Genomic DNA, 202,445 nt, shown 5'->3' with positions numbered 1-202,445 from the left:
AATACTGCTTTTTACTCTTAAGTAGTGTCAGACCAGGTCATTGTCACGGAGGCCTGTGTTTGTGTGTGTGGGTGTGTCTTTCTTTAAAAATGTTCAAAAAAGCAGATTTACAGTAATCTTATGGTAAAGGGCCTTAAAAGTAATTCTATTTTATTTTGTATTTTTAAAACAACCGGGACCATAGGTCCACTTTTGGTCAGTGTAGAATGATAATCCACCGTTGGTAATGTAGGAATGTGTGTGTGTGTGTGTGTGTGTGCGTGCGTGTTGGTCTGGGAAACGGTCTGAAAAGACTTTTTCTTCTTTGGGTCATAAAGTGAAGAATCTTGGTTTCTTCTTTATGTTTTAATTTAATAGCAGTCGAACAGAGAATTCCCTTGTTTAGGCTTTAGTACCCACTTATCATACACACACACACACACACACACACACACACACACACACACATGCACACACACACACACCGATTAAACACACTCCAGACGTGCACTCACTTTGTTAAGCTGACTCTCAGCATCCACATAGACACATTTTGTTGAACATATAGTATGGTGGACCTTTTGAAGTGGAAGAAACAGATGCACACACCTTTAAAAGCAAACATCACACACACACACACACACACAGTGTATAACTCACTGTACATCAAAAGCATAACAGCTGTGATACAAAATACATCAATGCCTCACCTGTTTGCAGATGCAGCTTTGTGACCTGGGGTGAAATCTATACAACTGAGCAAAGTAAACAATGAACACATGTTCATACCAGCTGATAATAATACTCAGAGATGGGACCAAGTCGTTGTTCATAGTTTGCCACTCAGCTAACATTAGCTAAGCATTGGCTTGCTAACTATGTTAATATCAGCCTCAACTTGCCATTATTTGTGCAACTTCAAAATCTTGAGGGAAGTGGGAGGTTGTTGTGTCTATGTATTTAACTTTCAACCTGCACATTAAACATACTGCAATTTGTTTTTTGTCGAACACTGTGTAGTATTTGTACATAGGGTCGTACATCTAAATAAAACTTTTCATTTAATCAGCAGGGAAATTAGTCGCCAGGAATATCCCTAATAGAGAGAGTGAAGTACTAAAAAAAGTTACCATTGAGTACTGGTACTGAATTCCAGGTACCTGTATTGGTACTGTATCAGTTAAAATGTGAACGGTAATGATCACAAGAGGTCGATGTCATGAAAGGGTAAAAGTACCCTGGAAAGGACATTCTTGGATATTTGTAACCCTTTCAGCCTATACGTTGTGGATTAAAACTTTGTCTCTTAAAACTTTTTGAGTTACATTAGTGACTGACTACCTGGACAGTCTTTAGCCACAATGAAAGGACAAAAACAGTCCAGCCAACTGCAACAGAAAGCGTCAGTCAGCTTCTTTTTCTTCTTATTCTGCTGTATCAGATCTCTCCCTGTCAAAATGAAGGGTGGGCGAGGCGTTTAAGGATGTAACAACATCTAGAAAGAATAATACAACACCTGAATGTCTTTAAAGAAATAGAGATCTGATTACGTCTCAGTACTAAGGCTGACAGTGTTGTTTTAAATGATAGAAAATGTCCTTTAAGTGTGTGTGTTGTTGGTATGCCTTTTGGAAAGTCTTGTTCTGTTGGCAAACAGCAGCCAGAGGGGAGGATAATTGCTGACGGTGTCTCATTAGAAAATAATTGTGTTGCTTGCACAAACATATTGCTGTTGTTAAATTTTAATGATGGTGAGCAGTGTTTGCAATAAAACCCTATTAAACCTTTCTGCAGTGCTCTAAGGATTGCACATAAATGTCAGGAGTACATGCTATGTGTGCTCTGTAATGTGTCATGAGGTTTTTTTTTTGTATTTCAATGGCTGGCTTCTGCTTTGATGCAGTATTAAGAGAAAAATTCTACCAGCACAACGAAATGCTCTAAAACAGGACTGAAAAAGCCTCTTTCATGGGTGTTGAGCTCTGACGGAGCTCTTCATCTACAGTGACCAGAAGCCTGCTGGAGTGCTTTGGCTTCTTGCAAGTATTTAAGTAGTTACATCACCATCTGATCAAGAGCTCTCATAGATAAAGAGTGCATTGTTCATGTGACAAAATGCATGATTTCCATTGAAGCAAAACAAAACAGGCAGTGAGTTGTACAAGTTTGTGGTTGTTACATCATGAGCACAGCTTGTGTCCAGATCCATGCTGTTACACAGACCAATTAAATGTGTTTGAATTAAAAGTGTTAAGGGCGTTCTTTTATATCTTTTTGGAATGGAAACACCCACTCAGTAGTTAGTAGAAAGCAGTGATGGAGGTTACAGCACTGGGGGTTTATATTGTCACAATGTCATGCAGAAACCTACGTCAAGTCTTAGAAAGGCTTAGGAAAATAGTGTACAGTACGGACTTTTTGTTTTTTTGCAACTCTGTTTATTGTGGTTTTCAACAACAATGACAGTACTGTATAATACATATGTTAACATTATATGCAGGAATGAGAAGAAAACACACAGGAACATAATGACAATTAGAAAAAAAAGAACCCCCCTACCAAAAAAAAACAAAAAAAAAACAAAAAAAAAAACAGACTCCTTCCCCATGGAGCTTGCAGAAAGTTCGTCTACATCTGTCCTGCGGGTGTCAATATATATTGAACATGACTGGAAAGCTATAGAATGTCATAAAAACCATAAAAAACACCAGAAACTAATGGACCTGCCCTATAAATAATGATCTGTCATGGTCAGTCACATCATCAAATTTATGAGGAGTGGCGATGTCTTTTAGCCCCCAGCAAATCTCCTCTCCAGATTACCATAAAGTCAGTATAGATATTTAAGTTCCACAGAGACTAATTGCTAAATGTTTCTGATCTATTTTTTAACCCCTTGATTGATGTCAAAAGGTCCGCTTGACTGACACTTTTGTCCCTGAGAATTTATTTTTAAGACTGATGGCAGATTTCCATAAAACAAATTACTGTAGACATCGACACAAGGTAGTCTAGTCCCCGCTCCTCAGCCTCATCCTCCAGCCTCCAACCCTTCCTGGAGAATCCCAAGGTGTTACAAGGCCATACAGGACACATAATCCCCCCCATGGCCCTTTTCCACCAAATTAGCTTAGCTTCTTGAACTGGTGTTCCATCAAGATTCTTGGAACCTTTGTTCTGGTGAATTTGCATGCATTTACGACTGTTTTGAGTGGAACCATTGTGATCAAGTATCACCACCAACAGACGGTGTTGCACAATTTACAGTGACCTGTAGAACATGACTCACCCACTGTGGTTCTCAAGGAAATCCTTCTAGTTCTTGGTTCCATTGGCTGCCAGACTGTTGTGGTGAAAAGAGAGCTAAGCAGGAAGGGAAAGCTTTTGATTTACCAGTCGATCTACATTCCAATCCTCTACCTATGGTCATTAGCTTTAGGTGGTGACCAAAGGAATGAGGTCATGGATATAAGATTTAAAAAATAAATGAATTAAATGAGGGCTCAGCCTTAGCGACAGGGTGAGGAGCTTGGACATCTGGAGGGAGCTTGGAGTAGAGCTGTAGCCGTTTTGTGTCAAAGGGAGTGAGCTGAGGTGGTTCAGTCATCTGATCTGTTGATTGGTGTTCTGTCGATTTATGCTGCCTTGTCGAAAATGCTGCTGTAGCACAAATCAATAGCACAGTAACCCTAACCCTAACCCTCTAAACCAGAGAACCGCAAAATAGCACATCTCAACAGAACTGGGAGACCTCAGGCTAGATCAAGAACTTACTTGTAGGCCTTTTCCACTCAAAGATGAAGCAGCCCATTTGGAGCACCAAAAATAAATTGTTTTGGAACCAGAAAAATGCTTCCCAGAACTCTCTGGAGGGATTACAGATCTCAACTGGATGGTTTAAAACGGTTTAATTGCACACAGACCACCTCTGTTTACAACGATGCCTCCACTTTTACCTCTTTTCAAGAGGTATATAATTACAACCTCCTTCAGCGTTGCCACTTTTATTATTGTCAGAAACATTTGATTCTTTTCTGGGTTGACTCAGAGTGGTGCCCTCTAATGGATACTTATCTTAACATCCATGGAAGTATATGGCCAGTGACATCCTTTAAAACATAGATATCCATTTTTATGCATAAAGGCAGCATAGATAGGCCTTTAGCCTGCTTCCACCACAACCTGACTGTGGATAAATGGAAGAAAATGAATGGAATGGAAGGTAATTTTGTTCATAAGATGTACATTCCTAGGAACTTAGCTCATCATGTCCATGCTATTTTAATGACATCAACCTTCTGTTTAGGCCCTGAGCTCAAACACTTCCTCCGTAGCACTACCAGGGAAAGACTCAAACAGTAGCAGCTTTTGCTTATTGGAAACACACTGTTGGTCTTTCAAACAAAACATTTCCTCATGTTTAATTATCATTACTGTGATCTAAGCTCCCTGCCTCCCTAGTCGGTCATCGGCATTTATCACTCCATGGAAAATACAGTAATTGAATTTAAGTTAATTATTTGTACCTTCCGGGCGATTGATTCAGAGCAGAGGCATCTGACATAAAGACACATTGTAGGCTGCTCTTACAGCAATAAACACATAATTGATACAAATTAACACAGATAGAGTCTCTGCTGATACTACACTGTGATTTATTATCATGTGCAAGATGAGGATACAGCAGAGGTCCTTATACACCAGTTGATGAAATTAGAATAATTATCTGAAGTACACTGATTTCAAGAAAAGATTTATAGGTGCTGCATGAAAAACTCTATAGTGTGAAGAGTTATAGTTAAAGGTTCCATCATTAATTTCTGTTGAAACGTTTGATGGGGTTATGAGTGATCAGTCTTTACTGTAAACCAACAAGAAATCAGTTGGAAAAGTAGAGTGATTTAGTGGCAGAGAAGCGGCATTGTTCAACCAATGAAGACATTTGTGATGACTTCATTGGGCTGAACTTTTGGTTAACCCCACTAATGCAGTATGAGTCATTACTGACTATGCACTGTTGTCCAGGAACAGTTTTCCACTGCTCATGCCGTGGTGTCTTTAAAGCGACTTCTTCATTAATTGGTGGCGGGTTGAGAAGGAGCAGACTTGATCTGTTGAAGATCTGTTCAAAGACCCCAGGAAGATGTAAATGTCAAGTCTGCTGCTCAGAAATGCGACAGCTGGCGTCGGGGCTAATAAGGTGTACAATTAACATATCTGCCTGTGTCTGATGATTGTGACAGCCTTCCTGTCTGGTCTGGTCCAGTTTGGTCCGGTCAAGAGAGTTGATTGGATGCGAGTCGACACATGAACACAGGCAGAACCCCCAACATCTTCCTCGTCCTCCTCTTTCTTCTCTTTCTCTCCTCCATCTGCTCCTGTCTCCATCCGTCCCTCCTCACCACCTGCAGGTGCGCCCTCTGGCATCGACAAGACTGACGCCAGTAACAGGTCGTAACACAAAGCCTGCAGACACACAATGGTGTTATGTTTGCAGCTGAAAGAATGCAAGTTTGAAATGTATGTGGTAAAGTTGCAATTATTGCAACAACTATTAGTTTTATAACATATTAGTTACCGAAATATAAAGGTTGTTCCTTTGGGGATCATAAATATCCACAGCAAACTTCATCGATTAGTGTTCAATATGTATTATAGAGTGGTGACCCATTTCATTCTCAATATTGTTCTGATTCCTTTGTGTATCAGCTGATACTGAGTATTGATACAGTACCAGTGTAGGATCCTGTTTCAGAGGTGATGAATAACGTGATATCGGATCGGTGCAAAGGCATTTGCAGTACTGGAATTAGAACACCCTTCCAAAATAGAAAGGGTTCATTTGCTGGGGAATATGAATAAGGGTGTGATCACACAGATGGACTGCTAGAAAGCTGTTGTTGTCCTATGGTACAGTGCTTTTGGTGTGCGCTCCTCTCTTGTGCATCACATTTTTCTAGTGCTTTTTTAGTTTAAATACTGTCAACTTCTTGGTGGAGTTACGCAGCTCATCAGTGTCACTCTTGGTTGTGGGTTATACTTCTTTTCTACTTCTTTCCTGTTTTGATGCTGGTAGATGTGATCTAGAGTATAGCAGCACACACTCTGAGATGTAAAGGTGCTAACTGGGACAATATAGGGTTCTTCAGCTTTTTGGTTCTTCAACACTTTTGGTTAAAGGTAGAGTTATTTATAAAGATTCCACCTGGAACCCTTTAAGGGAATTCCAATGAGAACCCAACATAAAGGGTTATACCTCGAACCATCCGTGGCGTAGTGGTTGCACAGAGAACCCTCTCTGATGGATCTATTCAGAATCTTTCCACCTTCTAAGGTTACCAACAAGAACCCACCAAGGGTGTTTTACCCTGAGATCCCTTTAAATTCCAAGGCTTTCATCTACTACCCACCCAGGATGTTCTGCCAAGAACTCCTTTATGTCCCAGGGTTTTCGTCTGGTCCCATTCAGGGGGTTATACCAAGAGCTCTTATATTCTATGGGTTTCATCTAGAACCCATTCAGGGGGGTCTACTGAGAACTCCTTTTATATTCCAAGTGTTTCATCTACCAGGGTGTTCTACCCAGAGCCTTTTATATTACAGAGGTTTCATGGAGAACCCACCCAAACAGATAGAAAAATATATTTTATGGGTTTTTATTCTTCTTATTAATATTTTAAGGGTTTCACCTATAAACCTTATCTTCTGAGGGTTCTATGAAGAACCATATTGTTTTCTACATGCAAGGCAAAAAAATCATCATCTACCATTTTACCATCTTTTACACAGAGAAAACTTCTCTTAACACTGATGCTTTCAAGAAACTTTGAAGAACTCTCTCTTACAGAAACGTTTTTCATGGTTCTTAATGGAACTACTAGTCTCACAAAGAGCCCCTGATGAACCCTTTCTTCAAAAATGGGTTAAAATGGGTTCTGGGTAGAACCTTGGTTACCTTGCAACCCATCTTGCCAGGCTTCAAGATGTCTGTTTGTGTCCACACCAAAAGTGGTGCAGCCAATCAGGGTCCCTGGAGGGGCCACTGGCAGCTACGGTTAGTTAGCTCATGTTCATCCAATAACCTACCAAGTGTTTTTTTTTTTTTAAAGGACCTGCCCTTTTCCAAACAGTTTCTAAAAACGACTTCCCAGATAGGTCTGTGTAACAAACCATCTGGCTTGTCATGTTAGAAACCTGGTCCTTCAGAAGAAACCCTTTTGGAACCCTTATTTCTAAGGGTGCAATACTGTATCATGTACGCCAGCCAAACAATAAAAAATAAAAGAGGTAGAATTTCCCTCACTACACTGTTATCACTGGCAGTTTTGATAAGGCTGCGGAATAACAAACAAATTTTGGAAAATAACATTTTACACTTAATACGAATGAGCAGTTGTCAAATCCAAATAAACTTTATTTGGTTTGATTTCTTTGGTCATTATAAACTTCTGAAGTAGTGAGATTTGGGGGATCTCCACTACAGACTGGCCGTCATCCAAGAGGACTCGGTGTCTGTCCGTCCCTTGTAGTCACCTTAACTCACCTCACACAGTCACACACACCAGGAGCTGTCAGAGCAGCTGACAGGAGCAGGAGGAGCAGGTGTTAACGTGTGTGTGTGTGAGACTGATGCAAGAGAAAGACACTCTGAGAGATGGAATGTGGAGGTCATTAGTGCCGAAACAAAGGACGTGGAAAATGTGGACGAAAAGGTTCCACAAACACGAGACAGTAATGTTCTAACCATAATGTTCTGTCTCATTTTTAACCACTTCATTTTAATGCAGATGTGAGCAAAGGATGAGAATCTGAACAATTAGTACATCCATTTTTCATCACCATTAAAGAGATGCTGCTCAATCTGCTGTGACTGGGAGCTCATAGCCAGAGGCCATCATTAAGATACAACCAATCAATGCATTTCAAAGGAACTCATAAAGCTGCCTGTGTGTGTGTGTGAGGGAGGGGTGTGTGTGTGTGTGTGTGTGTATGTGTGTGGGGACACATGGATTTAAGACCTGGCTGCCTTCAGACAACAAAGACTGACAAGGCGCTGTGGATTTGCTGTGTGTGTCTGGGTGTGTAATCCTCCTGACTGGGTGGAAGTTTATTGACTGAATGTATGGAGGACGAATCCAAACATGCTGCTTCTGTTTCAAATTAGAGCAAAGGAACATTGGACATTAGGCTCTGCTGCTGAGGCTTTGTCACCTCACATGTCTGTAGTCTTTTAAATCCAGTTATCACATGTTAACAGATTGACAGGGTCAGCTTTTCATGTCCAACTAAGTTTCCGTGACAGGCCAAGAATAAAGGTGACTGATTAGACCTTTTTTTTTTTTTGGATAAAACAAAAGTCCAAACATTCTATGTCTCTTTTTGATGGACAAATCAGACATTTGAAGACATCACCTTGGGTTCTTGAAAACTGTCATATCATCATTTTATTTCCAATTTTATGACATTTCATCAAACTAAAGTGTGTAATCAACCACTTAAAGATCTAATAAAGAAACAATAAATGTGTGTTCTGAGGTTGTAACACCACAGAAACATGTTATTAACCACCCAGACAATTTGAATGATTAAAAAATTTAATTGAGAACAGATATGTTTTAAACATTTTCCTGCACTTTTTGACATAAAATCACATGAAATATTTTGTCTGTTTGTTCCAGCAGTTGATGCAGATGATGCTCATAGTTCGTGTTATTTTGTGGCTGCATTATTTCCTTAAATGGAATCATTTTTGTTCACACAGCATTTCACGTTGTCATGTTTTGTTATCGAGTTTTGAGGTGAACAGCAGGTAATTATGTGAAGTCTTTGCCTCAGGGCTTCAACTTGGCATGTGCTGGTATGGCTTGGCTTGATGTGAAAAAAAAAAATTAAACTGTTTTGATATTGAGCCAAATACCAGACCGGACCGGACAGGAACACTAGTACCAAAGTTTTTCCACTTGGTGTTGTGTGACTCAGCCGCTCCTGTGTAGAATATGATAAGAGTAGAGTTGCAAGTCAAGAGTTTTCCACAACAGTTTACTGCAAATGTTTCACAATAAAAGCATTTCTAAGATGTGAAGGGTTTCTGTCCATTGAAACACTACATTGCTTTTAATTTGAAATGGATACAGGAAGTTTTGAGTTTGTGTTGACAGCACAATGTGAAAGGGAGTGGATCAAAACGAAGCTTCATACTTACCTTTCATGATATTACAACTGTGATATAATTTGCAACATTAGAGGAAACGATAATTTTTACATCATTATTTTTATTTGCATTGAAAAACACATTAGAACGATTATGGTGTCTTATTGTTTTCAGGGGTCTGTACCAAATAAAGATGTCTAGAGAATGATTAGTTGGCCAGGACACCTCTGAAGCATCACAATATTTAATTTAAAATGGTAAAGTAGGGCTGAACAATTAATTGATGTCAAGATAAGTGAAAATACACCGAAAAATACCAAACAAGCAGGTTGGTTGTTAAAACAGCTGAGTCGTAGAACACAGTCATAGAAACTTTCGATGGTGCACATCTTGAGCTGCAACTAATGTAAATTTCATTATCATGTAATTTATTTAGTCTATGAAGTGTCAGAAAACAGTGAAAATAAGATGAGAGCTCAACACACTGCAAGGAAAACTCAAGCAAATGAAGAGAACATCTACATCACTTTGACATCAGCCCCTTCTCATTCCCAACATGTCGAATACAGCAGCTTGGTCAGTGCTCCTATGTTTCAAACTATGATGTGTGACGCTGTAGGACTCCTCCTTTTTAGAAGAGCCCATCTAGCATTATGTTATGATGTGCCATTGATGCCAGGTGAGGTAGAATAAAGAGCAAGACAGTCCATGTTTGGACGAGGTGTATGATTGAGTCAAATAAACACAGGGCTTTCATCAAAGTCATAAGTTGATGCTGATTTCTTTTTAAGTTATGTGAAGTACATAAGTTATGTTACAAAATTGGTGCATATTCTCTACAGAAAAGGTCTGTTTTTATCCCAGCTCAAAAATTAATTTTATCAGCTGCCATATTGGTAATCTGCAAATTTTTCCCTGCTAAAATTGATATCGGCCTCAAAAATCACTGGCTGGCTGGGCTGTAGTTTGAAGTGTAGGACCACCAACCAAGCTGCCATATTTGAGGAGTTGGAAGAGACAACATATTGAATGAAAGACAACAAGATAGGAAACACAGTGTGTTCAGTTTGCAATGAAACAAAGATTTCAGAAAGAAGCATCCTGGTTTGTGTCACTCTACATTAAATATCATTTGTGAACAGGATATCATCAAAACAGCAAACACTTAGCATTGATTCTGTTGATTGACTAATCAGTTAATGAAATCATGTCAACACTACTTCATCTATATCTGTCAATTATTAAATCAATTCACAATTATTTTGATAATTGATAAATGAGTGTTTTTTAAGACAAAAAGTAAAAATTCTCTGATTTCAACTGCAGATGCAATTTGCTCCCAGGGTGGACTAGCCATTGTGGCTATTTGCACCCTGGGTGGAATACCCAGTGTGTCTATTTGCATCCAGGGGGAATAGCCAATATCTTATTTGCACCTGGGTTGGAATATCCAATGCAGCTATTTGCACCTGGGGTACAGCCAATGTAGTTATTTGTACGTGGACTGGAATAGCTAATATGGCTATTTGCACCTGGGCTGGAATAGCGAATGTCACTGTCTGCATCTGGTTGAGAATAGCCAATGGGACTATTTGCACTTACGGTGGAATGGCCAATGTGGCTGTTTGTGAATATTTTCTGGTTTCTTTACTTCACTCTGACAATAAATTGAATATCTTTGAGTTGTGGACAAAATACGACTTTTGAGGACTTCATCTTGAGCTTTGAAAAAATAATCTACTATGAATATAATCGTTAGTTGAGTCCTAGTTTTTTACTAATTCACACATACACTCATACACACACTTATTTTTTCCTCTTTTTGTTTAATTGACTCCTGTTATTTCAAAACCGTCATAACAGTCAGATTAATATTTGATGTTGTTTTTGACTCGTGTGTCATCACTCAGTTAGTGGCACATGAATGTAAATCAGTGTTTCCTTTCATCCTGCTGCTGTGTTTTAATGGCTATTATAAAAGGAGCAACAATTAAAAAATATGGAGGAGCACCAGAAGCTGCTCACACACACACACACACACACATGTGGCCCCTGAGCGTGTGTGTCCATGCGCGTGTGGCGACTATTTTGGTTCGCCAGCAAGGTTTCCAGATAAACACTGGTGGCAGCTGCTGCCATAGCAACACCATTGTGCACCCTCCTCCCTCCTTCTCTCCTCCCCGACCACTCCCCCCACCACTCCCCGCCCCACACCCCTCCACCCGTTTCAGCGCTCCACACAGCCAGCCAGAGAGTGAGTGAGTGAGCGAGCGAGTGAGTGAGGAGCAGAGAGGAGGAGAGGTCGGCTCGCTTCGTTTCACTGAGGAGGGGGACAGAGACAAGACGAGCAGTGGACAGATAGAGAGAGAGACACATACACAGGAGGAATAAACTGGAGTGAGTTTTACCAGGAGAGGATGAGTGAGGACAACCACTCCCACTACAGGCTGGACCCCAGCGATCGCCTCAACGGGCTGGGACAGAGGAGAAAGAGACCCAAGAAGGTACATGAATAGATGGAGAGCCACATGGTGCACAGGGTGTGAAGAGGAGGAGGAGGAGGAGGAGGGAAGGGGGATGCTGCCTGATTCCTCCCAGCAAGAGAGCAGAAGCTGGGGGGGAGTGGTGGAGGAGCAGGTGGAGGATGTGTTTGTTGTGATTTATTTTTCCTCTTTCATCCAGATGTGTTTTTTTATGTGTGTGTGTGTGTCAAGGAGGGATGTTTCAAAGCTTGATTTTTCTCCTCATCTTCATCTCCATCTTCATCTCCACCCCTGGAGGAAAGCCTCCCTGTGGGAGCGCTCCACACTGCTGATTCCACCTTTTTTTCCCTTGATGGATTACTCCTCCACTGCTCCCTCCTTGTAATATCCACCCTGCTCCCCTCTCCTCCTCCTCCTCTTCTTCTTCTTCTTCTCTTCCTCTCAGTGTGTTGTTGTTGTTGTGAACACACTTCTCTCAGTAGTGATAGTATGAGGAGGCTCCTCACATGCTGACAGGGTGGGTCCCTGCTCCGCTCCGCTCTGCTCAGCGCGCTCTCTTTGTGTTGCCTGTTGTTGTGGATGTTACGGTTACACACAGATACATCAGCTCTCTGGAGATTCTTGTCATCCTATCAGCCTCTTTATATTGGGTCTATTTAACGCCCATGACAGATTATTGTTGCTTATTGTTTTGTTTGTGCGACCACCATCATGAGCGCGCACACACCCATTACCCCCTCTGTCAGATTTAATGAACGCACTTTTTTGTGTTCATAAAGGCATGGAAATATTATCAGCTCTCATTATCTGTACAAATTTAATACAAGAATTCAATTATTACGTGTCTTATTTCCAACATCAATCAATCAATATGTTTTATTATATTTAATTATATCTATGATATAATTAAGGACCGCAACTGTAATGTTCTCCTGATGTTCTTTATAATGTCAGTAGGGAAAATGACCATCAAAATGTCCTTAAAATCCAAAGTGACATCTTCAGATTGCTTCAGTTTTTTGACAAACATCACATATGACAGAGAAAATCAGCAAATGTACGTATTTGAAAAACTAGAACATGTGAATTTTGGGCATTTTTTCCTGAAGTGATTGATTGATAATCAGTATCAATTGGTCAAGTCTTTTACTAATCAATTCAGTAGGGCTGGGCAATACATCGATATTTATACCATATACCGTATAACATGTCTCTACCTATTTAGTCATTATATCTACACCACTGATGATTATTTATCAAATTATTTATTCATCATCAAATGTGATAATATTTTGTGCACCAAGCTCCATTCAAAAGCACCATCCCTACAGTTTTGTTGTAACATTGATACTAAATTTGGTGGAATTTGGTCAAAAACATTTTGATATTTCATTTTGTCCATTCTGTCCAGTCCTATTATGCAGCCCAACAAAAAGTTCTCTGGGTCTATATTGTCAACTCATATTAGCTTATCAGAGTTGCAGCTAAAAGTGCCAACATATTTTTAGCTGTTGCCATTACATATTTTGTCAGAGAGCACTGTGACATCTGTGAAATGTCACACTCTGTGTGTGTCTTACAAAACAAATTTAAGAGCTCTTTATTAAAGTGTTTGTTTATATTATACGTTTAAGTTAAAAAAACAACAACATATTTTTATGGAGTGTCTATTGTCCACCTCAGTGAGAACAGTCACACAACAGCTGGGGTAAATAGCTACACTGCCTATTTATACCACAGGTGCAAATAGCATTGTTAGCCACAGATACTTGAGTGTTTGCCCCTCCCATTTTAGGCTGTATAAACCTGGGTGTAAATAGCCAAATTTGCTAAAAATGCTTAATGGGTGTTTATATTACATGGAGAATAAAAAAAAACAAAAAACACCACAAGTGCAAATAGCATCGTTAGCCACAGATACCTGAGTGCTTGCCCCTCCCACACGAGGCTACCTGAACTTGGGTGCAAGTAGCCACATTGGCTATTCCAACCCAGGTGCAAATAGACTCTGCCATCTGCTTTTATAGTATTAAATTAATACTATAAAAAGCAGGATAAAATGTATTATCTTTTTAAGATAGTAATCTGGACAGTGTTATGGGTAAAATGTAATTTCACAGATTAACTTTCAGATCAAAAGTTACAGAAATGCTCTCTAAACTAAAATGCTCAAAACGCAGGAAAAAGGTGCTTAAATCAATTTTTTTTTCTATGGCAATGAACAAATCATCCAACCTAAACAACAAAATAAGTTGTTTCTCATCCAAATCCAGTCATTTGAGTGTTTTCTATTCTGTCAGCTCTATGGTTCAGGTCAGGTTAAGTGTAGGTAGCAAACACTTGGTTTAGGGTGACAAGAAATCAACTTGACTGTTTTGTTACATATTTTGTTTGCCCAAGCATCCACCTTTTACCTAAAGGACAATCTGTTTTGATAAAAGGAACAAATGGATTGAAAGCTAGTCTTCTTGACGTTGCTGCTGCACTGGATTACCTCATCACGTCTTTGAATGTTGACCGGCGTACATCAGCTTTTTAAAAACTGTATCCAAATCAGCCTCGACGTAGCCTCAGTCTGTGTCTGCGTTTCTGCCTGTGCTGATTTTTTTTTTGTCCCGCTGTCTGACTCTGTAGCTCTTCCTCCATTTCTCTCTTATATATGTCCGACCAGTCCTCTCCCCTCGGGCTAGAGGGACACAGAAAGACACAATCCAACCTTATTGCATTTTGGTGTACTTTGTGTGTGGTGGTTTGAAGAAACTGAGCCTTACAAAAGGAGACTGGCTCAGCCGTTTCCATCGCAGACTCTTTTCTTTAACCAAAAATAGCAATGTAGGGATATTAAATCATGGTTGGCCATCAGATTCAACACTGTCCTGCTCATTTGGCTATGTCAGTTTTGTAGCCATGCTGCTCTGCATGTTACTTCCTTGCTTCCCACATGGGTTAGAGAGAGTGTGAGAATCTTAAAATGACAAATGTTTGGCAACATGTCATCTTCTTCCATTTTACAACCACGGACTATAATTAGTTCACTTGTGTCCTTTCATGGACAAACACAAGACTAATGACCACTTACCCCCAAAGACTGAGACAAAATAATAGAAAACAAAACACCACAGCAATTAGCATGTAGCCACGCCTCCATTCATAGACCAGAATGCCTGCTGCTTCAGGGCGTGTCTCGATCTTTAATGGGCTGAGAAAGCGTTGAGAAGTGCAGGAAACAAGCAAAACCCTGAGGACAATGTAAATGTTAACTACTGTAGCGGCTTGTGTAGCCAACACATCAAGGGTAACATTTATTTAATTAATAAAAAAGAATCAAGGTTCACTCAGTTCGTTCCTTTGAAGCACATTTTAATTTCCCTCCTGGCACTCTTTCATAAAGCTGCCACTTTTAAAGAAAGAACTCTGAAAAACACTGAATGTTAAATAATGCCAGCACTGAATTTAAAAAGTAAACATTAAAAACATTAAAAATGTTGCCATTAGATATCAGAAAGTATTGGCTTTGGGTCCTTAAAAAATTCTGGCATTGAATGTTAAAAAAAAAGCATTGGCACTGGACATTAAGAAATGTTGCCATTGGATATTAAAGAAAAGCCTGGACAATAAAAAAGACTAATCATTTGGATGTAAAAAACAAAAAAAAAACAAAAAAACATTTTCCCTCCTTTTCTGCCATTGTAATCAGTAGACTAATTCATTGTGAGGGTGTGTTGGTGGAAAAATGTGTTCATTACTTGCTGATGGTTACTTTAAAATAATGAATTCTGAAAAAACATCAAATGTTAAATATTGTCAGCAGTTAAAATTATAAAGTGCTGGCACTGGGCATTAAAACGTTGGCATGGGACATTGCAAACGTTGACACTGGACATTTGAAAACGTTGTAGTTGAATTTTAAATACATTGCCATTGGATGTCAAAAAATATTGGCATTAGGTGCTTAAAAATAGAATAAACAGAATGCTAAAAAATGTTAGCATTTGAAGTTAAGAAACGTTGGCATTGAATGTGAAATTACTTGTTATGTTAAAATACAGATTTTTTTCCTCCTTTTCTGCCATTGTAATCAGTCAAAAAAATAATTGCAATTAACTGGTCTTCATCACAGTAGTCGAAACCTCTAGAAAAGGCCAGTAACTGGACCTTAAGTTTAGATATTTTTGACAATTTACATGTGATTTGACATTTGGCACAAAATGTCTTGATACAGCAGCTTCAGTCACTTTGGAATTGCATTACATCACTCAGATTAAATTGCCTTTAACTGGGTATTTATCAAGGTTCAAGGTTAGAGCTTTCAACAGGTCTTCATCACAGTAATAGAAACCTCCAGAAAAAGCCCGTAAACAGACCTTAAATTTAGATATTTTTGTCAATTTACATGCGATTTGACATTTGGCACAATATGTCTTGACAAAGCAGCTTCAGTCCCTTTGCAACTGTGTTGCATCACTCAGATCAAACTGCCATTAACTAGATATTTAAGCATTTTCTTTTCTAGGGCTTTCAACTGGTCTTCATCACAGTAGTAAAAACAGAAGAAGGCAGTCAGCAGACCTTAAGTTTAGATTATATTGTCAGTTTACATGTGATTCGACATTTGGCACAAATGTCTTGATATGGCAGCTCCAAGCCCATCACAACATCATTACAGTACATCACTTGGATTTATATTTCCTTTAACTGGGTATTTACCTGGATGTTTCTAGAACTTTCTTCCTCGCTGTAGTATACAACTCTAGAAAAAGTGGACCTTAAATTTAGATTATTTTGTCAGTTTATATGGGTACAAGACGTAATATGTTTTGATATAGCAGCTTGACTCCCTTCAAAATGATCTGATCTGACAAATGATATAAGTGAAAATAGATGCCACTGCTGTTCTACTGTACCTGTGCTTCCACACTTTTACAGCAGAACAATAGAGTGAAAGGGGGAGGCTCAGGTGTGCCAGTCAGTAATGCTGAATCCACTAAAGAAAATTGTTGGTGGAAGCAGAGGCAAAGCATTTGGCAGCAGGGGGGCATTCAGAATCAATGGATGAATTATTGATATGCTCCCTCCCCCCATACTTAGATAGGCACTCACACACACACAAATGCAAGTACACACCCCTCTGGTGACCTGTGGGTGCTGATCTATGCTGTGTGCAGGGCACTCCACTCGTAGTAAGGTGTTCTGCTTACGCCTGCCGCTGCAGACCTTCTTATTTGGCCACAAAAACACACTTGAGTGTTTTCAGCTGGTCGAAAGCCGCAGTTTAATACAGCATGTTCTTGGCTCTTTCATGAAAGCCTTAAGCACTTTAATCTTCCACTGCCTCAATTAAAACTCTCCCCCCATGACACTGATCCAAGGAGGGCTTGAAACATGGCCCTACTGTACCCTTACAGTCGATGTTTGTACACTGTGTTGTTTCTATCAGGGTGAAGAAGACTGGCGAGGTTTCATTTTCTGATGAGCGCAGGAAGGTTTCAAGTTCGTGGCTTTCTGTCCTGTGGGACAAGGACAGTTTGGAAAAGTCAGACTGGTGTTTCGTTTCATCGGACAGAGAGTTCAGGGATTTTCAGCCCATTTGTTTCTGTGACTCAGCGGTTTCTCTTTTGGATAAAGACACACATATTCAGCCAAATAACAGCGAATCATCAGGATTTGTTGCCCTGCTGGTCGCTTTTATTGGCTTTTAAGCTGGACCACAGTTATCTAGGAATGAAAAGTCCACATTCGATTTCATGCTTATGTTTGTTTTTCATGAAAGGCGTGATGGGATCTTGTGCAACCAAGCCTTTAACCTAAAATGATGCTGGCTGGTTTAACTATAATGTGAATCTGATGCCTGAGTTGCCAAAACATTTTCCACAGCCTAGTATCCCTACGCATTACATCCGTATTGGACTACTCTGCACCTTACGAATGACTCTCATGCAGAAGACAAGAGTTTGTAACCAGTCACAGCGCAGAGAAAGAAGAAAGACTTCTGTAAAATATCAAATCTTGGCACCAAATGTCAAAACGCATTGGCACTGGATATTATAGATGTTGACAGTGTACATTAAAAAACATTGATATTGAATGTTAAAGACATTGCCATTGGTTGCTTAAAAAAAGCTGGCATTGAATATTAAAAAACTTTGGACGTTAAGAAACGTTGGCATTGAATGATGAAAAAGATGACATTTATTGATAAATAATGTTGCCACTGAATATTTAAAAAGTGCAGCAGGACATTAAAGAATATAAGCATTTTAATTTTTTAAAAATGCTGGCAGGAGGTGATGTGGGGCTTTTAAGAGTAAAAAAGTGTTGGCATTGGACAGTGAAAAATGTTGGCATTAGACCCTGGCCATTTAATGTTTAAAAAAAGTTGGCAATGAGCATTAAAAAATGTTTGCATTGAATGTTAAATAACATCGGAATTGGATGTCAAAAAAACATTGGCATTGGATGCTTAAAAAGCTGGTATTGAATATTAAAAATGTCAACGTTGGACGTTAAGAAACGTTGGCATTGGATGTTAAAAACAATAGCATTTAATGTTAGATAATGTTAGCATTAAATAAAAAAAAATGCTGTTTGGCGTTAAAAAACATTAGCATTTGGATGTTATATAAAAAAAGCGGGCAATAAATAAAAATAACCTTGGCAGTTGATGACAAAAAAATGTTGGTATTGAATGTAAACAATTTTGGCATTAAATAAAAAAAAAATGTTTGCATTGGGTGCTGAAAAATGTAGGCATTAAATATTTAAAAAATGTTGGCACTGAATGTTGAAACAAATGTTGGCATTGGACATGAAAAAACATTGTCACTGAATGCAATATTGGCGTGCTTCAAAATTTGTTTTTTGTTGTTTTTCCATTTCCTTACTTTCAGTAATGTAAACATTTTTCTAACAAAACCTTTTTATTATTTGCTGTAAGAAGAGAAGACAAAATTCTCAAATGGTATCTGTTGTCTTAACACAAGCAACCATTCAAGAACTTAAATACTGTAAAATTTTCAAATGAGGAAAATATCTGGTCTCAGGATAATAAACTAGATTACTGATCTGTTATATAGACTCAATATCCAACCCTAATAGGAAGTCTTTGGTCCCACTCTCAGAAACTGGGCTATAAATGGCTCATGACTCATAGCTGATCAGTTAGCTGATTAAAGGAAATTTCCGTCTCCACAGTAGACAATCCACCCACCAGGATGGGCAAATTATCAAGCCCCCAACCCTTTCACAAAACACAGCACGACTGTGAACCACCTCATGAGAGATTGTTACAAAAATCTGTAGTCACACATCACTTGTACAACATAGAAACAGTTTTGTCTTTGCTACATTTGTCACGTTTTTTGACCACCTCTTCTATTCTAAACAATCCAGGAGTCTGAATAGCACCACTTCCTGTAAGTCAGTGGATTTTTCACACCTACTGATTACCTTAAACAGTAAATTCCATCTTTCACATGCTTTCACAGCACATGAAAACATTATATTTGGTAGCTGATGGCCAAGTTTGCTACCAAAATTCCAAAAGTCCAACTAACAAAAATCTATCTACGACCTCTGTCATTGAGATTTGGTTGAGCTTAAACAACTAAACCTACACACAAGCTTTCAGCCACCATCTCTCTTCTGCAACCAATGGAGTTCGCTCAAGAGGACCTGAACTTTGGAAAAGGCTAGTAGGTGGACCTTGAGTTAAATTTTTGAGTCAAACTACTGTTTCCAAGGTTAAGACTGAACGTTCTCCCTCTGGATTAAGGTTCGAGAATGATCGTGGTCATGGGTAAAAGGAACCAATGTTGACTTTTGGGAGGTGATGCAATGCAAACAGCAGTGTCAAAGTCAGATACTTTGTATGATCAGCCATCTACCTTGATATCCTCCATAGGAGTTCATACTACTTCTTATCTGCCACCTCTATTATTATGATTTGGTTGAGTTTAAGCAAATAAATCTACATTTTGTTCAGCTTAACCTTTGTGTTCCCATTAAAAAACTAACACAGAGATCCCTTGGTGCAAAAAATGTTCCATGAGTTTGTTTAGGAGCTTCAGATCTTTGTAAAAGGCTAGTAAGTGGGCCTTGAGTTACTTTTTAAAAAAATCAAACTATTGTTTTTGATATCACAAAAGACAGTGGTCATAGTTAAGAAACCAATATTGACTCTTGGTAGGCGATGCAATGCAAAATTGCAGTCCACGTTGTCAAAGTAAGATACCTTGGACTCCCAACCATCTACCCTGAAATCATTTGCTTCTGTCAGATAACAGTAATTATTCACATGACCACAAGAGTTCACTTGTCAGGAAAGTGTAAACTGATTCATTTTCAGCAACTGAACAAATGACAAATTCTGTCAATTTTCTAGTGATGTCACTGAAGTTTAGTGGACAGCGTGACTTGACCTTTACTGAGCACGTTCATGCTCCACAGAGGATGAACACTTTTGATTGACTCCCATGCCTTTGCTCCAGCACCGCCTTCAATTGTCAGTTGTTCCAAACACCCACTGCCAAATATTGTTTGTTGTCTCTGACACTTGAGTATTTCCATTAACACTGAAGTCTCTTGGGGCTGGTTTGGATTTGTAGTCTTGTTACTTTAACAGATAGATGTTTATAAATGAGGAGATCTTGGTCAGCGGAGGCGGAAACAGAGAAAGTCAATTCTAATGCGAGGACTGCTATCGACCGCTGTGACACAATTACTGGGTTACTTCTCTGCTGTCTGGTCTGATTTGTCTGGAAATAACTCGAAGGATAAGGAGGAAGTACCCAGTGTGTCTAGCTGATCTAGTGACTTCGCACAGTGACTCAGCTCAACAGGAGACAACAAAACCGAGCTGAAAATCTGCATTCACTCTTCAGTTTATGTGTTCATACTGTAGACTACATCCCAAATCTTGAGTCTTGGCAATTTTAATGCTGAGGCAAGGGTTACTGGGAGAATTAGGATTAGGTTTAGGGTATAGTCAGGATTGAGATTAAGCAAACAGTGGTGTGTGTATAAGTGTGTGTGTGTTTGTGCTGCGTTGACGCAAAAATACCCAGAAGACCGATGTCCCACAACATCAGCTGTTTTGAACCGTTGAAGTATGCTTTCATTTTCTGAGCGTAGTCATGGGTAAGATTTGATGAGTGAGTGTGTGTGTGTGTGTGTGTGTGTGTGTGTGTGTGTGTGTGTGTGTGTGTGTGTGTGTGTGTGTGCTGCTGAGATGCTGTCAACCATAATTTTGACTGGAGGCGGATTTCTTTAATCATCAGCTGTTTTTCTGTGGGTATAGGAAGGAGCTGTTGGAGATCTGCGTGTGTTTGGTTGCACGTGTGTATCTATGTGTTGTCATGTATTCATCTTATTATGAATATTAATGTAGAAGTGAACATATATAGCTTTTTTTCTATATTTTGTTCCTATAGTGTGTATTTTCTGAAGCCTTGGGTCTGCTAAGTGTATATATGCGTGTTTTTTTTGCGCGTGTGTTTGACCCTCCCATGCTGCCTCTTTTTTTTTTTTTTTTTTTTTTGGACAGCAAACAACAACACAGATGGTCTGTGAGGATGACACCCAGACGTTGCCATGGCGACCAAGAGCCATGCCGCCAAAAAGAAAACCTTTAGCCGAAAACATCTGAAGTGGCATCTCAGACTCTGGCAGCATATTGTCACGTGTCCAAATCCATTTTGTTTTTGTATGGAAAGTTTTAATTCAGTTCACTTTGCTGAACATTTGACAACAAGTACCACTTTTTGTAATAATAATAATAATAATAAGAATAAGAATAATAAGAATAATAATAATAAGAGAAATGTTATTTGTATAGCACCTTTCATACAAGAAATTCAGCCCAAAGTGCTTTACAACAAAGAAATTACATGCACCAAGTGCCGCATTTAAAAAAGTCATAGACTGAACATAAAAACAGGAATAAAATGCCATAATTAACTGACTTGATAATACTAGTAAAAGTAAGATATAAATAAGAATAAAAATAGAATGCAAAGAACATAGCATAAGATGTAAAACAAAACTCCTTGAAATGATAATAATAAAATTAAAGTAAAAAAAAAAAGAGTACATAGAATGCATAAAATTGAGGAAAATACAACATTTTAAAATCCGTGTAGTTTCTTTTAGGTTTTAGCTTTCTTTTAAAACTATTTAGCGAGCTGGCTTCTCTGATATCTACAGGTAAAGTATTGCAGAGATTTGGGGCGAAACTGACAAAGGCTGCATCTTCGAATTTCTTTCGGCTAAACCTCCAGTGAACCAGCTGCAGACGATCGGTGTTCTTGAAGGAAAGTAGGGAGCAAGGGAGTTAAAAATGTAACTGTAAGGAGGAGGACCTTAAAATAAACTCTAAATAAATGCTACTGGAAGCCAGTGCAGAGCAGCTAATTATGGTAGTACTACCATATATGTGAGTTGTTGTTTTCAAGTCAGGGTGTGGCTATTCCCTGGACAGCCATGATTCTGTTGTTGCCTTGATCCAGGTTGTTTAAGAGTGGGTTAAAGGAGGTAAAGTCTCTTGTTGTTGTCTATAATGTAGAACTGAAGAAACAGAGATGAAGATTAAGACGCTGAGTGAAATTGCGGGGGCTGTGGAGAGAAGAATGGGTTTAATGGCCATTTAATCTCAATATGGTGTGGTAGCTGATGCAGTAGATGGGCGCTCATATCAGGAAATAACTTCAATCAGTCTCCCTCCGCTCAGACTCCTGCTGCCATGCCCGATGATGACTGAACAAAGTGGAGGCATGACATTTTTACAGGGCGAACTCATTAAGTGCTGAGAAGCGGCTCAACTGTCAGTTCCATGCACAAGTTTTTACATGTTGAGAAATCCAAGGCTTGACAAATCTGCTGCAGTTTATAAATTATGATAGGACGATTACTGTTTGGTGGACAGGTTTAGGAAACATTTCATTGTTGACAAACTATAATGGCTTTCGCTCTGTGTGATTTATTAGATGGTTTATGTTGGAATTTTAATAGACAAAGGCTGTTTGAGCTTCTTCTTTCTTGCGACTCGAAGACTCAAAGTTTCTCTTTTTTAGGAAGTGGGATATCTGATGCCATATGATTGTATCGAAATTCTTTCTGTGGTATGATTTGCCCTTTGTATGCTGTTATATACTCAATTGACAGCAGTGCCTATATCAAAGGAGGGAGGGAATCTCTGTCTGTATGTATGTCCTTCGCATATCTCAAGCACCGTTCATCTGCTCGACTTCACACTTGTCGGATGTATTGCTGAAGACCCAAGAGTGTGTGATATCAAATTTGGTGCAATTTATTGCAGAATTCTGTGGGTGAAGACAAATCTATCCATATAAGCCACGCACATTTACATCTCAATTTTCCACCATTTTGAAATTTGTCTAAATCTGTTTTTCCAGTAAGCTCTTACAAAGTTTTAGCAATCATTACAAAATTTAGCACAGAACATTGCTAGACCAACCTGGAAAAAGTTGCCTTTTAAGATATTTGATACTCCATTTGGTTTTTGCTATAGCTGGTTCTAAGAAATGTCATATCTTCTGAGTGCTTCATACTGTTGCAACCACATCTGGTGGATGTGCGTAGTTATGAAGTCTGAGTGACAAGTTTGGTGCCAACAGGTGGTGCTGTGGACCCAGTGTGAAGTTGATTAGATGAGCAGTTATCGACAACAATGCAAGCAGCACTTGAGGGCTCCAAGCAATCGGCCCACTCTCAACGGGCACACTTTTCAAAATCCCACATACTCCGGACGGGCATGTCCCCCGACATCACTTCAACAATTCAGCAATCAGCCTATTCTGAATGGGCAGGTCTTCAAAGGGCACACGCTCCGAACAACCACACCCCAAAATGGCACTAGTGTTCACAAAGTCGAATCTTGTGAAGTGATTTCAATTGCAAACCTGCCAACATAAGCATTCTGATTAAACTCAATAGCCCGGTGATTCTGTAGAAACACCTCACAGATTGATTCAAGCAAAGTGACCATTTTCCTGAAGAAGGGTCACAGCAAGTCATTATCAGTCACAGCGCTATACAGATGTTTAGTGACCAGTTTTAAAGCCAGATCTGTGCTGAAGTGGGAGTGCTCAGTCTGACACTAAGCAGGCGTCTCCCATCTTACTTATGGATGGCCTGGGATTATTTATTGATGAGAGGAGTTATCCATTAGTAATGCCTGGGGACTCTTGGGTGGCGCGTGGATCAATGCAGCTTCTCTGGTTCAGATGATGCAAGGTGTTTTGGCAAGTCAGAGGGTTTTGGCCTCAGTGAGAGGTCACAGCAATGAAGACCATGAGGGTACACGGGCCGTTTTGTCTGGTTTCACTTTCCAGACTGTTCCCAGGAGAAGTTCTCCTTCCAGTCCAGGGATGATTGTGAACTTGATCGTCTAGTAGGGTGTAGTTTTGAGACTTTGAACATCCCTGCTGGCTGAACAGTTGTATCTTAAACGCCTTTTTAAAACCTATCCCATTAAGGTTTTATGAAACATTCAAGACTAAACAAGAATAAAATAACACTCAAAGGCTGGGAATATACAGTATGGACAACATTACAATTTCAAGTCTTTCTGAAGGGGAATGCCATTAAATGCAGAAAAAAAGAGGCATGTTTCCTACTTCTATTGGTGAATATACAGTACATATATTGTCTGTCCCCTTTGCTCTGCATTTCCATCCTGTCAGTTTCACTTGCTTTGATATTACTCCCACTCCCATCACCAGCCACATATCCACATCTCACTCTTCCCCTTCTCTCCCTTTCAGGTTTACTTGTCTCCTCCAGTTTGTTTCAGTTTCTGTTCCCTCTGGCTTGTTTCCATGGCACCTGTGGCCTATATCCTGTCCTCAGATACACACAGACACACTTTCACAAGTGCATGAAAGGAGAGGAAAATGTCACTACTCATCTTCCTGCCAGTATGATTAATTTAATTAAGTGGTTTGGTGGCTTATATCCACTACTGTGAGGGGGTGAAATTCTACAGTTTGAAGCTGAAGTTTTCTAGCTTGGCATTGTTAGACTAATTCATTGACATCTCTCAGTTCATTTTTGATTTACAAGGGGTGCAGACTAAAATTAATATGGACACAGTTGGACAGACCAACAGCCAATCAAGCAACCAAGCAATGACATTTAAGTTGGGCTGTACTTGGTTCAGTTTCAAGCAAGAAAAAATGGCACCCTGATCACAAAACCACTCAAACGACAGCTAAACAGGTATTAAAATATACTTTTGAAAACATTTGAAATAAGAAATAGGCAATGTAGTAACAGAATATTGATATTTGATCGGCACTGCCTGGTTTGACAGTTTTACCCGAGTTTTGTGAGCCTGGTGTGTTGCGCTTGCGTGATGTTACTGACATGTGACTTTTCAAATGTGGCTCAGTGAGCCTCCTCTATCAGTCATCATACCAAACCTGCCCCATATTAAATAAACAGTTGTGACTGTCCCAACCAGATCCGATGCTGGTAGAATTCTGTCTGAATGGAAAGTTGTGAGACGTTTCTGACAGAGCAAATGAAACATATATGCTTGCAGATTTGTCTGGCTCTCTGGCTAGCTGCTTGGTAGGTAGGCCTTGGTATTGTTGAGATACCGGTACCAAAACCAGTACCCTTAAAGTGATACCGATACCAATTGAGTAATTGGTTCGATACTTTATTTCAAAGGTTGTTCTTTATGATGATTGTGTTGACTGATGTTAAGCAACGCCATACAAACAGTATAGATCCAGGTACAAAAACAATTGAATGCAGGTATCGCTTGACTGAGGAAGTTTCAATACTACCTGGTACTGGGTTATTTCAATCGATACCTTCAAGGTATTGAAGACATTGAACTACCCAATATCCTAGTGTCCAATCATAGTTATGATTTAAGTGTTACAACTAAAAACACCAAATCAGACTGAAGGACAATGCCACTGTCCATGGTAATGGTGGACAGTTATCAGCCTCAGAGTCCTCTACCATTGTAACATCGTGATTTAAAAGCCTTCTGTATTTGAGCTTCTGTGTCCCCAACACAAGCTTTTCATTGCACCTATTTTCTTTTTAAAACAACTAAGTTACGGACAAGTGTTGCATAGATGGAGCCCCTTCTAGACCCAGCAATGATATCATCCTACATTGCAATGTTATTCATCGTCATATGCCAATTCAGTAGACCCTGTCCAATGTTAATTGGACTAAATCCATAAGTGTCAGTTGATGTTGACAATCTGGAGATAAAATGATAAAGTGTGTAGTGTTGAAAGATTGTAATAATTTACCTTCTAAACATCTTGCTGTCTGTCATTCTCATTTTTTATACATGAAGTGTTTTTATGCCTGGACTCAGGACAGCTGAATTCATGTAACATGTAGAGAAAAAAAGAAAAACTTTCTTTACAATTTCTCTGTGAAAGTTAGATAGGCCAACTTTTGACTGATGTTTCTTGCTTGGTAGAGAAAATGAAAGTGTGTTCATGCTGGATTTTTGGGGGCTTCCAGTGACGCAACTGAAGCACAGTCTACCTGTCCTACATATTTGTCTTTCTGTGAGTTGTTCGATGTGTGCTCTATAGGGCATCAAGGTGTGTTTCCAGGCAGAAGGATAAGACATGCACAAATGTCATTCAGAGAGTTTTGCATGGTATACGTTGGATCAACCAAGCAATCTTTTGGAGTCAGGATGTATGTACATTGGCTCCTCTGCCAGCCTCAGCGACCTAGTGTACTGATCTGTGGGCGGTCTAGTCCATTTACATTTTAGTAATCTTATGGTTTAGTCCAAGCTTCACAATACTAAAAAAAATCAATTGCTGACATTTCTGAATAGAGTTGTTAATAACCAAATTGTAAAATCTTCCAAAACTTCACATTTTCTGCCAAAACAAATTGCAAAGTTACAGTATTTATACTGTCATTGGACACTGAACCACTCCATTACAGGCCATGTAGAGGATAATCAGAGTTACTGACTGGCTGAAATCTGATATTTAATGAAACATTCCACCTTAGCTGCAGCGGTGGGAGCGACACATTCAGCAGGCCCAGCAATCAGCCGCAGAAAACAAACGTCTTCTGGAATGTGATATTGCTCCCCTGTGCTTTGTTCTCCTCCATCGGCCTTAAACACGAGTGAAATGTAACCCGGTGAGGTCGAAGACAACGATGAGCTGTGATCACTGTGCATTCAAGCACATAAACCGACACTGTAACACTAAACTCGGGTTTGTTTTCTCTGCCTTTCTTGTGTCACAGAATAAAGATTAGGCCAACTATAGGCTCCTTTTGAGTTGAGGGATGATGTAGCAGCATGTGGGTGTAATTTCAACTTGATGGGAAAGTGTATAAGTCCCAGCATTATATTCAGCTATCAATATCTACCGGTCATACCACACCAAGAAAGATTGTATCTGCAAAACCTCTGAACAGAGATAGGACCAAGGCATTGTTTTGCAAGTCACAAGTAAGTCAGGTCAGTTTTATTTGAATAAATGTGGCAAGGAAAAACTTCCTTTTATCAAACAGAAATCTCAAGTGGATCCAGACTCTGTCCTTAAGTCTTGAGTGTCTCACTCAAAGGTTTTGAGTTTTAAACAAATCATAATTGTCTCTTCACTAAATGTAATGCCATTTGAACAAGAGAGCCTTTACTAACCATTCTTTGTGCGACTTCAGATATCGAAGGAAGCTGGAAGTTGTTGCATCTCCGTCTGTAATTTTCAACCCACTTCTTTTGCATACTGCAATTCATTTGTTGCTGACTGTCACAGAAAAGAAAAATACACTCATAAAATTATCTTTGCTATAACTTTTGGCAACTAGAGCTGAGTAATGTAACGTGAGTTCTTCATGGTTCTCTCCTGCAGCTTGATTGGATGCTGTCAGCCTGGTTCAGACAAAGTGAATCTAGGGAATTAATGTTGATTTGCTGAAAATGAATAAGGATAGTTGATTCATGAAATGAAGGTGAGTCATGGATTCACACTTTTTAATCTTTGGGCTTGGTGTACGGTATCAAGTATTTTCAAATTTAGAGGCTGAGGTCTAAAGTTAAGTCAAGAGTCATTGGTGTCAAAGTCCAAGTCGAGTTGGAAGTCCTTTTTCTGATTTTGTCAAGTGAAGTTAAATGCTGTGTTCCTCGGAACTCAAAAATTTTGGACCTCCTGGTAGAAAAACTGCACTGGAATGCCATTCAAAGTTATTACTTGTGAACTTAGGGGACAACCATGTACCTCGACTTCATTAAAAAGCAGATGTCTGAACTCACAAGAATGGCAGCACCAATGGAAGCCCAAAATAAAAGATACTATAATAAATTAAAACCTGTGAAAATACAGTATGTCTCTTTCACCTCATGCATTGTACACTTGCCAGAGAAACCTGAGTCCAGACCTCCGAGTTTATGAGCCTGTGCCTCTGAGTGCATTAATTTGAGCATTTTTTGCTAATGAAATCAACGTTTCATTTTTCAGATTGTGTTTCTTTTTCAATAAATACATAACCTTGCTACAAGATGATAAGAATGGGAATGGATGGAATTTCTGTGAAGACTGGCTATAATTCAGCTTCCTCTGGCTCGTGTGAATTGTGTGGGAGTCAAATTGATTTTCTGACTGTCCACATTGTTTATGGACAGAGTTGATTCTGAATGTGATATTTTAATGCAGACAGGAAGATGATTTACTTTCCTCCCCAGCCTCTGGCATGGAGCTATTGACCCAAGGCTAATCTCTATTATTGGTGTGTGTGTTTTCCTGTTATTTCAACTATTTGTCAGACTCAGTAGCAATTCTGTGCAGAACTGAAAAGCAAAAAGGTGCTACAAAATTAATCTCATAAAAACTACATTTTCTTTTCTATTTTTGACCTCATGTTTTGTTCACCTGGCCTCATCACCTGAGGCCCCATGCTGAGCCCCCATGGGTGACACTGTGGGAGGTATACAGAGACATCCAGAGTAATTAGAATGGAAAGGTTACCAGGTTACTACAGAGCGTGTGTGCATGTCGAGTTGAGTCTCAGCCCAAAGGAAAGATTTCAAAGAGCACGGCGCCAGAAGTGGCCTTGATCCAGCTTGATTAAAAAACATATTGTATAACCTTTGCCTTTCAAAGTGGAGACAGGTGTGTGTGTGTGTGTGTGTGTGTGTGTGTGTGTGTGTGTGTGTGTGTGTGTGTTTGGTGTTTATTAATCTCCCAGGCCTGCCTACATGTCATCCAAATATACACCTCGTACTGTAGAATACAGCAGATCATATTAGATTTACAGTATTAACTGATCTCCGGCCAATGAAATGTCAAGGCCATGACTCCATGTGAGACCTTGCTGAGTTGAATCTCTCCGACTGTCTTTCAGAATAGTCTTATCTAACAAAGTCATTCCACGGTTCTTGTTGATAAGAAACGCAAAACGCAACATTACGGGTTATAAGAATCAAAATAGTCAATAAGATTATTTGAAAGCATTAAAGGGAAGAAAATAAAGTTGCAAAATCTGTTCTGTTTTTCTCCTTATCACCCATGCTCTCCCTCGCTCTAAACCGTCCCTTTAATCTCTTATTTACTACAGGACGGAATTACTGGACGAGCTCCAACACTCCTTTAAAAGATTGAATTCCCTGTGTGGATTTGGTAGGTGCAGTTTGCTGAACTGGGCAGAGGTTTTTGGTGTGTGGAGTTTAGGGTTGTGTCCTCCATCGATATAGATTAGAAGTCTATTGTAGAATATGCAATAAGGGTGGATAAGAGTTATTACAAAGTGTAATAGGTCGGGCTTTTCCCCCATCCTCTACACAATCCATGAATTCGAAGAAGCCAGATCCATTGTTGCTTGTGCAATGTAAACTTGTCCTGCACTAAAGAAATGAAAACAAAGTTGTAATTCCTGAATACATACTGAGGAAACAATTGAACATCATCTGCAAACTGTTAAATGTCAGTGTAGTTCATGTATTTTGTCTTCATCTGCCCAAAATTTAAATATGATTACTGTTTTTATGGTTACATTTAGGCTACTCAAAGCACTTTGTTAAGGTTAGGGAAAGACTGGGTTTAAAAATGGAGAAAGTCTATGCTGACTTGAAGTGAGATGAATTACGAAAACCTTTTTGATATCTGAAACCACCATCTTTCCCTTAACTTAACTAAGTCTATCAGTAGCTTACACCTGCAAGTAGGTTATAAGATGCAAACCCCATTCTGCAGTGTCAAAGTTCTGGGTTTTGTAATGATGCAAGATTTCCTGGATTGGCAAAAACATTGAACATAACCAGCAACAATTATGTGTGCTCCTTAACCTAACATTTTTTTCAGAGATAAAGTTGACAGTGGAAAGAATAACCAAGATGACTTCAGTGAGTTTTATTTTGTTTATGTCAATTTTAAATGCAGTGGGTTGTTTAATAAGGAAAATATGTGTCAGAATATTTTCTTCCTTTACATTTTGTGAGTTAATTTTGTTCATTCATTGAACATAGTGAATGTAATGTAGCAAACTTGCACCTTGCATACATTTCTATGCTGACATGTGGGGCTACACACACCCGTGCAAAAGTATTGGAAATAGCCAGTTTTTGGGTTGATTGTGGCTGGTTGGAAAATTTTAACATATATTTTAACCAAACCCTAGTGTAGATGTACTATTGTTAACATCATCATCAACTGAACCACTTACTCATTTCGAGAGAAAAAACAGACATCAGTTATGAAAGAAATGCTTTCAAAGACATGATGCTGCATTCCTTTGGCATTAAATGGCACCAAAAGTGCTTTACATTTGCATTCTGTTGTGTTGGCATTAACTTAAATTTGCATTACACTGCTTTGACTTTATGTTTTATTGGCATTTTGCTGACTGTAGTGTATTGTGATAGATAAATTTGTCTAAGCTCAAACAATGCCAGTGTTCAGTATCAGCTGCTTTTTGGATTTTCTTTATATAGAGCCTGACAAAAAAAAAAACTTTGATGACATGACAACATTGATGGCAACTAAGATGTCTGCGGTCAGCAGATAGGTCAGCGCACTGTATATAGCAGCTTTTGAAAGGTGTTTGATGGCCATGTAGAAGAACTGAACAAATTAAATCCAGCTGACAGCAAAAGCAATTACAGCAGGAAATAGAAAAAAGCAAGAGATTAAAAAAACAGATTTAAACCATAAATATAGAGGTGCTTGACTTGACTGGCAGTATTGGAAGTGATTTTGGTGTGATTTACTGTAGCTGCTGGAACAATAGAAAGCAGGGGGTAGAGGTATGGATAGATGGGGACTGGAGACTGGGGGGAAGGCTTTCAATTCAGCCAAGTGTGAAGGAACAGGCAGACGAAAGAAAAGGAGGAGGGGACAGATAGACTTGATGTTGGTAGCTGATACACTGCAGCAGCCTGTCATTTCCCTGAGGAGTTTGTGTGTGCTCATACATGTGTCTAGATGATAGATGAGGAAAAAATAGCAACAAGCTGAACGTCGAAGAGTATCTATCTTGGGGTAGACCTAGAAAGAGCCTTTTACAGTAAATGGCATAGCACAATTTGCAGCAGTTTGGTAACACATTCATTGCATAAATGACCTGGTTTTATTTCGCAACAGATGAAACGTGTCTTTGAATATTCCATAATCCAACCTATCAGAAATGCTCTTTGGACTGCATTGCTATAAAGCTCAATTTGTGCTTGACCATCAGACACTTTGGACAGTTGCTCCCTGACAAGATATGTTGCAACTTGTCCTAGCTTTATGTTGTAACTCTCTTGATCTGAGGCTGTCTCTGAAAGCCTTGAGACTTGACTACTTAAAAATAGCTCTGAGATTTGACTTGGACCAAAATTACTTGAGACTTGACATTAGACTCGTAATGAAATCTGATTTGAGACTTTCTTTGAAATACTTGAGACTTGACTTGAGACTTGGTCTGACAGAGTTGACTTGAGATGACTTGAAATAAATTGAAACTTGACTTGGGACATGTTTTGAAAGACTTGACTCAAGACTTGTTCTGACAGACATGTGAATTGATTGTAGCGGTCTCAAGTAATTTGAGACTTGACTTTAGACTTGACCAATAGACCTGACCTGAAATTATCTCAGATGATTTCGGACTTTGCTTGAGCAAGATTTGAGACTTGACCTGAGAAGTCCTACAAAAGACTTGACTTGAGGCTTCAGTTGGACTTTACTCTCAATATGGAGCTACTTAAGACACGACATGACTTTGATAGACACTTGTCTGTATTGACTTGAGACTTTCTCTGATTGATGTAAGACTTGACTTGGACTTGTAAAAGTCCTCTGGAAGACTTCAGACATGAGTTGGACTTGCACTATCAGATGTGAGAATTAACTTGAGCTTGTATTGAATTACTAGAGACTTGACTGTCTCTCAAGCAATTGAGACTTTACTTGAGATTTGCTCAGAAACACTTGAGATTTGACTTGTCAAGACTTGCTCTGCAATTCTGGATGATAAAAGACTTGTGACTTGAATGTAAGCATGTTCTGACAGACTTTAGACTTGATTTAAGAAGTCCTCTAAAAGACTTCACTTTGACTTAACTTTGGCTTGTATGGAATTACTTGAGACTTGACTTCAGATTTGCTCTAAAAGACTTGAAATTTGACTTTGACAGACACTTATTAAATACACTAACTTATACTAAGACTTATGCTGTACTTATACTGAAGTACTTGTGACTTGACTGTAGGCCTGCTCTGACAGGCTTGAGACTTGACTTGGGCTTGCTCTCAGGGCTTTCAGTTCCTCTCTTGTTTAAGCAAAGATGGATCACTGACCAGATGAATGGGGCCGGTGCCCTCTGACCATGGGGGCCCCATGAGGACAAGGTTCCTGCTGATCTGGACCCCTCGGGCAAATGAAAAATGTTTTGTAAATGCAAGTGCAACCACATTTGGGTAATTCCTGTCTATTGGAGTATGGCTATGTGCTTTTCGTTGAGCAGTGTTTTTCAGTTCTTGAGTAACTGTTTGATGTATGGCTGTCATATCTAAAAAAGATGCCGTATGAATGGTAGCATATGTTGCTCCCAAACCTGTATGTTCCTTTCAGCATTAATGGAACCTTCACAGATGTGACAGTTACCCATAATGCCATTTGCACTGCCATACCCCCATACCACGCTGGCAACAGTCTCGATGGTCCTATACCTCTTTAACCCAGTGGACACAACGTACAGTAGTTTTACATAGCTTCACAACTTTTTTGCAGTCATGGTTATATTTAGTTTGGCTGCAGCTGGACAGAACTACTTTATGGACTTGTCACAGACCAGATGTCCCTTTTCAAAAATTTCAGTTCCGGCTGAAGGAGTTTGTATTGCCTGTAATGTCATTTCTACAGTCATTTTACATTCCTGACACCTCACCAGTGTGGTTAAAGATAGCAGTGTTACAGAAACAAAAGAGTCTCTCAGTTTACCTTGACACATAGATGATCTTGATGATAGCGACTGCCAGTGCTGCTGTTCAGCAGTTTTGTGGAGTGTCAAGTAACACATCTGACACATAATCCTCAGCGCTGTGGAGAGAACCCTTCAGTCATTTCACCTCCTGCTCAGTGAACACACCAGATCACCTACAGCAGACAAGGAAGCAAAGTGAAGAAAACTTTCAGTACTTCCTTAACCCAGTGGGCTTAAAAGGGTTGACATTAATACGGCCTGTCAGATTCAATGTAGCCAATCAGAATAATATCCCAGAATGCCTCAGTCTATACATATGGCAGGCTGCTAACCTACCATCTGTCCTCTCTGTACAGAGGGGAAGAGGCTCAAATCTCCTGTTTCTTAAATGACTTAACTGAGGTTTGGGGTGAAGTGAGGTTTGAGTTGCTGCAGACGACCGCACCATCCTAAACATCCATTGGTTTCTATTCATTTCTTTATGTTTGGAAAGTCTATTAACAGACTCTTGAAACTTGCTTGAGTGCAGTTAGCAACCAAGTCCAACCAAGTCATTGAAGTTTGAAGGCTTTGCTCTCAAGTACCAAGTCAAGACAGGCAAGTCCCAAGATGAGTTTTGTGTCCTAAATAAGTCATAATGTGTTCTTCACCAAATGTAATACCATTTTAACAACAGAGCCTCAACTTATCATTTTTTTGTGAGACCTCAAATGTCAGACGAAGTTGGAAGTTGTTGTGTTGTTCTTTTCTGTAATTTTTGACCTGTACATTTTGCATATCACATAGTTTTTGTACATGAAAGAAATTATGTTGAGTATTAAGTCATGTTTTTCATAGCTGGCTCTCAGTTAAGCAACATTAGTTCTTCATACCTTGCTCTTACAATTTGACTGGATGCTATCAGGTTGGTTCAAACAAAGGGAATCTTGGGAATTAAGTGCTGACTTGCTGAGAATTAAGTGTTAATATTAGAGTGTGAGAAAGAAAAAGCTCTGCACTGCACTCGCAACTCCCTGCATTGATAATAATGATTAAAAAATACCCACACAGTAATTAAGACTGCAAAAATCTGTCCATGGTGCCGATCACCTTGTCAACCATAAACAATTTGTCACGGCTGCTGTCCATGTCACTGTGGTGCTGAACTCTGTGTGTAAAGGCGCCGTGTGCTGCGCGGTGGCAGCATTAGAAAAGAAAAGTGCCTGACTGGCGTCACACAACTCCAAATGTGGCTTTCCTCTCCGGGTTGGCGCTGATGAAGCTCCTCATTAGGCTGCCAATGTCCAGACTGTCCAAAACATGAAACAAACAACGCGATCGCTGTCCTCAATATAATGGAGCCATATCCATTTGCTAAACCAGCTCACATTGAATGACCGACAAAATGTTTCTTTACCAAATGACCTTCCCGGAAATGTGAAGCTAGTTGTTTGATGCGGTGCCTCTGAAATACTAGCATTTTGACCTGGGACGTTAGCTTGAGTTGCAGGTGCACAGCTGATGTCCCGGTCCCGGGGGTCACAATCTGGGGGTGCTGCTGCTGTCTTGATCATTTTCGGGGTGGGTGGACTGGGCTGTGAGTCTGCCTCCTCATTTTTAATGTAGGTAGATCATTTTGACTTGGTCATTTTAAAAGTAACTCGCAAGCCGAAAAAGTGTGGGCACCCCTGCTCCAGAGCTTTCACTCAGATCTCTTGGCCTTCATCAGAAGATGGAGTTTGTCATGGAGATGTTTAAGTGGTTATCACCAAAGTATGGAGGGTGACAGTAGGTTGATGACAGATGAAAGCTCCAGAGATATTTTTGTCAAACTACATTATTGTTGCTCAGTTTTTTGCTGGTTGATTTGAATAGCCTGCACTGTAGTTTGAATGAATGGAAACCAACAGCTGAACAGTAGAAAAAAAAAAAATACTTATAAGAATCTAAAACTACAACACGCATTTTAAAATGGTGAACAGAAATGCAAACAAAAAACTTTTAGAACTGCAAGGATTATTTGATTAATTGATTGTTAAATTAATTACTAACTATTGATAATTGATTAATTGTTCTGAGTGAATTTTTTCAATTAAGTGTCCACATCCACTAGTTTCAGCTTCTCATATGGGAATATTTTCTGGTTTCTTTAGTCCTCTTATGAGAGTAAACTTAATATCTTTGTATTTTGGACATAACAAGACATTCAAGGATGTCTGCTTGGACTTTGAAAAACAGTGATTAGCATTTTTCACCATTTTCTGTAATTTTATGGTCCAAACCACTTATTGACTAATAATCGATTAATCAAGAAAATAATCAACAGATAAATTGCTGATTAAAATAATCGTTAACTGCAGCCTTAAGTATTTATAATTCATAGTAAGGGGTTTAAACTGAGGCAAAATCCACAGTAGTCTTCAAACTATGTAATTTAGGGTATTAGAAATTAGTTTTAATTGAAAGTTGAAATATTTTCATTCATTCATAAAAAAATCCACGTCAGCCAGCTGCAAAAAACAAAACCTCTCGATTTCCACTTAACCTGTGTTTTGGAGTCAGCACGGACTCAACAACTGGTAACTAAAGCCAGTGTACCACTCCAGACTCCTTTGACAAAAACAGTCATTTTACCCTGCTGAATGTAGGACTTGCTGCCTCGACCCACAGCAAGTAACATTAGTTTTTTCCAAAGAAGTATGAAGAGAACATAGATAACAGCGTGTTCCCCTTCGGAAAAGGCTGTCTGACAGGACAGTTAAGCTGTGAAAATATTCTAAATATAGCTTATACTTCAGCTGATAATGATTAATGTTATATCACATATTGACGTTGACTGATTGCCTACCGAGACACTCAACTTTGATATCATATTTTGACTATTTCAAGCCAAATGTCCACAGGCTTTGAGTCCAGTTTATCAAGAGGCTCAGGCTTTTAGACTCGAGTACTACAGATCCATGAATAAAGACACTCAGAAACAGAGAATCAAAGAGAGTTAAGAGGTTATTACCCAGCAGCCCTCTGTGCTGTAGAGCTACATGATGTAACCGCTCTTGACAAATCAGCCTCTCAGCGTGCTTGCGGATGCTAGTGTTTGACCCCAGCCTCTGCAGGTATGGAGACAACACCCCCAACCCGCCCACCACCACCACCACCACCACCACCACCCTGCATCAAAAGACTTTCATTTAGTGGCTCTGACCTCGGCAGCAGCTCGCCTCCCCCCGACTTCCTGATTGAAGATTGACCTTTCGGTGAAGCTGAGGGGCTCACTGGGGATTTGTTGAGATTTGCTGTGGTGTGAGATTCTGTTTTTTTATTGGACTGGAGGACTGGGTGGATGTGGTTGGAGGCCTATAAAGGACTATTCTTTTCTGTTTCAACAGCGCTCTGGTCCCAGCTGTGTAGCTTTTCATTTTCTGCTGTTATTTGCAGTGTTCTGAACTGAATCAGAAACCTCGGGCTTCTGTCTGCAGCTCTTCTGCTTTAGTTGCTTTTTAGCTGTGTGTGTGTGTTACCATGTGTGTACTTGTCCCTGTGTATGTCTCTTCACCCACCAAAGCCTAGACCGCAACATTCACAGGCCTCGCCTTGTTGGCCCGGGGCTGAGAGCTCAGGTGCAGAGATAAACAACCGAGGTGGGCACAGAGTGTGTGCGTGTGTGTTTTCCCTCCCCAAATTCCCCCCTGAGTTGCGATAAAAATGGAAGGTATGGCCTATTCCTGCCATGTCGAATCCTGGAGTCTTGAATGATCTGTTCACCTTAGCTTGTTTTGGTCTCTTGATTTTGTCCTGAGGAAAATTGTGAACCCATATGCTTGTCAGTCACATTTCAAACATCAGATTTTGATGAAACTTGAGAAAATGATGCATCTCACTACTGCAATGACATTTTCACTTTCATTCTACACTGACTGGCATCTTTATTGCGCTCAAGTCTTTGTATTGAACATAAAAAATCAAAAGGAAACCTGACACATTCATTTTGGGAAAGTGAAATTCAAGAGCTTTTTAGTGAAATTTGGAGTGAATTTATCAGTAGGTTTGGCTTTTGGACAGAAAGATATTGTTCACAGATGATTTATACAATTGCTGATAACTGATCAAAGACCCTGAATTGCCCAGAGGCCTGGAACTTATTACTCAAGTCAAACTCCACATCATCAAACAAATTTGATGACTTTAGATCCGACTTGACAAAGCTCAAATTGAACTTAAACACCAGGGACTTGTGACTTCACTTGGACTCGAGTCTTTTGACTTGAAAATACTCTATACCTTCCCTCAAGCCCAAAGATTAAAAAGGCTGCTATTTAAAAAGTGTGAATCCACAAATCAATTTATTTCCTGAATCAACTAACATTAACAGTATTCATTCTTAGCAGCTCGACACTTAATTCCTCAGATCCACATTGTTTGAACCAATCTGACAGCATCCAATCAAGTTGCAGGAGAGAACCATGAAGAACTAACGTTATGTTACTTGCTGAAAATTAGACAGAGACGCAACAACTTTCAACTTCGTTCAGCATTTGACGTTGCACAAAGAACGATAAGTCAAGGCTAATATTAGCATAGTTAGTGAGCTAATGCTAAGCCAGCATTAGTTTAACAGCTCAGTAACTTTGTACATCACTGAGGCTGGAGACTTCCTGCTACATTATAACTCTTGGGACCTGACTTTGGACTTGTCTGTCTGGATTTGGAACTTGATTTAGGTCTTGAGTGCAAAGAATCTAGACCTGCTTGTGACTTGCAAAACAATGACTTGGTTTGACTAATGAAGTCTTATGGCTTGGAGAGCCAATTGATTGAATATTTTCTTGGCAGATCATCCAACAGTATTTAAAATCCCCTCCCAGCACACCCGCCCGATACTGGGATCGGATGTAAATCTTTAAACAAATAGTTACATCACTCTTTGTGTGTCCATCACCATAAATGGCAGGTGAGACTAAAATGTGGGCCACATTTTTCTCCATTTTTACTGTTCCTTGTGTGTCAGTCCTCTTGACCTTGACAGACTTTTTGTCCTGTCTTCGAGTGTGGCCATTCGCAACAACTAAGACCAAGACTGTGGTTTTGGTTAAATATTACAAATATTGAAAATATCTGTGTTTTTTTATGCTTTTGAGTCAGTGTTAGCCCCACCTCCACAACCCTAACCTATCCCCAGTCCTAACCATAACTGTGGCTTTAAATGTCCAAGATGTAACCCTGACAATGTCAATTACACATGCTCCGTCACACCAGACAAACTCAGCCACTGAGGAAACTGGAATGCATCATAATGCTCAGCCACTCTGATGCACTTCCATCACTCTGGATTTGACATTAGTGACACAAAAGACACTGATCTGAGCGGCCGGCCTGAGAAATCACACAGAATCACATTTCAACCCCCCTCCAAATGTGTCTTGAATCCAATTTGCAAAAATTGCATTTTGTGTGTTTTTTTGCCGTCCATACTTTCTAAGATCAATCTTGAAATGCCAAAAATTAGATTTGGGCTAGTAGCCTGAATATCACCTCTGTTAATTATCACTGCCAGACGTAAGCCAGGTTACTATGACTCCATATCCATCCCATTAATATGAACATGATATCTCCAGAACGCCTTAAGGGAATTTCTTCAAACTTGGGTTATGTATCCACTTGGACTCGAGGATAAATTGATAAGATTTTGGTGGTCAGGGGTTAAAGGTCAAGGCCACAGTGACCTCACTTAACACATTTTTGGAAATAACTCAAGATTTCACACACTATGACGAAATTATACAAAATAGTCAGTGAATGAAGACAGCATGGTTCTCACTGGAAATTATTCACTAGAATCACACATGTATGGTGAGAACTTTCATGTAAAAAAAACAAACAAACACTTATAATACTTCTATTGAGTTCAGATCTTCACTGCTTACATTATACGAGTCTGGACAGACATGGATGTAAACTGTAACTTGACTGGTTGGTGGAGACAAACAAATATAGGGCCATAATTCTATTTTTTGACTTCTTGGTTTTGTACAACCATTGACAGCTGACTTCTCACTCTTCTTAATCGGCCACTAGGGGCTGCAACTGCTTCAGTTTGAAATCTTATTTTCAGATTCAACTTATGTGGCGGGCATTTTTATGTGCAAATCTCCGCTGGTCGCATCTGGCAGTTGTGGTGGCATTGCAGCAGGTGCTTCATCGGTTGCCTGCACTCTGAGTGACCTCTTCAAATTTCAACATGTTTTAAAGTAAATATAACCTAAAATGTTGCCCCATCCACCCACAAATTCCATCCCTTCATTGCAGATGCGGTCAGTATGGACATTTTGTACATGTCCAACATCAGCAAGAAGAACATGGGTGATTGTTATCTTCTTTTTGTCCCTCAGTTTATCTTGTACATACTGATGTTTCTTTGCAGTTTCCTTGCCTTAAGTGCTCTGCTTTGTGTCTGCTGTTGAACGTACACAGATGCTATAAACCTGATTAAATTAGAATGACAGGCCCAAGAAGATCTTGACATGTTAAAACGCAGTGATGTATTTGTGAATGATTGGTCCAGATGTCTTTGCAGTTGTGACGGCAACATGTTTATTTTCTTTCTTGGGCCTAGTAGTCTTTCTTTCCCTTAATCTTTTGATTAATCCGTCAGCCTCACATCACCACCCTCCTCTTCTTCATCCTACTGTTTTTTCAACATCCCTCCCTACACTTTCCCTTTTTTTTTTTTGCCGTTTTCCCCTCCCTCCTCCTCTCGCCGTCCATCTGTGTGTTTGGAGGCATGAAGCCATGAAGCCGTAATGACAGTCTAGCCCACAGTGGTTGGGCTAATCCAGTTAGCTCAGCTCTGTAGCGGGGCCCACTCACTGTGCCTCGCCACCAACGTAACCTTTTGTTTATGCTAATCCCATTGGCACGGCCTCGCCACATGCTACACACACGGGCGTCTATACAGATGCATCTCAATATTATTCTCGCCCTTCACATACAGATGAAAAGTCACACACGGAGAGAGACAGGACATCCTGCTAAATGTGTTATTCAGAATTTCCCCCCTCTGGATTAAGAATGCTTGAGTGACACCTCTCACTGTGTGACATGATAAAGCAGTAGTGTGACAGGGGATGAGCAAAATTCAAAAAAACAAGCTTTTGTTTGATTTTCTTATCTTTTTAAACACGCCCTGTCAGTCAGCCATCAGTGGACGTTGGCGGTGTCCTTGGCCTGTTTTCGGTGGCAGACTTACTCTTGTCTTGTCGATCGTCATGCTAATGTTGAGACAAGGTTTCAATGGTCAGGCCTGGAAATTGGACGGTATTGTGTTTGCTCACCAAATTCAAGATTGATCCCAAATGGAATTTACCATTTGGATGATTTCCTTGCCATGGATTAGTCATGTCATTATTGCTGCCTGCCAGGTCATACTGAACCCTTAGTGCCAGGATCAGCTCGGTAATGGCCCAACCCAACAGTTGTTCAGTGTTGGTAACAAAAATGAACAACAATTGGTAATTTTATCTACATTTTATTGCTATTTTATTGACTGTCATGTCAGTTTTTTTGTCCTTTTCTCGCTAAGATTGGCAACAACTACAACTTATTTGGCTTTATTGACCAGTAGGCACACAGGCTGTCCATCTGTGCTCAACTGTGAAATCATCATTTTTGCAAAAGAGTAAAAATTTGCAATTTTGATTTGACCATTTGATGAAATATAAAAAAACACGAGAATTGATCAGTTACATCGACATCTTCGCAAAGTGATTTGCTAATATTGAAGCAACTCAGATCCAAGATTAACTACACCAAGATAAATTTTTCAGTCATGTAGTGTAGATTAAGACGTATTTCTGTCACAGTGTGTTAAAGACAGTCTTTAATTTCCTCAAGAAGCACAAGTTCAGTGACAGATCCTCTTAGAGAAGCCATTCATCCTGTTTTGCTCTGGCTCTAAACACACTGTTAACCCTATAGACAGTGTGAAGCTAATAGCAGAGCTATCCCTCAGGGCTTTATGGCAAAACATGCTTTTCCACTCACTGGAACGGAAGGGGATCTCAATTAGAGCCCTGGGGAACACCACAGTGTCTGTCTTGTGATCAGTATTCAGTTAACTGTAATGTCCCAGTGTGTCCTGAGGGAGAGGCACTGGCCTAAGATAGAGGGTGGACTACTGGATAGAGGACTACAGAGGGTGAGCAATGGACACACAGGGAACCTGGGTTTTATTTTATTCTCCTAGCTTTGGCCATTTTTTCAGTCAGTTATGGTGACACAAAACTCACCAAAGTAATCGCCTAGATTGGCAAACATCACTACAGAAGTCCAACAGAGCAAAAACGATTCATTCATTCTCTATAACCACTTGTACTTTGAAGAATTATGCAGGGATGGAGCCTTTCTTAGCTGACATTGACAATTTTATTTGGAAGAAGACCGAAGATGAGTGCACACTAATGTTGCTAAATACTTACAGTATTTAGCCTTTAGCACACACACGCATACTGCACAGGAAACACACACAAATACATTACACAGATTTAAACCAGGAAGTTCCTCTGTGAACGGTAATGAATGTGGACGATGGGTAGATAATAATTTACAATTCATTCCCTCTTACAGACAAGTTTGACTGATCTGGGGCTTGTCTACAACCTGAATGATCATCTGACAGGTTTCCTCCTTTTTACATTTGATCTACTTGCAGCAACATTACTGCATCCTGAGATTTTTGCAAATACTGAGTACAATCATAATTCATAAAACTGATGGGCAGAGTTATAAAAGTTGAACCCATATGGTTATGAACAACCAATCAGAGTAACGAAATAGGACCTACAACCAGTCAGAGCAATGAAACATGTAACATAGTGGTCGCTTGGTTGCAATCTTTCTCATATTACAGCCAAACAGTACACTAAAATATGTTTCAGAAAAGAAATAGGCATTGCAATAACAGAATTTTGATTTATATTTAGAGTTTGATTTGTTCTTCATAGTCCTGCTACCACATAACCCTGGCAGCAGTGGTGTGTGTAAGTGTTTTGATTCTTGTTGTTGGGCATTTGGTTCACATTCCAGAGTTTGATCGTGTCACAGGGTGAAACTCATAGGAAGCGCCTGGTCTAGGATGAATTAAAGGCCATTTTCAAATGACAAGGCCCGTCATACATGTGAGAGCAGCGCTGGAGACATGACAGCTCACTAAGCAGCGAGAGCAAAAGGCAAAAAGGCCAGCCTATTCATCTGCACAGAAAGATCGCCTTGTTACGCAAGACCTTCCACTCTGCACCTCGCCTTCTTCCACCCCTTGCTTCTCAGAAGTGACACAGAGGAAAGAAGGACAAGGCAATGCTGTCAGCTGTGTCTTGGAGATCTTTGTTGATGTTTTGGTCAGAGCCAGTGTTCGAAGGAAGGAATCAGATGAGAATTTAATCAAATACAATAGAGGGGTCAGAGGATAAGAGCTCTGGTGTGGAGTTTTCTCCACAGCCGGAGGTTACAGACAGTTTAATTGCTCCGACTGACACAGTCAATTAGAGACACAGCTTATTTTCCACAGTAACTACCTGATTTATATTCCAAGCTAGCCTCTTCAATGCTCTTTCATTAGAGTGTATTACACTAGTGGGAGTTATAACTTCCAGTCCAATTGACTTTTTAGATTCAGACTTTATTTACTGTAGACGCCACATTTGCCACAAATTTAAGTTTCCTGAAAGGAAGTTAAGTACAATAGATGGAGGTCACCCATTCTTGAGAACTGGGACAAATCGTGTCCTACCAACATTTTTTTGAGATTTAACAATTGCAAATAAAAAAAAAAAAAAAAAAAAAAAAAATCCTTCAAAATCTAAAACTAACAATATCTACTGATAAGCATAAAAATGTTCTATTATAATCATCTTTATTTTAAAATCAATTTTTGTGAAACAAAAATGTTGGCCCTTTTAAGTTGTGTCCCAGATTTCTGTCAGATTTTTTACAAAAACATGATTTAATCAGGCTCAAAAAGCTATAAGGACACTTGTCTCACATTCTGGTTTTAAAATGGCGGGAATACTGCTCAATAGGGATGCACTGATCGACTGGTTTTCAGCATGACCAGCCCTGACCGGCTCACCCACATTTATCCTGCCGTTCTGGAGATTGAACTGACAAGTTCCAGGTCACGATAATTGACAGGTGTGTAACTCAGATCAAAATGAAAGCAAACAGTTTCTAAAATGGGTGTGGTTCAACTCATGAGTACTGAGCACTTATGTAATAATGTAGTAATGTAGTGGTCATGGGTCACAATGTCACCCCGTTGATGGGTGTTGCGGCTGGTGTGATCCCATTACAGGATTCTCTCTAACGAGAGTCCACCACATCATACTATTGTCTATAACCACACGTCTTCTATAAGCATCAGCATAGGAGTGTTTGAGACTCAAATGACTTAAATGTGTGTTCTGAGTTTGTCTCACCATAGAAACATGTTGTAACCATGTAGCCAAATTTGAATGATTAAAAAAAATAACTAAATATATAAAATTAGGTCTCAAAATTATGAAAAAATTAGCAGTTTTCTCTGCTCTGAAATGCTGGGGGACTGTCTGCTCCACTGCCTTAGTGTCAAACACCACTATGACCTGAAAACCACCTGAAACTTGGACACTGTGTCTAGCAGCTTTATTGGACATGTCCAGACATGTTTGAGCCACCAGAGCCAGAGGATGATGACAGGATGGTATTTCTTTTTCTTCTGTGCCGAGTTGTTGGAACTGAAATGAGCTGAAGTGAACTGCTTATATAGTGTTGGAGGACCATGGCTCTGGTGCATCACTGAGCTGTGTTGCACGTCCAAAGAAATCAGTTAAACTGTCTAGCACAATTCAGTACTACATGGTTATCAATCTTTTCACCTTTTCAGCAAATATTTTCTAACATGTATAATATTTTTTCGAAGAAAAACATCCTTTTTCCTTTACACAGACTTTTCAACATTTCAACTTCAATGCTTTAAGTATAAATTACATTGGAGAGAATGTCCACCATCTTTGCAGTTTCTTTAGAAAGAAAAAGGTTTTTGCAGACAAAAGATAATACCACATATACAAATAAGTGTACTGAGCACAGAAAAAAAATAATTTTGTTTTGTATAATATATGTGTGCAATTTCTTTTTACTGTGCTTAAATTGTCCCAGGTCTCGCTCGTAATTTTGACACAAATATGACTCCACACTTTGCTCTGTTTAATTTATAAGGGCAGATATAATGTAAATCACATTTGCATATTATTGCTGGTTGCAGTTTAGACAGCTGAAGAACACATTCATACATAAATCAACCTTTATCTGAATAACACGAGCTATAAGAAGCACTGCAGCTGTAACTTTTTAATCAAGGCTTCGTTCTGCACTGCTGTTATAATTCACACATGGTTGGCAGGTAATAGCCAATGGGAATTGGATGTAGAAGTAATCTCATTGGTTGTTACCCCTCGGTTCTTTTTCAACCCGCTGAACCCTGATCAAGTCACCTCCGACCCCCTCGTCCCATGAAATGCATCAGATTTACCTTGGTCTGACACACAAACACACACACACACACACACAAACACACACACACACACACACACACACACACACACACGCCCTGCATTGCAGCATCCGTCACCTGCCATCAGTGTCACTGATTGACAGAAGCAGGCAGATTTAACCCTCTCGGTGCTGCCTCAGCTCATCACATGATGTACAAAATAAGGAAAAAGTGTGTGTTTTATCAGAAATGCTAATCCAGCGCATGGAGGTGTGTTTTCATGGTGTGTAATGAGCCTGTGCTTCATCCCCTCCAGCAGCCCCCACCCCCACCTCCAGAGTCCCGAGGCTGTGGTGAATAATCACCATCCCACCCCCCTGTTAGCCCCCTCTCCTCCACCTCCTCCTCCCTTAGCCCCCATACATTATTCAACACCCTGTAGAGGGAGGGGTGTGTATGTGTGTGTGTGCATTAATGTACCTGAGCATCACCTTCCTATGTTTCATGTGTTTCTGTTGTCATGTATGTGTGTTTGATATGCATGCTGTTGCATGTGTATGTGGGGAAAGTGTGTGTGCGGACAGTATTTGTGTGTGTCTCTGAGGCTGAAGGGAATTGTTGGGGTCAAATGTCAGCCTCCCTCTGTGAACATAGTTGAGCTGATACTGGAGGTTTCTATCTTTATAATAAACATCAGTGAACGCTTTTGGACAATTATTCTGTCACTTTTACAGATTTTGTGACATGACACTGTAAAAATCCCTCCAGCACAATAAGATGAGCTGTACCTCAGGCTGCTATATATTTATAGTGATGCTGCTTTAGCTGTGGCGGCACCTGCTGACAGACACGGCTCACTACACCAATCCTATAGCACAGACACTAAGAGGATGGGAGTTACAGAAGACAAACAGGATCCATACAGTGTCAGATAAATTCTCTCTTTTCCCTGAAAACTTTTTTCTTGACTTGGCATTTATAGTCAGCTTATGGAGACTGAAGAAAATTAGCCACCATCAAAATGTAAAGGAAAAGACACCAAGCTATATAGGCTATGATACGTTTTAAAACTTTTTTTTCAAAAAACGGTGTAAAGGCTACATATTTTTACAGTTGGCAAATGTACACTGTAAAAAATAGCTGAGACAACTCAAACATACTGCAATAGATTTTTTTGCAGCTTAAGGCAGGACGTTTGAGATCATGTCCTCTGTGAATGACAGGACTTGTGTCCACAGAGTGCGAGACTGTTCTGTTATAATTAAGCAACTTGTTAAAGATAACGTGAAGGAAATCTATCTGAAGGTACAAGTAAAGCAAAAGAAATGTATGATTTCAGTGTGAACACAAGATAGGGGGACGTTTCTCGTAATTGCTTGTCGTTTCAAATCAAGTCAAATCAAACGAGAAGGTCAATATCTATCTGACCTGTGTGCACAGACACGCAAATGTATATGTAAGAACAGTTAACACAATTATCTTCATGGCAGGACAATATATGGGGCACAATGCAGCATTATATAACAGAAATCCACTGGATCCAGCAGAGCTCCATGTTTCTTCACATTATAACCATACATCTGCCCTCATACTCCTACTAAAGCAACAGAATATACCTAATATCAATCTAATCTTGTATATTAAAATCTAGAACAAAATGAAACAGATTAAATTCTCCTAAAAAGTCCTTTTTATGTATTTTATTTTTGGTAAATATTCTATTAGCCTATTGAATTCCAGGGCATAGATGTGCAGGTAATTACATGTATAATATAGTAAAAGCTGAGAAGTTTGTGTTAAAAGGAAAGACAGGGTATATACTAATTAAATAATAATAATAATAAATTAATACTTTCATAAACCATCCGTCTTAATCAAGCAAGCCACCAAAACAAAAAAAAAAGAATGAAATTAATAGATTAATTGCTAATTAAATAGTAACAAGTTAAGAATTCAGATAAAAGTTGAGGGTTTTTTCATTTAAAATAATGTTTTAATTTATTATATTAAACTGTAAGTTGAGTGATCAGAACTGCGACATTAAGAATATTTTGCAGTGAACTTCAGTCTGTGATGCTCTACACTTTATTTGTATATGTACATATTTCAATGTGCATAATACTACAAACATGTAGTGATTACATAATCGCTCCAACTATGAATCTGGTAAATAAACAGCAGCTGTGAGCTTCGCATGTGGTGTGCACACATACACAAACACACACTGACCTGTGCATGCATCCATACTCACATATGGCAGCCTATAGATGATGGATGAAAGTGTGGAATTAGCCAGATGTTCCCTCATAGGGATTATCTGTCTAGAAGATATTCATCCCGTCATAAGAAGAGCAGGTCTGTCCACATAGATACACAAACATAACAATCAATATCTTGAAGAGGGAACGTTTTCTTGCCAGTTGAATATATTCAGTCTCATGTCCGTCTGTACAGTATTGATCAGTTGATCAGTTCATCACCATGGGGGCACCTGGTTATAATTCAAAAAGGGGGTGCAAGAACACTGCCAGTCAAGGAAGACAAAATGTTAAAAAATATACATTAGTTAACAAAGTCACCCGACACTCGCCTTGGAAAATATTACACCAAACTCCCTTTAAGAAATATGATATTTTAACAGTTCATACATGTCCGAGAAAACACATAACTCTACAAACACAACATGAAAGACGTTATATGTTGACAGTCTTCTTGTCAATTCGGCATCATTATAATCCATACATACATTATTTCCATACATACAGACTTTACATATTTGATTTTGTCTCCTCAACTTCGTTATTAGCCTCTATTGGTTATCTGTGCTATTTTAGTGGGAAAAGACAATGGGAATAAGGGGGAAAATGTTTTAAAAAATTAAGATTTCTGACTAAAAAGCCACTGGTTGGTGGATCAGATACATGCTGAATTTAACACCAACTCATACCACTGTTTATTCACCGTCTACCATGTGCGTCATGGTATTTCTGGAGTTTTTTTTGGCTGTTTCTACCAAATTTGTTGATGCCTGTTTGGTGCTGGAGAGAGCGCACACACCTTCCGATAATATTAAACATTTTGATTTTTATTCTTTTAATTTTTGATCAAAACTAACTAAAATAGCAAAGTTATATGATCAAAAGTCGGTGATGCAAAAGCATGTTTGCTTCCTAAAGTCTTATAGTCAGAGTGCAGCTGCTTCTTGCTCCATTGCTCAGGTGCTTCTGTCCGTCACATTGAATGATAAAGTAAATGTCTTTTGCCTTGATGTAACCGCACATGCAGCCATAAGCAGATGATGCAACCAGCCTTATAAATCCTCTAGGGCAGGATGGGTGGTTTTTGATTTAACAGGTTGGCTGGACACTAATCTGCTCCTGAGATATGGAAGAGAATCTACTCTGTATGCTCAGCTCTTACTGTACTCCAGGAATGCAGCAATGTAGCAGTTTCATACAGATAACAGACTTACAAGAGACAGATAAAAAAAAAATTTGAAAAACGAATAAAAAACCTGAGTTTTAGTCTCAAGTACGAACCAACCAACACTATGACATCATCAGGGTTATTGGTCAAGTTTTGACCAAGTTCCTTCAGTCCCACAGAAGATAATGTACAACAAGAGCAGTTTGCTTAAGATTTTTCACATTGACCAAAGACATTTTATTAGAGCAACATTATATGAGACAAGTTTTGGGTTTTTTCCTTGTTTTTTGACAATTTTTGCACATGCTTACGTCATGGCTGCTGCGTTTATTTTCTTTTGGTACAAAAGGAAAGCAGAGGCACTTTAAGTTAAAAGGGAAAACAAACAGAAAATATACTATATTTACTAAGTTTGCAATTTTTAAATATTTTTTCAAGTTGTAATTTTTGTCTTTTTGTTAATGTTGCAATAAACTTTATTATAGTATTATTGTACCTTGAGTGTTTTGTATCGTTACATCCCCAGCAAAAATAGAAAATGACAGTAAAATCACCTAAGTTGTTTGTGTGTGTGCTGTGTGTGTGTGTGTGTGTGTGTGTGTGTGTGTGTGTGTGTGTGTGTGTGTGTGTGTGTGTGAGGGTGTAGACTAAGTGACAAAGCAGCAGGTTGTATTTCCACATTACCTATGTGTGTGTGTGTGTGTGTGTGTGTGTGTGTGTGTGTGTGTGTGTGTGTGTTCATGTGTGTGTGTGCACTTTGGCTCGTCCACCCTCCATTGTCTCTTTATTCACCATTCTGATTCTAGGTCAGTAGAAAGACTCCTCTATTTTTGTCCGACATAATCCCCTCTAAGAACACACACCCCTTGGTGTGCGCGCAGCCATGTGTGTGTGTGTGTGTGTGTGTGTGTGTGTGTGTGTGTGTGTGTTTGTATGCGTGTGTGGGCCGCAGTGTGTTAATACCTCCTGCACGTTACACACTAATCCACTCACTGTCGGCAAGACTGTCCTACACTCCTGCCTCTTCCCCCCTTTCCCCATCTCACACACACGCACACACACACACACACTCACACACACATTACGCACAGCACGCACGCTTCCATCTTGGTTGAGACGCTCCGGGTCATACACACGTTGGATATATTTCACCCTGGGGTGCTGCGGCCTCTTTGGGAGCACCCATGAGCGCAGGCATGGTGGTAGGAGCAACAGGCCAGGTAAGCTTTGATTGGCAGGCCAGCCTCATGTTCTCACTATCGACACTTTGGTTTGTGGATCCGTTCTGAGCTCAGTGTGGTTCTCATGCTGTTGTTATGTCACGGAACTGTGCTGTAAGTCGACTGTTCAGTGTTTTCAAACATGTTTTAAAGTGTAACTTCTGAATAATGGGGTGGATGTCAATTTTAAGGACAAACATTGAAAAGATCCCCAGATTGACTAACTGACTCAACAACTTGTTACACTACAATCAGCCTGCTGTGTTCAGTGTGCATCAACATCAACAACTACACCATCAGTATTTTCAATTCTGTGTCATAAATATTATTATAAGTTTTAACTCTGCTTTGGTTTTGACTGTAGTATAAATCTAGTTTAAAATTTCACGCAAAACTAATTTGATGTTGGTGCTAATTTGGTGTAAAACTCAAAATGATGTAAAAAAAAAATGGTGGAAATATGAAATCAATATGAAACTGGTGCAACATGTGGTGTACAACAAAGTTGAAATTGGTGCAAATTTAATGTGTAGAATCTGATGTGAAACAAATGTGAAGGTGATGCATTTCTGTCCCAAAATACTGTGTAAAAGAAATTTTAAGTCAGTGCAAATTTGATGTAAAACTTGGTGCAAAACTAATTTGAAAAAAGTGTAAATTAGGTGTAAAACTGTGCAAAACAAATCTGAATGTAAATTTATAGTGAAGCAAACATGAAATTGATGTGAATATGGTGCAACATGTGGTGTACAACAAATTTGAAATTAGTACAAATTTAATGTGCAGACTTCAGTTTAAAACAAATGTTACATTGTTGCAGTTTTGCTCTAAATATGGATGTAAAAGATCAGTCAGTGCATTTTTTTGTAAAACAATTGTAGGTTTTTTGTATGATTTAGTGTAAAAATTAATTTGAAATTGGTGCAAAACACATGGTTTTGGTGTAAAACACATGCAAGAAAATATATAATAAATTATGTAAAGTTGTTATAAAGTAAAGATGAAATTGATATGGTGTGCAACACATTTGACATTGGTGTTGAATTGTGTAGAATTTGGTGTAAAACAAAGGTAAATGCAGTTTTGCTGTGAAATTCGGTGTTAAAAAACAATCTGTGTATTTTGTGTAAAATAAGTGTCGTTTTTTGTAGAATTCAGTGTAAAATTAATTTGAATTAGGTACAAATTTAGCCTAAAGTTTGCTATAAAATTAACTTGAATTAGGTTTGAATGTTGCATTTGTCAACAAAAACTAATTGTACATCAAATTTAGTATAATTAGGTGTAAAACCAAACAGTTTGGTTGATGGAAATGGTGACTCTGTGCATATTACAAACCATGATTTGCTTCATTTCTGACAGAAGACACTTCTGTTCCTCAGACCTTTTCACTGTCACTTCCAGCTGTTAGTTTGTCCAGGACTTCAGTATTTTCACTGAGTCTTTTTGTCCGCAGCTGTGAAGCTGAAAGTCCTCTCCGTGTGGCATGGCCTGCCCTCTAATTAAACCTGTCAGTCGGGAGTGTTGTGACGGCTCGCTGTGGTCTCTCCGCTCTCTCTCAGAGGGAAACCGCTCTGCACTTCCTGGGTTTTCAGCCCCTAATCCCCCCATAACCAGGATTCCCTGCTCCATCTTTTCACACAGGATTAAAATCTGAGAGACTCATTAGCCAGACAAAAGCCAGAGGGCTAGTTAAGCAGGTCTTTGCATCAGTGTGCAGCACTTGACTTAAAGTGGCGCTCATAAAACAGCATAAGCCCAACGTGACGGCACACTAAATATTATAATCCAATCAGACATGAGCAAAACATTGGAGAGAGGGGTGCATCACATGATACTGAATGGCAAGTAAGTTTCTGATAATACAGTTGTTAATAAGCCCTGTTTCCACAGAACTAGCATTACCAGGGGGCCTGATTTAGAAATTACCCCCCATGTCTGTGTTTTGTGGGGGACATTTGCACAGGATTAGCAAAGTCTCTATTTTACTTGAATTTACTGACATTATCTACCGGATGTGATGTTAAGGCTTTCTGCAAAATCAGCGTTTTAGAATCTGAGCATCTGTTCCTCAGCAGCCACACTGATAATATAGTTCAGAGTTTTTTTGCCCACTTTATGAGTGTGTTACAAGCATAAATACACATTTGCAGCTCATTTAGATGAAGTAACAGATGCTTTATGGTTATACTTGAACATGGGAACGTAATTTTAAACAATCAATATGTCATCACTGTATTTCACACCACAGCTGCAGACTGCACATTATGAGCCGTGATCTAATTCCATGCTTGTGCTAATAGGCCTGTAGTCAGTTCCAGGTTGTTTATAGGGCCGTGCCATGTTGTTTTACAAATGAGGGTCAGGTCAACTGCACTAATGATTTTCCAGCTCTGTTCATTCTACATAGATAACAGCACTGAGTTCTGACCAACATGTAACATGTAATCCTCATGGACAACAAAGGTCAGAATCTTGCAGGACTTTTGAGAACATCACAATGTTTTAAATCATTATTTGAATCGAAAACCTCTGGAATATTCAAGGCTGATCACCAGTGTGTCCTGTCAGACTGTGAAACTACTCTGTTAGCTAACATAACATTAGCTTAGCAGCCTGTCTTAACAGATGGAATATACCAGCAATTTGTCTGTATCACCACAGTTAAACAATAATGTAACCGAGATGGGACCAAGTCATTATTTTGCAACTTGTAAACAAGTCTCAGGTCTTTGCATTCAAGTCCCAAGTCCTGAAATTTGAGTTCTGAGGCCCAAACAAGTCATTTTGTAACAATGAAATTTCAGCCTCATTGATTAACAAAGTGGCTTAGCTATTAAGCAAATATTAGCTAAGCCTTAGCTCGATAACTATGGTAATATTAGCTGTGACTTACAGTTCTTTCAAATGTCAATGAAGTTGGAAGTTGTTGCATCTTTATCTGTAATTTTCGACCCACAAGTTTACATGCCTGCAATTTACATTCGGTGTTCAGGACAGAACAGGAAATGATTTGATTGGTGAATTCACACTTTTTAAAGTAAGAAATTGTTGTGTTGTTGTTGTCAGTGATTTTCAACCTGCACATTTTACATACAGCATAGGTTTTGTACTTATACTATACTAAACTTATACTAAACTATGTTATTTGTTGTGGTTTTGGAATATAATTTTATCATTTCATAAAAATGTAATTTATTAGCATTAAAGATGTCCACAAAACATCAAAACAACAGTTATACTGTTACCTACCTAACTTCTCCTCCCAGACAATTCTGTCTCAAACACTACATTTGAAAATATGCTATTGGCTGCATTATGGGAAATGTAGGATCCAGTGTTTTGGAGCTTGACCCACAGGACTTAAACTTGAGTTGTAGGTGTTCTGCACTTGTTGGTTTCAGTTGCTTTTAACAGGCATGTAACTGCTTTGTGTCTTACTTTTGTTGTTACACATGATTTATTTATACTTGAGATGGTTAGTTAGTAATACTTCAACTTAAATAATGTGCGGTTCTTCTAGTAAATCCAGCAGTGCTCCTGTTGTATTGAGTAAAAACACTCCACCTATGGGCAGTTTGGTAGATGTGTATAACCATGAGTGTGTGTGTGTGTGTGTGTGTGTGTAGAGGACTATTCTCCATTTAAGTTGTATTATTTGCACGTAGCCCTCTAATGTCAAATGAGAGCAGAAACTGGGACGTGCTGAACGTGTGTGAGTGTGTGTGTGTGTGTGTAAAAATGAATAATGCGTGAAGCAGCGATCGGAGCAGCGATGGATGATGTCATCAAGGCCTCAGGGGAATTCTGGGACGGCTCATTTGGCTCGGTCGGGCGGGGCGCTGATGAATCGACTCCACCATCATGCCCGCTCTCTCTCTCTCTCTCTCTCTCTCTCTCTCTCTCTCTCTCTCTCTCTCTCTCTCTCTCTCTCTGTATCACTCCCTCGCCCTTTTGTGTCCACTATCAGTAGAGATGAGGACAACTGATTGTCCATTTCATGACATTTGACATTCAGGAGTGCCTTCTGTATCACACACACACAATCACATACACGCAACTCTAATTTTTCATTGTGCGTGTGTGTGTGTGTGTGTGTGTGTGTGTGTGTCAGTATGTGAGCTCATTAGGTGGGGAAAGATAGTACTAATGAAACCCAGGGGACTTTGTAATCCAACACACGCGCACACTCACCCCATGGAGAGCCTCTTCTCTACCTTCCCTTGCCTCACTGTCGCCGTTGACTACGCCCCACACCCTTGTTGCTAGGCGATGGACGATGGAAGGCAGCCGCTGTTACCGTGAGGCTGTTCTTGCTATGTTGGCACTGATTATCAAGTCTAACAAAAGAATTAAAAATGTAGAACAAAATGCTGCACCTACCCCATTTAAAATCACATGTAGCTTCTTTGATAGAGAGCTGAGACTCGACACAGTGTCAGCCATGACGATGTGTTTACAGCTCCTAATATTATTACCACTGTAACAAACACACTGACATTGAAGGAATTGATTTTGCAGTTTCTTTTCTAGAACTGTAAAGTTGCATTAATCAGTATTTTTTTTTACTCAAGTAGTGACACACCCACAGAGAACTTTCAGCAGCTCCTCTCAGCTCTATGGAGCTTTTTAGCATCTTTTAGCTCCTTGTTTTGTTTCTTACAGCCCACAACTTCACTGCTTTGCGTAACTCACGACGCTCTCATCTAGCAGGCAGATGTTGTGATTGTGTAATGTCCTAAACACATTCTTCATGTTAGAAAAGAGTTGCTGAAAACATGTGAAAAGGGTTAAACTCTTGTTCATAATTCCTGTGTTTAGGATTTTTTTGGGTGGACCTGAAACATGGCTCGGTGACATGCCAGAGCCATGTTCCACCAACACTATATAAGCCACACGAACTGACACGCGAACAACGCGGCGTCATCCTCTCTAGTGGTCGGTTAGGAGCGAAACTTGAGTGACTCTCTCAGTCCAAATCAGCCCAGCAGTTCACTTCAGCTCACTTCATTTCCAACAACCCAACAACCCAACAAAAACGTCCTGTCACCGTCCTCTGGCTCTGGTGGCTCAAACATGTCTGGACATGTCCAGTAACGCTGCTAGAGGAGCGTTAATGTTTCAGGTGGTTTCAGGTCGCAGTGGTGTTTGACACTGAGACAGTGGAGCAGACACTCCCCCAGTGTTTCAAAGCAAACTGCTAATTTTTTTCGTGATTTTGAGACCTAATTTCATATTCTACATGATTTTTTTGTCTGGGCGGTTAATAACACATGATTCTGTGGTGTGACAAACACACATTTGTTGTTGCTTTACACAATTTTTAAAGGATCTGCTGATAACGTCTTGGTGTCAGATACCACAGGCCACATGAAGGCCCTTTTCCACCAAAGTCTCTGGTTCTTGGAACCTTATCGTTACAGTGAACCAGCCTGCATTTCCACCAGTTTTGAGCAGAATTATCGCAATTAAGGATGTCATCAGCAACGCACAACAACCTGTAGAATACGACATGCTAACAAAGGAAAACCTGATGTTTTTGATTCTAGCTGGGAACCAACTTTCTGGGTTCTGAACCAGTTAGTTTTTTTGTGGAAATTATCCGAGCATTAGGTGCTTGAACCAGAATGGAGACATGTTGTTAGAAATGACCTAAAGAAGGTCTTGTGGAGTCCACACCTCAGGTCAGTGCTGCTTTTGGCGGCACGAGGGCAGCTGGTTTTAATGTTGACTGTTGGATTTCTTCCACAAGAGGGCAGTGTGCAGAAACGCTGATCATTAAAACTTCAAATACAAAAGAGCTTAAAGCTCAATGATTTCAACTGGAGACAATTACATTCTAAAAATCAGAGGAATATCCTTTATTATAAGTGCTGTTCAATGCAAAATATTGTCATCTTAAACACAATAGCTGCAACAGCACCATTATCATGTGTCAACAACACAAGAGGGAATCGTCCTGTCATATAATCACTGACACATTAAGTGATATTGCATTTGGAGCTGTAACATGAAGCCTGGTCACAGTGAGCTCTATTTGTCCCTCGGGTTCCATCACACAATTGGAAGAAGCCGGAGCCGCTGAGGAGCTAAATTGCTCCATTGTTGTGTGTTGACGCTATCTGGCTAGCAGCACACTGACACACATTACAGCTCAATCTGAGCAGCATCAGCAGAGAAGTCATTTGGTTGTTTTGGCAGAGCGATAAATTAAAGACCCCTCCCTGCAGGGCCTCTCAACAACACACCCACTAATATGCATACGAAATATATACACACACACACACACACACACACACACACACACACACACACACACACACACACACACACACACACTCTGGATGGTTTGGATCCCCCTGTGTTAGCATGTCAGAGGTGAGGGATTGTGTTTAAATGGAAACACTCTACATGCGACATATGTCTGTAATGACTTTAAAATGAACATTTTGACAGACAGCAGCTCTGTGAGAATAAATGTGTTAATAATGGTGGATGCTCGTGTTAGAGAGGCGAAGGTTTGAGGTGCCTCTTTGTCTGCTCTGCGCCCGAGGGACACCCCCCAGAAGGACGCCCATGTCCTGGAAAGCAGGCCCCTGTGGATGGTTGGAGGGATGTTTGTGTCGTGTGAGGCGTCTCTGTGTCTGCTGCATGAGTTCATCTGAGGCGTGAAGACGAGTAAACACCTGAAAGTGTCAACATCTTCTATTATGTTGATGACAGCGGCTTTACGGCGCTGATGATAAAAGTGTGAAAGATATTATTAAGATTAAGTTTATTACGACATTGGCTTTATTTATTTTTGGCCAGTGGTTTTATCCGTTTTTGTCACTAAAATAATCCAATAGGACAAGAAACACCTGTCTGATCTTTCTGCAGTCGTCCACTGACTTCTTGTCGCTGACCTCTGACCTCTTGCCAGTGGATGCTGTTGCAGGTTTTGGTCTGGTGCTCACAGACGCCCATGTTGTCTGTTTCTGGTGTCTTGGTGTTTATTCAGTGGGAGTGACCTGGTGTGTTTATAAGGAACACTTACGTTTGTGTAAAACTTTGTTAAGGTTCATTTAGCCGTTATTCAACATGCAGTTTTAAGGCACATGGCAAATTTTAAGAATTCTCTGCTGTTTATGAGAAATAACTATGTTCATGCTGTTGTTACAGTATCTGGGTTGTACATTATTATTTAACACAACAGCACCATTGTGAAATTGTTGTTTAATTGTCAATGTTCACTGTTTTGCACGTTACTTGAGTGCTGCAGCTACTGATCATTTGACTTGATTAGTTGTTTGGTTCATGAAATGTCAGAAAATGGTCCAAGACGACATCCTCAAATGTCTTATTTTGTCCACAACTCAAAAATATTCATTTTACTGTCAGAGAGGAGTAAAGAAACCAGAAAATATTCACTTTTAAGAGCTGAAATTTTTAAATAAAAAATGACTCAAAATGATATTGATTATCAAAATAGTTGATGATTAATTTAGTAATAAATTAATAATCAGGTCACTGATTAATCATAGCAGCTCATATTACTAGTTACTTTCATTGGAAAGTAATAAGTTACTTTATGATATTCCTGGATGTGTAGAGTAATAAGTTTTAGTCTTTTTTTTTCGATGATACCTAGTTTGTAACATAAGTTGAAATGTTGTCGCTATGTCCCACATTTCCCATCATGCATTTCATGCATGATAATAAAATAGCTGCAGTGCTGGACTGAGTAGTTTCTTACGTTTGCTGTTTTATGCTCCAGAATGAAAACATTGCTTTGTGTTTGTAGTGATGGTTAATGTTTGTTTAATGTCAGTTTTGTGCAGTTTTTTTTTGTTTGTGATGTGTCACTGTATTGTGTTACTTTGTTCTCAGTTATATATTTTTTCAAGTTTGGATGCAGGTTCATATTGTATGTTCATCACAAGTCATCCAGCTGATGATAACCAAATGTTTCTGTCTTTCTTGTCTTCCAGGTAAGTTCCTCTGGACGGGTAGACACGATGAGACGGGGTCTTGTTCCTGGTGTTTTTGAGGTGTGTCCTGCAGCGTCTCTGCTACAGGACACAGCTGCAGCTGCTCCGATCGTTGTATTGATCTCATCTTCAGCTGAGTAGTGAAACCTGTGTGTGTGTGTGTGTGTGTGTGTGTGTGTGTGTGTATGATTGCTGCACAGTTGTTGTTGAGACATCCAGATGGCTCCTGGAGCTAATCCATTACTACTGTCATCATAAACTCAAATCTTTTGTTTATTGCCACATTAGCAGTGATCACACTTATGTATTACACACATTCTTGCCCACACTCTACAGAATTTTTGCTCAAAAAAAACAAAACAAAACAAAACACAACCTGAGCTACAAAACAAAAGATTTCACGACATGCTTTGGGTTCAGAATGTGTTTAAATGATCTTTTGAAAGCAGCGGTATGAGTGACCCGCTAACACGCTGACATGTTTTCTCCTGAGCGCCTGAACCAATTACCTGAGCTAACTAACCCTGAGCCCGAGAGGCTCAGAGGTCACGGCTCTGTCAGGGACACGCACCTCCAGATACGCCATTGTGCGTTCAGGTTGAGGTTGTAAAGCCCAGTTTTATTGAGGATTGCTGGAGAAGGTAGAAGCAGCTGGAGGTCCCTGTAATCTCTGAGACCCTCAGCCGATTACTGATATAATACACACTGACTCTGTTAGTGAAGATCTGGACCAGATTAGTGAGCAGGCAGACTTACTGCAGGCACCTGCTTTTCTGCTTCTTCTGGAGGTTAAACTCAGACGTGCACTGACGAAGCAAAACACACACAAACAGTACAGTATGATTCTCATCGGACATTTGATTGTGAGTTTTGTCTTTTAAGCAAAACGAAAAAGCTTCAAATCATCTCTGGGGGAAGAAGAAGCTTCTGTCAGGAAGAAAAATGCACAAAATACTTTGAATCCCCATTTTTACTAAATGTATCTGTAATCTGATTACATCATTTTTATCTGTAACTGTAATGGAATACAGTTTTTTGTATCCAGATTACATCATCATCTTGCATGTAACATATTTACTAATATGCACCATATTAGGCTGAACAGTTTCATCATATTTTATACCGACAATCAAAAAGTAACAGAAGGTAATCAAGTTGTATTACTGATGACATTTTTGAACAGGTACTTACTAACTGTATCAGAATAGATTTCTCCTGTATTTTCTCAGCTGTGTTACAGACTTTATGCAGACTCAGGGAAGCTGTTTTTAAAGTAGTTCAACTACAGCAAAGCTACACTCAGGAGAAATCTAGGTGGGTTAACTAAAGCTACTTAGAAAAAGTAGTTCCAAGGTAATTTGCAAGAAATAATCAAATTGACCATGTGTACATGTTATACAAAACTATAACAAAATATGATACAAAAACATCACATGGCAGCAAAAATGAACTCAGTTGAGTTTACTGCAAAAAGCCTTGATGGAATACCTCAAAGACTTAAACCTGTCCTACAAAACAACCCCATCTGTGTCACTGTTGTCAAGCTAGATAACCAGGATTACAGAGAATTGGACCCAAACACAGACAGAAGGAAGTTCAAAATGCTTAAATGTGAAAAGTAGCCTAAATGTTCAACAGGCTTACAAATCCAAAGGAGCGTAGGCAGGGTTGGAAAGTAGCACCCGCCACCAGCCAAATGCTGGTAAATTATTCAGTTGGCTGGAAGATTTCAGACACAAATAATGATTTCCTATAGAACGGCTGGTGAATTTGGATGTTTTTCTGTCAGTGGCTGGTAGACGTTCACATTATGAAAAGTTACTTTGCAACCCTGAATGTAGGCAACAAATATCCAAAAGATACACAAGGAAGACAAAGAGGCCTGCTGTTTGAAATGCTTTGATATGGTTTTTAGGGTGACGGATAGGTGGTGTTTCATGTTATTTTGTATTATATCATTTTCCTAATTGTAGGTTTGGTTACCATTTTCTGAATGCTTGACATATAGACAAAGACAAACTGGTCACTAAGGAGGGAAAGACACAAGACAAAATACACAAGGAGACCAATCAGGGGAAGGTGAAACCAATCTGATAACACAAAAAGGAGGGAAAAAAGATGGACAGGAAGTAAAGCTACAGAAACAAGAGGGCAGGCAAGAACTTTCAAACTGCTTACAATTTATGTCCATACTGTTCACAGCCTGTAACAAGTCGTCACAAGAAGGCAAATGTTGTCTAGGGTCTTATTTTGTGTTATATGATTCTCCTAATTGTAGGTTGTAATTTTCTGTGCATGCTTTTCTATCACATGTTGATGAAGAAGACCTTGAAGTTCAGCCTCTTTGGAGGGTCATGATATTAGTTTTGCTCCTTTTGTCCTTCTCTCTGCTGGTGTTGGATATTCTCACGATCCTGAACTCATTTTCAGCTGTAATGCTGGGTCAGGCCATGAGGTGGCACCATGGTACTAAAAAGCAAAAGGGGTGAGGCCTTTGAAAAGAGAAACATTGCAGTCGACGTCTTCACAGAGTGTTTGGCGAATGCGTGGATGTTATAGATGAAAGGGTGTGATGTAGTGCTGGATAAATAATGTGTGTCAATATTTGTTTGATTCATGTGAGCAGATGATTGTTGGCTTTGTGCGCTTCACGCTTTTCTTAAAAGCTGCCTGAGCTGAAACACTGATGCTCATAATGCCAGTGAAGACAGTACCTCTGCATTCCTCTATAGTGCGTCTTGATCAGGATTGTTTAGCGCTACAAATACTGTGTGGTCGTACTGGTGAGGTTTCCTTTGCTGCCCTTCACTGGTGCTTAAAATCACATGTGCAGCTTTGTCATTTCAGCACCATGGACAGAGATTGTAAGCCCTGGTCCTTCTGTCTCTGTCTTATAATACAGGATGTATTGTGTTGTGATGGAGGTCGTGGTACATTTGATGTCAGCTCATGGTGCCTTTACTGTGTCATGAAATCTACAATCAATATAGCTGTTTTTTTAAAAAAGCAATTTGACAGTGACAATACATGAAGGCAATGTTACATTTGAATAAAAATGCGCTCAAGGTTATGAATACAGGACTTCTAGTCATGACTAATTTGCAGTCCTTGGACCTGGTGAGGGATTTAAGGTCTACAATACAGTTTATAACACTAGTCACTGACTGAGCTGCCTTCAAATTTTAAGTTGACTGAATTTGAAAAGACAAGTTGGGGTAAATGTGTAATGATTCAAAACAAATAAACTTGATATTAATCCAGTTGTACCTGAGAAAACATGTTTGATCAGAAAAAAAAAAAAAATGAAGAAGGGTCTGAGCAGAGTCCCCCATTGCATGCTGGGAAGTCTACTAATATAATGATTATGTTTCTTAAAATGCTTAATTTAATGAGTTGATTGAACTCTGTACAGTACATTCATTCAACTCATCAAACCAAAAGACTTCAAGTTAGAAGAAGTGCATTAAAAATAGACTACAAATTTTAAGTTTCACTAACTTGAATAAATGAGCCTGTATGTTTAAGTTAATGAGAATAGATTAGTTGATTCTACTAAAATTTTTTGTAGTGCAAACAACCACTGCAAACTCTACACAGTAAAAATAATATTTTTTAAAAAGTTAGTGTCCAGGCTGCCCTAAATGTTTAAGTTGACTGAATCTGTGAGGACAAGTTAAGGGGATTACACAATGATTCCAAACAATCTTTCCCAGTCAAATAAACTTGATACTAAGTCTAACTAAGTCATTCAATAAGGTTAAGATATTAACTTGAACCAGAAACTCTGCTGAACTTCCTTCCTTTTATATTAAAGTCAGTTTGTTATTTCAGACAAAAGGCTTACATTTGTTTGATTTAAAATGTAAATTGGGACTTAATTCAGTACTGACCTTCTTCTGTTCACAGTGTTTTCATATTTGTGAAAACAAACAACCATAACTTATCTTAAAATGTACTGACACTCAGCAAGTTTTTATCATATGTTTTCTTCAAAGTTTAAAAAAGAAGTTTTAGCTCTCATGATATGATATGATATGATATGATAATCATGTTTAAACTTAATTTAATGAGTTGATTGAACTCTCTACAGAACATTCATTCAACTCATCATTTCAAGTCAAAAGACCTCAATTTCTGAAAACAAATACTGGAATTTTTTAGTATAAAACTATAACTAAAAATTTGTATATTAACATTAAGTTTATTAGAAAATATTATGTGATTCCTTAAACTTACTACATGATTTTATAGTGCACAGACACATTTTTGAAAAACAAACAAGCATTTCAAACATTACACTCTAAAAATAAACTGTTTTAACTTAAATAAAAATGTCTTAGTTAAAAGAAAAGTGTTAAATTGATTGAATTTGACAAGAGAAGTTTTGTTTTACTCAAATAAACTTAATACTAATTTAACTGTCTGTAAATATGACTGTGTTTCTTGAGAAACCTAATTTAATTGGTTGAACTCTTTAGAGTACATTCATTCAACTCATCATTTCAAGTCAAAAGACTTCAAGGTGCAACAACTAATTCCGAGGTTTTCTGGAAATAAATACTTGAAAGATTAAGTTTAATTAACTGGAATGAATAATTATAATAATTGTATATTTCTGTTGAGTCAATGAAAAAAGCTTATATTATTCCACTAAATTCCTGAATGTTTTTTTTTTTTTTTTTTTTTACAGTGTATGCTTTGTAAACCCATGTCCCACAGTATTCATGTGTATGCAAATATACTGCTGTAATACACATGCAAATAGCCCTGAGCAGCAAGTTCAGATATCACATATTTGCTGCAGTCAGGTACTATTTTCATGACTGCAGCTAAAAAACTGTAAACATGCTTGAGAAAATAATGACTTATGTGTTTTTCTGTGTGTATTTGTGCGTGTGTGTTTGCTGTGGAGCTGTGAAATCTCAGTCACTGAGGCAGACCGTACCATCACACACTTCCTAATAGGGGGATGTTGAAGACAGTGACTGGAGTCTAAGTTTCCCCCCCTCTGACTTGAGGAAAAGTGGTATCTCCCTTGCTCTTTTTTTCTTTTTTGTCCAGAGGACACTCACTGATGCTTCCGTGTCCCGTATCCCCTCCCACATATCGTTTCCTCCCCCCTCACCCCGCTTTCTCTAATCCCCCCCACACACACCCCTACGCTCACCTCCCCTTCTGCTACATGATGAGCAGGGAAGTCGTGTATTTGCAGAGTCCAAATCGGAGGCTTCCCAGGTTCCCATAGCATCTGCTGCTACCTCTGCAGCCTGAGCAGTTAAAGGGAGGGGAGGAGCTCCCTGCTCCCTGTCTCTATCTAGCTCCTCTGCCTTTCTATTGGTCTATTAGCTTACCTCTTGGTGGCGTGGACTAGCCCACCCCACCTCTCCTCCCTCTCCATCCCTGTCTCAGATGCAGTTACCCAGGCAGCAGGGAGGGAGGCTTTACAGACACTCACACTCTCTGCATGGGTGAGGAGAGCCGGTGGGTTAGAGGACTAGAGGACATCAGCTCTGCCTCTATCCTCTTCAACTTTCATCGATTTGTCCGTAAAAAGAAAGTCACCTGAGTGAGGCGGGGGCTCGTTCCCGGCTTTGCCGATAAGGCGGGCGTTCGGATTGGATCTGGACTTCAGAAAGTGATCTAAAAAGCGTTTAGTTTTCTTTGCGCGGGGACAGAGAGAGGGCAGCCATGGCTCACGCTGCCGCCCACATTAAGAAGGCCAGGTCCGAGATGGACCAACCTCCGGACCTGAAGGCTCTGGAGAAAGCCAGGGAGAGGAGGAGGCGTTCCCGGGAGCGGGCTGAACGCAAGCGCAAGGTACCGGCACTGGGATCACCCCCACCTATTCATTCCCCGCTTCATGTGACCAATGTGGTCGCTTCATCCCACTTCCAGTCACCTCATCATCATCAAAGTGTCACTTCGACTTTCCCGATCAAAGAGGACTTTAGTTAGAGTCATTATCAAGGAGTGACGAAGAGTTTGCAGAGCAGAAATCATCATCAGAGACTACTCATGTCTTCATCTTTACTGTTTTCACCTTCATTATCACCTTCATCAAAAAGGAAAAAGAGTATAAAGGGACTAATTTATGGAAAAACTTGTGTTAAGACAGACTGAAAACCTTCTAGGCCACAAGACAGAAGATCTAAAGCACACTGTGTTCTGTGATCAGTCCATTGTCACCCCACAAAACCACAAGAAAACACAAATCACAGTAAGCTGTGATTCCATCAGAACACGGCCATAATGATTGCACTCTGCTTGATCCCCGCTGTCACCGCCTGTCCTCGTCTCATCTTGTCCACGGCTGACAGATCTTCCTCTGTCCATCCTTCATTCCACGCCTCATTCTGTCATCGTATAAATGACCTCTGTACGAGTCATTTATCACCCAATCACTGTTCCCGTCTCCCCATTCCAACACTTCCCTGGGTGGGCACCATCCCAACACTCTCTTTGTACAGTGAAATTCCTACAAATAGCTCTGCTCGTCTCCCTGTAGATGTACCTACGCAGATCAGTCTCTGGTGCATTGCCAGGCTGCGGAGTGTACACTTTATTTGCTCACGTATAGACACATCCTCTCATGCAAACACCAGATCCTGCTGCTGTGGGTTTGTTGGGAAGGTGTACCGCTGAGATATGCTGCATCTTTATGGTGGGTGATTTTACAGTGAGGTGTTTACTCTAACAAGCCATTTTAGGGAGTGTGTTTGGGCATCAGAGTCTGTGCAGGATTACTGTAGGTTAATGCTTTTTTGGCAGCACAGTTGGCATGCAAGCACACAGACTGTGGATACACACACAGATTGGATTGCTCTGTCAGGAAAGTCATGTGTCACTGAGCAGAATTCATACTGATGCCAATAAAATTTGTATGGAGGGAAAAGGCTCCCTGTCATATTCAAACTTGTCATATTTAAAGGAAAATAACAGACATGCCTGGTCGTTAACCAGTAGGAGGTGTTAGTTTGAGCACTGCATGCTGCTATCATATGAAATGGAACTGGAAGATGATATAAGGAACCCTGATACCAAATTAAAGGTTGAAGATGTTTGGAACCTCGGTTCTATCAAGCAAATCTAGGAGAGGTCTGTGTTTCCACTAGTTTTGAGCAGACTCCCTGTAATCAAGGACGCATCAAAGGGGAGATACTTGTAGAATATGACATAACCACTTCAGTTCCCATTTCAGGTCAAGGAAAACCTGATATTTTTGGTTCCAGGTTCCAAGCTGAATTATTTTTAGTCAAAATGCTTAGAATGATCCAAAATGACATGTGTAAACTGGAATGGAACCTGTTCCATGTTGGTGGAAAAGGACTTTGATTGGGGCAATAACATTTTGAGGAATTTAATTCAAACTTGTGATATCGGAAAAGATAACACCTGATAAGGCGTATGGATGACACAGCGGCTAGGAACCAAACACAGAGCTGAAGTTGGGTTTCCTGTATGGCTAAGGCTGCTGCTGTATTACCTGCCCTTTAACACTGCTGCAGGAATCTGAAACCGCAATGTCTGAAGTGCTGAAGTGTCTGAAGTAGGAAAAAATAATCCACATCTTCCTTCCAAGCAGAATGCTGAAGTGACAGAACAGGTCGGTGGCCAAAACTATTTGGGTAAGTTTAGGCACCAAAACGTCTTTGTTAGTTTTCAGGACCAAAACTACTTGTTTAGCTTTAGTGACCAAAATGATGTGGTGAAGTCTAGGCACCAAAACCACTTGGTTAGTTTCAAGCAGCAAAACTACTTGGTTAACTTATGACATCAAAACTACCTGATTAAGTTTAGACACCAAAACCACTTGGTTAGGTTTAGGAAAAGCTGGGTGAAAGTCCTGTGTTGTGATGAGCTGTTTGTATTGACAGCTTGCCTGGTCATGGCACATTACAAATAATGGACAGACTTGTAAAGTAATCGTTAAGGAGTGTCAGTTTGATTCATTACATGCTAACTTTGAATGAAAGGGGAAAGAGGTCTGACATGAGTGAGTAACTTGTAGAGAAAAATGGGCAACTCTTTCATATTCCAACTTTTGATAGTTGCAAGATTTTTAAATGAATGTCATATTGACATAGAACATGCTAGCACTGTGTGAAAGGGAAATGGAGGCTGTCATACAGAAGTAACATTTGGCAACCAATCTCGAATCTTTTCATGTGTAATCAGTGTCTAACTGAAAAATCTGACCTTTAAATGTTTCCCTTCTCCTCCTACTGATGGCTGTTGCCTCTGAAACAGACCACTGCATTAAAATAACAACTTTCCAAGCTGAAGCCCATGTGTGACCTCTGAAGCTGTTGGGATGAAGAGCTGCCGTGTTGTTTTGAGTGTTTTCTCCGTCTCTTCCCCCTTCACTGCTATTATTATTGACTGAACTGCGAGGGAGATTATCACATGGGATTATTGGTGCCCTCTCTCTCTCTCTGCTGTGCTCCCAACACACACACACACACACATACACACCTAAAAGTGATTAATAGATTCAATTTGGTGGATTGTCCGGCAAGTGCCCGAGGGCAGACATTTACATCACAGCGACACGCACACCGCTGTCAAATCGCAGTTTTATCACCAATGGTCAGGTCCTGCTGGAAAACAATTAACCCATGTAAATGGTACTTAGAGTATCAGAGGGCTTGGCCTGGACAGGACATGGCTGAAGCCTGATGTTATGAAATGATGAAACACGTAGTGGACCTAATATTGGATTTCCTCTCAGTACGTCATCGTAGATGCACACTTGTGGTAGCATCACTGGTTATATAACAAAGCAGGGAAAATGCATCTAAACATGGTTCATCGGTTTGAATGTAGAAAACATCCATTACATACTGAGCGATCATCTGGTGACCCGAGTCCAGACTTAAACAGGATTTACACTTTAGTGTTGTACGCTCATGTAAGCTGGTTGTAGTATTCTGGAAGCTTCTTTTATACACTGTGAAAAATCATACAGGAATCGACCAATCTTTTCTCAGAAACTTAGTGTAAATATGCAAGTTTTATTTCTTTATTTTTTGTGATCAATTATTTATCGGTATAATGGAAAAAATAAAACTGTAGATCACTGAGTACAAAGACAAATCCCTTCTGGAAACAAGAGCTAAGCAGCAGGGATGAAAAAATAAATGAAAATAAGATGGGAAAATGGGAGGAGAGAAAACAGACAAGAAAGGGGGGAAAACTAAAATGAATAAAATAATCACTAGAACTATATGTACTATATTTTATTTTATTTAGTGTACAATAATGAGTCTTCAGCAGTGTTTCCCAGGAACGCATTACTTAGTAATATATTACTGTAATAACATTACTTTAAGTAGTGTACAACTTCCAAAAACAGGAATTATATTACAGACTAATCCAAGTAATTCATAGTCAACATCTGGACAGCTAACAACAAAGGTTTTCTGTGTGTAACAGTTCAAATTTTGACACACAACAAGATACAAAGATAATGTACTAATGTAACTAATTACTTTTGTTTCCAAGTAATAAGCAAAGTAATATTTTTACTTTTAAAGGAGTCATAAGTAAATAGTAACTTAACTTACACTTCTTGAGTAACTTGCCCCACATTGGTCTTTAAGTAGTAACAACCACATAAATAATATATTAACAACATAATGCATTTAAAACATAGACGTATGACTATAAAAGTTCAGTTTTTTTCAAATTGATTAAATTTCTAGTATTTATTTTCAGAACACAATTTCTAAAGAAACATGAAGAATGTACCCTTCCAAAACTGAGAAAATGTGAAAGGAAATCAAATTTGTTTGTAAAGTTTGTCGGTGTGGCTAAAAAATTGTTTGTTCAACTTAATATCTTAAACTTATTGAACATGTTTTCTCAAGTACAGCTGAAATAATATCTATTTCATTTATTTGACTGGAAACGTTTTTGTTTTAAATAATTACAAAAGTTCCTGAACTTGTCTTTTCAAATGCAGTTAACTTAAAATTTGAAGGCAGTCCAGACACAAACTAATTTAAGTCAAGACATATATTTTTTATAGTGTTTAGGCTGAAATGACAGAAACAAGACATGTTTATAATAGAGACACTTATTAATTAATGTGTAATGTGCGTAAAATGAATCATTTCCATTGTTTAATAAGTGTATTTTCTCATATTTTAGTGAGCAGCCCCCTGATTCATGATCTCTACCTGTTTTAGTTCACTGTTGGTGGTGTTTACTGTCCAAAAAACCCCTCAACACTTCCTCCATGTTTACCTGCTGTCTTGATAAATTGGCTATAATCTACATTCACACAGCACTAAATCCATCCATCAGTACAACAGTCAGCCTGTAGCTCCAAATATCTCTCCAGTCACTGACACCTTTGCCCACCCTTAATAAATCTGAACACTTCCTGAACTGATATTGCACATTAAAAGCCTCTCAGCAGCTCAGAGGACATAATCCCTCCTGTTCCCGGTACTCATTTATTTTGAAACACTTGTAGAAGTGTTGATTTTCATTAATGCTTTAAAAAAAAACAGTAAAAAAAAAAAAAAAAAAAGAAGTAAAATAAAAGCGACTGGAACAGTATTTCTCTTTAAAATGTTACAGACGAGCAGTTAAATGATGAATATGACATGAATCTAGACCCTTCTCAATCTTTTTATATCCGTTCTTTAGTAATAATTGGCCTGGATGATTGTACTGGTCACTCAATCAGGTATTATTTAAGACCTGGACATTATCTGAACACTGGCTTTTATTTAAAATGTATAGTATTACAAATACTACTGTTTCCTCTACTCATAGAAACTCAATTAATTTTGAATTCATCACATATTGCCTATGTGCAGGATGCCCAAAGCAAATTCCAAACCAAGCTCTCAGAAGTTTATGACAGGAAAAAAAGAGGAAAAAGGAAAAAAAAAAGTGTTGTTATGTGTTCGGAGGACATGCTCATCCCACAAACTTTAACATTTGGCGTTTTTTACAAGACAAGGCAAACCGTGTCCAGGCATTTAATTAAACTTGTAAGGAGTATTGTTTTATTCAGTAACTGCTAGCTTTGACCCAGGACTGTAGGTCTATAAATGGTACTGGACCCACACATGTCACTGATTCCAGACAATACCTCTTAAAGTCAGTAACACATAAGGCACCATTTTAGGGATTCTGGGGAAGGCCCTTTGCATGAAAACAGGTGGTGCGCTGAATTTATACGAATCGTTTTCCACCAATGTTCAATTGAATACAGTACAAAGACAAGATATTTAATATTCAAACACAACATTTCTCAACACTCAGTTGCAAGGATTTCATCATATACACTCAAGAAGTTAAGACTCTACCATGCAAAGAGAAAGACATATCAAAAAATCCAGAAATCCTGCAGACTTCTCTGAGTCCTGAGCTCATCTGAGATGGACACAAAGTGAGGAAGTGTGCTGTGGTCTGATGAGTCCACATTCCAGGTTGTTTTCACAAATTATGGACATCAGGTCCATGACTGATGCACTTCCAAGACCCATCCAGATTGTTGCCAGCACAAAGTCAAGCCTGTGACGGTCCAGAGCTGTGTTAGTGCCTATGGAATCATGGGTAACTGTCACATCTGTGAAGGCCCCATTAATGCTGAAAGGTACATATAGAATTTGATGTCCCTCCTTCTTTCAGCAAGACAATGACAAGACACACTGAAAATGTGTGGTGTGTTATGAAGCACAAAGACCCTGGACTGTGGAGCATCTGAAGCCATAAATCAAGCAAGAATAGAAAAGGATTTCACTTTGAAAACTTCAACAACTAGTGTCCTCAGTTCCCAAACACTGACTTTCGAACATGCTGCAGGCATCATAGTCAGAATGGGGGTGTATTTACAAGTTAATCAGTTTGAACATTAAATATCTTGTCTTTGTACTATATTCAATTGAATATAGGTCAAAAAGGATTTTCAAATGATTGCGTTCAACTATTTGGCATTGGCCAGAAACCACCTCTCAGAAAGCTTGGAGTCACCAAAGGCAGCACACTTTAAAAGCTCCTAAACACACCACAGAAATAAATCTACATAAATAAATAAATCATGTCAGGATAAATGTGTAAGTGGGCCACTTAATCATTCCATAAAGGGAGTGACGACAACATCAGACAGAACATAGCAGCAAAATTAGTAACATGTTCTCTTGTGCAGTTCTTTACACGTCCCAGCTTGTATATTTTACCACTTTACCATCACTCCACTGTTACAGTACTCAGAAAAGGCGCATGAATCACTGCAGGGGAAGCGGTGCCATCAAACATTAGTGATTTAATAGGCACACAACGTGAGTTAGGCACTTGCAACTGCAGTTATGTTGTGTGAGTGGATCCAACTTTATAAAATCATGTCCTGAGGGAAGACGATTAATTTGGCACGAACTGCCAGCCTCGTGTCACAGTATATCTTGATGAAACTCTCGTGTTGTTTTATGTGCTGTACCGGCATTCAACGAGACGCAGCAGATGTTATAGAATTTTCATTAGTCCAAAGGCACATTAAAGAGTAATTCAGCACCCAGTCTGCAAGCACTGAGCAGCATGTCTGATGCTATGCCTTTTTTCCTTTGTTGGCTAAACATATATTATATCCCACTGAGGTGCACATATGTCTCGCATCACAGTCCTGCCAATACTCTCATTACTCTGACGGTAAAATCACTGCAGTGGTTCTATACTGACTTAGAGTGTGTGAGTCAAAAGAAGCAGTCCACTTAAGTTTCAAGTAACTGACCCCACCCACCTGAGTCAGGCTGGATCGTCTTATTTGATTCAATAAGAAATGTGTTTTTTAATCCAGTGTAGGAAATATGACATCTCTGATGGATCAACTACTTTTGATTTTAATTATCTTCTGGTCTATTTGGACAGAAAATGGTTGTATAGGTTGTCTGTGCCAGCAGCTTATTATGACCAGTATTACGTTTATTGTTAGGCAGTGACCTCTTGCAGGAATATTAATTATGAGGGAGCAGTATGAAGAGTGAGAAAGTCTGCATGTGGAGGATGTTTGGCATAAGAATGGGTCTAATAAACTCAGGACTTTTATCCAGGAGACTGGGGTTCATGTGCCATGTGAAACCGAAAGTCAAAGTTGACTTATTTAAAGTTTTAAGCTACTTTAATTACATGATGTCATGTGACGTATGTATCTCTGGGAGCTACAGCTTGTACAGGGTTCCTAAAGATGTTCTGAAAGGCTTCTTCAGTTCTGAACTGAAAAACCTCAACCAAGTCCAGTTACTTTCATATAGCTCTTAGAGATACCATGATCTGGATGACAAACACATAGACATGTGACTTATATAACGTACTTATTTTAACGCAAACCATGATATTTTCCAAAACCTGACCAAATGCTGCTGGTTCGTTAACCTAACCAAAGTGACTCACAAAACATAACAGAAGGTAACATAATGTAAGGTAAGGTAACATACTGTAATGTACTTATTTTAACCTAAACAGTGATATTTACCCAAACCTAACCAAGCTATTTTGGTACCAAAACCTTAACAAATGCCAGCCTTTTTCACAATGTTGACCACGTGTAGAACGTCAAGTGATTTACATAACATAATGTAACGTAACGTAACGTAACGTAACAAGATAAGATATTCCTTTATTAGTCACACAAAATGGGAAATTTCGGTGTTGCAGCAGCAAAGTGGATAGCAAAAATAGAAAGAAGCATCAATAAAATAAACTGTAAATAGTAAACATCTAAACAAGCAATATAAATAAGGGGAAATATAAAAAATAGGACCAAAGTAAACTGTATAAACAGACTCAACAGTTGAATTTACACGATTGCACAGAGGTGATATTGATATTGCACGTATTATAATGTAACATAATGTAACATATGTATTTTATCCAAAACAATGATGTTTTCCTAAATCTAACTGAGTAGTTTTGGTTCTTAAATGTAGCCAAACTGCAACCATTTTTACATTAACCATGTTTTACATCAAGTGACTTTTGTGACGTAGCATAGTGCAACATAACCTAACCTAACATAATGTATTTATTTTAACCCTAACAATGATGTTTTCCTAAAGCTAACCAAAGTAAGCCAACTGTGACGGTTTCACATTAACATCACGTGACTCATGTCACATGACTTATGTAATGTACTTAAGGTTCAGTGCTTCCTTTCACTGGTACTCTTCAATGGTCTTTTCGGGGATCATTAGCAATCAACCTGTTCTGTCATTTAGGTAAGAGGACATTTGTGGACATTGGACATTGAAGCTTTAAGTATAAGTTACAGTTTTAACAACCAGGTTTTTCAAAGCCCTTGATTATACTGAAATGAACAACGGTGTGTTTTATTGCAGATGAATTCTACTTTTCATTTTTAATAGGAAAGATGTTTTATTCCTTCTTTCAAAAGTTACATTGTGCTGCTTTAATGATCAAATGACCAGATCAAAATGAATCCTTTTTCATATCTGTCATCAGCATGGAGACTTTACAAATTCTTAGGTAGGTGAAACTGACTTGTCAACATTTACCAGCATGGTGAACCTTACATAGGCTTTGGGAAAGACACTCAGAGGCCAGGACACATTTGCTTTTGTCGACTTCAGGACAGATGAAAGGTGAATGCGCATTTCAGAACTGAGCAGCATCCTGCTCTACTGCAGATGTCGACAGCACAGAGGGAACAAGAGGAGAGAGGGAGAGGAAAGTCATACTGAGGGAGGAAATGTGACGGGAAACATGTTCAGGAGAGAGAGATAACAATCCAGGAGAATCAAAGAAGGTGAAATGTTGCCCACTTGCAGCCTTTCTGGCTGTATCATACCTGCAGAGGAGATAGGTGCACTGCAGTGCTTGAGCAAGTGCAGAGGAAGACAAAGCAGAGCAAGAGACACAGAATTAACCAGCTCACATAAAGAGAGTCTTAAGACTTCATTAAAATGCATGAAGCACAGTCCTACTATAGACATGTCAGATAAGTAGAAGAAGCGAGGTGAATAATAATAAAAGGAGAGACAACAGATGGAAAAATATGGGTAAATCATCTCAATCTGCAATGACAGCATGGAGTACAATGTGAACCATACACACCAGGCTAAAAAGGTCAGTAACTTAGTAAAAAGGTGAATAAATTGGTGCATTTGTGCTCGTCCATGTGTCAGCATGGACAAAATGTTAGTTGTGTCCTGCAGTGTGGAGTATCAGCTGTTTCAAAATGTCCCGTGGTCGCTTTCCCAGCCAAAACACACAGATGGAGACAAGAAGCACATAATTTTCTTTGATTTCCTGTATACTGAATCACGTGACCAGTCTAGGCTTTATTTGATCCTGCCAGCACAAAAATAACCACAGAAATATTTACAGGACTAAGACTGTGAGATTGCATGTAGCAGAGTAGCACATACTGTAAGTGTCTGAGTTTTGTCACTACAGTTTTAATTCCTTTAGTCCCTGTAGTCCCGCCCCTTCCACTCTGTGCTCCAATAACAGTTGAGCAAGCTTGGCAGAGCCTTGGCTAACTTTCTCCTTTCCTGTTTCCTGTTCTTAGCTATGCTATATGCTAGGCTGATCTATGTTGGAAAGAAAACTAAATGTCACATCATAAGTTAGCTCAACTACATCAATCATTAGCGCGCTAGTTATATCTGATAACTACTGTAAGCAAAACATTAACTAGTTAGCTTATCTACAGCAATCATTAGTTAGTTAGTTAACTACCATTTTGCTAACATTACCTAAATTAAGACAAAAGGTGAAGTTTGACCAAGGGTCTGCAAAGTACCATGCTTGCTCAACTGTTATTGGATCACAGAGCAAAAAGACACAGACATAAGAAGGGTCAGTTGGCCTGATATAACCAATAGCTTATGGTAGCTGATTTGAGCTAATGCTAACAAAGTTTGAGTAGATATTATATGAGTGTCAGTGTGCTGATTTTATGACTCTTTTCTACCTGTGCTACTCTTACACTTTGTTTTAATGTGTCATGACATGAACATTTGTGATGAGTTTACCCCAGTAGGGGTGTTATTTTTGGATGTTGTCTTTGCCTTCTTGCCAATGCACCTGGTGAAATATTGGGGTAATGTGATGCTCATGTAGTGCAAAAATTTTACAAAAGCATGCACATGATAAGAACTAGGTGCTGGACAGAAGTACATGTCTAAAAAGGAAAAATAGTCTCACACTGTATAATGCTCTCATGAACATTTATTCCTATACTGTCATGGTATAGACACATATGTATAGGAGGTACCATGTGATCATATAGGAATAAATGTTCATGGCAGCATTCAGAGTCTGTTTATCTATTGCAGTATGAAGTGAAGTGTGGGGGCTGGGATTGAAGGTTGCATGAGTCTGCTTCAAACACTGGGGACAAGTCAGTGGTATTTTCTATTACATAACCCTGACCAGCTTTCCTTTACCTTCAGCATGTTGTTCTCTTTCTTACCTCTACTTACCCATACTTCCATTGTTCCATGTAGATGTAACACATGGATAATGAAGGTATATCAGTTTGGATTGGAACACTGTCTGTGGGCTGTTGTGTTGCCCTCGTGTTTGTGACATGGTTCCTGCTGGAGTCCTTTTTTTGTGTAATCTCTCTCTCACTCTCTCTCTCTTCCTCACCAGTTGCTGTCTGCATCTCTTCTGTCACCTTTCTCATAAATCAGCATTGGGAAGGTTACTTAAAATATGTTTTCTGATACAATTACTAATTACCTGTTAAAAAATCAGCAGTAGTCAGTAACCTAATCAAAGTATCACAGTATTAAGGTACTGTAAATTGATGTTCTGTATAGCTAATGTTAGCAGTTCTTCTGTGTAGCTAACGTTAGTGGTTGGCCTGTGTGGCCAATGTTAGTGGTTGTTGTGTGTAGTTGATGTTAGCGGTTGTCTGTTTAGCTAATGTTGGTGGTTGGTCTGTATAGCTAACATGAGTGGCTGGTCTATGTCGGTAATGTTAGTGGTTGTTTGCATATCTTAAGTTAGCATTTGGTCTGTGTAGCCGGCATTAGTGATTTGTACTTTAGCAACTGGTTTGTGAAGCTGATGTTAGCAGTTGGTGTTTGTGGGTGACTTAAGCATTTGGTCTGTCTAGCTAAACATTAGTGGTTGGTCTGCGTAGCTAATGTTAGTGGATGGTCTATGTGGGTAACTTTAGCATTTGATTTGTGTAGCTAAAATTAGCAGTAGGTCTTTGTGGGTGACTTTAGCATTTGGTTTGTCTAGCTAAACATTAGCGGTTGGTCTTACCTGTAAAACTTTATTTAAATTAGATGTTGACAGAAGATAATGGCAGAATTTCCACATAGTGAATGTATTTTTTCAAGAGATAATGAACTGGCAACTGTCAGATTAGCTGGTTTCACTCAGAGCAGAGTGGTGTTGTGAGACTTATTAAGTGTTGTAACTTATAACCTAAATATAATGTCTAATCGAAATCATATACCATTGTAATCCTGCTAATAATCCCCATTTTAACATTACATCTTTCTCTCCAAGCCTGTGTATAATACAGTGAAGACTGTGGCATTGTGTTTTCCACAAACATTATTTGGGTAAAAACTACATCATTAATAAGATGTACTTTTATATACAAATCCTATTGTCTCAGTATCGATCAGGAAAAAGAACCAAGCAAAGCTTCATGACTTTTGTGTCAAACAATGGTACCAGTGTTCCTCTCTCTGCAGTCCAAATTTCTGCTGCTTATTGTCGTGTCTCTACATCAGTACAACTGCAGAGAAATGTGACTTCTCACCCCAAGCCAGTTGCCTTGACGACAGTGCCAGCTGTCAAACCGAAAACTTATCCTACAAACTTGTTTGGCTCTCACATTTCATACTTAATTACTTGATCGTCTCACCCAGAGGACTTGTTATGAAGCTCCTGCCAGAGACTAATTGAAATGAATTGAACGATTACATAATTCCCCTCCCTTAATCTTCCCCATCCGTAGTCTTTCTGTTCTCTGCCTCTTTCTTTTCGTATCTCGAAAATATAACAGCAGATTGATGGTGTACTACTAATCCGCTGAAGGGTCCCAGCGCCATAGTAATCCATTTGCCTTTTTCGTCATGGTTGTTTTTATGGCCATTTGTGTTCGACACAGTGCATTTCAGTCTTAACCTTTTCAAAGTATTATGTTTCTGAGTAAATGGACCTCAGCTGGAACAGTATTTAGAGCTGGAGTTATTAGGCTTGATAGTCAGTTTGTGGACTTGATGCAAATTGCAATCAGAGTGATTCATGATGCATTTTTACTCAGCGTTTATTTCAGATACATTTCAAAGCACTAACAAACAGATTGAGGAACAGAAATGGAGAAATAATTCTGCTGAAATGGCTCACCAGGTACAGGATCATACTGTATGTGTGACTGACTCTGTATGTGTGACTCACTGGAACACCTGTGGTTCTCCAAGTGGGTACTCTGTCTGTACACACCTTTCCAGCTCTCCCTAGTATGTGGGCAGCACCGGCTGAGAGGAACATGCACATTAAACTGATTGGAGAAAAAACAATGGTACTTCTTCTATTAAGCTACTGTAATTAATCAGTAGTAGTAATTATCTGCTGCATGAGAATACTCACATGTGTCTCAATGAATGGAGCTTCCACAAGTAAAAAGCATTTAAAAATATAAGATATAAAAACATTTTTATCAAGGTGGCCAATGAATGCCTGTCTTTCACGGGTTTTATGGATCACTGACCACTAATTGGTCTTTTAACCCACAGTCTGCAGCACCTGAGGCAAAATGTGTAGGACCTGAAGCTGAAAATTTGACCTTTAACTCACCACCTACTGGGACATCACTGGCTTCATAGCTAGCTAGCTAGCCACCTAGCTACAGCCATGAAAAATACAAATAGCAAAATTACCACAACCATGACCATCAAAATGGGGACATGCCATTTTAAGATGGGATGGACACAGTTATACAAGTTGTTGTGAGTTCACTAACACAAATACCAACTTGTAAATCAAATTAATTTAATCAGCATAAGAAACATTAAGCTAGCTGCTCCCTCCAACTCCTATTAAGAACTGACAGTGCTAATATTTCAGGTATTTATCAAGTATTTTGGAATAAGAGGGTTTTCATTTTCAACAACTGAAACATTTAATAGCAATAATATCATTTTTACCTTTTACACTGTTTTCCTACCAAATGCTCAAGCCCACGTTTTTTTGCACAAAGTAGACTGAAGCACTCTAAGTGTTGTTTGGTAAAGCATTACCCATCCTACACAGCCACTATTCTATACAGGACGCTATGGACTGCAATGAAATGTCAAGCAGGCAACAGAACTGGGGTGAACACAGCGTCAACACAGCATCATTGGCATCATTGGTGCTGCTCACCGAAAGATAGCTTTACTTGTTACCAATAACCGCATGCATGCAAGCATGCATTATCAATGGAGGACCTTGCACAATGCACAATGATGAGCAGTAGGACACGCCCACTTCAGTTCTCAGTTGAGGTGAATGAATCTTTTGTAAAAACAAAAAAACAAAAAACTTTTCAGGTTCCCAACCAATATATTTCAAAATACTCAGAATAGTTCAAAATTAGGTGTGTAAACCAGAGTGGAACTAGTTCCATGTTGGTGGAAAAGAGCCTGAGTCAGCTAATAGGATTGTTCTCCATCTATGGACTTCTACAGTTGCATGGTGGGGAGGGCATAACTTACATTCAGCACTATTGGCTACTGTAAATGCCAATCAATGTCCGTGACAAGCCTCTCTATAGCTGCCTGTATTGCAATGCAATAACTACTCTGCTGCCCGCTGTATGGAAAAATTTGATGTCCCATAACTCAGAGACACCTCATTATAACTTTACCTCCGTTATTTTCTCAAGTGGCACAGTCATAACTTCTGTTAATGCCAGAATGCCTTTGGATGTGAAATATGGAGGTCAGCATATTTGGTTTCAAAGCTCAAGTTAGTTGAACTATGACCTCAAAGACTTGCAGAAAATCAGGTTATGGTGCACCGTTACACCTCTGCAGACTCACTCTAAATGGAAAATAATGGACTTGCAGTGGAGTATTAGCACTGAAGTGACATTAGAGTGAGTTTGGGTGAATGTCTTCCCGTGTAGTTTGCATGTATGAAAATGATGGCAACAAGTCTGGTTTCTGTTTACACCGAGCCCATCCCATCCGGGTTGGTTTGGACGTTCTGCTGACCCTTCTACCGCCCTCCACAGCATTACTACATTATTTAGCCGTCCTGCTGGCAGGGCCACTCTCCTGTCTGTTTTTACATCTAATCTCAGGCCACAGCTGGGTGCTCAGCTGATGCAATTTAGGGGGAAATGTTTGCGGCGGAGATGTTAATCACTGCTTTCACCAACCCCCTCTCACCTCCTTTCCATCTATCTATGGATCTATCTCCTGATCCTCTGGAGATTTAAACCGAATGTTTGTACAGTGTGTTACTGTATTTGAGTCAATCTATATTAATCTTTTCAGGTAACTGTATCTGCATTCTTTAAGACCTGATTTCACTTCACTTCCACAGCCTTTCCTTTGTTTGTTTAACATTTCACTGGAAACTTCTGCTGAGTTAAACCAAAAACCTAAAAATGTTTTCTTGTCCCAAATGACTGCAGAAAACAGAACAGGCCACATTTGTTCTGGATTTTTTTTTGGTGGAATTCCAATCACAAAATTAGAAAATGTCCTCTTTACTCATTGCGGTTCCATGATGCATTGCCCCCCGCCTCAAAATGTTCACTTAAGCCACACCCCACCGATGCCACATGGATGTTGAGCATGCACCACTGTTTGATGCTGAACTGGGATTGGCAAAATCCAGGATTAGAGCATTTATAATCTGGTAGCTGTGGCACTATGGGACTGCAGCTCAGGAGAGATACCAATCCTATCGCCATGGCAACACATGAGAGGGAGAATCCACTACAGAGAGTAACAGCAGGGTCTACCCTGAGAGTGCACAGATACACTGGTATTGTGTTATGGCAGTGTAGAGAGAGTACACACAAGAGGTAGTCAAAGTACAAACATGTTTTACTGTACTGAAGTAGTTTTCAGGATCAACTTATTACTTTCACTCCCTATATTTTCACACAAAAAACTGTACTTTCTACCCCTTGCATTTTCAAAAAGGGCTTGTTACTTTCTGAATTTGAGTGGAAGTATTGATTATTTTCATTTTGCATCATGGCTCGCCGCCATCTCAACATCAAGACTAATTTCAGTCTAAATGGATGGAACAATAACACAGAAACATGAAAATTCCTTAGTGTATCCATTAATAAATATCATGCATGATAGACATAACAAGATCTAAAAGATCTAAAAAGATAAAAATGACGTAAAAGACATAACACTAGACTAAAACAATGTTGCAATACAAAAATGATGTTAAAGACTTAATAAGACAAGAACTACATAACAAGACCTGACAAGACAAAAACGTCGTAACAAGATGCAACAATACAATAAAAACATCAAAGACATGAGATGAAAATTACGTTAAAGATGAAACAAGACGAAAATGATTTAAAAGGCGTAATGACAAGGTAGTAAGACCTAACAAGACAAAAAGGATGTAAAAGATGTAACGAGATGAAAATAACTTAAAAGGCTTAATGAGACAAAAACTACAAAATAAGACCTCACAAGACATCTAACATGATGAAAAGCATGTATAAGATTTACGCCGAAAATAACGAAATGAGACAAAAACAATGTAAAAGACATATGATGTAAAACAATGTTAAGGGCAAAACAAGATGAAAAGGACGTAACAAGACAAAAATAACGTAGCATGACCTAACAAGATGAAAAGGACGTAACAAGACGAAAATAACATAAGACCTAGTAAGACATTACAAGACAAAAAGGATGTAACAAGACCTAACAAGACGGAAAGTATGCAAAAGATGTAAACAGACGAAAATGATGAGACAAGACAAAAATTGTTGTAAAACAACGTTAAAGATGAAACAAGATGAAAATTACTTAAAAGATGTAACAAGATGAAAACGACATAGTAAACTGAAAACAACGTAAAAGACACAACAAGACAAAAAATACCTAACAAGACACAAAAGACGTAAAAGATGTAACAAGACAAAAGTGACACAAAGTGTGGAGTAACGAGATGACACAAACAAAGAAGGCTCCTTTTTTTACTTTTATACTTTGAGTACATCTCAGAGCCTGTAGTTTTTCATTTATACTCGAATAAAGAAGTTGAACCAGTACTTCTACTTTTATCACAGTCTTTTGACACAAGTATCTGTACTTCAGCTTGAGTAAAGAATGTGTGTACTTTTGACACCTCTGGTCAAATTATACTGGAGTTTAAGTGTCCCATGATGGTCCATTTGCTACATCTTGGGCTTTCTACTGTAAATTTAAAGCCATCTGGACTTCTTGTCTTGTATGCCTTTCAGTTTATCAGTGGAACCCATTCTTACAAGATTGACAGGTTCGGTCTGAAAGTCTGAATCCAATGGATTGTTGATGTGAAACTAAAGCACATGAGACCAGCGTGTCAGACACCATCGCCACAGCAACATGGACCCAAAGTTGGAAGTGCGGTTCAGGATGGCAGATGATTGTGTGGCTTAGTTATGCAAGGGGAAAGATCACCCAAAGGAGCTTAGTAGGAGAGCAAACTCCTCTTGAGAGAAAAAGCTATCTGCCTCAACGTCGTCTGTCAGAAGATTTAGCTACTTGAGGTTTTCATGGACTAAACCCACTTTTTGGGCCTTGAAGTTTGGCGTCAAAACCATCTGAGGTTATTGTACAGTGCTATAGATAGCTCTGCCTGGTATGCAAAATATATTTTCTCACCTACCTCTAGTGGTGTTTGTGGAAATAGGAGATAGAAGGACTTTATTTGAATTTTGCAGTATCTGTGTCTGGGATTTATGTCTGACCCCAACACAATGGAAGTGAAACAACTGGGTGGGTAGGGAGCCCCTAAAGGGACATGAGAATTAACTTAATAAACTGTACCAGAAGACAAGTTTCTAGTGTTAATGAGAAAGTTTCCAAAGTTAAGAAGAAAGTTTCTAGTTTTGTCTTGTCTCCTTTTATCAGCACTCTTTCACTTTTGTAGTAAGGACTGTAGCTGACTACTATCTATTATATTAATAGTATTTATTGGTAGATGTGTTTTTACCACCTTGTCCATATTTATTATGCTATACAGATGTATGAATTTTATAATATGTTGTTTTGTTGTATTTTTAGGGTGCATTTGTAATATGTAGCCGTGGACAACAGATAAAACTTCATGGTATAACTCAGGTTTTAATTGATTGGTCTGGATGATGATATGTACATTTGGCATGTACATTTTGTGTTTTCAATAAGATGAGTATATTTAGGTCTGCTGCTGTTGTAAGGTGAAAGTGAAAAGGTTTTGCTAATGCTCACACTTACTTTGAGAGTTTCCTATACTTTTGAATCTTTTTGTTGCCCTAGAAAACCTTTTTGGTGGTTTCTCGTGCACATCAGAAAACAATTTTTAGATCATGTTCCTATAGGGGCTTAATAGATAAGCGAGAGAATATGTCTTATTTTATGGGAAAAATCCTGCTCGCTGAACTGTGCTGGCATTGCCTACATGTACCAGAATGCACTGCAAACAAGATTCAAAAACCCACGCCTACATTTCCATCTATCCCCACCATTGTCTATAGCTATTACTTTGTTGGCCAAAACATAGCATTAGGTGACAAAAATTCTCATCTAGAGCACCCCCTGAGGAGGAGATTAGAAATCCAAGCTGAAATAGCCCGTAGTTAACACCAATGACATCACTGTGACATCACCGGACGCAGGAAGAACAACAGATTTTGCACCATGAGAACTCAACTTTCCATGTCAGTATAGCAGCACTGAAGAATTGATTGCTTCAGTTGATACTTTAATCACTAACACTGATTGGACATCCTTATGAAAAGTGCAAAATTGTTCCCTTTAAGTTGATTTGCTGAGCATTCTAGCAAACATACACATTTAGCAGGCACAGAATTAGCATTCATGTGGAGTTGTGTTTGTGTCCACCTGATGATAGCAAGTCCAATTTTTGATTTTCTTTCAGCTCCGTTTTGGTCTCCAGCACCTCCACAGTAAAATATCTGGCTCTTTAGCCAAGTTTATCAGTGTGAGAATGTTTTCACTGAAAATAGCCTCCTGCTGATGGAGACAAGGTTGACGAAAGCACTGAGACTGAAAACTAAAGTTGTGGGCTGTATAATGAAAAAACAATTAGCTTAAAGAGGCTAAAACGCTCCATAGAGCTGATGAGATCTGCAGGGTCGGTAATAATTCCTCGTGATTCGATTACTTTCACAAGGAATTTTACATATAGGTCACAGTGTGGACCATAATGTCAGGAATGTTGTAGTGAAGCATGAGAGAATTGATGGAAAACAGCAAGGATGGAGCGAGACAGTTATGTGTAGTAAAGGAAGTAGAGACAACAGAGCACTGGAGCAAGAAGTGATTATTTAAATTCAGTGTCAAGACAGGCAGGCACAGCGTCTGAACTCCAGGCAGAGCGAGGTGGTGCCAAGAGGTGTGATATTAGTGTTACTACCTGGAGACTGCGTGTGTGTTTTAGGTTTCACATTCTCCTGTCTTTCCGTCTTCTGTCTTTGCCTTCTCCAATCAGAGCCGCTCTTCTTCTCATCTCTCATACAGCTCTGTGGGTGTTTGGTCGGCTATTTTCGGCAGGTTCATCATCCCTCCACACAACAGATTCTTCTCTGCGTCTGTTTTCGAGATGCTATGTGAAGGTTGCAAAGCTTGGAACAATGTTATAGTCACACCAATTCAATTAAACAGAGCAGGAGTTCAGAGCGGAGAGGCTCACTGAGATTAATTTGCCCCACTGGATCCAGTCCAGGTGTGTGTGTGCGTGTGTGTGTTTCTGATTACTCACTGTTTGTCCTTCAGGGTATCAGACACTCTCTTAAAAGACAGACTGAAATGAAGTGGAGAAATTTTCAACTATATCATGGTAAAAAGGACAAATTAGGCAGCACTTCTTCTGCATTCTACGATCCAGAGCAGTGAAAAATATTCTCGTGACGATTTGATTGCCTTTTCTAATGCAAATTAACTAGTTTCCAATCCACTTTTTCTTGAATCAGTTGGTATTTTCTCAGTTCAAGTGGAGCTTTTTTCCCCATTAAATTTATTTATTTTCAGAAAAATAGAATTTAGAGGTACTCTCTAGCAATTTGGCACTATCATAAAATTCCTGGCCTTTTAAAGGAAAAAATGGTTCAAACTGGAGCTACAGAGATACACTGACTTTAGGCTCTAATATGCTTCAAAAACACTGGATCCTACCCTTCCCACAATGCAACTGAGATTGTACCAGTACTGAACAGTACGTCTTTAAAACTCTGTCATAACAAAAGTATATTTTTTAGTTGCAATTTTTGCGAGCATTAAAAAGGCTCATTGACAATTTGACTCATTCTAGTTTGACTCTAGTACATTCACACTAATAAACTTATAAAATGAATGAGGAAATTTGGCACTGGCATAAAATTGCTGGACTTTTAAGGGGAAAAAATGAACCAAATTAGAGCAACAATGACTTTTAGGCTCTATTATGCTTCACTTACAACCCTAGATCCTACCCACAATGCAACTATAGCATTTTATTAGATCTTCCCAGCCCAGTAAACGTGTGCCATTCACATTTGAACCAATGGTACATTTTTTCTATACTTTACTGTATATACTGTACTTTACTTTACTGTACTTATACTTTATCATAACAAAAATGTCTTTTCAGTTGCGCCAAACTTGTCAGTTTCTCAAAATTGCAGTGCTTGCATACTGTAGGCAAATATTTCCCAGTAAATAGTCTGTGATTAATGTACTATTAGTTTCATACTAAAATTTCAGACATACTAATAAATCTCACACACTGTTGTAGTGTACTAAATAGCATGCTAATGGAGAATTTCCGACACAACCAGTGGCCGAGTGTTGGCTGAAGCAGCTAACATCAACCAAGGCAGTGAAAAAATCTCAGCTATTTCCAACAACAACCTATTCAGTGATGTCAGTGAAGTTTTCAATGCCTCACCAAAAGTTTCATCGTCCATTGGGGCTTATGCACTGGCTGCAGGCATGCTAACGTTAGCATCATGTGGCTGCTGTGGGGGACTTGGTTTTCAGGCTATACTTTGATTTCACATGAATCAATACTCAGTAGTCCAACATAATTCAGTCGTTACCCCTAGAAGTACAGAGTTTGGTACCCAACCCCATTTCAAACTCATGAAAAATGGATGGATTGACTCTGAAGATGAGTGTTAAAGTGAAGTCAAAGACTTTTACAGACGTGGTTTGTCTAGTAGTGGGCCCCCTAATTTCCTGTCACCTTTCTACTTACTTTCTATCAAATAATGGCAAATGAATCTCATTTTAATAATTTCAGCAGTTTACAAAAAGAGTTTCATAAGTTTGGTTTGAGATATATGAAATGTCCCTGTTTCTTTTAGAGGAAGAATTTTTTTTAACCATAGCCGTAGGGATCCAATTTATTTTTTGTCCTTTTTCTCTTGCTGTCCCTGGCTAACTGTTGGTACTGTTGTGGCACTGTTATTTTGAAGATATATGATGCAAGTTTAATGATCTACTTGGAGAAACTGGGACGCTGTCAGGAGAAAAAATATTACAGGATACAGCAACAAGGAAGGTAAATAAGAGCAAACCACAAAGGTTATTGTTAACAGAACTTAGTAAGACAGAGAAAACAGCTCTAAAAAGTGCAGAATTTGTGACTGTATATTATCATCAAGTGTATGGAAACAGTTTTAAAGACATTGATCTCATCGCTTTGATATCAGACTCAGCTGGAGCACAGTGATTCCTCAGTGACACATGACTTGGGTCATGTGGGAGGTGAACGATCCCTTTCACCACTGGGTCACCATGCTAATCTGTGCAGCACATGTACAGTGTGTACACGGTGTGCGTAGGGCTGGCGTAGCCCGGTGTCTGCTGGAAATTCAGTCAGCGTTTGAGTCGAGCAGCTGGTTGTTGCCCAGCGGGGAGTCTGTAGCACTCATTTCTGATTGGACACACAGGTTTTACAGAGGCTGCAGGACTACAACTATTTCTTAATTGTTCAACATCTGGCCCATCATACCATCCAGTGCCAGCCAGATAGTGTAGCAGCAGTCTGGTGTGGTTTTACTCTTGCAGGTCAAAAGCTGTCACTATTTCACAGATTACATCTTAGTCTGGCACAAAGCAAGAGAAAACACACTAAAATGCTGTATTTTTTGAGTTTTGAGCAACAGATATTGCATTTCCATGTCTGTAGACTTGAAACTTTAGACAGGTCTAACTCAAGTCACAAAAAGATGGTCTCAGGAATTGACTTGGACTTAAAGACTTAAAGTCTCAAGTTTTGACCTGGGACAATCCTGAAACAATAAAAGGTTTTGGCAGGTGTAAGCAGGTCTTGCATTGCTGCTCAGCTTGAAATGTAGACCTATGCATTGAGAGGTCTATGTAAAAACACAGCTACCCAGAACTGCCAGCTTGAATCTTGACCTGTACTTTGCCCCAAAAAACATGAAACTAGATTTGAGACTTGTCTCAAATGTCTTGACTTAACTTTGCTTCATTGTACTTAAAAACAGTCCTGCTAACAGATTCAACATTTCCATCTGGTATTGACACACAATCTTTATTTGTATTTATTATTAGGATCAGGTGAGATGACAGGTAGATTGGTGTGGTGTCAGCAATAACGTGGGTGCTGCACCGGACTGTTCAACAGTCTGTCTACGTTCCAACCTTGAACTATGGCCATGTGCTTTGGGTAGAGACCGAAAGAATGAGGTCACGGATACAAGTGGGTGAAATGAGTTTCCTCCGTAGGGTGTCTGGGCTCAGCTTTAGAGACAAGGTGAAGAGCTCAAACATCCAAAGGGAGCTGGGAATAGAGCCACTGCTCCTTCACGTTGAAAGGAACCAGTTGAGGGGATCTGATCATCTGATTAGCATGCCTGCTGGATGCCTCCTTTGGAGGTTTTCTGGGCACGTCCAAACGGGATACACCCACAACTCACTGGAAGGATTACCTATCCCATCTGGCCAGGGAAAGCCTTGGAATCCCCCAGAAGGACCTGGAAAGCATTACGGGTAAGAGGGATGTCTGGAATACCCTGCTCTGCCTGCTGCCACCACAACCTGACCTTGGATAAGCTGAAGAGATCAATGGATGGATGGATGGATAGAAGTATGTGTGTTAATGCAGGTGTAAAAGCGCACAAATGTATTGCAATGCAATCAGATTGGCGAGATTGCATCTTTAGGTGGTCTGGCTCACATTGCAGTTGGATCTAGTTTAGTGCAATTTGTACGGCCTGACCACATTTTTGAGACTTTCAGATGACTTTCTTTCTTTCATCCAACGCGCTTGGGAGGTTGTGCTGGAAGGTATCATGGTTTCAGGTATCCTTGAATGAGTATAATCAGACATTCTTCAGTTTGGCTGGCCTTTCAACAGGATGTTGTGATGTCCTTGGTTGGCTAGAGTGAAGCAAGTCCTGTGCAGCTGATTAGTCAATTCTTGTCACATGACCTGCTGCATTGGAAAAAGTTGAGTTTTTCCATCCCAAAGCGCTGCAGACACACAATTGTACACACAAATGATGCAACATCTGAACAGCTCTTAACTCTGCCTCTTCTTGCTATCACAAGCAACTGACGAGCCCTTCCTCTGCAGAGGAAGAATGATCAGCAGCATCACTTCAGTGGACTCTCCAAGAATGTTATCGTGTGCAAAACGATGGTCATGTACTAGAAAGCTTCTCCACTGGCTCTGATTACATTCTTTCAGCAGAGGTAATATGAGCCTTTTTGCAAGGCTACCAAAAGGAAGCCAATGAGTGCATTTAGCAGCATCAGTCTCTCACATATAGTACAATGTAGCAGCCCTTTGAGAGTATCCTGCATCACTTCCCTTGACTTTGGACACACTGTTTCTTGTGAAGTTTGTCACCTAACTTGCATGAGATCTGATCACAATACAGGTAGAAGATTGCAAGATGAGATAGCAAGAGTTAGCAGGAAGTCTTATCCTTTGTAAATACAAAAGCCCATGATTAGATAAGGTATCCAGAAGCAGATCACATTATCATACCAGAAGGAAATTGGATCTTAAGAAGCTTTTTACCAGCTCTGTTGCCTATTCAAGGTAGAAACCGCTCTTTACAATTCAATTCTCAATTCAACCTGTCAGTCCTATCTTTGGGAAAATAGAGACATCCAATGTGTCACTCTCCTGTCACTCTTCTGCTTTATAACAGTCAGATATGTCAGCCTTACCACGGTTTGACACAGAAGGAGCTATTTTCTGCAGGTCTCTTATTTTGTAGCAAAAGAAAAATCCATGCATAAACCTTTTTTTAAAATCTGTGTTTCCATAGCAACCTGGCCTTCAACTTCTATAATTCATGTTTTCTCTTTTTTCATATCAGTTGTGTTATACTGTAGCTTGTCCCTTATGGGTAGAACCTGCTGTACAAATCTCCAATTGAGTATTTGTGTTTAATACTGATTAATACACATATCTACATGTGGCAGTTATGTGCTTGATACAGTATGTTGAATATTAAATCCCAGATTTGTGTTTGTACCCCCTGCTGCCTGCTGCAGTACAAATCTCTGGTACATGAGCAGCACTTCCTGTTTGTTCCCCATATCTGATTTGTGCTCTAGTTCAGCTTTAAGCCAGTGTTAGCTTTAGCTAAAATCTTTTGTTAGCATTAGAGAGGGCTATGTCCCCATTGGATTATGTTCAATGGGGACAATTAGACTGATTGTAGCTTGATTTTAGTATATTTTTCCTAATCCATTGAAAAAAGTAAAGGATATGTAAATTATTTTTTTTTATGATTTGTTGCTAAGATTAAGTTAAAGTTAATTTTAGCTTTAGCTGGTAGTCTTATGTTAGCATTAAAAAAGGCTCATTGACAATTAGTGTGATTGTAGTTTGACTCTAGTACATTCATACTAATAAATGTATAAAATAAAAGAAACTTAAGTGAAACTAAGACAAGTGTTAAGTTTTAGCTCGTACTCTTCTGTTAATTTTACAAAAGCCTCATTGAATTCAATTCGACTTATTCTAGTTGAACTCAAGTACATTTACAGTAATAGAATAAAGCATATATATAAATAAATCGATAAAATCTATAAAATAAAGGAAACTCAAGCAATTTCTTTCATAATTTGTAGCTAAAATTAAGTCAATGCCAATTTTAGCTTTAGAGGGTAGTCTTTTAGTGTAAAAAAGGGCTCGGTGACAATTAGACTCATTCAAATTATAGTTTAAGTTATAAAATAATGGATACTTAAGTGATTTCTCTTGTAATTTGTAACTAAAATTAAGTCAAATTGAAACAGGATGTGTTAAACCCTTTGCTAGCGTTTAGCTGCTATTGTACAACCCCCTAAATTTCCAAACTAAGACATTTCTCTTTCCTTTCCACTGACCCTAAACCCTTGCATACAGCTACAGTACACACACATCATCATCATATTTCCCCCACAGCGGGAACATAATGCAGTACAAGTGGCTTTACCCAACGCCCCTCCTCCCTCCCGCAGCCAGTGAGCCATATGGTCGATCACAGATTAAAAGCATTTGTTGTCTATGCCTGCCCCGCCCAGTGGATTACCAACCCACAGAGGGAGCGCAGAGGAGGAAGAGGAGGAGGAGGAGGAGGAGGGGTTTTTGTGTGATGGAAGGGGGGTTATTCTGCAGGCATTGTGGAGAAATGAGAGTAAAGACTTTTAAACTTGTGATGAGTTGAAGAAATGATACCTGTACCTGGCTGGGTTTGACCTTTGTCTCTTTAAACCACACACTCACACACTCATAGCCTCATCCACTGGCTGCCCTAATTGGATGAATGTTTTGGCAGATGATGGCTGTTTGGAGAGGAGATTGGAGGAGACGTTAAGTAAATTACGTCCAGGAGAAGGTTAATGAGACTAAAAAGGCCCTTTAGGTGACAAAGCAGCGGAAGGCCATGCCTAATTGTGTGTGTTTAAACTAGTGATAGAGCTCTACTCAACTCAGCAGTGAAGAAAAGCATAGCTGAAAGGGATAAAAGTGCTAAAGATTGTGAATCAACTTTACCCTTCATCCTTTTATCTGTATTAGGTTTTGACAAAGCAGTAACTTCCACTACCAGTCCCTTTCGACTGTCCCTATTACACTTGCTCCTAGTCAGGGAATCTTGGGAAATGAAGTGAAATTGAATATGCTATTATAATTGCCACTTGTGGCTGCAGCTTTCTCTGTTCAGCAACAGTTTTACAATCATTGTTCTTTGAAATAAACCCCATCGTGGTGAGATAAAATACACTTGTATACTACTGAGCGCAAAGTAACTTAACCATTCTGTGTTGTTCATGATACTGACAACCTCACCTGATGTCCATTATTACTTTGCTTCTCTGTGATAGTTTATAACAGTTAAAATCTCTCAGATTCTGTTTGTAGAATGGTATATAACCTTGTTAAACCAAACTGCAACGCCATGGCATGTGTTTGTGTGTCCTTATGTGCATGTACTGTATGTATATGATGCTGTTATGAAACATGACCACCTGCCTACACTCCATCACCGCTCTGATGGCCTGAGAAACAGGTCGTTCTTCTCACCTTACATCTGCAGTAGCGTGCCAGACCCCAACATCACACTCCAGTTTACAGCTGAAGGTCATATACAGCCTCGCCTGACAGACTTTGGTCATGTGTTTGTCTCTTGTACCCAGCGGATGTGCTTACAAATATTCAAAATTGCCTTTGATTGGTTGCTCAGGTTGCTCATGCCCTAATCACCATCAAGCTGACCAGCTTACATTTTCTGAGGACGTATACAGTCTGTCTGCTTATTCAGTGGATGCTTTTGTTTGGTCATTATCCCACTTTGTTAGACATTCATTTTAAATAATTTTGTGAGGTTGCACATAAATTCTAAGCATGGGGTCAGCAGCAATTTTGTTTAATCAGCTAATATGATGGGTGTCATTTTGAACTATCCATTAATGCCTTTAGAGTGTATTAAATGAAAGAAAATTCACAATAATACAGCCTTTCATAGAAAATTAGATGGAAATTAGATGACATTGGGTATAAATTGTCCAGCTCAGAGGCATCAGCCTGCAAAATCTACCATCACACAAACCTCGTTCAGCCATGATATTCTTCATGATATTTTAAATGTGGGTTCAGAAGACTTTCCACCAATTTTATATGACTTCAAGATTATCCAAACTTTTTCCCATTTTAAACTCAAAAGTAAAGTCAGACAAACATGGTCACTAAGTATATGTACCCTTTACTTTACATATGGTATTCCACAGGGCTCTATAGTTGCTTCACACCTTTATTCATTATACAGACTTCAACTAAGGTTCAGGGTTTAGTTTTTTAACCTGAGGGGTGAATGTCCTCGCTGTATCTGAATCCCTTATCATATCTTTTTACGTTTAACTTCCAATGACATTAAGTAACAAAAATAAATAACTTAATATTCAATAGCTTAAATTTAAAAATATACATTCAAATACTCAAACTCTAATACACATTTTATTTCTAATATTTTCTATATTTCCTATTTAGCCAAATTGCTTCCTGAATGTTTTCTTTTTTACTTTATTTATTAGGAATTTTACCAACTTTGAACTGGATTAAAAATTACACTAGCTCTCTCATGAGCCAAATTACACAACAACATAGATTTTAAAAGTTATGCTGATGACACACAAATGTTCATTTCGGGGCAACCAGTGACGACCAACCTTCCCATCTAAACTGTTTAACAAAGTTTTTCAAACTTTTACAATTTGGATGTATGAGAACTATCATTTGGAATTAAATGAGGACAAAGCCAAAATTATCAAGAGTAAAGGACAATTTTAACTATGGAAAACAGGTTGAATCTAAGGGGATAAAGGCTTGGCTACCATTGTATCAATAGTCAGGTCATATCTTAGCCTTTATTATGAAAAATTATTATTATTATTATTAGTTTTCTTCTTTAATTGGTAAGATGTGTACTAAATCATAGTTGATTCCAGATCAACAAAGGTTTAGTTGTTTTTGATCGTTCAGAGATACTTGGATATGTTGGTTAAATGGTTTTTAATTCTCCTTGTAAAACATTTTTTCTCCTCAGCTAAAAGGCTTTAGTTGCTCAGTTTATATTCATTCATTCATAGAAAACTCCAAAGACGCTTTCTCATGTGGATTCTGTGACTCTCAACAATGAGGAGTCTTTCTCCCTACGCTAACATATTCAGTGAATGGGAATTGTTTGGGTGATCTTTTCTACAGTGGGAGTATTGTGTGAGTCATGACCTAGAAGACTGCAGAGAGAATGGGGACATTTACCTCCCTGATGTCATTAGACAAGGACACATACAGTACAGGCACATGCAGTGAATACATTGTGGATAGGACGTACGCTAACATGAAGAGACAGACAGCGGGGACCTGATGTCTGAAGCTTCTATTAAACAGCATGCTTAATTCTGTGAGCCAATCAATTGCCATGAAAAGGTCCTGTGTGACTTTAATTTGCCTTCAGTCCAGCTGAATCGATACAGCTCTGCTCTGGGCTACAGCCTGACACAGATCTGCATTAACAAAACACCATGCCCGCCTCCATTAAACAGTCCATGACAGGAGGTCTAGTGACCATAATGCAGGGGAAAAAAAGTCACTTTAGGGGCAACAAGTATGTCAGTATGCTTCTAGTCACCAGTAGGGGTCATTAGTCCAGTACACCTGACAATCTTTTCTGCCAATATCAGAGACTTAAATGCCAAGTAGTGATAAGAATTCAATGTTTACCCTGTCATGTTCTTGCCAGAGGACTAAGCCAGTCTTTCCAAACAGATCATCCTGGAGATAGCAAAGCACTTCAGCAGGTGTTCAGCAAGCATGCAGTAAAAAGCCTGGCTTAGTTTTCAGTCTGGGTGAAGGCATTTAGGAAAAGGTCGCATGGAGGCAGGTTATACCAGTTGAATGTAACCTTAAAGGACACTTACATGGCAACCAGCAGGGGAATACACATTGAGAGTATCATTTACTAGTATGTATACATGTACAGTATTAGCATTAGACTGATATGTCTTCATCTCTTTCACTTTAAGAAAGGGTTAGGGTTAGGTTTTCAAACTCAACATAGTGAGAAAGGTTCACTAGGTTAATTAGATTGCAACTGTCTAGTCCACCTCATCACAACAGTAATAGAAAACATTCATGTTCTCTTTACCGGTCAGTCAAAGACATTGTCACTGCAAGCCAAAAACAAGGAGAAACATTTGTACAAACACAAGACATCATTTTTACTGTGATCTGAACCTGTGGAAGTTTACAGATTGCAATTTACGCTTGTTAAATCTGTAGTATCTGTCTATAATCCACATCATTTACTCTTAGCAGCATAAATGCATCTCTGTTAGCAAATCAGATTGCATCTATCTTACTTTTTCTGGGCTTGATGCAAATCTGGATAGGCCCTTTTCCAGTGCATTAAACTGTCCAACAAAACCAGCAACTGAACTGAAAAAAATCTGCTAAGGTTGCCAACTAATATAAAGGATGGCTGACATTGGCTACAAGCTTGTGACAGGGACAATGAAGGCTAATAGGAGCGTCATTTCATTAAGGTGCTGTTATCACAGGGGGAAAAAGACCTTGGAAGTGACTACCCCTACAGTAGCCTGCTTTCAGGTCTCTGAATTGCCATCCGCATCTCTGATTTGTTCAGCAGGTCAAAAAGTCTGGGGTAACACTTAATGATGGCAGTTTTCAGCTGATTTGGGAAACACTCAACTAATCCAGCCCACGCTCACCAGAAAAATCATCATCACTAGGTCATCTAGGCAAGCAACTTATTACAATCCATATTTACATTTTTTGTTAGTCACCACAAGTTGCTGGGAGCAAAGCAGGAAGTCAGGCGGCATGGTATAAAGCAGAGGTGGAAATGGGTCATTTTTTGTAAGTGACAAGTTAAGTCTTAAGTCTTTGCACTTAAGTCCCAAGGCACGTCTCAAGTCCTAAACTTTGGATGAGTCAAAAACATCCAGACTTTCACCTGAGAGGCCACAATTCATGTCCAATGTGAAACCAAAAGTCAGTACTGATGTATTTTATCTGTAAGTTAACTTCTAAATAAAGTTCTTATTTTGAACCAAACCACAATCTTTTCTAAACCTAACCAAGTAATTTCCGTGCCTAAACCTAACCAAATCCTCTGATTCTGCAATGTTAACCACATGATGACGAAGGTCCTGTATGCCTGTCACTGGTACTTTCCACGAGCTGTTGTTTTGTTGTTCTGTTGTATATGTCATTTAGCAATGGTCATATATGTCGATTTGGGAACAGGCCTATATGTTGTCTTGGGAACGGTCATATACGTCATTTTGGGAGTCACTCTTTAGGTATGAGAACATGCTGACAGAGAGAGTGAGAACAAGAACTTTCCCTTTCTAGATAGCTGGCTACTTACAGCAAATGGCAAGAACATAAAAGTGATGATATAAAAAGCAAATGATAATAAGTAAAAATAATAACAAAGAACTGATAACTTAAAAATGCTAAATGTCAAAAGCTCGTAGAAAGCTTTCTTCCAAATCTGACATGGATTTACCATTGACTATTTCTGATATCAAGTTATTTTACCAACTTGAAACTGTTTATTACTGTTTTTTTTTTTCTATGTTCTGAGTGTAGAAAGAGTATTTTTGCATTTCAGTGTAAATCAGACCCTGTATCAGTATCTCTGACTGTGTGGCATTTATTGATCAACACAACACTGGTTGTCTTTGAGCAGGGGTACCATTGGTATTTGATGGATCATCTTGAGTTTCAGTGGAGAGTTTTAGTTTCTCGTTTGGAATATTAAGTCCTCAATTTAACAAACACTGCATGTTATCATAAATTATCGGCGCATATGGGCCTCATATCAGTCCGTCCCCCTCCCCTTCCCTGTTTTGGCCTGCCACCCCATGCCGACCACCCTCTCCCTGCTCTCTCTCTCTACATGCATAGCTGGGCTGGTGGGTGTAAAAATAGCCTGTTTGGTCGAGTGGGGAGGGGGTGTTGGTCAATGGTCACAGAGTTGGAATTAGCAATGAGGAAGAGCTAGCACTGTGCTGTCAGTAGTAACAGGACACAAGCCCGGTCAAGTGGTACAACAGGGACAGGAGGGCTGAGGCCAAAGGGAAGTGAGGTTTGGCTGGACTGAGGGGGCTGCGCCCCCCCTGGATGGTAGCCTGTAAGGTCTTAAGGGGGAGGGTAGGGGGAAGCAGGGACAGGAGGTGGATTATCAGTGATTAGATGCACTCACTTAGATTCCTTTACGTTCTGATGGGATAGTCTGGGAAACTTTGCAGCATGGGCAACGCGGCCATGTGTAAGGTGTGCGGCTCGGACAAGGGCCTGAGGACCGCCGGCAGCCAGTCGAACCTGGACCAGAATGCTCTGCCAGACTACTACTGCGCCGAGCATTTTCCTGTGCAGCCTCCACTGATGCTGGTAAGAGCCCACGCTGACAGGTGCAGCAACCGGGACGCTCCTGAAGTGCTCTTTCTGGGGTATTTTAGGAGAGTTTTACAGATGAGATGGCTTTCAGTGACTTTTTTTAAAAGCAGAAAAACTTTGAAGCAGTTGGAAGTCAGTGTCAGCTCTCACTTTAAAATCCTCTGAGTTATTTTTATTTTTCAGTCACGTTCTGGATGGCAGGACTCTTCTTTGTATCTGTCACTAAACCTGCATGTATCCAGTTGTTTTTCATATCGGATACCTGTGCACTGAGCTGATACACTGTGCTTTGGGCTGTCCAAAGTTGTACTTAGAATAGGTATGAACAGGTGAATCTGTCTGAGCTGTTTGTTTGGAGCCTGTGTGTGCATCAGTGTGTAAGCGTTTGCAGGATAGGGTGGGTGTTGTTACCTCTCCTCTCCCTTTAAAGGCCAGTGTGACATTTTTGTTCCTAAAGTATCCCTGCACAGCAGCATGTGGACTCTTGTGGCTAATTTGAAAAGAGGTGTAATGACTTTAGCAGCATGTTGCTGCTGCTGTGCTGCCGCTGGGAATACAAGACAAACAAATATCACTCCTTTGGTCTGGTGCTGAGTCTTAATTGGTGGCTTTTCTCATATTATGTTTTTTTCGAAATGAGGTTTCTTGAATTAAGTGACATTTTGTGACAGTGTGACTTACCTTAGTGCCATATTAAGACACTTGTTACATCATTCCCATGAACTGCAACACTGTAAATAAAGTATATAAAACTATTTGGCAGTGTTTTAAACCTTAATATAAATAGAGACACAACATTTGGCCATATAGCAAGCTAATGCATTGAAAGACATAAACAGTTTGAATATATTATTACTTAACTTTGGTGGAACCCAACGACAAGGTGTTTCTGAGCCCTCTATACAATTTCCTTGGTTTTTAGCACAGTTTTAAATGCAGTGCCACCTGAGGGGTCAAAGGTCACAGACATTCAGTGTTGTTTTTCAGCCTTGCCCCTTATATGCAGAGATTTCTATGGATTCTCTGAATCTTTTAATGATATTATGGATTGTAGATGCTGAAATCTCTAAATTCCTGCAGTTTTGTGCTGAGAAATGTTCTTGAACTGTTAGACTATTTGCAGTTTTTCCCAAAGCGGTGAATTTCACGCCATCCATGCTTGTGAATGACTGAGCCTTTTGATGATGTCCCTTTAATACCTAATCATGTTCCTGTTACCAGTTCACCTGTTGAATGTCTTTATACTATATTCAGTTCAATACAAGGCAAATCACTGCATTCTGTTTTTATTTTGTTGCTGTTTTACACAATATCCCAACGTTTTTGGAACGAGACTCGTATTACAGAACAGAACAATCCAATACAGTTAGTTCCCAGGTTGACACCTTTTTCTCCTAATATGATCAATAAAACTTTTATTGTAGCTGCATTACCATTTTAAAAAGCATTGTCTAGACCAAAAAGGCAGCCTCAAGCAGCAGTAATGGGTAAAATTTTTGCTCGCACAGTGACGAACCAACAGAAAATAAAAACTGCAGTCCACCCCCAGCTCCACAGAGCTTTTTAGTTTCTGCCAACTCAATGTTTTGGTTGTACAACCCACTAATTAAAATATTTGGTTCAGTTTGCCCGCTCCTATCAGCACTGTCTCCGACTGCAGTGACTAGCTGGTGAACATATCTGAACTTTTAGCAGCTAAAGAGCCAGATATTTTTCTCAGGAGGTGGTGGAGACCAAAAACAGAGCTCAAAGAGAGTGAATATTGGACTTATATTCATCAGGTGGATACAAACACGATTCTAAATGGCTAATGAATATAATGTTAGTCTAAACATGCAAAAGTTTGCCCCATGTTATATATATATGTCAACTTTTTTAAGGCCTTTATATGTCAAAAGTGTGTGTGTTGTAGTACATTACCTGTTTCAAGCAAATTTCAGCCAGGATTATATGACACCAATCCAGACACAAAAAGACCTAAAAAGTTGTAGTGCATTTATTTGATATAAGTCAGTGATTGGCACAGGCGTGTCCAGACTGCTGTAATTGGCCTGTGTGTAGGATGAGGAGGCGGCGACCTGGCAGCCTGCAGTGACCCCCGGCAGCACAGGTTCCAGCTGAGCTTCTCTTATCCGGTCACATCCAAAAACAGAGGACGAGAGGAGAAAATCATTGAAACAGCAAATAGAGCTGGACTTCATTACAACAGCCCGACTGCATGTGTGTGGTGGAGTCAGATTTATTGACCCTGTGCGATCAGTTTTCTGACACCGCACTCTTGTACTGTCTGTTACGTCGGCTGATAAACACGTGAATGGATGTTTGCTGTGCATGTTGTGCATCACTCCAAAACACTCATTAGTATCATTGATAACAATATCAGTCTGTATGCTTTATTTGTGATCATCACAAATGATAATATTCAGCATCATCCCAATAAGCATCAAAGTCATTATGAGCTAGTTGGCGTTAGAGTTACAGTCTGGTCTCGCTAATTATGGTGAAATCAGCATGTGTAGGCCTCATCTTCTGGGAGCCAAATTTCATGGAAATCAAATTTTCATTGAGATAGTTGAGTTCAGACCAAAGTAGTGGACCAACAGACCAAACAACATACGCTGCTGTCCACGGAGCCACTCTGGTAATGTGGCTCAAAAGCAAATTCAGGGTCCATGAGAAAAAATTAGGAAAATAAGATTCTCCAGGATTATGTGAAAGTGCTCAGTCTGGAAACAAGGCAGCAGTTTGACTGAAGCAGCACAGAAAAAGAACTTAAATCCAGACTGTCATAAGAACAGAACACCACTGTTCACTTCCTGTTTCAAACCTCGATGATCACGATCATTCCCTGACTTTATGTTCTCATTCCCGACTAGAGCTGCAACTAATGATTATTTTCATTATCGATTAATCTGTCGATTATTTTCAATTAATTGATTAGTTATGTGAACTTTAAAATATCTGAAAATGGTGAAAAATGTTGATCACTGTTTTACAAAGCCCAAGGTGAAAACCTCAAATATCTTGTTTTTCTCCAATCAAAGACATTCAGTTTAATGTCATAGAAGACCAGAGAAACCAGAAAATATTCTCATTTGAGAAGCTGATTTAGAGAACTGATTAATCGATTGTCAACGCAGTCGACAGTCGATTAATAATTGATTATCCAAGTAATTGTTGCAGCTTCTCAAACTAACTCAAACTATGACTGTGGGTACACCTCTATTGTCAGTTTAGCACCTGCAGGGCTCTGCAGGCTCTGCAAAAATATGCAATGTCCAGGTAGAATTTCACACTGAAGGCACAGAAACTACTTGGTTAGGTTTAGGAAAATGGAGGGACTACTGGCAGCTACAGGCCTGATTTTAGGTGTGATGACAGCAAGAAGCGTCCATGGAAGTGACTTGTCTTGAACAAACAGTGGTGGCCCCTGAAAAGGTTAGCGTAGATACTATGATAGCATCAATTATATCAGAAGTACATTTCTGAGTATTTCTTCATTGAAAGAAGAGCAAAGTACAACACTGAAGGCTTTTTTCCATGGAAAAGATATTTTCACTCTTTTCTCGACCGGCTTCAGAAAGAGCTTGATCTGATCGATTGAAGTTAGCTCGTGTTAGACGTGATAAACAAGTGTCTTTTGAAAGTGCCCACACTTTCCCAAAGAGTTTCCATGGATGACTTCCCAGATGGTTATGTGTAACAAACCACCTGGTGTATCACGTTATAACCCTAACCACAAAACCTAGAAAACATTTGACCTTCAGGGCAGTTCAAAAGCTGCTGAACTAAGGACCACTTTGGATTATACCATTCTCAGAACATACTTAAGTTTTCAGCAACATACTGTATGTCTGTGTCTGACTTTATATCACTTTTAGATTGCCACCTGATCACTTTTGCCTGCATCATGTTTGTGTTGGTCAGGTTGTGCCATCTTCTCCGAAGAGCCAGCCCACCCACTTCCTGTTTTAGACATGGTCTATTTTGGACACCTCTACGTCTTGACCCATGACCCCTGACCCACTCTCACTGCGATACACAGTAGCCATTTGCAGCTTTAAACTGCCTGTCATTGCCTGCTGCTTATGAGTTGTGGCAAATGTGCACACTTTTAGTGTGAAATGATAAAAAAAAAGTCCTGCAGTGCTATAATCTTATTTCAAGCACCATAAAGTAATTCAAATATCTGGAAGATGCATATGAAAAATATTTAAAAGCTTTGTCATAGGTCACATTAAGGAATTTTAATATCAGAATAGTGTGACAAGAAATGTTATACTTAATAAGACAGGAGTGTGTCCCTTACAAAATAATTCTTAATTAATGTACTATATATTTATAGAAAGTTTGCAGTATGTATAGGTGTGTAGTTGAAGAAAACCACTACATGGATGCTTTCCCGACCTTTTGCATATATCTAAATTTAAGCTATCTGAAACAAATGATCCTCCAGGTCCTGCACTGTATGCTAATAGGTCCACAGGGACAGCTCTGATTGGCTGATCATTTCCAAGTGGTCTTCCTTGGCTGGATATGAGTGTATGTAGGCCAGCTGACATTGATCATAGTGGTCAGGGAGGGGAAACACAGGGAGGGTGAAGGTGGTGCATATATAGAGACTTAGTATAGCTCCAGTTATGTCAGCTTGAGGATAATGAATTAGAAAGGGGTATTTATAGACCTGCTCTGCGTGAATGGTCATATGTGATTATACTGTCATTAATATGAAATCCTCACATCCCTGAGTATAAAATACCAGCTTTTTTTATTTGAATCAAAGCAGGATTTTGGTTGCTGTAAAGATGTTTGCTGCACCGATTGATGTGCTGTTGTAATTTTCCAAATGGTGGGTGTGTTCATGGACTAAGTGTGTGCAAGGCAACCCAAAGGAGCTTTTAATATCAGAAACACACACACACAGACAAGGCCAGCACCATCAGGAGAAGTGCAGTTGCTAGTAAACACAGATAGTGTTATTCTGTCCTGACAGCTAGGAATAGAATGTGCTCCTTCCATCAAAGAAACAAGGACACAGCTGTGACGTCTGCCTTTGGTTATGTTTTTAGTCTCGGTCTTATATTATAGGACAAATGTCTGCTTTCAACGCTTCTGAAGGTTTAAAATGTTTCAAATTGGAACTAGTTTAGGTTATTTTTATGGTATTTTTGTATAGCAAATGGCAGTTTAACTATAATGTTTTTTACGTGATTAATGACCCTTCCTGAGTCCCACCCCTTTTTCTTCTGTGCTCCAATAACAATTGAGCAAACTTGGTTCCTCGATTCTCATTTTCCTGTAAAAGCGACATATCGGGTGACATCTTAAATTAGTTAATGTTAGCAAAACACAAACTAACTAGCAAGTTAATGATTAATGTTTATTAGCCAGCTAGTTAGCTAGCATTTTGCTAATATTAGCTAAGTTAAGGTGTGAACATATGCTGCTTTTACCTTACTTTTTAAATCATCTTCAAAATTTGGTTTACTTTATTTTTACTTTTTTATTTGCACATATTTAAAAATAAAATAAAATACAATAATAAGGGGGAAAATAATATGTCAGGAACAAGGGACCTCACCTCCTTTTAGGAAAAAAGAGACAATTAACAATAATACTAATTAAAACTAACACCAACATAATTTAACAAAGACAACAAAAAGCACATCCAATGAGCATAAAAACTAACCAGGCAATAAACAAATGATCCAATGAAAACAAAGAAATATTTAAACAATGATATGTACAAAATAAAAGAAACATAAATATGTGCATATGTAATAATTAAACATCACAAATTAAATTAAATGTGATGACAATTTCCTTTTAAAAATCTCTTAAGTAGATTAGCTCTTGATAACATGTTTTTTCCCAAACATAGATGATGTTGTGTTTCATTTACCCCTGAGATTGGACATTGGAGCTGGGAATGATGTTACATCTAAGTTTAACACTTTCCAGTATGGCAGTCAAGAAAATCTTTCCAACTATTCCACTGTATTTTGCACATGCAAATCCCACAGCTGCATGACAGTACTGCTTATATGACAGATTTAATGAGACACAAGTATTGATGCACGGAGCAGCCATATTGGATTTTGAGGTCAGGTGAGAGTGCCTTGACAAACAAGGCACCCTCACAAAAATTGCAATAATCCTTAAAGGGTCTGATGAAAGCCTGAGAGGATAATGGTTTAGAGAAAGGGTATTAGTGTGTGCATGTGTGTGTGTGTGTGTGTGTGTGTGTGTGTGTGTGTGTTTGAGCGTGTGCTTTGTAATTGTCCACACGATTTGTCTTTTTGTGCAAAATACTCTCAAAATGATATCTGACATCTGCATCGCTTGTGGCGATAACTCATAATGTGATTTTATCTTTCAGAGGATTCTGATCACACACACACACACACACACACACACACACACACACACAGTACAGTGATACAGTGATGCCCTGGCGTACCGCCGTGTTGATAGACAGTTCTAAAGGTAGCAATACCCTTCATGTTTCCTGTGCTTACTTATCTAGCTCTGCTGACAGACAGAAAGCCTTGTTGTCATGGTTACCTCCAGAGAGGGCAGTGCATGTCTCCGTGGTAACTGGGAGGGGCAGGGATGCTCCCAGCCTGGGCACTGGTGTCTCGCAGTGTGTGTGTGTCTGTGTGTGGGTGTGGAGGGATATGTTTGCATTATTGATAAAGCTCCTCGCACTCTGCAGATGAAGACAGCGACTTTATAAATGAATGTTTGATGTAATGTGTCGGTGGAGGAGCTTCAGGACTGTGCTTTGTCACGCCTGGCAGGTTTGATTGAGTCATGAAGTGATGTGTCTAGACGCTGAAACAGAAGCAGGGACTGATTGTTATGGAAGGAATACACAATATGATTATATATGATAGATACAGTACGGTTAGGTTGCACTTTATTGTACAGTACACCAGTAAGACATAACAAACTGTAATTTCTATTAAATTATCCAAAAACTAGCAATAGTATATTCTTTATTAAAGAGTAAAACAGACCCTTATTAAACTTTATTAGAGGGTAGTTATGGAGACATTATAAGAGAACTGTACTATAAACTAAAGTATATTACTCTATTATTATTAGAGTGTAATTTGGGACACATTACAACAGGACTGTACTGTAAACTAAGGTGAAACCACATATCTGCTACTTGAGACACAACTTCTTTTGCTGGTCAAATACATCTGCAAGTAAGTAGCCAAGACTGAGGGGTCTAACAGTGGGGAAGAATACACCTCAGTTTACAGTCCAGCTTTGTTATAGTGTGTCCTATATTACCCTCTAATAAGGGTCTTAACAGTGGGAAAGAATATAAAACAGTTCTGTTGTAATGTGTCCCAGATTACCCCCAAATAAGTGTCCAACCATTGGAAATAATATACTTTAGTTGACAGTACAGTTCTGTTGTTTTGTGTCCCAAATTAGTCTAATAAGGGCCTTAGTGGTTAAGAATACACTTTGCTTTACAGAACAGCCCTGTTGTAATGTGTCCCAAATTAATAAAGTCTAGCAAGAGTCAAACAGCAGGAAATAATACACTTTAGTTTACAGTACAGTTCTGGTGTAATGCATTCCAAATAACCATCTATTAAAGTCTGATAAGGGAACAATAGTGGGAAATAATACACTTTAGTTTACAGTACAGCTCTGTTGTAATGTGTCCCAAATTGATAAATTCTACCAAGGTTCTAACAGTGGAAAACAACACTTTAATTTACAGTATAGTTCTGTTGTAATATGTCCCTACTTACCCTCTAATGAAGACTAATTAGTGTCTAACAGTGGTAAATAGTACACTTTAGTTTACAGTGCAGTTCTGTTGTATTGTGTCCCAAATTAGTCTAATAAGATTCTAAGAGTGGGAAATAGTACACTTTAGTTTACAGTTCAGTTCTATAATAATTTATCCTTAATTACCCTCTGATAATGTCTAATGAGAGTCTAATAATGTCTAATAAAGAACATATTAGCTCTTTTTTTTTTTGTCTGATACAAAGCACGGCTTGCTATATTGTATCAGTGTTCTGTAAACTAAAGTGTGACCCAGTGTTATTGCAGTTCTTTATTTTTTTTTCCATTTCACTCAGCTTGGTTCTAAAATGTACTTTTTCACAGTGGTCAAAGACTCAGAAAAGCAATGACCTTCATGTTTTGTTATGGCTCCTTCATTTACCTTTATTTTTCATTTCTTTTCCTTTTTATTGCAGACTCACCCCTAACATGACCTTCATCTAACTGTAGGCTTTGTGACGCAGTCTTTTTTTTTTTTTTTTCTGACCTGCGCAGCTCATTGAAAACATTTCCCCATAAAAGAGAGTGACAAACTGACTAAGCTCCTTATAACCAGGAGTTATGAAACTATTTCTGTAGGAAGCCGCCTGCTACAATTCTCCCTTTCTCTCCAACATGAAGTGTTTTCCATTAAAAAGCCCCACTTGTCTGAGAGTCCTGTTGGTCTAAGTGTCACTATAGCAACAACGATGAGGGCGGGGTCTTGCATAATGTGACTCTGCAGCTCTGTGAGGATATTATCAGACAGGCTTGATTGTGGTAATAGCTGCTTTGTGCAGTGCTATTAGAAAACAATGCTAACCTTGTATGAACATGTATGAGGCCGTATGAACAAGTCTTTACAGAACTTACTCAGGGTATTTCATATTTTATTGTGAATGAGAATGCTTGTTATTTTCATGATTTCAGTCTTTATAATTCAACCTGGGAGGAAATTCACATATTAGATCATCACAGAAAGAAACCAAGAGAGGAAAATAAGAAATAAAGTATGAAATTAAAGAATTAGTGAGATGGCATTTTAAAAAATGTCTATTGTATTGTAAGATTAAAAAAACCTTACAGTACATTAGTCAGGGGGTTTCCCACCTTTTTGACCTACAGGACCAAAACAGATTATGAAAAATATTTAACAATTAGGGGTCGTATATATGTAAAGAGCATTTTTACCTTGCAAAAATGAAACTGTACAATCAGACTGTTATATTCTAAATATCTGGCTGGCCAATCAAACCTCATGGGAGGCCTGCTGTGGCCCATGAGCCCCACGTTGGGCAGCCCTGCATTAGACTCAGTTAGTGAATTGTACATATTTATGTGAAAGAAAGGTGTGATATTTGAATTATAAGTTTATAAGTGTAGGTAAGGATAATAAGAGCAATATACATATGGATGCAGGTGCTATTTGCTTCCAGAGTGGAATAGCCAATGTGGCTATTTACATGCAGGTGTCTGTAGCCAAGCATGCTGTTTGCACCCAGGGTGAATATAATAAGACTAAGGGGCTGCATGTAAATAGCAAAAAACTGCTGTCTGAATATTCTCGCCTGAGTACAAATAGAAACTCTGTTTATTTAAATGTATAGTGTTATATGTAATAATTATCACTGCATTTATATATTTACAATATATGAAAAATACTCTGCTATACTGTGATAGTATACTGTAAACTTTGTCTATTTTCACTGTAGGTAGTACAAGATTGAATATTTCCTTCCAGGAAACTTTGTGAGGAATTCAAAGACATTGTAGCCCTGTAAAGTGACAGTTTTATCTCCCAGTGAAGTGATGAAAACTAGAAGATAACCTGAAAACAATAAAATTTTTTACTGTGGGTTCTATAAAGATCACAACAAACATGGAACCAAATGTGATCAGATCGGGGCTTTTCTGAACAGCTGATGCATGTCAGTACCAGCAAATACAACATGTCCTGATCGTTCACCCGTATCAACTTGTAATGTGTGTCAACAGGCTGCCAGTGTTACTTGCCCTTTTAGAATAGCGTTGTTCCAGTTCAAAGGATCAGACTCTTTGGTGTGATCGCTTCATTAAAACACTCTGACATTTTGGGAAATCCACTTGTTTGATGTCTTAACTCAGAATCAAACAAAAAGACTGATATCAGATCTATCTCTCTGCATGCAGTACAACCAGTTTAGCCAAGCCAACCAGACCGGAAGAAGGGTGAAACTACTAGCCTAGCCCTTTCAAAAGTGAAAGTAACACCATGTTATAGTAACTAGTACAATAGTGATCGGATGCTGAGGCTGTCATGTCAGGTTTGAACATAAAACGGGCTGAGTTGGGAAATGTTGTGGGGTACCAACAGCCAGGGGCCCCAGAAGTCCTGTTTATTGTGTGTCAGTGAATGGAAAAGCACAATCAACTGATATTATGGATTTCTTGCATTAACATGCTGTCTGTTAGGGCTGAAACTAACAATTATTTTCCTGGTCAGTTGTGTCTGTCAGTCATTTTCTCCATGAATTGATCAGTTTGGTCTTACAATGTCAAAAAATGGTGAAAACTGATGATCACCCAGAGGAAACTTTTGTTTCTCACAGTCATCTTTTCTTTGCGTTATGAGAAATAAATGAGATTCTTATTTTGAGCTCACTGAAGTCTCATCTGTTTCTTCTAAATTCACCCATAGGAGAAACCCCGTAGTTGTCCCTGAGGTTTCTACTTGATGAGTGTATGAACCAACAAGAATTTCAGACCTCATTGAAGACAACCAAGTTTTCTTTTAGATCTTACTGTTATCTCAAGAGCTGACTATTTAAGACAAATGTAAGATCAGTGCAGTGAGATATAAAGAACATTTTAAGAAGACTTAAGTTGGGCTCAAATCTTTGGCTGAGATGAGACAAAGGCTATTTCTAAGGAGCTAAATTTAAGAAGTATGAGAAAATGGTCAAAGTCTCTAACTTGTTTTGAACTTGCAGTGTTTCCCAAAGCCCTGATGATGTCCTCCAATGTCTTATTTTGTCCACAACTCAAGAGGACTGTTTTTCTAGCTGATCTAGCTAATTATCAAAATAGTTGGCGATTAATTTAATACTTGATAACTAATCAGTTGAATGTTACAAGGCTGTCTGGTTCATATTCTACAATAAAATTGTGTTTAACTAAATTACAACAAACTGGTGGCCATGAGGGGCCCCCCAGCTCAATTTTGCCCTGGGCCCCCATCCAGATTAACCCGCCCATGCTAATTAATTACTATTTTCTGAATATATTTCTATAGTTTTTTTCATATACAGCAAATAACTCTTGAATCTTAAAACAAGACAACTTTATTGTCCATCTCAAACAAGGTTCAAGCTTCTGCAGCTTGACTTTTTGTGGTGTATTGGAATGATTTGTAACCTTGAAAACTTATGTTACATGTAGTAAGTGGACAAAAAACACGGAGAGACATCGGTATTGTCCTTTTGTGCTGATTGTGGCGTTGTTGCAGAGAGCTCCACTAGCTGTGAGTCTGAGTGATGCAGTGCAGTTCTCTGCAGCATCCAGACAGCAGCTGACTGCAGGTCAGCCAGAAACATCACACCAGGACTATTTGTATGTGTGTGAAGTCGACATGAGTGCTGCAGTGTCACTGCTCATTTCAGACATCATCAGTGCTGCATTCCTTCCTCTGATCTCCGCATTCTGTAGGACGTATAGGCAGGGCGATGCTGTAGGTGACGAAGGACACACCAAACTCTAATAACCATCAACGCTGAAAACGCTACGGTATTTCTGTATCTGACCTCTGACCTCGCCGTGGAACAAGAAACGCAGTGTGAATGCAGTAAAACTCAGCATCACACAGTGTTTTTCCACAGGAGGAGCAGAGAACTGCGAGCTTTGAACAAGCTGTGTGTGAGCCAGGATTTAGCTTTAGTGAAGGCACCGAGAGGAAAATGCTGAATCATTCTGCCTCCTTACAGTCTTGGTCTGTTTCCAACTGCAGCTCACTCAGCATCCAGAAACAGACAGGGGACATGTCCTTCCCAAACAACAGGACATGCACATTATTGTGCACTAAAGAAAAGAATATGTATAATTATGGCTGCACAGTCATGTTAGATAAGGATTCATTGTGTGATTCTGCTCAGTTCCAATTTTGACCTTTACAAAGACCAAGTTGTCCTTTACAGAAAACTAAAACATGTAACAGAAGAGTATTATGGCGAAAAAATAGAAGACGAGGAAGATGTTTCTTTATTTTACATTTTGAGAATAAAGTTGAAATGGTATTCTCTACATTTCAACTTTGTTCTCAATATTTCAACTTTATTCTTGTTACCTCAGCATTGTTCTCGACATGTCAACATGATTCTCGAGATTTTGACTTTATTCTTGACATTTCGACTTTATTCTCAACACTTTAACATTATTCATGACACTTCGGGATTATTCTAAACAGTTCAACTTTATTCTCAACACGTCTTGACATTTTCACTTTATTCTCAATATTTCGACAGAAATTTTGACACTTCAACTTAATTCTTGACATTACGACTTTATTCTAAATGCACTGACATTATTCGTGACACTTCGGGATTATTCTCGACATTTCAACTTTGTTCTCAACATTTTAACTTTTTTGTTGACACTTCAACTTTATTCGCAATACTTCAAACTTATTCTCAACGCTTCATTCATTCATTTATTCATATTTATTTTCCTGCTTTCATATTTTTCCTTATGCCTAGTCCTAATACTGTTCCATAACATGCTGAGTGCATTCATGCTACTAATTTAATTTTTATTTTATAAAAAATTATAAGACATTTTACCATCCAAAATATCATTAAAAACAAGAAGTTTAACAGTTGAAGATTTTTTCAACCACTGCAGGTCAACAAAATCAGTCTGAGGATCCATCAGCTGTTTTTAGACTAAGTTCAAAAGACAAATGCTGACAGATGCTTTTTTAGCTTTATTGCAGAGGTGATGGAAGTTTGTTTTTTTATCTGTTACGGTCAGTGTTTGCTTATACAGATTATGAGGTAGTAGCAATATGTTGTATTTTTCTACTACAGAATGACAGCTGACATTAGAGTTTAGTGAATTGTTTTATGGGATACAGGTTCAGGTTGTGTGTGTAGTATTCAGACTGATGAGCAGAGCTTATTTGAGTAAATACTCATACTGTAAATGTTTTTGTGAACTTGCCCGTGTTGAAATCCAGTCATTGGTGCTTTTGCTTAAGTTTCAAAAGAGATGTTGTATGACATGTACCAACATTGTGCCCCACATTGGGTCAGAGTCTGTCTGTGTTTCACTCCATGTCATGTTAATGGCTTTACAGGAAAATTACTCATTTGCCATTTTAAAGCAATTAAGCGGGGAATGCTTTGAGAACGAACGTGACTCACTCACCCAGAATGAGTCACATTCAGCCAACAACAACATATAAATGTGGTTTGGACATCATGTGGATTATTTCTGAAAATGTATTTCTTCTGTGTCTCCTCCAGTCGGACAGTAACACCAGTTTCCTGCGAGCGGCGAGGGCAGGGAACATCGACAAAGTTTTGGAATATCTGAAAGGGGGAGTGGACATCAGCACCTGCAATCAGGTAGGAGACAGATACCATTATTCACAACGCCCACTCACACTCACAGACTCTCTCTGGGTGCACAATACGGACAGAAATGTTTTTCATACAGAGTATGTTTCAGCCTGTCCTCAGCAGAAAAAATGCTGCATAGGTTGTTTGTACAATCAGGTTATTATGACCCATATTTAGGTTTAGTGTTAGGTGAAGACCTCTAGTGGTGAAAGTAATTATGATGGGAGTAAAGGAGGTGGTGTAGCATAGCGAGTGAAAGAGTCGACATAGGAACGAGGTTGGTGTGGTTGGATGGGACACCTACACTTTGAGACCAATGTGCAGGTTTCATGTGAAACCAAAAGACATTGACTCATTTTAACTTATCTACGTAAGTTAGATTACATAATGTACTTAATTTACTTTACATATGTAAGATGCCTTTATTTCCATACCTAGTGTAGCCTACCTGTTTTAACCAAAAGCACCATCTTTTTTTTCTAAATGTAACCAAGACCTTATGTTGCCTGGTGCCAAAGCCTAGCCAAATTGTGACCATTTTGCAACTTTGACCATGTGCACTTTGAGTCATGTTTATGTCCACCTGGTGTAACACATGTCCTATATTCACTTTCTTTTATTTCTGTTTTTGGTTTCCACCAACTCCTGAGGAAAACCTCAAAATGCTCCAAGATGTTCATTAGCTAGTCGCTAACTGTGTCTGTCTGCTGTGTGGTGATTTCACTGAGACTAGCTGCTGCTGAAAAATATGCTAACAAGCGAAGTTTGCAGACTGATACACCAAAACAACAAGATGAAAGATTCTTTGTAGAGCTGAGAGGAACTGCAGATTCATTTCTAGTCACCCCTTTCACATTACACATAGTTGTTTGATTCATTTTTGAAATTTGAAATTGTTAATGCAGCTTTAAAAGTGAGGTGTGCTATTCTGATCAAGTACACTTTTTTATTAAATTCAACAAATGTCTTGTCATGGTCCTCTCCCTGTTCTATGTCCGCACTGAAAAAAAAGCTTTGTTACTACACAACACTGGTTCTGTAAATGGATATAAACAAAGTTGTTTGGACCAAGCCACTCAACACTATTCCAGCCAATCAGCAACAGCTGACCTTTGTGCTTGCACACAGGACAGGGGTGGAGATGAGGGAAGGGAGACTGACTGTGCCAATATCAGCCTCGCATTACTCCCATGAGTGTATTTATTCACTCCAAACAGGGCTCCTTAAGCTAATGAGTGACATGCTAACAGCCAGCGAGCACCGGCCAGCAGGCACAGGCTGCATGTTCATGTTTGTTTGTCTGTGTTTGAGTCTCTGACAGCAGAGAGACTTAGCTTAAGGATGGTCGGCTCGTTTGTTGGTCACTGCTGCAGACAGGTTGAGAAGCAGGAGTGAACATAAATTCACCTTTTAATCCCAAAAGGTTTTTATCCCTGAGCTCTCCTCTCTCACTACTCACACTTCTCCATTGAGCAGAAGTGAAGATAAATCTGCTTTTTAAAACCCAAAAGTTAAAAAACAAACTCCGAGCTCTCCTCTCTCACTAAAACGGGTTTACGACTCCTCTGTGGGTCACTGCTTCAGACATATTGAGAAGCAAGAGTGAAGATAAATCTGCTTTTTAATCCCTGTAGTCTGAAACATAAAGCTCCTTTCCTGTCGGTAAAAAGAGACAGTCTGTCCCCGGCTCTCTCCCCCAAAGCTCTCCGGCTCTCAGCAGCTCTGCGTCACCTCTGTGCCTCAGCTCCGCCCCGGTCTTCTCTGCACTTTCATTTTCATAAAGATAAAATATTGCTTTTCCTCATTGAGGCTACCAGTAACTTTGCTCAGTTGTTACTGTTGTTTCCTTGTAAATGCACATTCACAAATTTGTGGGGCGGAGCTTTTTAAGTACCACTAAAGGGTGAGGTGCATTTGTGTGGCTGTTGTGTTCAAATATCAACCGTCTCTCTCCAAAATGACTCACCCCACTTTTAATTTACCTGTTAATTAGTTGGAAATGCATCTTGCGTCCTATTTAGTCTGTAATCCACATGTATTATTCTAAGTCTTAATGAGCTCATGTTGTCTGCCACTAATCTCCACACACACATTTTGTATAATTATCATATGAAAATGGCTCAACATTCCTGTAGGGAAGTGGACTGTGTTTGATCAAGGAGAGTTTCTTTATTTAGACCTTGTCATTATCTAGTCTCCTCTTAAATCCATTAGCATTCCAGCCTTGGACGAGGTGGGGCGGGGGGGCAGTGAAACCTGATAGGATGTAAACAGTCCTGTCCTGGCAACAGTCAGAATGACCAGCCCAGTAAACAAAAGTCACATGGAGTGGAAATCTATGATTTGGCTCCGTGATGTGTGGAGACTTTTTTTTTACGTATCAACTGTTGTGGTAGGAATGATGTTGGCACCAGTGATCGGTGCCAACATCAAGGAGGTGAGGATATTTTGAGCTCCAGTGTTTATACGTGTTACTCTCAAACTATGTTTCTGTCCCATCAAGTAAACTTGATGCAAAGGTTGGCAGAAAAAACTAATGAGTAATATCTCATCTGAGTAGCAACCACAGTAAATGTCCCATGCTAACAGTTGGTGAGTTGTTGATTGATTGAACAGGGGGAATGATCCGAACCCTAACCTCAGTAAAAACTATATCTGTGGACATGCTGATCCTAAAATATTTGGTTGCAGAGGAACCTTGATCCAGGGATGGGTTTTTCAGTAGCACAGTTGATACTGACTAATCATAAGAACATTATAGGAATACTAGGCAGCAGTGTTTCTCTAAGATCCTCTCACTCTTCTGTGACTTCACGTTGCTATTTCTCACTTTGCTCATAAAGGTGTCACTACTCTGCACAGAACCAGAGGTGGATAAAGTACACACATTCTGTACTCAAGTAGACGTACAGATACTTAAAAAAAAGCTAAAAAAAAAAAAAAAAATAGAAGGACAGATTCAACTTAGTCGCTCAAGTAAAAGTGAAAAAGTACAGACTGAAATCTACTCAAAGTATAGAAGTAAAAAGTAAAAAGTATGAAGGACATTTCCATCTCCTGTTTCATCTTGTTGCGTCTTTTATTTTGTCATTTTAAGTTCTGTATGTAACTTATGTCATTTTCATCTTGTTGATGTCTTTTAGATCATTTTTGTCTTGTTACAACCTACATCCTCCACGTAATTTTAGTTGTGCTACATAATATTCGTCTTGTTATGTTTTTATGTAATTTTCAAGTGTTACTCACAGCTCCACTAATATATTTTCATTTGACAAAATAACTTTAACCCAAATGCCCACTTAATAGCTGAAGCAAACTTTAAATGACTCAATGTTGACTTTGTTTCACACAGGACTTATAACAATATATTTCATATTAGCATCCACATTACATGTAGCCTAATGGGAAGTAGGAATGTTTCACTAGACAAACCCACAGAGAATTATCACTCAACTTCACAGTTTCCTTCAGATGAGTGATTTAGCACCTTTAAGCTCTTTGTTTTGATTATTTGGTCCAACATTCTGTTCTTAACAATCATGTTTTCAGCACCCGGCAACTGTGTTCACCACCTGTTCAGCACCAAACAGCATGCAGACACAGTTAGCAACTATTTTGTTAACATAGTGGATCATTTACTGGAGCTACAAGGAGTGATATTGGACATACATTCATCAGATGGACATAGACAAATCCAAATAAAGGCTAATATTGAGCCGTGTCTGTATATGCAAACAGGCAGCGGTTGGTATAGCCAACATGCTAGCTATTACAGCCTTAGCTAAACTAATAATACAGTAGAAGTTGGCCAATAAATCCAATGCAGCTTTGAAACCATACATTTTAACTGTAAAGCTTCTTGAGATTTATATGCTTTTAGCTATTGTATGCTAATTAATGGTACAATGGCTTAGCCAACTAGCCAAGTTAAACTAATAATGTTGTGTTTTTTCTGCCCCCAAGTGGCCAAATAAATTAAATGCAGCTTTAAAACCATAAATCTACACCATAAAGCTGAATGAGATTTATATGCTATTAGCTATTGCATGCTAGCTAATCATACAGTGAGTTAGCCAGCTTGATTATTATTATTATTATTATTATTATTATTATTATTATTATTAATTACTTACTTTTGATGGATGAAATGAAGGAAATGATCCATTAGGCAGAGCATAAAAAATAAGTAGATAATTATTAAGGTCATGACATTTCTGTGTTCATTTTTTAAACTCAAAATATTATTTTGCAGCATGCTAATTGTTCATAATCTTGCCCATTTTCTCGAGTGACTAATGGGCATCAGTGTTTTACTTTGATGCTGATTATAGCTCAATAACACACAACACTGATGAGGTGGTATTTACTACTGATTATAACTGCCTCGCCCCCCTGAGACGACTGCAGCGCTGCTAAATTAGTTTTTCACCACATCCCATTTGCATGGCTTTAAAATTGCTGGTGTAATAGATCTATCAGATAATTGGGAATTCATCTCCTAAGTGATTGTGTTCATGTGGGCTGACAGAATGAGGTAACATATTATGGATGGAGCAGTGGGAGGACAGGGCATGGTACATGATAAAGGGGTTAGTGGCTTCTCGGAGGTGAGTGGAGGGCACGGTGGAGGGGGTGTATGAAGATGAATAGGGCCCTGAGGGTTGTGGCAGAACTGGAGGTTGTTCTTTTATACCTGGCAGCCGCTGATGTTCCATAATAAAGACAAACAGAATCATGTTTTTGCATACAGAGGATCCATTAATTATACAATGAGTCACTGACAAGCAGTACATTTGAGGTGTTGGATATATTTTATATGAAGGCGATTTAAAAAGTCCCCTCCTGGCCACGTGGGAACAATGTGGCGCTGAAACTGTGGGCTTTTTCATCCAACTTCTCCCGTCTGTTGTTGTCCTTTGGGTCAAAAGACACGGGGCCTCGTTCATCTCTGCAGCCTCATCGTCGCAGCTGACAAATAGGTGTCTGGTGTTTTATGTGAGAACAGTGACAGGTGCTACTTCAAACAGACTGCTGGGTGCTTGTTCTCAGATGAAAAACTGTCTTTAACAGAAACCAGGAACTGAGGGTCAGCAGTTATGATCTGTCCTGCTGCTCAACAGTTTTCCTCTTTTATTTACCTGATTTGGTAACACTTTATATTGAGGTGCTTGTAGTAAGAACTAGTTAATGGTAATAAGGTACTTATATTAATGTTTATTAACATTAATATGTGTTAATAAGTATAAGTATTGATAATAGTATAATACGCATCTTTATTACTATACTTTAAGACATTTATAGTCACTATAAGAAATTTGTTTACAGTTAATAGACTTTTTAAGAATGATATGAACAGTATTTAGTAGCCCGTCTTAGCAGAAGAACAAAGCCTGAAATTATAATAATTTAAAAATAGCATGGCAACTGTTAACAAATGCATAATAAAGGATTAATTAACCTAGCATTGTTCACACTGTTATTAACTTCATTAATGAAGTTAATGTCACATCAGTCATATAAAAGCAATTAAGACTTGTGAGCTGTTTCAAACCATGTTCCCTGATTCAGACTTTAGTAAATCTTTGTACCTTTTTTGCCTGTATAGATGTGAAATAGGTCTTAAATTGTGTGTTGATGTCTGATTAAAGGGTGACAACTGTTCACCATGTATTACAGAGCCAACTTGATCTCTCAAGAAAAAGCTAATTGGTCCTTGACAGACGAACTGAGCAAAGTGGAAATCGTGGCATTGCCAGGCTTCTGTCAAAGACCAACCCATCACCCAGCGAGAACCTTTGTGTCGGATGCTTTTGCGGAAGCCTGGGTTATTTCAAAGCCAGCGTTGTAAAAATGATTTCAGAAAGCAGGCCTTAGCTGGAATAGATGTTCTGCTCTGCTCCTGAACAGATGCCAGCTGTAGAAAACCTCAGGGCAACCAAAACTGAAGCCCAGTCAGATGATTTTAGAACAAGCCTTCGCTCTCTCTGGGATCCCACAGGGAGCCTCAGTAGGGACCCTACGAGTCCAGTGGGACCAGCAGCCTCGGGGGTCTGTGCGATGACGGTTTGTTTGGCAGTGACGGAGGAAATTACTTATCGACTCAGCGGCTCTTTTTATACTGCAGACTAATGCTCGTGCTGCTGAAAGGGTTATTGAATCAGTTCTGGGTCACTTGGAAGAGGAGAGGGGCAAATTAGGGGAACAACTTACCCTCCAATCACCTACATTCCTTTGCTTAAAGGGCTGCGAGCAGAGCAACATTGTGTTTGACTATTTAACTGTCTTAAATTTTCTTTATGTTATTTCACTTTAACTTTTTTATCTAGCTAGTGAACAATTTAATGTTTTGTTTACTTTTTAACTAGCTAGTAAACAGTATGACATTTTGTTTACATCTGAGCTAGCTAGCAACCAGTTTAACCTCTTGTTCACATAACCTTGCTGGCAAACAATTTATTGTTTTGTTTACTTTTTAGCTAGCTAGCAAACTGTGTGACGTTTTGTTTACTTTCGAGGTAGCTAACAAACACTGATGTTTTTAACTTTTTTAAATTAATTTATTTAATATTGATAATTAATCTCCATATTGATTATTTTCTACTATAAACTTGCATTGACTAAACAGAGATTAGTTCCTGATTCTGCAGCAGAGCTCTGCTTAATTTTAAATCTGGATTTACTCATTTTAAGTGATTAGAACTGATAAATTAATCTTTGTTGGTGCAGCGCAGTCCATGAGTTGTGTTTTCAGCTTGGTGTGGCATTTCTTTGACCCCAAGTGGCTGAGAATATCTTTACCATTACGCCTCAGTATATTTATGTTATATTCTATTAGCTACTGCTGGCTAATGACTCAAGTATTAAAGATAGCCAGCAGGGTTATTTACTACCTTTATTAAAGCAAACTTTGAAGCCAAAACTAAGTTGAAATATCCCTCTGCATTCACACGTGTCTCCCATGAGTCCCTTGAAAACTGTTTTTCAGTCAGCTGTTTTTTTCAACACCTACTGAGCACTTTATTTTGTGTGGCAATCTCTCAGTTTGTGACTTTATTCTCTCACTCTGTGTATTGAGTCAGACCTCAGCTGACAGGCTCGTCCCACCTCCTCACTGCCAAACAAGCAGCACATGACACCCAAGAGCCTAATACAGATATTAATAGATGTCATATGTGATTTATAACTTAAAACCTCAAATGTCATTACTCTGAACTCTAGTACCATGTGTGTCAGGTTAAGGAGAAGTCATGTTTTAGGATTATTGTCATTTTAAATAGACCAAATGTTCAATGACAAGCTTCTGTGCACATTTTTTTTAAATGTATTTGTGGTTAATACATTGCAGAATTAACAGCTATGTTTTATATATTGTCTCACACATATTTTAAACCAAAACCAGTGACATTTGATTGGATAAGAACAACACTTTCAAATGAAAAATAAGAGGAAGTTTGCTTGACCTGCACACACACAGACGCACAGACGCACACTCGTACAACTATTTATATCATTATACCCAGAACTGGCTCTACTCCACTACAGCATAACATGGCACAACATCTAACCAACTCTGATAGCCGGCTTTCATATTTCAGTCTGTCCCTCCACATGTTGGAGTGAAGTTCGTCCGCTCGCATGTTTAAAAGACTGAAACAGAGAAAACTCTGTTAGTTATGGACCTGGAGGAGGTAATCCCATCTGTCTGTGTTCTGTGTTGATGTCGGGTTGTTGGACGTCAGGCCTGACCTGTCCTCACTCGTCTTTTTCCAGAATGGTCTCAACGCGCTGCACCTGGCGGCCAAGGAGGGCCACGTGGATCTGGTCCAGGAGCTGCTGGACAGAGGTGCAGCGGTGGATTCAGCCACAAAGGTGAGTCATCTTGGCTTCACGCTGAGGGAACTTCAGTTCCTGAAAAGAGGAAACTGGAAACTCCCTGTGAGGAAGCTGCACACACAGTAAACATCCATGTCTGGTATGTCTCTACAATCATCAACACATGTATGAACAGTGTGATTACACAATCGCTTTACAAACTTAAAGGGATAGTTCATCCAGAAATGAAAATTCAGTCATTATCTTCTCACCCTCCTGCTGACTGATGAGTTTTCAAACAAACGTAACTGTCTGAACTGGGTGTGTGTGGCATGGCAGTGTGTGCACACGCAAGTGAACGGCATGTTGGAGCTTTAGCAGACTTGGATTACACAAGATGAACAGTATGGAGTCATTTTATATGTTTTTCTGTTGTTTATTTCCATTTGAAAACTAGTCCAGGAATCCTGGAAAATATCCTGGTCATTTCAAGCAACACTAAATGCAACAAGAAGAAGTACACATATACATATGTGTTCCTAACCTGACCTTTTTTGTGTATTATTTTGATCATTATTAAAGCAAAAGAACACAATTTATGTCCATCATCATTAGAATGAATTTAAGCTTCGCATCCAGCTTGAACGTCATTATATCTGCTGCTCGACTGCAACTACCAAAATCATGAAATGCTTATGAAAGTTTATTGTCTGTGATTTGTCTTCTGAGAATGACAACCTCATGAAAGATATTTTACAAATCTTCATTATATAAACTAAAGAAATTCATTCAATCAAGTCATTTGGTGTTTTCTAAGACATTCTATTAAACTCAGTTTTCTACAGCTGCTCTGCTGGTGTGAGTCGAGGCTGCGAGTGTGAGCTGCCTGCAACAGGTGAATTCAGTGAGGAACCATATTAACTATAATACTGGTGCAATCACAAGAGGTCAGCCTGCAAGAGAATGAATCTGATGGGCCAAAAGGTCTTACCGTACTACCTATAATAGAGGCGCAATCGCACAAAATCACACTCTGAGAATGCATGTGCTTTTTAATCACAGTGTTTTGTGTTAATTAAGAAGCTGTGTTGTGTTTTACTGGCTCACAGCACACACACATATCTGCTGCATATTTTATGACAGTAAACTGTCGGCCTACATTTTTTCTGAATATATTTCAACATGTTTTGTGTTTGAAAAAGCTAAATAAATAAAACATCTTTTCTAGGTTTCCTGGGATTAAATCCTAATTGCTGCTATGTATAGAGCCATCCTGTAACTTTAACGGGATTGATTCGTTAGGTAGTAGTTTCAAAGCAAGAAATGCTCAGACGTTTATTGTTTATTTCACTGATATGTTGTGTAACACATGAAAAACACATGGACATGTTAACAAGGTTAAAAACCTGATTTCCACTGGAAGGAGTCTTTAAGCTATCTTGTTAACTGTCATTAAGCAAGATATGTAGTTCAGCCAATTCTTATTATTTATTAACTTATTATTAAGTTTCTTGTACTCGCAAAGTAGAGTTATATAAAAGTGGATGTGATAGCTTCCTGATTTTTAACTTTGTTCTCTTATAGGTCAGCACTGGTAGAGCAGTTTGTTATTGGGCTCACATTTGCATAATTAATATGTTTTTATCACAGATTTACCCCACAAAGGACTAGCCAGGCCATTGCCACTAAAATGAACTGATTTTGCTCTTAGCCGTCACTGTTTTATGGTTTTAACTTTTTCCATATGTTCAAAATGAGATGTGACCCATGTGACAGGGAAAATATGTTTTTCTTTAAATATATGTATGTATACATAAATATACACACACAAGTTAGTTAGCTCTTCATGCTAACATGCTTTCACAAACAGAAATCGATTCAGATAATGGAATTAGCTCATCTCATGACAGTTGTCACTGAGAGCAGTACGATGGTTGTAGTCACATCTGACAAACAGTTGGTGCAGGTGTTTGTGTAATCACAGCATTGACATTTGAAGGATTAAGCTCTTGATCTTCTCCACAGTGGTTTGTGATGATGTTCGTGGGCGTTACAGAGCCACTCTGAGTAGTTTTGTTTTGTTTTGGCCACACAACAGTCATCTATAAGTGAACATTAGGGAAATGAATACAATAGAAGCTCTGGTTAAACACAGAATTTAATATTTGCAAATAATTTGATGTGAAGAAACAGCTTGACCTCCTTTCTGAGAAGATCAGTTCCAAGTTAAGAACCTCATTGAGAAATCTGTAGATGACTTGGAGTGTAGAAATGGAGCAGAGGAGAGGGTGGAGCACCACAGAAAAGTGATACAGATAGTGTAGTAAACATGAAGGACTGATGCTGAAGCAACTCTCGAGTTGATCATTCTAACTCCTGCAATCAGAGAAGCTCCAGGCTCATTACTGAGCAGATTACTAGTGTTGTGACTCCAGTTGGTGTTGTGCCAAAATGCAACCACATACTACACAACTGTTGCTTAATGGAAGAGCTAAAGAGCAGAGGTATAATGTAGCATGAATTGTATCATGTGGTTTAAAGGGTGTGTATGTAGGTTGGAATATTAAATAATGGATGATAATGTTTGTACCCAGGTTAGAAAAGTCACATGGCGGCTATTCAGCTATTTACACCCAGTCCAGTAGTTAAGCTGGTTAAGTTACAGAGAGTAAGTGTTGATTTTTAATTTTTGTATTATTATTATCAGTTTTTTGTCACAATTTGGTTCAGTTTAGGCAACACTACTTGGTTAATTTTAGAAAAAGATCATGGTTTGTCTCTATTGTTCATGTGTAAATAGCATTGTTGTCTACTGACACCTGTGTGCTTTTCTCTACCATTCTAGACTATATACACCCAGGTGTAAATAGCCACATTTGCTATTCCACTCTGGTTGCAAATAGCATTGTTGGCCACTAACACCTGGGTGCTTTTCTCTGCCATGCTAGACTATATACATCCAGGTATAAATAGCCACGTTTGTTATTCAATCCTGGGTGAAAATAACATTGTGCTACTGAGGGTGCTAATAACATCTACCATTGAACTATTACTATATATTCAAAAAAGATCTGGGGTCAAAACATGACTTTCACACAGGAGACCAAAAGCCAAAGAAGACTCCTCAACAAGTCAACTTGCATTACTTAAGGCCCTGTGCTGCCTGTCACTGTTTCTCTCCAACAATCTTATATGTTGTTTTGTGAGTCACAAGCAACTGACCTCTTCTGTCTTTAGGTATAATGACATGATACATATAAAATACATGCACTTGACATACAGTAATATACATAAATGCATATATTATGAAGGATAATAAGAGAGGCATCAAACAGTTGAACTGAATTATCAGACGCACAGAGATTCTACTCTTCGTGTCTTTTTAAACTATTTCAATGTTATTATTTTATTCTTTTTATTTGTACTCATTATATTGACATAACTGTCATCTTGTAATGCACATCATTCCTTTTGCTTAATTATATTGACTAGACAACCCTAGAGGAAAGGAAAAATTCAAAATAATATCTTTTCTTTGTCTAGCCTGTATCTCCTAGATAATAAATGAGCTCACTTTAAGACTAATATGAGACTGTGACCATCTTCTTATACTTCTTAAAATTGGCTTCTGAGAAATAGCCTTTGTCTCGTCTCAGCCTGAGACTAATCTGAGCCCAATTTAAGATCTTAAAATGCTCTCTATTATTTTGTCAAAATAAGAATCTCATTTATTTCTCATAAGACAAAGACATTATTTTCCTGTTCTTATCTCTGTTGCTGTTTTGTCTTACTGTATTTTAGTGTCTTTTGTTTGGTCTTAGTTTTGGTTCGATTTTAGCTTAATTTTGTCTTTATGTTTGTCTGTATGTTTGGCCTCCTTGTGTTGCCTTTCTGTTGTTATGTTGCTTCCTGGGTTTCCTGCTCTTTTGATCTGTCTGACAAAGCACTGCAAAGTCTGTTTCTAAAGGTGAAAATAAAGAAATAGATTTAATAAAAACACAACAGTGTATTGCCAATAGATTTATTAGCCTTTGGTAAGATAAAGAATGAAGAGTGGGACTCATCAATATGCAGAGTTTCTCATTATTGCACAACATCTCTTCACAGCTGAACTGTTTGAAATTCAGATAAGATCTTTTAATAAAGTTAGGCCATGAAGAAAAAGCTGATATGCAGTGTGGCACCTTATATTGTGCGTCATTATTTTAATAAGGAAATTCTTCTTCTCATTGTCTCTTCATGTTCTCTGTTAATGCAGAAAGGAAACACAGCGCTTCACATATCATCTCTAGCTGGTCAGGCTGAAGTCGTGAAGATCCTGGTCAAACGAGGAGCTGACATCAACGCACAGTCTCAGGTGAGGGTCTGCTCTCTGCTGCTGAGGCTGGTTAATCAGCTGCATCCTCATTTGCACCTCTTGTATCACTGCTAATTTCATGTTAGAGAGCCGTGTTTTTTATTTTGAGTAATCCAGTAAAAAGTTTTTTTGTAACCTGTAGTTTATTGGTAACCTCTTTGTGTTGTAGAATGGATTCACTCCTCTGTACATGGCCGCCCAGGAGAACCACCTGGATGTGGTACGATACCTGCTTGAGAACGGAGGCAACCAGAGCACTGCGACAGAGGTGAGAGGACTATTTCAGATGAATACAGCATACTAAACATACTGTGGCATCATGTTTATAGCATACTGTGTAACTGGCAAATAGTTCAATTGTAAGGGTATTAGGGTGTATATTTGGGTATAGCTAATCCTTTTTATACCTAATTAAATGATGTTTTTGTAAAAATCTGATGGAATTGACAGAAATCTGAGACACAACTTTAATGACCCTACATTTTCAGAAAAAATATTTTTTAAAACAAAGTTGAACAAATTGTACTTAGAGTGTTGGTATTACAAATATTTAAAGCTTTTCTCAAGAATGGATGTAATATTAGGCTGATAGAAATGCCATCATTTTGCAGGTATTTGGTTATAAATCAAAGTCTTAGATACAAAAATGTGGGTCTGATATGGCACTAGAAAAAAATATCAAATAGGTTCACCAAAGTGATTACAATTCACTGTTAGTGGGACATGAATGCCTGCACCAAATTTCATGGCAATCCTTTGGGGAGATGTCGAGACATTCCACCTGGCATGAAAAATGGCAACATGCGAGTGGCACTTGAGGAAAAGTTATGGGACCACCGAAGTGATTAAGATACATGACCTGGGAATCATGATGTCTGGACAAAGATTTATAGCAATCTATCCGTTATTTGTTGGGACACACAAAGTGGTGGGCTCAACATTGCCATCCCCAGAGCCCTGCTGCTAGCATGGCACATTGAAATATTTCACTGGATGATTGAAGACTTTGACCTGATGCTGCTGCTAGATGAAAGTACCTATTATGGTTCATTTTCCAAATATCATGGCAATCTATCCTGGAGATGTCGAGACATTCCAACTAGCATGAAAAATGTCAACATATTTGTGGAAAAGTTATGGAACCACTAGTCATTAAGACACGTCATCTGGGAATAATGATGTCTGAGCCAAGTTTTATGGCAGTCTGTCCAGTATTTGTTAAGATGCAGAGTGCTGGCACTAATGAAAGGTAGCTATATGGTCTGTGCAAGCTAGCTGCTGGGTGCTAGTCAGAATTACACCATGCTGCAAATGAATTCCTGCAGCTTGACTATTTGTTTTTCAGATGTAGCTATATGGTTACCCTCAGGGCATGTCTATCATGCAAATGTATATAGAGCAGTGCACAAAGACATACCACCAAAAAGCAGGATGGAATTCCATATAACAACAAAGGTAATGGTAACTGAGCTACCGTTAGCACAGCAATGTACAGTTCCAGAAAAGGCAACATGAAATAACAGTTACTGGCATCCAAACTACTAATCTCATTAATTTGTTGGCTTCAAAAGAGGCTTAACATTCATGCAGTTTCTCTTAACTGTCCCTTAATATTACAACATTAGTTCAACATCACCCCAGCCTGCTCCCCACATTAGCCATGCAACATGCTAATGCCAGGTTTAACTGGTTAACCTACATAATAAAAGCTGAAACAACATAAAACATGGCGAAAGTTAGAGCTTTTAAGTTTGAAGTCGGGTCACATCCATCCTTGAGCTTGAATTGATACTGACCCATGTATTGCATGTCAGATTTTTTGAAACATTGATTCCTTCATACAACACGGCTTGAAGTAAAAAACAAGGAAGGCCTAGCCCCATGAAAAAAAGAAAAAACTTAAACATCATGCACTTGCTTGTCAGTAGTTACACAGTTTCTCATAACTGTCCCTCAGTATTACACCATTAGTTTAACATCACCCCTGCTTACTAACCACATTAGCCACTTAACATACTAACACTAAGAGCTCCCAAGTTTGATGTTGGGTCACAGACAGCCAGTATCGATCCATGCTAGAGCTTGAACCGATAAGTATTTCAAAATAGCATTTAACACATTTAAGTCCAGACCAAATTGGTTGACTGACTGGCCAATGAATATTCCTAGAGCCCTGCTGTTAGTTTAGCTAAAACTGCATGTTTCAATCACTGTTAACCAACCTTCAGTGAAACTTCCCACACAGTTTCATAAGTAGCTCAAATCTGAAACATATACAGGAAGCAAGCTAGAAGCATTTGAAGGTTGGTGCTAAAAAAGAAAACTCAGAGCAGAAGTGTAACAAGACTGTTGTCAGATTAAAGATTTCTTGAAAACGATGTAGCTAATCCTCTTAACCTTTCTTCTCCTCTACCCTCTCTTCTCTGTCTTCCCTCATCTAGGATGGCTTCACCCCTCTGGCCATTGCCCTTCAACAGGGCCACAACCAGGTGGTCTCTATCTTACTGGAGAATGATACTAAAGGCAAGGTCCGCCTGCCTGCCCTGCACATCGCTGCCCGCAAGGATGACACAAAGTCGGCGGCCCTGCTCCTTCAGAACGACCACAACGCTGATGTCCAATCGAAGGTACGCCCATAGCACTGTTTGACTCTGAAGTTTGGGCATGTGTGGAAGTCAAGCTAATGTGGTGCTATGTATGTGTTTGTGCCAATTTGTTCATACTGTGGATGTTTATGAAGTCTATGAATAATATGAGGCTGTGGTGAAGAGAAGGCAGAAGGTAAAGCACTGAAAATAGGCTTAGCTTTCTTTTAAATGCCAATTGTTTTATTGCACTAACACTGGGGTTCCCCTGTGGTTCCTGTAAGAGTCTTTGGATGGAGGGACCTTGTTTACATCTGCTGTTAAAATGTGATCTGTATCTGGATAAGCTGTCCTGACAAGCAACAATTTGATCACACTACTCTCATTATATTGTATCTTCATGGTCATTCTTCTTGCTCATTATGCAAAGTGGTCGAGTAGGTGGAAAGCTGGCAACATACGATTGCATGGAAGGTGATGTTTCAGTCCAATTGTGTGGACTTCTAATGTGTGGGCTGAGCTGTAGTCGTAGTAATGACATTACTGCCTGTGGTGATGACGTTAGTACTCTCAGTGATGAGGTTTCTACCCACAGTGATGATCTCTCAGCTTGTAGCAATGACATTCCTACCTACCCAAGGTCTTTTAAACAAGTGAAATGTGATGGAAAACTATTCTACTCATGGGTATGATAGTTGTAATCATAGTAGTGATGTTTCCATGTACAGTTAAGCTGTTCTGGCCCACAGTGATGAGATATCTTTGTGCCTGCAATGATAATTATACTCATGACAAATTTTTCTATCTAATATTTTAAGGTCTCTACTTGTAGTAAGATGTCCCCATTGATTGTAAGATTTGTACCCTTGGTGACAATGCATTTGCCCTCAGTTCCAAGTTTTGCACATCTGATAGGCCTTTTCCAACAACACCAGGTTTGTGCACTTAATTTTGAACCATTCAGAGCATTTCCTCCAAATATAAATTGGTTTGAAACCCAAAAGTTGGTTCCCAGCTGGAAACAAAAAATGTCAGGTTTGGTCGTGTTATATTCTTTAGGTGGAAATTGGTGGAAATGCAGGCTAGTGTTCTTGATATCACCATGATTCCAAAAATCTTGAGGGAACCGGTTCAGGAACCAGAGTTTAATTGGTGGAAAAGACCATGGAAATCCTGTGGGTCCCAGTGTTTCATCAGGATTGAGGTTTAATTGGAATCTTCAACCTTATTAGTCCTTTTCACACTGCGAACAAAAAAAGGAAACAAAAATATTTGTTGCCAGTCTTCACGCTCACACCTTTCACACCAAGTCTGACACGAATATCGATACTCTGTGCATTTTGGAAAAGATCTTCGCACGAGTTTCTGATTTATATTTTGACTCAACTGGGTATGCCCAATATTATACGAGGCAAAGTTGGATGGAAAGTAACATTGCCTGGTCCAGGAGCTAAAAATGTACCATGGACGGTTCGGGGGCTACTTTAGGATTACTGTAGGGCAGTTCAAAGTGCCTCTGGAGATGGTGATAGACTAGCATTGGAGGAATTTACATCTGTCATCAGTTAATACTGTTGATATGCCACCATCATGGCAAGTCATTGCCATGTCATTGCTTTGATAAGTTGGAGCTAGATCAGTACAGCATTACTCAGCATTGTCTTTTCACTATTTAAAGTATGCTGTAAGTTATATTCAAACCTAACCAGGTTGCATGAGAGGAAGTCCTGAAATAGTGGCACAGGATCAGGTGGCAACAAAAGAAAAAAAGCGGCTGTCCTCATCAGAAAAACGACAGCATTGGTCTTTGACACTTGACCTGCATTAAGCTGTCCTGGCAAGTGACCTCTTGAGGTTGTACTAATAATGACTGCTGTCCATCGTGAGCAAGGCCAGATGTAGCTGGATGCTGTTGTGGTGCTGCAAAACCTCTTAGGGAGGACTCTGAGCTGCAGGGTTGGTTCAACAAAGCGTGGGACTTTGACTCAGCAGTTTGCATGCTGTCTCTTAACAGTCTCGAGGTGTTCAGTACATGTACAAACAAATATTTAACGCTGAATCTTCAAGTTGAACTGACTCTTCTGAATCATGGGTACTGAATCAGTGGCTGTTAGCAATGCAGCTCCTTTTACTCCTGACTAAAACTACCTTTGTCAGCTCTGCTGGTATATAAAGCATGTACTAACCTGATAAACATTGTTTTGAATTGAACCAGCAACAGACTGAATTTAATACTGACAGTCCAAAGCAGTGCCAAACATTGTATTATGAGAGATGATGTAGTCACTACCACAGTAAACAGTGATGTCATAGGAAAGCTTAGAAAATGAACAAACTAGTTAGTGATGATGAATCAGCGAAGTTATTTGTAGTCATCTACAGCTGACATCATCAGTTTCTTATAACCATGATCTTTCTATAACCCTAAACAAGTAGTATTGGTTGCTTAATCATGACTAGACATTAACTATAGAGGTAAAGAGGAGAAGATCAGAAAATGCTCATATAAATGTTTTTCCTGATGGTTTTGTAGTTTTGACAGTTTTGAAAGGCACAGGCAAACAGGGTTGAGTTAGGGTTAGGGTTGTGACCTAGGATTATTTGTTCTTGACAGGAAACCTTTTGTGGCCTTGCAAATAAAGACCATTTTCAGTCATAGGCAAAGCCAAACATCTTGGTGATATTAACAGGGATAAGATCAGGCATCTTTTAGCTCTGTGTTTAGTCTATTAATCCTAACCTTAACTCAAACTCTGGGCTAACCCTATACTATAAAACTATAATAAGGCCTGGCTGTAACCTGGAGGACTTTGGAGAAAAATTAAATAGTATTTAATTAATATTTAATAGTCAGTGTTTTATTATGAACATCCAATTTAATGTTTACAAGAAAAGTTGCAAAAATGTTTGTGAATGCTGTCAATTACAGTTCTTAGAAAGACTGAAAATCGGAATCGGAAGAAATCTGAATCAGAAGGTCAGACCCTTCAAGAAATCGGAAATTGGAATCGGCCAGGCTAGTCAAAGTTAGCCTGCTAGGAATGTGCCAGGATTGTGGCAGTTTTTCACACTGCATATTCTTAGCCCAGAGCTACCTTTAGCTCTCAGCTCCTGACTCTGGTGGGTTTGGCCACCTCTGGACATGGTCTGGCAGACTGGATGTTATTGTTGTATCACACTGTTGTCATGTTGGTGATTACAAGTTTTTTCTTATCCACATACCAATCACAGCAGGTGTGAATAGGGTCCCCCAGAATACATGTATGAGTTGGTGTTTGACAGAAGACCTCTACTTTGTCGTGATGTACTTTTGCCATGAAGCTGTAAACCTGTGTATAGTGTGTTTGTGTCTCCATCTGTCTGTCCTCTCTCCCTCTCTCTCATTCAGTGTCTCTGTGCCTGCCACGTCACTCCTGGTCCTGCCACTAACTGGGTCTCTCCCTCTTTTTCCTCCCTCTCTTTAAACGCTACCTCTTTTACTTCACTACTTCCCCTCCATCATCCCCCGCCCCCTTCTACCTCGCTGCACCGGTGTCTAAGTGTAGCACTGTCCACTGCATGGAGTGTGCCGCTGTCTGCAGGTTGTATGGTGGTGATATTTAAGGCTGCATGCAACCAAAGGGGGGATGGAGGTTGTATATAAGATTTCTTTTTTGACCATCCGTAAGAGATGGAAAGGGTTAAAGCGTGAATCCGGTATTGGTGGGAACTGTTGGTGGGAACACTAACTTTTAGATGTGACTGTTCCTCTGATACCGGATAGTGGCCTTAAGTGACGTGGCTAGAGTGAAGATGATTTCCTGCACTACACACTTGTTTATCAGTCCTCCTGAATGTTAAATATTGCTTCTACAGTAGCTACAGTATATTTGAACAAGGCACCAATTATGTTGTTATATAACAAAATGCAGCAGCAGCTCAGGGTATATGGATGCATTTAGTATAACGCCATATGTGATTCAGCTGTTGCGATGCAGCTCTGCTCGGCACTGTATGAGTCATAAAAAGGCCCAGAGGAGAGCGGCTATAAACGGCAGCATGTACAGTCCCTACTCAAAAACACATAAAACACATATTTCCGTCACACACAGGGCACAGTTTTGATCAAATCACTTTGGAAAAGCAGTGCGGCGACAGCTGTTTGAAATGTCTGCTTACAGCTGTGCTCACTGAGCTGAGATTCTTACTGAGACATGCAGCTGTCAAGAGCCTGACAGATATTGGGTTTTTTGGGGCCAACGCTAATATTGATATTAGGGAGTGAAAAAAAAATCCAGATATTGATATATCGGCCGATATTCTTTATAAAGAATATATTATACAAAATACAGAATATATACATGAAAATACATTTTTACAAGTGGCCAACACTTGTGACAAAGACATACTTGAGACAGGATATTTTAAAGTTTAACAATAAATTTTATTGTCCAAAATTTGACCAAGGCACTGAAACAGTCAACTTTCACTGATACTTTAAGTATAGATAGTATAAATAACTATAAATAAAATAACTAGTGATGCATGATAAATATCAGGGCCGATATATTATCAGCCAATATTGGCCTATCCAGCTATATTGGACCGTATCTGTATCAATGATAATATGACTGTAATAATATCTGATTTGACAGATTATGAATAAAGAATTTAATTTGACTTCGTAGGCACAATGCTCTATAACAGCCAAAGTATATTAGTGAAGTTTTTGATGTAGAACTGTTTGATGTCAGAACTTTTCTGAGTATCGAGAAACAAGTGAAAAGCAAGTAAGAAAAACCAAATAAAGCAAAACATATGACCCTGAATTAAGAAAAAGTATCAAATTTACATAAAATGTTGCCCATGAGGCTACAAATAAACATGATCTGAAATATGATCTGTTAAAAAATTTAAGTTTTCATATTGGCACATATCGGACAATTTATATGCTGATACCGAAATAGATGATTGTAGCTGTGATAGACAAATATCGGCCCAATATATCGGTCGACTGATATATCAGTCAGGCTTTACAGCTGTCTCACAAAGTGCAGCAAACAGAAGCAGAAACACAGTCAGACAGGTTATGAACAAACCCCAGACTAACTAAATTTGAGCCTGAGTCTAATCTAATCTGAGTACACTCCCAAACAGACGTTCACTCAGACAGCTATGGACACTACAGACAAATATTAGGCTAGTTCTGTTTGGACTACTTTCTTAGTCCACTTGGAGTATGCAGTCACAAACAAATGGTAGCATAGTGGCCTCAAAGACAAGCCACGGAAAAGTCTGGGTGGTCACACTAATTTGGAGGTCCGTAGACGTCTGCACAGAGGCTATGCCTTCACCTTCAGATGACAAAATTCATCAAACTCATTTCAGTGAAATTCTGGGCACAGTTGGCGCCAGTTTATTTTTGGAAAGGCAAAACTTTCACCAAATCAGCAAAGAGTGAGCAGGTTTTTCATTTAGTGACTGAATGGACACTTTGCTGATGTAATAGTACTTATTTTTTGTTGACTCTTGCAATGCATTGCAAAGTTTTGTAATGAAGTCTTGCTGAAACAGCTGACTAAGTCCTGTCCGTTTTTCTTATGTACTCCAATAACAGTTGCACAAGCTTGGTATTCAGCAGAACCTCGGTCAGCTTCCTTCTTTCTTGTACATAGGTTTATGCTACATGCAAGGCTTGACTATGTTGAAAGGAAAAGCAGATTTTTAAGATGGCTAAAAGATGTTGTAAAAGTGATATACTGTATATAGTCACATGTTAAGTTAGCTAATGTTAGCAAAATGCTAGCTAAGGATTTCTGTAAATTAGCTAGTTAGTTAGCTAGCTAGCATTTTGCTAACATTAGCTATCTGATGTAACTAGCTAGCTAACAATTGATGTAGACTAGCTAGCTAGTTACCTAGAGTTTTACTGTGACTATAGGCCATTTCACTTTTACAGGTCCCAGGCAACATCTTTTAACCATCTTCAAAATTTGTTATTCTTGAAAATTTTAGACTAAACAATTAATAAACAAAATTAAAGATTGGTTGATAATGAAAACAATCATGAATTGCCTCAGGCGTTGGTATATATCACGTCTGTGAATTTGACAGCTGCACTGATCGAGCACATTAAAGCCACTCCAGCCACGTCGCTTGCCAGTTTGGTATCTGACTGCACAGCTGCCTCTGAGCTGCTGTGCGTCGGCCTTCAGCGCGGTGATGTGTTCAACAAGCCTAACTGAACTGATCTTTCCCTCCCTCGTTCCTCCTGCTTCAGATGATGGTCAATAGGACTACTGAGGTATACACACGCTCCTTTAATTCTCCACAGATTCACGATACAGTCCCATCCCTTTGTTATTTCTCTTTTCTTTTCTTCCACCATTTATGTTTTCACCTCCACAGCACTGCATGGAAGGAACCATCTGGTTCATTTCCCCACAGTTTCTGTTGGTTTGGTTTAATAAGAGGTCATGCACGGCTGACACGAATGGCCAAGCTGCTGCCGTGTGTCCTGCGCTCAGGCACCACACAGTCTGCTTATCTTTAGTTTTTATTTATTCATACATGTCTGTATGCATTTACATTCCTTTTTTTTCAGTTTATATTAATTTATATTTAAATATTTTTTGTCACCAGCTGAGACCTTTTGTTTTCTGTCATAGAAATATCTCTAAACAACATCATTACTGAGATGTATGGTTTATTGACTTATTTCAAATGATTACATTTTCCTCCTGTAAGGTTTTGATTTGGTGAATACTGTGATGCATTTAGGAACAGCTATGAATGTCTGCCTTGTAATTTTGTCTGTTTATGTTGTGTTGCATGATTTCAAGAAATGCACTATGAACTAGATACTTTAAGCGGTATTGTTTAAATAAATGCAAATATTACAATATACTGAATACAATATAATTCCTCATGTATGAAAGGCCATTGCTGCCAAAATAAAACTGAAATAATTTACTCAAAGTGAAATTTAACTTTCCATGTGTGTGCCCATCATATATGACAAAATTTTAATTCAAATGATAAGAAATGTTCACGTTTGAAAAGTATGGATGCTTATTACTGCCACACCAGACCTGTTATAACAATGTAATATTTATGTTATTATAGCATGACACCTTCCAAATTATAATGTGATTATCTATTATTATAATGAAAATTGTTTGACATTATAACATGTTAACTTATATTGTTTTACTGTAATATGAAGATACAACTTATTGTGTTATAATGTGGAGAAAAAAAAGTCTTGATTGAAACATTTCACGTTATAATGTGATGATGTATATTGTTATAATGTAACATAAAGATATACGTTATCACATAATAATAAAGTAGTCATGTTGTAACATTAAATGTTTTATGTTATATCAATAAATTATCATGTTAAAAGATGAAATATTATAGCAAAATAAAGAGCATATTGTTACAAGAAAATTTTATTTCAACATGATCAATTTCTGCGTCGTAATAATGTGAAAATATCTTAAAAACATCTTTTTGTGATACTGATCTGTTTTTCTTGTTCTGGTGTTGCAGCAATATGCTGTCATAGAAAATGTATATGCATTTTTAAATGTCAGATTAAAAATGTATTTTTTTCTTAACATATTTAATGCACACACAAATGGAAAGTTGAGACTGATGGAATGATTTTGTTGTAATATTGACAGTCCTGGTCTTCCATACACAACAGCTTCCTGATTAAGTATTTCAAATGCATGCATTTCTATAGAAGATATTTAAATTATTGTTATATAACTTGTACTCTTTTTACTCCTACAAACAATACAAATCAGTAATGGCATGGGAAGCTCAGATAGCTGTAAAATTATGACCTGCTTGGCCAAAGACTTGAGCAGCATGTTGCATCCACGCTACCTTAATTTGCACCATTCTAAGCTTTTGACTGTGTAAAGTTTTTAAACCATCACGTTAGTCACTGTATTCTTCACACTTTTGTAAACGACTTTTTCACATTAAATCGGACCACACTTACAGAATGGCAAGGTAAGGCAAGAATTTCACAATTACTCCAACCTGCTCTGCAATCTCTAACTTCTCTCATATATCTCTCATTGCTAACTCTGATAACTTCTCTGATGTACAGTTAACATAGTGCACTTTGGTGTTGATCAGAAATGTACCCTCCTCGTCATGTGACATGTTATGATTTTACTATAATTTGGTGTGGTTTGGGTAGCCAATATTGTTTGTCCATCTTCATGTCAATCTTGACGACAATCTGTGTGTACTGTACATCTATTTGTTCTGCTTTTGTTTCCGTCTTTTTCATTTCAGTTTTGTTTTTTGAAACAGAGGAAAGTTCCTCCTTTACTTTTCTTTCTGTGGTTGATAACCTGCATGGAGGTGACGTGTCGGAGTGTGTTTTGGGGTTGTGTGTATGGGTGCTACATATTTTGACTTAAAAAATGTTTTATATATAGAAATTCCTTTTCTCCCGTGACTTCTGTTTTCTTTGCTTTAAGTTTATTTTTCGTTCCACCTGTGATGCTTGATGCGACTGCTGCATGCTGGGAAAACTAAAGATGGAGACTTTCGAGTAAAGGTTCAAGGACCGGAGTAAAGGCTCAAGTCTGACCTCTCTGCTCCTTTGTGTGTGTCCGTTTCTTTCCTGTCTATCTTGCAGAGTGGATTCACCCCCCTGCATATCGCTGCTCACTATGGCAACGTCAACGTGGCCACACTTCTACTGAACCGAGGGGCAGCAGTCGACTTCACCGCAAGGGTACGAGTCCACACTAATGAGCACCTTTATTTAGTTCTGATCAGTGCATTGAAATTTGGAAACCTGTGCAAACTGTCTCAAAAAATACAGAACACGTTTTACCACTTTGCTACTCAGCTCTTATCTTTTCGAGATCTTAATGGAAGATGTAAACACTTTTTCTGAATAAGTTCTGACGTAGTTAACATCTAACTCACATGACCGATCAGCTGTTTCCTCGCGGCTCAATAAAACACACACGATCGCTCTACACAGATCTGATGGAGCCTTCATTAATACATTAAAAATACATGAAAATGAACAGAAGTGGCTGATTTTCATCATGTTTTCTACATTTCCATGGTATCTTGTTGCGCCCTCTTCTTCTGCGATGGTGTAATGGTATCACCTACTGCTTATTTTGATAAACCAACTCTTAATAATTGCATAACCGCAGTGGATGCAGAGAGGCATTCACTCACATTTTCGTTTGCTGACTTACTTCATTTGGATGGAAACCTAGCTAATATATTTTAATTGACTGATAGAGTTTCTTCACAGAAGGTGTTTAAGTTTTTTAATTGTCTGACAACAGATACGCGTCATGCAATGGCTCGCATTTTACTACTTTTTCTTCAGCGGTTTCACAGTTTTCCAATTGGAGAATTGGTGCCATGTGGCAGTGCTTATTTAACTTACACTACTGAGCTGTAGTGGTTAGAAACAAGCATTCACTCACATTTTCTTTGGCTAACTCACTCAAAATTCTGTTAAATTTGCGATGCACTTGGATGCAAACGCAGCTAATGTGTTTTAATTGCCTAACAGATTCTCTTCACAGAAGGCGTAACAGCCATATTTAGTTGTCTGACAAAAGACACGCTTCACGCAATGGCTCGCATTTTACTCATGCTATTCGCATGTTCACATACAAGGTTACGCTTCAAGTTTTATTCTCTTCTGTTTTTTTTTTTGTGACCCCAGTGATTGTGTGCTGGACGCCACAGTTCTTTTTTTCTTTTTATAATGTGTCTATCTCCTGCAGCTTCTGTACCAGACATGTTAATAGATGTAGTACACAGTTATCAAATCTCAGTCCTCGTATCCCCTCTGTCATCTCTTTCTCCTGAGCCCACAGATCCACCAGTACTCACACACACACACAAAGACAGCTGTCTTCAAGTATTATCATATTTTAACTGAGGCTTTGAAAAGGCCTCACCCCTCACTAACTCAGCGGCACACGTTACTAACTTTGATTTCTGGCCTCTCAGATGTGGATTTGTTCCCTTCAATCACTATAATCCTGAAAACAAATTCTGGTGTTCTATTTTTATCCATGTGAACAGTGTGGATAAAAATAGCTCTTTTCTCACCTCTGCATGAAAAAAAAAGAAAAACACATCTCACGCTGTGCAAAATAAGTAGAGTTCAGAAGCATTTCTGCTAAGCCTCATGGGAGTGCTTGTGTTGCTAACAAGGAGGCTGCAGGGATTTTTAAAATCTTGTGTGGTTCAAAGGTCTGAGAGAATGCACTCATCCTCTGCCTGTGTAATCAAGACACAATTCTTCTACAAAAATATCTTAAAGAGCAGAATAAAATCTCAGCAGAAGAAGCAAACCTGCCTACCACAGAGTAGACAAACTTATAACACAAGATAACATTCAGATGTATATTGATTTTATTTTGAAATGAAATATGTTTAATTAGTTAGCTGATTAGTTGATGAATTAGATACTTGTCTGCTGTGTTCTGTCATGTCTTTATAGTAAATTGTCTTTATGGCAGTGTATTGCTGTCACACCAGAAAATGAAAATCAGATCAGTATCATATTATAATGTGAAAATATTCATGTTATTAAAACATATACAGTACAAACTTATTACGATTTGAGAAGATATTTTCACATTATTATGATAACATGAAATCTCAACAAGATAAATTGTATATATAACAATATACATTTCTTGCTGTAAAGTTCTAACAGTTTGTTGTTATGTTATTGTGCATGAACACATCTTGTGTAGATACAGACGCAGGACAGAATATTAAAATGCAAACATTGTTACTTCATTTTTATCAGTCAAAACTCACTGACAGTCATGTCTCGTCCCTCCTGTAGAACGGGATCACTCCTCTACACGTGGCGTCCAAACGTGGCAACACTAACATGGTCGGCCTGCTGCTGGACCGAGGCTCTCAGATTGATGCTAAAACAAGGGTGAGTATCACGGAAAACACAACTATGGTTTCTTAGTTGTGAATCCTTTTTTTTAAAACAATATTTTTGTTGAGAGTTTAATCATAATATCAATGAACAAACATCAATATACACACATTCACAAAGATAAAAGAAGTAGAACAAAAAAGAATAATAATACCAATAAATGAAAAATAAATGGTTGTAAATAAATGTAAATATATAAATGAGTAAAATCGTGATTAAATAACAAATATCAATAAAATAAAATAAAAAACTCTTTCTGTCTGTCAACCTGTCCAGCCTAAGACATGTCAACAACTCCCTTGTCCACAGTCTATGTGATGGTAGTTTTACATTTTTTCAACATAGTGCCATCATTCATCTCACATGAAGAAGTCCAAAATCAATCAGTTTTGTTTGCTTTGTTGTTCTAACAAAGTGTACATATTTTAAGCCTCAATAAAATGTTACTTTTAACCATCTGCGAGAAACATTTCAGCACGTTTTCCCCAAAAATACCTGTGTCTTTGGGCGGTTGCATAAGCATCAAATCAAAGTTCCCCTTTGATTCAGGCACTTAACACAAATATCAGGAATGCCTCATTAAACACTTATATTGAAGCAGTTTTAATCTTGTATTAATTGCATGTTTTTGAGCTTTTATACAAACCATTTCCCAGTTTTCCTCTCATAAATCATCCTGTGTCTCTGTTCTCCAAGCATTTAATCGAATGTTTTTCCAACAAGTTATAAAATCTAGATATGTTTCTTACCATCTAAATTGTTAAGTGTAATTTCCTCAGTAGCTGATAGCAGGGGTATGACCATCGCTATCTCATATTTTGATACCAGCTCCTTATTTGCAAATATTTGAAAAATATTTTCAGGGAATTTGATACCTCTGACAAAATTATTCAAATGCAAAAAAGTTGCCCTCCAAATAAAAGTTCCCCACTTTCCCCAGATAGGAGTAAATTGTGCTTCACAGTTTTTGAACTGTAGTTGGAACATCCTCAAGAAAAACTACAACATAATGCATCTTTTTCCGTCTCTCTTTGTTGTCAAGTTTCTCTCCACAGGGGTCAAATGTTTCTGCTGTTGCATCAAAAAACACGAGCAGCTCACTGTGATCACGTCCGTTAGAGAGAACAGATGTGAAAATGAGCTTAATGCTGTTGTTTTCAGTTGAGCTGGACCTCAGTGGGTCAGTGGATTAAAATCAGTATCACACTGGATGGACAGGCTGACCTCTGCGTGGTGTTGTTTCGATGTCTGCCAGATAGCAGGACTGTCATTAGATTCATTAGCTGGATTTTATTCTAACCACCCTACAGCATCCAGCCCGGGTTCATCACTGGTTACACCTGCATCTGAGTTGTTTTTTCCAGGTTGAGACACTCACCTCACCTGACTAAACCACTGTTGTTCGTTCTGCAGGATGGTCTGACTCCTCTTCACTGTGCGGCTCGGAGCGGACATGACACGTCTGTGGAGCTGCTGCTGGAGAGAGGAGCACCCTTACTGGCCAGAACCAAGGTGTGTCACATGACTACACACCTTTTAAGAGTCACTTTTTCAAACTTTGTCATATTAGCTGCCTCAAAGTAGTGAGAGTACAGTGAGTCATAATTCCCTAACATCATGTTGTGTATAGACTGAATCAGAATGTGGGTCTTTTGGCTTTAAAACTATTTGTGGTGCGACAAGAACATTTTAAAGGTACAGTTTGACATTTTGAAAAATAGTACATAATTGTCACGATTTGTATTTTACCCTAATCAGATGAGAATATTGTGGTTTAAAAGCTGTTAACTTTGGATATGCTTCATAAACAATGACAGCATGTGGACTCAAGTCACATCGCTTGGACTCAAGTCAGACCCGAGTCACAGATTTAATTACTTTAGGTATGACTAAAATCAGCAAAGGCTTGCAACTCGACTTGGACCAATGACCCACCAATGACTCGTGATGTCAACTGGACTTGAACCTTTTGACTTATTTGATATCTTCCCCCAGGCCCAAAGATTAAAAAGTGTTATTTAAGAAGTGTGAATCCACAAATCAATAACTAACATTAACACTATTCTTTCTCTCTGGGTCCACTTAATTCCCCTGATCCACTTTGTTTAAATCAGTCTGACAGTATCCAATCAAGTTGCAGGAGAGAAACATGAAGCGCCAGTTGGAAAAAATCATTTTGTTTATGTACAAATGTGGTGTGGTGGTGACCTGATTAAGACTAAGGATTTATTGATCTTGACTTGGGACTTGCAAAACAATGACTTAGTTCATATATAGTAGAAAGGCTACTGCTGGAAGTCTTGATTGATTAGTAGCGTGCTCATTAACAAGATACAACATGTGAATGAAACAGATTCAGAGTTTTTGGACAGTATATTGTTGCACCTTTGACAAAACTAGCATAGCTCTGTCCCTCTTGGTTCCCCTGCTCCTTGGCTATTTGCTAAGCTAGGCTAAAAATGTCCATATACCCACTGTAGCACTATGTTTTATCAATGTTCTCATCTGATTCAGGGTAAGACAGCATTTCAAGTGTTATGTTTCATTTCAACAGTAATAAAATAAAAACAAAACAATTTATAGCTGCACATTTGACGTGCTATTGTCCTGTAAAACTGATATTGCTAATATGTTAGCAAGCAATTGCCTATTAACACATCCAGCAGTCAGAGCAACATTAGCACTGTGTCCACCTGTTAAATGTAAGTCCAAAATTCACTCTCCTTTTAGCTCTGTTTTGGTCTCCACCATCCTGTGAAAAATATCTGTCTCTTTAGCTGCTAACCGCTATACTATGGTAACAAGCTAGTTGCTAACTGGGGGTTTATTGCTCATAAAAAGGGCACACTCCTGAACTGAAATTAAAAAAGACTTGCAAAACTCAATGTTTAGGACTTGGGACTTGAATGCAAAGACGTGGGACTTACTTGTGACTTGTAAATCAATGCCGCCTCTGTCCTGTTCATATACAGTAGTAAGGTTACTGGTGGAACTCTACTGTGAACGAATCACATATTTCAGAAAGTTCAGAAAGAAGCAGTGATGCATTTTCAGTCCACAGCCTCACAGTCATTCATCATTTATTTATCTCCAATGAACTAAATGATCTCTGTTTCACGTTTCAGAACGGGCTGTCTCCTCTTCACATGGCGGCACAAGGCGACCACGTCGAGTGTGTCAAACACCTTCTGCAGCACAAGGCTCCTGTTGATGATGTCACGTTGGACTACCTGACAGCGTTACACGTTGCAGCTCATTGCGGCCACTACAGAGTCACCAAACTGCTGCTTGACAAGAGGGCCAACCCCAACGCCAGGGCACTGGTACGACACAAAGACATTGTGTAACTTAAGTAAATTCAAACAGTTATAAGATACAAGTCAAAAGGAAAATTTAGTCAAGCTTGGTGGGTTTAAATGACTAAGGTGAAGGTTAGGTTAAATATTCTTTAGGTTTATCCTTTACTGTGTGTTTGTGTGCTGCGTTTCCTCAACAGAATGGCTTCACTCCGCTGCACATAGCCTGTAAGAAGAACCGTGTGAAAGTGATGGAGCTGCTGGTCAAATATGGAGCGTCTATCCAGGCCATTACAGAGGTACAACACACACCTGAGTGTAACTGAAATCAGCACCAATGTTACTTCGAACCTACTGGGGAAGTGTTACTTCTTCTGTCAAAAGTGAAATACTAAACAACTGCTGCTGGATGGCTTAGAAAAAGTTTGACAGTATTTCTGCAATAGCTGGCACCTTTTTTTTCTAATTTAAAAACCATGAATTTGCACTTTTGTCCAATTGGCTTTAGGAAAGGTTAATGCTGAAGTAGAAATAGAGGAGAAATCAACTATTGTTCAGCCTGTTTAAAACGACAGCATGAAATAAGCTCATGGCATGATAGTTCTCACGGTAATGAGATAAATGGGATTAATGTGGACAAGCTGGGACATAATGGCTCGGCTAATTATTAACTGTCTAATCTGATCGATATCAAGGCTATTTCCTCCCAGGCTACTTTCATAATAATTAGACAGCTTAGAAGGTTACATTGGACATTAAAGCAGATATAGAATTTACACGATAGTGGTACAAACTTGGAAAATAGTATATGTCAGCCTTTTTTAATGCAAATATATGATTCATTTGTCTTGTGCGTGGGTTTTTTAACTGTGTTGCTAACTACATCATGTATTATTTTGCATATTAATAAGTCTGATGACCTTTCCTTGAGTAACAAATTCATGCTCAACGTGACTAATAATTTGTCCTCTGGTTCCTCTTTTCCTTCTCTTCCTGTGTCCAGTCTGGTTTGACTCCCATTCACGTCGCAGCCTTCATGGGTCACCTGAACATCGTGCTGCTGCTGCTGCAGAACGGAGCTTCACCCGACGTCAGCAATATAGTAAGTGATGGGAAACGAGCCAATCAGAGAGAGGCAAAGTCACAGACAGGATAAAAATGCAGTCTCTTGTAATTTAGTTGTTTTTAAGTGAGACAAAGTGTTCCACTGAGTGGTCAGCCAGATTAAATATGAGCATTTTCCACTTAAATATGTGTATGTTGAGTCTTCTGATCTATATGTTTCTGTGTGTGTTGTGTACAGCGTGGAGAAACAGCGTTGCACATGGCAGCCAGGGCAGGTCAGGTGGAGGTGGTCAGATGTCTGCTGAGGAACGGAGCAATAGTGGACGCCAGGGCGCGGGTGAGACTGCTCTATTCTGTAGTGACACAGCAGGGAACACTTTTTACTGCAGTATTTACTACCATGCAGAACAACACTTTTTTAACTAATATGACTGCATTGCACCAACAAAGATCTAAGGTTTATTGTAAACTAAGTTTAGCAAAACAAGGTTGTGCACTTAAAAACTCATCCAAGTTTACTGATATAAATCTGATATTTAATCAAGACTTTAATCAATATGGAGTTACTTGCTTACACAAAGTAAATATATAAATAAGGCTGCCAGCTTTTCATCTGGCCAGGGACTATGTTAATTCTGGAATATTTATAGTACCGTTTATTAATATGCACTGTTCCTGAGAAATAAATGAATAAAAGAATGAATGAATAAATAAATCTGAGTGCCGTCCTAGTAAATGGGGAAAAAACACTAACTTACAGCTGCTCTCTATTCCTTAACATTGCATTGCTAGCTAGCTAAAACGTTAACAAAACATCTCAATGTTTGCCAGCTAGCTCAAAAGATAACAAAATGTTACATCATATGTTATTAAAAACTTGCTAACTAGCTAAAGAAAATTACACTGTTGGCTACCTAGCTAAAAAGTTAACAAATGTTACATTCTTTTCTAGTGAGCTTACAAGGTAGTTAGCTTAGTTAGCCTAATCATGATGACTCAGAGAAGTTCTAATTTGTCCTCCTTTGAGAGAAAACTTCTTAGCTAAATTAATGGAGCAATATGGCTGAATAATAGAAGATTTAAAAGGGATACTTTGAAAGTTTGGTGCAACAGAACTTAAACTATTATTTAATTGGGTTAGTGCAACCCAGCCTAATGTTCTTGGTTCTTCCTCTGTGTCGTCCTCAGGAGGACCAGACTCCCCTCCACATTGCGTCCCGTCTGGGAAAAACAGAGATCGTGCAGCTGCTGCTGCAGCACATGGCCCATCCTGATGCTGCAACCACCAACGGCTACACCCCCCTCCACATCTCGGCCAGGGAGGGACAGGTGGAGACAGCCTCTGTCCTGCTGGAGGCCGGAGCTTCACACTCACTGGCCACCAAGGTGGGTTGAGGAGACATGGTTTGTCTTTGAATGTGACTACTTGCTCCAACTAAAGTTAGAAGGGTGAGAATAGTTAGAACGTAGCAATGTACACAACTCCAAATCTTGACTGATAGATCTGGTGAACAGTCATAGTCGGCATTATAAACAATAACATCAGCAAGGGTGAGAATAGTCACACGGTAGCTATTTTGCTGTTTACACCCAGCCCCCTTGTGGTGGATAAGTGGGTTAGACAGAACTGTCCCCAAGGAAACCAGGTTTCAAGTCCTGATACGAGAATCTATGGTTGAGTTCACTCATTATATTCAATTTTTTATTTTTCATTTTTTTTCAGTTGTCGGTCATTGGTTGGTTAGGTTTAGGAGAGAGATTTTCATTGTCCTTTTTTGCCTTGTGTTCCAAGAACAGTTGTAACTAGCTAGCTGATTTAGATCAATTGTTCACCAATTGGCTAGCTCATCTGGATTGGTCATTAGCTAGCTAGTTATATTTGATAGTAAATATTAGCAAAACTCTAGCTAACTATCAAGCTAAGCTACATAAATTGTTAGCTAGCTAGTTGGCTCAAGTTTTGTTAATGCTGGCTTACTTATTTGACTACATAAAAAGCTTTTATAGGTCCTCCAGCGACATTGATTCAGTTGTTGAGGGTCTATGGGATAAAATAACTTAAGGAACAGACTTTGACAGTCCAAGGTGCAAATAGCATTGTTGGCTATGGATACTTGGGTGCTTGTCTCTGCTATACTAGGCTATATACACTAAATGGAAATGTAATGTAAATGGTTACACTGGCTATTCCACCCTGGGTACAAATAGTAAATAGCAAAACAAAAAATGAATGTCTATTTGCACAGAGGTGAGAATATTAATTTACTTTATGTCATTTTTCTGTTGCAGTTTGGTCAAGGTTAGGCAACAAAACTACTTGGTTTGGTTCATCTCTGCCTTGTGGGTGTAAATAACCACATTAGCTATTTACACCCCAGATGCAAATAGCATTGTTGGCTGCTGATACCTTGATGCTTTATACACATGGTGTAAATATTCACAATAGCTATTTCACCCCAGCTACCAATAGGTTCATATTGTTAGCAACTGACAGCTGGGTGCACATAACATTTGGCTAAAAAAAGAAGTGAAAAAGTAAAACTGAGGAGTTTTTCGAACATATGAGGAAATAGCCACTCCTGAGTGCAGTTAGCTTTAGCTGAGAATGTTATCCCACCATGCACTTTCCAAGAATAGGGAACTACTTGCCATCAGAAGTCAACATCTGCTAAAAATGTCATTTCTTTTGTGCCACCCAAATTGACATGACATCATGGCAAATATTGTAAAGGAAGAATCAGGTTATTATATACTGTAGCTGATAGAAGTAGGAACAACATTTTTTTGTTGTGTCATACAAAAACAATTTCTGCAAAAAAAAAAAAAAAGCTCAATCTGCACAAGATTGCACAAATGCACAAATCCAATGAAGGATCAGGATTAGCAGGATGAACAGATGTGCAATAACAAACGCACTGATGAAAGAATGGACTGTAAGTGCAGCTATGATGTGAGTGACAGTCCCATGGTGGTGTTGGATAAAGAGGTTACAGTCGAACTGTACATGCAGGTCTCTGTCTGTTTGACCCACTTCTGCTGAATGATTGATGAGGCTGTAAAGCTGCTGCTCTCCCCTGAATAGTGCATGAAGCCTGAACGCAGTCAAGTGATTTATCATCATCACTGTGTTTACCCGAGGACGCTGCTCTGTCACAATCTGCTCTCTGACCAGTTGAGGACACATTAGTCCTCCTGTTCATTTATACATCAGTAAAGGTGAGACAGATGCAGTGTGTTCGTCAGGGTTCAGTATTTCTCTTCTCTCCTCTCTCCTCTCTCTCACTCTTGATGCCTCAGTTTCTCTCTGGGGAGTGAGGGGTGTGGCTGTCGCTACGGAAACCAAATCAGGGAAAGTTGTTGTCATGCGAGTGCATCCATCCTAGCATGTTCATAATGGTCCTCATTGTTGATTTGCTGAAATCGCTGTTTTGTTTTGTTTTTTTCCACATCTAAGTCTAAGGTAACCCTCTCCCTTCTCCTCCACCCATCTCCTCTCCGTCTTTTTTTTTTCTTTTTGGTCCAATCACCTCTTTCATCAGATATAATCCAGGCAGGGTTTGACAAACAAAGGATCGTTCCCTCCGTGGGCAGGGCTGGGTCATAAACACGGTGGTCATGTGGTTTCTGTCAGCTCCAGTCTGCAGTGTAAAATGGTTAAAGTGCTCCCTCTGCTGTCTGTAAAGTGAAAGTTAAAGGACTCTGTTTAATGTTTTTGGTTTAAGGTTACATAGAATTGCATCAGCGTGTCAGCAGGATGGGACCTCCCATGATGTATACAGAGATAATACATATGAATGTAAATGTTAAAAGACAAATGTCAGTAGTTCAATGTTTTTGTGGAAAAGATACTTTATTATTTGTAAGAGAAGATAATCAAACTGCATTTTTTGCCTTATATTAGTCTTAAAACATATTCACATTGTTCAGTGTGGGCTGAAAACAGATAGACTTTACTTGCTTGTGCCTTGCAGTAATGAAATTATGCAAATATTTATTTAGAGAGAGATCAGAGGAACTATGGAAGCATATTGCTGCCACACCAAAAAAAAAGAAAAAGGACTGGTATCATGTTATAACATGAAAAGTTTATGTTATAATAAGATGTTTTTCATATTACAGAAAGATTTCTTCAAGATATTATGAGATATTTTTACATTATAACAGATGTTTTTATCTTATAACATTTCATTTTCATGCTATGACAATACATTTTCAGGTTTTATCATGTTATAATAAATATTTTCATATTATAACACACTTTCTTACCCTTCAGATATTTTTATGTTATAATAGCTATGTTAGAACAAGATATTAACATTTTATGACAAGATATTTTCATATTATAGCATTTTCTTTATATATATAATTATATATAAATATTTTCATGCTATAACAAGAAATCTTTACATTATAACAAGATATTTTTATGTTGTAGCAAGATTTTTTTTCATTAAAACAAATATTTTCATGCTATAATAAGATATTTTCACATCATAACAGATATTCATGTGATATAACGTTGTTATTACAACAAACAAATGTACCATGTTATAATAAGAAACTTTTTTGGCTTGGTGGCAATATGCTGCCATAGCAACCACCAAAAGACAAAAGGCTGAAATTTATGAGGTCTTACTCTGATCATGTCAACCTGAGTTAACCTGTGCGTAGATCTCCTGTATTCACAACACATTTTTTTAATCGCTCTTCTCTGGTTGTTTCTGTCCACAGAAAGGTTTTACTCCCCTGCATGTGGCCGCCAAGTACGGAAGCCTCGATGTAGCCAAACTTCTGCTGCAGCGTCGTGCTCCACCTGATTCTGCTGGGAAGGTATTCAGCAAAATACACATCGTTATGGGTTTTACCAAGGCTGTACCAAGTCAAAAACACTCCAAATCCACCCCACCACTGTAATTTAATTCTACAAATAATATTAGTGTAGCCTAATCTTTATCTGTAACTGTGCAGAAACTCTGGGTTTACACAATGCTGATTTAGGATTCAAATGTCAGCATGAATGAAACTTCAAAGCTTCAAACTATCTGGAACAGCCTTAGATTTGTGTATGATTAGATGTGTTAAATGTTAAATATTGTAAAAGGGGGATCACTTCCACTGTAAATATTTTAGTGAACCCTTTTCCTGCATGTATAGTTTTTAAATCTAAGTGTTGTGTTGCTATTTTTCTGTATTGAGGTGACTGCAAGAGCATCGGTAAGCCTAGTTTGAATCAAATCAGTCATTCCTTCATTTGGATTAACTGTAATTTATTCCATAAAACATAAAAGAGATAACAGAAACCTTTTTACATCAAGATTCCTTTTCTTTCTTTGAATATGTTCGTCTTTGCACAATAATAAGGAGCCGCCCAATGACTCTTCCAACCTTTGCTGTCTAATTTAACTCGAAGACTGGGCTGCACCAACAAAGATTAATGTGATCTAAGATTCGTTCTTATCAGAGTTTACCAAAACTAGGTTTAGAATAAATAAATCCAGATTTAAATTAAGTAAGTAGCATTTAAAATTAAGCAATGAAAAACTAATATCTGTTTAGTAAATCCAACTTTGTTGATGTAAACAGGAATTACACAGTATTTATACTTCCAATATTAAAATAAAAATATAAATATATATGTTAAAAATAAACGTAAGCTCTGTCAATACCTAGTTTGCTAGCTAGCATTAAACTTAACAAAACATTATATAGTTTGCTTGCTAACTAAAAAAGTTAACAGGACATTATATTGTTGGTTAAGTAGCTAAAATTATTTACAAAACATTACATTGTTTGCCAGCTAGATAAAAAGTCAACAAAACAAGAATAAATTGTTTGTTAGCTAGCTGAAAAAAGTTAACAAAACCTGTATTGTTTGCTAGCTATCTAAAAAAGTTAGCAAAATGTAAATTTGTACACCAGCTAGTGAAAAACAAAACATGACATTGTTTGCTAGCCAGCTAAAAGCAATTATTTTACAAATTATTTTTGCACAATCCATCTCAAAAAGGCAGCCAGTTTAAATTGAAGTTAAAAGTTTTGCTAAGAGTGAATCCGAACTCAGGTTTAAAGAGGTTTTCTATTCTAACTTTAGGCCAGTTTATAAGTTTTGTGCAACATGATTTAAAGTCAAACTATGATTTAATCAGGTTTAAAAGTTAATGCTTGTTGGTGCAACCCAGCTTAATTATTCTAAACATGCTGTCTTATCCCCTTTAACACTTCCCGTAAACTCTGTGTGTGTGTGTGTGTGTGTGTGTTTGATGCTGCACTAACTGCTCTTTAATCCATGTGTGCTCACCGTCCATCCCTTCCAGAATGGCCTCACCCCGCTCCATGTTGCATCACATTATGATAACCAGAAGGTGGCGCTCCTGCTTTTGGACAAAGGAGCGTCCCCCCACACCATGGCCAAGGTGAGTCCACAGTGCAGAGCTGTCCGCACTGTGTTGGTGGAGATAATGGCAGGGCTGAGTGGAAAAATGAGAGATTCGTTACAAAATTAGTGAAATACACTGAATCATTCAATCAAGTAAGATGGGAAATTCTCCATGTGGGTGGGTTGCCATATTTTATAGAAAAAAATGTTTCATATTCCTTAGTTAGTATCTTTTCCAGAGCTATACAACTCTTCACCTATGAAACATTCAGACATTTCACAGTGACTTATTCCGGGGTAAAAAAATGGCTGTATGTCAGCCAACAAGTGAACAACAACAGTTAACATTCAGTGGTGACGTCAGTGTCTCTCCCCTGTCCCCATGAATCAGAACGGCTACACTCCTCTCCACATCGCCGCTAAGAAGAACCAGATGGAAATCGCCACAGTGCTGCTGCAGTACGGCGCCGAGACCAACATTCTGACCAAGCAGGGCGTCACTCCGCTCCATCTGGCCTCCCAGGAGGGCCACGCAGACATGGCCGCCCTGCTCATCGACAAGGGAGCCCAGATCAACGTCCAAACTAAGGTACGGTATTTGAGTGATTTTCAGAGAGTAATTTTTAGGAACATTGTATTATTTATATCACTAGTAAGACATAGAATTAGAAGCTATAAACATAACATGTCAACCTTGCTACTGTTAATTAAAACTGCAGTACTTCTGAATACTATTGAATCACTTGCAAAATCAGAGAATTAGTAAAGTAACTGACATTATATACTTATATTTATATAGTATCCAAATATATTTTATGTAAGAATCAATCAAAGAATGGAATTTTATGAGTTAAACCTGATTTAAAAGTAAGTACAATTAAGAATCTCAGTGTAGTAAATCTGAGTTTAATGATGTAATCAAAAAGTTTAGTTTATTCAATGCTAAGTAGTTCCTATATTGCTTAAGACCTAGAAAGGTTTGCCAGCTAGCTAAAGAGTTAACAAAACTTTATACTGATTCTCAGCAAGCTGCAAAAGTTACCAAAATGTCCCATTGTTTGCTAGCTAGCTAAAAAGTTTCCAAAACATTACATTATGTGCTAACTAGCAAAAAGGATAACAAAATTATTGCACTGTTTTCTAACTAGCTAAAAAAGTTAATAAAGCATTAATTGTATGCTAACTAGCTAAAAATAATGAAGGGAGCCCAGATCAACATCCAAACTAAGTTAGTGGGTTAGATTTGAGTGTGTTTTTTGAGAGTATATTAATTTATAGGAATACTGCATTGATTATACAACTAGTAAGACATAGTATTAGAAGCTATGAATCATTTCAACCTTGCTACTTTTAATTAAAGACGCAATATTTCTGAATGCTATCGAAATTCCTTGGAAAATCAGACAATCAAAGTAACTGACATTACATACTGTTCTAGCTATCATCTGACTCCAAATACCTTTGATATCAGAATCAATCAAATAATGAAATCTTAACCAAAGCTGCTGCTTTTACAGCAAAATCTATCTTCTTTACGATGTCAAATTAGCCACATTAGCTTATTTGACAGGAAAGGACAGACAGAATGTGGTCTGGATTTGGCTGTTGTGATATATTCACTGTTCTGTGTGTGTTCCTCATGCAGAGCGGCCTGACTGCTCTCCATCTGGCAGCTCAGGAGGATAAAGTGGCTGTTGCTGAGATCCTGGCCAAAAACGGAGCCAACCTCGACCAGCAGACCAAAGTATGTACATCCTGTTCTGCTGATATCATCATCTTCAGTAACAGTATTTTTATAATGTTTCTCCTTCAGTACAAATTTTTTGTCTTATTCCTGATTGGAGAATTCTAACAGATTTGTTGCTGTTTTGCAGTTGGGATACACCCCGCTGATTGTAGCATGTCACTATGGTAACGCCAAGATGGTCAACTTCCTGCTTCAGAATGGAGCCAGTGTCAACGCCAAGACAAAGGTACTAAAACTAAAGCAGATATTTGTATGTCTCAGATAATCATTATTATCTGAACCTTACCATTTGTAACATTCATTTTTTAATATCTGTGCAATTGTTTGTATGTATCTGAGTGTCTATTTGCACATGGCAGCTATTTACACCTAGTCCTCCTGTTTAGCTGTAGTCCCTGTAGAGAGGAGGCAGATTCTGCAAAAACAACACAGGACTCTCTCCTGGGAGAAATTAGGAATCAGTGTTGACTTTTAAATTTAGACTCAGTAGACTTTTTTTTTCAATTTTAGTTGCATTTTTTGTTAGGGTAGACGACAAAACTACTTGGTTAGGTTATGTTTGAAAAGAAAAAGTCATGATTTGTCTCTACCATATGGGTGTAAATAGCCAGTGTGGCTATGTTGTGCAAATACCTGGGTACACCTGGGTTCTTGTCGTTGCTATGCCAGGCTATATACATACCACACTGGCTATTCCAGCCCAGGTGCAAATACCTACATTGGCTATTGCACCCAGGATGCAAATAGTCATGCTTAGTATTCCACGCTGTGTGCAAATAGCTACATTGACTATTCCACTGTCGGTGCAAATAGCATAGTTGGCTACAGACACCTGGGTGTGTGCCTCTGCCATGCTAAGCTATGCACTGTACACCTATTGCTATTGCATTGCAGGTGCAAATAGTATTGTTGTGTACAGATACCTGGTTCCCTGGCTTTGCCATACTAGGCTGCATACACCCACCTGTAAATAGCCACACTGGCTATTCCACCACAGATGCAAATAGCATCGTTGGCTACTGTCACTTGGGTGCTTGTCTCTGCCATGCTAGACCTGGGTGTAAATAGCAACATTGGCTATTCCACCATGGGTACAAATAGCATTGTTGAGTACGGACACCTGGTTGCTTGTTTTTGCCATACTAGGCTATATACACCAAATAGCAAATAGCATTGATTGATTGATCGCTAATAGCACCTGCCTTATTGTATTTCACCATTAATGTTAAATTATATGAGTATATTATTGTTTTGCAGACTATGACAAAAAAAATAGTGTTTAGTTTCTTATTATAATCAGAAAGTTCTCTCATCAAAAGATCTTTTAAACCGTATAACTAGATATTTTTTTTTATTATTATTATATACCTAATTATTCTGTTTTGATAGGAAAGTTGTCTTTCTAATAACAGAATTCTATCATGTTATCAAGAAATGTTCTCATTATTACACAATACTAACGTATCTTGTTAAAATAAAACCCTAATTATAATTTTCCACTTATTTTAGACTTTGGTGCAAACTGTGGAAAAAAGGCTTATAAAATCTTCTTGTCATTATGAAATAAATCTTTTCTCCTGTGTTCTTTCCCTCACAGAATGGATACACTCCCCTTCACCAGGCAGCCCAGCAAGGAAACACACACGTCATCAACGTACTGCTGCAGCATGGTGCCAAGCCCAACGCCATCACTGTGGTACGTAAACACACACACGCACACACACACACACACACACACACACACACACACACACACACACACACACACACACACACACACACACACACACACAGATAGACATGCATCTCATGCACTGTACTTTCTTGTCCAGAACGGTAACACTGCTCTGGGGATCGCTCGGAGGCTGGGCTACATCTCTGTGGTGGACACGCTGAGGGTCGTCACAGAGGAGATCATCACCACGACAACGGTACGTCACACACCTACAACATTTAAATAACATCACATTAGGATGTCCTATTAGAATCTGGAAAAAAACAGGAGGAGAATAAATAAATGACAATATAATTAACCAAATCCATTCAGGGCCCCGTGAGCTCTGCTGCAGGATGAAGGTCATGTAAAAATCAATTTTAAAGCAACACCATATAAGTGAAGGGCAAAATAAGACATTTGCAAACTTACAATTCAACAGTATAATTCATAAGCAACTCCGAAATCCTGCTCTTAAATGCCTCACTTGCTCTGGTATCACCAGTAGCTTACAGTGGTTAACGTTGGAAAATTTCACAAAAGTACAAAATCGAAAAAAATTAACAAAACAATAAATTAATCCACTGTAACTCACCAGCAGACCTGTTTGTTGCTTCCTGTTTCTTGACGCATTTCACTCAGACTCAGGCAGGTCTTCTTATGATGTCTTTAAGAGTATATTCTGCACTATTTTCTTAAAAAAAAAACACTGTCTAGACTCATATTACATAATCCCTTTCAATCATCATTTATGACCCATGATAGAAGTGTGTGGTGGTGGCTGCACTCTGCCTGTATTTCTTTATTTTTTCTCACTGTTTTGCTGTGCTCAGGATGTTTCACCAACTCAAAACATTGATATGTGACGTCCTGTTGCGTTTGCAAACAGCTCAGACAAACCCTGCTGACTCTTTGTCTCCATGTGCCATCATCCTGCTGTCCACTGTTCCTAAAACCAGGCTAAAGTGAAGAGTGAACATTTATAGATGTTTTGTTTCTATGTAAAACGTATCAGGGCCTGGCAGAAGAATAAAATTGAAATGAAATGAACTCCCAGTATTAGCATCTGACGTTAGAAAAAACATATGAATAAGCTTGTTGAACATAGAGAATAAAGTCAAAATATTGTAAAGTTGAAATTTATTAGAAGTTGAAATATCATTTTGACTTCACAAAACAAATCTTCCTCACTTTATTTTTCCCAAATGCTTTGCACTAATACTTGAATGAGAATAAGTGTCTTCTAATCATAGTTTCAGCAATATTTAAATGACTATATCTAACGTGAAGTAGATCCTAACTACACACTGAAGTTGAAGCAGTTGTCATACACATTATAGGTGTCTAAAACTTAAAAATTTCTACTAAATTCATCCCAAGAAAATTTTATATTAATGATTCAGTGGAGGCAGTAGTATATTTTACATTTATAAGTAAATTACAAGTATAAGCTTGAAATTTCTTCCCTTTATCCTGATTTGCTGTTTCTAATATTTCAGTAAGGTTGGACACCTTATTTTTTATCAATAGGGGGACATATTATAAACACCTCTCAGTATAATGCAATATATAATTAAAAACCAGCACAAAATACAGCCTCCAAACTAACCACAGAGTGGTATCAACACCTTTCTACAACTGTCGGAACAAAAACAGAACATCATAACCTTCATGAAGGGAGTATTTGTTGTATTACACTACACTGGTTTCAGACAGGTGTACCTAATAAACAGGAGACTGAGTGTGGTGTGAGCTGAGTTTAACGGGATGTGTTTCCTTCCATGCTGCCAGACGGTGACAGAGAAACACAAGCTGAACGTGCCAGAGACCATGACTGAAGTGCTGGATGTCTCTGATGAAGAGGGTGAGTCATGTTGCACACTAACACCTGTCAACATCAACGCACAGTATGGGAATGGAAAGAGATCTTTCAGTGGTGTTAAAGTGTGTGTCCAACAACACTGTGGATGAGTTAGATATCTGCTGTCGAACAACAAAGCCCTGTTTATGGGTTTCGACCTAGTGGTTGAGCCAAATTTATCCCACTGGTCAGTGTTTGTCACCCAACAAAACAGGTTCCCTCCTGACAACAGCTGGTGAATGTTTCTATTACTGCTACTGGGGAACTTTAACACATCTATAAAATCAGCAAATAAATCTGCCACACCTTAACTTAATCATGTTTCAAACAGAGAACAATCACCAAGACTACTATGGCAGTATTATGTCAAATACACTTCAAACTAGGACGTTGTAGATAACCCTACAGTAATTAATCAGGTAACTTATGTAACATCTTAAAAAGAAATCAACATTGAATCAAACAGGACACGAACCCCAGTCTCCCAGCTGTGAGTCCTGTGCTTGTTTAACTGGTAACTGTTGCATCTGTACGTAACGTAACTAAATTACATTATATGCAAATTTAAGTAACTTAAGTAACATATGAAATTAAATAACATAAGTAAAGGTACAAAGGTAAGTAACTTGTGTAACATAAAAAGTTAAGAACCTTTAAGTAACATCTTAAAAAGAGGTCAGTGTTGACTCTCAACTTAATGTGTGAAGTAACTTCTTACTTATGTAACATACAAAAGAAGTCAGCATTGACCCTCAGTGTAACATAATATAACGTACGAAGTTAGGTAACTTAAGTAATATATGAAAGTAAGTAATCTACATGACACAGTAAGTTAAATAACTTATGTAACATCTTAAAAGGAAGTCAACGTTGATTCCTGGTTTCAAACAGGACACAAATCCCAGTCTCATAGGTGAGAGTCCTGTGCTTGTTTGGCTGGTAACCTTTTCATTGTAAAATGACGTGACGTGACGTGACGTGACGTGACGTGACGTGACGTGACGTGACGTGACGTGACGTGACGTGACGTGACGTGACGTGTAAAAACAGGCTGGTACAGTATACTTCCAGTTCCCAGGAGCAAAGAGAAAAAGGTAGTTAGTAGCTGTGGAAGAAAAGTGGAACAGTTCGCAGATAAAGAGCCAGATATTTCCCTCAGCAGTTGGTGGAGATCAAAGCAGAGCACATGTATAAGTATGTAAATAGTTAACTGCTTGCTAACATGTTGGTCATTACAACTGTGCAAAGTAATAATATGTCATTGTGTTTATAGCCTGTCCTGCTGGTTGAAATATGCTTACCAAACTAGTATTATATAAGCTCTTAATGCAGACTGAGTAACGAGTCATTTAAATACTGTTTTAAATGATTTTACACCCCGGAGCCCTCAATTTTATGTCTATGTTTCTGCCTTTTAACAAAGGTTCAGAGGTCTTTTCTGCCATTAATAGATTTTAGGAGATAGTGAGTGACTGTACTGTCAACCCACAGCAGCACTGAGAGCCATTGATGATGATGATGATGATGATGTTATGTCAGACGACCCCATGGATGAGGAAGGTATTCAGCACGGTGCTTTGTGTGAGGACTTGCTGTGCTGATTTTACCAGGAGTCGGGGAGTGTGTTATGCATGTTGAATGAGCCAGTAAGCAACTGCTGTTTGGTGAAATGCTACAATACTAACTGTAATGTGATATTTAGATGTGGCAGTGACGGGGCAATGTGTAAGACAGAGCCAGAATTTAGGCTTAAAGCATTAAAAAAATAACTAACATTCAGTGTGTGGACATAACAGTTCTGGTGTTGTGTCAAACATGTCTATATGGATCGTGCTGCAGAGATATCTACTGAACTGAAGTTAGCATGCTAACCAGCTAGCCCCTGCCTATCCTGTCTTGTAATAAGCAATTTGTGCCTCAAGAGTGGTATGTTTGTGATTGTTGAGTTTACTACATTTTATAAGGCATCATAGCTTCTACAAAAGTAAACTAAAAATGTTTATCCTCCAGACAAAAGGGATAAATTCAGAGTAAACACAACAGTATAATGAATCGTGTAAAGACTTTGGCTGCAGTGTTTTGACTTCAAAGCTAATTTCTTGCTCCACAATGATACATTAGGAAATAGTGACTCCCTGGGATGTTGCTAAGCTAATCTTCTACCTCAACTCAGGCTCTGCTCCTTTAGCTGTATCAAGAGGGTGTTAGCATTAGTATTACAATATTCATTTGATGTGATACCCCGGAGATGTTTTTGTGAGTGAGTATTTTATAGTCATAATTAGTCGATTGTAATATTTTTTTCCTCGTTTCAAATACAACAGTGACCTACTTTCAGGAGACAGTTAAAGAGAAGGAGTTGGGGCCGGGGAGTCAATTAAAATTTGCTTTATCTCCTTACACTCTTCCTTCTCCAGGTAGCCTGTATACTAGTGGCACCAGAGCATCTCTGTCTAACTACAATATGTTTTTCACTTGTTATGCTGGTAAGCATAATGCTTTCTGCCAGACCTGGGCCAAAGTCAGCTACAACTCACTACCTTACCACCATCTGTCATCACCATCACCGACTGTCTTAACATCTTACTGTCTGTTACAAGCAGGCTTGGGGAGTAACAGATTACATGTAACAGGATTACATAATTAGGAAACAAAAAAAGGTGCCTATAGTCCGTTAAAGTTACAAAAAAGAGACTAAATCAGATTATAGTTACATTTAGTAAAAACTGGATTTTTTTTAGGATTACACTTTTAAAACACAGTTAGAATAAAGAACAATACACTACCATGTGCAGTGCACACGTTACAACACTTCACAAGTCTGTCAACACCACTCTGGTCTCAGTGAAACATGCAAATCTGACAATTGGCAATTCATTATCTCTTGTAAACATGCTTTTATTAGGTAGAATGATTTAAATAAACATGTACAGGTAAGACTAACTGCTAATGTTTAGCCACACAGACCAGCAGTTAATGTTAGCTCCACAGATCAATGACTAAAGTTGGCTGCACAGACTGATAACTTTAGCTACACTGACCGACCATTAATGTTACGTACACAGACCAACCACTGATGTTAGCTACACAGATCAGCTAACTATGAGCTAATGCTAACTATAGCTACACAGTAATCCAGCTAGTAAGTTGCTAATCTGTCAATGCTACAGCTACCACTACTAAAAAATATTAATAAACCTACAACAAACATATTCTTAAATTTTATTATATTAAACAATTTCTCCATGTTTGGTATTGGGGTAATCCAAAAGTAACGCAAAGTAATCAAGTTCCATTACTTTAATATTGTGATTCTTGGATGGTAATTAGTAATTGTATGGGAATAAATTTTGAAGTAACCCTCCCAACCCTGTTTACGACACAAGAATTTCTCTTCTTTTAACCCTCATATGCCTGAGAGTGGAGGTGCTAATGTTCTCCACCCATCTCCTCAACATGCTGATCCAGAACTTTTTGGCCCAGGTTTACCTGCAGCCAATAGTGATGCTACCCCCTGCTGGACAGTAGTGGAACAGCAGTAGAGCTTTGTCACTTTGGTGCAGATAACACTTGATGCTATAACATTCATCTGTTTGATGCGAAGGGGAAAAAATGTTATTAACTCCTAGTATGCACTGACTAAAATCAAAATTTTGCAAATAGACTATAGTGTAGTGTAGCATTATCTCAGATGTGAGTAGCTGAATGGTAAGTATGCTAACATCATATGCAGCGCTGCCATTAAAACTTGGAATGTTCCTTCAGTCAGTTTTTGTTTTCATCCATGAACTCACCTACTCTCTGCTCTACCAAGGCGATGACACGATGACAGGTGATGGAGGGGAATATCTGAGGGCCGAGGACCTCAGGGAGCTGGGCGACGACTCCCTGCCGGGACAGTACCTGGACGGAATGAATTACCTGCGCTTCAGCCTGGAGGGAGGACGCACTGACAGGTATGTCACACTCGACCACAACAATCTGATTGGGGTTCAAGTGCGGTTTTGGTAAACTAACAGACTAAAACTCTCTGTTGAAGTAAAACTTTTTTCAGAAAAAAAAGTCTTTGCTTGGTTTGCGTCTGACTCAGTGCAAATGTTTACTCCCATCTGGTTGATGCGCAAACTAATGCTGATCTGCTCCGTGGAGCAAACAATCGTTCCCTGAGCTGCATACACACTCTTTAAAGCATGAAATAAAGCTGGGGCTGTTGTTGTTCCCATTTTAAGATATAATCCCTTTTATAAAAATCAAATGTTTCAGTGTTGTTGTTGTTGTTGATGACTGATATTTGCTGTGTATGGTTGTTCTAACTTAATCATGGATCAGTGTGTTTCTATATCTGTATGTGCAACCCTAATTCCTGAAAAGTTGTGATGTTGTATACAACATAAATAAAAACAGAATGCAATGATTTGCAAAAACGTTTCAACCTAACCAATTAAATAAGCTGCAAAGTCAAGATATTTAATGTTCAAACTGATTAACTTTTTTGTTTTTTGTAAATATACATTCATTCTAAATTTGATGCCTGCAACATGTTCCAGAAAAGTTGAGGCAGGACCATGTTTACCACTGTGATATATCATCTTTTTTTTAAACAACACTCAGTCAGCGTTTGTAACTGAGGACACTAATTGTTTTAAGTTTTAAAAGTGAAGTTCTTTCTCATTCTTGCTTGATATATGACTAGACACACTGTTGGAACACATGCAGAATGTGTCTTGGCATCATCCTGCTGAAATAAGCAGGTACGTCTCTGAAAAAGACATCGTCTGGATGGCAGCATATGTTGCTCCAAAACCTGTGTACCTTTCAGCATGAACAGGGCCTTCACAGATGTGACAGTTGATGCCATCAGCACTAACACACCCCCATACCATCACAGATACTAACTTTGAAGTTAGCACTGGTAACAATCTGGATGATCCTTTTCCTCTTGAGCTCAGGGGACACAATCAGTCCATCAGATGAGCTCAGGCTTAGAGAAGTCTGCAGTGTTTTTGGATGTTGTTGATATATGTCTTTCTCTTTGCATGGTAACTTGCATTTTTAGATGCAGTGGCAAACTGTACTGACAATGGTTTTCTGAGGTGTTTCTGAGCCCATGTAGTATCCTTTATATAATTATGTGGGTTTTTAATGTAGTGTTTAATGCAGTGCTGCCTGCAGGGTCAAAGATCACAGGCATTTCTCCGGATTTTCTGAATCTTTTAATGATGATCGTCCTCATCCTTCTAGTCCCTCAAGATCCGAGACACAAGTTTCTTCCACTGGTTTCTGTTGCTCATTTCCACACCAAGTTCATTCACAGTCAGTCCAGTGTCCTTAGTCAGCAGACGTGGAAATGTGAGTGGTCTGGTTCCTCTTGATGGGCAAGGAAGTCTCCAGTGCAGAATGTCTGAGATTAATCTGGTCTTTTGTCTTCTGTGGCAATGTCCAGCAAAGCAGGCTGTCCTTTGTGCCACAACAGCTGAGACAGGAGGGATGCCACCATAAGTCTGAGCTTTTGTGAGATGGTTCCTCAATGAGAAGTCTTGTGCATGTTCCGTCAAGACGATCCTGGAGCTCTTTATTCATTGTTTGTGTTTCAGCACAGAACCAAGAAGTATACTTTCCACACGGGCTCACAAAAGATGATCTTGGTAGTTTTTGAAATGTTTGACTGCCATATTACAATCTTATTATAAGCACTTTCCTTTTTTCCTTTTCTGCTGCTGACAACATATGACCTTAGGTACCATGGAGCGGATGGGTGGCTGATCTGGCTCTGTGTCCAAAATGAAGCATTCTGTCGTCTTGGCATTTAGCATTGGGCCCACTTTGGCTGCCTTCTTTTCAAGGGATATTAAAAACTCTTGAGCTGAGGATATGAGTTCATCTGTCAGTACAATGGCATTTGCGTAATCTAGGTCAGCCAGCTAATTCTGGCTTTTGGCTTTCAGTGATATTATAGATTGTAGATTGAGAAATCCCTTAATTCCTGTAGTTTTCTGTTGACAAACGTTGCTCTTAAACTCTTGGACTTTTTGCTGAGGCAGGCCGAGACATTCTGACTTTTAGTCACTGGTAGGGGTTAACATTTTCCTTTATTAGTATGAATTTGGTTCTTGGGTCAACTCAGACCAAAGGCTGCTTGGCAAAGTGGCAAACCTCAACCCATCCCCTTTATACCCAGTCATGATAAATTAACCTGTTCACCTGGAATATTCCAAACATTGCACAACATTTTCTGTCTTTTTTGCTCCTGTCCCAAGGCATCAAATTCAGAATGAGCGTACATTTACAAAAATGATTAAGTTTGGCAGTTTGAACATAATATCTTGTCTTTTCAACTGAAAATGATTTGCAAAAGCATTGTTTTTCATTTTTCCCAACTTTTTTGGAACTGGGGTTGTACTTATAACACCTTTCTCAACAACTAACCACCTGTATTTGTGTATGTGTATGTGTGTTTTACAACCTCTCCTGCTCATACTTCATCGTTGGTCTCCCTTGTCATGCCTCCATAGTCGAATGCAAAGGTATGTGCTGACGCTGGCCACACAACCGGCCTTTGAAATCTTCAGCACTGTTGAAATAATCAGTGTAACAGCCTCCTTGCGCCTCAGTGCTGTTAATGTCTTAGTTTGCCTGTGTTCTTGTAAGGTTGTTCCTGTTAACGACAAATTTCTTCTCCTCTGCTCCAGTTCTGACAGGTCCTTCACACCCACCCACCACAGCTACTACTCCCCTAAACATGAAGGCATGATGGACGAGATGCTCAACTGTCACCAGGTACAGTACATGTTCAACAGTACATGTTCAACCAGCCACTGCAGGTGATACACACCTCGAGCCAGTGTACTCAACAAACATATAAACCCAACACTTTTATTTTTGCTCCCATTTTTCATGCATCAAAGTAAAAAAATCTCAAACTTCTTCTGTGCACACAGAAGGTTTATTTCAATACCAAATGGTGAAATTGTTTAGCTTAATTTAATGTTTCATGTTCATTTTAGGCTCATTAATCATTAGATATTTCTTCTTTTGTTATGCACAAATGCATGTTTAGATTAATATCTATAATTATGGACATGAATATGCACTTTGTTAAGTAGCTATTCACACATTACACTCACACTTCAAGTAAACTACCATAAGTAGTAGTAAGTAGTAATAACAGTAGTAATATTGGTTAGCTAGCTATAGCTGGATTTCTGTGCAGCAAAATTTAGTGGTTTATCTGTGTAGCTAACACTAGCCATTGGTCTCACATTGGTCTCACACTGGTCTCAGACAATGTTTACAATTACCTACACAGAACAACACAGACTACACACTAATGTTAGCTTAAGAGAACAACTGCTAGCATTAGCTACACAGACCAGCCGATGACTGAACAGACCAATCGATTAGGTTACCTAAAGAGAATAACTGCTAATGTTAGCTACAAAGACCAACTGAGAGCTTTGCAGACCAACCGCCAAATTTAGCTACACAGACCAGTGGCTTACATTAGCTACACAGAACAACCACGAACGTTAGCTGCACAGACTAACAGCTAATGTTACCTACAGAGAACAACCGACAGCTACACAGACCAATTACAAACTTTACCAACAAAGATCAACCACTAATGTTGGCTACAGAGACAAACACAGGCTAACATTAGAGGTAATCTGAAAATAACATAAAGTAATAAAGTTACATTACTTTAATATTGTGATGCTTTGATTATGTTACTGATTATAGTTTTTGATAGGTAGTTAGTAATTGTATTGGAATACATTTTTAAAGTGACCCTCCTAACCCTGTACATTGAAAAATTACTGATGTATGTCTAAGAAGAGGTTATTTATTTGATTCCAGGTTTCGACTCTTAGCCGAGAGAATGAGAGGGATTCATATCGTCTCAGTTGGGGTACAGAGAACCTGGACAATGTGGCTTTATCCTCCAGCCCCATTCACTCTGGGTAGGTACTGTTAGACTGGAGGAAAATGTTATTAACAAAGACAACAATCCAAAAAATAAAAATGTTACACTCTAACATATTGAAAACATGTGGGCACAGGATGACATATTTTACACTGAAACATCTTGTGAATCCATGAATACAATTAACAATCAACCCAATCTTATCAAGGTCCCGAAAGCTGAGCTGCTCTATGTCAAGTACTAAATTACATTTAATTATAGCATTTCTTAATTAGTTAAATAACTTTCATTTAAAAATCAGTCTCTAGTGTTTGGAGTGTGGCAGCGGAGTGGTTTCTCTCATTCTGCTGCTGTTAGTGGTAATATATTATATCTCAGCAGTAACATTATTTTGTAACAAAGTCATAGTAGTAGTAATTAGCCTCTAATCCTCCCAAGATCTTCCAATTGCCCTCAGCTCCATTATAATCTCCATTAACCCCAAAGTATAAATTTGGCTCCTTACACTTGAGTGATAAGTTTATCTCAGATTAAAGGCTGCTTGGTGAAGTGTAAGTTATTCTTATTATTATTATTGTGATTTTTGCTAAACATATTTGGTGAAAGTACAGTAAATACTGAATTAAATCAGAGCTACTCTCCTACAGATAAATAGTAGTTAAATTGGTAACACTTTATAGTAACCCTCATTAATAAATGGTAAATTGATTAAATTTTAATGAATAATGTTAACACTTTATTAGTAATGCTATAATTTATAATATTTCATAATTGGGGTAGTTTGTGTAATAAAAAATATTTTGTTTCTAAGTTATGTATTGTATCTAGCTGACAATTACATTCTGATCACATCAGTAAACAGTTGAGTGTACAGTTTATTGTTACACACATTCTATCATTTTATATTTGTTACTGGTTACCATTACCATTAGTAAACCTTTTAGATCTAAAAACATAATATGGATGGTTATTATTATCTTTCAGGTGCTTAATAAATGGTTTATAAAGCAAATATAAACATTATTTGAATGGCTATATTAATGTTTCAACCAATGCCTATAACACTTCATAAATGGTTAATAAATACTGTGTTGTATAAATGTATAAATGTTATCTGGATGGCTGTTATAGTTGCAACTTATGTTTATAAAACTTTACAGTTGCATAATAAATGGTTTAGAAAGCATCATAAACATTATTTGAATGCTATTATAAAGTGTAAACTGATGTTTATAATACTTAATAAACTGAAAATAAATGCTTCATAAGGCACAATTAAATACTATTTGAATAACTCAAGTTGCAACTGATGTTTATAAAACTTTACAATTGCTTAATAAATGTTTTATAATGCATATATAAACATTATTTTAATGCTATTATAAAGTTTCAACTGATGTTCATAATACTTCGTAAATGTAATATAAATGCTTTGTAAAGCATAAATCATATTTGAATGACTCAGAGTTGCAACTGATATTTACAACAGGAACACTTTATTTGAAGGGAGTGCGTAAGACTGACATGACACCATCATAAACATGACATGACATGAGTCTTTATGGATGATGATTAAGTGTCATTCAGTCATACCACTAACTAAATTTACCATTTATTAATAAAGTGTTACCAGGTTATCCTGTGAGCGCTTGCTGAATGTGTTGGATTGTGGTTCAGAGATGGATGTTACTGCTCTGTGTCTTCCACAACAAGCTGCCTCTGTTCCTTATTCTGACGGTCTGACGTCTGCTCTGCTTTCCCTCTCTGAGTTCCTCTGTTTCTGAATTATTTCTGCTTGACTTTTGATTCCTTTCTGTCTGATGTGGTTGTTGTTTTTAGCCATTCCTCTCCGTGCCATGATCATGGAGACCACAGCAGGTGACCGTCTGCACCTTGGTTAAATCACTCTCCTCCTCATCATCATCATTCTCTTCCTCCCCCACAGTGTGCTCTCCTGGTGGAGAGGTGTATGTGTTGCTGTACTCAACTGACATTTGCCTCATATACTTTTCTTTTTTGGTAACAACATGTCAGATAATTAAATTGTTGAAATATTACACCTTGTTCCACGCACCAAGTTCCAGAGTTTGCGTCTCCACATGGGCAGATCATGTGATATGGCAAGTTAAAGGTCCAGTGTGTAAGATTTAGGGGATTTAGGAGGTAGTTATGGTGGGTGGATGGGTCAAACAAACACAGGACTTTCACAGAGGACACCGGGCTTCAAGTGACACGTGAAACCAAGTCAACATTGACTTTTTGAAGTTATATTACATTACATTGCATAGTGATACATTATGTTGCAATACGTTGCATTGCGATATGCTGAGTTGCAATATGTTGCGTTGTGATACAATATGTTGCGTTACGCTACTCTACATCATTCTATGCTACATTACACTACACTGCATCATGCTACGTCGTGTCACACTACATTGCATTACGCTGCATTGCGTCACGCTACGTTGTTTCACAATACGTTGTTTCACACTACGTTGTGTCACGCTATGTTGCATCACGCTACGTTGCGTCACGCTACGTTGCGTCACGTTATGTTGTGTCATGCTATATTGCGTCACACTACATGGTGTCACGTTACGTTTTGTCACCTTACATTTTGTCACATCACCTTGAATCATGTTAGGTTGCATCACGTCATGTAGCATCACGTCACATAGCATCATGTAATGTCATGTTCCATCACATTGCATTGTGTTACATTGCAGCATGTTTTGTTACATAACATTACATTGTGTCACATCACCTTGAGTCATGTTGGGTTGCATCATGTTATGCAGCATCATGTCACATAGCATCATTACATTGCATCATGTTTTGTTATGTCACGTTACATTGTGTCACATCATGTTATATTACCTTCATGACTTCCATTAAATAACCTCTATCACTTGCGTCATATGACATACACATATTTTTATTTTAACCCAAACCTTCAACAAAAAGCAACCAAGTAGTTTATCACGCTTAAACCAAACCAAACTGCTGCCATTTTACAAACTAAATCAAGTTTTTAATGCCATTTGAATTATGCCAGGTGACATAGGCTTCATAACATCCAGGCTTAAGGTCCAGTACGCCTGTTGCTGGTATTCTCAAATGGTCACTGGCCATAGCCATCGCGTTTTTGGTACCTTAAAATGAATGTTTCTACATTAACCTAAAATGGACAAACTACAAACTGGCTGTAGATACAATCCATTGCGTATAGCTTTTCCTACACACTTGTAAAGGAAAAGTGAGGGAGGGTGTTTGCAGTCTCACTGCTCACCACTACTAAATCCTACACAATGGACCTTTAAGGAACACAAACTTAACCAAAGCCAAGCTTAAATTGTGGCTATCTGGGCAAAAAGAGGCAGTGAAAGTTGAGGACATGTTCGTTGATTTCATACAATGTCTTGTGAACTGTGCATTTCCACTAACATACCCCCCGATGTTTCATGTTAGCCTGAGGAATATTTTGTCATAAAACAAGTATTATTATATAAAATACACATTATTGTACACCACATACTAAAACATTTGGGATCTCCTAAGCAGAAAAATGGTCCAGTGAGGTGTGTTTCAGCCATGGAGGACAGCAGTCCTTGTCTTCTAACAGTTTTACTGTTGTGTTGCTGAATTCAATAACATGTGTTTTTATGTCTGTGTGTTTTAAAAAGTGTGCTGTTTGCTTTACTGAAGCCAGGGAGAGATCACATTAGAACTGGGTGTCACCTCATCACACTCATACACCCCCTCATTCAGACGTGTGATCCATGTGCATACAGTATTTGCCACTTTGCATGGGAAGTGAGGTTGAGGAGTCTCAAGCTATGAAACTGAAGAATTTAATCCAACTTGACAAGATTTATGGAGTTGGAGTTGCTGATCACTGTGACCATTCAGTGTTGAGAAAATAGACACCAAATCAGCAAAAAGGCCCCTGTAGAGTGACAAAAAGATGACTCTTTAATTACAGTTTTGTTTAGCATAGGGCTACTAGCTGCACAGCTTACGGAGCTAACTAGCTAACGGCAGCTTGTAGCTCCAGCCATAGATAGCTGACAGCAAAGAGTTTAGTAAGCAGCAGTCACTGGAGTGACCTTTAGCAGGTGGCCATACACGCATTGCACCTTTAAAGCGCTTTAAACATTTTGTAACTATATAACTTTTGAAAGAAAAAAATACTACTTTGTACAAATTAAAAAGTACAATTCATTAGCAATGAAATACACGTTTGCTCTGTTCAGTACAGTCAGAGGTTTGGTTGCTACGGTCTTTCTTGGTCTGATATGGCCAGTAACGTATGTTGGCTAATGATAGCTGATGTTAGCTTAAGATAGATATGGATATTTAGCTAACATTAATGGATCAGTTTACTGAGTTTATGACTGACCTCCACTGGTAACCACTTCAGGCAGCTACCAGTTAGTTTTCTACATTTGAGATCCTACTAGTGTTAGCACTTGGCCAAGCAATCTACCAAGTAGATTTGGTGTCTAGGATCTCATCACTTAATGGGATTGTTGATAAATGTCTTTAATTTATGGAAATATCTCCTCTTCCACCTCAGCTTCCTTGTCAGCTTCATGGTGGATGCCAGGGGCGGAGCCATGCGCGGTTGCCGGCACAACGGCCTGCGCATCATCATCCCGCCCAGGAAGTGCAGCGCACCCACACGGGTGACGTGCCGGCTGGTGAAGAGACACCGTTTGGCAACCATGCCCCCAATGGTGGAGGGTGAGGGCCTGGCCAGCAGGCTCATCGAGGTGGGGCCCTCTGGAGCACAGTTCCTCGGGTAAGACATCAGGGATGGATGGTGGAATGAATGAATGCCTTCAAAGTTAGTAGATGTACAGGATTAAAGGGGAAGGAAAATAAATGGAAAGCAAAAAGTGCAGACATCAGCAGGTAAATGTATTAATTGGGGCTTTTCACACTGTATTTAGCACAGTGCTTAAAGCATTCTTAGAACCTTCTTAGCCCCAGGCTAAAGGATCTGATAGCCACAGACTAAGAAAGCTATAACTGACTTTCTAGAGTTAAGAATATACAATGATAAAAGCTCTAAAGATGTAATATAATTTCAATGTTTTGCAAAACTTCTGTGCTGCTACCTGCAATGAATGTTTCTGTGCAGGTTTGGACATTCTATGCCAATAAACTTTGAATTTAATTTTAAAAATAATAATTTTAAAAAGGGTTTCATATCTGTTAAAGATACATTTCTAGCGTGAGAGGAAGGAAAGGAGAGGAATCATGAGTAAAAGAGGAAGAAGGCAGACCTGTAGTACACTGCATCTACATTTAGGCTATTGACACTGATTTGTATCCCTTTTAATGAAAGCTCACAATTTGCTGCCCCTTTTCTTTCAGATTAATTTCTCCTCTGCCTCTGCCTTACTAAAACTGTTTCTGTATCTGCTCTTGCTTTCTCCCAGCACCAGGAATCTGTTAATCTTTGCTCTTCAGCATGCCCTGTTTTCTTTCATAACAGCTGCAGTCTAACTCTTTTTAACCGTCTCCCTACCCCTTAATGAAAAATAACCTTTCTTATTAACTCCACCTGCAGTATATTGCACCATGATTGGTTTGATATGTGGCCTTAAATTCTGCCCTCTGCTGGTAATGTTTAAGAAAGTACAGTATAAATACATTCACATAAACGCATATCATTCTATTGTTATAGAAAGTTTCACAACCAGTTATCCATCACCTGTTCACTGCTGACATGGTCAGGTTCTCCCTGATTAAATCTACTGAAATATGTTGTTCTTATTATTATGTTACATGAAATGTTTGAGTATTTAACTTAGTGAAACCTGCCTCATGTTAACTTAAGATGATCAGTCCCTCTGTGAATAAAAAATATCACTTTTGTTTGCCATGACAGTGGTAACATTTAAAATATTTCTACAGCATATTTTAAACTGCAAAAATGTCCTTATTGGCCTATAAAAACTTACAGAGAAAATTGTTTAAATACAGTTATAATTGAAATAAAAGTGAAAAAAACATTCATTTAATAATATGATAAATAATTATATGACTTGTATGAACTGTGAAATAATCCAACACATTTTTACATTTCAGTTCATTATTATGAAATGTTATTTTCATCCTGCATCACAATAATTGATCATTCCCTGTACTTAATTTGTTCACAGGCTTATTGCTTATTCAGACAACAACCCATCACACCCAGGCTCTGTCCTGTTTGTCTTAATTGACAGACAGACTTTTCAAATGTAGAGAATAAAGTCGAACCTTGAGTCCCAGGTGTAAGACAAAATAAAACAGAGAAAGAAGGTTTAAAGAAGTGTTATTTTTGCATTTCAAGAGTAAAGCTGAAATGGGTGGGCTGTTTTTTTCCTTAGCTTTTTTTAAGTTGGAGTAGAAAGTCAAATTTGGAATATCAAGAATACTTTACTCTCAAGATGGTATTTGACTTTATTCCTAATAGTTTTATTTTATTCTCAAAATGCAAGATGCAAAAGATTTTTCTTATGCCTGGTACTAATACTGAAAGTCTGACCTCATTCTCAACATTTCAACATTATTCTTGAAATGCAAAATAAAACTTAAAATCCTCTCTTATTTTTTTGGTTATGCTGGGCCCTAATATCCTTTCTTAGGAAAAATGAGCTGAATAAAACTGACAGTATTAAGGAAAACAAGCAGGAGGAAACAAACATTTCATCATAATGAGATAACTGAATCTATACTATTTAATTTTGAACACTTTTGGCCTCTGTAGATATGCAGCTAAAATGACCACAGAGTTAATAATCTGACTCAACTGTTTGGCATCAGTCAAGGTTCTTATTTTGCATCCAACCAAAACATTGTGTGTCCTCTTTCTTCCTCACTGCTGCGTATGGATGCTTGGTCGATCACACAGTAAACTCCACCTCCCCAGTGCCCCTCCACCTCTTAATGAGGGCGAGAGTTTGGTTAGCAGAATCCTCCAGCTTGGCCCGCCGGGGACAAAATTCCTTGGGTAGGGTGGAAGAAATCAATGGTTTTGCATATGAAACAATCCATGGATGCCGATCACAGTGTTTTCTTTTATAAACCTTTCCACCTGTTATTTTGTCCATATATTTACTGTCCTATCATGCTTGCTAGTGCCCTCTACCCCACTTCATCTAGCACTTATGACCCTGTAGACATCACACTGCTGTGACATCATGTGCTGTTTCTTCCTTTCTTTAATCCCTCTTTTCTGCTCAGCCTTTTCCATTTCTGTAATTATGTTTTTATGCTTCCCGTTTGCTTCAAAAATGTGTGTTAGAAGTTTTTATTTAATTTTTGTGTGATATTTAAATGGTTATGTGACCTGTGAGTAGCTAGGGAACCATGTTAAATTTTACTGCATTGTGTGGTTCTGTTGGCTCTGCTTTTTTTTATTTCCTTTCATGTAAGTTAAATGTTAAGTTGACACTAAATCACACAATTTTCGGGCATTTTTCTCAGAATTGTTTTAGCTTTTAGCAGGAAAGCTACCAATTTAAGAGCCATGTGATCCATTGCCTAATTGAGCAAACTTGGTATCCAGAATCTCAGTCAACTAGCTAACTAGCAACCTAATCTACATTAATAGTTAGCTAGATATTTATATCTGACGACTAATGTTAGCAAAACCCTAGCTAACTATCTAATTAATCTCTAAAAAAAAATCATCAGTTAGCCATAGTTTTGCTAACATTAGCTAATTTTACATATGTTGTTTTTACAGGTCTCCCACCATCACTGTAACCATCTTTAAAATGTGATTTTCTTTTCAACATAGACACAGCTAGCACTTATAATATCCAAGTAACGGAATAATGAAAGGAGAAAGTTGACTGAGATTTCACCGGGTAACAAGTTTGTTCAACTAGAACACAGAACAAAAATGGGCGGGGCTTAGGATGGATCAGTAATGAACAATGAAGCCTAAACATGTGAATAACATTTTGAGCCAAAATTAAGAAATAAAAGTACACTAACACATTATATGAATTCTAGACATTGAAGTTCAGCCTCCCAACATATTTGAAAATGTAGTCTAAAAATAACCATCTATGGTCAGGTCAAAGTACCCAGTAAATATCACACAAAAAAGTTCTGCTGTATTAGCTGTATTTGTCCTATGTCAGAATGTACTTGTAGCATGCCTTGTATAGATATGTGATGTAGCTAGCTATTTGTGATTATATACATCAGGTAAGTATTAAAACAGTTCCTTACTTAAATATTAAATGTAATCAATCTATCAGAACATTTTTTAAGGGCAGTGACTCATCCACAGATTACAATAGTATGAAAATAGATGCTATAATTTTCCATGCCGAAGTCAACTCAACTCAAACCACTCCTGCTGCATAACCCACTTCTCTGCTTTGCTTGCTATGTTACTTGTTTAAATTTGTTGCTAGCATCTAGCATTTTACATTGTGGTGAACAACCTTAAGCAGTAGAAATAGGGAAAGTTGTTCTTGATGCTAAACAGGTAAACAGTAGAATTAGCACAGTTCTAGAAGGTTAACTTTACAAATGAATCCACCCAGATTGTCTGACCAAAATAGTCAATACGCAGCCTTTGGAGCAGGAGCACGTAGCTCCAACTAATCGGCTAAAAGGCTGTCGGTGCTTGATACTAATGCTAAGTGTATCATAACTTGCATGAAAAACAAGAAGATGAAAAAGAGACACATGCCCAGAGGAAGTTGTACACTGTTATTAGTCATGACTTTCTGTACTTACTTACTCACAATACCTGGTCTCTACCCCTCCAGTCCTGTAATTGTGGAGATCCCCCACTTTGCTGCCCTGCGGGGGAAAGAGAGGGAGCTGGTGATCCTGAGGAGCGAGACTGGAGAAAGCTGGAAGGAGCATCACTGTGAACACACCCAAGAGGAACTCAACCAGATACTCAACGGCATGGATGAGGGTCAGTCTCTGATGGTTTACCAGTAGACTGCACCATGAGTTGAGGAATCTATGGTATACATTTATTACTATTTTAATACATTTATATCCCTGACACATGTCCCTTTCTGTTAACCTGATCCAGAGCTAGACACGCCAGAGGAGCTGGAGAGGAAACGTATTTGCCGTATCATCACTCGAGATTTCCCACAGTACTTTGCAGTGGTGTCACGCATCAAGCAAGATAGTAATCTAATTGGCCCTGAAGGAGGCATCCTGAGCAGCACTGTTGTGCCACAAGTTCAGGCAGTTTTCCCCGAGGGAGCCCTCACCAAGAGGATCAGGGTTGGACTACAGGTAACTGACAAAAGCATCACCACAGTCTTTGGTCAAAAGAGGCTGAACACATTGGTGGAAGTGCAGTCTTGGAACCTACTGGCCAATATCTGAAGACAATTTAGCTTTTTATTAGCTTTCTAAAAAAAAAAATCTACATTCATATATAGATATCAATCTACTTGTAGATCCATCCATCCATCCATCTTAAACAGCTTATCTGAAGTCGGGTCATTCCTAGGCCATTGTGGAGATATAATCCCTTCACCTAGTCCTCGATCTGCCCAGGGCCACCTCCCAGCTGGACATGCCTGGAACACCTCCCTAGGGAGGCGATCAGGTGGCATCCTTATGAGATGTCCAAACCACCTCAACTGGTTACTTTCTACAGAAAGGAGAAGCAGCTCTACTTTGAGTCCCTAATGGATGACTGAACTTCTCACCTTATCCCTAAGGGAGATGCCACCTGTGAAAACCCATTTTAGCCCCTTGTATCCTAGATCTTGTTCTTTCAGTCATGACCCACCCTTCATGACCATAGGTAAGAGTAGGTATACCATACCAGGTCTAAGAAAGTGCCCCTACCTAGATGGTTGTTGTATGTCATAGCTTGTGGCTAGTCAGTTGACAACCTTGGTACAAAGTTCATTGCAGAAACATTTCAGTCAAGACACCATGACCTTACTGAGGCAATTAAACTGTGTAGGCTTTATTGATGATTGAAAGTAAAGTCATTGAATTCTCTGTCTACTCTTCCAGGCTCAGCCAGTGAGTGTGGATGTAGTGAGGAAGATCCTGGGCAACAAGGCCACCTTCAGTCCCATTGTCACTCTGGAACCCCGCAGGAGGAAGTTCCATAAACCCATCACCATGACCATCCCGGTCCCCAAGAGCAACTCTGACCCAATCCTTAATGGCTTTGGAGGGGACACCCCCACCTTACGACTGCTTTGTAGTATCACTGGTTAGAGAGCACACACAAACACACACAAACCTGTGGATAGACCAATCAGACACGTGCTAACATTCTTATGTGTCAATCATGTGTTTCTGTTTGTGTGCAGGTGGAACAACGCCTGCTCAATGGGAGGACATAACAGGAACGACTCCGCTGACATTCATCAATGACTGTGTCTCCTTCACCACCAACGTGTCTGCCAGGTTACACAAAAATGGTTTTTATTACTGGAACTAACTCAGATGTTGGAGCTAACAAACACCCAATCTAATTTGTTCTTTCCAAAATGTCTCTGCTTTCTAGATTTTGGCTGATAGACTGTCGGCAAGTCCAGGAATCTGTCAACTTCTCCACTCAGGTCTACCGAGAGATCATCTGCGTCCCTTACATGGCCAAGTTTGTCATTTTTGCCAAGACCCACGATCCCATCGAGGCCCGACTGCGCTGCTTTTGCATGACAGATGACAAGATAGACAAAACCCTAGAGCAGCAGGAGAACTTCACCGAGGTGGCTCGAAGCCGAGACGTAGAGGTGAGGAAAGTCTCACCAACCACAGTTGATTCTATGATGGAGGTACACTGGAGAAGACTGGGCGAAGATAGTGTTATGACCTTGAAAACAATGTACTAGTGATAAGAAAGAATGAATAACCTTCTCAAGACCAGTGTAAGAAACACTAGACTTGATTTTGAGATCCTCCTTAATTGACCTCTCATAAATCCCACCCCTTTTTTTATTCTGTGCTCCAGTAGCAGTTGAGCAAGCTTGGTACCCAGTGGAACCACAGTCTTTTGTCTAAGCTATCTTAGTCATTAGCTAGCTATGATAGCTAATGTTAGCAAAACACTTACTAACTAGGTAGCTAATCTATATTAGTCATTAGCTAGCTTTAACATCCGATTTTGCAAAACACTAGTCAACCAGCTAGCTAAACTATATAAATGATAAGCTACCTATGATAGATATTGTCAGCAAAACACTAGTTCACACTAGCTAGCTGACAAGCTGACTAGATAACAACTCAATTGATAGCTAGCTAGTTAGCTTGCGTTTTGCTGACATTAGCTAATTTGATGTGACTCTATATATGTGGCCTAGCATCAATTTTCAGCTATCCTCAAAATTTGGTTTTCTTTTCAATATAGACGAGCCTATATATAGCCTATGTACAGCATATGTACAGGAAACAGGAAAGAAAGAAAGTTGACTCAGGTTCCACCTTATACTTTGAAAATGGTGACTTAGAGATGGCTACATTCAATGACCAAGGCTAGGTTTCTTGAGAAATGGGTCCTAATACTGCATGAAATTGAAAAGGGAAACACCAGGGTTTTTTAACAATGATAGTTGAAATTCTTTGCTTGTTGAATGTCACTATTTGTTATTCAGCCTCTGTCCTCTGCCTGTTATATTTCTCAGGTACTGGAAGGCAAACCTATCTATGCAGACTGCTTTGGAAACCTTGTCCCCCTCACCAAAAGTGGCCAGCACCATCTCTTTAGCTTCTTTGCCTTTAAGGAGAACAGACTAGCACTCTTCATCAAAGTGAGTTCTGTTCCTTGTTAGTTTCACAAAGAAGCAAAAACAATTTTTATGAAAGTGCAATAAGAGTCATCAGTAATTTGTCACGCTGAATTGCTCTATTCGACTGATGTTGAACTGCTGGGCTGTTGCAGATTAGAGACAACACTCAGGAGCCGTGTGGCCGTCTGTCCTTTATGAAGGAACCCAGGAACTACAGGTCACTCACCCAAAATGCCATATGCAATCTTAACATCACCCTCCCATCATTCTGCAAGGTAAGGGAACTATACTGTTCTTTGACTCAACAGAGGACGCTTTCTATTACCTATCATGTTAGTTCTAGTAAGTGAAACTGGCTGTTAGCAGCAATAGTTTAACATTAATGGCGCTACCATATGATAAGCTACCTATGATACCATAAGCTGGACCATACTGCAACGTTGAGCTTATTTTCCCTAAACCTCTGTAATACATACTAATCTCTCACACTGCCACTCACACTATTCCAAAATCGCAAATGTTTTGTTAATTGATATTTTTTTTAGTAAGTCCTTATTTCTTTCAATAATGTTTGAAATTCCAAGTGGTAAACTATAATAATGAGCAGCCAATAATATTGCTTTATACTGATGGTTGCTAGCTTGGCAACCACACAGGTTCATGTTTTCATTTGGTCTGGAAGATACGTCTGGTGCCCTTCCATTCACACAAGATTCCACCAGCCTTTGATCCCATCGAGTCAATCACAACTGTTACTATAGCACAGGTTCGATACAGTCATTAACAGTGGAGCCTCACCTGTCCAGATTTGAAAAGTCACATTTTGCTTCTCTGACTGATTGTAGGTCTATCCGATTGCACGTCTTAAACTCAAACTAGACACTGATAGTCAAATGTGAATATTAGTCAAGATTCTGTTACTACATGACCTATTTCTTGCCTCAAATGTTTTCAGGAAAATATTTTGACATACTGTTTAACTATAATACAAGAAAGATTGTAACCAGGAAGCTGCTATTTCGTTAGCTTGTGTGGCAGCTGGATTCACGAGATTACATGAGAATCAACCTTGCCAGGCTTCAAGTTATCCATTTGTGTCCACATCAAAAACGGTGCAGCCAATCAGTGTCTTAGCAGCTACAGGTGTGGTTTTAGGTGTGACGATAGAGAGAAGCGTCCATGGAAGCAACCCATCTTGAACAAACAAGCGTCAAACGTCAATCTTTTCTCTATTAAAAAGATTTTTTCGCTTCTCTCTTTGGCAAGAGTTTGATTGACCAACTGGCTCCGCTGGTAGTAACCTGACATGCCAGATGATTTGTTACACAGAAGCGAAGGATTCTCACATGTTTTTTCCAGAAACTCAGATAAAAACTATGAATCAAGAATGAGTCAAGATTCTGTAACTGCATTGCCTATTTCTCACCAAAAAGTTTTACAAACATATGTATGTACGTCGCTATGTCCCAAGGTCCATCCAATTGCGTCCAGAGGCACTTGGCCTGCAAGTGAAGTGGCAAGAGACCGAAAAGATCAGAGTATGATTCAGGCTTACCAGATGAATCTGTTTTACTGCCAAAATCTTTGACTAATACAGCTTTTAAGAACACTGTGACTTTCCCTGAAATCACGCTGACTGGTTGTCTTTGTTGCTATGGTAACCATACATTGCCTCCTGTCCTTTTATTCCCTCTTTAATGTTGCTGTTGTTTCTATCTGTACATCTCTCTGCTTCTCGCTGCTTCTTGCTCCCAAAAGGAGTCCGATTCAGACCAAGAAGAAGAGGTAAAAGCAGCCACCGCTTCCCCCCTCCCCCCTCTACTAACTAGCTCTGCTCACCTATCCTGCCCACTGTCTTGTCATCAGGCTTAAAAATGAAACATAAAAGTAGTCAAATGTTAGATTTTAGATTTTATTTATTGTGGTAGATTATACTGTGATTTGTCAGTGACATAACTCATTTTTGCTGTTGTTTTGTGTCCTTCGTGTTGTTTTTGTAGTGGTAGTAGTAGTTAGAATATTAGGAACATAAAGTTAATGAAATGTGGCTAACTGTGATCCATTTTCTTTTTCTTTTTCCAGACCAACAGAACGCTAGAGAAATGTAAGACATTTTTTCCTACTTAATTTTCTTTCTAACTTGTACTAAAATAGTTGCTCTTCTATAATAATTCTGCATGTCTGCTTGTCTTTATTAGCCAAAGTAATGTGACAACAACACTAATATTGTATGGGTGATTAGTCTAATGAAATTAAACAGAGGAATAACCATACTGACACCACCAGATTGGCTCTGAGCACAACTGTAGACCATCTCCATCTTATCAAAGCCTTTTAAGCATCATGTATTTTTGTCTTGTCAAACAAAAAGGTCTCACCTGCACCTCCCATGTCAATGTTCTGTTTCTCCTGAGGCTTAACTTCACTTTTTACTTCATTTTTTTCTGACTTCACACCTGCCCAAATGTCTGCGGTTTTCACTCTTTCCCCTTCACAATTTGAGGTCGGACATATGGAGAAAGAGTTAGACACTGCCACCTACGTATGTACATGATAATTAAACTCATTCATACTGTGGTGATGTTTATATTACAAAGGCCTCTAATTTTAGCCGAGTAGTGCTATCGCAGTCACAGTGGTGCTTTCATTAGGACAATTTTTTTAATGCCACAAACCTGCTGGAGGTGATATGGAGTGAAGCAACTGGGGTTGCATTTGTGCAGCCAGGCAAAGCAATTTGGCAACTTGTTTTGGCATAAAAGCGCTTGAACCTGTGCAGAATAAAGAACAAAAACATTTTGGTGGTTTAGTCATAGGGTTGGGTATCTTTTGAAGTACTCTTGGGATCACACAAGCAGTTAGCACTGTGTATCTCTCTGCTGTCAAGTGTGTCCACATGCATCGCCAGATGTTTCCCCCCAAATTGTTTTTAAACATTTGCTGCCGGTCTCACCAACGAAAAGAATTGTTTCGAGTGAAATACAATCACACTTAAGATCATTTAGCTCAGCATTTTAACTGTATTTACAGTAGCTACTAGCTAACGGAGGGCTAACATGATGTCCTGGGCTACCATAGCCATCTAGAGAGAGTGTTGCAGCAATGTTAACTAGTGGTTTGGTGATGCGTCATTAATGTACCAGGGGGCGACTATTTAAATCAACAACTCAGGCAAGTGGCACCAGAATGAGGTACCATAATCTGTGTTGTGATTTGATCTGGAAGGTACTGTTCATATAGGAACCTGTGCCATACAAGCACCAAGTTTCAGTACCCAACCCTATTTAGTTCACCATCAGACCAAAAAAGTGTCATATATTTTGATTAATGCATCTTTATACTTTGATTTTTTTTTTCAAAGTTTTTTTTTTCAACAGTTTTAAATGCACTTTTAGACTTTAGTCTATACTGATTTGATGAATAAGTGATGCTTACCAGTAATGAAATTTTCAACTGCTTGTGGGATGTATAAGTTCCAGTCCCTTGCAGCAGGTTAAATAACTGTAGCCATCATTGCTGCTAGCTAGATGGGAATAAGACCAGCTTTTTACGGAGATGAGAGGCTGTGATGTGATTGGTCAGCACTGAAGCACACCTGGATTCTACCTGCTGATGCTGCCCTCCTCCTCCTAAAAATCAGCTCATCCTGTTGCAGCTGCTCAGTTTGCGCGATCCTGCGCCAAGGTTGTGCTAGCACCTCTGGTCACCCAAATTGCAAACCTTAGTTGCTCACACCCATGTGCACTTGCGCTTGGAGTTCCTGAAACTTGGTGCTAGTGACTGCACAAGCACCAAGTTCCAGCATATTAGAGGTCAGAATATCAGTATTCCTCTAGCTGTAGTCCTCTAGAATCAATCTTTAGTCCTTTAGTGTAATGGTAAAGCAATATTTCTGTATCCTTCCCTCCTTCCTTGTTCATGTAGTTATGTGAAAATGACTGGAACAATATCACCCATTCTTGGGAACTGGCACCTGTCCTACCATAAAAAAAAACTCCACCAACCACCAACACTCAATTTTTTAGGGGTGAAAATATACTTTTAAAGGATTTTTATACATGAAATTTATATAATTGATTAAATGTTTTGGTTGGCTTTATATTTTTAATTCTAAACTTACCAGAAAACACCAATGTCCCAGGCAAGAATTCACAACTTCACACAATTAAAAAATGTTAAAAGCCTTCAAAATCTAAAACTAGTAATACCTACTGATGACATTGGTATGAAAAGGTGGTATTATAATCATCTTTCTTTTAAAATAGATTTTTTTCATGTACATGTTGCCACCTAGGAGGTTGGCCCGTTAGAAGGTTTAATAATTAAGAGTTTGATCTTTAAAATAATTTTGTCTCCATTCTCAAGACTGAGTGATATACAATATACTTGAGCATTTAAAATAACCTCATAATTAAACAACCCATTGTATACATGAACCATGCTGTACATACATGGATGATATGTTATTCATGTATGTGTTTTCAGAAGAGAAATTTAATATCTGTAACATGAGTATTTAATATAGATGATGCTGTATGTTGTGGCAGTAGTTGTGTTAATAGACCAAAAACTCACCACATTACTGAATGAAGACATATTAACAAACAGCTATTCTAATGCCATAATTGTGGATTTAATTAGTACACTGAACTTTCCACTCACTCTTCACCAAGACCTTTCCATCAGCACTTCCCTTTGCTTTGCATGGAAATAACTTGCCTTACATAAATGTGTATGGGTGTGCTTGAATGTCTGGATGATTACATGTAATGTCTTGTTAACGAGAGCTCATTTGTTCTTTTGTCGGTGTGCTTATTTTGGCATGCTCTCTCACAACACCATATGCTCATGGTTTTGTGCACAATTTTCTATGATTTCAGTTTTCATTTCAAATGTTAAGAATGAGGCTGAATGGAGGACAAAGACAATTAAAATGCTGTCCCTCCTTGTAAGATGTCTTTTTCTAGTATTCCAGAGATCCTCCATCTTCCTTAGATTCTGTGAACGTAAATGATTTGATTTGTCTCGAGTGAAAAGCATGGCAAATCATCATATGTTATATAAGTTATCACTGGCTTTCTTTGGTAGACGCAATAGTATTCTAAGTTGTTTTCCAGCCATTTTCGCCTGTTATCACATTGACATTTGTCATACATCTGAGCAATCTTGAGATGTCTTGATGTTGTTTCTTTGTTTCTTTTGTTGTCCATTTTCCATTTTACCTGTTGGTTTCTTGGTAACCTGGTCTCATTCATAGTTGGTATAGTCTTTAATGTATTTTAGTGTTGTTCTATAGTTTTGTCTTGTGAGTATGGGTGCGCTGAGTGTATAAGCAAGTTATTTCCTGCTCATATCACTTCCCATCGGTATTATTTAGCCCTTACTTTACCACAGTTCCCCAGAGACCTGAAAGTATAAGCCCAGTTCCTCTGATACCCTGATGTAGAACCCATTGTGAATTTGTTGTCCTATGATCCCTGCAGTGTGTTCCAATCTTGTCCTGACCACATTCTCCAATGTCTGTCTCCTTTCATTTGAATTTTTGATTTTCTTTACTCCTTACTTGTTCTTCTTCCATATGGAAGATGAAGAGACGGAGACATCAGTCCTGAAATCAGAGCTGATCCGAGAACCAGACCTCCTATCCGACGTGTCAGAGATGAAACAAGATTTGATCAAAATGACTGCCATCTTGACTGCAGACTCGACAGAGAAATCCCCTTCCTTAGGAGGGTGTAGTCTAGAGAAAGGGACTGAGGATGTTTCTGGAGAACCATTAGAAATAATGGAGAAGGACTTAGAGAAAGTCAAAGAGGACCTAGAGAAAGTCAGTGAGATACTGAGGAGTGGAACATATGAGGGTGAGGCAGCAGAGGCTTTAGCAAAAGCAGCTAGAAAGGCTGAGGAGTGGGTCCTCCTCTCAGACAGTGAGATAGAGGAGGCCAAAAAGATGGCAGCCTTAGAGATTCAAGAGCCTGTCTTGCGTGAAAGTAGAGCTAACAGAGGGGCTCCCAGACCTAAAGCCATAAAGGACAGTGGTGACCTTAAAGAATACCTCCTGGATGCACCTGTGAGCTCCAAATCAAAAGCTAAAAAAGAGCCAGCCGTCCAAGAAAGATTCACTGATGTTGTACTACGCAAAAGTGCAAAACCACCTACTCCAACCAAAGTGCATGACAAAACAACTGGTGGCGATGTTAAAAAGCCAGTCAGAAGGAAGGGGAAAGACCAGGGGCAAGCAGAGGAATCGACAGACGCCAGTGCTCTTCTGAGTGTGCCTGCAGCCCCTGCCCCAAAATCACCTGTATCCCCAGTGGTTGAAGAAACTCCCATTGGGTCAATAAAGGATAAAGTCAAAGCCTTACAACAGAAAGTAGAGGCGGAGCAAAAGAGCAAAAAGGTCACTGGAAGCAAGCCTTCACATTTGCCTGTAATGAGCAAGCCCTCTCCAAAAGCCAAAGACAGCCCTAAATTGAAACAGGGCCCTCCTAAATCCCCCAAAGCTGAATCTGAAAAACTTGAAGAGACCATGTCAGTTAAAGAGCTGATGCAAGCATTCCAAACGGGGCAGGACCCCTCAAAGAGAAAGTCTGGGCTATTTGAGCTCAAAACATCCACCAAGTCAAGATCAGAGAAAACCACAAAATCAGAAACCATCCAGTCAAAAACCATGACCAAAGCAATAACGTCACGTGTCTCTCAAGAACGAGAAGTATCTTTGGATTCCAAACCTCGCAAGAAAGAGACCAGTCAGCAAGACAGAGAGAAAGAAACCAAGTCAGTTGCTGCCCCCCATGCAGAGCTAACTGAAACTGTAGACTTTGGAAATGGTGGCCTTGATGATAGCTCTGACAGCTTAAAACATGAGGGTGTGGCAGACTCACTAAGTGCCAGTTCTGGAGATGGAACCCCTCACATGAGCTCTGAGGACAGTTACAAACATGAGGGTCTAGCCACTCCAGGCTCAAGTCCAGAAGGTGTGCCACTTTCTCCCAAAACTGGACAGCAGACCTCGACAACTTTGGCATCAACTGCCACAACAGTCATAAAAGAAAATAAAGACACAGAGAAGTCTGGAGACTCTGGTGTAGGGACCACTGGTGACCAACTGTCTACAGAATTGACCCTCCCTGTCTCTTCCAGCGAGGCTGCAGATGACCACACTACAAGTGAGTCTATATCTGTTAAGAGGAGCGAGTCTAAGCCGACTAAACCTCACAAGCTCACGAAAAGAATTTCAGAGACTGTAGAAACTTTTCTTAGCGATGATGAGAGCCCTGATCATCAGCTAGCATTGCCTTTAGTTGGTTCTCCAACCTCTAGATCCTCTTTTCAGCGTCATGAAAGCTTAGAGCTGCCTTTAAGACAAGACTCAGATGCTCTCAGTCCATTAGCTGATGACTCTTTGACAATAAGCCACAGAGACTCTCTAGAGGGTAGTCCTCTCATGGAAGAAAACTCTTCTCATAAGTCCCCAGACTCCATTGAACCTAGCCCAACCAAGGAATCACCCCCGCATGACTCCTTAGAGAACAGCCCTGTAGAGCAAAAAAGCCACCCATCCTTCCCATCAGCTCTAGGTCTACCTAGTAAATCATCTAGCCATCCAGAGCCCTCCAAAGCTGCAGAATTCCCCCAAGATGCTTTGCGTGGTAGGCTGCTTCGAGACCATGAGGCTAGTGCTGATGATGACAGTTGTGAGCAGACATCTCAGATGACAAGTTCTGGTAAGAGTCCCCTCTCCCCTGATACTCCTAGTTCTGAAGAGGTAAGTTATGAGGTAAACCCCAAACCCCCTGACCATACATTCCTATCTGTTCCATCCAAACCGGCTGTCATCCCTGAAGACCCAGAAGAAGAGGATACATCAGACAGCTATGAAGCTAAGAGAATCACTCCAGAGGAGGAGATGTTTAAGATGGCAGCCAAAATAAAAACATTTGATGAAATGGAACAAGACGCAAGGAGCAGAAAGAACTCTAGAAAAGATTTGTTTCCCTCAGCAGATGCCAAAATAGGGGATGACAGCTATGAAACGTTAGAGCCCACAAGTGAGAAGCTTTCGCAAAGTGAATGTGGGCTCAGTAGACCCGCTGAAGATTCAGAGTTAGCTCTTTTTGTTGACCCCCATATTAAAGTACAACCTCCCTCTCCTTTTTCAGCAGGTTTGCATGACGGATCCCACAGCAAAGAGGTCAAGAACACAACAGCAACAGCCAGTGTCACTTCAGAGGGACCTCACTCTGTCTCAGACCAACATCATTCAAAATCCAAACTGGAAACAGCACAGGAACAAGTCCCACCATCTGCTGATAAAGACAGTACTGTCAAAAAGGCTGCTCTAACATCAAACACTGAAAACAGGACTGATGAACAAAAGGAGGAGAGTTTAAGGAAGTCAAGAGAACACGAAGGAGATGATAAGGATGGTCTAGCATTAGGTGCTACCATTAAACAGACTGGTACATTAAAACAAGGTAGCAATGTAACAGATGAGGTGAAAGGAGATCAAAAGGTGCATACAGGAGCACCAGAGGCTGTACTCGGTGCAACTGTTGCCACAGGTCAAACAAAGGAAATGTTCAAACCAGAGGTCTGTATCTATGATGACACAGAAGAGGAGGATGAGGCACTGGAACCTCCCAGAACTGAGTCAAAAGGTGTCACTGCAAGAGTAGACCCTGATGCATGGTCTGCCTTGCGGGAGGATGATGCAGCTTTTGCAGCTCGTGTCAAAGAGGAGGAACAGAAGATACTAAATCTGGTGGTGGACCGTCAGTCTCTGCAAGCAACTCCAGACACAACACCTGGTAGAACACCAACAGAAGAGAGCACTCCTACCAGCGAGCCCAACCCCTTTCTATTCCAAGAGGGGAAGCTCTTTGAAATGACCCGAAGTGGTGCTATTGACATGACTAAGAGGAGCTATGAGGAAGAGGGGGGTGGCTTTGCCTTTTTCCAGATAGGTGAACAGCCTGTAGAGGAACCTCTCTTAGAAGAGGCCAGGCAAGAAGTTGTGAGGTCAGCAGCAGAACCTGAAGTTGGCCTCAATCTAACACTAGAAGTTAAGACTGAGGAGACTGAGAAATCAAAAGAAACAACTGATTCTCAGCTTCAGTCCCCACCTGAAAGTGACCAGTCAGCATCTAAAAGCGATGCTTCCAAATCTAAAATACCTAAAATGGGCATTTCAGCTTCAGCTAAACCTACAAAGAAAGATCAGACATCACCTGAGGGTTTAGAGACTAAAGCAGAAAAAAATATTGATGAAGGATGCTTAGATTTAGACACAAATTCCTCAGACCAATTGATAACAAATGTACAGACAGCAGAAACTACAGTGACTAGATCAGTTTACTCTGAACAGGGCCAAGAGTCCTCTGATTCTTCTCCAGAGGAGCCACAGTCAGTTGTAGAAGCCCCCAAAACAACAGGCAAGTCCAAACAAAGTGCTTCCAGTAGTGTTAAAAAGACTCCGGTTAAAACACAAGCTAAGTCAACTCCTCAAAGTCGGGGTAAATCCACAGTTCCCTCTCCATCTCATTCAACCTCTTCTGCAACCACTCTTAAAAAAGAGGGCTCTTTCACTTCTGAATCTAAATCTAGAATTCCCATCAAGGCTAGCACTCTAAAGCCTGATTCTACTGTCAAACGTGGTGAATCAACCCAAGACAAAAAGCTTAAAGTTCCTGTAAAAAAGGACACAAGGAGAAAGTCTGAGACAGACGCAGGTCCCTCTGTGGATATCAAAACCAAGGCATCATCTCCCAAAGCCAAGAGCTTCTGTGAGGGGGAGTCAACCAGGCCATCTGCTAAAAAGAGTGCAGAGTCTGCAAAATCTAAAAGCTTCCAATCCAGATTGCCAGTCCGAGGCAAAAGCGGTCAGTCGTCTCATGCAACAACACCCACTAAAGAGAAAAGTGAGCCAGGCAAACAGTCCATTGAGTTCTTCGAAGAGATAAGCGATGAAGCAGCAAAACTTGTGGCGAGGTTGGCGCAGGCAGAGAGAGAGAAAGAACAAGAGGCCGCCAACTCAGATGATGAGAGCAGTCTCATTGACCCATCAATCATAGAAAGAGAAACTTTCCCTGAGATGCAGTTCCCTCCCTCAGGAGCCATCTTTCCCATTAGACCACTGTGGGACGACCCTGTTGAGACACAGATGCAGCGAATCCCAGACGATAAAGCCCAAAGTCAAGGTATCCCCCCAGTTTAAGGGGCTATTCTCTATCTCTTGTGCCTCATTAGTACACTGTAGCTGTAAAGGTGCTGCCTCTCTGTCTCTTGTAGTTAAGTCCCGTTGTAGTGGAAGAATCCATGTGGCTGTGTCACTTGCGCTGTGTTTGTGTTTGTAATGACGTCTCTCTTTCCTTCTATGTGTGCTGAAAGTCTCAAGATTGACTTAAAGGCTTTACGGAACATGTGAAAACAACTTAGTGACTAAAATGTTGTAAATATTAAGGAGTACATAATTATTTAAAAAATCACATATAATGTCAATACTTTACTACTGATTGAAATTTACATTGCTTAGTCCTAGTGTCACACAACGTCTATCACCATTCTTCACAGGCATTTTATGTCCTTGTTCTAGGTTACAATTCCTTGTTTTGATATGATGAATTAACAAAAACAACTATTAAGAAAGCCAGTGAAGATTTTTTTTCCACTACCATTTATGAATGTGACTTGATTGGTATACCTTGCGGCTCTGACCGCTCATGGCTGTCTGGTGGTATTTGCAGTAGATCCACAGGATGAAGCAGAGAGAAAAGAGCAACGGTTGGCCATTATAGCTGACCATCTGGGCTTCAGTTGGACAGGTGAGTTACACCTTTGTTACAGTGACCAAGCTATCAAACTTAAAGGTCCAGTGTTTAAGATTTATAGGGATTTATTGGCAGGAAATGGAAGAAATGGAATATAATATATCACCTTAAAATAACCCTGTCTTGACTGCAAGTTGATGTTTGCGGTCTAGACAAGGAGTAAGAATCATGTTTTCGTTACCTTAGAACGAGCCCTCTATGTCTACAGAGGGGGAGGGCCCTCTTCCATGGAGGACCACAGCTTTTTGCATTTTTCGCAAGTTTCACAGCCACCATAGTTTCTCCTGCACACTTGAAAGGGTGAGGTGAGGCAAGCAGTATTCAGTTGGTTGAAATATTAAACCTCACTTCTAGATTCCACTAAATCTTACACACTGGTCCTTGAAAATATACATTTGCCTATTACTTAAGACAAGAAGAAACATCATTTCATCATCAAATCTTTGGATCATTATTATATCTTCTTTTTCTTCACAGAGTTGGCACGAGAACTGGACTTCAGTGAGGAGAGGATCAACCTGATAAGGATTGAAAACCCTAACTCACTTCAAGACCAAAGCCATGCCCTTTTGAAACTCTGGGCAGACAGGGAGGGAACACATGCCACAGGTTAGTGATAAGTAGGGTTGTCAGAGTTATTAAGTACAAAGTAGAGGTTCTTTTAGTTTTGCCTTCAAGAGGGACTTAATCTGTCTTCTCTTTCACCAGAAACAACACTGATCAAAAGACTGACAAAGATCAACCGAATGGACATTGTTCACCTCATTGAAACCAAGATCATCAAGTCCACTCAGGATGAGACGTCCTCACACACCTATGCAGAAATAGAGCGGACCATAGCACTGGACCATAGTGAAGGTATGCAAGCCAATGTCAACTTGAAGCAGACTGATGATTGGGTTGTTTTTATGTCTTCATATAAAGTTATAATTAATTACTTTCCTGTAAGAGTTATGTACTGTGGCCTTTGTCAGGTTTCTCTGCACTTCATGAAGACATTGACAGCCCCAGGCCAGGCAGGCGTACAGAGGCCACCCGTAGGAGTCCAGGCTCGGGACGAGAGGTACCCATGGTGTCAGCAGAGGACCTGTCCTCCAGTTTATCATCACTTCACGACACGTTGGGAAGATCAGAGGCAGACTCCACAGCAACAGGTCTTCTTAGAAACGCCCAGAAAGAGAAACTACAAAAAGAGATGGAGACAACATAGTAAGTTATGCAGAAAGTTTAATCCATGAGACCCACATCACCTCTATAGCTGTTTCCGTTTATCTATAAGCATGGACATGAATGAGTTACCAAACAAACAATCACCAGAGACAATGATCAAGTGAGCTGTTAACTTTAGTTTGCAGTCTAGATAGCTAACTAGCAAGTCCACTGTAGCACATCGCTCAAACACTTGTTAGGGCTATACTTTTTGTGAATTTGACCAATGCACAATTCATGGTTCTATCAGCAGCCACAATCCATTCTTTGTCAACTGGTCCCACTGTTTGATCTTTATTCCTTAAGTTTTTACATGATGTCAATATGCTGGAATATTCTGATTTTATTTTGAATATCACAACAGCCATCCAGTGACTAATAATTGAAAACTCTTTTTTCACAGCTCATCACAAGGAGTATACGAGGAATTGACAGACACGGTACACACAGGAAGTTTTAAACAAGTAAGTCCTTTCTTCACATTGTACTGCACCTCTCCCTACAACCTCCGATCCCATGTGATAAGCCCTCTCTACAAAGGGGGGCCTATGTTAGGCGCTCAAGTTCCCCCACCTTCTCACCCCACTGTTGAACCATGTGATGATGACGTGCCTGCTGGATGTCAGGGAGCAGAGGGAGCAGAGGGGGGAGAGGAGTGGAGCTTGGAGTGCCTACAAACCACCCATTCTGACCACGATGTTCAGTATTTGTCACCTTTGCCCTGGCGAGAGACTTCTAATATCTCTCGAACAGGTGTATGCGAGAGTCGACCGTTGTCTATGACCGATTTTGGGGATAGCTTGATTGAGTGTGATCAAGTTGAGCAAGATTTCAGGAAACTGTCTTTGGAGCTTCTGGAAACCAGCGAGACCTCTGAAAAGATTTCCGTTACAAAACAACAACCTGGTGAAGAAATGCTTCAGCCTCCTCAGCATACTAATGACTCTGTTGGTTCAATGACCGAATCCATGCAGACCAAACACAAGGCTGGAAACCACATGGATGAAGTTTCACGTCGACTTTATAAAGTCCTGTATGGATTTGATGTTGACCTGATAGATTCAGAAAGTGAGGATGTATCCATATTGCCTGGAGTCATCATTCAAGCTGCAGTCAGGAAAGATGAGGCTGAGGGAGCTGCTGGGCACACAAATGTTAATGAAGATGTTTCAAACTCTATGCTTGAGATTGATGTTTACCAGTCCTCAGTTTCAAGTGAACTTGATGCCAAATCCATTCAAACCCAAGATACTACCACTCAGGCAGGTTTAATGTCCCAAAAACCAGATCTCATTAGCTCAGCCAGCTTAATTCAGATGTCACATGACTCAACTTGTGAGCGGATAGATGTTTATTCAGTAGAGAATGTTGTGTCAGTTATACCAGGAGCTGAGTGCAGCTTTGAGAAAACACTTTCATTCAGACAGAATGAACCTGAAAATCAGATTGTGATTTCTGTGGAGTCTACACATGAGATTGAAGCATCCTGTTTACCAGAATCCACTTCTGAAACCATGTTTGAACTTCATAGCTTAGTTCATGATAGATCCTCTTCACCTGAATGTGTGACTGATGCAGCAATATTACTGACAGAGAGTAGGACCTCATCACCTGAATCAGTGTCATCAGCAAATGAGTTAAATTTCCTTGCACCTGATTCTCCAGTACCTCAGTTTAGGCCCTTATCTCCCTTACCACCTCCTATTTTTCCATGGGAAACTGGTGATGTCAAGACTTCAGCCCAAGGACAACCATTCCTTAGTGCACCAGGAGGCACTTCTATGCTTTTAACAGCAGAAGCAGAGGAAAGACCATTAACACCAATGGTTTCAAACAAAAGACCATTTGGAAGGCCAGTATCATTAGACAGTGATTATAGTGGTGAGAGATCCATCTCACCGCAATCATTAACTTTCGACATAGAAGGCAGAGCATCATCACCTGAGTCTGTAATTTTAGAGGCTGTGCAGTGGATTTTTACATCCTCTGAACATGTGTCTCCTGATTTCTATGAAATGAGACTATCGTCTCCTGAATCCTTTGGGTCCCAGCTTCCACCAGACTCCCCTGTCCCAGAATTTCAACAATTTCAACAAGAGGTTTTTACAACTTCTCAATGTAGATCGTCTTCACCTGTGTCAGCATCATCATCAGATGTGGAATTTGAAACAGAACTTTTGTTGTCAACGTTTTTTGAAGACAGGCCAATATCCCCAGAATCTGTAGCATCTGTAAATGAATATAAAGCACTGTCACCTGACTCACCTATACCTGAATTCAGTCACAACTGGTCTGACTCAGCTGTTGTAATGATAGGGGAGAGATCCACTTCACCTGAATCTGTATGCTCAGATGTAGAATATGGCTCCATGTATCTACAATTGCTTAACTATGAAGATAGAGCTTCTTCACCTGCTTCAGTTGTGTCTGGAGACGAATCTGAATCTGTTTTACCTGAATCAACTGAATCTGCAGTAGTGAGGGATTCCATACTTGCTGATCATAGAACAGAATCACTTGAACCATTAGTATGTGATACAGACAACAAACCACCAGCACCAGTGAAATCAGAATCCAAGTGTGATGATGATGACTGGGTTGTTATATCTTTGTCTGATATTGGAGAAAGACCACTTTCACCAGAGTCAGTCCCAGAATACAGGCCGATGTCTCCACAGTCAGCAGTGCTAGATGTTAGAGCATCCTCTCCAGAATCAGAAACATTGAATGAGTGTCTGTCCTCAGATTCTCCCATACCACAATACACACCATCTGTGCATCATGCTGTTACTATTAAATATCATTCATCATCACCAGAATCAGTGTTGTCAGATACAGAATATGAGCCTATGCCATTGCTATCATATTTTGAGAAGAGGCCTTTATCTCCTGATTCTAGTGGTTCTGTAAGTGACAGTGGGCTGTTGTCTGATCCTGTACTTGGTTCACCTCTAGAGGAAGACATGACACTTGAACTGACAGGTGCTACAATTACTGTGGAAGAAGCATGTGCTGAAAAGAAGTTTGAAACAAACACAAACATAGCTTTTATTCAAGAAGAGTCAAAAACAGAAGAGGAAAAAGATGCGAAATGTATTTCATCAAAGTCTGAAGAAGAAAATAGTCTGAAACATAATAAAACTGAAGCCCCCAAGACAAAATTAGTCATACCTGATGTCAGTCAATCTGACCAAAACATTGTCACATCACCAGCAGGAGCTGAGGTCTTGTTAACTGATGTAGTTAGAAACGAATTATTTCACAATGAAGGAAACTTAAAAGAGGAAATGCACAGTCCTGTAACCAAAAAGACAAAAACTGCAAGGAAGAAGAAATCTAAAAAATCAATTAAAACTGATAATGAACCTGTGCAAAATGTTACAATGTACCAGGAAGAATCATCTGAGTTTAAAACAAAAGAAGAGATAGAAGGATCTGATAAAGCTCTGTCACCTATGTTGTTTACAGACACTCAATCTGATTTGCCGTTGTCATTGGCATTTACTGCAAATGTCCTCGAAGATCAGCAATTACCTGGAGAGTCCTCAATTTCTGCACCTCAGGGTCATATACCTTCATCCTTAACCGATTATTCAGGGTCAGAGTACAGTTTAACATATGATGCAGAACAGTGGAAGCTCATCTCACAAATTCGTGACCCTCAGTATGTAGGAGAAACCTTCATGAGAAAAACAGCAGTGTTTCACTTTGCTGGAACAAGGACAGAGTCTTATCAGACAAAGTCAGACGTGACAGTTAAAGACGAAGCTGCTGCTTTGCAATCAGAATATTCCCAAAGATATCTTTCACTAGATTCTGAAGCAGAATATAGACCCTTGTCACCACAATCGCTGTTGGCACTGGATGCACTTAGACCAGATTCCTGTCACTCAGAGAGATCTGTAGATAGTCAGCGAGCTTTAACACCAGATTCCCCTATTCCTCAGTACTTTGCCTCTGTCTCTGGACCCTCTCAAGTTGATTATAGATCAGAATCAGAGTCAGCATTGTCAGATCTGGATCGGGGGACTGATTTGGACATTTCATCTGTTTTTGAGGACAGACCAGCTTCTCGTGGTTCAGTTGCATCTGTAAGCAGTGCGCCATTACCTGAATCGCCTATTCCTGAGTTTAGACTGTGTTTACCAGAATCAGTTGTAATTGCTAGATTGGATCGGTCTTCATCACTAGAATCAATGTCCTCCGATCTAGAATGTGCATCTGTCTCTTTATCATCGTTATTTGCTGAGAACAGACCATCATCCCCAGATTCTATTGATGAAAACAGGCCACTTTCACCCGAGTCACCCATTCCTGTATTTGGGCAGGCTTTGACAGAATATGCTGTTTGGACCACACTGGAAAGATCCTCATCCCCTGTTTCAGTTTGTTCAGATTTAGAATATGGTGCTATTTCTCTGTCACAACTGTCCTCTGAAGTGAGACCATCCTCACCTGATTCTGTAGTTTCTGTTGATGACTACAGAGGTGATTCACCAATACCAGATTTTAAAATAGGGCTGATGGAATCAGTTTCATTTACTGCTCATAGATCATCTTCTCCTGAGTCAGTGGTTTCTGATGTCGAATTTACACAATCAAGTGTAGACATAACTATTTGCAAGCAGAGACCTGAGTCTCCAGAATCAGAAATATCAGAGATCACAGAGGCACAACTGGGGGGTAGTAGTCAAAGCTTACCTATAAAGGCAATAACTGTGCCAGTATATAGACTTGTTTATGATGCTGAACTTTGGAAGCTCATCTCACAAATACATGATCCTCACTATGTTGGGGAGACTTTTTCCAGTAAAACAGGTGTTTTTGAGTATGCTGGGACAAGAATTGAGTATGTTCTGGAGGATTCAGCTGTGGAAGAGGAAGAGTTGGAGGATGGTGTGAAGATGGACACTGCAGATGTTCTCCAAGCAATGCAAACAAAAACTGAGGGGGAAGACAGACCAGTGTCACCTGATCACAGGATTTTATCAACATCAGAGTCTTTAAAAGACTTGTCTCAAGATCCTCCAGTTTCCCAGTTTTCCTTTGAATTTCTTACTACCGCACAATCTCAGTCAGCAGTGTCAAATGAGGAATCAGGCACACCTGAATCAGTTCTTTCCATGCTTGAAGACAAGCAATCAAATACTAGTGCAACATTTACAGCAAAACAGCTAATGCGTCAACTATATGATCCCCATTATGTAGGAGAAACCTTTGTAAGCAGAACTGAATGTGTGGAGACTAGCAAAGAACCTGATATCCTTGATTCAGAGTCAGTAGAGGCAGGAAGGCCAATGTCACCTGACTCTGAGGCAGAATATAGACCTCTCTCACCTGAGGCCCTAAAGTCACTGATTCTTCTGAGGTCTGATTCCCAGGAGACAGGGAACTCTTTGGATGAGGATGGACCTTTGTGCATAGACTCACCCATTCCCCAGTTTTCTGTCGCTGTTCCTGAAACTCCAGTGGAACATCACAGGGCATCTTCTTCTGAACCTGTGTCAGATACAGAACTTGAGCAGTGTGATGATGCTTTTTCTACTGAGTCAAGATCATCTCCTGAATCAGGGAGATCCCTTAACAAATATAGGCCTCTATCTCCTGACTCACCAGTGCCTGACTTTAGGCCAGTGTTCAAGAGCACTCTTGCTTTAGTTGGTGGATATAGATCACCATCACCTGAATCAGGTGCCTCAGATCTCGAAGATTCATCTGAGTTTGGTCCTTCAGAATTCAGCATTCAATGGAGACCAGATTCTCCCGATTCAGTGACATCAGAAATTGAGACAAGGCCACTCTCACCAGAATCAGTGTCAGAATATAGACCTATGTCACCTCAGTCACTGATGATGACAACAGAATTAAGAACATCATCTCCTGAGTCGACAACATCAGTTACTGAGTTAGCAGCAGATTCTCCTCTACCACAATTTAGGCAATATGTAGAATCAACTGCGTTAGCTTCAGGGAGCAGGTCATCATCACCTGTATCTGTAATGTCAGACAGTGAAGTGGATGATCTGGACATGCCATTTATTGAGGTGCAAGACAGATCCTTTTCACCCAATTCTGAAAGCGAATTTAGGGCACTTTCACCAGATTCACCCATACCTGAATTCAGACAAGCTATGCTTCACCAAACTATTTCAACTGCTGAAAGCAGATCTACATCACCTGAGTCAGTTTATTATTCAGATATAGATTACCAAGATTGGTCATTTGCATCAGTATCCGATGATCATAGACATCCATCACCTGATTCAACAGCATCCAGAGGTGAACGGCAGTGCCTGTCACCTGATTCACCTGTACCTCAATTCATACCAAGAGTATTTGAACGCTTTCCATCATTTGTTGGGTTTAGGTCAATATCTCCAGAATCAGCTGAATCAGATGTTGAGTATGCACAACTGATTAACTCTCCAACTGATACTGAAGATAGACCAAATTCTCCAGAGTCAGTAGAAGTAGAACCTGAAGAGAGACCTCTGTCACCTGATTCTGAATCGGAGTATAGGCCTTTCTCACCTACATCGCTGATGTTAATGTTAGATTTCAGATCATCCTCTCCTGAATCAACTAGTTCTTTGAATAAATTTAGGACTCTTTCACCAGACTCGCCTATTCCTGAGTTTAGAAAGGTGCTTCACGAATCCTTACACACAGACATGGGCTATAGATCTTCTTCACTTGAATCAGTATATTCAGAGGGGGATTTAGAGACAGAGTTGTACATACCCAGGCTTTTTGATGACAGAGCAGCATCTCCTGGTTCAGCTGCATCCAAAGATGAATGTAGATCTCTTTCGCCAGACTCACCCATCCCTGAATTTACACAGGCACTACATGAGTCATCTGTATCACTCATGAACTTAAGATCTTTTTCACCTGTATCAGTGTTGTCTGATTGGGATATGGAAATGGAGTCATTTTTCCCAGTGATCTTAGAAGACCGAGCTTCATCTCCTGAGTCCGTTGCATCTCTGAGTAAACGTAGTAGACTTTCTCCTGATTCCCCTGTTCCTGACTTCAGACAGACTTTGCAAGAGACACATCTTGATGTTAACGCTCACAGGTCCTCATCACCTGAATCTGAGGCTTCAGACATAGAATATGCTCCTTTGATTTCACAGATGTTTGATTTCAAGACAGATTTGTGCATTCCCTTGCTTTTTGAAGATAGAGCAGCATCCCCTGGTTCAACTGCATCCAAAGATGAATTCAGATCTCTTTCGCCAGACTCACCCATTCCTGAATTTACACAGGCACTACATAAATCGTCTGTATCACTTATGGACTTAAGGTCTACTTCACCTGTATCAGTGTTGTCTGACTGGGATATGGAAATTGAGTCATCTTCCCCGTTAATCATAGAAGACCGAGCTTCATCTCCTGAGTCCTTTGTATCTCTGAGTAAATATAGAAGACTTTCTCCTGATTCCCCTGTTCCTGATTTCAGACAAGCTTTGCAAGAGACATATTCTGAGTTTAATGCTCACAGGTCCTCATCACCTGAATCCGAGGCTTCAGACGTAGAATATGCTCCTTTGATTTCACAGATGTTTGATTTTGAGACAGATTTGCGCACTCCCTGGCTTTTTGAAGACAGAGCAGCATCCCCTGGTTCACCTGCATCCAAAGATGAATTTAGATCTCTTTCACCAGACTCACCCATTCCTGAATTTACACAGGCACTATGTGAGTCATCCATATCACTTATGGACTTAAGGTCTATTTCACCTGTATCAGTGTTGTCTGACTGGGACATGGGAATTGAGTCATCTTCCCCAGTGATCATAGAGGATCGAGCTTCATCTCCTGACTCCTTTGTATCTCTGAGTAAATATAGAAAACTTTCTCCTGATTCCCCTGTTCCTGACTTCAGACAACCTTTGCGAGACACATATTCTGAGTTTTATGCTCACAGGTCCTCATCACCTGAATCCGAGGCTTCAGACATAGAATATGCTCCTTTGATTTCACAGATGTTTGATTTTGAGGACAGAGCAGAATCCTGTCAGTCAGGGGTGTCTGACTCTGATCTTAGATGTTTGTCTCTTGACTCTCCTCTACCGCACTACACCATGTATGCACACACTATATCAGGAGTAAGATACAGATTGACATCACCTGAGTCGGTGTATTCAGATGAGGATTTAGAGACAGAGACAGATCAATGTATTCCTTGGTTTTTTGAGGAGAGAGCAGCTTCCCCTAGTTCAACTGCATCCAAAGAGGAATTTAGACCTCTTTCACCAGACTCACCTATTCCTGAATTTACACCAGCACTACACGAGTCCACCATATCTCACATGGACTTAAGGTCAGCTTCACCTGACTCAGTGTTGTCAGATTTGGAAATGGAATTATCTTTCCCAACATTCCTGGAAAGCAGACCTTCATCTCCTGAATCTCGAGCATCAATCAGACTTTCACCTGATTCACCTGTACCTGACTTTATGCATGAATTACCTAAAACTATTTTTGGATTTAGGTCAGCATCTCCTGAGTCAACATGTTCAGATACAGAATACATTGTTATAAGCCTAGGATCACATCTTTATCACAACAGACCCTCTTCACCTGACTCAGGAGGGTCTGGAGATGAATACCAGGCTCTGTCACCAGACTCACCCATACCCGAATACACACCAGCGATGCCTGAACGTGTTATTGTGAATGTTGGGTACAGATCACCGTCCCCTGAATCCATTGAATCAGATATTGAGTATGCTTTGAGCGACTTTTTGATGTCCATGAATTATGGTGTTGAGGACAGACCTGACTCTCCTGAATCTATGGGATCTAAAGTACAAGAGAGGCCACTATCAGTTGAATCCATACCAGAATACAAACCCATGTCACCTGTGGCATTGATGTTACTTGGGAACATTCGATCAGTATCTCCAGAAACACTTGATGAACACAAGAGGTTGTCACCAGACTCACCTCTTCCTTGGTTTACGCAAAATGTTGATACTATGACAGCAGAAACACACTATGGGTGTTTGTCCCCAGAATCAATATTGTCAGACACGGAATGTGGTTTGGCTTTATATGACACAGAAGTCACTGACATGAGATCACTATCACCTCAGTCAGAGAGGTCAGATGATGAATGTAAACCCTTGCCCCCTGAATCACCAATACCTGATTTTACAAAGACATTTGTAGAAAATGTCATGAATGTGAGAGACACATCACCAACTGAATTTTCAAATTCAGATGATTTGTCACAAACCTTAGACCCATTTTTTACAGAAGAGCGGTCAGCATCACCAGAGTCTGCTGAATCAGATAAGGAAGAATTATCCTTGGCATCCAAATCATCAATATCTGAATTAGAAGTCCAAATGGCCAATGAAGTGACCACTGATAATACCACTGTAACAGCAGCAATGACACATATCTCACCTGAGGAATCAGCCATCATGGTAGATGAGTATAATCTCATTTATGATGCAGAGCTGTGGAAGCTCATTTCTCAAGTACGTGATCCTCAGTACGCAGGAGAAACTTTCAGCAGTAAAACTGGGTTTTTGCAACTTATTGGCAGCACAATAGAGTATGAAAGGACTGTTCCAGATGACAAACAAGATAATGAGGTAAACGATAAAAATGAAGATGCCTTTGCCACAGTTCCACCTTCAGAGGTGACACATGAATTAGCTTCAACAGACACATCCAAATCTGATGATGGGCTTCTTTGCACTTCAGCTGAACAAGTAATTTCTAGCACACATTTTTCAGAGTCACCACCACCAATGATTGAGCAGATTTTATCTTCAGAGGCAACTCCATACAGAGAAGCTAAGTACACATTTGAAATACCTGCCCCTGAGGCACAGGCAACAGATTCTGATGATGATTGGGTGGTTTTATCAGTATCTGATGTAGAGGATGATGATGAACGCTATTCACCAGAGTATTTGACAGACTACAGACCCATGTCCCCTAATTCAGTCATGGTGGTAGAGGCAAGAGCATCATCACCAGAATCTGTAAAATCAGTCAATGGGTTTAGACCACTCTCACCAGATTCCCCTTTACCTGAGTTTACAACAGCATTGCCAGAATGCATAACACTCCTGAGATCAGCATCATCTTCACCTGAAACTATAGCATCAGATATAGATTATATGCCATTTGCAGATTTGGAATCTCAGTTTGCAGAATGCAGGGCATCATCTCCAGAATCTGCATTGTCAGAAGATCAGAATGAAAGAGATAGGCCACTGTCATCTCAGTCACTGCCTGAATACAGGCCCATGTCACTTGAATCAGCCATGCAAATGGCTGACAAAAGAGCGTCATCTCCAGAATCAATGCCTGAGTTTAATGAGAACAGGTCACTGTCTCCAGACTCTCCCATCCCTCAGTTTACAGTACCATTGGAGGAGTACTCCATGCCACATAGGCCATCATCACCTGAATCAGTGGGTTCAGATTCAGAGTGTGAGCTTATAGTCACATCATCAAGAGTCCCTGAGACTGACAGACCATCCTCCCCTGAATCCACATCATCTGGCAATGAGTTCAGACGACTACTACCTGACTCACCAGTACCTGAGTTTATGAGAATATTGTCCTCTTATTTTATGGATGCTACCTACTTTGACAGATCATCTTCACCAGTGTCTTTTTCATCAGACTCTGAGTTTGTTGCTTTACCTATTGATTGCTGGATTGATGATAGCCCAAGACCACTAAGCCCCGAAACTGCTGAGTCAGAGGAAGAATTAAGCTTTTGCTTTGATAGGACTGACAGGTTTGTCTCTAAACCAGAACTTTTGAGTCATGTGACATCTCCTTTATTGCCTGATCAGGCTTCGTCATTACTGAACAAAAAGCCATTGGCTGTGTCAGTTCAAACTAGCGAAACAAAGTCTAAGGAAGGACATGCCAATCCTGACTTGCCAAAAATGATAGGACCGAAATCAGAAGTTTTGTCACACAATGAATGGATGCAGCACAAATCAGAACCTGAAGGTATACCTGTTCATGAGGAAGACTTCCAAAAAGACTCTACTGTGGAGCCATCACCAGCTGAAGATGTAAAAAGAAAGGTCCAACACATCAGTGCTGAAGAAGTTAAGAGCAAGACACAAAGGGTAAGACTGAGAGCATGACGATGAAGCAAAGACTCACCCATTTTGGACAAAATCATTAACATACCATTTGGATGGACGAAATAACTTGGTGTGCTTTGATGAACTAATAAGAAAATGGAGTGCAGTTAATTCCTTGAGTGTGTCCGGAATCTGTCCTGAAAGTGTCGGAAATGTTTAAATATTTTTGTTCTTTCTGATATATTCATCTGATGTCAAGATGCTTTGTTTTTGCATGTCATGGCTTCACACTAATGAGCTGTTGCCTGGGTAGAAAATAATCTGTCACTGCACAGTAATGTGATGCTAAGCTGGTGAAATGTTAAGGTCAATTAAATGGTGCATACCAACCTTTTTTGTTGAACTTATTTACATTATGTTGCTATTTACTTACAGGCTCCTCCTCAGACACCAGAGGAAACACAATTTCATAGAGATGATGAGGTTCAAAGCAATCTGTTGTCTGCTACAGCAGTGGTACAAGACACCAGTAAAATAGGTGTGCTGTTCACTGATGACAAGCCGATGAAATCAGTTCCTCTACAGCTACCTGACCCGTCCTCATACACAACCCACAGAGCTGTTACTCCAGTTCTACCTGTATCTGAGAAGACACCGTATCGTGAGTCAGACAGATCATATGGGTACTCGGAGTGGGAACTGTCACCTAAGAAAGTGCAATCCAGTGAACTTTTCTCACCCATGTCAACTCAGTTTTTGGTGCCGCCAGATTACGAAGCAGTATTTTCCGGACAACAAACCCTGAGAGTTTCTGAATGTAGCCAAGAGTCCTTGAATGATTTAAGTCCAGTATCTCCGGTGTTCAGTGACTCTGCTTCAGCTCGGGTTGTGACAGAAATCACCACCAAGGGAGAGCCTGAAAAGGCTGAAGACTTCGACTTTTCCCCAGACTTCAATAGAGTCCTCTCAGAATTTGAGAAAACTGTCTCTGAATTAGAATCAGAGGATGCAAAGGTTCTACCAAAGTACATCAGCAAGGGATCGGAATCTCCACATCATTCAGACTCGGATACGGAATTCTTCGACTGCAGACAAGCCTTCTCTGACTACTCTGAACCAGATGAAGTTAAACTGGACCATGAGATTACCTATCATATCTCTGAACCGCCGTCCCCAATGCCTGGGACTAGCCCTGATGTCAGCTTCCTGAAAGACACCCCTCAGTACACTGGTCATGCTTACCTCCGAGTGGATGATTACAAACGCTTTTCGTCTGGCAGTGAAAGTCTTGGTGAATTTGCTTATGATTCAGAGGGTTCAAGGGAGTGTCGAACAGAGGGCGACCTCCCTGTGTGCGAGGAGCTTCCCTCCAGAGATCAGGCAGGGTATTCTGATGATGACGACTTCCTGGGAAGGGTAAGAGGCTGAGCATGAGCACAATGCTGCGCTGGCTGGTGTCTTGCCTGGCCAGGCTGGTTGCTGTGGTGCTGCATTCAAGACTCGGACAGTGAAACACACAAGTTTGCACTTTATGGACTAAATGAGGCTAACAACTGCTTTTCTGTGCATGAGTGCCCAATGTCTCCAGAAAATAACAAAAATTTAATAACTGCGATGAGTTGCTGGATTAAATATTGCATCATCAGTTGACTGTTTTTGACATTGGTGGTGTGATTTATTTGCAATCCCTCATTTTGAAGTCAGCATTGGTTATATTTACAAACTGCTCTGAGGAACTGGTTCTATAACATATCACTTTTTGTTCACATCTTCACCTGTTTGATTTCTGCTTGTATTGTTCCCATCAGTGTGTGAAATACCCTTTGACAACTGTGCGCTGTACTTAATAGAGTAGGCCTACTACAGCCACATAACTGGTACCAACCGTGCAAGCTTGTCAGGAAGGGGGCCAAAAAATGCACAAAAATTGCGCACATTTTTTGCAAGGGAAAAACTGGCATGGCCATTTTCGAAGGGGTTTACCTCTTACCTCAAGATATCTCAATACAAATGGGTTCCATGTGTATCTGTGAGTCTCCCCTTTATGCTGATCACATGCAGATTGGAGCAAAAAAACCATGCAGTTTTTTACATGGAGTATAAATGTGTTATTTTTGTCTACATGGTACACTTGAATATTTCTGCACAGATGGGCCCCTAAACAGGAAATGGAATTGCATAAATTTGGTCTGATTGGAAAGTTGAAATCCCTTTGGATTCATTGAGCCCAATTGTATTCATGTGTGATAATGTTAGTCCCCATAGAAGGCATTTCATTGTAGAGACCATTTTTTGAAACTTGAACATGACAAATATAATTTATTAATTTATTAATAATTTTTGACTTTTTTCAGTTGATTCTAGGTGTTAATTGGGGGATCTGGGATTCTATGTATTTTGCACACTGATGCACATCCTTGCACGTTTATTTCAGTGGAAACTTTTTTGCACATCTGTCCCTTCTCTTCATCACACTTCACTATTATGTACAGGCATTTATTTTATTCCCTCATTCCATTTGTCTGTGCATATATCATTTTGGCAAGTCAACATAAAAGTGAGGTTGAGGGAAAAGAAGGAGCAGCCGTTGCTGTTTGCAGGAGTGTGCTGTAGTAACACTGTGCAGACCTGATGTATTGACACATGCTGGTTGTGTGCTGTCTCCCAGGAGATAGCAGAGGAACTAGGGGTGCTGTCCTCTGATAGCTCAGAGGAGGAGGTGCTGACCACCAGGGTGGTCCGACGCAGAGTTATCATTCAGGTAAACAAGCATGACGCAGCTGTGCAGCCGCAGCGCTCTATGGAGTGATGCAGAGTTAGTGGCTAGCAGAAGTTTGGCGCTCCTTTGCGGCTTTCTTTTTATGCTGGACTTTACTTACTGGATAGAGCGTCCCACGCTTACATAAGCTTGGCTCAAAAGGTATTGTCTGCAGTGCAGTAGTAATATTTATTGGGGTGCAAGAGCCTCTCTACACCATGTATGTTTTTTTTGTTGTTGTTTTTGTTTCATCACACTCACTTACTTTTGTTTTTTTTACGTGTCATTTTCTTTGCTTTATAATAGAAATGACAAAAATTGTAAATTGAAAAAATAAAGCCACAATGTGTAGATTTTTTTTTTAAGTTTTGACATTGGAGACCCCCAGGGATAGTGTCAAAAAAGAAACTGTTGTATAACAATGTGAAACACAAATTCACCAGAATTTTTGCATTTCTTTACCAAAAAAGAAAATGATTTGAAAAAAATCTGCACATTGGAGCTTTAAATATATATAAAATAGACTGCAGATATTGAGATGTTGGTCATGTTTGGGTGATTCATATCATGTTTCTTGAAATATTGTCTCTGATGCAAATGTCGGTTGTTGTCCTCTGTGCAGTAATATGTGAATTGACAGTTTGTGTCTTGTCCTCTTGCAGGCTGATAACCTACCAGATATCCCAGCACAGACTGTCACAGAGGAGAAGTACACAGATGAGCACGGCAACATGGTAGTTAAGAAAGTAAGTACAGTTCCTCAGCCTACGTGATGAAGAATCTTAAGCAGACCACAGTATTTACTGCAGACTTATTCTCTGTCCGTCTCCTCCTCCAGATCACGCGGAAGGTGATTCGTAAGTATGTGTCACCTGACGGCATGGAGACACAGGAGGTGACCATCGAGGGTTCTCATCAGGAGACGGTGCAGATCGAGGAGGGAGACACTGTCTCCAGAGTGGTGAAGAGAACTGTGCTTCACAGTGAGGGAGATCAGAGAGAGGTCAGTCTAATCCACTAACTACTCCCACAAGGGTTTATAGCAGCAATACTTTAATTATAGATATAATGCTTAGTTTACATTATGTGGTTATGTGGCATAATTATTCATAATGATAATTAAGAAAATCATTCAGTGCTATTAATGGTTATCTAAACCTGTTCTTTTGCTGCATTCAAGAATTATTTGAAGTTTGGAAATCCTGGTGTCTCACTCAAAAAAATGTGACGCTTTTGCTAAAACCCCACGATGCACTTCACCTGTAACACACTCACACAGTGTACCCGGTTGGTAGAGTGTTGTAAGACAGTGCTAACAAGCTGAAATTTAGCAGGTATAATGTTTACCATGTTAGTTTGCTATGTTAGCATGTTAACATTTGCAAATTCTGACTAAAACTAAGCAGATTTGAGGCTGATGGGAAGGGCAATAGTATTGGATATACTGAAGTTTTAGTCCAGTGACAGAACTATATAAAACATTACATTATTATAACATTAATGTAATAGAACACTACATTTCATGTCAGTCACTGCCTTGACATCTTGCCATCATCTCTCCAGTTGACCTTCTCCGAGCCCCTGGCCCTGGGCGCAGCCACATCATCGGAGTTTGAGGTGGAGCCAGTGCAAGGTCGGAAGGTCAGCAAGGTTGTCAAGACGACGGTGGTGAGAGGCGAGAGGATGGAGAAGCAGATGGGAGACCCATCACTGGCTGCAGATCTCCCCTCAGCCAGAGAGGACTTTGAGAAGGTCAGTGTGTCCAAAAGAATATTGAAAATTATTTTTCTCAAGAGCTGATTTCACACTTTTACTGGTGTTGTTGAGCTTATCAACTGGGGAAGAAAGAAAATAAAAAAAAACATGGAGGTGCTGTTGGTCGTGATACGAAAATCACAGAGTGTATCTTTACAAGTGCTGCTAATACATAATTTTTATAACATGTTATTTTTATATCAGCTTTCTCAGTGTTTGTCTTCCTCCTTCTGATGTGTCTGTCCTCATTCGTTCTGTCCCCTCCAGGCGTTGAGTTATGCTGGAGGCTTTGGGAAAGTGCTCGTGCCTCATGTAGTAGAGAAAGAGATTGTGCAGGACGACGGTTCTGTGGTTAAAAGGTTGGACAGCAGCATGGACGTGTGTAGAAATTACCACAAAGACACTGGTGTTTACTGAGAGGGCATTTAGCAGACATGAACATGAAAGCATGCTGTGACTGCACTCTAGCCTCTAACCAAGTGGTTCTCAAATAGGGATCTGGGGACCTCTAGGGGTCTGCGTCACTCTGCCAGGGGGTCTCAATCCATAAATATTCTTTTTGTTTTTTATTAGGTTTAATTTTAGTTACTATTATATATTCATATTTCAGGATTTTATTTTGTGTATGCCCTAAGAGTGAAACACACTCTTTCTGTGTGTGTATATATGTCCTATGGGTAATCTATGTTGAAATGGTGTAAATAATCTTAATATTTTTCTAATATCTTTCTAATCTCTTGCAAGGGGTCCTTGGGTGAGAAAAAGCTGAGAACTGTTCTAACCAACACAACAAACTAACTAACTACTGATCAAGGGAGCAGTAGAACGGCAACTCCAGCAGTCTGGTTGCTGTGAAGAGAGTGATATTTGGTTTCCCGTTTTCATAACAAACTGGAATTCTGGCCAGAACTTTGCAAATAAAGTCCAGATTAAAAAAACATTTAAGGTAGTTTTGAAGCATGAAATGTGGACAAGTAGCATGGTCTGTGTTCAGTTACTGACAAAATGCTTGGTTAACCCACATTTTAGGTTATTGTAGCAGGGAAACATACTAGTGGATTGAGAGTTATGTTATGTATGGCAGTCAACAGCTGCCAGTAATAAAATTAAAATACTTAATCGCTCTAAAATGTCATTTTCCAATTGCTAGTGTGCTAAAAAGTTAGAGAACATTACATTCTTTGCTAGAAAACTGAATGGTCAACAAAACTTTACATTGCTTGCTTGCTGGTTAAAAGGTTAACAAAATGTTTTAGTGTTTGCTAGCTAGCTAAAAATTTAGCATTACCTTGAACCATTTGCTAGCTTGCTAAAAAGTTAACATTACCTTACACTCTTTTCTAGCTCACTTAATGTCACAGTGTTTGCTAGCTAACTAAAAAAGTAGTTAGCCTAGCTAGCCCATTAATGATGGCTCAGCACAGAAGCTCTAACTTCTCCTCTTTTGAGAAAACCTATTGGGATCAATATTGCCAAATGATAGAAGTTTAAAAAAATATAACAGTACAGTTAAGAAAAAAAAGACAGAGTCTGCCTGGCATCAACTGGCAGACTGTTTCAACAGATCAACTGAAATGAAAGAAAGAAGAGATGCATCATAAAACTTGATTGGGTTGAGTCTGTCTTGTTATTAAAGGAACGTAAATGTTTTGCTCAATCCATCTCAAAAAGGCAGCCATTTTAAAGTTTAACATCCTCAAGTGTAAGTTTTAAGTTAATACTGGATCACATTTGAAAGTTTAAAGTTTTGGTGCAAAAGAAGAAAATCAAATCTAGGTTTAGAGTAAAAACTACACTTAGGTTTAAAGAGGTTTAAATTGAATCAAAAGCTTTAATTTAAGCCAGTCTTAAAGTTTGGTGCAACATAATTTAAATTTAAACAATGATTTAATCAGGTTTAAGAATTAATTCTTGTTGGTGCAACCCAGCCCTAGAGAGTTAAGGGTGAGCAGTATCAGTTATATTGGATGTGGTGTAACACTTGCTGTTTTGTTCCCGCAGAAGCCAGATGCGTAAGTCACGGACCCAGAAGAGGACTGTGGTGAGGGATGCCCTGGGGAGGCACGTGCACCTGGAGCGCCTGGACGACACCCCGGACGCCCTGCAGCCTGACGCACTGCAGCAGCACCTGCACCGACTGCTCCAACGCTACTGTGAGGACGACCAGGAGGAGGGGGACGAGGAGGAGGAGGAGGAGGAGGGGGAGGAGGAGGAGGAGGAAGGAGATGAGAAAGAGGAGGAAGATAGGTTTGACTGAGCAGCTGCTTCCACTGATCCCCTCCCTACATCTTCCACTGAAGCCTTTGGTGACGTAAGCTTCCTCGGATCAACATGTCCCAGATCCCCTTGTTGTTGCCGTCGCTGATCACTGGATTTTTTCTTTCTTCCTCTTTTTGTCAAGTAATGGAACAGTATTTTTCGTGCTTTAACACTCTTCCTTCCTTCCTTTGCGTTGTGTTTCATTTGCTCTTTTTTGTGACCAAAGATAGCGCCCTTTGTTTTTTTTTGTCGGATGATGTTTTTACCTTTTTCGGCTGCTGTGGTGTGATTACGGTACACCAAAGGTGGATCAAAGTCTGAGGGGGCATCTCGGACGTTTCGCCTCACGCACGGGCCTCTTCTTGAAGAACTCTTGTAAACATTTGTACATAGAGGAGATGAAAAAAATCACGCTTGGACTGTGGGGGAAAAAAAAAGTCCAAAAAAGTCAAAGCATTTAATACATCAGCCCACCTAAACCTGCTGTACATGCACCGATTCAGCTGGAGAATGGCCACCATACAGATGAGATTAATGTTACATAGAGAACCAATGGAGAGGAGTGAATGTGTGTATCATCATGGACTCTTTCTACAGCCAAACATCACCCTGCTGATCTGTTTACAGGCTGTGTGATCACATCTTTCGTAATCCCATGATGCATCTGCCCTCTTTTCGTTTATGTGTCCGTCCTAATGTGTGTCGTGCATTCACATGTTCTCTGTCACAGAGCTGCCGCCTCTCTGTGTGTATATATACAGTGTGTTTATTGAGAAAGAAAGTAGTGATGAGTGATGTTCTGATGCCGATCGAGCACTTAACCCGCCGCTATTTCACCTCCACCTTCACACGTGCTGCTTCCTCACCTCAAACTGAAGCTGTGCTCATATAATTATATCCATCAAGCCTTTTAAAGGATAAGGCTGCTTTTATTGAAATTCTTGTCAACAAATCCCATGTGCAGAGCCAAACCAACAATGAATGGATCGTACTAACAAGCACTGTGTGTGTATCCACAGCTTGATACATCTTAGCCCTCTGTGCCACAGAGCGTCAGAGTTTTCCAGAAACACATCATGGGTGACATGTTCCTCTTTCTGGTAATGGTGCCCACGCATGAACAGTTGTAAAACTTCTTAGAACTCTTTTCTTTAATGGCATCCACACATGATCAGCTGTGGAAAGCTCCTACAGAGAGAGGAATGGCGCCGAAGTAGACAGACGTGCTACCCCTTGGCATGGCGCACTGCTCAAAATCGCCACCAAACACTGCTTTCAAAATTCAAATTATTTCAACTTTGACTTCGGTTGCTGCTGACCTTTCAAACATCTATATGTGACGACATAGCCAGAAGCGACACATTGCAATCATGGGAGGTCGAGCATGATGTAAGAAAAGTGTTGTACCGTTCCACAAACTCTACAACACAACTTTAAAAATATAAAACATAGTTTCAAAGTTAGCTAAAATCAATGCTAAAGTTAGCTTAGCTGTTTATGTGTGCCTCTGCAAATTTCTTATCTTCTGAAGACAGTTTAAAGGTGTCTTCTTCAGCTCTGGAGGAGCTTTGTCAAGTCTGAGAAAGTGACCCTGATGACATCACAATGACATCAGGGCTACAGATTTTTAACAGAGAGCCTCGTTCCCAAAGCGTTCCCCCTTGTCCCAAAACGTCCAGCACCTGACGACCTGGGAATGAGACTGAACAATCAACTGTCTTTCTCCAGAATCGCTGACTGCAGCTTTAACCATTTAATTAATTGTCTGTCAGCTTCATTTCTGTTCAATCATGTTTGATGCTGGAAATCAGTCACCGTGTGTCAGGCACAAACTGCATTTTAATGTGAGTTTTAATTACTTAATTCCCATTTTTCCCGAAAATATTTCAGATAGTAAATTATTTCTGCACATTGCGAGGCTTTCTCACCATAATCTTATTATTCAGTAATGACACAAATGCTCAGTCCAATTTCATAAATAAATTGTTTTTTTTGGTGCCTCACATCCTCAATAATGAATGCAATTAAAGGAGCTGGTATGTAGCTATTGACCGCTGTCATTTATTATTAGTCAATCCTACGTACACCATCCTGTTGCCCCAAATACTCACAGAAGCACAAAATGTGATGTAACAAAAATTGTTTAAAAAAAACTACACTGTAAAAAAACATACAGGAATTTAGTGGAATCAATATTTTTTTTTCCTTATTGATTTAAGGCAAATATACTAATTTTATTTGAAATTTTTAGTCATTTTAGTAGAATTTTAGAACTTCTAAACATGAGTCCCTCTAACTTGAAGTCTTTTGACTTGAAATGATGAGCTGAATGAATGTGCTGTACAGAGTTCAATCAACTCATTAAATTAAGTCTCTAATACACTTGATGATAAGTCATGTTTTCTTGTTTTCACAATAATGAAAACACTGTGGACATGTCTCAAGTACAACTGAATTATAATATCAAGTTTATATGACAAGAAAAGTTTCATTTCGAAATCACTTCAACTTGTCTTTTAAAATTCAGTCAACTTAAAATTTTAAAGCAGCCTAGACACTACAGGAAGTTTCTCTTAAGTTAAAACAAAGTTTATTTTTACAGTGCGCAGAAACCAGCTGTTTTAGAAAATGACTGAAACTTTTTAAAAAAGAAACTATATGTTTATATCTTCAATAGTCTTCAGCTTGTGGCTAAGCTAAGGAATCAGAAAGTAGTGAGAGATGGATTATCACACTGTTGGTTTTGGTCTTTTCATGGGGTTTGTTGACAACATAGAATAACAGCAGATTTATCCTTTAATGTTTTAGACACCGCACATAACATAGAGATGCTCTGCTTTACTCGCTGTTGTCGATTTTTCTTGTTATCACTCCTATCAAAGGATCGACACATCAACTTCAAATCCAAGCAAAGGCCGACTTCCACTGACTTCACTGTCACATCTGTACTTCCTTATTTATTTATTGCCGTCTGTTTGTGATCCCTGTGCACTCCAGCTGATATAGGCTGAGAGTAATGTGTGTGTGTGTTTGGGTGTGTGTTTGAATGTAAAGCTAAGACTTTTTTTCCCATGGTAGACACACAGGATTTGATTGGAGCGCTGGTTGAACTGTGTACAGACTGATGAAGTATGTTTTGTGTTCATCTACAGTTGAGACTTTATCTATGTAACAATACGATCCTCACGTTGCCATTGACTTTGAGTGTGATCCAATGGAAGAATAAAAAGAAATGTCAAAAAGAGACCATTGATTTGATAAATGAGCATCTTGTTTCCATGGTGATAACAATATATACATATTAACAATGCAAATATCTATGCGGGCATGTATGACTTTATCAAATTATGACTAAAAAAAAAATAAACCTGAAACGCTAACAAGGCATAGCAGCTGCAGTGTGTACATGGCAGAACAATAAAACTGTACATGTGTCAAACGTGAAGTCATGTCATTCTTTCTCAATAAAAGAAGTTCAACACCCTATTATATAACATTTTGGAGGCTCTTGGAGCCTCCTCCCACTTTTAACATTTTGGCTTATGTTCAAACATATTCCTGTATCAAATATTGTCTTATCGGGCCTTAATGTTATTCCTATTCTGGCAAATTGCTGCTTCCCTTAGATTTGCATGATTAAATCTTATATATTTTTTTAAAAAATTAATTAAAAGACAAAAATATTTATTATTTTAATAGATAAGAGCTGACCTGATAGCTAGCCTGGATAGTGGCCTGATAGCTAGCCTGATTGCAGAATACTGCTGGGAAAGTACCTGTAAGTTCCTAGGTGATAAATATTGCTGTCAAGCCCTTCATTACAACCACTATGGAAAGCACCAAACAAAACACTGCAGCAGTATTGAATGACATATGCTGGATGAACATCATGATAAAAAATATACCACTACAACACAAAATGAGATTTTATATGCTACGATCAAAGTATATTTTCACCCTTGAATTGTGCCATTGAGCTTTTCCACCAAGCCA

General features: G+C 39.2%; 1 protein-coding gene across 1 annotated transcript; it reads left to right on the top strand.

Annotated features, from left to right (window-relative positions):
- Positions 1 to 62,579: 62,579 nt before the first annotated feature.
- Positions 62,580 to 199,446, top strand: ank2b (ankyrin 2b, neuronal). The gene is made up of 53 exons (XM_084711872.1): positions 62,580 to 62,973; positions 107,055 to 107,156; positions 114,921 to 115,019; positions 119,221 to 119,319; positions 119,489 to 119,587; positions 121,761 to 121,946; positions 128,164 to 128,187; positions 130,549 to 130,647; positions 132,751 to 132,849; positions 134,269 to 134,367; positions 135,981 to 136,178; positions 136,352 to 136,450; positions 137,155 to 137,253; positions 137,455 to 137,553; positions 138,405 to 138,602; positions 141,948 to 142,046; positions 143,531 to 143,629; positions 143,984 to 144,181; positions 145,238 to 145,336; positions 145,467 to 145,565; positions 146,937 to 147,035; positions 147,172 to 147,270; positions 148,845 to 148,917; positions 152,729 to 152,870; positions 155,427 to 155,438; positions 155,604 to 155,691; positions 156,769 to 156,872; positions 158,675 to 158,713; positions 161,412 to 161,636; positions 163,740 to 163,838; positions 165,619 to 165,773; positions 165,897 to 166,108; positions 166,847 to 167,051; positions 167,152 to 167,248; positions 167,349 to 167,577; positions 168,466 to 168,591; positions 168,723 to 168,845; positions 170,329 to 170,355; positions 170,653 to 170,674; positions 171,074 to 171,112; positions 174,156 to 178,769; positions 179,316 to 179,393; positions 179,877 to 180,008; positions 180,108 to 180,257; positions 180,374 to 180,608; positions 181,012 to 181,072; positions 192,116 to 193,096; positions 194,349 to 194,441; positions 195,101 to 195,184; positions 195,277 to 195,441; positions 196,002 to 196,190; positions 196,461 to 196,552; positions 198,195 to 199,446. Exons 1-53 carry the CDS (start codon positions 62,845 to 62,847, stop codon positions 198,448 to 198,450), a joined length of 11,667 nt encoding a protein of 3,888 aa, XP_084567998.1. The 5' UTR covers positions 62,580 to 62,844; the 3' UTR covers positions 198,451 to 199,446.
- Positions 199,447 to 202,445: the final 2,999 nt, after the last annotated feature.

The sequence above is a fragment of the Lutjanus erythropterus genome, chromosome 23 (genome assembly GCF_056507025.1).
Source record: "Lutjanus erythropterus isolate fLutEry1 chromosome 23, fLutEry1.hap2, whole genome shotgun sequence".
Classification (NCBI taxonomy): Eukaryota; Metazoa; Chordata; class Actinopteri; order Lutjaniformes; family Lutjanidae; genus Lutjanus; species Lutjanus erythropterus.
This window is presented reverse-complemented; position numbering and strand designations above follow the sequence as displayed.

Excerpts from the sequence above, each read along its gene's own strand:
- ank2b (XM_084711872.1), top strand. The coding sequence starts at position 62,845 with ATGGCTCACGCTGCCGCCCACATTAAGAAGGCCAGGTCCGAGATGGAC. Across the intron at positions 170,675-171,073 it reads CAACAGAACGCTAGAGAAAT|GTCGGACATATGGAGAAAGA; the intron begins GTAAGACATTTT and ends TCACAATTTGAG. Across the intron at positions 196,553-198,194 it reads GACGGTTCTGTGGTTAAAAG|AAGCCAGATGCGTAAGTCAC; the intron begins GTTGGACAGCAG and ends TTGTTCCCGCAG.